Source organism: Sus scrofa, chromosome 2 (assembly GCF_000003025.6).
Source record: "Sus scrofa isolate TJ Tabasco breed Duroc chromosome 2, Sscrofa11.1, whole genome shotgun sequence".
NCBI lineage: Eukaryota > Metazoa > Chordata > Mammalia > Artiodactyla > Suidae > Sus > Sus scrofa.
Window position 1 is genome coordinate 77,194,774 of NC_010444.4, and position 230,572 is coordinate 77,425,345.

At 58.1% G+C, this 230,572-nt stretch overlaps 14 protein-coding genes across 51 annotated transcripts; 5 read left to right on the forward strand and 9 right to left on the reverse strand.

Annotated features, from left to right (window-relative positions):
* On the reverse strand, positions 8,898–18,432 carry MIDN (midnolin). Of its 3 annotated transcripts, none has more exons than XM_021084261.1 (9): positions 18,295–18,432; positions 16,467–17,091; positions 15,364–15,451; positions 15,112–15,174; positions 12,945–13,073; positions 12,550–12,861; positions 12,208–12,352; positions 11,716–11,976; positions 8,898–10,979 (listed from the first exon to the last, which is right to left on the reverse strand). In XM_021084261.1, the coding sequence occupies exons 2-9, from the start codon at positions 16,697–16,699 to the stop codon at positions 10,702–10,704; spliced, it is 1,509 nt and encodes a 502-aa protein (XP_020939920.1). In that variant the 5' UTR covers positions 16,700–17,091; positions 18,295–18,432; the 3' UTR covers positions 8,898–10,701. The 3 variants fall into 3 exon arrangements, with proteins under 3 accessions (XP_020939920.1, XP_020939919.1, XP_020939921.1); XM_021084260.1 differs by having other exon boundaries at positions 12,208–12,355; positions 18,295–18,431; XM_021084262.1 differs by lacking the exon at positions 12,945–13,073 and having other exon boundaries at positions 12,208–12,355; positions 18,295–18,431.
* ATP5D (ATP synthase, H+ transporting, mitochondrial F1 complex, delta subunit) lies at positions 21,657–24,528 on the reverse strand. Its single transcript, XM_003122991.5, has 5 exons — positions 23,732–24,528; positions 23,019–23,172; positions 22,429–22,517; positions 22,172–22,297; positions 21,657–21,789 (listed from the first exon to the last, which is right to left on the reverse strand). The coding sequence occupies exons 1-4, from the start codon at positions 23,870–23,872 to the stop codon at positions 22,175–22,177; spliced, it is 507 nt and encodes a 168-aa protein (XP_003123039.1). The 5' UTR covers positions 23,873–24,528; the 3' UTR covers positions 21,657–21,789; positions 22,172–22,174.
* On the forward strand, positions 26,017–35,645 carry CBARP (CACN beta subunit associated regulatory protein). Of its 6 annotated transcripts, none has more exons than XM_021084258.1 (11): positions 26,017–26,885; positions 28,645–28,747; positions 28,832–28,977; positions 29,225–29,289; positions 29,617–29,761; positions 29,889–30,060; positions 30,254–30,391; positions 30,713–30,905; positions 32,157–32,340; positions 32,446–32,545; positions 33,277–33,374. In XM_021084258.1, the coding sequence occupies exons 1-10, from the start codon at positions 26,398–26,400 to the stop codon at positions 32,495–32,497; spliced, it is 1,686 nt and encodes a 561-aa protein (XP_020939917.1). In that variant the 5' UTR covers positions 26,017–26,397; the 3' UTR covers positions 32,498–32,545; positions 33,277–33,374. The 6 variants fall into 6 exon arrangements, 4 of the variants coding, with proteins under 4 accessions (XP_020939917.1, XP_020939914.1, XP_020939916.1 ...); XM_021084259.1 differs by having other exon boundaries at positions 26,018–26,885; positions 28,835–28,977; XM_021084255.1 differs by having other exon boundaries at positions 32,157–32,545.
* LOC110259376 (voltage-dependent calcium channel beta subunit-associated regulatory protein-like) lies at positions 33,321–35,638 on the forward strand. The gene has a single exon (XM_021084267.1). The coding sequence runs from the start codon at positions 33,353–33,355 to the stop codon at positions 34,328–34,330; it is 978 nt and encodes a 325-aa protein (XP_020939926.1). The 5' UTR covers positions 33,321–33,352; the 3' UTR covers positions 34,331–35,638.
* Positions 35,115–54,549, reverse strand: STK11 (serine/threonine kinase 11). 7 transcript variants are annotated; one of them, XR_002341711.1, is made up of 11 exons: positions 53,173–53,714; positions 44,145–44,228; positions 43,104–43,193; positions 42,279–42,411; positions 42,068–42,204; positions 40,983–41,110; positions 39,630–39,687; positions 39,290–39,483; positions 37,007–37,225; positions 36,352–36,566; positions 35,119–36,157 (listed from the first exon to the last, which is right to left on the reverse strand). XR_002341711.1 is itself a non-coding variant. In XM_021084263.1 (10 exons), the coding sequence occupies exons 1-9, from the start codon at positions 53,460–53,462 to the stop codon at positions 37,023–37,025; spliced, it is 1,317 nt and encodes a 438-aa protein (XP_020939922.1). In that variant the 5' UTR covers positions 53,463–54,549; the 3' UTR covers positions 35,115–36,157; positions 37,007–37,022. The 7 variants fall into 7 exon arrangements, 3 of the variants coding, with proteins under 3 accessions (XP_020939922.1, XP_020939925.1, XP_020939924.1); XR_002341712.1 differs by having other exon boundaries at positions 35,119–36,239; XM_021084263.1 differs by lacking the exon at positions 36,352–36,566 and having other exon boundaries at positions 35,115–36,157; positions 53,173–54,549.
* On the forward strand, positions 83,286–125,598 carry SBNO2 (strawberry notch homolog 2). The gene is given in 33 exon segments (XM_021084268.1): positions 83,286–84,753; positions 91,654–91,845; positions 96,274–96,347; positions 96,944–97,055; positions 109,824–109,985; positions 112,695–112,778; positions 113,046–113,142; positions 113,521–113,675; positions 113,786–113,919; positions 113,999–114,089; positions 114,185–114,328; positions 115,661–115,778; positions 115,977–116,082; positions 116,548–116,701; positions 117,524–117,700; positions 118,144–118,241; positions 118,879–118,961; positions 120,391–120,582; positions 120,868–121,037; positions 121,485–121,616; positions 121,994–122,129; positions 122,212–122,324; positions 122,416–122,487; positions 122,567–122,675; positions 122,846–122,920; positions 123,008–123,151; positions 123,232–123,326; positions 123,397–123,489; positions 123,654–123,785; positions 124,013–124,089; positions 124,182–124,372; positions 124,452–124,801; positions 124,804–125,598. Coding segments are annotated over 32 exon segments (4,137 nt in total). The 5' UTR covers positions 83,286–84,753; positions 91,654–91,692; the 3' UTR covers positions 124,918–125,598.
* Positions 126,795–129,158, reverse strand: GPX4 (glutathione peroxidase 4). The gene is given in 7 exon segments (NM_214407.1): positions 126,795–127,077; positions 127,148–127,207; positions 127,368–127,392; positions 127,479–127,630; positions 127,755–127,899; positions 127,977–128,071; positions 129,029–129,158. Coding segments are annotated over 7 exon segments (594 nt in total). The 5' UTR covers positions 129,113–129,158; the 3' UTR covers positions 126,795–127,044.
* POLR2E (RNA polymerase II subunit E) lies at positions 135,982–147,137 on the forward strand. Its single transcript, XM_003353962.4, has 7 exons — positions 135,982–136,169; positions 137,507–137,681; positions 145,234–145,349; positions 145,889–145,969; positions 146,345–146,403; positions 146,515–146,593; positions 146,711–147,137. Exons 1-7 carry the CDS (start codon positions 136,113–136,115, stop codon positions 146,774–146,776), a joined length of 633 nt encoding a protein of 210 aa, XP_003354010.1. The 5' UTR covers positions 135,982–136,112; the 3' UTR covers positions 146,777–147,137.
* Positions 147,380–161,121, reverse strand: ARHGAP45 (Rho GTPase activating protein 45). Of its 5 annotated transcripts, none has more exons than XM_003353961.4 (23): positions 160,740–161,121; positions 159,521–159,851; positions 156,188–156,331; positions 155,924–156,008; positions 155,770–155,842; positions 155,552–155,618; positions 155,296–155,433; positions 155,142–155,206; positions 154,823–154,933; positions 154,658–154,738; positions 152,699–152,887; positions 152,355–152,492; positions 152,065–152,255; positions 151,826–151,950; positions 151,666–151,749; positions 151,412–151,516; positions 151,129–151,301; positions 150,543–150,731; positions 150,309–150,446; positions 149,878–150,104; positions 149,587–149,797; positions 148,592–148,700; positions 147,380–148,235 (listed from the first exon to the last, which is right to left on the reverse strand). In XM_003353961.4, exons 1-23 carry the CDS (start codon positions 160,827–160,829, stop codon positions 147,877–147,879), a joined length of 3,423 nt encoding a protein of 1,140 aa, XP_003354009.1. In that variant the 5' UTR covers positions 160,830–161,121; the 3' UTR covers positions 147,380–147,876. The 5 variants fall into 5 exon arrangements, with proteins under 5 accessions (XP_003354009.1, XP_020939942.1, XP_020939940.1 ...); XM_021084283.1 differs by lacking the exon at positions 160,740–161,121 and adding an exon at positions 160,513–160,629; XM_021084281.1 differs by having other exon boundaries at positions 152,065–152,492; positions 160,740–161,071.
* On the reverse strand, positions 162,388–180,576 carry ABCA7 (ATP binding cassette subfamily A member 7). 13 transcript variants are annotated; one of them, XM_013994807.2, is made up of 47 exons: positions 180,432–180,576; positions 179,033–179,397; positions 178,850–178,943; positions 178,526–178,667; positions 178,326–178,444; positions 178,128–178,204; positions 177,711–177,791; positions 177,275–177,485; positions 177,053–177,192; positions 176,765–176,881; positions 176,384–176,551; positions 176,033–176,232; positions 175,564–175,740; positions 174,996–175,218; positions 174,632–174,853; positions 174,329–174,530; positions 173,927–174,037; positions 173,563–173,734; positions 173,155–173,286; positions 172,925–173,064; positions 172,547–172,684; positions 172,173–172,357; positions 172,020–172,083; positions 171,536–171,768; positions 171,233–171,293; positions 170,941–171,045; positions 170,702–170,856; positions 170,356–170,480; positions 170,176–170,274; positions 169,722–170,006; positions 169,496–169,528; positions 169,201–169,378; positions 168,943–169,112; positions 168,391–168,568; positions 168,044–168,159; positions 167,616–167,760; positions 167,405–167,528; positions 166,749–166,878; positions 166,557–166,677; positions 166,420–166,482; positions 165,119–165,225; positions 164,758–164,899; positions 164,109–164,243; positions 163,926–164,029; positions 163,510–163,602; positions 162,794–163,034; positions 162,388–162,692 (listed from the first exon to the last, which is right to left on the reverse strand). In XM_013994807.2, the coding sequence occupies exons 2-47, from the start codon at positions 179,096–179,098 to the stop codon at positions 162,549–162,551; spliced, it is 6,468 nt and encodes a 2,155-aa protein (XP_013850261.1). In that variant the 5' UTR covers positions 179,099–179,397; positions 180,432–180,576; the 3' UTR covers positions 162,388–162,548. The 13 variants fall into 13 exon arrangements, with proteins under 13 accessions (XP_013850261.1, XP_020939935.1, XP_020939933.1 ...); XM_021084276.1 differs by lacking the exon at positions 180,432–180,576 and adding an exon at positions 180,328–180,407 and having other exon boundaries at positions 167,616–167,652; positions 171,536–171,738; XM_021084274.1 differs by lacking the exon at positions 180,432–180,576 and adding an exon at positions 180,328–180,407 and having other exon boundaries at positions 167,616–167,652.
* On the reverse strand, positions 181,247–190,821 carry CNN2 (calponin 2). The gene is given in 8 exon segments (XM_003353959.3): positions 181,247–181,979; positions 181,982–182,219; positions 183,053–183,199; positions 183,304–183,420; positions 184,844–184,981; positions 185,079–185,145; positions 186,033–186,154; positions 190,666–190,821. Coding segments are annotated over 8 exon segments (927 nt in total). The 5' UTR covers positions 190,729–190,821; the 3' UTR covers positions 181,247–181,944.
* On the forward strand, positions 198,804–207,493 carry TMEM259 (transmembrane protein 259). 8 transcript variants are annotated; one of them, XM_003353958.4, is made up of 11 exons: positions 198,804–199,250; positions 203,834–204,112; positions 204,655–204,754; positions 204,869–204,979; positions 205,198–205,320; positions 205,407–205,507; positions 205,588–205,645; positions 205,733–205,816; positions 205,901–206,033; positions 206,108–206,207; positions 206,288–207,485. In XM_003353958.4, exons 1-11 carry the CDS (start codon positions 199,029–199,031, stop codon positions 206,831–206,833), a joined length of 1,857 nt encoding a protein of 618 aa, XP_003354006.1. In that variant the 5' UTR covers positions 198,804–199,028; the 3' UTR covers positions 206,834–207,485. The 8 variants fall into 8 exon arrangements, with proteins under 8 accessions (XP_003354006.1, XP_005661425.1, XP_020939944.1 ...); XM_005661368.3 differs by having other exon boundaries at positions 198,838–199,250; positions 204,866–204,979; positions 206,288–207,489; XM_005661369.3 differs by having other exon boundaries at positions 198,874–199,250; positions 204,866–204,979; positions 205,736–205,816; positions 206,288–207,491.
* GRIN3B (glutamate ionotropic receptor NMDA type subunit 3B) lies at positions 207,418–217,105 on the reverse strand. Its single transcript, XM_003353966.4, has 9 exons — positions 216,680–217,105; positions 214,508–215,097; positions 213,064–214,099; positions 209,252–209,397; positions 209,053–209,168; positions 208,779–208,930; positions 208,315–208,479; positions 208,167–208,231; positions 207,418–207,995 (listed from the first exon to the last, which is right to left on the reverse strand). The coding sequence occupies exons 1-9, from the start codon at positions 217,103–217,105 to the stop codon at positions 207,596–207,598; spliced, it is 3,096 nt and encodes a 1,031-aa protein (XP_003354014.1). The 3' UTR covers positions 207,418–207,595.
* On the reverse strand, positions 222,763–229,039 carry WDR18 (WD repeat domain 18). Of its 2 annotated transcripts, none has more exons than XM_013994806.2 (10): positions 228,386–229,039; positions 227,306–227,416; positions 225,930–226,063; positions 225,518–225,659; positions 224,865–225,008; positions 224,720–224,784; positions 224,458–224,582; positions 224,071–224,237; positions 223,244–223,328; positions 222,763–223,101 (listed from the first exon to the last, which is right to left on the reverse strand). In XM_013994806.2, exons 1-10 carry the CDS (start codon positions 228,593–228,595, stop codon positions 223,046–223,048), a joined length of 1,239 nt encoding a protein of 412 aa, XP_013850260.1. In that variant the 5' UTR covers positions 228,596–229,039; the 3' UTR covers positions 222,763–223,045. The 2 variants fall into 2 exon arrangements, with proteins under 2 accessions (XP_013850260.1, XP_005661424.2); XM_005661367.3 differs by having other exon boundaries at positions 223,244–223,312; positions 228,386–229,036.

Genomic DNA, 230,572 nt, shown 5'->3' on the forward strand with positions numbered 1-230,572 from the left:
ACCCCAACTGATGAATCCTGACATCAGTTCTTATATATTTGCCAACGTGTAACCGACACCCCAGAGTGCCCAGAACCCAATGCTCCTGAATGTCCCGCTTAACGTGACTGGCCCCAAAGCCCTCCCAAAAATATTCGTCATGATCCCATTCTTCCTACTTTACAACTTTGGGGTACCCCAATTTCACCCAACCCAGTTTGCCTACAAATCCCAACTTGCATCCTGACTTCACTCCGTCTAGTGCAACGCCCACACCCCCAGTCAGCTGGCCAGACCCTTTTGTGCATCCCAGCACTAGATGGCTGGCTGACCTTGTCCTGGCCTCTCAAACCCACAATTGGGCGCAGCCCTGAGTCCCACTGGACCTCAACATTCAGCTCAGCCCCCGCCTCCCCTTAATCACGTGCTCCAGCACCCCCCCCAACACTATTCTGCACTCCCTTGGCTCCTCCCCCTGAATCTTTTTCCTGTATGAAAGTCCGAATCCGGAGGCCTCTGCAACAGGAGAACCAGGTTTGCAGGGATCTTTACCCCCAGGGCTGCTCCTCTGGATCCCCATGCCCTCTTTATGGGAGCCCCTCTCACGGCCACCACTTTCACCCTGCCCAGGCCTTGGTTACACTACCTTCTGTGTCGCAGAACCCTCCATGGGGTGGAAAAAGCTTGCACAGCTGCTTAAGGGTAGCGAGTTGCCTGCTGAGGCGAGGGTTTCATCTCCTGCCTGGTGCAGTGGGTTAAGGATCTGGCACTGTTGCAGCTGTGGCAGGTATTCAATCCCTGGCTGAGGAAATTCCATCTGCTGCTGGTGCAGGCATAAAATTAACAACAACAAAATGCTAGTGTAGACCCCTGCCTGCCCAGACCAGAGGCCCAAGCTATATCCCTAGAAAGTCTTAAAAGGGCAGACCCTCTGCATAAAAACAGGGGGATTTTAGAGCAGAGACCCATGCTTTGCTTTGCTGCCTGCCCCAGAAAAGTTCCAGTCCCACTCCAGGAGCCAGACTCTGTCACACCATAGTGACAGAGTCTGGCTCTGGATCTAGCTGATGCAGTAGGGACCTGAGCATGGACGCTGACTCCTGTAACAGGATCGTTGGGACACCTCCTTGGCTCAGGATCCCCTTCCCCAGGCAGCAGCTCATGACTCATGGCAGCCTTGTCTCTGCACCTCCTCCCCCATGCCACAGCTCCCCCCATACAACTCTCCGTCAGCAGCAGCCTGCTGCTGCGTCAGCCACACACGCAGGATGGTTATTAAAGGGAGCAGAATCAACAGTTAGCTCCCCCTCCTGCTGCCGGCAGCCATGGGAGGGCCTGGGGCCGGGTATGCCCAGCCCAGGAGTAACTTCCCCTCCATTTCTGATCTACTCCTCCAGCAAAGTCAGGTTGGCAGCTCCTGACCCCAGCCCAGGGGGGTCCCTGCAGTCATGGGAGCCCCCATTACTCCACCACTCACTGCCCTCCCCGCGCTCTTGCCCACAAGTCAGCATTCTCCTGGTTTTGTAAGGTGCTTGGTTCATTCATTCATTCATTCATTTCACCACACAACGTTTACTTACTACGAGTCTGTTACTGGGTACCGGGCTCCATGTGTATCCATGATTATCCTGAGTTCCCATCATGATGTGGACCTACACCTGTGGATACCTGTCCCCAGGTGCACCTATCCCCAGATGCGCCTACTCTGGGCATTATGTGGTAACTGTGTGCTTGTGTCTCAGGTGTGTTACTGTATCTGTGTTTTCTGTGGTTACCGGCGTCTGCGTGTCCCTATGACTCGATGTGTAACCGAGACCGTGTTTGTGGGGGTGTGAGGGGCCATAAGTTTACTTTCAGGAGGGTGAGACAACCTTCTCCGCCTTGGCCGCCGCTCCACGCTCTCCCCGCGGACACAAGGGGGCGCTGAGGCCTCGCTGTCACCCTGGGTGGAGGCTCCCGGTTCCGCCTCCCTCCCTCCCGCCCCTGTTCCCCCCGACCCTGCCCGGCTCCAGCCAGAGGCCGCAGGCACCGGCAAGGGAGAAGATTCCCGTCACGCCCCCAAGCCCGCCCCCGCGCCGCCGGAGCGCTGGGGGCAGCCGGGAAGGAGGGGGCTCAAAATAGCTGCAGGCGGGGGCGAGGCTGCTTTTTACCGCCGGGTGGCGCGGTGCTCGCCGCCTGCCCGGCGGGACCGAGATTAGGCTGGAGGTCGGGGTCTGCAAACCCACAAGCCCCTCCCCAGGCGTCCGCAGAAGACCTGGACTAGGTACCCCGCCCTCCCGCGCCGGCGTTGCCATGGAGACGGGGGGCGGGGGCAGCCCTGCTCCTGCAACGCCTTCTCTGTCCTCCCCGTCGGGTCCGGCCCGCGGGACGCCGGGTCCTCCCCCGACCCCGGCTAATGACCGGGCGGGAGACGGTAATGAGCGTCTGGGCCCAGGTCGGGCGTGGCCGGGATGAAAGGCGCTTGCGGGGGGGAACCCGGGGCCGCGTAATTACCGCCCCCTCCCCGCCTCCCGGACGGTGCACCTGGCGGCCGCCCGCGGGGGCGCGGAAGTGGGGCTGTCCTGGCAGAGACTCCAGCCCTCCCGCCTGGCCCAGATCCCCGGGGGCCCAGAGCCAGGGAAGAGGAAGCCGGGACTGGATGTGTGTGCACATTGCCAGGTGTGGTGCACATGTAGGCCCGTGGGCAGGGGACTCGTGGGTACAGAGAAACAAGGACTCTGGGGACCGTGCTTGTGTGGACATGAAAGTGGGGCATAGAGCATGTGCACCCGGGTGTGAAAGTGTGTGCATGGCACTCACACGTGTCTATGTGCAAAGCGGTGTGGAGGTGTGTGCCTGCGCAGACCTGGAAACATGTTTGCATGCTCATGCTTAATGTGCAGGAACACAGGGGGTTGTTCGAGGTCCCCCAAAGCTTGTGCATAACTGGGATGTGGGATCAGCTGGGGACAGGGCTGGGTGTGCATGACTTGGGGGACCTGGACTCACAATCATATGTACCCGTGGCTGGTGGCATGACTCATGCCCCTGGGGTGGGCACATGCTATGTCAGCAGTAGCCAGGGCCTCCTAGGGAGGAGGAGAGCTACAGAAGGCCAGAAGCCAGGAGGAAGTTTAATGGCCCCACCATACCATTTCCCACCTGCGCCAGTAGGCGGGAACATCTGAGATCCCCAGGAGGCCCCAGGTGGCTGCCGCTGTGAATACAGGAGATTCAGCTGCCTGCACCCTGGCCTCAGTTTCCCTCCTGCTCCTAGGTGGAGGGGGATGTGGGTGGGGGCTAGGCAGAGCTCCCTGTGACTCATGGCCCAGGAATGTGGAAGCTGCCATTCTTCTGCTCTTGCCCAGACCCCCGTCCCAGGGGTGCAAAGGCCAGGCAGCACATGGGCCATCCTGGTGACCCCCCCACAAACCGCAGGCATGCAGGCTGTGGAACAGACCCAGGGAACACCTGGAGGAACCACCAAGAATTTGTATTCATGCTCAGGACAGACATCAGGTGTCTGTGAAACGCCAGATCTTGCGCACGCTGAGACCCCTGCATGCTCATGGAAACCCCAAGGCTTGCCTCAGTGGGGGCTGGGGATACACCCTGCTGGGTTTCTGAGACAGGGAAAGGGCTGATATCCACAGCCCCCACCCCTAGGGCCAGAAGGAGCTGACCCCCACTTATGCCCTGTCCTCTCACTTGACCTTGCCCCCCCCAAGGTACAGGGAGGGGCAGCAGGACCCATTATTGGGGCTGTGTCATCTCCACGGCAACACTGGAGTGGCAGCAATGGAGCACACTCCTTCCTGGGGCAGCTGCCAGGGGCTCAGGGGGTTCAGGTGGCCTCACCCAGCAGCCCCCATACCCAAGCAGGCAGACACAGGTGCCTACAGAACTCCTCCAGCGCTCAATTACCATCCCTCCCTTGGAGAGTCAACGATGGCCCACGTGTCCAGCGAACAGAGAGGTGATATTCAGGCTCTGCTCTGGGCCTCAAGTGTGTCATCTGAGAAATGGGTATGGCAGCAGCACTGCCCTGGGTCAGCAAGGGTGAGGGAGGGCAGCCAGGAATAAGACCACACCTCTTTTTGGGTGCCTCATGACACGTGGGGAACTGTTGGTTATGCATGAAGAACCCCATTTCTGAGGGCGCACACAGGCCCCGGCGCCTGTCCCGCCCTGTCCCTGCGGCTCTGCTCCGCTGGCCCTGCGGGCGTGGGCCGTGTCTGTGGCTGGGGCGCCTGCGCATTGGGGGAGTTCACTGCCTTGCCTGAGCTGTGTCTCTGAGGGTCCGAGTTGGGGCTGCCTGGCGTGACCTTAAATTTTGTGGCTTTTGTCAGGCCTGTCTTGGCCCAGGGTGAGAGTGGGTTTTGAGGGTCACACAGTTGATTGAGGTTGTGGTGCCAAAGTGTAGGCTGGGGTGGGTTTGAGGGTGTGGGGTGTTGCATATTGGGGTCTCTGTGTTGCATTGCCTACCCCTTGACTGCAGAGGGTGTGCTGTGCGTGAGTGCCGGACAGAGAAGCGGGTTGGTCTGGGTCTGGTGGCTGCAAGGGGCCCTGTGTGGGCGTCTGGGGTTGTGTTGATTTTCTGCGAGGCCTGTGGGTAGCGTCTGGAGTGTGGGGTGTATGCGGTGAATTGAGGCCCGCCGGCTCAGGCTCCCCCACCCGCGACGTGGTGGGGCAGGCCCCGCCCACATTCCAGAGGAGTTGGGGGGGTGCCCGCCCAAGTCCCCGCCCACTCCCCACCTCTGACCCCCGGCTCAAGCCCACTCCCTGCAGCTCAGGCACCGCAGGCAGCAGCAGCTGGCTCCAGGGAGGGGCGGCCAGGCGGGGGTGGAGGCTGGAATGTGTGCTGGGGGTGAGGGAGGGGGCCCCAGAGAGGGGGCGGAAGTGGGGGAAGGGCCAGGAGGAGGAGCTGGTGGGACAGACCAGACGAAAATAGAGGGAGGCCGCCAGGAAGAGACAGAGACCCAGACAGAAATGCAGACAAGCCCAGAGACGGAGGAAGGCGAAAAGAAGAAGCAGAAAGACACAGGAAAAGAGAACTCGGAGGGGCTGACACGGATTGGGGAACAGAGGCAGCTAACCAAGGACAGAAGTCCATCCAAAGGGCAGTCTGCAGTCAGAGGAAGGGCCCCAGGTGACAGCAGCCCCGCCCCCACCTGCTGGGCTGCTCGCTGTCCCAAGCCACACCAGAGGCTGCCTGTCCTCTGCCCTCTCCGGTCTGCGCAGCCATGGGTGAGGCTGGTGGGGAGACTCCCAGGTTGGGCCCCAGCACCCTTGGCTGAAGCTTGGTAACTCCCATTCCCAAGGTGCCTGGTGGAGGGCGTTCCTGCCAGGCCTGGTGGGGGTGGCTGCGCTGGGGCACCGCCCGTGCTGGGGGTGCAGGAGTCACTCCCATCTCCCCAGATGGCTCCCTGCCTTCTTCCCAAGCCACCCCTCTCCGTATCCTTTGGCGATTCAATACTGTGCAGATAGGCCCAACTGCCCATTTGGATGCCCCCAAGGGACTGTGGGCTCCAGAAGAGAGATGTGACCTCTCGCCCGCCCACAGCTGCCTCATCACTCCAGGAGCAAGGCTCACCTATGAGCCAGCATCTGGATCCTCCCGTCCCCCGACTCAATACCTTGGCAGCCGCACGTGTCCACACCACCAGCCCCAACCTCTGTCTCACTTTGGCGGCTCTCAGCCTGCCCAGGCTACCCTCAGGGCCTAACCTTGGACCAAAGGTTTTGGCTCACCTCCTCCCCACCTGGCAAAGGCCATCCTGTTAAAGCCTGCTGCCTTCTCTTAGTAGACTTCTGGCCACAGCGAAACTGAGCCACAGCCAGGCAGCTACAGGGACTTCCTACAGCCGTAACCCCTCCTGGTTACCCATCTCTCCCTGTTTCTGGACCATAGGCTTCCAGGAGCCAAGTGCTCATGAGGACATCGCCAACTTCCCAATCCCTTCCCCCAAGCTCCCCACAGCGCCCTTTGCCAATCACCTCACTGAGAACCCGAGGACACCTCCAAACAATGCCCCATCTGTCCCTCCCCAAGCAGAGCGTCCAGACACTTCTGGGGGGAACCATTCCATATCCCCACCAGCCCCTGCCACCAGCCAGATTTGAGGAATCACCCCTTTCAAGCCCTTGCCTTCGCCTTTTGTTTTAGGTCCCCCCAAACTAACTTTTCAAATGCCTCCCAAATGCACCCGCTTTCACGTCTTCAGGTATTTGCACACGCCATGCCCCCACCTGGGGCACCATTTCCCTCTTCCTATTCTTGGCAAACTTCTATTCCTTTGGCAAAGTTTCAACTCAAGTGCCGCCTCCCGTTCCTCTCCCTGCACTCTCTCATCCCCAGGGTAGCGCACACCGAGTCGTGGGGAGCGTGCAGCAGGCAATGGGCAGGCATAAAAAGGTGGTGCATGAGACTGCGCCCCTGCGAGGGTCCACGTGCAGTGCCCCCGGGTACGCCCCCTCTTCCGTCCGGGAGACGCCGAGTCCATCAGACCCCTTGACGCGCCTTCCGCCCCCAAGTTGCGGACTTGCGGCCGGGGTGGGGGGGGGTTTGCACGCCTCCGCGCCGCGCCTGCGCACACAGCGGGGCCATGCCGGAGTCCCGCCTCCGGGTGGCAACCTCGCGCGGCCATTGGTGCGTACAGAGCCTACAGAGGAGCGAACGACGTGGCCACCAATGAGGCGTCCCTCAGTGGGAGGGGCCTGGACAGAAGGACGGGGGCGATCAGGGGGCCCTCCCCAAGTGACGTCAGTCTAGCTTCGCGGCGCGTCGCCATGGAAACCGCGTTTCCATCCCTGCGGGCTTCCGGGGGCCGCCCCCTCCCATTCAACTTTTTCCTCAATGGGGGGAGGGGGCAGTGTAAAGACTGTCTCCGCCCAGTCTGATTCCGCAAGTCCTGGCCCTCTCTCGGCCTCAGTTTACCTTTGCGAGCCACCCACGCCCACGTGTCCTGGCTGGCCGGCTCTCTGGCAGCTGCACTCCCCTAGCTGGGCACCTCTCTCAACTTCCCCTCCCCGCCCCCACCTCCCCACCTTCTCCTGGCAAATGCGTGCCTTGCAGACCTGCGCGGGGATAAGGGGCCAGTGGCCGCAGGGCTCCTTGGCAGGGTTATGACCCTCAGACCCCCGGTCTAGGCGCCAGGTAGCGCCCTGAGTAGTAAGTTCCCCATCAGTACGACAAACGCCCCCCGCCCTGCAACATGCCCATACAGCCCCTGTAATTCAGCGGTGTCTTGGTGTACACCCTCCTTCCGCATCCCCCACCCAGCCCTGCGGCCGGCCACCTGGGCCACAGCACTGAGCTCCTGGGGCCCGGTTGCGTGGGCAGAGGGTTCGACCCGAGCTGTGCCACCCACATATCCACCCTGTGGCCCTCCGACTCGCAGGGATGTTTGCGCCTTTGACCTTAAGTTTTTTCTTTTTTCTTTTTTGTCTTTTTTAGGGCTGCACCCGCAGCATATGGAAGTTCCCAGGCTAGGGGTCGAATCAGCTGCAGCTGCCCGCCTACATCACAGCCGCAGCAACGCCAGATCCAAGCCACAGCTGCGACGTACACTGCAGCTCGTGGCAATACCGGATCCTTAACCCACTGAACAAGGGCAGGGATCGAACCCGTGTTCTCATGGATACTAGTCAGGGTCATTACTGCTGAGCTGCAACAGGAACTCTTTTTTTTTTTTTTTTTTTTTTTAGGAACTCTTGACCTTAAGTTCTGAAGGGATGAGCCTGACCTGGGCATCCTACCTTCCTGGCGTGGGTGTACGATGACTTGGGGGTGACTAGGTGATGGGAGGGGCAGAAGGGCCTTAGCAAGCTTCTCCCAGGACATTGCTGGGACTGCATGGCACTGAACTGAGGCAGGGTCTTGGGCCATCAGAAATCAGCCTGGGGATGGTGGTCAGTAATTTAACAAACACCCCCAATGCCCAGGGGCAAGTGCTATTTCTCTTCGGGCCTCAGTTTTTGTCACTTACCAAATGGGAGGATAATTGGTTCTCTTAGCTGGCTGTGTTGAGGATATACAGGTAAAATGAGCTTATCATATGACTGTGTCTCTGCCCAGCTCCAAAATGGTCGAAGGTGGGAGTCTGGAGTACTTGCCACCTGGCCCCACCCTCAGGGAGCCCCAGGTGGGCAGGGGTGGGAGGCAGAGTCTGAGAAAGTTCCCAGGCAGAGCCTACGCACTGGCTAGGGCTGTTCTGGGTGAGGCACAGCCTGGGCAAAGGCCTGGAGGCTTAAACGTGATGGTCAGGGCTGGGGAGCACTGCACTGCAATGCCAGCCAGGCTGCTGAGAGTCCGCCAGGGCCAGGGCGGAGCCAACCAGGAGTCCCTGAGCACCAGCCCAGGCCCTGGCCTGATTCTGGGCAGGAGGCGGGGGGCTCTGGAGGCCTGCCGGCACCTTCTGGGGTGGAGCTCTGGTCAGGGGTCCCCAGGCAGGCCCTGTGTGTTGGCCGCCCCAGTTGCTTCCCCCTTTCTGTGGCTTGGGGAACAGTGGCCCAGAGCCTGTGGCTAAGTCTCCCTGGAGACTGAGTCCCTGGGCTTGCCTGCAGCCCACTTTCAAGCCTAGAATCAAAAGGCCCCACCCAGGGCACACAGCAGGCGGGCAGTCCTGTGCCCACACCCTGCAGGACTTCCGGCCTTGGGTACCGGGAAGTGGCCAGCCCCTCCCTCCCCCCTCCCCCGCTGGGTGGCTTCCTGCCCACCCTCACCCCAGGGCGAGGAGGGGGCGTGGGAACTGTTCCGCGCAGCCCGCACCCCTCCCCCCTCTCGGCCCGCTGAGGGGCCTGGGACCACTTCCCACCTCCTACTCCCAGAGGAGGTGGGGACCCCAGCATACCAGCCAATCCTCTGTGGAAAGACCTCCGCTAACAGACTCCCCTCTGTGACCAAGACCACCTCACTCCCCAGGAGAGCAGGCTGGACATTCACTGTTTCATTTTCTGTTTATTCCTTGAAATCACTGTGTTTGTGTAGGTTTTCTTTTCCAATTTTGTTTTCATACAGGAAATTCCCGCAAGGTGCTGAGAACCCCACAGCCCGACCCCCCCCCCCAAGGGCGGGTAATGCTTTCTGGGGGGGGACGACCCTGGTGAGGGCAGAGGGGGGGTAGGCGGTTCCTGCCTGGGGCCTCCACCCTCAGACCAGCGGAGGCACAGACGTTATTTAAAAATTGTTTAAAAAAACCCCATCAGAACACACATTAAATAGATATCCAAGACAGAGCTTCAAAAACAAATCCGCCCCTTTTTTCTTTTTTCTTTTTTTTTTTGCAAAAATGAAAACAAAAACAAAAATCCTTGACCCCTACTTTCTGACCCCTCCCTGCCCACCCCCCCCACAAAAAATTTACAGAGCTACAGTTAACACAAGATGTTCACATCTGAAACCATTAACTTTAAACACATAACCGGGGGCAGGATAAGGACCTGGGGTTCACCTAGGAGGGAGGGGCAGGCAGAGTATGAGGGGACGCGCAGCACAGAGGGGCGGGGCCAGGACGAGACTGACAGGTGGGGGGGCAGGGCCCAAACATCTCCATTATCAGTAAAAAATAAAAAGTGAATGAAAAAACTCCACCCCCAATGAAATGGTCCCCCCTGGGGGGGGGGTCTGTCTCTCTGACCTGGGGGGGCCCCCTCAGGCAGGGGCATGAGTGGGGAGGGTCCAATTTAGACCAGCAGCGAACCCCCCCCAAGGGGGTTAATGCTACACAGCGTTGCCCCTACTGGGGGTTTCACAGCTCAGCAACCGCCTCCCCCCACCCCACCCCGCCCGCCCCCGGCTGCTGGAGGGCCCCCCAGATGCAGTCCACAGGCCCAGATCCCTCAGGTTGAGTGAGGAAGGAGGGCTGGGGGTGTCAACTTGCCCCCCACAGCCATTGCTCTCCCTATTTTTCAAGAGATCCCCAACCACTATTGGCTCAGTCAGAAAATTAATAGTCTATAAATACCCCAAGCTCAGAAAAACGGGGTGGGAGGGTGGCGTTGGAGGAAATGGCACAGTGCGTGGACGCTGAAGGCTGGTGGCGGGATGTTCCCCTCCCTCCCTTTCCTTTCCTGGCAGGAAAGGGTCCCACACCCCAGCCCGCACCCCAAGGCAGGCTCTGGCCAGCCTCTGCCCTGAAACAGCTTTTCTTTTCCAGGAAAAAGGAAAAGGAGAAGAGGAAGAGAAACAAGTACGGGATGTGGGATGTGGAAGAGAAGCAGTCACCATGGGTCGCAGTGCACCTGCCCGCAGCTCCTTGCCATGTGGTTTTAGAGCCAGAGTTGGTGGGTGGGGGGGCTCTCCTCTCCTAGGCCCCCTCCCCTGTCTGTAAAGTGCATAATGAGGCATCTACATTTTCGACTTAAACCTGAAAAGGGTGGGGAGGGCGGCAGAACGGAAGGGGGGGCGGCTTCCTCGTCTCCGCTCTCAACCATCTGGAAAGACTGCTACATATTTGGAGCTTGGGAAGGTGGGCGGGAGGGACCCAGCGCAGGTCGCCCATGGGGATGGGAGATGGAGGAAGGGGCGGGAGTGTGAGCCGAGCCAAGGAGGCAGGAACCCAAGTCCATGGAGAGTTCGGAAAACCATGGTGGGAATTGGAAAAAAAACAAAACAAAACAAAAAAACCACCAGAAGGATGCTGAACCAGGAATGGGGAGCCTCCCACTGCACCGACTGACCACCGGCCCTCCTGTGCGGGCCAAGCTCACGGCCACCCTGGGCTGGGGCAAGGGACAGGGTTCCTAGGCCACCACGAACTCTGACTTGATGTCGGGGTTCACTTCTGGCTTCCAGACGGAGTCCTCAAAGTCGAGGCCCAAGCCAGAGGCCTCACTGGGGCTGCCGCCTCCCCCGCTGCTGCTGCTATCGCTGCGGCCAGCCTTGCGGCTGGGTGGCCAGTGGTAGGGGCCCCGGGCATCGCGCCGTGCCTTTCTGCGGAGCCGTTTCTGCTGAAGCAGCAGCTGCAAGCGCTCCACCTTACAGCGGGTTGCACGGTTTTCCGTCTGCCGCAGCCGGTCCCCTGCAGAAAAGGCAGTGACCGTGACCCTGAGGGCCTCCTTGGAAGCCAGGCCCCCATAAAGGTGAGGAACCCCTGACAAGTGCCCCTTGGACATGAACGCTGGCCCAAGCCTCATGGACACTCCCTCCAGCGAGGAGCTAGTCAAGAGTGTCTTACTGAAGCTTCAGTGGAATTCCAAGAAGGAATTCCATGTCCACTGCCTGGCGAGCTGAGCTACCTGACAGGGATAGCCTAAGACAGGCACTTGCAACGTGGTTGTCATAGCCCTTTAGGCTGCTTCCATGACCCAGGAGAGGACTCAGGCTAGTGTCTTGGTTTCCCCTTAGTGACCAGAGCCAGGGGACCCACTCTCATAGTTCTGAAGGACTCTGGATGTGTGGATGTGTCTGGAATAACCAGGTCACGGGAGGTGGGGGGGGAGGTGGCACAGGCTGCCCTTGAGCGGGAGGGGAAGTGAACCCTCCTCGGCCTGACTGGGCCATTCACAGAGCCTCCGCACACCATCTGGAAAAGGCCCCCGAGGGGGGCGAGGAGGAAGTGAGGACGGACACCCCCCCCAACCAGGGCACAAAGACACTGTGTACCCCCGACACACACACCCCCTTCTCCAGGCTCCAGCAGAGCAGAGTGAGCGGCAGCTGGTACCCACCCCCCAGCCCCGGGGTTCAGCTGCTCTGAGAGGCGCACAGAGGGGCCTTGAGAGACCCAAAGATGGGGGGGTGAGGTGGACACTCACCGGGGGGCTTGCACAAGCGGGCCTGGCTCAGTGAGGCTGGGGCTGCGGCCGCTAGCTTCTCGCAGGAGGTAGTTTTAGGGGCAAGGTCCGGGGCGGGCGAGGCGGGGGTGCACTGGGCATGGCAGCGCAGCTGGGTCAGCGATGGGGGCATGCCCTGGTAGTGCCGAGTGGCACTCAGGAGGTCGTTGAGGATCTGCAGGATGGTGCCGATGTCTCGCCTCGGCCGCCCGCTGCTGTCCTGACAGTTGGGGTGCAGCGTGCCTGCAGGGGGTGTGGATGAGCACCAAGTGGATGCGTGGCCTTGGAAGTGCCTGGGTCCCACATGTGCAAGCGGAACCCCTGGCTGGTGAGGGCACTCATGCTTGCACATGTGGATAGGTGGCCTACCATATGGCCATGAGTGTGCATAGAGAGGCTGGGGAGAACCCATCATGTCCTATTCCTGGCGTGTGTGCACGTTGACTGCTCGTGGGGACACACCGGGACACCTACCAGAGAAGGTCCCTGAGAAGACCCCCGGGGCATGGTTCACGAAGCTCTCGATGACTGCTCCAGGTTTGCGGGAGCGAGAAGTGGGGCTACCCCCGGCGGGGGACGTGGGGCTGGCACCAGCGCTGGCAGGGGGGGAACAGTCCATCTGCTGATGGGGGAGGGGGCACATGAGCTCAGGGTGCAAGGGTAGCCTTTGGGGTTCAGGGTCAAGGGATCACCCACCATACCAGCACCAGCCCAGGGTGTGGGGAGGGCGCTGGATACAAAAGACGTGTCTGAGGCTCTGACATTCCCCCAGCGTCCCCCTACCCAGAGTCCTCCCAAGACCTTCCCCAGACTTACCTCAGGGCAGGTGGTAGAGGCTGAGTGGGAGCGGAAGGAACCAGCTGTGACAGATGAGGATGCAGGGGTAGGACTACTGGGCACTGGGGGCACACGGGCGGCGCTGGAGACTGGCCGGCAGGGAGAGGATACAGGGGTGGTGGTCATGCTGGGGTCCCCACGGGCGGCAGCAGCGGCAGCAGCGGCGGCCAGCACATGGCGGTGCTGCAGTGGGGCGTGCTGGGCTGCGAGCTGCAGCTGGACGAACATCATGTGGTCACCCACACGCAGTGCCAGGGTCAGTGGCGAGCGGCCCGACAAGAAGTCACTGACCTGCAGAGAGCGGCCTGTCAACCCAGAGCCCCAGCCTGCAGTGCCCCCAGCCCGACCCGGCCCAGCCCCCCGAGCTGCGTGACCTGGGGCCTCTCGCCGCCCCTCTCTGGGCTCTGGGGTCCCTGTCGGTGCCACGGATGCTTAAATAAAATGAATCGGTATTTCCGGAAGCTGCCTCCGCCAGCCCTGCCCCGGCTGGGCGCTGCTGGGGGCTGTGGGGGGACAGAGGCGGATGAGACAGGGGCCTGGCCCTCCCTGGCCAGCTTGGTACTTTCAAGGGGAAACTGAGGCCAGAGGGGGCGGGGCCCAGCCAGCGGTCACTGCTCTCAAGTAACCTTCAGATCACACCTCTTCCCCACCCTCAGGCCCCCAAATTCTCTCCATCTGTGAACACTGGAGGGGCCTATCCCAGGCCCCCTCTCAACCAAGCCACTTGGGCAGCGAGTGGGCGGAATTCCTGGACAAATTCTTGTCCTAACCTTTGCTTTCTCAAGATAAATATTTATCTATGCTGGGCGGGGCAGAGGCCAAGGGGGAGGTGTTGCCTCTGCCAGCCACAGCAGGGGGGGTTGTGGGGGGCCCAAGCCCCCTCAGGGCCTCAACACAGCTCGGGCAAGCATGAACCTCAAATCTAGCACCCCCTTTTCAGAGTGGGCGAGCAGCGCATCTGCCCCCCCCATCTGCACTGGACCCTTCTTTGGGGCCTGGCCAGCGCTCTGCTCTCCCCAGGGGCCGGGATGGGGCAGGGGGTGGAGGTTTCTGAGAAGTGACACAGGCCGGGATGACTCAGAACCACCTCCTCCCTGCTCTCTGCTGGCAGCGGCTGGCGTAACCTTCTCTGCTTGGGGGCCGTGGGGAGGAGGCGAAGGAGGCGGACAGTATGCAGCCCCCACCCCACAGCCCCTCTCTGCACACACCCTCCCCCAGTGCCAGAGCCACCCTTTGCAGGAAGGGACTGGGGTGGCTTCCGAAGAGCAGCTGGGGTGTCCCCCCTCCACTCCACCCTGCAACTTCCTCCCTGGGGAGGGTGAACAGGCAGGCATGACTCGGTGCCAGGCGGGGAAGTAGTTCTGGGAGCCCAGTCACTCCGCCCAGCGCCTCCCCATCTCCCTCCTGACGCAGGCACCCTGGGGCGGATGTGAACCAAACACGCCCCTGGGGCCCCCTGCCAACCACAGCCCCCCCCCCCCCCAGTAACAGGGAGCTCAGTTCACATCTGCCCCAGGAGATCATAGACAATCCTCAGCAGGCTTCTGGGACCCCAGCTCTCCCCCCACCGCACTGCCCCTCCTGATGGTGGACCACCCAGCTCCTGGCCCCCTCCTCCTCCAGGCTAGCTAGCTGCAGAGGGCAGGATGCTACATGTCGGGGAGGGGGCGAGGGCCTCAGGGCAGGAGGAAGGGAAGCGGCTGAGCAGGTTCCTGAGGCCGGGGGCCGGCCCAGCCCAGCCCAGCTGGGGAGGCTGGGGACCTGCCACCCCCACCCTGGCAGCAGGCGGATAGCTGAGACCTGTGTCACCCTCCTGGGAGGAGGGCCCCTGCTGCCAGAAAAATGAGGAAAGAAGGGGGGAAAAAAAAAAGCTGCAACCCAACCGGGAACCCAGTGTGGGCCAGCCCCCAGCCTTCCTCTTCATGGCCCTCCCGGATGCTTACTAAATATTTTCCTAACATCCTGTCTGGGCTGTGCTGGCCCCTGGGCTGGACGCCCCCTCCCCCTTCCCCATTTGGGGCAGAGAACAAAAGCTGGAGGGAGGAGGGAGGGGGTGACTCCCCACCCCTCACAAGGGGGTCATGGAAGGAGTCTCAAGACTGGTCTTCCCCCCCCCACCCGCCATCAGAAATGTTAAAAAGGCTGCTCTGGGGAAACCACATTGGCTGGGGTGGGTGGGGTGGGGGGAGTTCCTCCGCAAAGCAGGTGGGGCTGAGGATGCAGGCCCCAGTGGTGTGGGAGTGGTGTGGGAGTGCTGGCCAAGGTCACCCTGCAGGCAGGCTTGTGAAAGCTCGCCCCCCTCCCCCATGGTGGCCACTGTGGGAGAGAAGGCTCTCAAGGTCAGGTGGTGAGTGCTGGGGTTGGGGGGGGGGAGGAAGAGGAAGCTGGGTGACCAGGCCAAGCTGGCACGAAGATGGGGCGGCAGGTCCTCTCCCCTCCCCACGGGCCTCCTGAGAGCACAAACAACCCCTGGGCTCTCCCGAGTGGCCAGGCACTTGGGCCTGCAGTCCCCAAGGGCTAGAAGGGGCCATAGGGTCTTACCTGCGTCTCCGTCAAGCTCTCGAGGGCCTGCATCACAGACTGTTCTGGCCTGGAGGCCTGGGACTACAGAGAGGAAGGAGAGGAGACCCTGAGGGTGGGCTGGAGCACAGGGCTGTGGGCGGCCCTGATTGCTGGGTGGGGTAGGCAGCCCTGCGGGGGAAGGGGTCCAGTGTGCAATGGGGACTGTGCCCGTAGGAGAGGGGGGTGCCTGCCGGTGTGGGGCCTTGGGGGCACACTGCCCTAGCCATTTACCATGAGGCCCGCCTCCACGGTGGGCACGAGCGTCAGCTTGCTGCCATCCCCCACGCCGAACTCCTGCAGCTTCCCCGAACTGAGCCGGCTGAGGGGGGAGGAAGGAAGAGGGTGAGGCTACTCGGAGACAAGGCAGGGACTCGGAAGTGGAGGCCGCGGGGGAGGGCTGTGCTCACGGGGTAGAGACTGGAGCCCTGGCACCCCCACCCCTTCCTGGCCTCCAGATCGAGAGGCCTGAATTTAGAGGTTGAGGTCAGACCCTTTCTCCCAAGGAACCTCCGTTCTGAACTGGAGCATTCGCGCTGCATCTCAGAGGAAAGCACTTTTTCACCAGACAGGCCCAGCGCACCCCTTGGCACCCTCCCCGCACCGTGGCACCACCCCCCCTGTAATTCAACCACCCAGGTTTGGGCTGTCCCTGTAGGCCAAGCGTTTAGCCTTTCGGGGCTTTGCGGGGTGGGCTCCCCTCCTCCTTCCTCCCTCCCTGGCGGCGCAGGCCGCCGTCGCCGCCGCCGCTCAGACAAAGGAGACCCTCCCCCTCCCGCCCCTCCCCCACCGGGGCCCCTCCGCTGGGAATGGACACTACGTGTCCCCGGAGGCCCGCGGAGGGAGGGCTCCCCGGCCTGAAGGCGATTTAAATGGCAGGGGGGAGGGGGAGACTGCGAGGAGCGCTCGGTGGCGAGAACAAAGGGGGGCAGAGAGACGCAAGTCGCGGGAGAGGCAGCCAGACGCAGAGGGGGCAGCCAAGCAGATGCGGAAGCCGGCGGGGACGCAGGCAAAGGAGGCGGCCGCCGCGCCCCCCACCCCCGCAGCTGGGACCTCCACGCCTCCCGGGACTCCAGTCTTCCCGTGGGGGACGCCGCCTAAGCCCGACCCGAGGCGCCCTCGCAGCCGCCTTTGTGCAGCGACCCCGGGCGGGGGAGGGGGCCGAGACAGGCAAGGCCGAGCAGAGGGCGCCCGAGAGCGCGCGGCGCGCCCCCAGCCCCCGTCTGGCCGCCCCCTTCCTTCCCCGAGCGGCGCGCTCTTTGTTCCCGCCCCGGGGCCGGGGCCCGAGGGGTTGGTGGGCCCAGGGGGCGCGGGGGCTGGGGACGCGCGGTACCTACGTGTCTTTGTGGAGCAGCGCCAGGCGCTCCTTGGGCACTTTGAGGCGTTGGGACAGCCGCTTACGCAGCCCCTCCACCGTCTCGTCTGGGGGCACCGACAGCTCGTAGCGGGTGCCCGTCGTGCTGTGGATGGCTAGGCTCATGGACGACGTCTCGGCCGCTGGGCCCAGCTCGCAGGCACCTCCGGGGGCCCCGCGCCGGCAGCTCCGGGCGCCGCCGGGCTGCGGCTCCATCCCCGGCCCGCGCTGGGGGTCTGGAGTCCGCGGGGCGCCAATTCTCGCTGCGCCTCCGGGCAGGGCGGGGGGGGGGGCTCCCCTAACCCGGTCCTCCGGGTCCCTGGGGGCAGGGGACTGCGCGTGTCCCGTTCAATAAGGTCCCAGGAGCGGAAGGTGAATCAGGAATCAAATATCCGAGTGGCGCTCCGGGGTCGCGTCGGCTCTTCGCGGCGCCTTCCTGGGTGGGGACTGCACTCGCGGCTCCTTTCAAGGGCGGTGGGTACAGGGAAGGGTCCTGGAGGAGAGGACGCCGCTCCGCGGACCGCACTCAGGTCCGTCTGCCGCTCGGGCCGCGCTTCCCCGCGCGTCCCCTCCCTTAGCAACAGCCGCCGCCGCCGCCGCTGGAGGATCTGGGGGTGAAAGTAACAAGAAAAAAAAGTTATAATGTATCAACGTTCCGAGGGGCGGGGCTGCCGCCCCCTCCCATTCACTACTTACTCCGACGGCCCGAGCCGACCTATCAGCGCGCGCCGAACGCCCAGTCAGCCACGCGAGCCGACCAATGGGAGCCGCCGCAGAGCCGCCCCACGTGGCCGCGCGGACCGCCCCTCGCCCCGCCTCCGGCCCGGCGACCAAACGGAACGCGGCGGGGGCGGGGCTGGCTCCGCTCCGGCCCGCCCCCGCGCCCCCCGCCCCGCCGCGGCCATTCATAAGGCCTGGGCCCGCAACAAAGGGCTGGCGGCCCGACTTGGGGGTGGGGGCTGGGGGCGCCGGACCCTAGTGAGAAGTGGCGTGCCTTGTGGGAGGGCAGCGGCCTCGCGCCTTACGACCAGTGAGCCGGGGCCTCCCCCTTAGCTCGACCGGGTAGCCGCTGTGAGCGGAAGCGGGAGGCAATCCCCGTGCCTCGTGGCCGTGTCCCAGCCGGGAGGCTCGCGAGGGGGTCGGCCCGGGGTGCCCCCAACCTGAGAGGCTTAATGCTCGGGCGAGGGGTGGGGCTGCGGGCGGGGCGTTCACTCCGGTGACGTGGCCGGTGCCGGAGGGCCCCTCCCGCGCCAGTGCCACCTCGCGTCCCACCCCCGTCCCGCGGGCCGGGCCCGCTTCCCGAGTCGCGCCCGCCGGAGCCGTGACGTGACGCGGCGTCCCCGGCTGCGCCCGCGCGCGCCGCTCCGGGCTGCGGTGAGTCAGCAGCGCCGGCGCGCCCTCTGCCGGCCCCGCCCGGGAGCTCTGCCCAGAGACCCAAGAAGGGGGTGCCGAGGCCGCCCCGGGCATGGGGCAGGCCGACCGGACTCCAGGCTTTGGGGAAGCTTCGCTAGGACTGTGAAGCTTCCGAGTTAGAAGACTTGGGGCCGCACAGCCAGGGAAACTGAGGCGGAACAAAAACTAGCTCAAGGTCACTCGCGGGGAGGGGGAGTGCCCGGTGGGCGGGGCGGGGGCAGAGGTCCAGCCTGCATAGTGCTGGCTGGGCCGTCTCTCCCATTCCACGTCCAGGGGGGCTCCCCAGACCTGGAGACCCCCTCAACCCTGCCTGCTCGAAGAACAAAGAAAAGTGGGACACTCTTAACTGCCTAGAGTGTAAATCCCCCTCTCGGCCGCAAGGTCCGGCCCTTACTCACCGGGAGCAGCCAGTCCTGAGATCCCAACTGTCCTGAGTGTACCCACGTCCAGGCCGAGTGCGTGGTGGCGGAGCCGGTCTGGGGCCGAGCAGGCGGCCCCCGAGCCTTTATCCGCGCCGCCTTCCCTCGGGGTGGAGTTTGGGCGGCCAGGGGGCGGGGGGGGGTGCGGGCTGGCAGTGACGCAGGCCGGCCCCCGCCCCTGCCTGCCGGCCTGGGCCCTGGGGCGCCGTCAGGCCAGGGCCACCCGCCTCCTAAGCCCAGCCCAGTAAACGAGCGAGGAAAGTGGGGGGACTTCTTGAATGCTACAAACTCGGGCACACCCGCACTCCGGCCCCGCAGGACAGGGTCTTGGGTAGCACAGCTGGATTCCCCTGCCCTGCCCCCTTTTCTGCCGCCCCAGGCCCGGTGCTTCCACCTGGGGGCGCCCGCATGGGGGAGCCTGAGTCAGCGGCTGCGGTCCAGGAAAACAGGCCAGTCACCTGCCTGCTGTGGGGGTGCCACAGCCAGCTGCCAGGGCCGCCCAGCCTTCTGCATCCCTTAACGGTGACCTCAGAGAGCATTTATGGAGCGATTCACCAGCGCCGGGCCTTGCACATCCAGTCACCACCCAATGTGCTTTGTGACCCCGGAGGGCAATGACCTTTGGGAGCTTCAGTTTCTCAAGGGTGCCGGTGGAATGAAGTGAGAGACTACAGCAGATCTCACTCTGGAGCTGGGGAGTGTGGGGCCCTCACCTAGGTCCAGCGCTATTGTCATCACATCACTAAGCATGCTCACCAGCTGGTGTTCAAACTCGGGGGTGAGCAAAATTACCCTACCAATTTCTTAGGTGAGGAAACTGAGGCCACACAGCCAGTAACAGACAGAAACCTGGCACATCTTTAGGTTTCTCCCAGCAGATCGCCTGTGTAGGGGGACTTCCCAAGAGTGACCCTGGCTGAGAATGGGCCCTTTCTGTCCTCCTTCCCTTCTGTCCAGAGGAGGGGGAACCCCAGACTACCCCCATTCACTTATCTGGTGTCTCCTTTATCTGACCTGACCACCTCCACCCCACCCCTGCCCTGGGTGCCCTTCCCAGGGCTGTGCTCCTTTCCAGGTCTCCAGGCCCCCCCACCCCGTCACAGGCACACCCAGACACTCCCAGCCCACAGGGTCAGGGCCAGGCCCAAGGGAGGGACCAGTGGAGCCCTTGGGAGCAGGTCCTGGAGTTAAGATGGATAGGACTTTGCCAGAGGAAGAGAAAAATGCTTCCAGGAGCAGTGGTCAGTGCAGAGCAGAGGCAGAGGCTGGAGTGAGTGCCCAAGATCTGGTGGTAGGTCCTGGCCGGCTCTGCCTCCAGATATAGGGGAGGTAGCACAGAGAGCTATATGGGCTCTGAGGCTGAAGTAATCAATGCTGGAGGGCTCCAGGAGGGGGGACCAAGAAGCCCCAAGGTGGGCAGGTGGCTGTGTATGTATGGGGGTGGGGGGAGGGGTGCTGCGAAATCCCAGGCAGGTCTGTGATCTCACTGGTCCCCTTGCTGGGCCCAGCTCTTCTAGCTGCAGCTGTCCTCCTGGAACGAGCTGAGGGTCAAACACTGGGGGAGGGGGCTGGTGGCCCCTGCCTGGCTCTGCAAGTCCAAGATGATAAACATTCCAGGTGATAAACGTCCAGAGTCAGCCTGCTTCCGGTTCTTTCCCACTAAGAGCATGCCTGTGGAGTTCCTGTTGTGGCTCAGTGATAACGAACCTGACTAGTATCCATGGGGACAAGGGTTTGATCCCTGGCCTTGTTCAGCGGGTTAAGGATCCAGCGTTGACATGAGGTGTGGTGTAGGCCACAGATGTAGCTTGGATGCCACATTGCCGTGGCTCCGATTTGACCCCTAGCCGCCTGGCAACTTGTGTGTGCTTTGGGTGCGGCCCCAAAAAGACAAAAAAAGGGGGTTCATGACCCCTGGTTTCCAGCCCTGTGTACCCCTCACTCCAGGACACAGCCCAGAGAGCACAGGCTATTCCTGCGGCCCCAGAGGTGTCCCCAGGCAAGGTTCCAAGGCTTTCACATCCCCCAGGGATCTGCACTGTGCTGGGGGGCTCTGGATGCATCCCATAGCCAGGGCTGAGGCCATAGGGTATGGGGATACAGGCAGAATTCCCTGATGTATGGACTCTTGGTTCAGCAGTGTGATCAAGGTCTTCTCCTCCAGCCCCCCACCAACCCCTTGCAGTGCCCTTGCTCTTATTTATAGACCAGTAAAGGAGCTCGGCCAGAACTTGAGGACACGTGCTCTAAGCCGGGAGACGGTATAGGTGCAGTGGGGCTGCACCTGTGACCCCACACCCATCAGTCTTATTGGAGCTGGGGGTTCCTGGGGAAGTGGCAGCCAGCTGCTGAGGCCTCACCAGCCCAGAAAACAGAAGACCAGGATGGACATCTCCCACAAAGACACAGGCCTGCTTTGAGTCACATCTATGTTTGTGTGTGTCCCCCCACCCCAAACCTGGCAGGCAGGCCATGGGACAGTCATTTGCACAGGACCATGACACAAGATCGCACAATTAGTGACAACTCTAGAATGGCCTGTCACCTCTGGCTGCCAGTGACACACAGGGGACCAAAACTTTCCTGCATGTTCACCTCCCTATAATCCCCTGTCACCTCTGCTTAGGCCCAGGGCTGGGGGGAGGGCAAGGAGACCCCTATCTACAAGCTGGAGCCAATACCTGGACCACCACCACGATTGCAAAAGGGAGTTACTGGCTGAAAAAGATGGCACAGCACTGAAGCTTCAAGGTTCCAGGACTGCCCCTGCCTGGCCACTCCACCCATATAGGGCTGGTCCAGGGGCCTGGGTGCCACGGAGGTGCCAACAGCAGGGATCAGGCACCTGGCCAGCTGGGGCCACCCACAGGCCAGGCAAGCAGAGGGCATGGCCTCCATGGGAGTAGGCAGGACCCACCTCTTCCCAGTGTGACTGGGGCGGGGCGCAGGAGCCCACGGAGCAGACGTCACAGCCTAGAACCTGGCAGAGCCCCAGTGTATTTCTGGAAGCCCAAAGCCAGCCCAGAAGTCACAACCACACTGCTCCCTCCTGTCCCCAGCCCTGGCTAGTGACCTTTGCCTGCCCCCACCCTCTCAGGGTGAAAACCAGCACTCTGCCCACAATCCAGCCTGGCTTTACTAACCGTGCCCTCTGCAACCCCAGCACCCAGCCTACTACTGACACCCAAGCTGTCTCAAGCCATAGCCTGCTAACCGGGGAAGGATAAAGCTAGCATCTGCTACCCAACCTCACCGGGTAAGCACAGAAAACTAAGAGTTGGGAGAGAGAGGAGGCTGGGTCCCAAACCCGCCAGTCTCAGCATGATAAAAACAGCGTACACTTGTCGGGTCCCAGGTCTTTAATAGGGGGCTCGGGAAGGGGGCAAACTGTCCATTGGAAGTGGCCAGGAGCAGATTTCTGCAGCAGGCTATGCAGGGACAGAGGAGTAGTGGGCACATCAGCCCGTGGAAATCCTGGGAGATGGGAGGAGAGCCCCTCAGGATGACAGTACCCCCACATGGGCAAGGCAAGCACCCAAGCTTGCCCCCAGCCACCAGGCCTGCCAGCAAGGGCAAGGGACTTAATCCCATGGGTTTATTTGGCTCCAAAGGGGCAGGGCCCCAAAGGGTGCTCTGGGCAGAAGCCGTCACCATGCTGCCCCCTAGTGGTTTCCTAGTAAGGTCAGCTCCCCCCAAAAAAGTGCTGCTCCAAGGGTGGCTGGCCAGCTTGCTCACTCCCCCCACCCCCTAGTCAGCCTGACCACAAGAGCTGGTTCAATCTGGCCAGGACACCCCTCCAGCTCCAGGCCTCATTTTCCCTGGCTTTCCCTGCCATAGCCACCATGGAGGCACACACCGCCTACTCCAGGGCCTTCACCAGGGCCTCATTGGCCTCAATACGGATTTGGATCTCAGCCCTTGATGCCTCATCTGCAGCCCCCAACAGCTCCGACTGCGCCTTCTCCAGGTTCGCCTTGGCCACCTGCAGAGAGTGGGTGGCAGGTGAGGGCTATGCAGGGACCCCAGCCCAGCACCCGCCCCACCTGGGCATTCCACCCCAGTAGCTACAGAGTTCTTAGACAGCTCCAAGCCGATTTTCCCTGAGACACTCACCCCAGGGTCCAGCATGTCCAGTGTCACAGCTTCTTCAGCCAGTAACTGCACAGAAGAGTCAGCGTTAACCGTGACAGAGCCGCTGCTCACTGTGGGAGGAAAGGGAGTGAGAACTCCACATCCAAGTGTGGGGGACATGATCAGCCCCAGAGTCCTTGCTGGGCCAGGAGGGTGACCCCACAGCGTGGCTCCAGAGTCCAAAGGTCCAAGCACAAGTGGATGGAGGCCACCAAGTACATCCACCAGGGGCTGGACATGGGGACAGAACTCCATTCTTTTGCCCAGTGGCCCAGGGGCTAAGCCAGGGTTGTGTGTGAGCTAGAGTTGGATTCAAATCCGGGTTGTGGTATTCAAGAAGACCCACACTGGTGGAAAACCTTAGAATTCAAGATCTTTCCTCCTCCAAAAGGCCCCCACCACGCTGCCATCTTATTTCTCTTCCGGGCCCCTGTCAGCTCCTCCTGCTGATCAGTTACATTCCTAACCACAGCTGGGGTTCCACCACTGGGGAGCTCTACCATCAACAGTATCTTTTCCTGCTCTGTCAATTTAAATGAAAACCGTTCCCTCTGCCCTCCTACTCCACTCACCAAAGTATTTGGAGGTGGTGCCATCCTCAGCGTGAACCACAACCAACCCTGGCCGCAGGACCTGCAGAGTGGGCACGTGGGATGCTAAGATGCCAAAGGCTCCTGTCTGCGTGGGAACGTCCACCTGCCTGACGTTGGCTCCGTTGAAGAACACCTACAGACACACGAAACAAGGGTCGCTTCCGGCCAACCCTGGAGGAATAGCGGTCAGTCACTCCCTAAATTCAAACAACTGGGGCAGGGCTGAGGGATGATGGAGATACAGAGGCAGCTGTGCTGCGGCCTATGCTCGAAACATAGCGGGTTCTCGAGCAAGACTGCAGTATCTTTACCTATTAGGGAAGAAAATCCAGCCACCTTAACCTCCGTTCAAAGAAATGATGTTAAGGCAGAAACCGAGGGCCACCCCAGGAGAATACAGAAGCGGTGAATTTGAACAAAGTGCCCAGGGGCTCAGATTCTGAACAGCGTGGGAAAGGTACACGCTAGGCACACATGGAAAAGGGAGGCTGAGGAGCGGATCCCGAACCACACGGAAAAGGAGCATCTGGGGAACAGGGACCGCTGAAGTTTGGAGACTATGATACCGGACCACACAGGGTTGAAGTGCGGGTCCGGAACGGGGGTCGCTGACCTGAGGGTTGGGGCCAAACGGGGTAGGAGTGCGGGTGCGGGGTCCGGAAAGGTGTCTGGAGCCCGGGGGACGTTCGAACCTGAGTGGGTGAGGCGAAGGTGAAGGACATCTGCCCTGGGCCTGCTGCAGAGGCCGGGGCGGCGGCGGCCTCGGCGTAGGCGCGAGCCTGGCGCACGACTCGGCCAAGACCCGAGCGGCGGAGCAGAGTAGCGGGCAACATGGCTGAGGGTGGAGGGCGGATAGCAGAGCTGCGGCGGGGAGATTCCCGGCTGGAAGCAAGCGGCCTGGAGGGCGAGGAGGACGACGCGCGTAGACTTATGGGACAGGAATCCGCCGAGGGCGCACGCGCAAACTACGACTCCCGGAGCGCAGCCCGCCACGTTATTGGCCACGCCCCGCCTGGGCACGCGGCAAGCTGGGGGTTGTAGTTTCCTTCCGGCCAGCGCCCCCAGTCCGGTGGTCCGGTGGAAGAGGGAGGCTCAATTACATGGTTCTGCATGAGGAAGCGCAGAAGCCTACGTGGAGGAAACACTTGAGTCGAAGTTAAGATTCTGCGGGCGCTTACTTGATGTTAGGCGCAGCGGAGAGAGAGACACGGAACTATCAAGATTCTTGCACTAGTTTGGGGTGGTGAGGGCGCTTTACTGACACACCACATTACATAACCTCTACGTGGGAGTGCCCGTCCGGGTGCAGCAGAAAGGAATCTGTTGAGAACGCGAGTTCGATCCCTGGGTTTGATCAGTGGATCAGAGAGCAGGCACTGCTGTGAGCTGTGGTGTTGATCGCAGATGCGCTCGGTTCTGGCGTTGGCTGTGGCGCAGGCTGGCAGCTGTAGCTGGGATTCGACCCCTAGCCTATGGAACTTCCATATGCCCCGGGTGCAGCCTTAAAAAGCAAAAAATGAAAATAAAAATAGCCTCTACATTAAGAGGTGAAAATACTTAAAAAAAAAAAAAAAAGCAGAGTAGGGGGACTGGCCAGATTTGACTGTAGAAGGTGCAGGCGTCCCGGAGCGGCATCCCAAGCGAAGAGTCTAGCCCCGGCAAGCCAGCGGCGTGGGAACGAACATCTTGGCTGTAACCCCCAAGGGTGCCGGCAGAGGGCGCACGGTGCCCAGAGATGAGCTCCCTGCGGCCCCGCCCGCTTGACCACCGCCCCCACACGTTGCTGACGTTAGGGCGCGTGCGCGGGCGGCCCTGGGCTCCGCTGACGTCACCGCGGCCCGCGCAGTCTCGCTCACAGCGCTGACGTCACTGCCCCGCCCCCGCGCTCAAGCAGGTCTGCGTCCCGGGTTGGGCCCCAGCCCCCCACCTTGGGCTCTAGGAAAATGCGGAGTCCGGAGAGCTCCCCGGCTGAGGCCCACGTTGGGACGGGATGTGACTGAGGAGCGGACGGGTGCAAGGCGCTGGGGAAGTGTCACACCTGGGCCCATGGCTGGGCAGGTGCTGAGGCTGAAAGAGGTCCCCCCCCATGAGGGAGGGAGGCCCTGGGCACTCAGGGAGTTAGTCCCAGTCACCTCTCCTGGCCCTAGGCGTGTTTGCGCAGGGGAGAGAGTCCTGTGCCCTGCGAGACCTCCCTCAGTGCCCCAGACCCTATTGCAATGGAGGCCTCCTCCAGTCGGCTCCTCACACCCATCCATTGGACTTGCCTCTGATCCCCACTCCAGGATAGCCAAGGGGTGGGAGCACCCCCTGTTACTCAGGTCCCAAACTCTAAGTTATCTTGGAATTCTCCATTGGATCCATCGACAAGGCTCCTCCACCCAGTTCGGCCACTGTGGCTAAGTTTACTGGCCTGGAGGGCCTCAAGCTTCTCTCCTGGCCTCACATGGTGTCTTTTCTACACACAGCCAGAGGAACCATATCATACCTTATGGGAACCACGAGTGGCTTCCACTGCCCCTTCAATATGTCGATCTTCAGCCCACACCTTCTCAGACCTCAGAGATTTTGCACAAGCAGTTCCCACACACCTGGAGCCAACCTTCTCAGATATTTGTCCACTTGACTGCTCCTTGCCCTCCCTGGCAGTGTCACTCTTTCATCCACTGGACACACTCGGTCCTTCTAGGGTGCCTGCCCTTTGCTCTGCCTGGGGACTCAGCTATAAATGAACTCCTGCACTTAGAGGTCACTGCATAGTAGGAGCAGGGGTGAGTAGGGACAGAACACACTGGAGCAGATAACAGGCAGCGTTCAGGCAAGAAGCAAAGTGAAGCAGGGGTCAGGAGTGTGGGTTGGAGCTGCTTTTTTAGAAAAGGGAGCCAAGAAGACACAGGTGGAAACCTTGCCAGTGGGAAAGAGCTGAGGAAGTGCGGGAGAGAGAGTCTTGCCATTGAACCTGGAAAAATTTGTCCAGACCCTGCCCCTGTACCTGCAAAGGCCCTGACGTTGGACTGGGCCTTGGGCTTTCACTGGATAAAGGGGTGCCATGGTGTTGTGTCCAACACAGGGCCAGGCTTGCTGGGCTGGACTCCTTATGACCAGGCTGGTGGCCTTAGCATCTAGGACGAGAAGCACGATTGTCTGAAAAGGAGCAGTTGACCAGGCATGGAGTTTCTGCAGTCCTGTTGTTACCTGGCACTGGGCAGGCCTTGGTGGCACTCAGCAGGGGTTGTGGTCTGTAAACCTTTGGCAAGCAAGGTGCATGGTGATCCCCGACGCTGCCACCAGCATGTAAGGGAGCCTCTAGGATGGGCACACGGAGACTTCCGAATTGGGGCAGGCGAGGGACGGAGAGTCTATGCACCCCAGGACTTTGAGCTGTGGGGAGTTGTGCGCCTTAGGGCCAAAACCCTATTGGTCTCCGCCCCGGGCTCTAAGGATGGGTCGGGGAGTCTTGTGGCAGGGGCCGGGGGCGGAGATTCGGCTGCCTGGGGAGAGGGCGGCTCCGCGTGGGGTGGGGGCGCCCGGGAGCGCAGGCTCCGCCCCCCCCGCCCCCGCCGGAAGGGAAGGGGAGGCTGTGGCCAGCTCTGAGCAAGACAGACTCCTCGGCCAGCGCGGTGGGGGGGTGGCCGGCCGGGGACTCGGCGACACCGAGCGGGTCAGAGCGGGCTCGTCGCCAACGCAGTCACGTGTGCGGCCCCACCTCTCGCGTCTGCCTCCCCCGCGCGCCGCGCTTTCCATTCATAAATTCTCCGCTTGCTCCGCGGCTACCGAGCGTCGGAGCCAGCCGGGAGCGCCGCGCAGCCGCCTGCCTGCCGCCCATGGGCCGCGCGCCCCGGCGCTGAGGTAGGCGCGCGGGCCTGGGGCTGCACCGGGGTGGGCGGGGGGCAGGCCGAAGCCGCGCGGCCCGCCCTGGCTAGAGACCACTGGTCCTTTCCCGCGAGGCAGCGAGGCGGGAGGCAGGGAGCTGAGGAGCCGGGGCCGGCGTGAGGGTCAACGGGGAGGGTTCTGCACCCTCCCTTCGGCGGCCTGGAGAAGGACCCGTGCTCACGCCCTCCCTCAGCCTCAGTTTCCCTGAGTGGGATTCGGCCAGGGCCATGGCGTTTCCTCCTCCTGGCTTAGCCCGAGGTTGAGATGTGCTTGGAGTCGGCTCTGCATCTTTCCGCAATCCACCCCCTTCCCCGGGGCTGGTCGGGGGCGCAATAACGAGTCCGATCGGGAGCCGAGGCTCGGCGGAACTTTAGGGACTGGCCCGTGGGCAACCTCCACCCTAGGCTTCTGCTCCCTCCTACCCACTAGGAGTCCACCTCCCTTCCCCCGCGGCCTCGTGCCATTTTTCCTGGTCTACTGTCATCGTTCGTGTGCATCTGCCCCCTCCCCCTCCATCCTGAACTCATTTCCCGACCTACATTTAGACGCCCCCTCCCCTGAGGACGCAGGGGATCCGCGGCCACTCTAACCCGAAGTGCCGAGGACACCTGGCTTTCACCCGGACTCTCCCCTTCTCTGGGCCTCAGTTTTACCCGCTGTCGACTGGCGTTAAAACCCGGGGGTGGGGGGTGGGGGTTGCTGGAACCTGTGCACAGGCGTTCCCTTTCTTGTGGGTAAGGGCCACGCACCGTGCCCACTCGGGGCTGCTGGTCTTCCAGGCCCCAGACTCGGTTCTCTGAGATTCCAGAGCACGGCCACCAGTCCTTCCCGCCGGGAGGAGCCGTGCGTTGGGGAGGGCAGTCAGGTGCAATTTCCAGGCAGTCCCTTTCCCGAGTGCTGAGACCCTCCTGGCCCCGGTGCCCTCAGCACCAGGCAGAGATGGAGACCGACGGGCTCGGGCGGGGAGAGGTGCGGCGGGGGCGCGCGGCCGGGCCGGGCACTGAAGGCAGCAGCCATCTTGCCGCCCGGGGCTGGCTCCAGCCGCCCCTGCAGGAGGCCTCCCTCCCCCGCGCCCCCTCCCCTCCCCAGTGCTCCCTGGCAACCCGCCCCCCCACCCCACCCCCCGGCTCGGCCTGCTCTCAGTCGCCATAGGAACCAGATTCTTGAGAGTTGGGAACAGATGCGCCTTCTTTGGCCTTTTCACGCCCACTGGCAGTCGGCGGAGGGGGACCTTTACCTCCAAGAGCCGTGACCCGAGAGTCCCTGTGCTCAGTCCCTCTGCACCCTCCCCGAGGCGGGACAGCTCCAGGAAGGACCCAAGTCCCTGCCGTTCTAGGACGGTCTCCGGAGATCTAGACAGTCCCTCCCGCTTCCCTGGTGGGGCAGGCAGGGCCCCTGGGGTTTGGCGGGAGTGAGCTGACCGCCTCAGTTTCCCCATTCCTAGCAGGGGTGCCTTCCTTTTTCTGGGCAGGGTTCCCGCCAGATGCCACCTTGCCTGGCCAGTCCCACCGGCTGGGGAAGCTGTTGATATGCACCCACCTCCCCCTTTTCAAAGATGGGGACATGGAGGTCTGATTCCAGCCGGGTGGGGGCTGCCTAGGGACTCCCCTCCACCTCTCAGTGAGTCACCGCCCTAGGTGGGTCCTTGCTCCCACTTCTAGGTAGGCAGGAGAGGGAACCTAGGAGCTCCAGCTGAGAAAGCCCCGCCCCCACCCCACCCCGCCCCTCCTCCTAGCCTCAAAATGCAGCCCACAGCCACCATGGCCACGGCAGCCACCACCACCACTGCCACTGTCGCCCTGACCACGACGTGGGATAACGCTACGGGTCAACCCACTGTGAGTGAGGGGGTTGGAATGGGGAGGATGGGTGGGGTGGAGCCATCAGAGTCCACGGCCACCAGCCCTGTCCCATTGCCTCAGCAGGCAGAGCCTGAAGACCCAGTCCTGGACAACTACGTGCTACTGGTGGTGGTGACGGCGCTCTTTGTCGGGGGCACACTTGTGGTGCTGTCCGGCGCGCTACTGCTCTGCAAGCGCTGCTGGGAGGTCCACCGGCGCCTCCACAGGTGCGCAAGGCGCCTGCCCGCCGTGGGGGGGGACCCCGCAGGGCTGGAACAGGTCAGCATGAGAGCCTGCCCTGGGTGTACATAAGCTGGTGTCACTTCTGAGTGACAGTGCCCGGTGCGTCTGCACAGGGGCCTTAGAAGAATGGGGTTGGTCCAAGGGAGCAGGATGCTGTGAGCTCAGGACACTGCCTGTGGGCAGGCTATTTGGGTTCTCTGGCTCACTGTGCTATTCTGCTGTCCCTCCCAGAGCCACAGAGGAAGCAGAGAAGACCACCACCACTTATCTGGACAACGGCACCCACCCTACCCAAGGTGAGGCGTCCTACCAGGCCCCATCCCTGCCTGTCCCTGCTCCTTGGGCCACCTGACTGTCTGTGTCTGTCTGTCTCCCCCACCAGACTGGGCATGGCTCGATTCCGATTCATCTCTGTTTCCTTAAGTCCTCGCATAGGTGCTCACAGGCATGTGCTTAGTGAGTGAGTGTGTGAGCAGATGAGCAAGTGCCCGGCCACTCTCCCACCACGTCCCATCCCGACGGATAGTCTGCCCTCCACACTTCTATCCCACTGGCCCCCCCGCAGCCCACCCGGCACCAGGCCAGGCCCACTGGGGCCCACCCTCTCTTGGCTCTCCTCACAGACCCTGACTTCAGGGGCGAGGATCCTCAGGGCCAGGATGCTGAGACTGAGCGCTTCCTGTCCACCAGCTCCACGGGCCGCCGGGTGTCCTTCAACGAGGCCGCCCTGTTTGAGCAGAGCCGGAAGGCACAGGACAAGGGCCGCCGGTACGGAGTAGGGAGCAGTGTGGGGGATCCCGCTGGGTGCCCCACTCTCCCCCACACCTGAAAGGGTGGTGGAGGGGCTGTGCCTGGGGGGTGGCCAGCAGGTGACGGGCAGGCATGCTGGGCACAGGTACACCCTGACGGAGGGGGACTTCCACCACCTGAAGAATGCCCGCCTCACGCACCTGCACCTGCCACCCCTCAAGATCGTCACCATCCACGAGTGTGACTCGGGGGAGGCCAGTGCAACCGCCACACCCCACCCCACAGCTGCCCCCAAGGCCAGCCTCGCCATTTTCCAAGTGAGTCGGGGGTGGGAATCCACCCTCACCCAACAGGTACTAGCTTTCCCGCCCTCTGGCTGGGCCCCTCACATCAGCATGGGGAGTGGGGCCTGGCTGGGTACAATGGGTGGTGGGTCCAGCACACCCCCTCACCCACCCGTGCTCTTTGACCTGTCACTGCTTCCTCCCCCACCCCGGCTCTGTCCCACAGCCCCCGGGGAAGGCCCTCACCGGCCGCTCTGTGGGCCCCAGCTCCGCCCTGCCAGGTGACCCCTACAACTCGGCCGTGGGGCCTGCTGACTTCGAGATCAGCCCCTCAGCATCCAGTGACTCCGGGGAAGGCACTTCGGTGAGACCCTCATGCGTGCAGCCCCTGTCCCACCTCAGGACAGGTCAGCCCGTGGCCCCTGCCTCATCCCCTATTTGGGAGGAGGAGGGTCTGGCGTGCACATGCACGGGGCAGCCCAGAGGCTGGATGGGGTGCAGTCAGGACCCACCCCAGGCCGTGGGATGGGACTCAGCACCTGGCTAAGCCCCTGGGCTTGGCATGCTTGAGCTTTGCACTCCCGTGAAGGGTGACAGGAGTGCAGGGCTGTGGCCTGGGCTGGACTGGCACTTGGGGCAGCAGGGAGGGGCCTATGTGTCTGAGAGTGTCCCTTTTCCCTCCCAGTTGGAGGCGGGTGCCAGGAGCGCCAAGCCTGGTGGGCCAGGGGCTGCGGCAGGGCCCGGGGAGGCGGGCCCCGTGCTACAGTTCTTCACCCGACTGAGGCGCCATGCCAGCCTGGATGGGGCTAGTCCCTACTTCAAGGTCAAAAAGTGGAAGCTGGAGCCCAGCCAGCGGGCATCCAGCCTGGACACGAGAGGTGAGCCGTGGCCCTAGGTAGGGAGCCAGGCCCAAGGGCGTGGGGCCAGTAGCAGGTGCTGCCCAGGAGGATGTGGAGCAGGAGGCTCTGCACCCTGGGAGGGGCACTGGGCGCCCAACCTGTGTGGGCCAGCATTACCTCCTGCCAGCCCGCATCTTGCCTCAGGTCTTAGGCTGGTCAGGAGGAAAACCCCGAGCTGTGTACTATGCCCCCGCAAAGCGAGGGGCTGTCAGGCTAGAGTGGGGATTGGGGAGCTTTTGCTATGAGAAATCACCACCGGGTGTGATTATGGCTTTGCGGTAAGTCTGCGTGCTGCCCCAGTGTGAAAGCAGCCCTAGATGGCGTATAAGAGTATGGCTGTGTGCCGGTTAAACTTTATTTACAACTACACGTGGTATGCCTTCAATCCTGCAGCCCTCTGGCCATGTGGGGTCCTGGATATATGGCTTCCAAACCCCCACGCCAAGGACTGGGAGTGGTGCCTCCTGGCCCAGTGGGCACCAACAGCTGAAATGAGCCTGGCTCAAGGGAGCTCAGCAGAGACAGGACTCTGGGTTGCCAGCTGTCCTATGGAGGAGGTGGCGGTACCTGGAGAGGCAGGGATGGGGGACAAGCAGTGTTGGAGATGAGAGAAGCCGTGTGGTCAGTGGCAGAGGAAGCCCCTTTGTTGGGGCCTGGCTCCGGCTGGTGCAGGGCTGGGCAGGGTGAATTCTGGCTGAGGTGCGCCTGGCCAGGGAGGGGAGGGCTTAGCCCCTTGTCCCACCAGGAGCCCAGAAGGAGCCTGTGATTCTTGGAGTGATTACAGTGAAACGGAGGCAAGGAAGCGCCCAGAACCTGTTTGCTGGGTGACTCTCATCCCCACCCGAGGCTTTCCCACTGAGGCCTCTTATCATGGGAGGGTCTTGGTCCCTGGCAGGGCTGGAGCTGGCAGGACAGGGCTTCACCTCTCTGCTCTCACACCTGGCCCTCACTCTCTCACGCCTTCCTTTGGCCGGCTACACATTAGCCAGGCCATGTCTGTCACCGGGTAGCCAGTCCAGGTCCTTGCTCCGGCCACACCTGTCTGCCAGGGCTGCTCAGGAGGCCCTTTGGCTCACCCCTTCCCTGGGCTTTCTGCTCTCTATGCCTTGGTTTCCTCATCTGCACAGCAGGGTACACACTCACGTGGCCCAGGGTGGTGGTGGGGGGGGAAGGGGATGGGCCCAGGGCTAGGAGGGGCCCCGGCAGGCTGCCGTGCCTTCTTCTACACAGGCTCCCCCAAGCGGCACCACTTCCAGCGGCAGCGGGCCGCCAGCGAGAGCATGGAGCAGGAGGAGGGGGGCGCCCCCCAGGCCGACTTCATTCAGTACATCGCCAGTGCAGGAGATGCAGTGGCCTTCCCAAGCCCCCACCCCTTTCTGACCAGCCCTGCCAGCTCGCCCCCCGCTCTCGGCAGGTATTTTTCAGTAGATAGAGGTGCTAGGGGTGGACCTGTGGGCCCCCTGCCCCACCCCGTCCCCCATAGGTGGCCCAGGGAGCGCTCTCCCCACCCTTCGGACAGGCGGTTCGTGTCCCTCTGGCTCCACCATCCCTCGCGGAGGCTGCCTCGCTGAGGCCACCTCTCCAGCATGGACTGCAGGAGGGAAGCAGGGGGAGACTGGGTAAGGGCAGAGGGGCGGGTGGGGCCCCAGGGTCCCCAAGACAGGATGCCTGCTCAAGCCAGGCCTCAGTGGGTGTGTGTCTGTGTGGGTATCAATACTTCCTGGTGGAGCCCATGGCCCTTCCTACCTGCCCTGCTTCTGAGGGCTGGATGTCCCTACTTGGAAACAGTGTAACCACTTCTACCAGCAGTACCCCTCCCCCAGCCCAAAGGCAACTGTCCTGAAGCTCTGGACCCTCCTCAGTGATAAGGGAGGCTAGCTACTCCTGGGCACTTCCAGGTCTAGGTAGTTAACAGTTCTGTGTATCCTCTTCCAGGCTCCTATCAGCTCATGGTGGGGGTGAGGCAACACAGCCAGAGTCACCTGGTGTAGGGGCTGAGCGGGACCCTGCTTGGTCCAGGCAGTGCTTTGCTATACTAAACTCTTAGGAAGCTCATCTTCTAAGGTCTTAGCTCTTTCTGGGCAAGGGGCCAAATCCCAGCAAATGCTCAGGTCACATATTCTGAAAGAGGCCCTGGTTAAACAGCAGGTGCCAAGAGGGCTCTGGGTCTACCCCCACACATCCACTCCTAAGTAGACAGGCAGCATTCAAAACACCCATCTTATAGCGAGTCTGACAAAACCTGAAGGGTTCCCACCGGTGCCCACCCTCCCGGACCCAGAGGCAGGGTGGCCGGGGAGGGGGCGCGGGGGCTTGTGCAGCCTTCTGACGGCTGCAGCCTGTTTTGTAGGCTAGAGGCAGCCGAGGAGGTGGGCGCCGCGGGAGGATCCAGCCCCGAGTCCCCCCCGGAGCGCAGCAGCAGCAGCATGGGGCCTGAGCAGCAGCAAGACTCAGATGGTGAGCGAGATGCAGGGCCGGAGCAGGCCCAGACCATCTACCGCGACATCTGGAGCCTGCGCGCTTCGCTCGAGCTGCATGCAGCCACCGCCTCAGACCACAGCAGCAGCGGCAACGACCGCGACTCCGTGCGTAGCGGCGACAGCTCGGGCTCGGGCTCCGGGGGCACCGTACCCGCCTTCCCTCCACCTTCACCGCCACCCACACCGCGCCCAGCGGAGAGCGAGGCAAGTGGGCCCCGCAAGCTGCTGCAGATGGACAGCGGCTACGCCAGCATCGAGGGCCGCGGTGCGGGTGATGAGGGGCCTCCCAGCGCGCCAGAGAAACGCTCCTCCTTCACGAGCGCGGGCCACGAGGCCACCGTAGGCGGCAGCTTCGAGGGGCCCATGCCAGAGGTGCCCTCCCGACCCCGCAGCCCGCGTGCCTGGCCCCGCCGCGCCCCACGCCGGGACTACAGTATTGACGAGAAGACGGATGCACTGTTCCATGAGTTCCTCCGCCATGACCCGCACTTCGATGATGCTCCGTCTGCAGCAGCACGCCACCGCGCGCGTGTGCATCCCCACACGCGCAAGCAGTGGCAGCAGCGGGGTAGGCAACACAGCGACCCTGGTGCGCGAGCTGCGGCCCCAGCCCCCTCTGGGGCACCAACCGGCGCCCCCCGCCCTGCGCGCGCACCCCTGCGCCGCGGGGACAGCGTCGACTGCCCACCAGAAGGCCGCGCAGGAGAGGACCCAGCTGCCCTCGCCATCCCCGTCATCGAGGAGGAGCCCGGCGGCGGCTGCCCAGGCTCTGGCCTGTGCACCGGGCCTCAGGGCGCTCTCCTGGACAAGCTGGCAGTCAGCCTCGACGACAGACTCTTCCCGCCGCGCCTGGCCCAGCCTGTCGCTGTGGCCCCTGCGCTGGCCGCAGCCGCGCCCACATCCCCCGACCACAGCCCCGTCTAAGTCTGTGTCCTGCGCCCACCTCGTCAGCTTATACAGCACGGGCGGGGCCTTGGCACCGGACACACCTGGGGCGCGACGCCCTGGTGCGCATGCGCTGGGACTGGGGGGCCTCGCGCACAAAGCAGTGCCCCAGGCGCCCCGCGCCGCCCCAGGATGCGCACGCACACAGTTCATACCGGGCATTTAGCTGGGTCGACTAGAGGGAGTGTGGCGGATTCTCATCTTCAGACTCCTGAAGACCACGTTCCGCTTCCCTTGGTCCTGGACAGCGACCTCGAGCTGGTGACTGAGCGTAGCACACACCACTGCCGCGTCTCGGGCCCATGGCGATGGGTAGCGCATGCGCAGCGCCTGCATCCTAGAGGGGCGATGCACAGCAACTGCGCTAGACGCATGCGCAGAGAGACCCCTCCCAGGACCAATTGGGCCTCGAGGCGCGCCAGAGTCCGCGCCAGGGCACAAGCACAGTGACTGCGGGGTGCCGAGGACCCTTGAAGAATGCATCCGCCCTGGGCTAGGAGGTTGGCCCAAGACCGCGGCCGCCAACCCCTTGAAGCCGTTTACCTCACCGCGGCGAGTGCTCGCAGCAGTCCGCGCCCCCTCCAAGCAATAACCGCATCTGCTGCTGCCATCCCCAGCCCTAGATACACCCTCCAGCCCTCCTCCCAGTGTCTGCATCCCGACGCCCGCCCTCTGCATGTTGGGTGGGCCGCACGCCCCTACTGCATCAATCCAAAGAGCCGCTAGGACTCACCACTGTTTCAGACACAAAATCCAAACGATCAAGGTTTCAAGTTTCCCAAGCTTTATTTATTGCCAAAAGATGGGGCAGCCCTCGCCAGCGGCCGAGTCGCCCTGCCCCGTCCCTTCCTTCGAAGCTTCGCACTGTCAGTGTGCCATCCAGTGATGGAGTTTGTGTTTTGTTTTCTGGTTGATTATATTTACTGCATACTCTTGCTGGCTCTGAGTTTTCTCATGGGATCCAAGAGCACAGAGGCCTTGGGGGGAAAGGGATCAGGATCTCCAGGCCACTGAACTGTGCAGCCATGGGCTCTGGAGCTTTCTGGAGGCTGGGTCACCAAGACAGCACAGAGATCCAACATGGCCAAAGGCCATGTCCCTACCAGGCACTACCAGCAAGACCTGCAGACCCCGGCCAGCCCCTCCACCACAGGATCTACAAAGGGCCCCAGGCTCAGACTCTGATCACCCACTTGATAATACATCCTGCCACCCACAATTCCCAAACATCCCTCATGACCACAACTCAAATCCACCTGTTTTATTTTTTCTTAAAAAAAAAAAAAAGAAAAAAGAAAAAAAGAAACAGGAACCAACCAAAACAACAAAACAAGGCAGCCGCCTGGCTCCCTTGGGCACTAGGCATGCATCTCAGTGGACAGGCCTGGTCGTCACGCCCATCCTGCTGCCGCTGTGGTTGGCTTGAACACATCACCAGGTGTGGGAGGCGCTAACGAGTGGCAGAGTAAAAAGAGGAGTCAGGGTGGGCGAGAACCAGTAGTCTCAACGTAAAGTGCATGGCAAAGGCTGGCTCGGGGCCACACCGGGCCCTCTCCCTCCTCCCCTGGCTGGGGGAGGGGGCTCAGCATAGGATTGCAGTCAGCAGGAGATCGTGTCCACCGGCCATCAGGGGAGGGACGGGCTCCAGTCTCTGCTGCCCCTAGCCACAGCCCTCTAGGACCCCCTGGCTTCTGAAGGGGCGGTCAGCACGAAGGGTGCAGCGTCGGCCTTCCTGGGGCGGTGGGCAGCAGACCAGCAGTAGGCAGGAAGACTGAGCAGGACCTGGCTGGGGCTCCTGGAGATAGGCTGAGACCAGGACAGAAAGTGGGTCACTTCTGGGTCAACACATAGGCTCTGCATCCCAAAAAACAGGCCCAACGTGGGCTCCCTGTAGGTTGGGGAAACCAAGGCCTGGTCACACAGTGCTGGGAGGTCACACAGTGCTGGGAGTGCCTGGGAGGGCTGCGCTGCCTCAAGGGACCACCCTCTGAATTACTTACTGCCTGGAGAGATTAAGCACTGCCCTTTCTCCACAGAACCAGGTTTCCCTCCAAAGCAGTTTCTACCGTGTCTGGCTGTTCTGAAGCTGGCAGAGAAGTACTTCCAGGGCAGCTCCGTGGGAGAGGGGATGTGGCTGGACAGAGGCTACAGCCTCAGACCCCCACCCTGCTGTTCACATCCTAAGCAGGCCATGGGGCCTGTAGTCCTTTAGGGCCTTTCAGGATGGGGGCAGGGCAAACAAAGGTGGGAGAAGGAAGCAGAGCAGGCAGCAACAACCAAGATGACAGCCACGGCCCCTCCCAGCCCCCAACCTCCCACCCACCCTACACAGCCCCTCCAAAGCCAGCAGCCCCCTGTCCTGGGAGCAGCCCACACTGGGGAAGGGCGAGCCACTCAGTTTTGCAGGACAGACTGTCATCTTAAGGGGCCCTTCTTCTGCACATGGGCTCCCCAACCCCACTGAGGGCCTGTAGCCCGCTAAAAGTGACCTTCCCCCACCTCCAACCCAGACCCCGTGGTGATAAGCAGACTGATGACTGTGAAGGGCAGAGCTGGCCATAGTCGGCAGTGGCCATGACAGTGACATAAGCCAAGTACTGGCAGTACCCACAGTGTGCCCCCAACTCAGTCCTGCTGGTCCCCATCATGTCCCACCTGGAGGCAGCCACCCTCACTGCTGCTTGCAGGCTGACAGCCGGCGGATCTTGCTGCTGGCCGAACAGGCCTTGCGGGTGGGGTTGGAGGTGGCGCTGGCCCGGCGCTCCGCTCTCGACTTGGCACTCAGCTGGACTGACTCGGTGCCGTTCACGCATACAGCCTTAGGCAGGCCCCGACTCTGTACGCTCCGACCTGCCTCCTCCTCCAGGACCTGTCCTAGGAGGGAGAGGGCGAGTGTGTGCTGACTGGGGGGCCCAGACCAACACACCCCCAGTGTCTCCACCTGCCCAGGCCCAGGTCACCTCCAGCCAGTGGGGCCCAGGCTCCTCCTCCACCTGACCTGTCCAGGGCCTGCCATCACGGTCCTAATGCAGGCAGAGGGAGAGCTGGTCTTAGAGCCAATTGGCCAGGGCCAGGCCCAGGCCCAGCCCACGCTCACCTGCCTGTTCAGGTATGGGCTGCACTTGGGCAGGCTCCAGGCTGTCCTGCTCACCCTTCACTGCGGGAACATGGTGAAGGACAGGGTCCTGCGCCCCAGCCTCTGTTCTCTCACCTGTGCAAAGGCCAAACCTTGCTGGACCCTGTGGGACTCAAAGGGGGTACATTTGGGCTGGGGTGCCGACCTCTCTCCCACAACAGCCCACCCTGGCTCTCCACACCAGGCACAAAGGGAGAGACAACACCTGCTGAGTCCCACCCCTACTGTGCAGGCAGACAGCCCTCAATTGCATCTGAGGGCCAATGGCCTGGGGCTGCCCACCCAGATATGTGCTCCTGGCAAGGCATGGGGCAGAGGGAGGGGTGCAGGGAGCCCATGTGCCTGCGCTGCCCAGCCTTCTCATGTGGACATCGGCAGGGACTGCCCTTAACCGCTTTGAGCCCTTCTCTTCTCCACACAGAGCCCTACCTCCGCCACTGGCATCCAGAGCCTGACTTGGTGGCCTCTGGAACTTGCTGGGAGCCTACTGGCATCACATAAAAAGCATTTCAGGTCAGAACTCAGAGTTCAGGATGGGAGAGGGTGAGTGGGAGAAGCCTCCTCTCAGCATATAGGAGGCTGCAGGAGCAGCAGGCACTGAATGTGACCACATGACTGGAACCGGAGTGGGAAGAGCCTTAGCCCTGGCACAGCTTGGCTGACCTACAAGCAGGTCAAAGAGAAGTGGCCGCCTAACCTCAGTGCGGGGCTCTCCCCTTTCTGGTGGGGAGTACTCCTGGGCCAGGCATCTGGCTCAGGCTCTGAGAGTCACTCCTGGACAAGCCCTCCCCGACCCAGGAAAGGCAGCCCCAAGCCTCTGGCACAGACCTGAAGCAAGTGGTCAGTGTGGGGACTGGTGGGGTCCTTACACGGTGTCACTTGGCCTTAGAGCCTCAGACAGTCTCCTCCATCCTATTCTCTTGAGGGAACAGAGGCTCCAGGAGTCCGCAGACTCATAAGTGGCCTGGCCAGGACCAGGGTTCCAAGGCTGGGCACAACACATACATGCCACCTCCCAGACGTCCAGTTCCCAGGACCCCACAGGGAAAGAGCTGAGACAAGGCATAGGGGGCACGAGTTCTGAGCATGTCCTGGGGGGAATGGGACCCACGGAACACCCCCGGAGCCGCTCGCTGGAGGGCCACCACCCAACAGGCCACCCTGAACACGAACTCTTCCTACAGTAAAAACCTAAGCCCTGCCAGTGAGCCGGGAGGAGGCAAGCATGAGTCGCACACACTCAGCAGGGCAGACCTTTATGCTGGGAACCAGTCTGGGGACAGCACAGAAGTGTGGATGCCTTGGGGTGAGGCAGTGGCCCAGCCTCCCTCAGACCTCAGGAAGGTCCAAGGGCCCGTGGGGGTGCAGCGGCCTGGACACTACGATGGTGGCTGTGCAGGGTGGGGGCACTGCTATACTAAGGCCCAGGCTCCACGTGGAGCTCCTCGGTGGCCCTAGCCTCAGCTTCCTCTCCAGAAAGGTCTGAGCACTGGCTTTCCTGCAGGCCTCTCTCTCTAAGCCCTGCCTCAGATGCTTCCTCGCCACCTGGGGAAGAAGGCCACGTATCAGGAGTGTGTCAGCACCAGGAGGGCCACCGGACCCTCAGGCCCGTGTGGGGGGTCCTCCCCCAAGTGCACCACCACCCACCAAGGGGCACGTGCCTGGGATGCAGGAGGAAGCCTGTGGCCTCCACCTACTCCTGTAGGGAGGAGGAGGCACCCTGGGAGGCCCCTCCTAGGTCAGCCCAGGGGTGCCAGGTAGACATGAGGACCAGCTGCGAAGCCGAAGCCTGTGGGACTCACCAGGCACCGTGAAGTCCTGAGTGTAGATAATGTCGTCCTCGATGTCGAAGAGCTCGTCGTCCACGTCATCTGCACAGCCGTGCAAATCTTCCAAGTACGGCACCACCGTCATGCCGCGCCACCGGTCCTTGCAGTCCGTGCTTGGTGGGATGGGCACTGGCTCCTCAGCTGGTGGGTGCTTCTTCCGGAACCAGCTGTAGAAGTTGCAGGTCAGGGTGGCCAGGAGCCACCCCAAAGCCCGGTGTAGAAAAGCACACAGGAAGGGAAGGGGAGGGTGGGCCAGAGTCTGAGCAGCGCAACCCCACATCCCAGGCCTCTTGACGAGTCTGCCGGGACCTACCTGTGCTGCCGGATCTGCTGTATGGAAAACCTCTTGGCCGGCTCGTATTCCAGCATTCCTGCCAGGGAGACCGGTGGTGGGTGCAGGGGTCAGCATGGGCAGAGGCCCCTCCCCTGCTTGGGAGAGGTGGGGACGCCCATGGGTGCCCGTACAGGGTTGGGGGTGGCCTGGGTGAGTGGAACCCCCTCCCCCCAGCAGGCCAGGGCTCCACGGCTGGGCGGCCCAACTCGGCTTGAAGAAGCTGGGACTGAGAATGAATAGGGGCAGACGCTGCTGCCCGGGCGCCCGTCGTGTGTGTGTGTGTGTGTGTGCGTGTGCCCGTCGTGTGTGCGTGTGCCCGTGTGTGTGTGTGTGTACACAGCCCTGGCAGAGGGGAGGGGCCTCCAGGCAGAGGGCCCAGTACTGCAGGCCCCAGCAGGAGTGACAACCGGACACTGCCTGGATGTGGAGACAGAGACATGGATGCCCCCACCATCTCACTGGCACAACTGGGAACCGCTTCAAGCATGTATGAGATCAAGGGCAGCCACAGACCACCGTTCATGTCACTACAGCAGAGAGAGCTCTGAACAGAGAAAACACTGACTAGCAGTGCCTGGCAGAGGGAGAAGAGCCCAGAACACCCTCGCTGTCTGCAGTGCCCTTGGTGGAGCTGGGGCAGGCTGATGATGGTAGCCCAAGAGCCTTCAGAGAGCTCAGGCATGGAGAGGGCTGGGTCCAAGGAGGGGCCTGGAGTGGCTGCCAATGCAAGCCAAGGGAGCGAGGGTTGGGGCTGCAGGGGATACAGCACTGGAAATGTGGTGGCCCAGCTTCATTTCACCTTATACAACAAACCTAAGAACCAGCAAGACTCAGTTATCAGAAAGCTCAGCAGCAATTCAGGACCGTGAATCTACTTTCCCAGCTGTTAAGTCAATGACAGCTAGGTGCCGGCCAAGTGTCCAGTGTGAGCTGAGTGAGGTCAGTTACACAGAACGCAATGACTATGGACAGAAGAGTCTAGGATGATGTGCTGTTGATAACTCTCAACACCAGTCACCAAGGGTGACACTGTGGATGTGCTCTGCCATCAAAACTGACCAGCCAAACCTCAGCACGCCCACACCTGGACAGGGCCCCTGCTGTGCATGCACAGTGCCACCTGCTGCGCAGCCCGGGGAAGTGCAACAGAAAAGGCTGGGCAGGAGACCCCGGGGGGCAGGCAGGTGGCTATTTCCCTGCAGGGAACAGGGTGGACCCAAGGGAGCCAGTGATCCCTCCCAGGCTCAGCCCCCCGCCACCTACAGCCCCATGCACAGTGTGGGGAAGACCCCACCCCAGCCGAGCCCACCCTCCCACACCTCTGGGCCTCACCTCTCAGCAGGTCTGAGAGGGGGGGTCCGCAGTCCCCAGGGATGCTGTAGTCCCCCTTCCCGATGTTCTCAAACAGCTTGTAGATGTTGTCCCCCTCGAACGGGTACAGTCCTGTTGTGATGTTGTAGCTGCGGCCCCCGGAAGGACAGAGCCAGTCAGGAGGGCTGGTTTTGCAGCCCCAGTCTGCAGCTAGCCTGGTCCAGAAGCCCTAACCACCATCACCTACAGGGACTCAAGACTTGGTGACAGGAATGTTCTCAACTAGATGGTGGTGGCTAAAAACATAGAAAGCCATTGGACTGCACACTTTAACACCCAGGTCAGTGGCTGCCCTGCATGAGGGCTACAGCATGCACTCCAGCTCAAGCAGAGGTTTCCAGGGAACACGTCCACTTAGTGCAGCCTGCGCTCCCCCAACAGGCTTGGGGACATAACCCATGAAGGGCCAGAAGGACCACGAGGCAGAGTCTGGGTGGGAGGTAGGCAGCAGTGGGCCATAATGTTTCAGAACTTTCAGGAGTTCCCATTGTGGCTCAGAAGAAACAAATCTGACTAGCATCCATGAGGACGCAGGTTCGATCCCTGGCCTCACGTAGTGGGTTAAGGATCCGGTATTGTTGTGAGCTATGGTGTAGGTCACAGACGCCACTCAGATCTGGCGTTGCTGTGGCTGGGGCACAAGCCAGCAAGTGCAGCTCCGATTGCACCCCTAGCCTGGGAACCTCTATATGCTGCAAATGTGGCCCTAAAAAAAAAAAAAACAAAAAACAGACCTCTCAGCACAAGGGATTAGGATGTTCCCCCAGCAGTGAAGGCAGCTGGTGTATGAGCCAGCCCATGCTGGGTGGGGGCCAGGAGGATGGCCTGTCCCGGAGCATGTCCCCGACTAGGCCTCTGACCCACAGGGGCTCCTGACTCCAGCTCTGTGCCCCACCCCCAGAGTTGGAGGGCATCAGCTGCTGGGGAATGACTCACTGGGAAGGGCAGGTTATGGAAGCCTGGAGCCCAGACAGGGTGCCTGGGCCAGGTTGCGTAAAGGAGGACCCCCTGGGGCAGGGTGAGGGTCCAAGGCCCACCACACTTACAGCGTGACCCCAGCCGACCAGATGTCCACCTTGAAGCCAGAGAAGGTGTCCAGGCCATTGGCAATCTCAGGCGGCTGGAACGCAGGGGAGCCCTGGCTCGTTCGGCAGGTGTCATCCTCAGCAAAGGGGTGCAGGGCCTGCAGCGAAGAGGAAGCCCTCAGGGAGCGGCCTTCTGGAGCAGGACCCCACCTGGGCCTGGGGCAGCACCTACCTCAGCCACACCCAGGTCAGAGATCTTGAGTGTGCCACCTGTGGTGAGCAGCAGGTTGCCAGGCTTAATGTCCTTGTGCACGATGCCCTGGCTGTGCAGGTACTCCAGCCCATCCACCAGCTGGCAGAAGTACCTGTGGGACACGGCCTCTGTGACCCACTCCACCAAGGGGCTCAGCCCTCCTACAGGACCCTCAGCTTGACAGCCGCCTGGAGTAATCCAGTGGGACCAAAGACAGAGGGCCATGGCGTGGGAGCCATCAGGGCACCAGAGGGCCCTGGCCAGGCTGACACACTCCTAGACCCTGGGCTGCAGTCACGCCACCAGGGGCCACCTGCCCCCAGGTGCCTCCCCAGCCCAGGCAGCCTGGGGACTGCGCTATTACCCCAATCACTCTGGCCTGGACCAGACCTGTTACCGCCCATAGTCCTCCCTGGGGCCAGGGACCCAGGTCAGCCCACCAACCCCTGTCCCCTCACACCACATGCCAGCTGGTCCTGCAGCACCTGAGAGCTGGGGCTTGACTCCCCAGGAGGGCCGGCCAGGGCAGTGCAAGTCAGGAGCTTCCAAAAGACCAGGAGGCCCCAGAGCCTCCGGCAGCAGGCCAGAAGGGGTGGGGAAAGGAGCTATGGGGCTGCAGGTCAGGGAGTCCAAAGTGGTTCGGCTATAGGAACACAAACTGGGCCCCCAAAGCCCTGAGTTTTAAAACACACTTGGACTTTCATTTCACCAACAGTTAGAATACGCTGTCTCAACAAAGGACTGAATCTTTAATGCCCCTGGGGCCATGAGTGGCAGGGGCAGGATGGAACTGGGTGTGCTTACCCGTGGGCCTGACACACGGGGAAGCGCTTCTCTGGCACACTATCCAGCATCTCCTGCATGCCACACACGCAGTACTCCATCACCATATACGTGCAGTGCTAAGGAAAGCACACGCAGCCAATGCTCAGCCAGACGGGCCTCTCTCCAGGGCACAGGCTGCATCAGGAAGGTGAGCTGGGACAGCCTTGAGGGATCACGGGGCTGCGTGCGGGGACCCTGCCCCTCCAGGGCTGACCTGTGGGTTCTGTGGTTGCTTCCTCTGGGCTCAGCCTCAACAGCCCTGCAGGAAGCACCCTCTGGCCAATTTCACACAATAAGCAGGAGCTGAGGCCCCACCCCCAGCTCCGAAGGGCCCTGCAGGAAGAAGGCCCAAGAAGATGGGGGGCTCAGGGCAGGGGAGGCCAGGGGCAGCCAGGCCAGGCCAGACAGGGAGTGGCTGGGTGTCTCAGGCCAGTGGGAAAGAAAGGCAGGGATGGGGAGCCCAAGGCCAGGCCGAAGACCCCCAGCAGTATCTCCACCATCAAGGGGCAAACTGAGACTTGGATGGAGAGGAGCCACTTGCTGGGACTCCATCACTCTGTACCCGGGGAGTTGTGACAGTCACTGCTGTAGAAGGACATCAGCCCCTCGGCAGGACCTGCAGCCCAAGAGTAAAGGATGAAGGCTGAGGCCATTCCTGGCACCACTCCTGGCAGTGACACATTTTCCACCCCATGCACTCTGCCACAAGCCATAGAGGGGGCAACTACCAGGCTGTGGCACCCAAATGCTAGAGGTAGGGAGAGTGCCCACCATAAGGTCCCCTAGACATGGGGTCACCCAGATGGAAGCTGGGGAAGTGTCCTCTCTGGACCCTGGACACCGGCTCTAGAGACTGGGGCCACAGGAGGGCCCGAGGGCTGCGGCCTCATAGCCACTTCCAGGAGGAGGCGCAGAGCCAGGATGACAGTTGGACTTTCATTTCACCATTTCCCGGCCCCAAGGATGGGGCTGCTCACAGAAGGGCCCACTCCCACAGCCACACCTGCCCTGAAAGGATATATCTTCTGCTTCTCCTCATTGTACAGCACATCCACCAGCTGGATGACATTTTTGTGCCGCAACCTCCTCAGTAGTTGGATTTCCCTGAGGAGGAGATGGAGGCATCAGCCAGATCCTCCCTCCACCCCCCCCTCCTCAAAGCACCAGTATCTGAGGCCCCTGCTGTGGCCTCTCTTGAGTGAAGCCACACTGAGACTCTGGCCTGTCTCCTGGAGTCTGGAGAGGCTTCGACAGGGCCAGGCCTTCAAGGTGCTTTTTTAGCACTTCACTAAAGGTCCTGTTTTAAGAGACCACAGCGATGGCAGCACAGGACAGCAGGGAGAACACGTGGGAGCAGGCATTACAGCAAGGTCCCACAGCAAACCCAGGTCGAGCCTGCCCCCCAGCACCCAGGCACTGTTGGGGCATCTCCAGGAGGACTCCCTTTCAAGAGCCCAGAGACCTCCGCTGCTTCAGAAAGAGGCCTGGGGAGAGCAGCCCCAAAGAATGGATTCTGTGGCATCCGACCAAGTCAGCCACCTGTGACCATGACCATGACCACATTCCCAGCCCTGTGCGGTCCCCTCTGCAGATGGCCTCCTGACACTTCATCTCTTCCAACAGAGTCTGGGCAAGCTCCTCAGAAAGCAGGGGGGAGTCACCGTCCAACCCAGCAATTCAGCTCAAGGTATATGCCCAGAACCAAGAACATGAAACTGCTCATGCACTCTCACAGCAGCATCACCCACAGAAGCCCCAGAGTCGAAATAACCCAAGTATTCTCCACACACGGAGCATCACTCAGCCTGAAAAGGAGAGAAGCACCAATACTCGCTACCACGTGGAAGGACCTTGAGACCACGATGCTCAGTGAGAGAAGCAGACACAGAAGGACACACAGTGTGGGATTCCACGGATGGGAAACGTCCAGAACAGGTACATCCACAGACACCAAGGGTGAATTCCTGGTTGTTGCGGGGAGGGGGATGTGACAAAATGGGGTGACTGCTCAGAGGAATGTGTTTTCTTTGGGGATATGGAGCTAGATGATGGTAGCACAGCTCCATGAAGATACCAAAGGCCATCAACTGCACGATACATGAAGAATATCTCAATAAAGGTTTCTAAGTCCTCACCAGATGCCCAAGCATGAAATATACCAAGAGCTGGGGAGGTGAGGGGCCCCCCCATCCTCCTAAAGACTCAAGTCCCAACCCTCCCACTGTGCAGCTTCCATGAAAAGGCCAACTATTCCAGAAAGCCTTTCCTGACCACATCCAACCCTCACACCCAGTGCCTGAATCCTGTGCCCTCAACACCACTTCCCCTCCTAAGAATAGGCCCTCCTAGAGGCCTTGATACCTGGACACTGCACCCCCAACCCCGAGTGCTCCATGCAGATTCCCCAGCCTGGGACCCAAATAGCCTCTGAGAGAAATTGCACTGGTATGTGGCTACTACTACCAGACCCAGAACACAGGAGGCCATCAACCTGCAAAACAAAATACAGCTCTATAGCCGCTTCCCCACAAGCTCATGGACTGCCCACCCCACCACTGCCAAAAGGCCCCCGGGTACAGCAGGAGCCTTGTCCTTGCTCTGACCCTCCGCAGTCATCCCTGACCATCTGATCTGAGGTCTTAGGACACTGCACAAACTGAGGAGGAGGGAAAGGAGGTGGCTCACAGACCCAGGGCCACCCTGATTCCTGCTGCCTGACTCAGGATTTATGCTGGTGTTCAGTGTGAGTGTGGCCCATACTCCATCCTTGCCCATGGCATCTCGCCTAAACACTGGGACACTAGGGCCCACCTGGGTGCTGTGAAGGTGGAGCAGCATCCCTGACCCCACCCCATCGTGATGACCACAGCCGTCCTCATGTGTCATCCCTAGATGTTGCCAGGTGTCCCTGGAAGAGAGATCACCCAGAGAAGAGTTCTGCCTTAAAGGATAAGAAGCGTGGAGTTCCTGTCGTGGCGCAGTGGTTAACGAATCCGACTAGGAACCATGAGGTTGCGGGTTCGATCCCTGCCCTTGCTCAGTGGGTTAACGATCCGGCGTTGCCGTGAGCTGTGGAGTAGGTCGCAGACACGGCTCAGATCCTGCATTGCTGTGGCTCTGGTGTAGGCCGGTGGCTACAGCTCTGATTAGACCCCTAGCCTGGGAAGCTCCATATGCTGCGGGAGCGGCCCAAGAAATGGCAAAAAGACAAAAAAAAAAAAAAAAAAAAAAAGGATAAGAAACGTGCTGATGGATGAGGAGCAGGACCTCCACATCCCACCTTGCCTGTGAGCCCCTCCTGACCCCACTCTACTCACTCAGTCCTGTGACGGACCTTGTAGGCCCCTATAGGCCAGGCCCTGGGCATGCGGGTGGCCTGGCCAAGGGGGATCAAGCACCCTTCAGATGTCCTCCTCCCTGCTTCCACACCCAGCCCCGACCAAGCCTGGATCACCCAATACTGACTCCCGGCCCTGCGCCCCAGGGCCAGAGCTCAGCTGTGACTCAGGGACCTTCCCACACTGGCAAGCCCCACTCCATTTCCATCTGACAGTGGAGTGACATCACTCAACAGGGTGTAACCCGTTATTGGTCCCTAAGAAGTACCAGATGGTATGAGTATAGAGCTGGCTCCTCGGAGGTGTCCTAGGGGCATGTGGGGAGGGAGCAGGTGTTCTGAGGGGCAGGTATGGGGGGAGGGCAGGGGCAGAGACCACGGCTCAGCACCTGCTATACACCCAGCCAGTCAAGTACCTGCTGAGCTACCTGCCCAGCGAGGGCCCACCTGGGGGGGGTCTGTAGCCCCAGAAGGGAGGGAGCCCATGGGATGTGAGCTCAGCTGTGAGCCCAGCAGGCACAGGGGATCACTCAGCAGCAGACCCCCAACTCCTCCCAGCTCTGGCTTCTGAACCCACAAGCGGGACTGGGAACAGTGGAACAGACATGATGTCAGGACAGCTCAGGCATGCCATCCATGCCTGCTTCCCTCCCTGTAAAGTTTCTTAGGGTGTATCCTCTTGGTCCAAAGAGACCGCTATAGGGGTTTCCAAAACAAGGAAGACACAGGTGTTAGGAAAAGTCCAAACCCCCAGTCCTTCCCAGTATGAGGACGAGCCCCGCCTTCATGGCCAAGCCCCCCAACCCCGCCTCTGAGACAAAACCACCCCTGAATCTTCATTCTCTGTGGGAGATGTCAATCTGGGGAAGCCCAGCCCCAGGCAGATGACAGCACCCTTTCCTTCACAATTACAGAGCACCGGAAAGCAGCTACTGTGTCAAACTACAAGATGAGGGAATCACACACATCCATGAGCCAGAGTGTGCCTGCAGAGCTGGACCCATGTACTCTGGGGACAGAGAAGGGGGGCATGAGGTGGAACTTGAAACATTCACTGCAGCCACAGGGGGGTGTGTGTGCAAAGACTTCTATCACCTTCTCTGTGTTTTCTGTTTCCTACAAGCCACACCACTGGCCAGGAAAAGAAAAGAAAAGAAAAGAGAAGAGAAGAGAAAAGGAAAGGAAAGGAAAGAAAAGAAAAATAGTATTTAAAGCATAAGGAAAAGCCAGGCACTGAGCCAGGATGCAGGAAGTGAAGTGAGAGGAAACGGAGCCTTCCGGTTCCACTGCCCATGGCTCCCAGGGACCTGCCCGAGGAGTGAGGAGCAGCCTGCTGAGCAGACTTGCCCCATTACCCAGAAGAGAAGTGCAAACATGAGGGTTATTAAGCCTCTGGAGCTCGTGGGGGTGTGGGGGGGGAGTGCAGGGAGGAGATGCACAAGAGCTGCCTCCCAGTCAGAGTCTGAGCCACTGGGACCCACCTCCTCACACCCTCCAAATGGCCTGTCTGCAGAGTGTGGGAGGTGACCTCAACAAGACCCCCCACACACCCCTGAGCCTCCTACTGATGCCCCCAATCAGGTCAAGGAGCCCTTGAGGTTCTGGGAAAAACTAAAACAATGAGAAATTCACTAACAGTGCCAACACTTGTTCATGCAGGTTCCCAGCAGCAGTTCCTAACAGGAAGCAAGTGAGGACGACCCAGATGTCCGTGGATGAATGCACACAAAGACACCCGGAGCATCACTCAGCCATGAAAAGGAGAGAAGCACTGACACTTGCTACCATGTGGACGGACCTGGAGACAATGCTCAGTGAGAGAAGCAGACACACAACACAGGGTGTGGGATTCCACGGACAGGAAACGTCCAGAACCGGCACATGCAGAAAGGTAGAGAGTGGGTTCCTGGTTGTCAAGAGGTTGGGGAGGGGGTGACAGTAATGGAGATGGAGCTCCTTTCTAGCGTGATGGAATTTTCTGGAATTGGACAAAGGTGATGGTAGCACAACTCTATCAAAGTACTAAATGACACTAAGGTTCCCTGGTGTCTCAGTGGGTTAAGGACTTGGTGTTCTCATTGCTGTGATGAGGGTTCCATCCCAAGCCTGGGAACGTCCACGTGCCCTGGGCTCAGCCAAAGGGAAAAAAAAAAGTACTGAATGACACCAAATTACCCATCGGTAGTACAAATTTTATGTCACGTGTTGTGTAAATCTTATCTAGATAAAGCAGCTATCGAGTCACATGGTGGACAGGGGTAAAGGGCAGCTAGTTCTTGATTCCCAACACTCCTGAGAAGCCAGCACTCCCCAGCCCGCCCTGGCCTGGCATATGTGCTGATGCCCTGAGCCCAGTGTGGCCCCAGAGTTCCCAGTGCATCTCAGGAGCACCTGCTCTGCCAGGGAAGGTCCAGAAGGGGAGGCCCCGGATGCTCAATGCAGGGAGCCCTGGTGGACCATCGTGCCCTCTCACCACCACTCCTGGCAGGCAGCCCAGCCTGGACTCATAGCTGACACAGAGGAGGGCAGGTGCCTGGCAGATGCCAGCACCTGGCAGTGGCTACCTGGGATGAGAACAGGGTCCAGGAAAGCCCAGGCCGCATTGCTCAATGGGGTAAAATCCCCACCACTCACCACCCAGGTCCAAGTGCCTGCCAGTCACCACAGGGCGGTGCCATCTCACCACAGGAGGCCCAGCCTAGAAACTGGCACCAGTCTGCCAAGGACCCAGCCACTGGGACACCAGGCAAAGAAGCCAGCCCAGGCAGACAAGCTTGTCACACTGTGTTACCTCCAAGACATAGGCAAGGGCACCAGGAACGCTGACAAGGAAGCCCTGAGCTGCTCACCAACCGCAGCCATGCCTGGTGACACGCTCAACACACAACAGGCACAGCTCACTCAAGGGGTCATTGCTGAGAGTCTGACCAGCCTGTAGACAGAAAGTCAGCTGGGCCCAGGCTGTGGGGTGGGGGTTTGAGAACCACAGCCATAGGCACAAATGGCCCTGGCCGTTGCTACCTTCCTTAACAGCTGATGAAAAAAACCCACCAAGAACAGTCCCTGGCGACAGGTGAGACTCCTGTGAGCTCCTCCTGCACGGCATGCAGAGCTGGGCCCAGCTGCCACCTGCCCTCCTGCGTGGTCATGTCACAAGGGGCGTGTGCAAGTGGTCTATGCTGACAAGAAACACCATGGCTGCCCCCTAGGCCAGGAAGGCAGCATCTGTGGCTTCTGCTGCCTATTGGTAAAACTGGAGAACACAACCACTGTTTACAATGATCCTCAGGTGGAGTTCCCTCGTGGCGCAGTGGCTTAAAAATCTGGCCTTGTCCGGAGTTCCCATAGTGGCACAGCAGAACAAATCCGACTAGGAACCATGAGGTTGTGGGTTCGATCCCTGGCCTCCCTCAGTGGGCTAAGGATCCAGCATTGACGTGAGCTGTGGTGTAGGTCGCAGATGAGGCTCGGATCTGGCGTTGCTGTGGCTGTGGTGTAGGCCAGCATCTGCAGCTCCTATTCGACCCCTAGCCTCGAAACCTCCACATGCCACAGGTGCGGCCCTAAAACTACAAAAGACAAAAAAAAAGAAACTCTGGCCTTGTCTCTGTAGTAGTTCAGGTTGCTCCAAGAATTTTCACATGCCACATGAGTGGGTCTCAGCACTCCACTCCCCAATTTCATTATCCCCAGGCATCCCAGAGTAGACAGGGCTCTGCACTGCACTGTAGCCAGGCCAGGGATTGAACCTGCGTCCCGGCACTGCAGAGACAGCACTGATCCCAATGGAACACAGTGAAAACTTCAAAAAAAAAAAAAAAAAGGTATTTGTTTGTTTGTTTCTTTTTAGGGCCTCATCCTCAGCATATGGAAGTTCCCAGGCTAGGGGTTGAAATGGAGCTGCAGCCGCTGGCCTACACCACACCAAAGCAATGCAGGATCTGAGCCATGTCTTCAACCTACACCACAGCTCATGGCAACACCAGACCCTTAATCCGCTCAGCGAGGCCAGGGATGGAACCTGCGTCCTCATGGATACTAGCCAGATTTGCTTCCACTGCACCACGAGGGGAACTCCCCACCCCAAAAAAGAGAACGGCTTAAAAGGAATGCAGCAGGTGTGTCAGTATTAAAATGAGGTTTCTTTTTTACTTCTGAGGCTTTCGGAAACTTTCCCTGCTCTACAATCAGAACAGATTAGTTTTTGCGAGCAAGAGAGGGACATGCACAGACCCAGGACAGCCTTCCTTCAGGGAACCACAGGAAGGGAGGACCTCCTTTTCCCAACTTCCTTTTTTAAGGAAAAACTTCCCATTCTAATTGTAGTTTGAGGACTTCGGAGGCTTATTTGGAAAGTTCAGGACACTTCACTCCAAGAGGCAAGTCTGGAGTTGAGTTTATTACATCTCTCCTAGACAATGGGGCCTTTGTTCCCTGCAGCTGCTGGGCAGCAAGGCTGACCCAGAAGCCTGGATCTCTGGACCCAGGAGTGGATACCCTGGCCCTCGTACAAGAGCCCAGCCCTCTGCCCTGCATCTGGAGCACTGTCGGGACTCAGGGTGCCTCAGAGGATGGTACACCCCCTTGCAACACCCAAGGAAGTATACACGGGGTGGGGGGGCTCCGCCGGAGGCTACAGACAGGCGAACAGCCCGGCATGGGGCCAGCCCTGCCTTCCAAAGGGAGCCTCAGAGAGGTGAAGGCTTGCACATTCAGAGCTAAGGTGGGGAACTAGCCCTGGCCCTGAAGCTGTGACGCCTTATGTCTAGTGCCAGGCTGGCTGTGGACTGCTCACCACTCTGCCTCCCTGGCCTCAGTTTCCCCTCTGGATCTTCCAATGGACACCGTCTCCACAGCTCCTGGGACCATGGCTGACCTCTCCAAAAACGAACTGACAGCAAGCCCTCTGCAAACTCCCAGTTGTACTGCAAAGCATGAGGGAACTCTTTGGGTGGTAACATCCTCTAACTTGACCTTGGGCATGTGAACTTGCCTGGGGGGTGCTTTATCACATGTACATTATGCTTTGGCCAAAGTGGGCACTTGCCCACCTGACAGCCCTCTACCACAGGCAGGGCATCTGCAGAGGTTCTGGGGCCCACTCAACCTGCTGCCCGTGTCCATACCCAGGGATGTGTTTACTCCCTGAAGCCCCTGGGCTGGCCGGCTCTAGCCAGACAGATCAACTGGTGCCAGAGCCCAGCCTGGTCCTCTGGATGGACCCCAGCAATCCTTTCTACTCAGGGAGCCAGAGCAATATGTTATAAAACACCGGCACCAAAGCACTTAACAGACTTGTGTCAACTCCACCCAGGAGGGCTCATCCAGATGGAAGAGACAAGCACCCCACTTCTGGGACAGATCTGAAGGTGAGGCCTAAGAGGAGCCAGGAGAACAAGGATTGGCCCCAGAGAGCAGGAAGGGGGTCCCTTTCCAGGGGCAGCAGCCAGGATACAGGCACACAATCCCACGTGCTTCTGGCGAGATGAGAAGCCATCACTTAGAAGCAAGGGTGGGGATCTGACTCAGAGATGTGGCCCTGCTTGGCTCCCAGGAGGGCGTCTGCTGTCCCACCAGCCTGTTTCCCTCAGGACGCCAGAGGCCCCTACCCTAACCCTACCTTATAGGTACCAAGTGGGCACAGGGAACTGGCACTCTGTGCCCCACTGGCCCCGCACTCTGCCCACTTTTGCCGGGTGTTCACGGACTGGTGCGCTGACCAGAGCCAGTCAGGTCTCAGCACTCCGCTCCCCAATTTCACCACCCCAGGTATCCAAGAGTAAGCAGACAGGGCTCGGCAGCACACTGTTAAACTGTCCAAGGGGAGGGGGGCTGGGAGGAGGGGGTGAAAGTGGATCCGAGAGCAGCACTCAGAGGACTGGCCAAGGTCACCAGCCAGTCCTGCCTGGCCCGTTAGATAACCCTTCTTGGACACTGGAGGCTGGGAGGAGTGTGGGCAGAGCAGGGCGGGGTCTCCAGGGCAGCAGTGATAAGGAGTGGGGGTGCCCCCTACTGAAACCAGCAAGAGGCAGGGCTCCCACCGACCTTGGGGATGCTCCTGCATGCAGACCCCCCACACCTCTGGGACACCTAGAGGCAGACAGGCACCAGAAGAAATCTGTGTAAAAAGTTTGCGGACACACAAGCCGATCCTCCTCAGCAGTCACCAGGCCTGTGAGTCCCATACATGTCCTATGTCACATCCTAGGCGAGAGAGAAAGAGCCAAGTTCCTCCCTGCTGACTGATAAGCCGGTGCAAACAATTATTTTTGGCAACCGCAGGGTTCCCCTCCAACAGGACAAACAAATCGCACTTCTCCCGCCCCAGTAACAGCCGCGGGTTGTGGCTGTGCTGAAACCTGCTGGCGGCAGGCAGGACCGCAAGGCTCAAGGCCAAATCAACACCAGCGGGTCTGCCAGGCACACCGGCCCTCTGGACAGCTGGGAGAGCAGGGGGGGGAGAGGGGCGCCCCCTTCCGAGGAGGGCTCAGCATCGGCGGCGTCAGGAAGCCCGGGACACCCAACCGCAACAAGCTAGGCTGACTTCGCCCAATTATCCAAGCCAGTCACCCACAACCTTCCCGGCGGTTCAGCTCAGGTTCTTAAGGAAAGGGAGTATGGAAGGTAGAAACGGAGAAAAGAAGGGAGGGAGGAAGGAAGGATTGAAAGAAGGAAGGAGACCTCACCCCAACCCAGGAAGTCGGCACTTACTTCTTCACATTGGCCTCCCCGTTGGGGATCCTTCGCAACTTCTTCTTCTTGAGGATTTTGACAGCTCTCCTGCACAGCGTTTCTGAGTCCAGCACCTCCTTCACTTTGCCATACGACCCCTCCCCCAGCAGGTCCCCCATCAGGTACTTGCCGATGAGCTTGGCCCGCTTGCGGCGGGGCTGGTAGATGACCTCAGTAGAGTCGATGCGATGGATGAACGTGTCCATCCCCACCGACATCAGCTCGCCCTCTGTAAACATGCCCAGCTGCTGCGGGTCCGCCACATCCATCCTGGACCCTAGGGCTCCGACTCCCGCAGGCGATCTCTAATCCCCTTTGTGTACTTCCTGGTGAGCGGTTCTTCCTTTTGTCCCCCCTCCCCAAGATTCCCTTCTCCAAAAATAAAAGTCACAAAATCGCAAAAAGAAAAAAAAGAAAGAAAGAAAGAAAGAAAAAGAAAACCCTTCTTGGAAAAGAAACGATTGTACTGAACGTGAGTTCAAAAGGCGCGCCTGGTCCAAAGCCCGGACACCCGGGTGTGTGCAGCGTCCCAAGTTTTGCGGCCGCCCGGCCTCACAGTTTTGAGGCGGGCCGGCGCGTCCACGGGGGCCCTCGGGAGGCCGGTGGGGCCGGGAAGTGCTAGGTCATCCTCCAGGGACTTTAGACCCTCGAACGAACACGGACGCGGCCGGGTCGAGTCTTCTCCGCGCCGTCCATTACTAGCGAGCCATGGCGCGCGCCCGGGGCCCCGCGCAGGCCGGCCCCGGGGCCCCCAGAGCCGGGCAGGCGAGCTTCGCTGGGGATCCGGCGCGCTGCTCGGGGGCGGCTCCCGCCGGCCCCGCCGGCCGGGGCGCCCGAGACGCCGGCAGGTGCGTGTCCGGAGCGCACGGGGAACCTCTGTTTGGCCCCGCTGGCTCCCTCCAGCGCCGGGACTGCCCGGGGCCCGCCGGCCGCAGGGAGCGACCCCCGTCGGAGTCGGCCGCCGCCCGGGCGTCCGCACACCGGCCTGGGACCCCGAGCGGCCGCGCGGGCCCGGAGGGCGCCGCGCCCCAAACGGCAGCCCGCGCTCGGTCTGCGCCGGAACTCCGTCGGCCGCGGAACGCGGGGCGCGTGGAGCTCCGGGCGGCTGAGGCGGCGCAGGCCGCAGGCGCCGGGCCGGGGTTCCTGAGGCCGCCGGGGTCCGGGTGGCCCGTCCCCCGCCGCGGCCGCCGCGCGCGTGGAGCAGGCGGGGCGGCGCGGGGGCCCAGCCCATGCAAGGCGGCCGCGCTGCCGGCTGGCGCCCGCCGCCGCTGCCGCCGCGCCCCGCCTCACTCGAGGGCGCCCCGGGCCGCCTCCCCCTTCCGCGCCCTACACGCCGCCGCCATCTTGTTTATCTCCTCCCCCTCCCTGCGCCGCCGTGCCGCCGCACGCCCGTCGCGGACCCGCCCCTCGCGGCGCCGACGTGCACGTCCGTTGGCCGAGCCGCCTGGCCTCGACCCCCGAGGCGCGCCCCGCCGCCGCTCCTATTGGGCCGTTTGGATCCGGGCGGGCGCCCGAGCGGGGATTGGTTCCCGCTGGGCCCCGCCCCAGGGGTGGATACCGTTTGTTCATTGGCCTGAGGAAACGCCCGTCACGGCGAGGGGGCGGAAAGCAGGAGCCGGGAAGCGAAACCCGGGCGTTGACCTGGGAGGGGTTGGGAGCCGAGGTCGGAGGTCTGGAGTTCTAAAGTCTTCCATGGGACCGGGCGAGTGCAGTGCTCCTGGGCGGGGGCCGGGCTCGGGGACTCTGGTGCCCCTGCCTGGGCTCCTCAACCGAAACCCCGTTTGAGGCGAGGTCAAGGGTCAAAAAGTAGCCAAAGTGTACAATTCGAGGCAAAAAGCCTTTATTAAGTATCTCAGGCCAGATGGGTTGAGAAGGGCTCTGGATGATTTCTGCCCCAAAGGAATTCATGGGCTAAAACTCAGAACCCAGCTGGGATGGTGCCAGCAAAGTGCTTTGGGTGAAAAACAGAGTTGGCAAAATATGGCTTGATGAGGTGGAAAATACTTCCAGGCCTGTGTTTTTTAACCTGTTTTGCTTTTTGTTTGTTTGTATCACTACGTTCTTATTTTGCTGGGGCAAACTGCTTGTGAAACCTTGGGACTTGACACCATCAGATTTGGGTTCCAGGCTGGGAGTTCTTGACCCAACACCTGTGCACTCCCTAAGACTATGTGTGAAATGGAGCTCACCAGTATACACGTTCTTGGGGACATCCATGTGTCTCATCGGATTCTCAAATACCCAGAGAAGGGGGATTGCTATGGCTTTGAGGGATAGGAGTCCCAGGTCACACCAGTGTACCAGCCAGCCCTAATCAGAACATGGGAGTTAGCCCCAAATTCCTAAATCATAAACCAGAAACCAATGAAATACAACGGAAAAAGGGTAATGAAAACCAGGAGTTCCCCAGTGGCTAAGCGGGTTAAGGATCCCGTGTTGTCTTTGCTGTGGCCAGGGTTCAGTCCCTGGCCTGGGAACTTTCACGTGCCGCAGATTTGGGGTGGGAGTGGGAAGACTAAGGAAAGTCAGTGAAGCCAAAAGACTGTCTTTGAAAAGATCCAGAAACTTAATTAAACTGTAGCCAAATTGGTCAATAAAAAAAGATGGCCAATATTGAAGTAAGAACTAGAGAAACAACCTCCCCCCCCCCCCGCCCCCGCCGCCCCTGGCTGAAAAGGCAGCTACGTGCCTGTCAGCAGCTTTGCTTGCCACATACCACCTTTCTTGTAATCATGTAGCAACTACTTGCCTTATGTCCTTGCTAGCAGCCCTGCTAATCATGTTCCAAGCATTGCTTGTCAGCTTCTTAGGCAAGAACTCTGTCTGCTCCAGGAAGGTGGAGGGCCGGAGCTGCTTGCATGGGAAAACATTAAGATCTGGAAGTCTGTATTGCATAAAAGTTACTCAGGGAGTTCCCGTCCTGGCACAGGGGAAACGAATCCGACTAGGAACCATGAGGTTTCGGGTTCAATCCCTTGTCTCGCTCAGTGGGTTAAGGATCCGGTGTTGCCATGAGCCATGGTGTAGGTCGCAGACATGGCTCGGATCTGTTGTTGCTGTGGCTCTGGCGTGGGCCAGCGGCTACAGCTCCGATTTGACCCCTAGCCTGGGAACCTCCATATGCCGCGGGTGTGGCCCTAAAAAGACAAAAAAAATGTTACTCAGAACAAAGACCTGGTGCTCAGACTTTGGAGGTGACTCCTCTGAGCCCGCACTGGTGCTGAACAAACCTAGCTATTCCGCATCTCTGAGTGCTGCTTGTCTTTGACTCTTTCTGCTGTCACAGTGGAGGGAATAAGGAAAGTCAGTGAAGCCAAGAGACTGTTGTTTGGAAAGATCCAGAAATGATAAAACTGTAGCAAGATTGATCAAGAAAGGTAGCCAATATCAGGAATGAAAGAACGGATATCACTACAGACCTTACAGATATTGAAAGGTTTAGATATAGGAACAAATCTCACCCATACATTCAGCATGAGATGCACCAAAGTCTGAAAGCTCATTCAAGAAGAAATAGACATTGGGGGGTGGGGGATGTGCCTGGGTTATGGGATGGAAATCCTGTGAAATTGGATTGTTATGATCATTATGTAACTACAGATGTGATAAATTCATTTGAGTAATAAAAAAAATTTAAAAAAAGAAGAAATAGACAATCTGCATTGTCTTATATCTATTAAAGAAATTAAATCTGTAGGGAAAACCTTTCAAAAAAGACAAGGCCCAGATGGTTTCATTCATAAATTTCCACCAACCATTTCAGGAAGAAATAATGTCAGTCTGAAACAATTTTTTCTAGAATGTAGAAAAGGAGGGAACACTGCCCAACTCAAATTCTTTTTGGTATTTCCTATGGATTTTTTTTTTTTTCCACCACTCTCAGGGCATTCAGAAGTTCCCTCGCCAGGGATTGAACCCTGCCACGGCAGTGACAGCTGGATCCTCAGCCTACTGAGCCACGTGGAAACTCCAGTATTTCCTACATTTTTCACTGCTGGCTTATGTCCAAACATCTTGGAATCTAGGAATACTTGTTAATCACAGCATCTGAAGGCTCCATTCTCCTTTACAAAGCCTCCACTCCTATGCCAATGTGTGGGACACATGGGAAGGACAGGGGAAATGTTTGGTGAACACTGCAGAAAGAGTCCTTCAAGGTAAAATCTCAGCTCTGATACCACCTTCCCTGGGACGCCCTCCTGGTCATTCTCTTGAATGTAGCCCCTTACCAGTTTGATTTTCTTCTAAAAACTTATCATCAGAAATTGTCTGATTTAGGGAGTTCCCATTGTGGCTCAACAGTAACAAACCTGATTAATATCCATGAGGATGCGGGATCATTCCCTGGCCTCGCTCGTTCAGTGAGTTGAGGATCTGGCTTTGCCATGAGCTGTGGTGTAGGTCGCAGACCTGGCTCGGATCCCATGTTGCCTTGGCTGTGGCATAGTCTGGCAACTGCAGCTCCAATCTGATCCCTAGCCTGGGAACTTATATATGCCACAGGTTCAGCCCTAAAAAGACCAAAAAAAAAAAAAAAAAAAAAAAAGAATTGTCTCATTTATATATACATACATACATATATATATACACATACATACATGTATATATATATATATTCTTTTTTTTAGGGCCGCGCCCATGGCATATGGAGGTTCCTGGGCTAGGGGTCGAATCAGAGCTATAGCTGCTGGCCTACGTCACAGCCACAGCAAAGCCAGATCAGAGCCACGTCTGCAACATACACCACAGCTCGCAGCAACGCCGGATCCTTAACCCACTGAGCGAGGCCAGGGATGGAACCCAAAACCTCATGGTTCCTAGTTGGATTCATTTACACTGCACCACAATGGGAACTCCGGAAACTCCTCATTTCTTTTTCTTTTTTTTTTTTTTTTTTTTTTTGTCTCTTTGCCTTTTCTAGGGCCGTTCCCTCAGCATATGGAGGTTCCCAGGCTAGGGGTCCAATCAGAGCTGTAGCCACTGGCCTACACCACAGCCACAGCAACTCAGGATCCGAGCCACATCTGCGACTCACACCACAGCTCATGGTAACACCGGATCCTTAACCCACTGAGCAAGGACCGGATTGAACCCACAACCTCATGGTTCCTAGTTGGATTCGTCAACCACTGAGCCGCAACAGAAATGCCAAAATCAATTACATTCTTTTTTTTTTTTTTTCTTTTTTGGCCACACTCACAGATGTGGTGGTTCTCAGGCTAGGGATCAAACCTGCACCACAGTAGCAACTCGAGCCACTGCAGTGGCAACACCAGACCCTTAAACCACTGAGCCACAAGAGAACTTCTTCATTTCTATTTTTCTTTACCCATTTTCCTTTGGTCTCTTGAACTAGACTGGGAACTCTCTGGGGCTGAGGCTGGATCTGTCTTGGCCTCTGCTGCATCTTTGGCAGTTTGAGCTGTGCTATCCAATACAGCAGCTACTGGTCACATGTGTCTGGTAAACTCCCATAATGTGACTGCTTGAATTCAGATGTGCTGTAAGCATAACTACACATTGGATTTTGTCTTTTTTTTTTTTTTTTTTTTTGCCTTTTCTAGGGCCGTTCCCTCAGCATATGGAGGTTTCCAGGCTAGGGGTCCAATCAGAGCTGTAGCCACCAGCCCACACCAGAGCCATAGCCACAACAACGTGGGATCCGAGCTACGTCTGTAACCCACACCACAGCTCATGGCAACGCCAGCCTCTCAACCCACTGAACAAGGCCAGGGATGGAACCCACAACCTCGTGGTTCCTAGTTGGATTCCGTTAACCACTGCACCACCTTGGGAAGTCCTACACATTGGATTTTGAAGACTTACCATGAAAAATAAAAGTATACATGTATGTGTATATGTGTGTGTATATATATGCCTTTATTGTACATGTAACATTGTACCATACATAATATATATATTATAAATAGCTGTAATGTGAAAACACTCAATAACTCACTTTACATGTTGAAATTGTATCATTTTGAATATGTTAGGTTAAAAGAAATATGTGGAGTTCCCACCATGGTGAAATGGGTTAGGAATCCAACTGCAGTGGCTCTGGTTGCTACAGAGTTGCGGGTTCCATCCCTAGCTCAGCACAGTGGGTTAAAAGGATCCAGTGGCTCAGATTCAGTCCCTAGCCTGGAAACTTTCATATCCTATGGGTGTGGCCAGCCACACAATTTAAAATAAATAAATAAGTAAATTAAAGAAATGTATCACTAGGAGTTCCCGCCGTGGTGCAGTTGCTAACGAATCTGACGAGGAACCATGAGGTTGCGTGTTCGATCCGTGGCCTTGCTCAGTGGGCTAAAGATCCAGTGTTGCCGTGAGCTGTATGTAGGTCGAAGATGCAGCTCGGATCTGGCGTTGCTGTGGCTGTGGTGTAGGCCGGTGGCTACAGCTCCGATTAGACCCCTAGCCTGGGAACCTCCATATGCCGAGGGAGCAGACCCAGAAAAGGCAAAGAGACAAAAAAAAAAAAAAAGAAAAGAAAGAAAAAAGAAATATATCACTAAAATTAACCATTTCATGGCGTTCCCTCATGATACAGTGGGCTAAGGGTCCAGTGTTACTGCAGCAGCTTAGGTCGATGCTGTGGCTCAGGTTCGATCCCTGGCCCAGAACTTCCACATGCCGCAGGTGTGGACCAAGAAAAAGGTAAAAGGGGGAGTTCCCGTCGTGGAGCAGTGGTTAACGAATCCGACTAGGAACCATGAGGTTGCGGGTTCGATCTCTGCCCTTGCTCAGTGGGTTAACGATCCGGCGTTGCCGTGAGCTGTGGTGTAGGTTGCAGACGCGGCTCGGATCCCGCGTTGCTGTGGCTCTGGTGTAGGCCGGTGGCTACAGCTCCGATTCAGCCCCTAGCCTGGGAACCTCCATATGCTGCAGGTGCAGCCCTGGACAAAAAAGACCAAAAAATAAATAAATAAAATTTTAAAAAAGGTAAAAGTTTAACCTTGAGTTTCCACATGGCCCAGTAATTCTGCTCCTAGGTTTGTGTTGGAGAGAAAGGGAAGCGTACCTCCCCAAAAAAACACACTCACGGCAGCCTGATTCACAGTAGATAGAAAAATGGAAGTAATCCAAGGGTCCATCAACAGATGAGCAGATAAACAGAATACAACATACCCATACACTGGACTATATTCAGCTCTGAAAAGGACAGAAGCCCTGACACTTGCTACCACATGGATGGATCCTGAGACCATGATGCTCAGTGGGAGAAGCAGACACAGGACGCACAGTGTGGGATTCCACGGATGGGAAATGTCCGGAACAGGCACATCCACAGACAGCGAGTGGGTTAGTGTTGTCAGGGGCTGGGGTAGGGATGCAGGTGACTGCCACTGGGGAGAGCATTTCTTTTTCAGGTGATGAAGTGTTCTAAAATCCTCCCTCTGAGGCTTGTCCACGGGCAGTCCCCTGCCCAGGTACCTGGTGAGTGGACATTTACACCTCAGTACCCAGCCTGGGAGCCCCCAGGAGCCCAGGAAGAATTCTAGGGTCACGCAGGCCACGGGGCTCTCCAGCTGTCCTGCTTATGTAAGATTCATAGCAAGAACCAAACCCAAGCCGGGCCAGCACATGAGGATCCTCCCAGCATGAGACCCCTGTGAGGGCTGCTCTGACCTCTCCAGGGACCATTTTATAGGCCCCAGCCCTTTGTCCAGCAGGGATCCTCAGCTGGGGGTTCTAGGCCTCTCACACCCCATGTCTCTAAGTGTGGGAGTAACAATATCATATGTCGTCAAATATAAGAGGCCATCGGAAGTGAGCTGTATGTTTACTTTATGAATCACCACAGATAGAAAAGACTGAGCAGCGAGGGATGCCACCTGGGACTGAGAGAGGCAGCCTGACCTCTGGGATGGTAAACTGTGACAAACGGACTGATTATAGGCATGGGAGATAGTTGTGAATATTTATGGTAGCCCTGGGAAAAATGATTTTCTAGCCTGTTCTCACCCTCACCACCCTGCAGGTTCTAAGGACCCTGGGTTACAGGTGGGATCCCCAGATTATTGGGGATTTAGGATGGGGTCTGAGGAGACCATTGAGGTGCCCCAGTTTATAGGTAGGGACCCCAGGTTATATGTGGATGCATTAGGTTATAGGTGGGGGCCCAAGTTATAGTGGGAGACTCAAGATTATAGGTTGGGGGACTCATGTTACAACTGAGAGGCCCCAGCTTACAGGTGGGGGACCCCTGGTTATAGGTTAGAGCTCCAGGTAAGAGGAGGGGGCCCCAGGTTAGAGGTGGGGGCCCAGGTTATAGTGGGAGACCCAAGATTATAGGTGGGGGGGTCATGTTACAAGTGAAGGGCCCAGGTTACAGATGGGGGAGCCCAGTTTACAGATGGGTGGCCTCAGATTATAAACGGAGGCCTTGGAGTTCCTGTCGTGGCTCAGCAAAAACAAATCTGACAAGTATCCCTGAGGACACAGGTTGGATCCCTGGCCTCGCTCAGTGGGTTAAGGATCCAGTGTTCTCATGAGCTGTGGTGTAGGTTGTAGACATGACTAGGATCTGGCATTTCTGTGGCTGTGGTGTAGGCCAGTGGCTACGGCTCCGATTCAACCCCTAGCCTAGGAACTATGTTGCAGGTGCAGCCCTAAAAAGACATTTTAAATAAATAAATGGAGGCCTATAGGTTACAGGAGGGCACCCCAGGTTACAGGTGGGGGCCCCAGGTTACAGATAAGGCTCCAGGTTAAACATGGAGCCCTCCAGAGCTTAGGTCTCTCTGTGTGCCATCTCTTCCTCTGTACCGTATCACTTACCTAGATCATTTCTCCTGCCCACCCACAGCTCTCACACTAACACTTATGCCCAGCCAGCCCCTGGGCTCAATTGCTCCTTTTCAGCCTCCTCACTGACCCCCCTGCTTCCCTCAGCTCTGATGCCAAGACCCCCTTCACCCCCTCCCCAAGGACTGAGGAGGCCAGATATCCTCCCAACCATTCTCCTGGCTGCCTGCCCTGCCCTGGATCTCCCTCCATTTGGCGGGTCTCTTAAATGTCAGGCTCTTGGGCTCAGGGGCTTTCCAGAGGGTCAGCCCAGCCCCCCACCTGCAAAATGGGGCCCCCAGGGGCCAGAGAGTTGCATCCAAAAAAACCAGGTCAGGAGTTCCCGTCGTGGCGCAGTGGTTAACGAATCCGACTAGGAACCATGAGGTTGTGGGTTCGGTCCCTGCCCTTGCTCAGTGGGTTAACGATCCGGCGTTGCCGTGAGCTGTGGTGTACGTTGCAGACACGACTCGGATCCCTCGTTGCTGTGGCTCTGGCGTAGGCCGGTGGCTACAGCTCCGATTCAACCCCTAGCCTGGGAACCTCCATATGCCGCGGGAGCGGCCCAAGAAATAGCAACAATAACAACAACAACAACAACAAAAGACAAAAGACAAAAAAAAATAAAAAAATAAAAAAATAAAAAAAAATAAAAAAAATAAAAAATAAAAAAAAACAAAAAAACCAGGTCAGCCCGCGCCATGGAATCCAGCCATAGTTAGGTTAGAGGCTGGGTCTGTGTGGACCCGTGTGGCCGCCAGGGGGCGGGTAGAGATCATGGCCCAGGCTCCCCAAGTGCATGTGTGAGTGCGTGTGAGCGCATGTGCGTGTGTGTGTGTGTGTGTGTGTGTGTGTGCACCAACATCCACTGCATACCAGGAGCAGCCCCAGTGAAGACAATCACAGATGTCCCCAGAGGTGTCTGAGTGTCCCCTGGAGTGGGGGGCAGGACCACCCTCAGCTAGTAACCACTGCCTTAGAGATGTGCAACCTATAAACCAAAGGATATGACATCCAGGATTTTTCTCAAAACATTCCTGGACATAATGTGCAGGCCGAAGTATTTGGGAGAAAGTGTTCCCATAGAGCCACTACTGTTTTTATTTTATTTTATTTTATTTTTTTATTTTTTTGCTATTTCTTGGTCTTGGGCCGCTCCCGCGGCATATGGAGATTCCCAGGCTAGGGGTCCAATCGGAGCTGTAGCCACCGGCCTACACCAGAGCCACAGCAACGCGGGATCCGAGCCGCGTCTGCAACCTACACCACAGCTCACGGCAACGCCGGATCGTTAACCCACTGAGCAAGGGCAGGGATCGAACCTGCAACCTCATGGTTCCTAGTCGGATTCGTTAACCACTGCGCCACGACGGGAACTCCTGTTTTTATTTTTAAGTAAGGTGTCACACGTTGAATGGTGCCCTCCTCCCAAGAGATGTTCACGTCCAAATCCCCAGAACTTATGAATGTGACCTCACCTGGAAACAGAGTATTTGCCATTGTAATCAAGGTGACCATCCTGAGTTGAGAACTTCCCAGGTAACTTAAGTGGCATCTAAAACCAATGACAGATGTCTTCATAAAAACATGCAGGAATGGCATGCAGGGGTGACAACCAGCAAGAAGCCACCTTAAGATGGGGTGGAAAAAAGGGTAGTGATGTGGCCACAGGCCCAAGGCCACCCGGAGCCCCCAGAAGCTGGAAGAGGCAGGAGAGACCTTCCCTGGGAGCCCCCAGCCCTGTTGATACCTTAATCTCAGATGTCTGGCCTCCAGAATGTGAGAGTACATTTCTGTTGTTTCATGTTTTTTGGTTTTTTCTTTTTTTGGCAGCCCCGAGTCATATGAAGTTCCCAGGCCGGGGATCAGATCCGAGCTGCAGCTGTGGCAATGCAGGATCCTTGAATCCCCTGTGCTGGGTGGGGGATTGAACCTGCATCCCAGCACTGCAGAGATGTTGCTGATCCCATTGCACCACAGCAGGAACTCCAAAATTTCTGCTGTTTTAACCCACTCAGTTTGGGGCCACCGGTTACAGCAGCCCAGGAAACTCATCCATAAGGTTCTTAGAGTGATTTATTACAGAAAAACTCACCCCTTTAAGTGCACAGTTCTATGAATTTCGGCGAAAGGATACGGCCCTATAATCAGGGCCATATTCAGGAAATAAAATACTTCCATCACTGGAGTTCCTACAGTGGCTCAGGGGATTAAGATCCGGACTAGTATCCATGAGGATGTGGGTTTGACCCCTGGCCTTACTCAGCGGGTTAAGATTCCGGGGTTGCAGTGAACTGTGGTGTGGGTCGCAGACGCAGCTCGGCTCTGATGTTGCTCTAACTGTGGCGTAGGTCGGCAGCTGCAACTCCGATTAGACCCCTAGCCTGGGAATTTCCATGTGGTGTGGGTGCAGCCCTGAAAAAGCATAAATAAATAAATAAAACCTTTTCCTCACCCCTGGTGTCCCTGTCCTCCCTGCCCTTCACCCCCAGCCCTCCCCAAGCGCCAATCAAGTTTTGGCCCCAGGAGTTCCCATAGTGGCTCATCGGAAACGAATCTGACCAGTATACATGAGGATGCTGGTTTGATTCCTGGCCTCACTCAGCGGCATGAGGATCCAGTGTTGCCGTGGGCTATGATATATATAGGTTGCAGATGCCGCTTGGATCTGGCGTTGCTATGGTTGTGGCGTAGGCCAGTGGCTACAGCTCCAATTCCAATTTGACCCCTAGCCTGGGAAACTCCATATGCTGCAGGTGCGGCCCTAAAAAGATTTTAAAAAAGTTTTGGCAGCATAGCATAGCTCAATTTTCTCCAGGAGGTCACCCAATGGCACCACATGGTAGGAGCCTGGTTTCTTTCACCCCAATAATTGGGGCGAGCACTGGATCCTTGTCAGATCCAGACACTGCACCTTCACAAAGATGTTCCATAGCTTGTTCATCCATTCACCAGCTGAGGAATATGTCGGCTGTCTTCAGTTTGGGGTGATTTCCCAATCCTGTTGCCAAGAACACGTGTGGCAGGTTTTTGTGTGGCTAGAAGTTTGCATTTCTCTCCAGTTAATACCCAGGGGTGGAACAGCTGGATCATCTGACAAGGCTAGGTTTCACATTTTGAGGAAGGTCCTAGCTGTCTTCCAAAGCAGCGGCAGCCCCTCTGGCAACATCTGTGCGTTCCAGTTGTTCTGCCTTCTCATTAGCACTTAGTTTCGTCCTTTTCTTTTGTTTTTGTTTTGATTTGGCCATTTGTTGTTGTTGTTCTTGGCCACCCTCCATGACATGCAGAATCTCCCGGGTCAGGGATCAAACTCATGCCCCAGCAGTGACCATACTGGATCCTTAGTCAGCTGAGACACCAGCTGAACTCCTGGTTTTGTCACTTAACTTTTTTTTTTTTTAATCTTTTTAGGGCTGCACCTGCAGCCTATTGAGGTTCCCAGGCTAGGGGTCAAATCGGAGCTGTAGCTGCTGGCCTACAACACAGCCACAGCAACACCAGATCTGAGCTGCATCTGCGACCTACACCACAGCTCATGGCAACGCCAGATCCTTAACCCACTGAGCAAGGCCAGAGGTCGAACCTGCATCCTCATGGATACTAGTCAGATTTGTTTCCACTGAACCAAGATGGGAACTCCCGGTACCGAATTTTTAAATACAAAATCCTCTTAACTCTTCTCTGCATTTGAAAATATTCATGATTGGAGTTCCCCTTGTTGCTCAGTGGGTTAGGAACCTGACTAGTGTCCATGAGGATGCGAGTTTGATCCTCAGTCTCACTTAGTGAGTTAAGTATCTGGTGTTGCCATGAGCTGTGGTGTAGGCCAGCAGCTGCAGCTCCAATTCGACCTCTAGTCTGGAACTTCCATATGTTGCTGGTGTGCCTCTAAAAAGAAAAAAAAAATAAAGTTAAATTTTAAATTAAAAGAAAAGAAATAGCAGGTGTAGGCAAGGATGTGGAGAGTGTTTGGGAACCCTTGGGCACAGCCGTCAGGAAAGTAAAAGGGTACAGCCACCACGGAAAACAGTCTGGAGGTTCCTCAAAAAGTTAAACAGAACTACTATATGTGACCCAGCAATCCCACCCCTGGGTGCATCCCCAAAAGAACTGAAAGCAGGGAAGTAAGAAGAGATGCTTGTTTACCCGTGTTCACAGCACCATACGTCACAACAGCCAAAAAATGGAAACAACTTGAGTGTCCATCGATGGATGGGTGATAAATAAATAAATGTGGTCCTTCCACACACGGAGCATCACTCATCCTGAAAAGGAGAGAAGCACTGACGCTCGCTACCATGGGGATGGACCTTGAGCCATGATGCTCAGTGAGAGAAGCAGACACAGAAGGACACACAGTGTAGGACTGCATGGGCTGGATCGCTGACAGGGGTCACTTCCCAGTTCACTTGCCCACATGGGGTTGCCTGGACCACGTGGCTGCCCCTGGCACAGGAAGCCATGCCTGGAAACACCCTAGAAATCCCCTGGGGAAGGGAGTAAACCAGTGGTAGCACATCCCAAGCAGGGAATACTGTGCAGCCCCCAAAAGAACTGGCGCCCAATGAACTTGGCAGATGCTAGGTGGGAAAAAAAGTGCACATGTGGCAGACTGTGGCAGACGGGGCAGGGAGCTGGGGACTAGGCCAGGCTATTATTGTTTTGGGAGGGATTCCTCTGGAAGGACACCCAGGGCACCTTGGGAGGGGGATGGTAATATGGGCACACCCTTTTGTGATAAAATACACATAACAGAAACTTTACCATCTTCACCATTTTTGTTTTTTCTGTCTTTTTAGGGCTGCACCTGAGGCATGTGGAAGTTTCCAGGCTAGGGTTCAAATCGGAGCTGCAGGTGCCAGCCTACACCACAGCCACAGAAATGCCAGATCTGAACCGCGTCTGCGACCTACACCATAGCTCACGGCAATGCCGGATCCTGAACCCACTGAGCCAGGCCAGGGATTGAACCCGCGTCCTCATGGATGTTAGGTGTATTTGTTACTGCTGAGCCCCAATGGGAACTCTCCAACGTCACCATTTTTAAGTGCACATCTCAGTGGCATGAAGCACATTGACATTGTTGTGTGATGATCCCCACAATTCTCTCCAGGACCTTCCCATCTTCCCAAACTGAAACTGTGTCCCCATGAAACACTAACTCCCCCTCCCCTCCCCCAGCCCCTGACCCCACCATCTCCTTCCTGTCTCTGTGGATCTGACTCCTCTAGGGACCTCCTGGGAGTGGCATCAGACAGTCTTTGTCCTTCTGTGTCTGGCTTCTCTCACTGAGCATCACGTCCTCAAGGTTCACCTATGTTGGAACAGGTGTGAGAATCTCCTGCCTTTTTAAGGCTGAACAATATTCCAGTGTGCGCATGGACCACATCGTGTTTACCCATCACCTGTCCATGGTCAACTGGGCTGCTTCCACCTTTGGTTGTTGTGACCCCACTGCTATGAATGTTCATGCTCAGGTAGGTACCTGTTTGGGTCTCTGCCTCCAGGGCTTGGAGTTCACATCTGGGAGCAGAGCTGCTGGATCAGGCGGCAATTCTGTTTAGCTTGTTGACGAGCTGCCAGACACTCCCACAGTGGCTGCCCTCTGGGTGTACTTTTGACTCTGAAGTTTTGAAACAAGAGAACGAGCTACCTATTCGAAAAAACTGTAACCATCACAGGGAAACACATCAGCAAGTTCTAGACTGTGGGAAACTTAACAGGAAAAACAACTGGGTTTCATGCAAAAAAAATAAAAAAAAATAAAACAAAGAACAAAAAACCCCACCAAACCACAGGGGGAAAAAAATGAGAGAGAGAGAGAGAAACAGAAAGTGATGCTACTAAGACATGAGCAGCAACCAACTATACTTCAGTAAAACTATACTCCAATAAAACAACAACAACAAAAGACGTGAGCAGGGTCAGCCACATCTTGTTTATCCATTCATCCATCGGCACACACATGGGTCAATAGCTTGAACTGGGTTGCCAGGGCCAGGTCTGCCAGAACACGGTGGGCACCAGAACCTATTGAGTGAATAAATGAGGGAGAGAATGGACGCGTGGGTGAGTGGGGGTGATGCAAGGGGAGAAAGCCTACCCAGTGGCATCCACGTCCACTCCGGCTCTCTCAGGACCCTGGATCCCAGCCCCAGCTCTGGGGTCCGAGACCTACCTTTGGCCTCAGCGGGCCCACCTGTGACAAGGGCCACTGGCTCCAACTCAGAGACCCTAGTGGCCAGGAAAGCACTCGGGGAGGGGCAGGACAGCAGGTCAGCCCAGGGGCAGCAGGCATCCTGGCAGGAAGGGGGGGCGCTGGGGAGCTGGCCCATCTGCAGGCCCTCCTTTCCCTGACACTCTCAGCCTGGAGCCAGTCTCCCTTGGTCTGAATGGGTGTGGGGCTCGGGGCAGCACTTACCAGAATGGGACACATGGGAGGGGGAAGATGGGGCTGCAGCCCCCCCAAGGACCATAAGCCCATTGCGTAGCTGGACCTTGGGAGCCCAAGAGCTGTGGTGGCCAGGCTGACACAGCCAGGCCCGCACAGACCTGAAATTCTGGGACATCATGGGGCAGAACCCCCACTCTATCACTGGAGAAACTGAGGCTGGGGGAAGGCCAGATTGGGGGTGCGTGGGGGATGCCCACCAGTGTGCCAGGATGCAGTGACCTAATTGTCTATGGGGGTCTGGAGCATGTGGACTTGGCCAGTGGTCATTTTGCTCTGGCCCATCGTCCTTTCACCTTGTGTCACCAGAGCAGCTTCTGTCTCCCCCAGGGTCTGCCTCCCAGTGTCCAGCTGAGTCCCTCCTCACCCATTCAGGTGTCAGCTTCAGGTCACCTCCTCAGAAGCACTCTCCTAAGCCTCCTGGCTAAGCCGTGCCTGCCTGGGGATGCCCCCAGCCCCAGGCTACCTGAAGGGTGACAGTGACCCTCAGAGCTGGCACATGGTGGTCTGAAGTTCCCTTGCTGGCCTGGAGGCTGAGGTTCCTCCTCTCTCTCACCAGCTCCCACAAGACAGAGGAGACTCCTGGGTGGAGGGGTCCCTGCCTCCTTGCCCACCGTGGGGTGAAGGAAAGCAGGGCTCAGTCAATCAGCCTCTCCTGCCAAAGGCCATAGAAGAAACCTTTTCAGCTCTGTGGCTGGATGGACACTTGCACCTGCTCAGCTCTGGCTGTGGTGTCACAAAAGCAGCCATGCCAGCAAAATTTTACTCGTGGACATGAATATGCAAATTTCACAAAATAAGTCTTCTTCTAGAGTTGCTGCTTTGGCACAATGGGATTGGCGGCGTCTCTGCAGCCCCAGGATGCAGGTTTGGTCCCCAGCCCAGCACAGTGGGTTCAAGGATCCGGCGTTGCTGCAGCTGCATCTGGAATCTGATCCCTGGCCCAGGAACTCCATATGCCACAGCAGAGCAGCCAAAAAAGGAAAAACAAGTCTTCCTCTGTAAACATCACTGTTGGCTTGATGCAGATCCTACACAGCTGGGCAGGGTCCATGGGCTAGTGTTTCCAGAATTGGATGCAGCCATACTCTATTGCACTCAAGCGCTGAGGTGCAAAACAGCGGTGCTTCCTCTCTGGAGGCTGCAGGCTGTGTGAAGGACAGACCCCAAGGCCTGTGATCCCACCTCCTGCTGGTCACACCTGGGTGTCATCCACTCCTCTTGAGAGGGGAGGGACTAACAGACAGCTGCCCAGGTGATGGGATGTCCCTCTGTGATCAGGTGACATCATTTACAATAAGACCTACTTCCCCCTGTGGGTTTGAAGGAAGCAGCTGAGTTGGAGAAGCCCATGTGTGGCCCAGGGCAGCCTCCAGCTAGCAGCCAGCAAGAACTATGACCCTTGGTCTTTTTTTTTTTTTTTTTTGGCTGTACCAGGGCATATGGAGCCCCCAGGGGCCAGGGATCAGATCCGAGCTGTGGCCGCAAGGTAAGCCCTGTGAATACGGCAGCAATGGATCCTTAACCCACTGCACAGGGCCAGGGATCAAACCCGTGTCCCAGCACTCCCAAGATGCTGTAGATTCCGTTGTGCCACAGAGGGAGCTCCAGGACTCTCGGTCTTATAACAGCAAGGAAATAAATCCTGCAACAAGGTGAGGGGGTTGGAAAGTAGTCCTCTCCCTGGAGAGCCCCCAGCCCTGGCCAACACCTTGATGCATCCTGAGCACAGGACTCAGTTCTGCCGGCCCTGGGAAATTTGTTATGCAGCAGTAGCTAACTAATACAGACCATATATGGGGACCACCCCAGGCTTACCATTCATTCCACCATTCATCATTTTACATCCAGCATGTATCTACTGAGAAATCGCTACAGCACACATTCATTTATTGATGCTGTCCTTCTAGATAGCCTCACCCAAATGGGGGCTCTACTGCTTCCAATCCAGTTCAGAGAGTCACCCTATTGGCTGACTCCATTCACCCCACTGGCTGACATTATGGTATTCTCACCCCACTGGCTGACTCCATACAATGGTGTGATCCCAGGTTGGGCAATCAGGGCTTTCCATTACCTGACCACAGAGATTGGTTCAACAAGGACATGTGACTGAAGTTGAGCCAATTGGAAGCTCCACTGGGACTTTTGCTATGTCTCTTGGGGAAGAGGTACTGATGTTCTGCTGGGGCTGTTAAGCTGATAAGGGGATCTGATTTGGTCTGGGGCTGCAAGCACCATCTTCGTGCCCATAAAAGGGAAAACTCTTCAAGAAAAAGCCAAAAAAGGAGTTCCCATCGTGGCACAATGATTAACGAATCTGACGAGGAACCATGAGGTTGCGGGTTTGATCCCTGGCCTTGCTCAGTAGGTTGAGGATCTGGCGTTGCCGTGAGCTGTGGTGTAGGTTGCAGATGCGGCTCGGATCCCTCGTGCGTTGCTGTGGCTCTGGCGTAGGCTGGTGGCTACAGCTCTGATTCAACCCCTAGCCTGGAAACCTCCATATGCTGCAGGAGCAGCCCAAGAAATGGCAAAAAGCCAAAAAAAGAAAAAAAAGAAAGAAAGAAAAGAAAAAGCCAAGAAAGAGGATAGCTGAGTTGAGAGATGGAGAGGTGGACAATTTTTGTGACACTGTTGGAAGGTCCTGGATCCAGGTGAGCCTGAAACTAGCTGGATCTGGGCAGTCTTGCCCCCGGAGGACACTGCGCAACATCTGGGGATATCTTCAGTTGTCAGGACCTGGGGAGGGGGCTCCTGGCATCGAGTGGGTGGAAGGTAGGGATGCTGCTCAACACCTCACAGTGCCCAGGATAGCTGGTTAACACATAGAACCATCTGGTCCCAAATGTCAACCATGCTGAGGGGGAGACCTCTGAGTTAAATCTATCCCTGGACCTTTCACTTCCATGAACAAAAATTTCCCATTTAAAAGAAAAAAAAAAAAAAAAACACCAGTTTCAGTTGCAGTTTCTGTCACTTGCAACCAAAAGATTCTAACCAATCTGGGAGGCAAGATTCATGCAGGGGATTTTGGAGCTGAAGGTGGTCCGCCTGGGTGGGCTTCTTCCCATGGATCAGAGTGGGAAAGTACAGTTAAGCCTTACCCTTTGTTTACTTTTCACTAGGCTTAGTTTTATTTTCCTATTATTAATTTTTTAAAATTTGGCATTTTATTATTACATTTTACTTACTTTTGGCTCCCCCCTCCCCCCCGACCACCATGGCGTGCAGAAGTTCCCTGGCCAGAGTTCAAACCAGAGCCACCACACTAACAACACCGAATCCTTAACTGCTAGGCCACTAGGAAACTCCAGCTTAACTTTAGATTTACAGAAAAGTTGCAAAGGTGATGCACAGAGTTCTTGCGTCCTGGGACCCCCTTTGTCTTGCTGATAACATCTGACATTAGTGTGGTGTCATTGATATATTACTACCAACCAAAAGCCTCATTTTTTCCCCCCAAATTTCTTTCATTTTTCCCTAATGTCCCTTTTCTGCCCCAAGACTCCATCAGGATCGCACATGACATGTCTTTGTCACATCTCCTTGGGCCCCTCTGAGCCATGACAGTTTCTCAGACTTTCTTTATTTTCGATGACTGGATGGCTTTGAGGGGGCTAGGGTAGGTATTTCATAGACTGTCCCTTGATTGGGTTTGTCAGGCGTTTTTCTCAGGTTTAGACCAAGGTGATGGGCTTGGGGAGGAAGACCACAGGGATAAAAAGACTTCTTTTTTTTTTCATGGCCACACACACACACACACACACACACACACACACACACACACGACATGTGGCAGTGCCTGGGTCAAGGATGGAACCTGCACCACAGCAGTGACAGCATCATATTCTCAATCCACTGAGCCACCAGAGAACTCCCAGTGAGCAGCCTTCTTATCCAGTCACATCAAGTGTCCCTGCTGTCCAAAGCAATGATCATCAGCAGTGGCCATGGAACTTCTCAAACATGTTTGCAACTTTAGTTCAGAATTTGATGATGGCCTGGCAGTGACATCTATCACCCCTTTGACTGCCAGGGATGATGGCTGTTTTCTTCTGTTTTATTTTGGTGAAATTCATACACGATAGAATGAACCATTCTAAAGTATACAGTCCTTGGAGTTTCCGTCGTGGCTCAGTGGTTAATGAATCTGACTAGCATCCATGAGGACACAGATTCGATCCCTCACATGGCTCAATGGGTTAAGGATCTGGTGTTGCCATGAGCTGTGGTATAGGTTGCAGACGAGGCTTGGATCCTGTGTTGTTGTGGCTGTGGTGTAGGCCAGCAGCTGCGGCTCCAATTCAACCCCTAGCCTGCGAATCTCCACATGCCGCGGATGTGGCCCTAAAAAGCAAAATAAATAAATAAATAAATAAATAAATAATAGAGTGTATAGTCCAATGGCAGTTGGCACACTCACCTTGCGCTACAATTGCCCCCACTTCTAGTTTCAAAACACTGTCATCACCCCATAAAACATCTTGTCCCCAACAGCTGTCACCTCTACCCTCCCCCCAGCCCCTGACAACCAGGACCCATCCTCTGTCTCTGAGGATGTGACTCTTCTGGACGTTTCCCACCCATGGAATCCCACACTGTGTGTCCTTCTGTGTCTGCTTCTCTCACCGAGCATCGTGGTCTCCAGGTCCATCCACGTGGTAGCGAGTGTCGCTGCTTTTCTCCTTTTCAGGCTGAGTGCTGCTTCTCTGTGTGGAGGACATAGTGTGTGTATCCATTCATCAGCTAAACTATAGTGTGATTGTTTCCACTTCTTGGCTATTATGAATCCTGCTATAATGATTTTTTTTTGGGGTCTTTTTAGGGCCACATCTGCAGCATACGGAGGTTCCCAGGCTAGGGGTCGAATCGGAGCTGTAGCCACCGATCTACACCACAGCATCAGCAACACCAGACCTGAGCCTCGGCTGCAACCTACACCTCAGGTCCTTGCAATGTCAGATCCTTAACCCACTGAGTGAGGCCAGGGATTGAAATTCTATCCTCATGGATACCAGTCAGATTTGTTACTGCTGAGCCATGACAGGAACTCCTGATTTTGGCTTTTGTAAACATTGTTACTATAAAATCTCTAAGCTTATACTGGCTTTTGCCAAATTCTCGGAAAAATTCATCAAGGGAGGTACTCTGATTCCCTCCCCCACTTTGTTTTCTTTTTATAGCCCACCTGTGGCATGTGGAAGCTCTCAGGCTAGGGGTCAAATTGCAGCTGCAGCTACAAGGCTAAGCCACAGCTACAGCAACACCAGATCCGAGCACATCTACAACCCATGCCACAGCTCACAGCAATGCTGCATCCTTAACCCACTTAGCAAGGCCAAGGATTGAACCTGCATCCTCGTGGTTATAAGTCACGTTATTAATCCCCTGAGGCACAACAGGAACTCAGATTTCTCCCATTTTACTTTATTTTTTTTATTATTTATTTATTTATCTTTTTAGGGCTGCACCTGCAGCATATGGAGGTTCCCAGGCTACAGGTCTAATCGGAGCTGTAGCCTCTGGCCTACGCCACAGCCACAGCAACATGGGATCTGAGCCTACATCACAGTTCATGGAAATGCCAGATCCTTAACCCACTAAGCAAGGCCAGGGATCAAAACTGCAACCTCTTGGTTCCTGGTCGGATTTGTTAACCACTGAGCCATGAAGGGAACTCCTCCCCCATTTTATAGATGGGGAAATAGAGGCACATAAAGGTTAAGTAACTTGCCTGTGATCACAAAGCCACAGGCCAAGCTGAGATTTGAACCCGGGAAATATTAACCTCATGCCCTGCTGCTGGAGCTCCATTCTACTCTTCTGGCCATTCTTTTGTTTTTGGCCGTACCCACGGCATACAGAAATTCCCAGAGCAGGGATTGAACTTTTGCCATTTTGAGCCACAGCAGTGACAATGCTGGATCCTTAACTGCTAGGCCACAAGGAAACTCCTCTGCTGGTCATTCTTGCATCCCTGGGACATGAGATGACCGGCAGGAGAGGAAAAACATCCAGACCAGCCCTTATCCCTGACCCTAATTCTCATCAGTTAGAGCCCGAATTCCTGCCCTTGCCCTGCAGATTCTGATGGGCACTCAGGACCCAAGGCTGGGGAGTCTGGCTTATTCCTAAGCCTGGAGGATGGAGGGTGGTGAGTTCCAGCCAAGTTCTCCAAATGCCCCCCATGACCCTCAGGACCACCAGGGCCTGGCCTGGCCATGAGTCAGCTCAGCTCCATTTGGCTTGGAAATTCCCCTTGGGTCTGGGCAGATCCAAGGTGAAGGTTCAGGAAGTCCTAGCACAGGTGACATCAGTGCTCAGGGCTGGCCAGGTCTATAGACCTCCCAGGTCTATAACTGGAAGGAAAGGCAGGAGAAGGCAAGGCTTTGTCAACTGCTGGCACTTGTGTGGCAGCGATGTGGGAAGGAAGCACAGCAGTCTGGCACTGCAGGGGTGTCCTGGTTCCTTGTGGCCCAGGAGCATAACGGCGTGGCTCTGATCTCTGCTGTGTCCCTGGGGCCTGGCCCAGGGATGACAGATATTTAGTGGATGGATGTGTGGCCCCAAACCTTCAGTCAGTCTCCTCTCCCTCTCCAGTTTACCTGGACCCCTCCCTGTGCCCTCTCCCCCTTCGATGCTCACCCTTGCCCTAGCTGCGTCTCCGCTGGTGCTCTAAATCCTCCCTAGCTCCCCATTGCCTTGGGGACAAAGCCAGTTTGAGTCCCCTCCAAGGTGGGGTCAGGGGCTGCGGAGGGGGACATCCTGATGGTCCTTACCCCTCCCACACCTCTTCTCTCCAGTTCAAACCACCTGTCTCCCTATTGGCCTTCGATGGAAAGAAATTTTTTTTTTTTTTTTTTTTTTTTTTTTGCTTTTTAGCACTGTACCCATGGCATATGGAGGTTCCCAGGCTAGGGGTCGAATTGAAGCTGTAGCCACCGGCCTATACCACAGCCACAGCAACACGGGACCTGAGCCAAATCTGTGACCTACACCACAGCTCACGGCAACGCCGGATCTTTAACCCACCGAGCGAGGCCAGGGATTGAACCCGTAACCTCATGAATCCTAGTCAGGTTCTTCGTTAACCACTGAAGCATGAAGGGAACTCCGGAAAGAAATTCTAAGTTTGGCTCCTTTAGCTTTGGGCCAGCAGCTCAGCCTCCTCCAGGCTATCTTGCTACCAAATGAGTTTCGGAGATGTGGTCTCTTGGCCTCACTCTGTCTAGTGGCAGATTGAGTGACCTCCAGCTGCACCCTGACTAGCACTCCATTGCTCCATAACCTTCAACAGCTCCCTAGTGCCCCCCAGATAAAGGCCTCGCCCTAGTTTTGTGGGCCCCCCATCCCACCCTCCCCATCCCAGCTTCATTGTGCTTGCAGCCTCTACCTCCCCTCCCCACCTCATCCCCAGGGCTCTTCTGGGCCTTTGCATGTGCTGGACCCTCTCCCTGACAGTTCTTCTCCTCTGGGCTTGATGGGTGGATTGCTGATGTTTCTTCCCCTCCCACATGTTCCCCAATGTTAGGACCCAGCCTCAAACCAGCCTGGGCTGGGGGGGTGCTTAGTTAGGGTGTGACATTTAACCCCTCCAGCTCTGGTGTCCTAGCTTCAGTGCAGAGGCGGGAAGCCTGTCTGGGGCGGATCTCAAACCCGTTGGACAAGTTTGCTGCTCCCTGAAGTCACCCTGGCTCAGAGGCAGCCCTGGCAGGGCCTGGCACCATCCTGCTCTGGGCTCAGGCCGGGCAGGAGGGAGCCGTAGGGCCCTGGAACCAGCCAGCCAGCGCCGCCTGAGGACATCTCGGCGCAAGCGGCAGGTGGGCCAGGGCACAGGTGGGTGTAGAGGCTGGACTGGGTGGCGTTGCCACTGGTGGGAACAGGGACTAGAGGATGGGACAGAGCAAGGGACCTGGGGACAGCGACAGAAAGAAGGAGCAGGAAAGATGGACGATGAAGAGAGAAGCGCGGGGTGGGGGGGTGGGGGCACAGACATGGCATGTGGGACCTGGGCTGCTTCTGCCTCAGTTTCCTCTACCGCGCCTCGGCGAAGGCCTGACTGAGGCTTGGGAAGGAGAGAAAAGCGGGGGGCCGGAGCAAGGATGGGAAAAGAAGGGGGGAGGGGGACGGGGGGAGGAGGCGGGAACTGAGCCGGCGCGGGAGGGGGGCAGGGGGGAAGTGGGTGTGGAAAGGAGAAGTGGTGAGGGACCCCGGCCCAGTGGCGCCCGCCCGCTCGGGAGGGAGGAGGCGCTCCTCAACTGGGAACGCCGGGGCTTTCCAGAATGTGGAGAAACAGGAAGTGGCTAGTCCCTGCCCCCAGCCAACTGGGCCAGGCTGGGCCCACCTGCCCCGCCCCACCTGTTCGGTCACCACGAGCTCCTCCTCCCTGGGCGGGCCTAGCCCGACTCCCTCCCAGGAGGGAAACTGAGGCTGGGCGTGGGGGCGGGGAGGGGGGGCTCCCCACTGAGGGTTAGCCCAAGAATCTCATCATCTCCCAGGGAGGGCCCCAGGGACCTGACCTTCGTCCATCTCAAGTTTTCCGCTGTTGCAAATAATGACCCGCACCGTGGGCTCGCCTGTGTGTTAGGTCCCAGCATCACTCCGGTTTAGCGGGCAGGAACACTGAGGCTCGGAGCGAGTGGGCCCCTCGCCCAGCCTTCTCCTGGCTCAGCTCTGGGGCCCTATTTCTATCTGGGGTCGCCCAACGTCGGGTTGCTTCATTTCACCAAGAAAACCACAGGACTCCCATCCCAGTTAGATGTGAATTTCAGATATCAGGAGGCTGCTTCTTTGGTATATCTCAAACATTGTACGGGTTATGCTTGCACTAAACAGTTATTCTTCGTGTATTTGAAATTCAAATGTAACTGAATTTTGTCTGTGACCCTACTTCCTCCAGCCTGGTAACAGTGCCTGGGGGACACTTGGGGGGTGTCCTTGTATGGGATGAGGGCAGAGGGAGGGCGTGAAGAGGAGGCTCCAAACAGCTTCTTCTGATAGGGCCCTGGACTTCTGTGAGCCCTGTCTTCACCAGACCAGGAGGAGCCTTAGGCACTTCTGACCACTGAATGTTCACTTAGGTAACCCCATGTTTCAGATGTTCACCTGGAAATATTCACAATGGCTAAATACTAGGCACTGTTTACAGAACTACCTAGTAGGTGGCTACTATTATTAACGTGGGTGGGGAGGCTGAAGCACAGACAGGCTAAGTCACTTTCCAGGAGTCACACAGCACCCAAGGCCAGGCCTTGAGCTCCAGAGCTACATCCCTTCTGCTCTCTCAGGCTATCTCTTGCAATTCCCTGGAAATCCCCACATCTGACTAATTCCCTAGACATCCCCAGCCTTGGCAATTCTTCCATGCTGAGATGGCTGGACCCACCCTGGCCTGGGCAAACTGCCGCCATTTCAAGCAGAGTTACCCGTAGAGATCTCGTGGTTTCCTGAGGTGGACGTGGTGGAGGTCGAATCCACGCCTCCCCGCTGTTTGCTCTCTGACCTGGGCCGGCTGAGGAACAGTTCTGTGCCTCGGTTTCTCCACCAGCAAAATGCAGGTAACATGAGTCCCATCCTCACAGGACCACGGTGGGAGCAGGGTCATCTTCCTGGGCATGTGACTTGGGGATCTCGCCCAGGCCTGGCGTTCGGGGGGGCTGTGCTCATCTTAATCCCCTGCGGTTCCTGCCTTGGAGTTCTTAATACTTTTTGAACAAGGGCCCTACAATTTCATTTTTCACTGGCCCTGCGAATTGTGTGGCTGGTCCTGTGTGAGACGAAATGGGAAAATGCCACCGGACTCTATTTCCCCAAGTCAGCTTATTCACCCTTTCGAATCTGAAGTGTCTATTGCTCAAATTAATGTTTCTCATTAGCTATAAAAAATAGTTCCAGGAGTTCCCATCGTGGCTCAGCGGTAAACGAACCCGACCAGTATCCATGAGGACCCGAGCTCGATCCGTGGCCTCACTCAGTGAGTTAAGGATCTGGTGTTGCCGTGAGCTGTGATGTAGGTCACAGCTGTGGCTCAGATCCTGGAATGCTGTGGCTGCAGCTTCGATTCAACCCCTAGCCTGGAAACCTCCATATGCCGCGGGTACAGCCCTAAAAAGATTAAAAAAAACAAAAACAAAAAATTTCAAAGTCAAAGCTACAACCTGATTGCTGAAAACTATGCATGCCAAAGTGAAGCTCACTCTGGATAAATTACTTCTCTCTGGGTCTCGGTTTCCCCATCAGCTTCCTTGTGCTTATGGGTTTGGATGTGGGGGGCCCTTGGCCTGAATTTTTAGGGCAAACAGGTTTAAACATACTCATCTCCTTTACCAGACCACGCTTTTTTTTTTTTTTTCTTTTTAGGGCCACACCTACAGCATATGGAGGTTCCCAGGCTAGGGATTGAACCAGAGCTGTAGCTGCCAGCCTACACCACAGCCACAGCATCGTAGGATCTGAGCTGCCTCTGTGACCTACACCACAGCTCATGGCAACACCAGATCCTTAACCCACTGAGTGAGGCCAGGGGTCGAACCTGCATCCTCACAGATACTAGTCAGATTCATTTCCACTGTGTCACAACAGGAACTCCCTGAACAGCTTTTAATTTGCCCTTCCTAAGGTGTTCCCCCTGCCCCGGTCTGGCAAACTCATACTTGAACTTCAAAGCCCCAGCTTCAATACCCCCCTACCCTTACTCTCCATGATGCCCTAGGAAGAGATTTTATCCCTCCCTGGGCCCTAGGCCTGATCTTGGAGATGGGAGTGTCTGGTCCTGCCTGTTTCCCCTAGCTGGGGGTTTCCTGAAGGCAAGGATGAGAACCAAGTTCTTTCTGGAGCCCCAGATATGTTCAGCTCAAGGCTATGGACATAGCAGCATCCGTAAAAGTTCACTGATAGACAAGGAAGTGGAGAGGTGATCTCTATAGCCAAGGGGTTGGACTGGGTATAGGAGGCCTTTGGCTGGTGGTGAGGTGGGTCCAGGGACATGATGGCAGTTACTTCATTGCTGAACACTCTGCTGGGGAGGGGGTAGTGTCTCCTGCACTAGCTCTGCTTGAACAGCCAGACCTATCCCTTGATGGGTCCAGTGGGCTCAAGTCACAGGAACACAGCTTGTCTGTGCCAGGGCTAAGTCCCACCCTCTTCCTGGCAGTGAGGCAAATCCCGGCATCATTTGCATCAGGCCCCTGGAAACCCTAATGGGGAGAGAGCCAGCAGGGGAGCCACCCATATCCCCATGGCCCTACCTGGAAGGACCCTGTGTTTTCTCTGGGTGGCCCCTGGGGCTTACCAGATTCCAGGTACCAGGCTCTGTGTTGGGGGCTGGGCGTCCCAGAACTCCTATTCCAGGGTGGAAACAGATTAATGAACAAATAACTATTGGTGGGAAGTCAGTAAAGGGAGGGAGCATCTAGGGGACCCTGACTCTTTCACATGGTTGCCAGCATGTCCCTGACGAGGAGCTTCACAGCCAAGATCTTCGGGATACAAGAACCCCAGTGGCTGAAAGGTCTGGGTCAAAGTGCACCAGGGGAGGGCACAGTCGGGCAAAGAAAGGCTTGCAGGTGGGAATGGTTCCATCCTACCCTCATGCTGCAGAGGAGAGAACTGAGGCTCATAAGGGTAAACCACAATCCAGGGTAGCAACAGGAGTTGGTTTGTACAGGACCCAGCGTTCGCGGAGTCTGAGCCGCGGCAGAAGGGTCGGCCTCAAGGGGGCTCAGTGGCCACGGTTGGAGGGACAGCCCCGCCAGACCCCGCCCACAACCCGCCTACCAGAGACCCCGCCCCGCGGCATGACCGGAAGTGCGCGGGGCCCCCAAGATGGCGCTCGAAACCCGGAAGTGAGCGCGGTCGCGGCGAAGCTCAGAGAAACGGAGGCGCCGCGGGCTCCGCGCCCTGCCGGACCCGAGTCCGAGGTGAGGCGCGCCCGGTCCCACCCCCAGCCCGCCCGCGCCGCCCCCGCCCTGCCGAGCCACGCTCCCCGACCCGCGTGGGCCCTGGCTCCTGGCGGCCGCCCGCGTCCGGGGCCGGGGGTTCCGGGGTTCCGGCGCTCCGGGGCCGCGGGCAGGGGGAGGCGGCGGCGGGTCTCTGCCCTCCTCCGCCACCCCCTGACCCCGCCCTCCGCGAAGACCTCCGACCCCACCCTTAGCCGTGACCCTGGGTCCGGGTCCTTCGCCTCTGAACTCTAACCCCGCCCTCCTCGGCGACCCCCGACCCTGCGCTGCTGTAGCTCCTGCCCGATACGCTTTCGCGTGAACCCTGACCTACGGCGGCACCCCAACCTTTTCTCCTCGCCCTCCTCGGTGATTCCCTGACCCTTCCCTTCTTGGCGACCCCCTATCCCACGCTTCTTGGTGATCCCCGGACTTTACTTCTTTGGTGACCCTTGACCCCGCACTTCCTTGTGACTCTCCAGCATTTCGTGACCCCCTCCTGACTGCTCCTCCGTCATTCACTGACCCCTCTCTTGTGACTCTCAACCTCCACTGACCTTAGCTCCTCTCTTTCTGGGTGATCTCTGACCTGCTGCTGCTGGATTTCTGCCCTTCCTTCTCAGTGTCCCCTCTCCCAGGACCCCTCCTGACCTGGCTTCTCTGCCCTCCGGCTCCTGTTCCTGGTGTTTCCACAGGAGGGATCCTGTGGCTTTGGGATTGGGGGCCTTTTAGGTATTAGCTGACCTGACTGAGCATGTTGGGGTGGGAGGGTCTCCTGGAACTGGCACTGGAAATGCCCAGAGGACAGGCTGGGGGAGGTGGTGGGCAGAGGTTGCCCCCACCTTAGATAGGCAGAGAGCTGTAGTGGGTGGAGGAGCAGCCTGTGTGGGTGGACTGCGAAGGTGAGGCCAGGTAGCCAGGTGCACCCTGAGCCCTGGCAGGGACTGACCCAGTCTGGGGAGCAGAGGTGTGGACAGCCAGGCAGCAGTGTATCCTAGTACCACTCAGTGTACTAATGTTCTGAAAAGGGAAAAAGAACTGAGTGTGTGAAGTGTGTCTGCCTCCCACTTCTGCTTCCCAGAATGTGCCTTGGTCCTGCCTGCCCTTAAAGTCCTTTCTGCCCATCCACTGCCTGGCCTGGCCAGCTTTGGTGCTGTTTGCACCCAGTACAGGCCTGGAAGCAGCCTGGGATGAAGCTTGATGGCATTGGGGGGGGGGTGAGCATTCCACGTTGCAGTGAGGGGGCTGGTATTGGAGTTTGCACATAGAACAGGCCTGGAAGTGGCCTGGGATAAAGCTTGCTGGCATTTTGGGTGGTGGTGGTGAGTGTTCCACGTTGTGGCTGGGGGCTGGTGTTGGCCTGGCTTTAGTGGAGAACCTTCTTACCTACTGCCAGACCTGGTAATCCAACCTGGAGCCCAACATAGTAGGTCTGTTCCTGTAGGAAAGGTTCAAGGAAAATGGGGCTGGGCCTTGGGGGCTGCAGGCCTGGGAGCGAAGAAAAGCCATCTGTCAGATGTGAGACTCCAGAGAAGTCCAAGGTTGGCCTCAGTCAGTAGATGTGAGGCCCTGCCCTTGCTCTGGGCTGGACCTGACCCTGCATTTCATGTTCCCTGCCCTGGGGCCTGCTTGTCCCACTGGAGGGGGCAGCTATGCTGTCAGTGAGACTTGTGAGGAGAGAAATAGCCAAGCACCCATTTCCTTGAGGCCGAGACCTGAGGTCCTTGGGCAGCCTGGAGAAGCTCCTGCAAGCTCAGCCATACCTTTTCTTCCAAGCACCCTGGATTTTCCCAGGGGAGGCCCCATAGCTGGGCGATGGCTGCCCAGAGCTGGCTGCTTGGGCCCCTTGGTGAGTGGGCCAGGGAAGGGCAGGACGGGCGGCAGTCCCAGGTTACCCCATGGCAGGGGAGACACAGCACAGACCCTGCCAGGTACAACGTGCTGTCCCCAGGGACAGCCAGTATGGGGACCTGGGGACAGCATTCTGGAATTCTGGAGGGCGTGGGCTCTTTGTTTGACTCTGAGCTTCTGAGCAGATGTCTGCTCACACCTGCCTGGAGCTGGACCCGCCGTGTGTGTGTGTGTGTGTGTGTGTGTGTGTGTAAGTGTGTTGGGGGAGATGTTTCTTCTTTGGAGGGGGGCTGGCGGAGGCCTAGGGCCCAGATGTGGAGCCTGATTTGTAGGGGAGTCTGCAGGGTGGAGCGTAGAAGAGGCAGTTGGCTTTGAAGTTGGGGCGGGATGAGGCCACAGGTATGCAGCCAAGGCCAGCGCTCTCTAGCTCGGGGGTTACTGAGGCTGGACCCCCATGGCTTGCAGGCCTGGCCCCCACTGGGGACAGGACCAGCCTGGGCTGACCCAGCTCGGTTCTAGCAAAGTCTCAGATACCCCTCCAGCAGGGGCCAGGCCGGAAACGCTGACCCAGCACAGGGCTCTGGCTGCGTGAGTGAGCTGGGCCGGGAATAAAGAGGCAACTGTGTCCAGTCCCCAGAGGCTGCCTCCCTCCCAGGACGGCCTCCGCCTGTTGAAGCTTTTACGGCCACTGACGGGGGCGGGGATCTGCTTGTTCCCTATGTGGGGGTCATGTCATTGAGAGCAGAGTGGGGAGACAGCCCCCCATGATGCTAGCGCAGTTCCAGGGTGCATGTGTGTCTGTGTGGACACATGGCGGTGTGTGTGTGTGTGTGTGTGCGCGTGCACACGCGCACGCGCACGCACACATGTTTCACGGATACACATGTACAGCAGTGCACGTCCATGTGAGGGCGTGCATGACAGTGTGTGCATATGTCATGTGTGAGTGTTGCATGCATGTGTGTGCAAGTGTCTTGTGTGTGCATGCAGGTGAGTGTGTGTATCTGTGCGTGCGTGCACGTGTGTGTGTGTCTTATGCAGGCTTGGAGCATTTCCAGCCCCTTTTTCTGCAGCCAAGGGCTGTGTGGTTGGATGCTGGTGTAACCAGGAGCGAGGTCACTCAGACCCGGTCCAGGCCTGGCCTGCCCTTGCTTGCCCACTGTCTCCCTGTGTGTGCAGCCTGAGTACTTCTGTGGGCTCCTCTCCCCTGAGTGAAACCCCTGTTCCTGTCCCTCAGAGCTACCCTCTTCCCTGCTGCTGGGTCAATCCCACATGGGCAGCCTCCATGGGGCTGGATAGGAAGCAAACTTCCTTTATCATCCTGCCTAGTGACAGCCACCAGCTTCTCTCACTGGGGCATGTAGCTGCCCTGCCCTCAGGTGGGAGCCCGCCCGAGAAGTTTTTGATGCTCTGGGCTTGCCTGGCCCCCTGTGGAGGCAGCGCTAAGACCTGCTAAGACCTGGACAGCCCTTGAGAACGTGAAGCTCAGTGAGAGAAGTAGACACAGAAGGATACACAGTGTGAGATTCCATTTATGTGAAACGTCCAGAACAGGCACATCTACAGACAGAGATGGATTAGAGGCTGTCAGGGGCTGGGGAGGAGGTGGAGGCAAGTGCTGATGGGAGTGAGGTTTCTTTTGGGGGTGATGGAATGTTCTGAAATTAGAGGTGATGGTTGTACAATTCTGGGAATGTACTAAAGACCGCTAAATTGTACACTTTAAATGAGTGAAGTGTGTGGCCTGTGAATCACTTCTCCATAGAACAAAGAAGTATTTAAGAAAAAGAGAAAGCAGGACTTGGCCTCTGCTCACAGGTACCCATGTGCTGCGGCCTGGGGGGGGCTATCTTTCTCCTCTCAGTCCCATGAGGGGGGACAAGGTGCCGTCTCCCCACTTTATGCAGGGTCAAAGAGTCTCCCTTGGCAGCCCCCAGGCCCTGGCTCTGCCCTGACTGCAGGAAGTGGGGCTGAGGGGAGTCACCCAGTAAGTCAGCTCTGCGCTCCCCCTGTGCTGCCTGGGAGCCTCCAGGGCACAGCTAGCAGAGACACTACCCAGGGGAAGGCTTTGAATTTGGCCCCTATTATGTCCCCCAGTGCCCCCCTGGGTTCTCACAGCTGGGCATCTGCCCCACCCTCCTGGGTTCCCAGGGCAACTGCGCTAACTGCACTGTCCAGTCCGGGGCAGGTGCCTCCATCCAATTGGTCTCCATCCCCATTGGAGCACATCCCCAAGTGAAACCGAAAGAGGCCTCTCTGGCAGTCCTTCCAGGCTCGCAGCTGGTGCAGAGAGTGGTGCCACATTCCGGAAGACAGGCGTCTGGCATTTCCCGGGAGTCAGTTTCAGAGTCGCAGCACTGGGGTCAAAGGCTGACACAGGAAGCAGCAGTGGGATGGAGGAGGGAGGGAGCGGTCTGACTGTGGACCCGCAGTAAGCATTTATGCCCTGACTCACTGCTGGGATGGGGCAAAAGTTCCCCTCAGAGATGGCCCAGAGGTGCCAGGCGTGGGTGTCCCACAGCACGTGAGGTAAGTTGAGGAAAGGCTGGTCCAGGAGCTGGGACAGGGTGTGTACATATGAGGGGCAGGGGTGTTCTGCCCTGGAAGCTGCAGAGTGGGGATATGGGCGCCCCCCTCTGGCTGGGGTGGTGCAGGGTGTGGGAGCCTCTCCTGGTGTCCATGTGAGCCAGCCAGGGCATTAAGGGAGTTTGCATCAGATTCCGGCCCTCCAGGAGCTCAGCCCACTGTTTTGGGGGTAGGACTCGGGGTAAGTGGGCCCCCAGCTAGGTTTCGGGGGCTGTCGGGATGGCCCTGGTTGGGGGGTTTGGGGTGTAACCCTCAGCAGTGAAAGTGCCCCAGGCTGGGACAGAGTTGGGGTGCAGCTCTGGGAGGGCAGAGGCTGCCACCCCCCAACTTCAGACCTGCCACTCCTCTTGCAAAACCAGCCTGTCTGGAAGCCCTACTGCATTCCAGGAATCCAGCAGCCTCCTCCCAAGAGGGGGCCACCAGGGGCTTCACCACCTCCAGGCACCTCCAAGGGGCAGGGTCGGTGTTTCCAGTACCTGTTACTGTGCACAGGGCGAGACTAGCCCTGCTACCCTCCTGTCCCCTCATGGGCTGCATCCTAGTTGGCTTCTGGGGTCAGCTCAGTAACTGCCCCAGGGACACCCCCGTCCTGGTCCTGAGCCCTGTAGATAGGTCACTTCACACACAAAGGGACTTGGCAGTTGGGGTTAAATTAGGGACCCTGAAATGGTGATTGCCCTGGATTCCACCAAGGACCCAGTGTCCTCCAGAGGTCCTTATAAGCAGGGGACTTTTCTTCATGGGAGGCTGAAGGGAACTGAGTTAGAGCTCCGGGGGCCTCCAGGTATTACCTCTGAAGATGGGGGCACCCCCCCGCCCCGGCTCTGCCAACAAGATCAGCACCACACCAAGCCTTGGGAGACCCAGAGCCAAGGCCCGTGTGCTCACCTGGACTTCTGATCTATGGGCTTAGGACAGGGTCCGAGTCTGTGGTTATTCCTCTAGACGGAAGGAGAAGCAGATCCAGGCCCCATTGTGGGTCTTAGGGCCCCTGTTTCTGGGATTTGGGAGTATCCTCCCTCTTCCCAGTTTGTCACCTTCCTCCCTTAGCATCAGGGTGCCCTTTGGCACGGGCAAAGGTCTCTTATGATGTTCTTGGCACCAGACTGGACCAAAGGAGCCAAATGGTGTTGCTTGCTGGTCGGACCACCTCCCTGGGACTAGTGCAACCCAGCTGCGGGCAGCACCAGCTGCTGTCTCACTCAGAGCTCGCCAGGGAGCTGGGAAGAGATGCCTGGGTGCCAAGGGGCCTGAGGCATGCCTGTCACCAAGCGGCAAGAGCCAGGAGGGTCAGACTCTTCTCCCTACAGACTCTGGACAGACTAGGGCACATCAGTGTCAAAGGACTGGAAAGTTGGGCTTGCTGGGATTTGGCTTAACATCTTTTCAGGGGAAGAAGATCTGGGGGTCAGAGGAGACCGCATGCTCAGTGTATCTAAAGCCTTTTAAAGACTGAATAAGCACAAGCCCTGAGGAGGCTCTTCCTGGAGGAGGATGCTCTTGTGAAGATGCCTGCCACTGTGGGCAGCTGCTCCACACCTGTCCATGAGGACACATTTAAAGGTTCACCAGCTGCACGGGTGGGCCGAGAGGCATAGCAGCCAGAACGCCATCCCTGCCAGTGGGCTCTCCCTTGGTAAGATTGGACTGCACCTGGGAGTGGGGACCAGGGGTTGGGGGTCACCGAGCCCCAGACTCCTGGTCCCCATTCCCTGCTGGGCCCTGGGGTAGGTAGTAAAGGCTGTGTGTGCCAAGCTGTGCCCTCGGGGTTGGCGGGGGCGCTCACCGGCCTCCCAAGGCTGTGGGAGGGTGGTGTGGTTATAGATTCAGCTCTGCCTTGGGTGTGTGAGCTGCGTAAAGTGCCACCTCGTCATCAATTTGAGCATCTGGAACCAGCTGTCCTGGCCCACAGGCCAAATCGAATCGGTGCCTCCAGGACTCAGCCTGAGAGTTTCCTTTTCTGCATAAACATTCATTTCAGCAAACATCACTCTGTCGCCTGGGCCAGGGTCAGTTCTGCTTGCCCAGGCGCAGTTTCTCCTGATGGCTAGTGTCTGTCCTCAGGAATGGCGCCTGCACCATCCAACCTCCTGGAGTAGCAGCACCTTCCCGGGGCTGGCATCCAGGGTCACTGTGTGTGTGCCCTGTGGCAGGCCCTCCATGTGGGCTGGCTCGGCTGCTCTTGCTCCTGGGGTCAGGTTGGGGTGACGTGCTATGCGGTTGCCCTCCCTCCAGGGCCTCCCCCGTTCAACCTCAGGTTGACTGTGATGGCCTGGCTCTGATGTTGTGGCCCCACCACAGGGAGGGAGGGGGCTTCGTGTCCCAGCAGGCCGGGAGGTCTTGCAAGAGACACCCTCTCCCTGTCCCAGACAGAGAGGCTCCGTGTCCTGCTTGCCTGGCATGTCACTGGGGCCAGGCCCTCCCTGTCTTTGGCATCCCAGAGTGGCTGTGTTCCACATGCCCCTGGGAACCCTGTGCAGGTCCTAGGTCACATCCTTGGTGCCGGCCCCACTGGTCAGCAGTGCTCCTGGCTCCAGGGGTCACAGGGATTCGAGCCGAGTGTCAGGGTGGCTCCAACTGGGGCTTACCACCCCCTTCCATCTAGTGTCCCTGGGCTGCCATCAGGGCTGACCACACACTCGGCTTAAACCACAGAGCTTCATTCTCTCATGGTTATGGAGGCAGATGACTGAGATCCAGGTGTTCCAGGGCCATGCTCCTTCCAGAGGCTCCAGGGGAGGGTGCCTCCTGCCTATTCAAGCTTCTGAGGCCCAGGTGACCCTCAGCCTCTGTCTCAGTCTTCACATGGCCTCTCCTCCTTGTGTCTGTGTGTGTTTCCCCAAAGACACCAATCTTTGGGAGTTCCCATCATGGCTCAGTGGTTAATGAAACTGACTAGCATCCATGAGGACGCGGGTTCAATCCCTGGCTTTGCTCAGTGGTTAAGGATCCAGTGTTGCCAAGAGCTGTGGTGTAGGTCGCAGAAGCGGCTCTGATCCCTCGTTGCTGTGGCTGTGGCTGTGGCTTAGGCCAGTGGCTACAGCTCCGATTAGACACCTACCCTAGGATTCTCCATATGCTGCGGGTATGGCCCTAAAAAGACAAAAAAAAAAAGACACCAGTCTTTGCCTTAGGGCCACCTTGCTGCAGTCCAACCCCATCTTAACTAGTTTCACCCCTCTGAAGACCCTGTTTCTGAGGGAAGACCCCTGCCCAGGCTCCTGGTGGGCATGAGCTTGGGGGACACCAGCCTCTCAAGTCTCCCTCCTCTGTCTCACCACTTTCCCCTTGCACTGGGCCCTCTCTCCAAATTCCCAGCCCCCCTCAGCTGGCTCTGTGTCCCTGTGTGTCCCACTGAGCACTTGGCCTCAGTGGACTGTTGGGGAGGAAGGGCTCCTGAGGCTTTCTTTGGGGCCCCCCCTTTTCAGCCCACCTACCACTCATGGAGGTGACTGTCCAGGGACACATGGCCCCCAGGGTTCCTGACCAAGCTGAACTATGCCAGCAAGCCCAGACAGTGTGTTCTGAGGGGCTTAGGGGACTGAGCCAGCAGAGCTCACTGTCATCCTAGGGTAAGACCCGGCAGCCTGCTCTGGGGTCACTGGCCAGGGCGACAGGGCAAAGTGGTCTCAGCCAAGAGGTGGGGGTTAGCCTCTCCTAGATCTGGCCTTTTCCCACGCCCTGCCCCCCCATGTCCCCATCGTCCTATCTGAGCCACCGATTCCTTGATCTTTCTCTTTTACAATGACTCATTCACAACTTGATCTCAAGAGGAAATCCTGCAACACAAAGCAAGGCCCCTCCCCTGAGAGCACCTTGTGGGCACCACGCCGCATGCGACTAACATCTGAAAATACATGGAGCTCTAGCCCTGAGACCCCACCTGGTGGGGCTGATCCTGGGCGGCTAGAAGCCCTAGGACATGGCATGTTCACCCTCTGGAGCTCTGGGACTGGCAACAGGGTACTGAGTCTAGGGCTGTGGGGCAGGGCTGGGGGGGGCTGCTCCGCAGAGATTGGAAGGATTCAAGGGCTATGTTTGGGGGCTGCACCAGTGTGGTGTTGGGGGGCTGTGGGGGAACAGGGGGCTGGAGGCTGTGGAGGTGGGGGCAGGGAGATGCTGTTGGGCCCTATGGGGGTGGGGGTGGGGGTGGGGGTGGGCCCAGTGTGCCCACCTCAGCCCCTGACAGCTGCTCTCTGGATGTGCCTGTTCTGAATGTTTCCCATCCATGGAATCCCACACTGTGCGTCCTTCTGCATCTGCTTCTCTCACTGAGCATCGTTGTCTCAAGGTCTGTCCACGTGGTAGAAGTGTTGGTGCTTCTCTCCTCTTCATGGCTGAGTGATGCTCCCGCGTGTGGGAGACATGTGTGTTTCCATGGGGATTGTTCCCACCTTTTGCTGTGGATGTGTGTGTGCAGGTTTTTGTGGGAATGTGTATCTGTTTCTCCTGGGTAGATGGCTGGGAGCGGAGTTGCTGGATCTGTGGTGACCGCTTCACCTTCAGACTGCCAACCTTGGGGCTGTACCACTTTGCACTCCCACCTGCACAACCCTGCCCTGGTCCAGATTCCTGGTGCCCAGGGGCCACCTTGACTCGAGGCCACATCGCTCCCCTCCCCACACTCCTGATCCAGGGCCAGGTGTCAACACCCTGCTCAGTCAGACCCTGGGGCCCCTGAGGCAGATTCTCCGCCTCTTTGAACAGATAGGGACCCCCCCCCCAAGTCACACATACCTTACCCCCGTCAAGTCTGCGGCTTCCCCTTCAGAGGCAAACCTTTCTCTGGAGGCACGTGATGCCCTGGATGGCAGGTGACAGTGTGGTGCCCAAGCCTTCTGGGGCTGCCAGTCAGAACAGGTTCTATGGGGCCATGCAGGCCTGGCCTGATGCAGGTGGGGGAGTCCCTGGGGAGCTGACCATGGTGTCCCATCCCAGGCCATTTGGCGTGAGCTTGGATGGTGCTTCCTAAGTGAGCAACCTCTGAGGCCTTGAAGCTGAGAGGTGCCCAGGAGTGGGAAGAGGTTGGCTTCGCTGGGTTTCTGGCTGCTAATAGAGGGACACCAGGAGTTCCCTGGTGGCGTAGCGGTTGAGGACCTGGCATTGTCACTGCCATCACTCAGGTCACTGCTGTGGTGTGGGTTCACTCCTTGGCTCAGGAACTTCCACTATGCTGCAGTAGGGTCAAGAAAAAGAGAGAAGGATGCTGTGGCAGCAGGGGTGCCGACGGGGTTTAGTGGGGCTCTTGGCTGGGGGACACGTCCCTTGCACTTGGTACAGACAAGGGGCGGTGGTCAACCCCAGGACAGAGTGAGCTGAGCTGTCAGCCCTCTGAGCCTTCTCTCTCAAATAAAGGTGGTTCCCACCTGCCTGCTCTCCCTGATGTGGGGGCTGACCCCTCGTGGGGGTTCCCCTGAATAGAAGAGCCTCCTGGGGTCTCCACAAAGGCAGCAGTCACTTAGTGGCTCTGATTGCAGAGGCTCTGGGCTCTGCTGAGTGCCTGATGAGCCTTGTGCACGTACCTGAACAACCTATCCTCCAGGTGAGCAGACTGAGGTGCAGAGGAGCTCAGGCCCTGGGTTGTTGGAGGTTATCCGACCCTTGGACAGAGCTGGGGTTGGACCGTCTGCCTGACCAAGACTTTGGGTCAGAGGAGAGCCGTGTCTCTGTGTCTTGGGTCCTGCCCGGTGTGGCTGTGGCGGGGGGGTGGGCTGGGGGCAGTGGCGTCCTGCTGGTAGCTTGGCAGCCCGAGCTCAGAGGCATGAGCAGAGCAGGGCACCCGCAGCTGTGGCTCCAGCTCCTGCAGCCGCCCCGAAGGGCTGGGCACACCGTGGCCCAAGCCCTGGTCTTGCCCCTCTGGGCCGCGTGGTGAGGCATGGAGGCGGCCAGGGCCCGCACAGGCAGCCCTCCCCGCCCCCTCGGGATTGCACAAGCTGCCCGCATGCGGCCGTGATTACTGGAAGTCCTGAGGATTTCTTCACTCAGGGCTTGGCTGGGAGTGGCAGCCGCCTCCCCTTCCTGCCTCCCTGGGTGATTAATGTCCTGGGGCCGCAGCCTGAGGGGCGCTCAGCCAGTCTGGGGTCCCTGCTGTGGTGGCAGGCTAGAGGGTCTGGGGGACCTCATTCCCAGGCTCCAGGCCTGTGGGAGTGGGGGGATCGTGGGGGCCAGGGCTGGTCCCTGCAGCTTTTCTTGGCTGGGTGTCTGCCCTCATTCTCAGCTGGGGCCCTGTGCGATCTTAGCCCCAACCCAGTGTGGGGGGACTTGATAGACCCTCAGCTTGAGCAGGCTTGATGCGGCTGCAGAGGGATGGGGAGGGCTCTGCCCCCTGTGGGCACCCCCAGTTCAGATATCCCTCCCAGCCAGACTAGTTGGAGCACAGGTTGGATGGGCGGCACTCACACTGGGCTCCCAGGCTCTAGGCCCTCTTTGTGGGTAGGGAGGGCAGCTCCAGGGCCTGAGAACAAGGGGAGGGGTTGGAGGGGTGCTGGGCAGGGTTGGCCCTGGCCACATGTAAGGGGCTGCCCTCATCCTGGAGGTCCTGGCCCCAGTGTTCCCAGGAAGGGCAGTCAGCAGGGCTTCCTGTGACTTGGGATGTCATCGCCGGGGGGGTGGGGCACCCTGGCAGCTGAAGGATAACCCCCTCCCCGGTTGTAGAGGTGCTGGAAACCAGGAGGGCACCCTGGCAGCACTGTGGAGTTGGGGAGCCTCAACTTGCACCCCCTGCATAGGTCAGGGGACATCCCCTAGTGTCCCACAACCCCCACTGCTCTCCCTCTGCGTGAGCCTGGCCAAGCTACCATCAGGGTCCAAGGGCAACCTCAGGATGTGCATGTCTTTTTCCAGGTCATGATGCCGCCGCCTCGGAGCAAGAAGCCCAGATAGATGCCCCTGCGGCCCGGGTTGTGGAGCCCCCCAATGCTGGTAGTGGGGCCCACCATGGATGGGGAGTTCCCTCCACACGAGCCCCCGCCAGCTGGCAGTGTCCTGTACAGCCCGCCGCCCCTGCAGACCCCGCTGTGCGGGTCCGGCGTCCAGGTGAGTATCCAGGTGAGCCTGGCCCTCAGGGTCGGCCTCCTGGCCCCTTGGCTCCCCTCCTGATGCTTCTTGTGGAAATGGAGGCCCTTGGCTTTGCCAGGAGGACCCTCTGCAAAGTTTCTCTGTAAAGTTCCAAAGTTTCTTCTGCAGAGGCCTTGACTACCCTTGGGGACACACTGCTTTGGTAGCTGCCCTCACCTATGGGGCGTCAAGGGCTGGGACCGCCCAGGCAGGTCACACTCCATGCTTGTCCTTCTGCTTCAGCACCCATTCTTCTTAATTCATAAGACTTTATTTCTTAGGCAGTTTTAGGTTGATAGGAAAATTGCACAGAAAGTTCCCACATACCTCTCCCTTCCCTGGTCTCCCTGTTGGTGAGGGTGTTCCATCACAGCTGTGATCCAGTGTCACTAAGGGCCACAGTGACAGTCAGTTCAGTCTTTTTTTCTTCTTTTTTTGTGACTTAGATTGCAGCTACGGTAACACCAGATCCTTTTTTTTTTTTTTTTAGGGCCGCACCTGCAGCGTATGGAAGTTCCCAGGCTAGGGGTGGGGTCAGAGCTGCAGCTGCCTGCCTACACCACAGCCACAGCCACGCCAGATCTGAGCCAAGTCTGCGACCTACCACAGCTCACAGCAACATTGGATCCTTAACCCCCTGAGCAAGGGATTGAACCCACATCCTCAAGGATTCTAGTCAGATTCTTAACCTGCTTAGCCACAATGGGAACTCCATGCCAGACCCTTTAATCCGCTGTGCTGGGCCAGGGGATTGAACCTGCGTCCCAGTGCTGCAGAGATGCAGCTGATCCCTTCGCGCCAGAGCAGGAACTCCTTGGTTCACTCTTGGGTGTTGTCTGGGTTTTGACACATGTCAGAGGACACATCCCCACTTTTAGAGCTTCATACAGCGTCATGTCAAAGCCCTAAACCCCTTGCCCTCTGCCTCTTCATCCCCTCCCCCCACCCCCGCACCACCCATCGGCCATCTCCAGAGCGCTGCCTCTTCCAGAATGTCCTGCAACTGGGTCACAGCATGTGACCATTTCAGACCGGCTTTTTTTCTCAGTCATGTGCATCTGAGGCTCCTCCGTGACTTTTCCAGGCTTCATAGCTCATTTCTCTTTAGCACCAAATAACATTTCATCTTCTGCACGTCCCAGTTTGTTCATGCACCCTCCTACTGAGGGGCAGCTTGTTGCTTTCGAGTTTTGACGACTGTGATGAAGGGCCATAAGTGATAAAGTGACCGCAAGGGCTGGGTGTCCTCACATCACAGATGGTAGCATAGGCCTCCCAAAGAGACAGGTTTGGAGTCCTCCATCAAGTCAGGCCAGGAGTGAAGTGGGGGGATCCTTGCAGAAAAGACAAAAGCTGAGTTTCTCTGTTGGGGATGAGTTTCTCGGTTGGGGAGACTGGAGCTGCCAGTCAGCCCGGAGAGCAGGTGGGGTGCGGGCGCCAGAGGGCAGTGTGCGGTGCAGCAGTAAAGCACCTGCTGGAATTGGGCCAAGGGAAGGCAGGTGGAAAAAGAGCGAGAGTCCAGTTTGGGTTTCAGAGAAGCTGGGTGGATCTCAGGGCCAAGCGATGCTCCAGACTGAAGGTCCAGAACTGGCAGAAAGTGCCCCAGACCCCAAATTGTAGCATCAAGAAAGGGGCAAGGAGGTGTGCACCCACCCAGATCTCACCCACTGCCTAGCTGTGCCCACATGGTACCCAAACGCAATGGGCCTGGCACCTCCACTGGCAAGGAAGCAAAAAGGGGTTAGAGCTGCAGACCTGCGCACCACCATGTGCCAGTCCAGCCGTCTCCTCTGCTCCCCTTCTTGCCGAAGCTGTTCCCACGTCCCTCCAAGCCTCCGCTGCCTAGCTGAGGCCTCCCTGAGCCATCCCACACGTGGCAGGAAGTGCACGCCTTCCCTGGGTGCTGTTTCGCCCCATTTCCTAGGCTTCAAGCACACGCTTGTCATTCTTAACAACGCCACAGGATCCCTTCTTCTCAGCATCCATAATTTGCTTAATTATTTCCCTATTGTTGGGCCTTGGGGCGCATCCAGTTTTCCGCTGCTATAAATAGCGCTGCTGTTTTCCTCCCCCTCCTGGATGAGTCCCCGGGGCTGTTTCTGGAATAGAATCCTGGGTCAGAGCAGCAGGCTCGGGCGGGTTTGCAGAGGATGGGCTACTTCTACAACATCCAGCTACAGTGACCCAGGAAGCTGGCCGAGGGCCAGAACAGTCTTCAGGGACCAGAGGGGCTCAGACACTGGCATCACGGGAGGGACATTTGGGCTGAGATAGGGACCCTGGTACAAGGGAGCTGCCATGTGGGGCTCTGAGCCCACTCAGGCAGTCAGAACAGAGCAGGCTTCCTGTGCTCTCCAAGGCCCAGCTCTGCACACAGCCTTTTCCTCTCTGGCCACCAGTGGTGGACTTGCTCCTCAGGCCACACTGGGTCTGGCCCAAGAGTGGCCAGCAGACTTTATAGGACCTGTAGGCCACGGAGGTCAGTGTGGATGCCATGCTCCTCTCCATGTCCTGGCTGAGGTGACCCAAGCTGGGGAGGAGGACCCCAGGGTGGAGCTGGCGCTGGGGCTGCCTGGCAGGGACATGCCCCTAGGGCTATCATTGTTGCCAAGCTGGCCAGATAGAGCAAATTAAAATACAGTCCAGGGAAACTTAAATCTTATATAAACGCAAATTTTTAGTAGGTATGTTCCACACAGTATTTACACTGAAATTTATTTTTTGCTTATCAGAAATTCCAACTTCACTGGGTGTCCTGTGTTTTATCTGGCACTCTCATTTTATCTGCCACCCTAGCGGGAGTGTCATCTTCCTTCATCAGTTTACACTGGCCTGGGAAGCTTTTGGCTAATCTCCCAGGGCCTGCTCCTCCCCTGGGGAGGGCCAGCCTCTCTGTCTCCAGGTGGGAAATCCCCAGGCAGACTCTGATTGGCTTGCTGGGGTAGAGGCTCATCTCTGGACCAATCAAGTCCCACAGGCCTGCCCTCTGAAGGCGGAGCCACTCCCTCTGGCTGCAAGTGTAAAATCCCAAGGAAGGCTCTGCTTGGCTGGCTCTGATGTACCAGCTCTGTGGGTTGGGGCTGGATGCATTGGCAGCCTTACCAGAGACTCACGCTGAGGGAGGAGGTTGGGGTGCTGTGTAGACAAAGCCACACGGGACCCCACCTCCCCACCTCCTCAGCATGAGGCCTTGAGCTCCTCAAGGGCCTGGGAGTCCCCTGGCCTGGGAGCTCCACCAGGGCACCCCAGGCCCAGTCTGGGCACAGGCAGAGAAGGTTGGTGAGCAAGTGGCTCCTTGGGCCTCCCCTCCCCAGCTGCCCACTTCTGGGCCCATAGCCCAAGCCCACTCCCTGGACCAGCCTGGGCAGGAGCCACCGCACCCTGAGCTGGTCTCCTCTGGTTCACCTTGAGCCTTAGGGCCTGCGCCAGTTGTAAGGTCTCACCACATCTCCTTCGCTCTGGTTCTCTGAGCTGGACTTGGGAATGGGGGCAGTGATGGGAGATGGGACTAGCTCCTCCCCTTTGCACAGTGGGGAGGGGCCCTAGGTGGGTTCTGGACCAGTACCAGGTCAGTGAGTCTTGGAGAGGAAGGGAGTGGCCTTCCCGAGGAGCAGGCCTTGTTTGGGCAGGGGCTAGAACAAGAGGGCATGGTGACTGAAGCCAGCAGGCCTTTCTCCAGTGACAGCTGCTGGCCTCCCTGATGGAGTCTCATGTGGCCCATTCAGAGGGGTGTGCATGTCCCCACCCCCACGCCGGTCCTGCCAAATGTTGCTCCTGCTGACTTCAGGCTTATCCTTCTGGCCACCCCCTGGCGCTTCCTAAGACAGGTCCCCCAGAACCCCTGCCTGTACCTCACTCTTGGACCAACCAGGCTTGGCCCCTGGGAGCTCTGAGAAGGCCAGACCCCACATCCTCCTGGGAGGGGTTGGGCTGCGAGGCTCTGGCTAGGCTAGGGGCCTGTCCATGGTGCTGGTGGGAGCCGCCTGCTCTTCTGAGAAGTCACCTGTCCCAGCAGGCTGCACATCTCCCTTGTGGGGGCCCAGCCCAGGAGGGACTCACACCATCTTGTTTTATATGGGGCCCCATCCTCCACTTTCCAGAATGGGCTTCCTGAGTCCTGCAGGGATTCTGGGGGCAGGGCCAGTCCAGAGTCACAGCCATGTTCACTGTCCCCTTCCCGCCCTATCTCCAGCGCTGCTGAAAGTGTCTTCACCACAGCCCCCCAGTGGGTTCTCCTGAGATGGGGAAACTGAGGCACGGGTGACCCAACTGGAAAGCCCCCGGGCAGGCTCTGGTCTCTGGTCCCCGCCCTAGTGCAGTGGGTGGTGGTGGTGGTGGGGAGAGCGGGGACTGGGATTGGGATGCCTGCCTCCTGCCCTCTCCGTGACACCTGCTACTTTGTTTCAGAACGCCATGCTGCACTACTCCTGGTGGAACACCTTCTCGCCCTCACCATACCCAGCCTTCTCCAGTGAAAGCCAGTAAGTGACTGCTCCCACGCCCCCGGTCCAAACCAGCCCTACTGCATCCTGCTGGGGAGCCACCCAACCCTTATGGGTTTCGCTCTGCCTTTCCATCCACAGTCATGGGTTAAACAAAACCAGAGGCTTGGTCAAGGAGCTTGAGCATCCCGCCAAGGGGGCATGGGCCAGGCCCTGGCCACACAGGGGCAGCTGAGACTGACCTGCTGTCTTCTCCCTTAGCAAGAACCCCCAGGGAAAAGGTCAGATTAGATGAGGGAGCCAGGGAGGGCTCCACTTCAAGGGTAAAAGGAGCCAGGATGGCAGCTTCCCTGTGGAGGGCATCAGTGCACTGGGTTTTGAAGGATAAGTAGGAGTTTGCCAGAGGGAGCAGGTCTGGAAGCAAGGCAAGGAATGGCCTGTGCAAAGGGCTTGGAAGCATGTGTGGCTGGAGCCTCAGAGTTTTCCAGGGGCACCATGTCCTGGGATGTGGGCACATGGGCCCCTCCTGTGCTGAGTTTCTGAGAGTCATTCCTGTGGGCGGGTGACCCCCACACCCATCCTGCATGGGCTGCACTGGCCATGCCTGATGGCTCGCCTTCCTTCTCTGCCTCCAGCCAGTTCATGAACTCGTCCTCCTTCATTGCGGACCAGCCCTGTGCAGACACCAGCTATGGCCCCTCAGCCACCACCCCCAGCTTCCCACCAAAGAGCAATGATTTTCCTCAGGTAGGAAACCTCTGATCCGATGGGACCCTTGCCGCATCCCCGGGTAGTGCTCATGGCTGGGCCATGCGTCATATGGGTGTGTCATGACGTGGGGACTGGGCTTGTTTGGGAAATAGCTTTTCTGGACCTGTTGGGTTGGGGAGCACTTTCTATCAGGGAAGCACTCAGTTGGTGGTCATGTAACTGAGGCTGGAAGCCCAGCTGTGTCACACTGTTGCTCAGGCCTGGATGTGGGTTATGGGCTGTATCTCTAGTGCGTTCGCTTTCCCTGGACCCGCGCTTGCTCCATCAGTGTGTGCTAGCCCCTCGGCTGGGGCCACATTCCCCATTTCCCTAGGCTGGAGCCAGCCCCCTAGGAGCCCAGGAGCCAAGGGACCCTGCCTTGTGGCCTTGTCCATGGGTGTTGAACCTGAGAGCCACAGAGGTGTTGAGTGGGAAGGAAGGAGCCCAGCAAGGCTGTGGTGGGGCCTCAACTCCAACATGACCCCAATCTGGGTGGCAGGAGCTGAATGGCGCTGGGTTTCCTTCCAAAATTTAAAATCCTTGGTGACCAAGTGGGCTTTCCATGGCTGGGCAGCCTCAATGCACAGTTTGGGAACTGGAGGGTGAAGGGCTGTCAGGTGCTTGGTTTCCTCTTATAGAGTAGGGGCTCACTGGCTCTGCCAGGGGACAGGCTGACGGAGGACTCACCAGCCTGCATGGGCCAGTGCAAACCTGCTGTTCCCACTTGGACCAAAACCAGGGCCGTCAGACTGGCCCACATCCATTGGAGCCTGGCTGTTCTCCACACCCCGGGTCATGGCAGGACTGGGCAGAGAACTGGACTGAGCACTGCACTCTGCGGTGAGAGTGTCCCCCCCAAATCCAGGTCCACTCAGAGAGAGACCTCACTTGGAAATGGGGTCTATGGAGTTTCTGTCGTGGCTCAGTGGTTAACGAATCCGACTAGGAACCATGAGGTTGCGGGTTCAATCCCTGGCCTTGCTTAGTGGGTTAAGGATCCAGCATTGCCTTGAGCTGCGGTGTAGGTTGCAAACGCAACTTGGATCCCGCGTTGCTGTGTCTCTGGCGTAGGCTGGTGGCTACAGCTCCGATTAGACCCCTAGCCTGGGAACTTCCATATGCCACAGGAGCGCCCGTAGAAAAGGTAAAAAGACAACAACAACAAAAAAGAAATGGGGTCTTGTCAGGTGTGGTTAGTTAAAGGTGGAGCTGAGGAGTTCCCACTGTGGTGCAACTGGATTGGCTGTGTCTTGGGAGCGCTGGGACACAGGTTCGAGGGCCAGCCCAGCACAGTGGGTTAAGAATCTGGGGTTGACATGGCTGCGGCTCGGATCTGATCCCTGGTCTGGAAATGACATATGCTGCGTGGTGGCCAAAAAAAAAAAAAAAAAAAAAAAAAGATGGAGCTGAGATCTCCCAGGTTAGGGCGGCGCTCAGGCCACTGAGAGTCCCTGCAGGGATGGAAAAGTGGAGACACAGATGTGGGTGCAGGGAGGCGGGGGGCTGCGGGAGGCAGGGAGGACCCTTGGAGCCCAGGGGAAGCATAGCCCCACCAAGCCTAGAGTCTGTCCTGAGGGCCAGATGTGTCTATTGTCAGAGAGACCCGTCTGTGACTGTGACCTTTTGACCGCCCAGGAGGAGTCTCGGCCATGCCTTGGGGCCATGGGAGCAGAACAGTCTGCCCCTCGGAAGCCCTGAGTCCCCTGAGTGAGGGCCATGGTGTGGGGACAAGAGGCCAGTGGACACAGACTTTATGGAAGCATTCGTGCTTTCCTCTGCCTGCTGCTGCCAGTGTGAGGATACCCTTGACCAGGAGAGGAAGGCCATGGGGTGGGCAGTTCAGCCTCCCAGGGCACCCAGCTGATGGCCTCTCACCTGGGCGTGGGCTCTTCTCGGGGGCTGGCAGCTGACTGGCTCCTGTCCACCGTGTCCTAGGCATGAGTCTGCATCCAGACTTACTCCCCTGCTTGGGGTGACCCCTGCTGGACAGGTAAGGCCTGGAACGTGTCAAGTCCAGGGTCAGCGGAAGCCTTTGGGGGCTGTCCCAGCCCTGTGGCTTCCCACCTGACCTTGCAACCCCCCATTCATCTGCTCCCACCACCTCCTGTCTCTGCCAGTAATCCACTTGGTTTTCAAGCCGAGAATCCCTTGGGGAGCCATGCCAGCTTCTCAGCCTGCCCAGGGCTCCCCTCCCTGGAGATCACCATGCCTGCCCCACGGGTGGTCCACTGAGCACCTGCTGAGTGCAGCCACAGCCTAGCCCACCCTCCATCTGGCCTTGCGGGGGACCACCTGGATCCAGATCCCCGTTAAGCAGCAAAATGTCTTCAAATGAAATCTTACTCCAGTGCCAACTGTGGGATCAGACAGATGTGAGAACACAGCTCAGCCAGGATGAAGGGTTCCGAGGCCTTGTAGGCAGCCTCCCCACCTCCCCCCGGACCCCTGGGCCTCAACGCCAAGAAAAAGCCCAGTCCACAGCGAGTCTGGCATTCGAGGCTCCTCACAGCTCAGCCCTACCCACTGGGTCCTCCACAGATGCCCTTTGCTCCTGGCTCAGATTAAGTGACATCACACAGTGGCCGGCACAGGGACAGCCCTGAAGATGTCCTCCTCCTGGTCCTGGGACTTGGGATGTGTCACCTCCTATGTCAAAGGGACTTTGCAGGTGGGGTTAAGTGAAGGCCCCTGGGATGGGGATGGTTCTGGATTCCCCAGGGGCCCAGTGTCATCACCAGGTCCTCATAAGAGGGAGGCGGGAGGGTCAGAGGCAGAGAGACGGGAGATGCCGCCGCTGCTGGCTGTGAGGATGGAGGAAGGGGCTGCAGGCCAGGGATGTGGTGCCTCCAGAAGCTGGAAAAGGAGGAAACGACTCTCCCCTGGAGCCTCCAGAAGGAACCGGCTCTGTCAGCCCATTTAAGACTTATGTTCTCCAGCACCATGAAGTAATAAATGTGTGTTGTTTTAAGCTGAGAAGTTTGAGATAGTTCATTACAACAGCGAGAGGAAATACTCCGGGTGAAGCCCTTGTGTGACCCATGGCACACTCTTCACTCCTGTTCATGCATCAGAAGGAATTGGAATGGAGAATGCAGGGCTGGGGGCAGGAAGTGAATATAACCCCCCAGGCCTTAACATACCTCCTGGTAACGAGCCCCAAGTTTCCTAGCAGCCAAAGCAAAGAGGAAAGTGATGACTTGTGCGACTCTTGCTGCCTCTGAGGAAAAAGCTCCCCCACTTGACTTTGGGGTGTGGAGCAGTTCTCTGGGGGCCGCACACAAGCCAGAAGTCAGACTGGGCCCCCATGGAGCCCACCCAGAGCCTGGGGGCCCGGGTTCCAGGGTGGGAGACTAAATGTACCCGGAAGTTATCTGGAAATTTTACCTCTGACGCTCCCTTCTGTATGTTTGAAGGTTTTTGTGACCAAACAAACTTCAGAATATTTTAGGTTTACAGAAAAGCTGGATAAATGCTACCAAGAATTCCTGAGCACCCTCACTCATCCAGTTCCCTGCACGATATATATATATAACACCTTACGTAACTGACTGAGGCCAGCGTCACGAGGCAGAAACTAGCCCTGGAGCAGCATGGCTGACCACACTTGTGCTCCCAGAGGTGCACTGAGGCTCTGAGAAGAACCATCCAGTTCTGTGCAGGCTGCCTTGCCGGAGCCCACGCTGAGGGGTCTGCATCTTCTGCAGGAGACCCACATTCATGGCGCACCTCCTCCCAGGCCCTGAGTCCATGCATCTTGCTGATGGGTTGACCTTGACCCATGACAGGGCAGCGTCCACCGGGTCCCTCTACTGCCCACTGTCCTCTCCTTTCTGCCTTCAAGTTAGCACAGAGCCACTGAAGCTCCTACACCCCTTGCTGAGGGGCCCACGTGTGATCTCCTACCCCAGGATGCGCTGGAGGTGGGGAGGGCATGTGGCTGGTCTTTCATCCTTTAACTTTCAATTGAAATATGATTTGCATTTCATATGAGTTAGCAGTTTTAGTTCATTCGCAGTTGTGCAGCCATCGCCTCTAATTCCAGAACATTCCATCTCCCCAAAAAGAAGTCCATCCCCTTGAGCCGTCAGTCCTATCCCCTCCCCACCCCAGCCCCAACAACCAGGAACACATTCTCTTGTGTCTGGATGCATCTGTTCTGGACGTTTCCCAGCCATGGAATCACACACTGTATGTCCTTCTGTGTTTGCTTCTCTCACTGAGCTTCATGGTCCCAAGGTCAGTGTGGTAGCGAGTATCAGTGCTTCTCTCCTTTTCATGGCCGAGTGATGCTCCCATGTGTGGAGGGCATGTAAGTTTATGTGTCTGTCCATCAGTGGACATTTGGGTCATTTCCACCTTATGGCTGCTGTGAATCATTCCAGTGTGAACATGTATGTGTAGATTTTAGCACTGACCTGTGTTCCACTGTAGCTCAATCTTATTCAGGGAATTTTTTTTTTTTTTTTGGCTGCACCCAAGGCATATGGACGTTTCCAGGCCAAGGATCAAACCCGTACTGCTGCAGAGACAGCTCCAGATCCTTAACCTACTGGGGCCTTGTTGGGGTGAGGAATGGGGGTGAGGTGTGCCTCCAGCCCTCTCTGCCCCTGCCCTTCTAGGGCCTCCTGTCAATGCTCTCTACCCTGGTCTCTCTGGGGTGCTGGATTCAGGGCTGGCTTTCCCACCCTTCTTTGCTAACTCTCCAATGCCTAGCTCCCCCAACCCCCAGTCCTTCCCAGGATCAGGTGCTGCCCTCACCCCTCTTCCCAAGACTGCCTGGACCCCAGCATCTCAGCTGGGCCCTGGGAGGGCTCTTTCCCGTGCAGTGAGCCCCCCACCACACAGTCTGTAGGGCAGACATCCGCCCTGAGGGTCCCTGCAGGTGTCTCAGGTGGGCCCTACGTCCTGAGGACACTTTCCATCTGCCAGCCCAGGCTTCTGGGAAGCAGGATGAGGTCACAGCTCAGAGAAGTGCTTTGCAAACTCTCAGCAGCTCCCCACGCGGAGGGGGCTGGCGGGCAGCATCGACTGCTCTGCAAATGGATCTCTCCAGGATCAGAGGTCTTGGCCCACCCTGCCAGCCGGCGCCCAGCAGTTCCTGGCATTGGCAGAGAGCGAACTCAAGGCTGCTTGTCTCAGGAGGCCTAGTGGTTCCCATGGGCCATGGCCAAGGACCCCCACTCCGTGGTCTCTGCCGAGGTCAGGGCGCAGCAGGACCACACTCCCCTGGGAACTCCGGGGAGGGTCCGTCCTGCCTCTCCTAACTCCATACCCCCAGTGTCCTGGGCTGGCAGCCTCCTCACCCCATCTCTGCCTCTGTCTTCATCCTCTGCGTCCTTGTCCAGATCCCCTCTTTTTTGTAAGGGAACCAGCTGTGGCATTGGGTCCTCTGCTCCAGTGTGACCCTCCCTCAGTTAATTGCACCTGCAGGGACCCCACTTCCAGAGGCACTCCCCTCACAGGTACAGGGTCAGGACTTGAGCCTATCCTTTGGGGCCACAGTTGAGTCCTCAACACGAGCATTCTGGTAACGAGGTGTTCTGAGGGGCAGCTTCAGTGCCCTCCCAGCCTTTTCCCCTTCCACTGGCCACCCTGGCCCCTTTCCTTTGCGGCTGCCCGTGCACCAGCTCTCTGCGATCTGTGGCAGTGGGCATCTAATCCCTTGTGCGTGCGGGGAAGGCGGGTCACCAGATGCAGGAGGAACAGGCGGCGGTTGGATGGGGGAACTGCCCCGCCCCTTGCTGCCCAGCCCAGGGCAGCCTGGGGGCCCCACAACTGGGACATGCTGGCCAGAGAGGGATGACTGGCCATGTGGGGACAATGCATGGACAGAGAATCTGAGGTTAGAAACAGCTGTTGCCTGACAATTCATGCCAGTTAGATCTAGTGATAGAAAGCTTGTGCATGCACTTCGTGTCCTCTTTTCACTTGTTTCCCAGTAATTCTTTTTAAAATTGAGACAAAATTCACAAATCTTAAAATTCATCCTTCTCATGGAGTTCCCGTCGTGGCATAGTGGTTAATGAATCCGACTAGGAACCATGAGGTTGCGGGTTTGATCCCTGGCCTTGCTCAGTGGGTTAAGTATCCGGCGTTGCCATGAGCTGTGGTGTAGGTTGCAGACACGGCTCAGATCCCGAGTTGCTGTGGCTCTGGTGTAGGCCGGCAGCTACAGCTCCAATTGGACCCCTAGCCTGGGAACCTCCATATGCTGCGGAAAGCGGCTCTAGAAGAGGCGAAAAAAAAAGACAAAAAAAAAAAAAAATTTCATCCTTCTCAAAAAAAAAAAAAAAAATTCATCCTTCTGGAGTTCCTGTGGTGGCTCAGCCTCACTTATGTTGTCTCTCTGAGGATGTGGGTTTAATCCCTGGCCTCAAATAGTGGGTTAAGGATCCAGCATTGCTGCAAGCTGTGGTGTTAAGTCGTGGATATGGTTTGGATTCTGCATTGCTGTGGCTGTGCTGTAGGCAGCAGCTGTAGTTCCAATTTGACCCCTAGCCTGGGAACCTCCATATGCTGTGGGTGCGGCCTTAAAAAGCAGGAAAAAAAATTCATCCTTCTAAGGAGTGCCCTCATGGTACACAGGGTTAAGGATCTGGTGCTGTCACTGCAGCAGCTTGAGTAGCTGCTGTGGCATGGGTTCAATTCCTAGCCCGGAACTTTGATATGCCACAGATGCTACCAAAAAAAAGTATATTCTAAAGTATATTCACAGAGTTGTGCAACTACCACCTTTATGTAATTCCAGAACATTCCATCACCCCAAAGTGCAGCCCTGTCCCGATCAGCAATTACCCCAGCCCCTGACAACCACTCTCTGTCTCTAACAACCATCCTCTGTGTCTGTGGATGTGCCTGTTCTGGACGTTTCCCATCCATGGAATCCCACACTCTGTGTCCTTCTGTGTCTGCTTCTCTCACTGAGCGTCATGGTCTCCAGGTCTGTCCACGAGGTAGGAGTGTCGGTGCTTCTCTCCCTTTCATGGCCGAGCAGTGCTCCTGTGTGTAGAGGGGCCACACTGTTTATCCATCATCCATTGTTGGACAGTGGGGTTGTGTCCACCTTTTGGCTGCTGTGGATGTGCATGTGCAGGTTTCCATGAGGAATCTGGTGGTGGAATCGCAGGGTTGTGGTAGTGACGTTTTCCAAGGACGCTGCCCCGTTTCATTGCCTCATCTGCCGGGTTGGGCTCCAGTCGTTCCGCCTTCTCCCCACACTGCTCACTGTAAGCTTCGTGTGTCCAGTTTTCTGGGCGGCTGTGAAGTATGTCCTGCTGGTTTCAGTTTGCATTTTGCAGTTGTGTGTCCTTTCTCTGCTTGCTGCCATTGGTACATGTTTTCCCCCTTAGTGGTAGCCTCAGGGCCCTGTGCCCCCCTAGCCCCACCCCAGCTATGGGCCGGAGACCGGGCCAGGTGCTGCTGCGTGGGCTGAGGTCTCCCTGCCCCTGGCAGGGAGACCCAAGGCACCAAGCAGAGCAGGTATTCCCTCCTCTTGGCCACCAGTGTCATAGAACCATCCCATGAGGTGGGTGGTCTAAAGAAACAGCCTTGGGAGTTCCCTGGTGGCTCAGTGGGTTAAGGATCCAGTGTTGTCACCACAGTGGCTCGGGTTGCTGCCATGGCACAGGTTTAATCTTTGGCTCTGGAACTTTTACATGTCAAGGGTGCAGCCAAAAAAAGAAGCAATCCAGGACAGGGCACCTGGCCTTAAGGGATTTGTGCCCCCTACTATCCCGCCCTCTGTGGTAGGCTGCGGGAGGAGGATGGGCGGGGGAGGAACAGGCTTTTGGGGCAGCCAAACCCTTTCCAGGACTGGAGGAGGGGAGGGTCCCAGGGGCCCCCAGCATGGGCAGAGGCCCTTGGCTGACCCCGGTGAGGTGCTGGAGGCAGGTTCCAGGGCCTCTGGAACTGTAGCGACGGCCCCAGGTATAGGCTAAGGGGCTGACAGACCTGGGAGGGCATGGGGGGCCTGGAGGGGCTGGCCCGGCCTCTGTTTCCTTCTGTGAAGTGTAGGCCTGTACCCCCGCTGAGTCACTGCTTGCTGTAGGCATCCCAGGGGCAGCTACAGTCCCTGTCAGGCCAGCTCAGCAAAGGGTTTGGTTGGAACAGTATCCAGCGCTCATGGTCTGGGGAAACTGAGGCCAGGGCCAGGAGGGGTCTGTCTGGGCATCCCAGCTGTCCTCCCCCACCCCCACATTCTGTCTGGACCCACAGAGGGGCCTGGCCTCAGCCGAGGGCCCCCTGGGGCGGGCAGGGTGCGACCTGGCGGGCAGCGGGCGGGCCTTGTTGACAGCCGTCTGTGGCTAGATTCCGCCCCGTTCAGTAATTCTCAGCGCTCTGCCAGGAAGCGTCCTGACTTACCAGGCAGGCATCATTTCCTGAAAGTCAGCGGCCTTAGGGGAAGTAGGCGCCGGCAGTGACTAAACCAACATGCAAATGCAGCCGGGCTGAGCACCGCGGTCATGCGGGAGCTGCTCCCGCCGCCTTCCAGGGACCTGGCGTTGGCCACCATGTCCCAGCTGCGATTCTGGCTGCAGTTTGCAGCTCTCAGCAAGGTAACCCTGGGCTCCTGCTCCGAGGGAGGACGGGCTGGGAGGGCGGGATCCTGGTCGTGGGAACTGCCGGGAACACCGGGCTCCCGGAGGCCCCCTCCCCCAGCCTGCTACTCCTGCTTTTTTGGCAGCAAGAGCCAGTCCGCTGGAGTTTTCCAAGCAGAGCCATGTGGGATGAGCGGACTGGGGGCTTGCGGGACAGCCAGGGAGGGCAGGCAGGAGGGGCTGTTGGAGGCTGGGAGCCGTCCCACCTGGGGTCTCCAGGGCTCCAAGTGTCCTGGGAGTATGAGCAGTAGCTCTGTGGGGCATGGTTCGAGATGGGCTCTGATTGGACAGGTAGAAACAGTCCCCTTCCCTCCGTCTCTCGTCCCCTCCTTGGGGCCCCTGCCATGGGCCAGTGAAAGGACCAGTCTCTGAAGGGTGTGTGGGTCCTTCTCTGGCTGGCGGGGTGCTGAGCAGACTCCAGGGGGCGGGCCCAGAGCCAGGTCGTGCTTGGGGGCTGGCCTGTCCCATCCCACTGGACTGTGGGGCAGGGGGCAGTGGGGGTGTCACTGTGTGGGTCCTGTGGGCTCCTCACTGGTCCAGGTCCCTGAAATGCTGGGGAGACAGTAACCACAGCAGGTGACCCTGTTTACTCCCCAACTGTCATGGCAACCAGCCAGCTCCCCACCTGGGGGCTGCAGTGGATAGACAGATGGGCCTAGGGTCCAGGAAGGGCTCCAGGTGGGGACGTAGGGTGGGAGGTGAGGCTGAGAATGGAGTGGACACAGGCTGGAGGGTAGCAGGCTGGTGGGGCCCCAGGAGCTGTGGCACTGACCTGACCAGGCCCTGGGAGGGAGAATCTGGGTTCGGGTCATCTGGGAGGTCTGCTGGTGGCTGCTGGGCGTCTGCTTCCAGTGTGTGTGGAGACCACCAGGGAGGAGTCCACTCTGACTACTGTCTAGCTACCCACCTGGCACAGGGATGGAGGGGGAGGGACCCCTCGGAACTGCACCTTCACCCCTGGCGACCCAAGTGGGGCCCCGCCTCCTTTTGTGCCCCAGGATCCAGGGTCCCCAGATGATGTCGTTGCTCTCTGGGCCCCTGGTGGAGGCAGCCTCCACAGAGTAGGGGGAGAGCGCCCACTTTCTTAATTAATAACTATTTTTTAGGACAGTTTCAGATTTACAGATTGGCTGGGAAACAGTTGCTGTGGGTCCCACAACCAGTCCCTGTCATTCACACCCACCTTAGCACCACATGTGTCCCAGCTGACTCGCCCGCCAGTGTTGAAATGTCATCCTTAATCAGAGTCCTCTTTGCCCCAGGACCTCTGTGACACCCAGTGTCCACCCCCCCACCCCGCCCCCAGGGTGTGACAGTCTCACCATCTCCCCTTGAGAGGCACCTGGGCTGGGGGTCCTGCTGGGCGTTGTCAGGCTGGGTGTGTCAGGGTTTTCTCAGATTGCACTGGGGTGATGGGTTGAGGGGGGGTGGGAGGACCTTGGGGCGGCGCCCTTGTCACCTGTCATCACACCAGAGGTCCCTGCTTCTGTCTTTGGTCTGGTTCCTCACTGGCTCCTTCCTTGCTGTCCTGGGCAGGAGTCTCTGTGCACAGCCCTAGCAGCGGGGTGGGGTCCCCTGAGCACCCCCGAGGTCCTCCCTGCCCACTGCTCCGTGATTGTTTTGCCTCCGGGAAGCAGGGCCATCTCAGAGCGCCAGGGTGGGTGGTTGATGGCCCTGGACCATCATTACCCTGACCAGGGGCCAGGCTGGGTGGCACCAGCTGGAAGGGCCATAACTCAGATGTGGTCCCAGCGGGGTTATAGCTGAGACAGCCAGTTCTGCAGGTGTCCAGATCCCACCCCAGGCAACCCGTGGAGTCTCTGGGGACCTCTGAGCCCTGCTGCTTCACGGGGACTAGATGTCCAGCTTCTGCAGCCCAGCCTTCCCTGGCACTGCCCACCAGACTCAGGAAGGGCCACCTGTGACCCCAGCTGACCGAGATGGGGCAGGAGCTGGCTTCAGGGTCCATAGGGCCAGGCCTGCTGCTACCGCCTCTATTTCCCCCAAGATGTGTGCTCTAGTCTGTGGGGTCACCAGTCTCTTGTGTGAGTTGCCAGGTGCTCCAGGGGGTGTCACAAGGGCCTGTTTGCGCTCCTGAGATTGGCCTCCCCAGCTTCTGTCCTGCAGCTCAGGGCTTTCATTAACCTTCCCAGGTTGCTGCCCGTGCCTGCACTAGTCCTAGTGGACGCTATGTGCCTCCTAGCCGGGGAGACAGTAAGAGGAAGCTGGAGTCTGCATCCTTCCACGGTCCAGGCTGGGCATGGCAGGTGGCTGGGGCCAGAAGAGGCCTGGTGGGCAAAGTGTTGTCCTTGGGCACTGCCAGAGCCAGGGCACCCTGGGTAGTGAGAGGCGTTCACACAGGGTCTCCAACCTCATAGCAGCTGACATCACCAAGTACCCTGACCCCAGGCAGTAAGGACCAACCCCATCCAGTAGATGGACAGACTGAGATCAGCATCCAGCCACCTATAAGGAGGCCTCTGGGTGGATCTTGCCACCCCTGCCCCACCCCTTCCTGCCAGGCTGCTGTCCCCTAGCAGTGTAGCCACCAGCCTGCCTATTTGGGACTGTACTTGTGCCAGCGCCTGAGCTCAGAGTCCTCAGGAAGCTGGACAGTGCCACCTGGAGGTCCCCCCACCCCAAGGAGTGCAGGCTGATTCCCATGCAGATCACTGCGGGAGGGAGCCCCAGAAACACGGCCCCTGCAGGGGCGTGGGGCAGGGCCGAGCACTGGCTGAACACTAGGTCTCAGTGACCAAGGCCCCGGGAATGCTGCCCTCCACCCCCAGAAGCCAGCTTGGCCATGGCCTCCAGACCCAGGTGTCCCTCCGCAGAGTCCCCCAGGGTTAGTGGAACAGATGCACCCTCCACCTAGTCTTCCTGACGAAGTACCCAACAGCCCTGGTGAGCCAAGCTGTGTGAGCAGGGCGGGGCTCCTAGGGGGCAGCCCTCCCTCCTCCATGGCCCCTGCCCTACTCAGGAAATGGTCCCACTGACAGGCCTGAAATGCCTTGGGGCCAAATGTCAGCATAATGGGCCCTCTGCAGCTGCTGCTGGACTGGCTCCACCCATGGCAGGCAGGCTCAGGGGGCTCCCTCCCTGGGGGCTGGTCAGCCAAGAGCTACCCCCCATCTAGGACTCAAGGGGCTAAGGGAGGTGGACGGGGCCTGCACCTTCCCCAGCTACGGGTTGTTGCAGGGCCTCTGGTCTAGGAGGCCCAAGGAGCTGGTTCCACTGGTCCCCATGCCCAGCAGAAGCCAGGCACACCCAGGTGCCCCCCGCCCCGGCCGGTGCTGCACCTAATTTCCTTTAAATTTAGGTTTCTAAAGTGTATAACCTCCACAGCTGGCTTCCAAAGTGTGGGGGTCCCTGAATCCTGACATCCATACAGTGGTGTCACCTCCTCCATGGGGATGGGCCAGGGAAGGCATGGGATGCCTCTCCCCTTACCCCAGTGTCACCAAGATAGAGTCTAGTACATAGCCTGTGGGGTCTGGCTTCTCTCACCTCTGCTTTTTTTTTTTTTTCTTCCTTTTTTGGCCACCCCTTAACACATGGCATTCTCAGCCAGGGATTAGGTCACAGTGGTAGTTGTGACCTATGCTGCAGCTTCAGCTATGTCAGATCCTTTACCCTGCTGCGCTGGGCCAGGAATTGAACCTACATCCAGGCACTGCAGAGACATTGCAGATCCCATTGTGCCACAGTGGAACTCTTTTTTAAAAAAAAACAGCTTTATTGATATAATTTATATATTGTACAATCGACCTGTTTGAAATGGGTAATTCAGTGTTTTCAGTACATTCACAGATTCATGCAACTTCTATCCCCCATATCTAGTTTCAGAACATTCCCATCACCCCCAAAAGAAGCCCCATTCCCATGAGCATCAACAGCGCCCCCCCCAGCCCCTGACAACCAGGAGCCCGCTCTCTCTCTGTGTCTGTGGATGTGTCTGTTCCGGACATTTCCCATCCATGGAATCCCACACTGTGTGTCCTTCTATGTCTGCTTCTCTCACTGAGCATCGTGGTCACAAGGTCCATTCACGTGGTAGCGAGTGTTGGGGCTTCTCTTCTCATCACGGCTGAGCAGTGTCACTGTGTGGCTGGCCCCGTAGCTCCGCCCATGGATGTCCCCACTGCCCCTTACCCAGCCTGTCTTCTAGGACCCTTCGTACCTCGACGACCTCTCCAATGCCTCCATCTTCTCCTCGTCTGTGGACTCCCTCTCGGACATCGCAGACACGCCCGACTTCCTGCCTGCTGACAGCCTCAGCCAGGTGCCCACCATCTGGGATGTGAGCACCGGCCCCTCCGCCCACGACAAGGTCAGTGTGCCCCTAGCCTGCCCTCGGTTGTTCAGATGCAGAGGAGGCCATTGCATGAGAGAGCACATGTTTCCCGTGGGGTCAGATGATGCAGGCTCTGCGGGGGGGCGGGGGAACTCCAGCACCAGGTGTCCCATCAATGCTACCCCCCAACTTCCTCCATGGCTCATTCTCCACACCCTGCTCTGTGCTGGACCCCAGGGCCCCTGCCTTCTGGGGAGATGGGTTTACCAGGAGGTAAGAGGAAAGCAAGTTCCCAGACTGGTTCTCACTCTAGTGATTCTGCCCCACGCTCCCTGCCCAGGCAAGGGCCCCCTGAGTGTAGGGCGCCCCCCCTACCCCGAATGTCCTCAGTGCTGAGTGAACACCCTCAAGGAATGTAGTCACATGATGGAATAGAGCCGGGTGGGCAGGGCTGAGACTTGGAGGAGGAGGCATTGGCCAGGCCAAGTGGAGGGAACAGCACATGTGCAAAGATCCTGTGGTAGGAACAAGCCCCTTGGAGTGAATCTCAAGGCCTGGTGGGGATAGTGATGGCATGGACCTCCTTCCCAGTGTGGCGAGCAACCCCTGGCCAGCTTTTTGCCAGGGCTGCAGCACTGGGGGAGGAGCAGCATCTGTGCAGTATCTCATGAAGGACACAGATGGGGGAGGTGCGGGGTCAGGATGTAGGAGGTGGCTGGAACACAGGAGGTGGCTAGGCCCGGGACAAGGAGAGGCCAGCCTGGAGAGGTCACAGGTGACCAGGGACTCTGGGTATGCCAGGCCAGACTCTAGCACCTTCCCTGAACTGGGCAGCAGGGGCATCCTGCGAGGACTGGGGAGCCCATGCCTCTATCCAGGGTCCTCTGCCAGGAGAGCAGCTCCTAGCCTTTGGGAGCCTGAACCTGCTTCACAGCTTCAAGAGGCAAGCTTGGGCAGTGTGGCTGGGGCACCCGTGCCTTTGGGGGCAGCTGGGCTGGGACACCCCCAGGCCTGCGGCCACTCATGGGAACAGAGGGGCCAGGGAGGGCCAGGATGAGGCTGGTGGGAGGATGGGAAGTGCCAGAGCAGGCACAGTGGGCCTGTCCCTGCCTACCTGCAGGGCAGCATGAGGTAAGGTAAGGCAGCAATAGGAGGGCAGCTGAAATCCCACGTCCTGCCTGGCTGCTGTGCTGTGGCCAGCCTGACAGCCCGCCCTCGGGAACCTGACTCAGCCTTCCAGGAACCTGGGCCCATGGCTGTTTGTTTGTTTTTGTTAATTAAAAAAAAAGGAAATTAAGAATAGGTTTCTGACCTCCCTGTAATTTTATTTTTCATTTTTAAAAAACCTTGGCCATGTTTTTTTCCTTCTAGTTTTACTGAGATATAACCGATGTGAAACACTGTAAGTTTAAGGTGTGCAGCATGACAATGTGATATACGCACGTCATGAAAGGATGCCCACACTAAGTCAGTGAGCATACATCATCTCATACAAGATGCAAAATTAATGGAGTTCCCTGGAGCGTGTCAAGGAACTGGCATTGTCACTGCTGTGGACCAGGTTCAGTCCCTGGCCCAGGAACTTCGATTGCCACGGACCTAGCCAAAAAAAAAAAAAAAAAAAAAAAAAAAAAGATACAAAATTAGAGGAATAGAAAGGACTTCCTGTTGTGGCACAGTGGTAACAAACCAGACATGAGGACGCAGGTTCAATCCCTGGCCTCGCTCAGTGGATTAAGGATCTGGCGTTGCCATGAACTGTGGTTTAGGTCACAGACACGGCTCAGATCCCTGCATTGCTGTGGCTGTGGCATAGGCCAGCAGCTGTAGCTCCAATTCCACCCGTAGGCTAGGAACCCCCACGTGCCGCATGTACAGCCCTAAAAACCAAAAAAAAAAAAAAAAAAGAAGAAGAAGAAGAAGAAAAAGAAATAGAAAAACAGGAGTCTCCACTGTAGTGCAATGGGTTAAGGATCCAACTGCAGCAGCTCGGATTGCTGTAAAGGCCTGTTTGATCCCTGGCCCATTGCAGTGGGTTAAAGGATCCAGTGTTGCTGCAGTTGTGGTGTAGGTTGTAGCTCAGATTCATTCACTGGCTCAGATTCATTCACTGGCCTGGGAACTTCCATTTGTCACATCGTGGCCATTAAAAGAGAGAAAACAAATAGAAAAATATTTTTTAGGAGTTCCCGTTGTGGTGCAGTGGTTAACGAATCTGACTAGGAACCATGAGGTTGCGGGTTCGATCCCTGGCCTCGCTCAGTGGGTTAAAGGATCCAGTGTTGCTGTGAACTGTGGTGCAGGTTGCAGATGCGGCTCGGATCTGGCGTTGCTGTGGCTCTGGTGTAGGCCGGCGGCTACAGCTCCGATTAGACCCTTAGCCTGGGAACCTCCATATGCCGCGAGAGTGGCCCTAGAAAAGGCAAAAAGACAAAAAAAAAAATTTTTTTTTTTACTTATGACATGAACTTCTAGGATTTACTCTCTTAACTACTTTCACATATAATGTTCAGCAGTGTTAGTTATACTTACCAAGTTGTACGTTGCATTCCTAGTACTTATTTATCTAATACTTCATGCATCCCTTATTTATCTACCAAATCCAAGTAGGCAGGCAGCAGGGGAGGCCAGTGGCCAGCTGAAGGGCTTAAGGACAGCGAGGCGAGCCCCCACTGGGGGCTGGGGCCCCTCCAGGCACTTCTGCCCCACATCTGGCCTGAGGCTCATGTCCACTCTTCCCTCCAGCTGTTCCTGCCCAGTGGGCCATTTACAGGCCTTGAGGACCCCGTATCCTCCCTACCCAGCACCCCGCTTCTCGTCAGCTACCAGGTGAGCCAGGCCTCTTCCCTATAGCCACCCTCCCATCCTGGGAACTAGGGAGGGCCCCTCACACTCAGGCATCTGCTGTGTGCCAAGCCCTGTGCTAGGTTAGAAGCATAGTCTGCCCACTGGGGACCATGGGCAGGGAAGCTGAGGTGCCAGGAAGGGACCATGCTGTGTGGGGCGGTCCAGGCCCCTGCCTTGGTGGGGACGCTGGTGTGCTGAGGGGATGCAGGGGACAGGATCAGCTCCAGCATGACAACACCTGGCCATCAGTCTCAGAGTCAGCCCGAGGAGGAGGAAGAGGCTGAGGAGGATGAGGCAGAGGAACTGGGCCACGCGGAGACCTATGCAGACTACGTGCCTTCCAAGTGTGAGTATCCTGGCGACGCCCAGCAGGCGACCTCTGGGCTGCACAGCCCCAGGGGCACTGGGTTCCTGAAGGTCCCAGGTCCCTTAAACCACCAAGGCAGGTGTGGGAGCTGTAGGCGGTCTGTAGAGGGGCAGTTCTGTAATCAGGTTGTAATCTTCATTTGGTGCAAAATCAAGAGATGAGCACAAAACCGGAGATGGAGGTTGCCGTGGAGGGGCAGGCTGCCTTCTTCCACACCCGTGGGGGCGGGGGTTAGGGATCTTAGTGCATGATGGGGCCCTCCTCTTCTGGGAGAGTGCCCCGCCCATCCTGGCCTCAGGCAGACCTCCCTTAGGCCCTGGCCACGCCCCTGACCTGCCCCTCGCCACGCCCCTCCAGCCAAGATTGGGAAGCAGCACCCGGACCGTGTAGTGGAGACCAGCACGCTGTCCAGTGTCCCGCCGCCAGATATCACTTACACCCTAGCTCTGCCCACCTCGGACAGCGGGGCTCTTTCTGCCCTGCAGCTGGAGGCCATCACCTACGCCTGCCAGGTGATCCCGGGGGCTCCCATCGGGTTCGCGTCGGGTGTGGGAGGGAGTCTCAGTTCCCACCCTGACTCTGCAGCCTGCTGACTTCCCTGTCTTCTCCCCGACCCCCACAGCAACACGAGGTCCTTCTCCCAGGCGGGCAGCGCGCGGGGTTCCTAATCGGGGATGGCGCGGGCGTGGGCAAGGGCCGCACTGTGGCTGGCATCATCCTGGAGAACTACCTTCGGGGCAGGAAGAAGGCCTTGTGGTGAGTGTCCCCCCTTTGAGTGCGGGCGCACTGGAAGGTGAGGAGGGGGTTCCTGACGCCTACTGGCCCACATCCCCAGGTTCAGCGTCTCTAATGATCTCAAGTATGACGCGGAGCGAGACCTAAGGGACATCGCTGCCTCTGGCATCGCGGTGCATGCGCTGAGCAAGGTAGGTGGACCACAGCCCACCCAGCCCTGGTGGGGGTCCCAGAGGCCCGGCATGGCCAAGACACCACTCGCACCAATGCCTGCTCCTTTCCCCAGATCAAGTATGGCGACAACACTACCTCAGAGGGCGTCCTCTTCGCCACCTACTCCGCCCTGATCGGGGAGAGCCAAGCTGGCGGGCAGCACCGTACGCGCATCCGGCAGATACTGGAGTGGTGCGGGGAGGCCTTCGATGGCGTGGTATCCTGACCTGGGGCGAGGCGTGGGCGGGGGCGGGGCGGGGGAAGGGTTGTGGAGGGACAGGGCGGGGTTTGAGGAGGGCGGGGCCCAGGCTGCTAGCCGGGAGTCTGGTCTTGGCTGGCTGGCCAGCAGGCCGGGCGGGGGAGGGGGCGGAAGTGCGGGAGAAATTCCCGGCAGGCAGGGCAGGCAGGGCCCGGTGGCTCTGGCTCAGCCTCAGAGACCGCTGTTAATACGCCCCTGCCTCGGCCTCCTGGCTCCAGCAGGCTGGACCCTTGACCACAGGGGCGGGGGCGGGGGCTGTTTTCTGTGACACTGTGGGGTGACAGGGCGGGAGGTCTAGGGGCACAGAGCACTTCCTACCCCTTCCTTGTCCATCCAGCCCCGTAGTTGTCCTGGGCTCCATGGGGCGGGCCAGCAAGGCCAGGAGGCCTCACTGCTCTGGGCCCTTCCCAACTGCAGCAGGAAGCCCTCGGTCTCCCCCTGCGCTTCAGCCTGAGAACACTCTTTTTGCTCCCATCAAATCTTAGGATACCAAGGATAGGAAAGTATAAGCAAGAGTCTGATGGTTGTCTTGTATTAATTCCTTATTTCACACACTCCTCTTGCTAGTAACAACCTATAGACAAACCCTCCTTGGTCTTCCCCAGCCTCTCCCCTCTATCCCCGTCAGCCAGGCACCCGATGAGGGGCCCCAGTGTTTCCTGGGGATTGCTGCGGTGCTCGTGGAGGAGCCTCTGGCCTTACCCTCTGGGAATCCACCCTTGTTGCCAGAAGTGGGCTGACTGCACCCTCCTAAAGCCCTCCTCACTCCCCCCAGATGCATCCTCTGTTCCCAAGGGCTTAGTCTTTGCAGAGCCCCCAGGGCTAGGAGCAGCAGCAGAGTTTCTGGCAGGTCCAGGCACCTGGTGACATCTCCGCTCAGCAGCAGCACAAAAACAAGGTTAACTTCACACCCAGGGGCTACCTGCCAGCACCAGGCTCACCTCCTCACCTGTGTTGTCACAAATCCTCTGTCGACCCTCTGTGCACATGTACATACACGTGGACCTCTGTGTGCGCATGTGTGGCACTCACACCTTCGTAATGGACATGCTTATCTGCAACTTACTCTTTCTCCCCTTGAAACATTAAGAACTTTCTTTGTCTTCCAATTTCTGTCAGCATTGTGTGGGGCCTAGAGGCTCACACACTGCAAGCACCCCACCCATGGCCAGGTACCCCCCAGGCACCTTCCAGAGTCCCTCAACCAGGAAGGGACCCCATGGGGCAATCATGGTGGGTCTGTGGGGCAGCCTGCCTTTCAGAACAGTCCTTAACCCACGCCTGTCCCAGATCGTGTTTGACGAGTGCCACAAAGCCAAGAATGCCAGCTCAACCAAGATGGGCAAGGCCGTGCTGGACCTGCAGAACAAGCTGCCCCTGGCCAGGGTTGTCTACGCCAGCGCCACAGGTGAGGACACACAGGGCAGGGAGCTGCCAGGGCCCAGTCCTCCATTAGCGATGCCAGGTCTGCAGCCTGGCTCCTGCCAGGCCCTAGGAGGCACCTCACAGCCTGTCCTCAAACACCAACCCCCATCAGAGGGTCTTTCCTCTGCCCACTGGCTGTGGGCACTTTCCCAAGACCCTCAGCAGCTCCTCCCTCCCCCAGGTGCCTCTGAGCCCCGGAACATGATCTACATGAGCCGCCTGGGCATCTGGGGCGAGGGCACGCCCTTCAGGACTTTCGAGGAGTTTTTGCATGCCATCGAGAAGAGGTACGCTCTTCACCCAGCTCCACCCCACCCATGGTGGGAGCGGGGGCCACAGAGGGCCCTGTTGGTCACACTGGGAGGCCTGGTGACTGGTGCGACCACCTTATACCCCTGCCCACACTCTTCTGGCAACCAGAGGGATCTTTAAAAGCAAATCCCATCCTTTCTTTGCCTGGTACTTCCCACTGGTCTCAGGGGAAAGCCCCCCCCCACCTTCCTGATCCCACAGATCCCTCCTTGGCCCAGGCAGACCACCTTTTGTCCGTTTCCAAGGGCTACTCGGCCCTTGGTGGCCACTGGGCCTTTACAAGTGCTCTCTGCTCCCGCTGTGCACTTGGCTCTTCCTCATTCACTCTCCAGGGCTCCGAGTGGCAGCCCCTCCCCGGGTTGATCCATCTCTGGGTGGGACCCAGCATGTGGCTGGGCAGGTCCCCTGCCAGTGCCCAGGCAGCCTGTGCTCATCCACAGGGGCGTGGGTGCCATGGAGATCGTGGCCATGGACATGAAGGTCAGCGGCATGTACATTGCACGCCAGCTCAGCTTCTCCGGTGTCACGTTCCGCATTGAGGAGATCCCACTGGCCCCGGCCTTTGAGCGCATCTATAATCGGGCAGCCCTGCTGGTGAGCCTTGGGCCACATGGATAGCCTGCGTCTCCCCCAGGAATCATGCCTTGTCTCCTTCCTCGTCTGCTCTGAAAGACACCCAGGGATTAGTCAGACTGTGAGAAGGAGGAGGCAGCCGGCCTATCTGCCTTGGTCCCTGGCAGGAGCTGAGCAACTTGATTCTGTCCAAGTTGTAGATTCTGTGCAGACCATACGACTGCGCCCTCTCGCCCTCTCCCCACGATTTCATGAGCACATTGCTGGACGTGACCCAGCTGGTAGCTATTTTCAGTGTCCACATCCTTGTGCACCTGTAGCCTGGCCCCATCCTCACCATCAGATCACACCCACCCAGGATGAGTCCTGAGCTTCAGCCCTGCCATGTCATGCTTGGCCCCTGAGCTCCCACCAGAACTGGATCTCCCCTCAGCCTTGCCGACACCAGGGCAGGCCTCTTTCTGGGGGACCACCCTGGGCACTGAGAGGTGTAGAGCAGCCTCCTTGGCCCCCACTCAGCTGATGCCAGGCCTCCTCAGTGTGACAACCACAGATGTCCTTAGATATGATCCGGTGTACTCTGGGGGCAGGACCACCCTGGTGAGACCTCCCTGGTCTAGAGTGTGGAAAGTCAAGTGCCTGCCTGCAGAAGGCTGTCCCCCGCCCCTGGACACCTCAACTCTTCACAACCGCCACAGCCTTGCCAGCATCACCCTGCCTCCCTGTTGCACTATTTTGATCCCCCACCTCTGGCCTCGTGTTTCAGCCGGGTGGGAGTGGGCAGGTGGGCACCTGGGTCCTGGGGGCCGGCAGGGGTGAGCTGAGGTGACTGTGTCGTTGCAGTGGGCCGAGGCCCTGGGCGTGTTCCAGCAGGCAGCCGACTGGATTGGCCTGGAGTCCCGCAAGTCCCTGTGGGGTCAGTTCTGGTCGGCCCACCAGCGCTTCTTCAAGTACCTTTGTGTGGCCGCCAAGGTGCACCGGCTGGTGGAGCTGGCCCGGGAGGAGCTAGCCCGGGACAAGGTGAGTAAGGACTGTGTCAAGACCCCGCACCCCTGTGCAGGGGGCAGGTGGCAGAGCCTGGCACCCCATGTCAGGATATCAGTCTCAGGGTCGAAGAGGAGCCTGTGCGTGTCTGGGAGGCCCCCACCCATGGGTGAGAGTGGTGATGCTGGACCCAGTCCTGCCCACTCCCAGCTCCCTGTGGCAGGTGGCAAGCAGGGCCTGGCTCCAGGCTCCCCATGTCCAGGCCGGGCTGGTGAGTCCCCAGACAGTATGGGGCAGGGCCAGGCAGAGAAAAGCAGGGGGTCCAGGAGCTGAGGCTGCTGTTGGCTGCCAGGTGGAGTTCCCAGGTAGCTCTGGGCTTACTGGGGGGCTGGGTGTAGGGATCGGGGGCTTCCCTGGGGCCACGCTCCAAGGCTGGTGGTTGAGGGTCCCAGACTCACTCACCACCCCAACTCCCACAGTGCGTGGTCATTGGGCTGCAGTCCACGGGTGAGGCGCGAACCCGGGAGGTCCTTGGCGAGAAGGAGGGACACCTCGATGGCTTCGTGTCTGCTGCTGAGTGAGTGATGCTTGTGGCCCATGAGGGTGGGTGGGGGCTACCCTGGAGCCCCCTCCCTGTGTGACCAAGCAAGTGCCCCCACCCTGGTCTAGCCTGTGGCCTGGTCTTCCGTGTGACTCCAGCTGAAGGAGCCAGCCCGAGACCCTCAGAGACCTTAGTAAAGCCATCAAGGAGACCTATGGGGACCCCAGGACTGGGAGGGTGCTGGCCAAGGGCTGAGGCTTTAGAATGAGGCTTACAGATGCCCATCCCCCACATGGGTGTGGTGCCCTTTCAAGGACTGCACTTTAATTTTAGATACTGGCCTTGGTGTTCCCCGAAGCCCCTGGTCTCTCTCCCCACCCTGAGCAAGGGTCCTAGAAGGAGGCTCTTCGCCTGGCTCCACCCAGCCCCCACCCACACTCAGTGCTCCCTGCAGCCACAGGCCCAAGTGCAAGGCAGGGGGGCCCTGTCCCACTGTGCTTATAGCTCCTTTCGCCCACCTTCCTGGACTCCCTGTACCCAGACACATTGCAGGGTTCTTTGGCGCTGGGCATCCTCCCCCACACCCCCCCTTCCCCTGGGCAGCAAATCCACACAGGGGACCCAACTCCTCTGAGTCTCCTGGTGAAAATAAACCCCTGCTTCTCACTTTCAGAGGCGTCTTTCTGTCACTAATTCTGAAGCACTTTCCTTCAACCAAGAGAAAGCGAGAGAGAGGAGCAGGCAGTAAGAGAAAACGTAAGCCTCCCACCTCTGACCTCAAACCTCCCTTCTGGCTGTGGCCTCCTTGCCCTGGCCTGGGGCTTCCCTCCCTTCTGAGGGACCTGTCACCCCCCCCCACTGTCCCCCCTACTGCTGGTTGCACAGCCATGTGGCCTGACCCCTGATCCACACCCCAACCTTCCAGGGCAGCTGCTGAGTCAGCAAAAGACCCCAGTGCAGCAAGATAGGGGTGCAGCTAGCTTGGCCCACGTGGCCGCATGCCCAGAACGAGGGGGCCTTGCTCTCCCCAGGTGAAAGTGAGCCTGAGGCTGAAACCATACTGGTCATGTGGACCAGGATGGAACCTTTCAAAAGCATCCTGGGGGAGTTCCCGTTGTGGCTCAAAGAAATGAACCTGACTGGTATCCATGAGGACGCAGCTTCAATCCCTGGCCTCGCTCAGTGGGTTAAGGATCCAGCATTGCTGTGAGCTGCTCTGTAGGTTGCAGACAGGCTTGGATCTAGCATTGCTGTAGCTGTGGTGTAGGCCGGCAGCTGAAGCTCCAATTCAACTCCTAGCCTGGGAGCTGCTACAGGTGCATCCCTAAAAATGGGGGAGAAAAAAAGGCATCCTGGGGAGTTCTCTTCTGATCCAGTGGGTTAAGGATCTGGTGTTGTCACTGCAGCAAAAAAAAAAAAAAAAAGTATCTCAGGATAGGGGAATGACGTTTTAGTACCTGCTGGTATACACTGCCTGCTCTTCCTCCAGGCAAAGGCTGAGCCCCCACTTATGGGGAGAAGTGAGGCTCAGAGAGGCCAAGCAACTCACCTGTTGCCCAGTCCTGCTCCTTCCATCTCCTGGGACCGGCTGTCAGGGTGTCTGGACAGCAGATGAGTTCCCTCAGCCCCTGGATGGCCATCTTGTCCAAGCCTGGGCACATCCTTTGGCTGACCCATCCATGGCCACCTCATGAGGCTGCGCGCATAGCCTTGCTGGGCGCCATCCTAAGACACACCGCTGTCAGGAAGTCTGATGGCTGTTAGAACTGCCCCTTGGAGTTCCCATTGTGGCTCAGTGGGTTAAGAATCCAACTAGTATCCATGAAGATATGGGTTTGATCCCTGGCCTCGCTCAGCAGATTAAGGTTCTGGTGTTGCTATGAGCTGTGATGTAGGTCACACATGCAGCTCAGATCTGGTGTCACTGTGGCATAAGCTGGCAGCTGCAGCTCTGATTCGACCCCCAGCTTGGGAACCTCCATATGCTGCAGTTGCGGCCCTAAAAAAGGGAAAAAAAAAAAAAGAACTGCCGCTTTACACTGTGCTGCAAAGCTGAACAGAGCAAGGGGCCCAGCCCTGAATCCTGACTGTCCCAGCAGACAGACCTGTCCCTGGACCGCTGGGAGGCCCCCCAGGCCAGAGTTGCAGGACTGGGCCCTTGTGACCCCTGTCTGCACCCCCGCAGGGCGGCCACGAGGTCGTGGAGCCAAGGCACCCAGGCTGGCATGCGAGGTGGCAGGTGTGATCCGTATCAGTGATGACAGCAGCACGGAGTCTGACGGTGGCCTGGATAGTGACTTCCACTCCTCCCCCGAGTCCCTGTTGGATGATGACGTGGTCATCGTGGATGCCATCGGGCTCCCAGCTGATGACCGCGGTGAGGCATGGTGCTGCCCTGCCCCCGCCCTGCCCCACATCTTCTCTTCTTAGGCTCAAAGAGGGGAGGTCAGGGCTTGCAGCTGGGCAGGGGCAGAGCCAGGTTCATGCTGGAAGTTGGGGGTGGGGAGGATGGTAGGAGAAGGTTCTGGACCTCCATACCTCCTGTGCTTACCCCCATTCCCCAGGGACCCTTTGGCCTCGAGGGCCCAGGATTTATTCTCACTGCGAGCGGGGTGGTGGGCAGGCAGCCTGGCTGGTCCCACCTGACCCTCCGGCCCCACAGGCCCCCTGTGCCCCCCACAGCGGGACCTGCACGGCCCTGGCATCCTGGAGCGGGTCGAGCGGCTGAAGCAGGACCTGCTGGCCAAGGTGAGGGCGTTGGGCCGGGAGCTGCCGGTCAATACCCTGGATGAGCTTATCGACCAGCTGGGAGGCCCAGAGCAGGTGGCCGAGGTGAGCTCTGGTGCCCCCTGGTGCCTGCCCCCAGTATCTCGGTTGGGTTACCTCCCTCAGCCACTGACACACACACATACACCCTGCCCCTGGCTAGTGCTCCCAGCCCGGGCCTTCGGGTCCCAGGTGCTCTCTCCAGTCCCTGCCTGGCCCCCAGCCCCTGCTCCCTCCCATCCCCCCTTTCCACTTGCATTCTTTCCCAGGATGTTCCTGTGCTGCCACCTCAGGTATGTCTAGGTCCCAGGTGGCTGGGCTGCAGTAAAATGCTTAGGAGCATGTAGTGAAAATTCCTGCTGACTCCCCGAGGCCACCTGAGCCTGGGAGAGACAGTCCTGGCAGCCCCCACTGCACACACCCAGGAGCCCCAGGGTCACAGGCAGGGGGCGGGCAAACAGGCACAGGCACACGGGCTGACGACCTATGCCCTCGCCCCCACCATGGCCACAGATGACCGGCAGGAAGGGCCGCGTGGTGTCCAGGCCTGATGGGACTGTGGCTTTTGAGTCCCGGGCAGAGCAGGGCCTCTCCATCGACCACGTGAACCTCAGAGAGAAGGAGCGCTTCATGAATGGCGAGAAGGTAGGGACCTTGTCTGCAGGGCACCCACTCTACCGTAAGCCAGGAGAAGGGGCCCTCAGGGCCCTGTGGGTGGGGAAAGCGCAGAGGTCAGAGGGCTGGAGGACCACCGGCTGTGTGCAGGTGGGTGCTAGCTGCCGCCTGTTGGTCCAAATCACATATGCACTACTTCAGTGCCTGGCCACTGCTTCTCCAAGCCACCCCGTGGGGGAACCAGGATGGTTCAGACTCTATGCTAAGCCCTTGTGGGCCCCTCTATGGACACACGTACCTGAGCTTCCTGCCTGGGTCCCACTAAATGCATCCAGCTGACCCAGGGCACATGGGGTGCTCACCCTGCCACCCCACTGACCAGGCCGTGTCTGTGCCGTGCCCCCCAGCTCGTGGCCATCATCTCAGAGGCCTCCAGCTCCGGTGTTTCCCTCCAAGCCGACCGCCGGGTCCAGAACCAGCGGCGCCGAGTCCACATGACACTGGAGCTTCCCTGGAGTGCTGACCGGGCCATCCAGCAGTTTGGTGAGCCACGCCCCAAGCTACCCTGCCCCAAGCCATGCCTCCCTTTGGACCACCTGGTCCTTAGAAGCCCCTCTGCCTCCAGGCCGGACCCACCGGTCCAACCAGGTCTCCGCACCGGAGTACATCTTCCTCATCTCGGAGCTTGCTGGGGAGCGAAGGTTTGCCTCCATTGTGGCCAAGCGGCTGGAGAGCCTGGTGAGCGAGCAAGCAGGCCGGGGCCTGGGCCAGGGAGGGCGGGTCCAGGAGGAGAGGAGCAGTGTGTGACAGCTTCCCACATCCTGGGCAGGGGGCTCTCACCCACGGAGACCGCCGTGCCACCGAGTCCCGTGACCTGAGCAAGTACAACTTTGAGAACAAGGTACCCAGGGGGGTGGAGCCCAGGAGAGGTGAGTCCTGAGATGCCCCAGCCTCTGATGCAGTCCCACCCCTCCACACAGTATGGTGCCCGGGCCCTCAGCTGCGTCCTCACCACCATCCTAAGCCAGACGGAGAGCAAAGTGCCGCTGCCCCAGGGCTACCCTGGAGGGGACGCTGCCTTCTTCTGTGGTGAGCTGGGGTGCCTCTGCTCTCAGGGGTACAGTCTGGGGTGCGGAATTGGTAGATGGATTTGTATCGGAAGACCCTCTGTCCCCGCCAATACCTCAAGGGGACACTCCTGGTGAGGGGGAGCCCCCCTGGCGGGGAAGGAAGATGAGCGAGACTCTCCCTTCTTGCAGACATGAAGCAAGGGCTGCTGTCGGTTGGGATCGGCGGGCGCGAGTCCAGGTCTGGCTGCCTGGATGTGGAGAAGGGTGAGTTCCCACACAGCCCCACACCTCCAGATGGGGGGACAGGGAGGGGCCAGGTTGACCCAGCCTGAGGCGCCCTCTCGCCAGCAGACTGCTCCATCAGCAAGTTCCTGAACCGCATCCTGGGGCTGGAGGTGCACAAGCAGAACGCCCTTTTCCAATACTTTTCTGACACCTTTGACCACCTCATCGCTGCTGACAAGAAGGAGGGCAAATATGACATGGGTATCCTGGGTGAGTGCAGCTGGGGACACCCTCCCCCAGCCCCGAGCCAGAGTCCTGGACCACCGACTCACCCCACTCCTCCTCCCCAGACCTGGCCCCTGGCATTGATGAGATCTACGAGGAGAGCCAGCAGGTGTTCCTGGCCCCAGGGCACCCGCAGGACGGGCAGGTGGTCTTCTACAAGGTGAGATGCTGCTGCCTGCCCCCCTTCCCACCACTGCACCACCCCCACCCCTAACGCCCACACCCCACAGATCAGCGTGGACCGCGGCCTGAAGTGGGAGGAGGCCTACGCCAAGTCACTGGAGCTGACAGGTCCCCATGATGGCTTCTACCTCTCCTACAAGGTAGGCGCCCAGGGAGCCTGCAAGGCCTCCCAGAGGCAGGACCCCAGCTGATGGGCTGAGAGGGGTGCGCGGCCAGCTTCCAGCCCTCTGGGGCATACATGCTTTGGGGGCAGCCACCCAGGTTGTGTGGTGGCGCCCCCGCCCTCACACACACACCTGCCCAGGTCCGAGGCAACAAGCCCAGCTGCCTGCTGGCCCAGCAGAACCGAGGCAAGCTCTTCACTGTGTACAAACCCAACATCGGGCGGCAGAGCCAGCTGGAGACCTTCGACAGCCTGTGCCGGAAGTTCCACCGGGTAGGGCCCTGACTGTGCCTCCACCGTGCTCCAGTCTCTGCCACTCAGCTCTCCCTATCCTGGCTCCTCCGCCCCCAGGCCAGCCCTCGGACTCCATGCTCGCTTTCCTCGCCACCGGGGGCAGAATGAGCAGGCCTGGGGCCCTCGGGCGGGCATCAGTTCCTGCTTAAGCACAGGGGAGGGCAGACAGGGCACCTGTCCAGGGGCTTGACTGCCCGTGTCTGCAGGTGACGTCAGAGGAGGCCAGGGAGCCCTGGGAGAGCAGCTATAGCTTCTCGCTGACTCACTGCAGCCACACCACGTGGTGAGGACCTGGGTCGGGTCTGACTGGAAAATGGGAGATGGGGTGGCCCCAGGGGCAAGTGCACATCTGAGCCGCCCGTCCTCCCTGGGCAGGAACCGGCACTGCCGGCTGGTGCAGGAAGGCAAGGACTGCACGCAGGGCCTGCGGCTGCGGCACCACTACATGCTATGCGGTGCGCTGCTGCGTGTGTGGGGCCGCATCGCAGCTGTCATGGCTGACGTCACCAGCAGCAGCTACCTGCAGATCGTGCGCCTCAAGACCAAGGACAAGAAGAAGCAAGTTGGTGAGCGGCGGGTGCAGCGGGGTGGGGGATGTGCGCACCCCTGCAGGCCCTGACCACTCAGCCCTGCCCCAACCCACAGGCATCAAGATCCCCGAGGGCTGCGTGCGCCGCGTGCTGCAGGAGCTGCAGCTCATGGACACCGACGTGAAGCGCAAACATGCACGTGGCCGGGCTCTCCCTGCACTGCCGCCCACCCCACGCCCGCTCGAGGTCCTGGACCTCACGTACAGCCCGCCTGCCCAGGCCTTCCCTCCACCCTCCCCCTTTGCCTTCCCGCCCCCCGCCCCTGGCCCCTGCGGCCTGCTGCTGGGCGCCCCAGACGCCCCCGATGCCCCGGCTGACCCCGCGGCCCTCCTGCACCAGGGCTGCGACATCAACTTCAAGGAGGTGCTGGAGGATATGCTGCGCTCCCTCAATACCGTGCCACCCCCCAGGCCCCCGGCCCACTGGGTGCAGGTGGGGGGGCGGCAGGGGCCCCAGGGGGTGGTGGGGGCCCTGAGAGGCAGAGTGTGATCCAGTTCAGCCCCCCCTTCCCTAATTCCTAGGCCTGGGTATTCTTCTCAGACAAAACTTATTTATCTGTAATGTGCGCCATGTCTCCACCAGGGAAGCAGGTGGTGGGCGGGGTCAGGCCCCCCTGACTACTGAGGAAGGAGGGGCCAGGGGCCCTGGGCCAGCCTCCGGAGGTCTCCACTGTAGTGCCTTCCCGCTGGTGCCTGCAGACCCCCAAGATGCTGCCTGCCCAATGGGGTCTCGGAGGCCCTGCCTGGTGGGCAGTGGCTGATTGCAGGCCCCACTCAGGAGACTAGGGGGGAGGGGGCAGGCAGGGCCTGGGAGTGGGGCCCTCCTTCTCTGTGCCTCTGTCCTCTACTGCCCGCTCCAGGCCTGGGTCGGGGCTCCCACCCCACCCACCTTACAAGGCCTAGTCAGGCCAGAACCCCTGAAATCTACAATACTGGGTGGCCCCAAGAGCTGGAAACTCAGGAATCCCCAGGTGCTCAGGGCCCCGCCATCTCTGGGGGGGGGTCCATGGGGCAGATCTCCCCATTAATATATGCAATTCCCCCTTCTTGCTGTTCCCTAAATTATTGCCCAGCCACCTCTCCCAGGTCCTAGAATCTCCTGTGGAGCTGGTGGGTGGTCCCTTGGTTTCTATGTGTATTTATAATGAACTCAAGTGTACATATGTAAAGAGATCTTTTTTAAATATATGTGCCTTTTCACTACTTCCCAGGCTACCTGCTCTTCTGGCCTGCGGGGACAGTGGGGGGCGGGGGAGGGGCACCATCACATGTTCCTTCTAGGCAGGCTATTTATTTTATCTCATTTTATTTTTTATTTATTTATTTTTTTTTTTAAATTTTTGGCCACCCCATGGCACATGGAGTTCATGGACCAGGGATCAGATCCAAGCTGTAGTCATGAACTAAGCTGCAGCTGCGGCAACACTGGATCCTTAACCCGCTATCCCATGGTGCCTGGCCTGTGGATGACTGGGGCCAGGGTAGGAGAGACACCCCACCCCTGGAGGCTGTTTGTCCATTGTGGTCCTGGCACTGGAACTGCAGGCCAGCTGCCTCTGCACTGGCTGTCTCCAGCCCATTAGACACACGGCCTTGCCTGGGACCCCTGTGGTGGTGCCGCGTCCCTTTCATCAGACTCTGCCTTGGCTTCTCCCCCTTTCTTCCTCAGGTGGTGGTGGCTGTGGCATGCGGGGCAGCCTGGTCTGGTAGGCAGAAGTGGATGCCAAGCCCTTCCTAGAAGCTGTGGGGAGCACACCTGGCTTCCAGCCCAAAAGTTGGGGGGGGCCACCCCCAGCCAAAGGCAGACTAGTGCCCAGGAGGCAGAAGATTCTATGAAAGTGGTCCAGGGTGACCCTCAGCCCCATCTGACCCTGCCATCCCCTCTCTAGGTCCTCACTCCCAGCTGCTGGCCTTTCCTGGGGATACTGGGAGTCCTGGAGGCAGCTGGCTCAGCCATGCCACAGTTGTGCCACCCTCCACACAGGCAAGCTGTGTCCACAGTCCCTTCTGGGGGCACTGCTTCTGCCAGATGAGGCTGGTGGGCAGGACCCGGACAGCATGGTGGCCTCGGTGCCCAGCCCACGCTGGCCCAACACCCAGCCAGGGTGCTGAGGGCCGCCAGCAAGCGGGAGGCACGCTGGACAAGACCAAGGTCCCGGTGGCCACCTGGGCCTGGAGCTGCGCCCTTCAGGAAGCATTATCTTCCCTGTCAAGATTAGCTCTGTAGCACCCAGGGCTGAGTAGATTACCGGCCCAGGGCAGCAGGGTAGGTGGGGCCCTCTGAGCCCTGAAGAAACTCTACCCCCCACATCCCCTCCCCCACTTCAGCACCTGCTCCTGAGCCAGGAGGGGCCTGGGACAGATACCCTCCCACCCCCGGGCAAGCAGGAACACTGAACTAGCCAATTTGTATGGTTTATTCCCATAAGCAGGAACACTGAACTAGCCAATTTGTATGGTTTATTCCCACAAGGCAGCCTGGGGTGGGGTGCGAGCTGCAAGCTGGGCCAAGGGACCTTCCTCTGGCGGGGTTGCACGCCAGGTTCTCGAGTCTGCCCCACCAGGGGCTGGTTTTTAGGCAGACTGTCATGGGTGCCAGGTGGAAGGCTCTGAGGGCACAGGCAGCAGGCTCAGCACACACTTGTTGAGCTAGAGGTAGCACGGCAGGTCCTTCTCTATGACCTGTAGGTGAGACAGGGTCAGTGGTGCCTCTCCCATACCCCCCCAGGGGGCTCCCTGCACAGGCTCCTACCTGGGGCTCTTCCATGGGACCGTACCGCTTCACCACACAGCCGTTCTTATCAATGAGGAACTGCAGGACAGGTGGTGTCAGGGACAGAAGGCCACCGTGGTGGGACTGGGGCAAGCAAGCAAGCGGCCCCCACCCATCACTCCATTTAGGTCAGGTGGAGACCCTAGAAGTGGCACCAGGGTGACTGAGGGCACCCCCCAGGCCCTCAGCACCCCCTTACCTTGGTAAAGTTCCATTTGATAGCACTGCAAAAAGAAATGTGTTATCAGTAATCCCGTGGCAGCTGCAGATCCCCACTGCCCTCCACTCTCACCCCAGCCCCCCAACTCACTTTCCCAGCATGCCCCTCCCCTTGGGCTGGACTTTCATCCACTTCCACAGAGGGTGGGCATCGTCCCCATTCACACAGATCTTGCTGAACATATCAAATTTGACGTTGTAGCCAGCAGCAAATTCTTTGATCTCAGCATCACTCCCTGGCTCCTGGGCAGAAAGGGGTGCTGGAGGTGAGGGGGGAGGGCCCTGTACCCTCTTTGGACCCAGATTCCTCAGACAGGCCCTCTCCCCACGCCCACACACAAGGACATCCAGGGCAACCAAGACGTACCTGCCTCCCAAACTGGTTGCAAGGGAAGGCCAGAATCCGTAAACCACACTCAGCATATCGGGCGTGCAGGTCGACCAGCTGAGTGTAGTTTACCTCCGTCTTGCCTCATTGAGAGGCCACATTGGTGACGATGCACACGTAGCCCCTGGAGGCGGTTGAGACGGTTAGGACAGGGCTTCGACCTTACCCCTGCCTCCCCAGACCAAGCGGGCAGGTACCCACCGGTACTTGTCCAGGTTCACCATGTGCCCGTCGATGTCCTTGGCTGAGAATTCGTGCATGGAGCGAGCACATCGCCAGTCGTCGCGGGACGCGCACTGCAAGGCAAGGGCACACTGAGCAGCCTGCAGATCTCGGGGCTAAGGCCGCCCGCAACTCTCTCAACCCAGGGTGCCAAAGGGATGAAAACCGGGGCTCTGGGGCAAGGAAAGGGTGAGGCTCCTCCTCCGCAGAGGCGCAGGGCCCCCCGCACAGCAGGTCGCATTTGACCTGAAAGACTGAGACCTAGGCTACCCCGCCGGCGGGTGTGGGGGCCCCGCGCGCACCGGGTCCTGGGACTCGGCGCTGCAGCCGCTCTCCCCGGCCGCGGGCCCCCCCTGCCCAGGGCTCTCGGAAGCCGGCTGCCTTCTCCGGGGGCGCGCCCTTCTGCGGCACAAACGAGCCCTCCGCCTCCGAGGGGCCCTGCGTCGCCGCCCGGCCGGCAACCGGCGCCGCTGGCCACGACGACCCGGGGAACCGGCGGCTGCGCGGCCCATGCCCACCCGTCTTCGGCTGCGCCTGTGCCCACCGAGCGCCACACCCGGGGGACAAAGGGCCGGTAGCCAAGGGCGCGGGGCCGCTCGTCTGTGACGCCACTGCGCGGAGCCCCCGGGCACACAGGGCCGGGGAGGGGCAGTGACGCCCCGTGGCGCGTGATCCCGGATTTCCACCCCGTAGGGCGCCCCCCGCTCTCCGGGCCAGGCGTAGTACCAGTAGCCGACGGCGCCACCCCGTTGCCCCGAGGCAGCAACTCTGTGCGTCAGGGGCGCCCACCCGGGGGTCCTCACCGCCCAGCCTTGCCCCCAGCCCCACCGAACGCCGCCCCCCGTCCCCGACCCAGCCTGGGATCGTGATCGCGGCCCGGGCGCTGGCCACAGCCCCGACGGCCGCGGAGGCGGCGGCCGATTGTCCGCGCGCCCCCTGCCTAATGTTGCCACTGCCCCGCGCGCCGAGAGGCAGGCCGCGCGCCCGCCCCAACGGCCCTCCGGCCCGCCGGTCGGCAGCGCCTAGCTCACCATGGTGCCGGCCAGGCCGGGCACCGCCAGGGTCCCGCAGAGAAGCGTTGGCTTCAGCAGGCGGAACAGGCGGCTAAAGCTCATCGCGGCGGCGGGGGCTCCGGGGAGGCAGCGCTCCTCCCCTCGCCGAGCGGACCAATGGACGCGCGCCAGCGCCCCTCCCCTCCCCGCCCTCGGCCACGCCCTCCATCCCTCTCATTGGTCTTCTGTCACGGGACTGTAGACGCGTGCCTGCTCCAGCCAATGGGAGGTCGGGGTGAGGGGCCGACGGGGGCGGGGCCGGGGCCAGGCTGTGGTTGTGTTGCTGTAGGTGACTGCGCATGCTCTCAGGTAGCTGCGTCCACGCACTCGGTGCGGCCTCTGGTTAAAATCAGTTATCTGGGTGGTTGACTGCTGCGCAGCGCGGTGCCCGACAGATTTAGATACTACAGGAAACCTGTGAGGGGAGGCGGCGGCTGGAACTCTCAAAAAAGTCGCTCCAGCTCCTTGAAAACGGGATTTTCGGAGTCGGTTGTGGCGCAGCGGAAGCGAATCCAACTAGTATCCATGAGGATGCGGGTTTGATCCCTGGCCTCGTTCAGTGGGTTGGAGATCTGACGTTGCCCGTGAGCTGTGGTGTAGGTCGCAGACACGGCTCGGATCCCTTATTGCTGTGGCGTAGGCCGGCAGCTACGGCTTTGATTCGACCCCTAGTCTGGCAACTTCCATATGCCCTTTAGTGCGGCCCTAAAGAGCAAACAAAACAAAACAAAACAAAAACAAACAACTGGAGGTTTTCTTCTTAATGTAAATACAACCACGCCGGATGTTGGAATCCCCCCTACTCAGGCTGCGAGGTCTCTACAGGGCGTGAGGGACACCTGCGGCTGTTGCATCCCTGCTGCAGGGTACCCTTGGATACCCTTGGACACGGCCTTAGCTGCTTATATAAGCGACACGTGAGCCCTGGGCGGAAGCGAGGGCCCGTTAGCAGTTACCCTGCTGTCCCGCCCCCCTCCCGAGACGACTTGCGCGTGAGAACTCGCAGGTGTGTGTTTAGAAAGGAAAACGCCTGCCCAGAGGAATCTTTTGTCACTTCCAACGTGACACAGCATGTGTGCACGCGGATAGCGATGGAGCTCCCGCTGGCTTGGCTCCAAACACAGTTCCACTCAAGGCGCAGGAGTTTGGCCACAGCCTGGAGGGAGAGAAGACCCACCCCATTCTTGGGAACTGAGACATGAATTCCACAGCCGGCCTGGTCGCCCCCCACCTCAAGCCATGGCTGAACATTGACCTGCAGACAGGAGGGTGGTTTCAGGTTTTTGTGCTGCACAGTCCTTGGGGGCAAGACTTTCTGGTCTGGGCTCATTGGGGGGGGGGGGCATGAGCTCCCTCCCTCTGCCCCAGGGAGCTGAGAGGACTTTTCTGGCAAATGGGACAGGACACCCCCCCCCCACCCTCGCCTCTGCCCAAGCAGTAGCCAGATTGCTGCACTCCTGCTTTGCACAATAGCCTTCACCAGCTTGCTGCCCACAGCCTGGTCAGGAGAGGCCAGCAAGAGCTCTGAAGTCCCCACTTGGCAGGGAGCCCACACTGTCTCGGCTGGGTCACCTCACTTCCCAGGAACCTCTCCCCCATTTCCCATCCCGCTGCCTGCCATGGCAGTACTGGCTGTACATGCCACGGTGGCAAGTCTGAGTGGCCCTTGTACAGACTCAACTATTCCCTGTTCCCTTCCCTTGGAAGCTCTAACTTTGTCATAAAGATGGCCACCAGCTGGTTATCTGCTTCAGGGTTTCCAGAAAAACAGCTCAGGGTAACACCCCCAAGGAGCACTTGCAGGAGGAGAGATGGAGCAAGGTTTTAACCTGTTCCCGACTTCATGCCAGTTATAATAAGAGCAGAGATGGGCAGGACCAGCCCCATTATGGGCCCACTGGCACAGGTGGGATTTGTGCCCAGGATTTCACAGCTTTTCCCAAACTTCACCCACTTTACTGAGGAGGCAGCGGAGTCTCAGTCTCCCCTGTGGTGACCAAAGTGTCTGCGTCCCCCAGTAGGGAGGCTGAGTTGCCCACCAGCCAGAGGCCTTGTTGGAGCACCCACCAGCTCCAAGAAGGACCGGACAGCACCTATTCTATGGCCTGGCTTCTTGAAAAAAAAAAAAAAAATCACCATTCTAACCGAAGTGTACAAGTAAGCGATTTTTAGTATATTCACAATGTTGTGGGACCATCACCACTTCTAAATCCAGAACGTTCTTATCACCCCCAAAAGAAACCCTCTGGGAGTTCCTGTTGTAGCTCAGCAGGTTAAGAACAGAACCAGAGTAGTATCCATGAGGTTGCAGGTTCCATTCCTGGCCTCGCTCATTGGGTTAAGGTCATAGATGCGGCTCGGATCTGCTGTTGCTGTGGCTGTGGCATAGACCGGCAGCTGCAGCTCCAGTTTTACCCCCAGCCTGGGAACTTCCATATGCTACCGGTGCGACCTTAAAACAAACCCTCTGTCCCCACTATGCCCATTACCAGTCCTTATCTCCCCATCTCCCAACCCCTGACAACCACAAATCCATTTTCTGTCTCTGGATTTGCCTGTTATGGATGTTTCACATAAACCAAATCATAATTCTCCATGGCCTTTAGGGGCTGGCTTCTCTCCATGACCACACTGTGTTTTCAGGATTCACCCATCTTGTAGTACCAGTGCTTCACTCCTTTGCATGGCTGAGTGATCCCCCATTATGTGAATGGGCCACATTGTGTTTGTCCATTTATCCATTGATGGGTATTTGGGTTGTTTCCATCTTTTGGCTTTTTTTTTTTTTTTTTTTTTTTTCAGGATCGCACCTATGGGAGTTCCCTTCATGGCGCAGTGGAAAGGAATCTGACTAGGAAACATGAGGTTTGATCCCTGGCCTCGCTTAGCAGATTAAGGTTGCCACAAGCTGTGGTGTAGGTCACAGACGCGGCTCAGATCTGGCATTGCTGTGGCTGTGGTGTAGGCCAGCATCTGTAGCTCCAATTAGCCCCCTAGCCTGGGAACTTACATATGCCACCTGGGTGCAGCCCTACAAAGCCAAAAAAAAAAAAAAAAAAAAAAAAAAAAGGAAAGGAAAAAAGAAAAGAAAAAAAAAGGATCACACCTGTGGCACGTGGAAGTTCCCGGGCTGCATCAAATTGCAGTTGCAGCTGCTGGCCTACACCACAGCGACAGCAACACTGGATCTTTGATGCACTGAGCAAGGCCAGGACCCACATCCTCATGAAAACTATGTCAGTTCTTAACGTGCTGAACCACAACAGGAACTCCCACCTTTTGGCTTTGTAATGCTGTATGAGTTTTATCGTCAGCCTGTTTTTTTCATTTCTCCTGGGTATGTGCCTAGGAGTGGAGTTGCTGGGTCACAGGGTAACTGTTTAACTGTTTGAAGAGCTGCTACCAGCTGCTGCCCCATTTCACACCCCCATCCAGGACTGTGATTTCTGAACCTTGGGCTCTGCTGGTTGGCACTGCCTGGTGGCAGCTTCCATGGAGACGGTTGCCATTCCATGCCCTATTGCTGAGGTCACAGAGTCACAGGTGGGACCTGAGTCATGGACTTTGTGGTTAGGCCCTGCAAGCCCACCTGCTCCTCCTGACCTTTCACCCCCTCTCTCCTGCCCCAAGGAACAGCAAGACTACCTAACATCCCCTTGCCTGCCAGCCACTCCTGGGCCCTCCCCTGCCTAGATTTATCCTTCACTCCAGCAACTGAGTCAGATGCCTCTTTTCCCACCTTAAAACACACTCCTGGAGTTCCTGTCGTGGCTCAGTGGTTAACGAACTCAACTAGTATCCATGAGGAAGTGGGTTTGATCCCTGGCCTCGCTCAGTGGTTAAGGATCTGGCGTTGCCATGAGCTGTGGTGTAGGTCGCAGAAACAGCTCGGATCTGGCATTGCTGTGGCTGTGGCGTAGGCCAGTAGCTAGAACTCTGATATGACCCCTAGCCTGGGAACCTCTATATGCCATGGGAGCAGCCATAAACAAAGACACCCACACACAAAATCCAAAAATAAATCAATAAAACCCACTCCTGAATCTCCTCTCCACCTTCAGCCTGCCCCCCCATCCCCACCTCCACTTCCTTTCCTCCTCTAAACACCCCCAGCCAGGCCTCCTCCTTGGATCTGTCCTCCTCATGGTCATAAACAATGTCCCTTTGGCCCAACCCTTGCCCAGTGCTCAGGCCTGCTTTGATGGCGGTTCCCTGCTTCCTCCTCCAGGCAGCTGCTTCACCTGGCTCCCAGGCACCTGGCTCCCTCTCACCTCTATTCTATTTTCGGAGCATTTATGGAGTGTCACCGCTGCAGTCATCAGCCAGGTACCCTAAACTGTGGGTGCTGTTCTTGCCTCTGTTCTGCAAGGGGGGGCATCAAGGCACAGAGAAGTTAAGTAATGCACCTAAGTCCCAGAGCGAGGACTGGAGCCCAGGTTGCTGCACCTCTCTTCCTTCTATGTTTCCTCCCCTCCTCCCAGAAGGCAAAGCTCAGGCCCGGCCTCAGACCTGCTAAGTGACGTCATCCAGCTGCCAGCTCCAGTATCCACCATGTGCCCACAACCCCCACATTTGTCTCCACTCCAAGCTCACACTGAATTCCAGGCTCATGTCCCACTGAACTACCCGTTTCTCTCCTTAGGGCCCATGGGAGCCCCAAGCTTACACCTACGCCTCCCCACCGCAGTCCCTTTTTCCCTCCTCTGTTCCCCTCTGTGTCTCTCATCTCCACATCCCATCCATCTGCAGATCTGTGAGTGCTGCCTGGACCTGCCCTCCCCTGCCCCTCCCTGGTCTCCTTGTATCTGCTCTGCTGAGATGCTGAAAATGGCTGCAAACCCAAACTTTTCAACCCAACAAACACGGCCTCCCAGGATCTGCCCCATGTCACCCTCTGACTTCCTCTTCTCCCTGTCCCCCGGCATAGGCATCCTTGCTGCCAACACACCAGCCAAAGTCCAGCCTCAGGGCCCTTGCACACACTGTACCCTCTGCTTGACACACCTTCCTCCAGACATGCCCACAGCTCCCTCCCTCTCCTGCTTTGGGCTTTTACATGAAACTTCCTTGACCACATTTGAGACTTCAAACCTACCTTCTCCTTCAGCCCACTCTCTTGTCCCCTTTTTTCATTTACTTGTGTTCACTTTTTTTTTTTTTTTTTTTTTTTTTTTTTTTTTTTTTTTTTTTGGCCCGCCCATGGCACATGGAAGTTCCTGGGCTAGGGATCAAATCCATGCCAAAGCAATAACCCAAGCTACTTCAGTGACAACACCAGGTCATTAACCTACTGGGCCACACGAGAACTCCTATGTTCACTTTATGTCCTGTGTCTCCCTGGTATGTAAAGATGCTTGCCTGTTTTGTTCCACATCCCTGTGGGTGCTCATAAAATATTGAATCATTAGGAGTTCCCATTGTGGTGCAGCAGAAACAAATCCGACTAGGAACCATGAGGTTGAGGGTTTGATCCTTGGCCTTGTTCAGTGGGTTGAGGATCCAGCATTGCCGGGAGTTGTGGTGGGGGTCGCAGACACGGCTCAGATTCTGGTGTTGCTGTAGCTCTGGCGTAGGCAGTGGCTACAGCTCTGATTAGACCCCTAGCCTGGGAATCTCCATATGCTGCAGGTGCAGCCCTAAAAAAAAGACAAAAGACAAATAAATAAATAAATATTGAATCATTGAATAAATGTATTACCGAGTGAGAAGTTACTGATGGCCTCCACTGACACAGGGGCACTGGGCTGGGCAAACCTCCTGTATGAACCGGGGTGGTGTATGTGTGTGTGTGGGCAGATGTGGAGGTTGTAAAAACATGCACAATCTTGGGGGCTGTGGGGTATCCAGGGGCTGGGGTGGGCCTCAGGGGACTAGGAAAACAGAGATGAGTGCATTTCATAAGCAGTGGGAGCTATGCCAAGCTCCTCCCAAGCTAACAATCCCTTTAGGTCCTCAGCTAATCCTCTAAGACGGGGACACTTTATTATTTCCACTGTACAAAGTGGATAACTGAGGATCTAGGGCATTAAGTTGGACATGGCCCTGAGTCAACTGAGAAAACTCCCTGCAGTTGATCACACAAACACCTACGAACCATCTCTTAGTAAGTACGAACATCCTGGGAACCGAGCGTACCCAAGACCCTGTCAAGGCCTCAGTCTCCCCTTGCTTCTGCCTACCTGAATTTTTTTTTTTTTTTTTGCTGCACCCCCTCAGCATATGAAAGTTCCCAGGCCAGGGACTGAATCCAAGCCGCAAGAGTGATCTGTGCTACAGCTGTGGCAACGCTGGATCCTTAACCCACTGGGCCTGGGATCGAACCCGCGCCTCCGCAGCGAGCGACCCCAGTCACTGCAGGGACAACGACGGATCCTTAGTTCGCTGCCCCACAGCTGGAACTCCTGCCTCGCTGGATTTTTTTTTTCCCCTTAATTTTTTTTTATTACTCAAATGAATTTATCACATCTGTAGTTGTATAATGATCATAACAATCTGATTTCACAGGATTTCCATCCCACAGCCCAATTACATCCCCCCACCCCCTAAACTGTCTCCTCTGGAGACCATAAGTTTTTCAATGTCTGTGAGTCAGCATCTGTTCTGCAAAGAAGTTCAGTCTGTCCTTTTTTCAGATTCCACATGTCAGTGAAAGCATTTGATGTTGGTGTCTCATTGTATGGCTGACTTCACTTAGCATGATAGTTTCTACGTCCATCCATGTTGCTAAGAATCTGCCTCGCTGGATTCTAAACGTCCTCCCTAGGCGGGCGTTGAGCAGAAACTACGCCTCCAGAGAGGCCTTGCATTCAAAACCACGCGAGATCTACCGAGGAGCGGGTGAGTGGTGTTTGCCCTCTTTTCGCGCAGCCAACCGCCGCTTTAGTAAGGCTCGGGCTGCCCTTGGCTCTGCCCCTCCCAAAGGTCGCTGCATTCAGGCTTTAGCTGACTACAGCCCTGTAAGGGTTGGGCGAGGTGGAGGGGGCCTGACAGCGGCGCGGCGCAGGCGCAGTGGGCACGGGTCTTGCCGAGCGCAGGCGCTGTAAGTTCGAGGGGGGCGGCAGCCATGGACGACGAGGAGGAGACATACCGGCTCTGGAAGATCCGTAAGACCATCATGCAGGTGAGACGCGCGGGGGCTGCCCTTAGTACTAAGCGAACGCTGTCCGGCGCGCGGACGGCCAGCGCGAGGCCCGAAGATGGGAACGAGCTTTTCTATGTCTGGCCGCGCGGCTCAGGGGAAGGTTCTGGCCCAGGTGGGGCCCGTATTGGGCCGGGGACAGAGGGGCCCCGCCGACCACTGCTGAGTGGCGAGTCCGAGAGACGCCGGGGAGAGGGTCAGGGTTTCGCTGGAGCTGGAGGGAGGGAATTGGCCTCGCGTGTTCCTCTTTCCGGAAAGTTATGGCACTGTTTTGAGGGCCTGATACAGTATTCCAGGATTGTGGATATGGAAGGATCCCTGGTTAGCTGGTCTCAATGCTGTCTGGTTGCCCTGACAGCGCGCCCTGGCCACCAACTTTGAGCTACTCGGGCTGATAGGCTCCAAGTCATGCCAGCTCCCTAGCTAAGCGTTCTCTGTGTGCCACGTGCTTTAGGCTACTCCACGGGAGGGGGCGATTGTGATCCCACGGAGGCTTCGGGCCTTGACTAAGACCACCCACCCTCGCCACGGCGGGGATCCTGCCTGGACTAAGCTGGGGCAGTGGCACCCATATTCTCCACCTCCTTGCAGTGCTACCCAAAGACAGGGTAGGAACAGCGTTGCTTCAGGCTGACCGTGTCGCGGGCCCTGGGTGAGAAGAGTGAGCGCTCAAGAGGGAGAGTCCGGGAGTTCCTGTTGTGGCTCAGTGGTTAACAAATCCAACTAGGAACCATGAGGTTGCGGGTTCGATCCCTGGCCTTGCTCAGTGGGTTAAGGATCCGGCGTTGCAGTGAGCTGTGGTGTAGGTCACAGACTTGGCTGGAATCCTGCGTTGCTGTGGCTCTGGTGTAGGCTGGTGGCTACAGCTCGGTTTAGACTCCTAGCCTGGGAACCTCCATATGCCGTGGGAGCGGCCCAAGAAATGGCAAAAAGGGAGGAAAAAAAAAAAAAGAGGGAGAGTCCAGCTGTGGGGTACTTGGCTGAAGAAAGGGGATTCCGGCAGAGTGGGTGGCTTTCTCTTTGTCTGGGTGGTCATCCGGTCTGTCCACTCAAAGAATCCCAGTTTCTGAGTCAGGACCTAGATCTGCTGGCCCCCAGGCCTTGGCCTGGTTTTCCAATAGCCTTCTGCCCCAGGCAGCCCAGCAGCACCTCTCCCAGACAGCTGTCCTTTTCTGCCCCAGACCCAAGGGCCTGGCCTTGGAATCAACAGCCCTCCTCACATCCCAGCCCTGCTCCCATCTTCCCTGCAGTGGCCTTGAGCACCCTGAGCCTTTGCTGTTCTCTCTGCACCTTGGTCACCTGATTCTTTTTCTCTGCAGCTTTGCCACGACCGTGGCTACCTGGTGACCCAGGACGAGCTGGACCAGACGCTGGAGGAGTTCAAGGCCCAGTTTGGGGACAAGCCCAGTGAAGGGCGGCCGCGTCGCACAGACCTCACGGTGCTGGTGGCCCATAATGACGACCCCACCGACCAGATGTTCGTCTTCTTCCCAGGTGAGGGCCTGCTCAGGGCAGCAGCAGCCACCTGCCCTGACACGCAGTCTGTACCCCTCATCCTTCTGCCTCTCTGCTGTATGTAGTGCCTCCACTGAGGCAGCCTGGCTCTCAACCCCAAAGGTAGGGGACCATGCTGGGTCACAAGCACCTTGGGGGCCCACCCTGGTGTGCCTCCAGGCAAGGGAGAGTGCAGAAAATGCCTGCTGAGCAGACCCAGAGGGCACTTTTAAGATTTACTTTATTGAATTATGTTTTACAATGTTATGTTCTTTTCTGGTGTATCGTAAAGCGATTCAGTTACATGCACATAATTATTCTTTTTCAAATTCTTTTCCGTTATGGTTTATTATAGGATATTGAATATAGTTTTCTGTGCTGTACAGTAGGACCTTGTTGTATATCCACCGTATGCATATAAGAGTTTGCATCTGAGAGTTCTCTTTGTGGCTCAGTGGTTAATGAACCCGACTAGGATCCATGAAAGAAAAAAAAAGAGTTTGTGCTTGCTAATCCCAAAATCCCTCAGTCCCCTCCCCGTTGGCAACCACAAATCTGTTTTCTATGTGTCTTTCTGTTTCACAGCTCATTTGTGTTATGTCTTATCTTCCACATATAAGTGATACCATGTAGTATTTGTGTTACTTCATTTAGGTTACTTAATATGATAATCTCTGGGTCCATCCATGTTACTGCAAATGACATTATTTCTTTTTGCTTTTTTAGGGCCCCGCCCGCGGTTTATGGAGAGTCCCAGGCTAGGGGTTGAGTGAGAGCTATGCCACAGCCACAGCAGTGCAGGGTCTGAGCTGAATCTTGTGATCTACACCACAGCTCACGGCAATGCCAGATCCTTAACCTACTGAACAAGGCTAGGGATCAAACCTGTGTCCTCAAGGATACTAGTCAGGTTCGTTAACCTCTGAGCCTCGACGGGAACTCCGATATATGTGTTCTTATTGCCATTTTATTAACTGTTTTGGGCTTGGGTTTTTTGTCTTTTTTCTTACCTTCTCTTGTGGCTTGATAACTCTTTTTTTTTTTTTTTTTTTTTTGTCTTTTTGCCATTTTTTTGGGCTGTTCCCACGGCATATGGAGGTTCCCAGGCTAGGGGTCTAATAAGAGCTATAGCCACCTTCTCCACCAGAGCCACAGCAACGGGGGATCCGAGCCGCGTCTGCAACCTACACCACAGCTCACAGCAATGCCGGATCCTTAACCCACTAAGCAAGGCCAGGGATCGAACCCGTAACCTCATGGTTCCTTGTCATATTCGTTAACCACTGAGCCACGACAGGAGCTCTGATGACTATCTTTAGTGTTGTGTTTGGACTCCTTTTTCTTATAAGTATCTATTGTAGAATTTTGGTTTGCAGTTACCATGAAATTTTGATATAAGAGTCTATGTATAAAAGATTGTTTTAAGTTGTTGGACCCATAATTGCAAGTGCATCTCCAATATCTTGCATTTGTACCCTCCTCTTCCCACAGTTTCTGATTTTGGAAGCATATTTGTGTGTGGATAATTTCCTACCCTTACTGTATGTATGCCATTACCGGTGAGCCTTGTCATTTGTGATATTTTTGTTTCTGGTTGCGGCCTTTTCTTTTCCACCTAGAGAAGTTTCTTTTTTTTTTTCCCCCTTTCCTAGGGCTGCTTCTCATGGCATATGGAGGTTCCCAGGCTAAGGGTCTAATAGGAGCTGTAGCCGCCGGCCTACACCAGAACCACAGCAAGGTGGGATCCGAGCCTCGTCTGCGACCTACACCACAGCTCACGGCAATGCCGGATCCTTAACCCACTGAGCAAGGCCAGGGATCGAACTCACAAGCTGCAACCTCATGGTTCCTAGTCGGATTCATTAACCACTGTGCCACGACGGGAACTCTAAGAAGTTTCTTTAGTATTTTTTGTAAAACTGGTTTAGTGGTGCTGAATTCTTTTAGGTTTTGCTTGTCTATAAAGCTTCTTCAAATCTGAATGAGAGCCTTGCTGGGTAGAGTTATCTTGGTTGGAGATTTTTTCCTTTCATTGCTTTAAGTATATTGTGCCATTCCCTTGGGGCCTATAGAGTTTCTGCTGAAAAATCTGCCCATAACCTTATCAGGGTTCCCTCGTGTGTTGTTTGTATCTTTGCCCTAGCTGCTATCAGTATTTTCTCTTTGTCTTTAATTTTGGTCAGTTTGATAAATATGTGTCTTAGTGTGTTCCTCCTTGGGTTTGTTTATGCTATTTATTTATTTGCTTTTTTAGAGCCACACCTGCAGTGTGGAAGTTCCCAGGCTAGGGGTCAAATCAGAGCTGCAGCTGCCTGCCTACGCCACAACCACAGCAACATGGGATCCAAGCTACATCTGCAGCCTGCACCACAGCTCACAGCAACACCAGATTCTTTTTTTTTTTTTTTTTTTGTCTTTTTGCCTTTTCTAGGGCCGCTCCCGCAGCATATGGAGGTTCCCAGGCTAGCTACACCACAGCTCACAGCAATGCTGGATCCTTAACCCACTGAGCAAGGCCAGGGATCGAACCTGCAACCTCATGGTTCCTAGTCGGATTTGTTATCCACTGTGCCACGACGGGAACTCCCAGCAACACCAGATTCTTAGCCCACTGAGTGAGGCCAGGGATCGAACCCGCATCCTCATGGATACTAGTCAGGTTCATTTCTGCTGAGCCACAATGGGAACTCTGGGTTTATTTTATATGATACTTACTGTGCTTTCTGGATTTGAGTGATTCCTTTCCCATGTTTGGGATGTTTTTGGCTGTTACCTTACTACATATTTTCTTTTTCTTCTTCTTTTTTTTTGCTTTTCTGGCCTGCACCTGCAGCATATGGAAGTTCCCAGGTTGGGGGTGAGTCAGAGCTGCAGCTGCTGGCCTACGCCACAGCAACATGGGATTCAAGCCACATTTGCAACCTACACCACAGCTAATGGCAAGCTGTCTCCTTAACCTGCTGAGCGAGGCCAGGGATCAAACCTGCATCCTCCTGGGTGCTAGTCGGGTTCATTAACCACTGAGCCACAAAGGGAACTCCCTAGCCTCTCTTGCTTCTGATGTCTGCCCCCCTTGTGGCTGAAGTTGGTTCTGGGAGCTTGCTGCAGGCTTTCTGATGGGAGGGACTGGTGTTTGCTCACTGGTAGGTGGGTCTTTGTCTCTGGGTGTGATTAGAGGCAGCTGTGGGGGGGGTCTTTAGTCCATCTATTTGTTGATGGGTCAGGCTGTGTTCCTACTTGGTTTGTTGTTTGGCCTGGGGCTTCTCAGCCCTGATGGGTGGGCCCAGATTTTTCCAAAATGGCCATCTCTAGAGGAGTTCATGCTGAAAATTACTCCCGAAATCTTTGCCTCCTGTGTTCTTCCCCCACAATGAGCCACATCACCCCGTTTTCCCAGGAGATCCTCCAGGAACTGCAGGCAGGTCTGACCCAGATTCCTGTGGAGTCTCTGCTTTGCTCTGGGACTCAGTGAACATCAAAGTCTGTGTGTGACTTTCAAGAGTGGAGTCTCAGAGTTCCCGTTGTGGCGCAATGGAAACAAATCCAACTAGGAACCATGAGGTTTCGGGTTCCATCCCTGGCCTCGCTCTGTGGGTTAAGGATCTGGTGTTGCCGTGAGCTGTGGTGTAAGTCACAGATGTGGTTCGGATCTGGTGTTGCTGTGGCTCTGGCATAGGCCAGCGGCTACAGCTCTGATTAGACCCCTAGCCTGGGAGTCTCCATATGCGGTGAGTGCGGCCCTAAAAAGGACAAAAAAAAGAAAAAAGAGTGGAGTCTCTGTTTGCCCCAGTCCCATGGAGCTCCTGCTCACAAACCCTGCCTGCCCTCAATGTGAAATGCTCCAGGGGCTCCTCCTCCCGAATCCAGATCCCCAGGTGTGGGGACCTGACATGGGGCTCAGGAATCTCACTCTCGGGAGTTCACGTTGTGGCTCAGTAGTTAACGAATCTGACTAGGAACCATGAGGTTGCGGGTTCGATCCCTGGCCTTGCTCAGTGGATTGGGGATCCGGTGTTGCCGTGAGCTGTGGTGTAGCTAGCCTGGGAACCTCCATATGCTGCAGGAGCAGCCCTAGAAAAGGCAAAAGGACAAACAAGAGTGAGCCTCTACGATAGTTATTTTCCAGTCTGTTGGCTATTCTGTGAGTATGGGGTTGCTTATACTGCATAATTGCTTCTCCTTTCATCTTTATGTGGTCTTCTCTTTGTCTTGTGGAGTAGGATATCTTTTTTGATATTTTGCAGTCTGTTTTGTTGAAGGTTTTTCAGCAGTTAGTTGTAACTTTGCTGCTTTTATTAGAGAGGGTGAGCTCCAGTCCTCTGTCATCTTAATCTCAACTCCTTATTTTATTCCTTTTGGCCAAGCCCACAGTGGACGTTCCCAGGCCAGGGATTGAACCCGTGCCACAACAGTGGCCTAAGCCACAGCAGTGACAAAGCTGGATCTCTAACCTGCTGAGCTGCAAGGGAACGCCAGGGTTTTTTTATTTGTGTGTGTGTGTGAGATATACATATTTTTTCCTTTTCTTTTGTGGCCTCCCTGTGGTATATGGAATTCCCAGGCCAGGGATCAGATCTGAGCCCACAGTCTCGACCTAAGCCTCAGCTGCAGAAATACCATATCCTTAATTTACTGTGCTGGGCTGGGGATTGAACCTGTGTCCCAGCTCTTCCAAGACGTTGCTTTGTTTTTTTTTTTTTTTTTTTTTTTTTTAAACTCATCAGTTTATTTTTTATTTATTTATTTTTTTTGTCTTTTTGCTATTTCTTGGGCCGCTCCCACAGCATATGGAGGTTCCCAGGCTAGGGGTCCAATCGGAGCTGTAGCCACTGGCCTACGCCAGAGCCACAGCAACGCGGAATCCGAGCCACGTCTGCAATCTACACCACAGCTCACGGCAACGCCGGATCGTTAACCCACTGAGCAAGGGCAGGGACCGAACCCGCAACCTCATGGTTCCTAGTCGGATTCGTTAACCACTGCGCCACGACGGGAACTCCCGTTGCTTTGTTTTTGTTTTTATTTTTTTACCTTTTCAGGGCTGCACCCGCCACTTATGGAGGTTCCCAGGGGTCTAATCAGAGCTACAGCTGCTGGCCTACGCCACAGCCACAGCAACACCAGATCCGAGCCGCATCTGTGACCTACACCATAGCTCACAGCAACCCTGGATCCTTAACCCACTGAGCGAGGCCAGGGATCAAACCCTCATCCTTATGGATGGGAACTCCCCTAACCATAAACTTCTTTGTTCCAGATTTTAGTTGGAATGCTTTCAGCTTTTCACTGTTGAGTATTATATTGGCTGTAGGCTTGTAATTAATAGCTGTGTTTGAGGTAGTGTTCCCTCTATATCTACTTTCACAAGAGTTCTTATCATTAATGGGATGTTGGATTTTATCAAATACTTTTTCTGCATCTATTGCAGTGATCACGTGGTTTTGTCCTTGTGTTGATGTGATGATTTGCATATGTTGAAACATCCTTGAGATCCTGGGATGAATCTAGGTGGCATTTTTAAGAAAAAAAGTCCCCATGTGTGAAAAGCATTTATTGGAGCCTTTGGTGCCTGATCATACACTGTTCCCCCCGCCCTCCCTGGCACCCATGGAGCCGTCCAGGCCTTGCCAGAACTGCCTAGGGGTTGGGTCCTCTGTAGAGGTCTTGCTTTCTTCACTTCCTGGTCTTTAGGGACTGTGGGGCATCTCGGCTCTCAGGCGGGCCATGGTGAGGGGTTGAGGTTCCTGCCTGTGTTAGTTGGCACAGACTGCTGAACCAGAACCCCACAGACAGGTTAGACAGATATTAGTGCTCTCCTCGCTGTGTGGACACCCATCCCTCCCCAGGTCCTTTTTTTTTTTTTTTTTTTTTTTTTTTTTTTTTGGTTTTTTTGTTCGTTTATTGGTTTTTGTCTTTTTAGGGCTGCAGCCACAGCACATGGAAGCCCCCAGATCAGGGGTCAAATTGGAGCAGAGTCTGGGACCTACACCACAGCTCACTGCAACACCGGATCCTTAACCCACTGAACAAAGCCAGGGCTCAAACCCACATCCTCATAGATGCTAGTTGGGTTCGTTACCATCGAGCCACGTCAGGAACTCCCGCTCCTCCCCATGTCCTTACGTGCTCGTCCCTCTCAGTGCGCATTATAATCTCTTTTCACAAGGACCCCAGCTTTGTTGGATGGGGGCCCACCCTCTTGACCTTGTGTTACCTTAATTACTTAAAAAAATTTTTTTTTTCCTTTAGCCACACTGGAGGCATGTGGAAGTTCCTGGGTCAGGGATCTAACCCAAGCCGCAGTTGCAACCTGCACCATAGCCAGTCTGCCACAAGGGAAAGTTCTTTTTCTTTCCTTTCCTTTTTTTTTTTTTTTTTTTTTTTTTGCTATTTCTTGGGCCGCTCCCGCGGCATATGGAGTTTCCCAGGCTAGGGGTCTAATCGGAGCTGTAGCTGCCAGCCTATGCCAGAGCCACAGCAACTCGGGATCCGAGCCGCGTCTGCAACCTACACCACAGCTCAGGGCAACGCCGGATCATTAACCCACTGAGCAAGGGCAGGGATCGAACCCTCAACCTCATGGTTCCTAGTCGGATTCGCTAACCACTGCGCCACGACGGGAACTCCGGAAAGTTCTTAATTACTTTTTTTTAAAAAAGACTCCATCTGTGAAAACAGTCCTTTTTTTGTCTTTTTGTCTTTTCTAGGGCCACTCCTGTGGCATATGGAGGTTCCCAGGCTAGGGGTCTAATCGGAGCTGTAGCCGCTGGCCTACGCCAGAGACACAGTGACAAGGGATCCGAGCTGCGTCTGTGACCTACACCACAGCTCATGGCAACGCCAGAGCCAGATTCTTAACCCACTGAGCAAGGCCAGGGATCGAACCCGCAACCTTATGGTTCCTAGTTGGATTCGTTAACCACTGAGCCACAACCGGAACTCCTGAACCCAGTCTTATCCTGAGGTTCTGGGGCCGGCGGTCACCACCAGAGGGATTTGGGGGACAGGCATTGCCTGGGGGGTGGGCAAGGAGAACACTTCGAGGCTGTGGATATATAGGATGCCCGGCCCAGAGGCCTGCCCTAGCCACTGACCTGCTGGCTCCCAGGGTCTAACAGTTCTCAAGTGCCAGGCCCTGTGTGCTATCAAGACTGTGAGGACCCCGAGGCTGGCAGCACAGAGTTGGGTGGTCTGTCTCCATGTTGGGACCCTGTTCTGTGGGTCATCTTACCTCTACTCACTTCCAAACACCCAGCCCCGTCTCCTGGGCCCTCTGGACTAAATGGAGCACTTAACTTGGGGCCTCCCAAACCTCAGATGTGCTGAGACACTGGACTGAACCCAGACTCCCAGACCCTGCTCCCAGAAAGGTCCCCTGGGTCCAGGCCTCCAGGGCACCTTTATGCTCCCACATTCCTGTTCTGGGAACTGGCGACCCAGCGCTTGTAAATCGGCTCCAGAGAGAAGGGTCAGGCACTCAGCGCCTTGGCAGTGCCTGGGCAGGAGGGTGGCGCAGGGCCCTTTCAGTGAGATTCCCGTGCTTTGTCCACAGAGGAGCCCAAGGTGGGTATCAAGACCATCAAGGTGTACTGCCAGCGCATGCAGGAGGAGAACATCACCAGGGCGCTGATCGTGGTGCAGCAGGGCATGACGCCCTCTGCTAAGCAGGTGAGTACCACCCGGCCTGTGGGGGAGGGGGCTGCACCCTCATGTCTCCTTCCTGCTGTGCTTTCCACCAGGCCCCATGCGCCGAGACCCTCCACTGCAGGCTGTCTCCTGGGGCTGAGGATCTGACAAGGAGTGGGTACATGGGGTGTCCCCACGGCAGCCTGCATTCCCTGTGGCTTGTGTTCACGGGGCCAGAAGCTGGGCATGGGGACAGCCTGTCTGGGTGCCCATGGCCCCAGCTGTGGGTTGCACTGGCCTGAGCAGAGGCTGGTGGTTGGGATAGGGGACCAGGGTACACCTTTGCCCTGTGCCCGTGGAGGATGTGCGGTCTGGGGAGGGGCTGTGACTCCAGCTCCTTGCAACCCTGGGAGCATTTTGACCTGAGACTGAGGCCTTGTTAACATGCTAAGGGTCTGGGTGGGGCGGGGTGGGTCTTCTCGATTTAGGACATGGAGGAGATGGGGCAGGGTTGTCCCGGGCGCCCATGCAGGGTGGGAGGGTAGCTACTTCAGCTGTGCCTGAGGGTTGGTGTCTTACAGTCCCTTGTCGACATGGCCCCCAAGTATATCCTGGAACAGTTTCTGCAGCAGGAGCTACTCATCAACATCACAGAGCACGAGGTAGCAGGGGGCACCCTTCCAGGCCGGGGAGGGTCGGGGGTGAGGGTGGGGGTGAGACTGAAGACCTGCTTCCTGAACCCTAAGCCCCTCACCTGTTGGGGGCTTGTGGACACTGGGACATGGGGGATAATCCAGGGCCTCCACTGTTTACAGACGTAGGGGTCTCGATATGGCCCCCTGGGTGAGGAGTGGCTACAGCACCTTGGAACTGACTAAGCATGCAGATTGACAGGTCTACCCAGTCTGCAGAGGAACCTGTATTTTCAGGAACCCTGGGGGTGATGGGAGTGGGGAGTGCAATTTTAGGGCCCACGCCGCACCCCTTCTCTGTGAGGGCCTCTCTCGGCCCCATGAGACTATTTTCCTTCTCGGCAGCTGGTCCCAGAGCACGTTGTCATGACCAAGGAGGAGGTGACGGAGCTTCTGGCCCGGTAGTATCCTTTCTGGCCTGAAACTGGGCCTGGCTCCTCCCTTCTCCCCTATCGCCCACCCCAACTCTCCCCTCAATCAGTCCAGCCTGGCTTTTTCCCTGACCTGCTTCCCAGTAAACTACGAGAAAACCAGCTGCCCAGGATCCAGGCAGGAGACCCTGTGGCACGTTACTTTGGCATAAAGCGAGGGCAGGTAAGCAGCCCCTCCCACGACAGAGCGCCCTGGGTGCTACTCCTCCAGCCCCCTTAACAGCCAGGGCTTCTGGGCCAGGGAGGTCCCACCCCAGCACCTGCTCTCCTGCTTCTGCAGGTGGTGAAGATCATCCGGCCCAGCGAGACAGCAGGCAGGTACATCACCTATCGGCTGGTGCAGTAGCCTCCTGACAACAGATGGACAGACGGGTGCTGGGGGTGGGGACAGGGGAGGAGTGCAGCCCCACAGCATGTGACAGATATATCCCAGGGGGTCACAGGATGGGCTGTGAGTACCCACTTTGGCCTTGAGGCTGCGCTGGGGCACCCGCTCCTCCCAGGACCTTCCCTCTGCTCCCCTGGGCCTGCTCTGGCTCGTGTTTGCCTATCCTGGGCTGAGGGGCCTCATGGCCTCTCCTGGACACTGAGCCCCACCCCGGATCCCACCTTTAGGCAGCAGGGAGTGCGACTGAAATTGATCTGGACTGTGGTTGCTGTTGGATGCTGGAAATTTTTTTAAAATTAAAGATATTTTGAATAAATGAGTTCACTCATCTGAATCGAGGCAGAACCCCCCCCACCATGGTGTGTGGTACACAGCCTTCTCTGCGGGGTCTCCACCTGTCAGCGCCTCCTCCCCACCTCGGAGTCTCCACCAGGTCCCCAGAGCTGTGGGGCTTTACTCCACACTCCTTTCAGCTTTGGCTTGATGCTTTTCTTGCATAGAAGTTGGAGGTCAAACTACCCACTTCCCCCTTCATTCATTTCAGAGAACTTGCTGCCCAGGTAAGCACAGATACCTACATTTTTATTCGATAGCTCCCCTGAAACAGAATTCACGTGCCTGTGAGTCATCATTGACAGTTCCACACTTCTAGTACATGCACATGTGTACCCACCACCACAGTTTGGAACATCTACACCACCTTAGAAAAGAAGCCCCCCCACCCCACCCCATCAGCACTCATCCCTCAAAGAAGTGCATTGTGGTACCTCACTGTGTGCCCACACGCCAGGGGGCCAAACCCCAGGTGGGCAGGGTGTGCAGGGCATCCCCAGACCGCCGGCCCGCCACCCACAAAAGCCTACAGCCCTCCACCCAGCATCAGCAGGGTCCTTCCATCACAGCCCCCACCCCAGCTCCATGGAGCTGGGCCTGGTAGGTGTGCAGAGCAGCATGGGCAGAAGCTTCTGGAAAAGTTGGCCAGCAGTGCTCTCACCGCTGTGGGCCATGGGAGCAACCTCTCAGTGACTGGACATCCGCAGGGCCAGGAGCCGGCCTAGCTAGACAAACTCTGGCTGCCTCTCCCAGCCGCTGCCTGTGGGGAGCCGCCCGGCGCGGAGCCTCATGGCCGGCAGCCGTACCGGGGCCACGTTGTTGCACTGGTTGGTATTGTACTCGGAGAGCCGCTGTGCTGGGTCCTCCCCAAGGCTCTCCCAGAGCCCGTCGCCATCCTCCCCAGTCACAGCGCCCAGCTGCTCCTCACTGCCACTTCGGCTGTCCCGGCTGCTCTCAGCGCTGGCCTCACTGCCCTGCTTCTCCAGGAAGCTGAGGCGGTGCAGGGCACCCCCGCCTGCCGGGGAGGGCAGCTCCGGGGCCTCCTCCAGCTCTGAGTCAGAGTCATTGGAGGCGATGTGCGGTTCTGGCAAGTCCAAGGGAGACAGGGACAAGGAGGCAGGGAGAGACAGGAGGAAGATGTGAGATGGGGAAGGAGGAAGGGACAGATGTGCCATGGGTCTCTGCCTCCCAAACGCTGAGCGACATCCCCACACAGAACCCCTGCCCGGTCAGGCGGAGGCACGGAGTCTCAAAACACTTGGGGTCTTTTCCACTTTCAGGTGCCCACTTGTAGGCACCTAGAAATGCTGTCTCTTAGGGAGAGTTGGTAACAGATTAAAGACGATTGAACAAACAAGCAACATATGCTCTTTGAGCGAGACAAATCAGAACACAGCTTCCGGACCCCTGACCTGAACCCACACATCATCCAGCACTCACCGAGGGGCCCGTCCTCAGCCTCCTCTTGCAGGGGGAAGGCCGCACCCCCGCTCGCCTCCAGGTACGGCACCTGGACCACCACCTCAGCTTGCTGGCTGGACGTCCCCTCCTGCAGGGTGAGGTGGAGGTCAGAGGGGCGCCCCAGCTCCAGCCATCCCCAGTTCCATTTTCTGTCTTGTGAGTTAAAACCCTGAAAACTTAACACCCACTGAGCATTTGAGGACCCTGCTGCTGTGAGTGAGAAGGCCAGTCAGTCCCGGCTTGGACACCAGGGCAGGGGCTGCTGTCCTGAGGCTGCACCAAGGCCTCACACCTCTGCCACCTCAGGTGCATGGGGAGGACTGAGCACAGGAACGAGGAGCTACTCTTAGATGAACAGACTTATGGACGTGAGAGCCATTGGGCAAAGGGAAACCCATAGCTTGGATCCAGCCACGCTTCATGGGCCAGAGCACAAGAACTTGCTGCAGGCCCACAAGTGGCAGGTCAAGTGCAGGCCTGCTCTGAGCTCCAAGGAGGGACACAGGGCAGGCTGCAGGGCCTTTGCACTGCCTGGGGCTCTGCCCTTAGCATTGAACCCAAACTTTTTTTTGTCTTTTAGGGCTGCACCCACGAATATGGAGGTTCTTAGGCTAGGGGTCCATTTGGAGCTACAGCTGTTGGCCTAGGCGAGAGCCACAGCAACGCCAGATCTGAGCCACGTCTGTGACCTACACCACTGCTCATGGCAATGCCAGATCCTTAACTCACTGAGCAGGGTCAGGGATCGAACCCCTGTCCTCATGGATGCTAGCTGGGTTTGTTAACTCCTGAACCCACACTTAATCCAGTTCTTGGCCTAAAAGATGCCTTGGAGCCCACCCCCACGCCCCACCCGGGCCCAGTCACACATCTCCCAGTCATTTCCATCTATGTCCCACAAAGAGTGTGCAGGACACCCCCCTCCCCAGTCCCAGTGATGCCCAGCACCCCTCACCCAGCATGACAGCCCTCACCTGGCCACCAGGCACTTCCTCGGGCTCCTCCTCAAAGACCAGGCTGTAGTGGGTGATGAGGGTCTCCACGATGCAGGCCTGGTGGGGGTAGTCCACCAGGGAGGAGAGAGACACTGTGGCCTCAGTGGGCCGGGGCCGCAGCAGCGTGGGCCCAAACACGATGCCCAGGTTCCCTGGTGTCATCTTGTTGTCCTGCTCCACCTCCACAATCCTGGGGGTTGGGGGTGCAGGAGCAGGTGTGAGCGGCTCCCGGGACCCTGCCACCCTTGGCCCTGCCTGGCCGGTCCTCACCTGCGCAGGTGCCGCACCAAGTACTGCAGTGTGGCCCGGTTCTCCAGCGGCAGGTCCTGTAGGAGCTCCCGCAGCCGGCCTGCCATGGCCACTGCTGAAGCCTCTCTCTCAGTGACGTCCACTCGGCCCCGGGATGCTGCCTTGGCCTCAGCCTCTGCCTTGAGACTGTCCTTGGCCAGCCCCACAAGCTCATGGTAGAGGCGGAAGGAGATGAGTGGCTCGGGCAGCTGCAGGGTGAGCGGTCAGGTGTGGGGGTCAGGAGGCCTGTGCAGATCCTGCCTGTCCTGCTCTGGCCCCGCCCCTACCAGGCACCAGTCCCTCCCACCTTGTACTGACCGTGCCCCTGCTCAGCACTGGTCACACCCATCTGGCATTTGCCCTGTGCCGCTAAGGTCCAGCTTAGCATGGGCTCTGCCCCGTTCTGGTCTCACCTGGCGCAGGTAGAGTTTGAGGACATTGCTGATGTCGTGGGGTGAGGCCTGCGACAGCTCCACCAGCTCCTTTCCATTCTCAAAGGCCTGGCACAGCTTCTCCACACGTGTCTTCACCCCATTGACCCGGTAGATACCCTGCAAAAGCTGGCAAATCAGCCTCAACCCACGCCCCTTCCCCTTCCTGCACTTCCCCTTGGCCAGAACCCCCGCTGCTGTGTCCACGGTGGTCACCTTGGTGCGCAGTGCCCGCTGCTCAATCTCAAAGATGCACTTCTTAACAATGAAGGGCACGCCGTCGGGGGTGCTTCGAGCGGCCTGGCTGAAGTCCTGGCCAAAGAGCTGCAGGCGCCCCTGCAGCTTCTTGTGGCCACACTGGATGGCCAGGGTCTCCAGGCACTTCTTGTGGCAGGCCAGGCAGCACTGGGAGTGGGTGCAGAGTGAGCAGCCCTTCCCAGCCTCCCAGCCCAGCGCAGACACCCCTGGCTCCACCTCCTGCCTCCTCCCTGCTGCTCTCACAATGCCCCCTGGGGGGCAGTTTCTGAAAGCACAATCCAGATCTTTGCCCTGGCTTCCTTTCACCCCTCCTAGCTGGGAGACACGCCCCTGCTGCCATGGCAGCCTTGGCACTCATCCATCCACCTTGGCTTTCTGCCCTCTGATCCTGCCTCCAGGCCATTGCACTGGCTGTGCCCTCTTCCTGGGACGCTCTCCCCCTAGGGGAGATGCTCCTACGTAACTTCCCTCAGGTGTGCCCTGCATGGGACAGTCCTGAGCACGTATAGGAGGGTGCCTGGCTTCCCCTGGGACCACCTCTCACCTCCTCACACTCAGCACCCTGGAAGTAGACATAGCTGTTGCACTCCCGGCACTTGGCGGGCGTGCGGAGCTTCCGGAGCCGGTGGGTACGAGCTGCCTTGGACAGCCCCACGTGGCGGAAGGGCCCACTGGGCACCGCCACAGGCAGCTCTGGGGCCATGCCATTGAGGTCAGCTGGTGAGGGAGAGGGGGGTGGTCAGTGTCACAGAGGCAGGTCAAGGCCAGGCCCACAAAAGGAGTCCAAACCCCATCACTCCCCACCGCCAGGCTCAGTGGCCTCTCACTCTGGTCAAAGGCTGATGCCCCTGCACTGCCCTCCTGGTCGGCCAGCTCCTCGCTGGATGACATGGTGCCACTGGAAGACATCCGTTCAAACTTCTTAAAGTCGCCTGAGCAGGAAACAGGGGCATCAGACACCCGGAGTGGGGAGGGTCCAGCCAGATGCTCCCCAGCTCCATGACCCCAACTGCACCATAAGCCCACTGAAGCCTGGGAGGGGCGGCAGCTCTCCACCCCTGGGCCAGGCAGGCTCCTTCACCTGAGCCAGGGCTGGGGTCCAGACTGGCCTCGGAGTCCGAGATGGAGATCGGCCACGACTTGTGCACCTGGTGTCCTCGCCCACCTGCGAAAGAGGTGTCCCCAGTGAAGGGCTGAGGGGGGCTGCAGGGAGGTGGTGCCCGCCCCGGCTGGACACTCACCCCTGCGGTCCTTGGCAAGAGCCCCATCACTGGGCCCACCTTCCTCCGGGGGGGTGCCTGCAGCCTCCGCCCCTGCATTGTCGCCAACGTTGAAGCTACCCTTCCGAGCACGCATGACCGGGGACCTAGTAGGACCAACAGCCAAAAAGAGGGGCCATGACGGGAATCACAGGCTCCCTGCACTTGCTGGCGTCTCAGGCAGGAAGGCCCACCCCAGCGGGCATGTGCAGATAGCATACCAGGCATTGGTGGAGACGTGGGGCTCGAAGTCATAGTGCACATCGGGCTCCTCACCACGCTGCAGCTGGCGCACGTGGGAGGCGTACTGCTGTCCTGGGTCATACAGCTTGCTGCTCTCACACAGCATCTGGAAGTGCACGGGCAGCGGGGCCGTCTGCATGTGCATCATCTGGTAGTAGGAGATGGTGGCCTGCGGGTGGGTGGGCACATGAGTACTGAGCGGTCTGAGGCTGGAAGGCAGCTTCCCCACCCATCCTGCCATGGGAGTGCGTGGGGCCCAAGCGCGCACCGACTTGATGGTCTGATCGCTCTGCCGGATGACCTCCTGGATCTGCCGGAGTGCCGTCACCTTGGTGTCCTCCAGCTCCTGCTTCTGTGTCTTAGCATCCGCCACACACGTGCGGTACGTGGCCATGGCTTCCTCTGCCTGGGTTGAGGGCAAGGGGGGGAGGGTAACCAGAGGGGCCTCAGCCTGTGGATCAGCCCTCAGGGCATCGTGGGGCCCTGCACAGAAACCAGCCAGGCAGAAAAGGATGGGAAGGCATTCCTGGCAGGAGGCACAGCTTGGACAAAAGTCCCACTCAGGACTTCAGGAACTACCGCCACCAGTTTTGCCCTCCACTGCCCCCTCACCTTGTTCTTGGCCTCCTCCTCCAGGCGCCGCCGCTTGTCCAGGGTCTTGGAGGCTGCACCCCCCGCCCCGGGTCCAGTGCCAGCCTGCTCTTCCTCCGCCTTGGCCACCAGGAAACGGGCTTTGTCGTGGTCCTCGCAGCGCTGAACATAGCCCTGCTTGGCCTTACGCAGATTTGACTCGGCCTCTTGCTATGGGTGTGGGAGTGAGCAGACCAGCCCCATCAGCCATGTACTGCATTAGGGACTGCCATCTTTCTGCCAAGACACCTTGGTCAGTCAAGCAGAGCCCCCCCAACCCAAGACCCAATGGTGGAAGAATAGGTAACATCTACATTGGGATCCTGGGGAGAAGTCAGCATCTCATGCGCATTTTACAGCTGGGGAAGCCGAGCCACAGCTAAGGTCTGAAGGAGTTACAAACTGTATCATCCGGAGTTCCCGTCATGGCGCAGTGGTTAACGAACCCGACTAGGAACCATGAGGTTTCGGGTTCGGTCCCTGCCTTTGCTCAGTGGGTTAACGATCCGGCGTTGCCGTGAGCTGTGGTGTAGGTTGCAGACGCGGCTCGGATCCCGCGTTGCTGTGGCTCTGGCGTAGGCCGGTGGCTACAGCTCCGATTCAACCCCTAGCCTGGGAACCTCCATATGCCACTCACGGCCCAAGAAATAGCAACAACAACAACAACAACAACAACCAAAGACAAAAAGACAAAAAAAAAAAAAAAAAACTGTATCATCCTCTGACACCTACACCCACCCCCACCAAAGCAACTTGTGCGTCTGTCTCTTTCACTTCCCGTGTTATAGATGACAACAGTGAGGCCGCCCAGACAGGAAGTCAGGCACCCTCAAGGTTGGCAGGAAAAGCACTTAGTCAAAACCCAGTGGGCCTTCTGGGGGCCACACCTCACAGCCTACACCATCAGAGGATTAGACATAAAGAAAATAACTCATCCAAGTACTAGGGGAGACCATGGGAGGATTTTTAAAAATAAACATAGGGGAAGACCTTTCCGTGCGTGACACAGAACCCAAAAACTATAAAAGAAAAGACTGCCACTAATAATCATGGGTTTCAACCGGCAAAAACAGGCAACAGGTTAAATCAAAAGTCAAAGCAATAAACTGGAGGTGGGGGAGTCTATAACACATATATATCATCAAGGGTTGGATTCTCTAATACGTAAAGACCACTGGCAAATCAACACATTCACCCTATGACCCATCATCAAATTTTGGACACTGATCTGAGAGAAATGATAGGTCACAAGTCTGAGGGACAGGGGCAAAGCTTGTCAACAGCAGTGGTGGTTGAAATAGCAACAGCCAACCAACATCTAAAATGTCCATTAATGGGGATTTAGTGAAATACACCACATGGTGTGAAAAAGGGATGAGGAGCTTCACATGGACTGAAATGGGATGAGTCCTCCGATGTGGAGGTGAGTGTAAAAGGCCAGAAGTGAAACAGGGTATTCGGCAAGCTGTCATCAGGTGTACAAAAGCAGGGAGAGGTGCACTTGGCAGCTATTCCAGAGGGAGCCACAGGCCACCACTAGCTGTAGCTGTAGCTGTACCTGAGGCTGTGGGGGCACTTCTCACTGCAGACCCTATTAACAGATCAAAAAAGCAACGCAAAAGATACCAGTGCCTTTGGAACAGCCCCAAAGAGAGAACTTCCGTTTCCCTCCAACCCTGGCAGCTCATGGAAGCCGCGGGAGACACTGTTCCTCCAGATGACTGAACTGTGACAGTGATGGAGCTGGGGCAGGTCAGAGGCAGGACCCGCTCCAACCTATGATACCACAGCCAGCCCCCACGGGGGCACAGGAGGGGCCACTGTGCCAGGTGTTCGCAAAACTCAAGAAAGGACCGCCCAAGACTGGGTCTGAAGGCTGCGCATGCGCAAACCTGCCCGCTCTGCCCCCTCCCAACCTCGCGCCCCCCGCCCCCACGGTACCAGCTTCCTCTGGGCACGGTGCCAGGACTCCTTGATCTCCTTTCTGCGCTTCTCATGCTCAAGCCTCCGCAGGTTCAGGGGCTGGGGGGAGGGGGTAGAACGGGGGTGAGCGAGGACCCTGGCTCGGCCCCCTCCCTCTCCCCCTCCCTCCGCGGCACAGCCCACCTGCATGAAGGTCTGGGTCTGCAGTGTGCCCACTGCCTGCACCATGCCATGACCAAACTCCAGGTCCTGCTCCAGGGCCAGCAAGTAGATGGACAGGAGCGGCATGTGGGGCTGTGGGGGTGGGGCCGGCTGTCATGGGGTGGATCAGGAGGGGCGCCCCAGCTCCCCAAGCCCTCGTGGAAGCCCAGCCGCCTCCCCCGGGCCCTTAGCTGAAGTTGTGCAGATGAGGAACCCTCTCCTTTGACCTTTCTCGACGGGGCTGCGACATACCCGGCCTGAGCGCCCCCCGTGCTGCATCGCTTCCCCCCAGGGCCCCCACCTCCTGGGTGACGCTCTGTCTGCTGTTGTGGACAATCTTCTGCAGGCCTTTGGCGAAGTCCATCTCTGCAGGCGGGGAGGGGCGGGAGTGCAGGGGTGAGTACAGGGGCCAGGGCCCTCCCACCAGCCCCCACCTGGCAGGACCCAGCTCGCACCCAGGGCTGTCCGCTTCTCCAGGTAGCCAATGAGGTCCTTCATGTACTTGGCCATGTTCTTGGCGTACTGTAGGGCTGCGTCCACGCCACCCTCGCAGCGCTGCAGCAGCATGTCCACCTCCTCCGGGGGCAGGCAGCCTGCAGGGTGTCCACTCAGCTGGGTCTCCACCCTAGTCACCCTCTAGCCCCCAGCCCCAGTCCTCTGCCGCTCAGCCCACCACTCAAGCGCCTACCCATCAGGGGCTCAGAGACTCACCCACATCACAGTCCTCAGTGCTGGTGGGAGCACCCTCACTCCCCTGTCCGTACAGGTTCTCCATGGACTGTACGGGAGGGACACAGGTGAGGCCAGCCTGTGCTGGGCCCTGGTGGATGCCCACCCTGCCTGGGACAGTCACCGCCCCCCTGGACAGAGCAGGAGACCACGGGCCCCACCAGCCTGAGCCCGCAAAGCATCCAGGCCACCCTGCTCACCTGGCCCGGGTCCCCGGGGGGCACTGACAGGAGAATGCTGCTGTCCACTTCACCCATGAGGAATTCGGACACTCTGCAGGGGCAGAGGGGAGAGTGTTAAGAGGCACGTGGGTCCCCACACCCTCTACCTCCCTCCGCAGGGCCCCACGCTCACGTGCTACTGAAGGAGACGGCAATGGTCTCCAAAGCCTTCTCAAACTCCTGCTTGTCAGACTCATTGTTGGACTCGTAATGGAAGGCTGGGGGCAGAGACAGGACAAGAGGGGTTGGCCCACTCTGGGAGGTGACCACTCGTGCAACTAACTGAAGGAGGAGCATTGGAGCTGTTGTGCCCATTGAACTCCTATGCATCCTTCAAGACCCACTTCACACATCCCCTCCTTTAGGAAGCCGTCACTGCCCTGTCCTGGCCAGCTACCTTTGATCTTGGCAATGAGAGTGCCAGCAGCCGTGAGCGTCTCCAGAGTGTTCAGCAGTGGGTACTTAGAGATGACCTGGCGCATCACACGGAGGGCCTCACCCAGGCGCTCATGGGCCAGTGGCCGGCGGGCCTCAAGGAGGTCTGCTGGACAGAGTGGGTATGAGCAGGGAGGGAAGGAAAGCCTGCCCACCTCCTCCTCAGAGCTCCTATCCCCAGGTAGGAAAACTGAGGCCAAGGTGGGAGAATGTAACTGCCTGAAGTTCAGTGTGTGACCTCAGGGGGGACACTGTCCCTCTCTGGACTGCTGGCCAGGTCAATAGGCCAGCCAAGGCACTTCTGCTCAAAACCCTCTTTCCCACCAGAAAGCAAACTCCCATTGCCCTTCAAGTTGAAGTCCTGGTGCCTCTTCCTCCAGGCAGCCCACCTGGCCTCTGCCCCAAACACTCAAGGCTCCATCCAGCTCTTCCCCAGCCCTGACTGCCTGGGCACTGTGGCTTAAATACCCCATTATCTCCCTCTCTCCCACCAGCCTCTCCATGAGGCAGGCAGTCATCGCCCCTGTTTTGCAGATGAGGAAACAGAGGCACACAGAAATGATTTTCCAAGGATCACACAGCTTTTTATCTACACGAGGCATGAGCATGGGACTCTGCCTGGCTTTATCTTGAGGGCAATGGGGAGCCATAGAAGGAGTTTGGGCAAAGGAGGGTCAGGGTCAGATCTGCATCTTGGAAGGTGGCTTTAAATGTTCTTAAACGTTCTTTCTCAAATGTTCTTGATTGGAAAAAAGCCATGTGTGCAGGCAGAACAGTGTGCACAAAATACACACCGTCTAGTGGAGACAAAACCAGAAGCGACATGTGGGTGAGGAAGAAATGACCAGACGCTGGCATCCAGGAGGTGTTTGGCTGCTAGCTGGGAGCACAGCTTCCACACCTGTGTGCCTTCTGCCTGGTGGGTGATGCTCAACAACAGTAATAAGTGGCACCTGAAAATAGGCGTCTGATCCCTTTTCTTTCCTTTTTTTTTTTTTTTTTCTGTCTTTTTGCTATTTCTTGGGCCGCTCCTGCAGCATATGGAGGTTCCCAGGCTAGGGGTCCAATTGGAGCTGTAGCCACTGGCCTATGCCAGAGCCACAGCAACACGGGATCCGAGCCGCGTCTGCAACCTACACCACAGCTCACGGCAACGCTGGATCATCAACCCACTGAGCAAGGGCAGGGACTGAACCCGCAACCTCATGGTTCCTAGTCGGATTCGCTAACCACTGCGCCACGACGGGAACTCCTGATCCCTTTTCTGCACTAAGGACCCAGATAGATGCCACCAGCAGGGAGACAACCCCCTCCCCCGCCATGGAGGCCCTGGCCCCAAATTCCTGTACAGCCCATTCCTCAGACGAGGGCACAATCTGCTGCTTGAAATCCGAAGCCAACTCAAGGGGGCAGGAAGGAGCTTCAGGAATCCCGGGAGGCCACCAAGGAAAGGTTGGGCCACGCCCCTTCCCAGGACATTCCTTCCACCACCCCGCCGCCCCTCGGGTTCCTTTGGCCGCAGCCACCTGGGTCCCCCTGGCACCCCCGCCTGGGAAGCTGATGGCAGGTGGGACTCTGGTGAAGCCCGGAGGAGCCCAGCTCCGCAAGGCAAGCACCTAGAAGCCCTGCACCCCCAGGGGCCTGCCACGAATGCCCCAAGCGCCACGTGCTCCCCACCAGACCCCTCACCCCGCACGGTTCCCTCACCTAGGGGCCTGGCCTGGCAGCGCACAGGGCCCTGATCCAGCCCGGGGTGCACTGTCCCACAGATACACATGGCGCGGCCGTCAGGGGGTGGGTACCGAGAACACACAGGACAGAGGCTGGTCTGGGGTCCTTGGTGCCGGGTCCTCCGCAGCCAAACTGGCTCTGGCCGGTCTGAAGACCCTGCCCCCACTGAGGGAAGCTCCGCCCCAGCGGCATCCCACTAGCCCAGGCCGAGGTTCTCAGCTCCTGGGATTTGGGATGGGGCCAAGCCAGCAGGAGGCAAGGAAACAAGCCCAGGCAAGGGGATGAGGAGAGGCCAAGAGACCCTGCCCCGCCCACGTGGATCCCTCCTGGGCGGACTGCACAGGGGTTCGCAAGCTGCTGTGCGGGTCTGTGTCCCCACAACAATCCTGATATTCAGAGGACATCTGGTCCTAGTCAGCAACCCTGCGGGGCGCATTGTTGCCCCATTTCACAGATGAAGCTGAGAGAAGGGACAGCTGGCAGGAGGTTCACAGCAACAAAAGCAGCACCGAGCTGGAAGCCCATCCGTTCTGCTCCCTGGGCCTCTTCCCTGCCCAGGGCAACACCAAAGTACAAAGAAGGGTGCCCCAGCTCTGGCTGACCTTCTGCAGGACTCCTGCTGGCTTGGCCCCGCCCAGGCCTGGCCTCCAAGGAAGCGCCAGGATCGGAAAGGAACCGAGATTAGAGTTTCCCCAGGAAACAACTCGCGCCCCACCCGGGACTAGATAACCTGGGGCTGACATACCAGTCCCAGCCGAGGCCTGGCCAGAGCCCCCCATTAGCCCTACGAAGCTGAAGTCTCTCTCTAGGCTGAGGTGACATTGGGACTCTGCTCCCAACTTGGTGGGGTGAGTCAGGGCCCCACAGTGGGCCTCAGTTGCCTCATCTGTAAAATGGGCACCTGGAGGGAGCTGGCCGGAGTGTTTAGCACAGCCCTGGCACTGCGGTTTCCGGGAGGAGGGATCGAGGTGCCCTCCTTGGCTGCCAGGGACAAACAGGAAGCAGATGAAAATAACTCAGCAGGAAGCTGGGCTGTCAGCGGACGCGCGGAGAAAACGGAACTGCCATCCCACAGGCCAATCACTCCTGCAGCTTACGTGCCAGTCCTGCCCCTTGTCCCTCTTGAATCTCTGTCCAGAGATTCAGACCTCAGCCTGCCTCCAGTGCATTTCAGTCCAACATGCAGATCCATCCCTTCTCTATCACCTTCTATGGCTCCCCACCACTGTCAGGACAACATCCAGGGACACTCTGCTTGCCATTCTCAATGCCTTCAGCCTCATAGGCTTCATACACCAGAACTTTGTTCTTCCAAATGCATCTCCATTTGATGTTTCTGAGGACATTCCCTCTGCCTCAATGCCTTTCCTCCCTAATTGCTACCAAACTCCTATACATCCCTTGGAACCCTAGCTGCAGTGGCTTTTTCCATGAAGCCCTCCCTATAACCCCCTTCGGAGCCTCCCCCAGTCCCTCCCTCCACCTGCCTGACCCCACCCGGCTTGGGACATCTGTGTCTGACTTTGCCTTCTACCCAGGCCTCAGTGTGCCTGCAGCTTCTCACCGTCATGCAGAACACACTCCTTCAGCTTCTCAAGGCCCTCGGCAAAGCGGGCCACGTCAGCCAGCAGATGGGAGATGTCCTCCACGGTGTCGGGGCAGGGTCCCTGGTTGGGTACCTCGGCTGGACTGGCCGTGGTCAGTGGGCTGCGGTGGCCACGGCCAAGCGTCCAGGTGCTGGCTCCGGACAATGGGAAGCCAGCCGCACTGGCGTGGCGGCTCAGGCTGGTGGGCCTCTTGAGTGTGCCTGTGGCCTTGGCATTTGAGGCCACACTTGGTGGTTCCAAGCTGGGTCCCAGGGACACTGTATCAGCCCCATCTCTCCTGGTTAGCTCCTGGGAGGGGAAGGGGAGCTGGTACAGCAGGTGTTCCCCCGACCCCAGGCCCTGCCTCAGTTTCCCCAGAGGTGAAGTGGGGCTCTGGAGGGTCTTCAGCCTGACTCCACAGGGGCAAAGGCCACAGGTCAGAGGGCTGAGATTTGGTGTCATGCCCCTCCCACACCTGTTACCCAACATCCTCTTCCCCAGAGCTTTCACAAACAACCGTCTCTGCCCCAAACCACAGCCAGGGGCGGTGCCTGCAGGGGTGCGGGGGAGGGGCACCCCACTTCCTGAGAGGGTAGGGAGGGCTAGGGTCTCCTTAGCTGCCCTCAGGCCAGGTCACTGCAGGCACACAGACTCATTGGTAATGATACCTTGAAGCCTGAACTCTAAAGGTTCAGCAGGCCCCCGAGTCTCACGGACGCCCCCAAAATTTACACCCAGGCCCTGTGCCCATGGGTCTCATCCCACACTCTGCTCCCTATAAACCTTCTGCCCATGGCAGTGCCATGGCTCTCAAATCTAATGGTGCCTGGAGGCCCCCAGTTCTGAGCCCCTACCCTAGAGTCCCAGACCCAATGTGCTCACACCCCTACACCCGCCCGGCACACTCCCGGGACCCCACAACCAGCCCTGGATAGGATGGTGGTGTGGTGGCCTCCCACAGGGCTCCTACCGTGAGCTGAACACTGGGGTCCCGGCCCATCCTGCGTGGCCCCTGCTGTCCAGCCCGATGGGGGCTGTAGCTGGCTCGAGCCCTCTGCTGCTGGCCCAGCATGGCACTGCCTGGCCCTGCCCGGCGGCCTGAGCACAGGGTGACCCCCCCCACCCTGTCCCCCTGCTGTCCAGGGGGCGCTCCAAGGTTCCCTGCCTGCTCCGCGCTCCCAGTGGAGGTTCACTCACCCCCGAGGGCTGTGGGCAGGGGCTTCCCGCCCGGTTCTTTTTTGAGATGGATGGGGTTTTCATGAGCTCTCGCTTCTTCCTGGAGAACATGGTGGGGCCGTGCCCAGCAGCCCCGAAGGGCCCGAGGGCGGCGGGCCGGGGGTCTCAGCGCTGCAGCTCCTGATGTTGGTGGCCTCAGGACCACATTGTCACCGGCCACCCCCTCCCCAGCTGTCAGGCCCACGTGACAGGCCCAGCCCTCATTGGCAGCGCTTCCCCCCACAGGAAAAGGCCTCCGGAGGCGGTGACGCAGACCCGCCCCTAATCCTCTCAGGCCTGGGCCTCAGCCTGCCCCTCCGCACAGTGGGCTTGAAGGTGGGGTCCTGGGCCCCGCCCCTAGCTTCCGCTTTCAGTAGCCCTGCGCGCGCATGTGAGATGAGGTTCCCCTGCCTGGTGCTGGCCCCAGACGAGCCCCAGGCAGGCACACGGCGGCCACTAGAGACGCTGACCTTCACTCGGAAGACCTAAATCACCCAGCAGAGCAGACACGCGTGCACAGTGACACACAGCGACACGGACTTGGTCCTAACACGTGCTCAGAAACCACCAAGCTCCCCAGATGAAACGGATACAGACACACCCGCCCTCCAGTTGCTGTTCCCTCATGGGTGTGCCCACCCTGCGTCCTCTGGAGAGCCCCTGTTGGGCCCAGGGCTGGGCCAGAGTAGGGCAGAGCGGTCACCCCCCTGTGCCCCACCTGCATTGGCCTCAGCCCAGCTCCCCCCAGCCGCATTCTACATCCTGGGCACACGCACTGACCCCTGGCCACCGGACCACTGGCCAGCAGCAGGGCTGATAAAATGCCTCAGGCCACCTCACCGTCTCCTCCCATCCCAGCCATGGCCACTCTCAGAACTGGGGCCAGAGCGGTGGGTACAGTTCCCCACCTCATTCTCCCCTCCCGGCACCCCCCTCCCCTGTGACCATCTCTTCTCTTGAGCCCCCAACTCTGAGCCTTCTCCCCTCTCCTTCCAGAGTCTCATCCACAAATCCCCAAACCCCAGTCCCTCCACCCTTCCCAACACTGGCCCCCACTGACCTCCAGTGGGAGGGGACGATCTCCAGGGCAAAGGGCATGCAGGCCACAGCCCCTCATGCCAAACCTGGCTCTCCAGGCCCAGGTCCATCCACAGACCCAGCCCAGAAGTCCCTTAAGGATCCTCTGACCACCACTCATGGCTCTGAAGGCCAGGATTGGGGGCAACGGCTGGCTGGTGGATGGGCTTCTGGCCTGGCTAGGAGGCCTGAGGTCCAGGCCACCCCTGCCGGGCTCCTCCAGCTGCCCCAGACATTCCTGAGCCCTGACCTCATGCCCACTTCATAACCAGCCACTCACAGGTACCGCCCTCAGGCGCCAGAACCATGTGGCCACTTAGGGGCTTGGGGTCCAGGGTCCAGGCTCTTAAGGGCACACCTGCACTGCACGTGTGACATCCCCAGGCCACCGCAGAGCCCTTCACAGCTAGGAGTTCAGTTGGCTAGGAGCCCCAGGCAGGCACACAGCAGCCACTGCAGAGACACTGACCCTCGCGCATACTTCATACTGCATCTGTGTCCCCACGCCCATGCCTCCACACACTCGGGTGGCAGAAACGTATACAGAGAACCATTTGTGGACAGGCATGCAGCCTGGAGCATGGGCACACGTGCACACTGCTTCACATCAGCTTTTCTTTATTTCCTCCAGGGAGTCTGGGTCCGGTGTCCCACCCCTCTGTCCTGCCTTCTTCACTCCCAGGGCCTCCCACCAGCTCCACAGAGGAGGGAGGCTCAGAGCACGGTCTCAGCCATACTGTGGTTGTCGAAGAACTGGGTGATGAGTTTGGGGCTCTGCGGGCCCGGCACAGGCTCAGTCCCCACTTCTGCCTCCTCCAGGTCCTCCTTCCCTTGATCCTCGGACAAGTACAGGAATACCTAGAGGTAGGTGGCCCAAGGAAGCAGGAGGGGAGGTCAGCAGGAGAGCCTAGCTCCTAGCCCCACCTTTAACCCCAGCCCCGGCCTGGCGCTGCGGTCACCTCCTCCAGCGTGGTCTGGTTCACAGAGAAGTCCTCCACGCCTTGCTTGGCGCTGTGCGCAGCCAGCTCTCCAAAGACGTGCGCCAGGGAGCAGCGCCCTCCCGGCGGTAGCTGGAATCGCAGGTGGCCGCCGTGCGCCTCCCTCAGCTCGGCCCCTGGGAATGCCTCCTCCACGAAGGCCGCCGCCGACTTGGATCTTGACAAGGGCACCCGCAGGGTCAGCGTGTGACCAGTCCCAAATCTGCGGTGGGGTGGGGTGGGGTGGGGTGGGGTGTGACCAGAGCTACTGTCCCAAGGCCCACCCTTCCTTACCACCCACCCACACCACCCTCCAGCTTGCTTCTGGACCCCTATACCTGGCTCCTCTTGAGCAACACCTCTGACCCAAACCCATGATGGTCCTCACCCTGCCTACATGCTCACCCCTACTCTAACCTGGCCTCTCTCAGGCCCCGCCCACTCAAAGCCTGCCCCTGTCCAGCTGTTAGGTCACGCCCACCTGCTCGACCCTCAGGCTTCCTCACAGAGACCCACTTTCATTCAATGGCCTTCACTTCCTCTTTCTTGGTCCAGCCTCAACCCTCTGGGCAGTCCACAATCCTTCTCTCTTCCCCGGGTACAGCCAGGTTGGCCCCGCTTGAATCCTCCTCTGGCCCTACCTACACTCCCACCCTCATCTGCCAGCACCCAGGCCCTTGAGCCCTCCCCCTGCTCACCTGCTTTTAAGGCGCTGTGCGCTGCCCAGACAGCGGAACCGCCCATTCACCATGATGGCCAGGCGCGTGCAGAGCGCCTCACACTCCTCCATGCTGTGGGAGCCCAGCGTCGTGAGCTCTAGCCGGGCCAGGACCAGCGGTGCCTGGCGCTGTGTTGCCCCTGCCAGGGACCCTCACCCTCCAGCTCTGGACCACCCTGTGCTCTGAACATGTCCTGGCCCAGACTGCTGTTCCCGGGGCAGGGTACCACCTCCCTGTGTCGTCCCACTCAGCCCTGGCACCCGCCCCCAAGGCCAGAACCACCCCACCCTGTGCGACCCTGTGCTCTGACAGCCTCTCCCTCGGGCCTGGTCCATCTATCTCCCCAGGTTGTAGCACCTGGACCTGCAGGCCTGGGCATCTGGTTTTTGGCCCACCTGTGCGAGGTGAGCACCACGGAGCGACCCTGCCGAACCACGGCCAGGAGACTATTCCAGAGGAAGCGCCTTGCGCTGGGGTCCATGCCCGTGGTTGGCTCATCCTGGGAGGGGGAGAAGCTTAAGTGCTTAAGCTTAAGCGAGCCCCTCCCCCACCCCCACCCAGGCCCTGTCCCCACGCACCAGAAAGACCACAGCCGGGTCCCCCACCAGAGCCAAGGCTGTCGCCAGCTTCCGCTTGTTGCCACCGCTGTAGGTGCCCGCGGGCTGGTCTGCATACTGAGGGAGGCCCAGGCGGCACAGGCCCAACCTTGCTGTCTATGGCGGGCCAGAGTACAAGGAGCAGAGTGAGCATGGGGGGCCCAAGTGAGAATGAGAAGGAAGCCCAGAGAGAGTGAGGGGAGAGAGTGTGAGCAGGAGTGGGGGGAGTGAGTGGGAGGAGCTAGGGCCTCAGGCCGGAGGGGGCCAAGGGCGACGAAAGGGCGGGGCCAGGGCAAATACTGGGCGGGGCTGCTCCCAGAGTAAGGGAGAGGCGGGACCTGGAAGGCTTTGAACCACCTGGAAGCCCTAAGCAGGACTTGGAGTCCTGGGCGGAATGGACAAGGCCACAGACAGGAGGCTCCAGGGAGGTCCAGGAGGGAAGATGCAGACTCCTACGCAGAAAGGGGGCAGGTGCAGCCAGGATGACAGTGGGAAAGGGAGGTAGATCCAAGTGAGTGTGACGAAGCTGGGGGAGGGCAGGGGCACAGGACCCTGTGGGGGTGGAGCTGGACTGGGGAGGCAGCAGAGCCAGGGGCAGGGACTGGAGAGGTCGGGGGGGGGGGGGGGTTACCTCGGCAACCTGGGCCTCAGGAACCCCACGCAGGCGTGCAAACAGCTCTAGGTGCTCACGGCCGGTCAGCAGCTCGAAGATAGCATCTGACTGAGGGCAGTAGCCCATGCAGCGGTGAGCTGCAGCTGGATCCCGGGTCACACTGGGGATGGGGGACAGGGAACTCAGGGAATTGGCTGGGCCCTGGCCATGCTGGGGACGAACAGGGATCTCAGGGTCCACCCGCCCTGGTAAAGGACAGGAGGTGTCTCAGGGCCAGATGCACCTACAGGGGTGGGGGTCGGGGACTCAGGGCCAGCCTGACTTGGTCCATGCAAGGGAGTGTGGGGTGGGGAGGAACAAGGGCACTGGGGCCCCTCACCTGTGGCCCGCCAGCATGGCCTCACCCCCACTGGGCAGCTTATCTCCAGTCACCATGCGGAATGTGGACGTTTTCCCCGCTCCGTTCACACCCAGGAGCCCGAAACACTGTGGGTACACCCAGATGGTACTCACAGAGGCTCTGGCCCCTTGTCCCTGCAAGTCTGATTTCTGGGGTGGGTCTGTCAGATTCTACCTGGAGGGGACCCTAGGGGCAGATACTGGAGTGTGTGGGGCATAAAGCTGTCACTTAGCAGGGATGGTGGTTGGCACACAGCATGTGTTTAAGCAATCTTGGCACACAGTAGGTATCCTATAAAGGTCACACATAGCCGCTGAGCCATACCTATCAGCCAGGAGACTTCTGAAAGTTTCCTGCTATGCAGTGGGTACCTGATGACAGTGGCACCCAGTAAGAATTCGGGCTGGGTGCACAGTCAGCCCAGTAAATTTTGGGTGCACACAGTGGGCACTTGATAAAGAGTGATGGCAGTTTACACTAACACATCACACTTGTCCACAGGTGTGTGCTGGCCCCTAGTAGGTGGGCAGTAAATGGCCCACAGAAGAGAAGTTTGCATGAAGTAATTGAATGTGAATTAGTACAAAGCAGGTGCCTAATAAATACTGCTGTTAGCAAGTTCTTGATATGTACACAGAGGGAGCTCAATAAATGCTGTTAGTGCTTGATAAAAGTTGATCATCACAAAGGTGACATTCAGGGAGTTCCCGTTGTGGCGCAGTGGTTAATGAATCCGACTAGGAACCATGAGGTTGCGGGTTCGATGCCTGCCCTTGCTCAGTGGGTTAAGGATCTGGCATTGACGTGAGCTGTGGTGCAGGTTTCAGATGCGGCTCAGATCTCGTGTTGCTGTGGCTCTGGCGTAGGCCGGTGGCCACAGCTCCGATTCAACCCCTAGCCTGGGAAGCTCCATATGCCGCTAGAGTGGCCCAAGAAATGCCAAAAAAAAGACAAAAAAAAAACAAAGGTGACATTCAGTACAATTTTGGTTCGCAAAAGGGGGCTCAAGGATGCTTTAGTGTATACAATTGGTACTCAATAAATGTTGGCACATGATAGGTGCTTAAGATAACTGGCACATGTGTGGGAGCCCAATAGGTGCTTAGTCATAAATTTGTCCTCAGTAGGATCTTACTAAAACTTTACCACACAGAGTAGGGATCAATAAATGTAACCATGCAGTAGATCCTGAATGAGAGTTTGGGGAGCTCAAATGTTGGCAGCCAGTAGGTGCTCAATAAAAGTTAGCAGATGCACCAGGACCTCCACCCTGGACTTACCTCACCTGGGGGGATCCCCAGGCACAAGCGGTCAACAGCCGGTGTCCTCTGCCCAGGGTATACCTGAGAAGAGTGTAGGTCCATGAAAAAGGTCACTGGCCCAGGGGGAGCCCCCCAACCCAGCACTCTTCACTCACCTTGGTCAGGTCCCTCAGGACCAACACATCCCCCTGGGTGGGGCCTTGCATGACCCGTTCCCGTTCACGGGCCACATCCTCATCCTCCTCTCCCAGGGGGGGCAGCGGCCTCAGCTTGGGTCTGAGGACAGAAACGTCAGTGGGCCCAAAGCCAGACCCCAGTCCCTGCCACCCACCCCGGTCCCCACTGACTCTGGCAGGAGGCGGTTGCGGTGCTGCAGCAGGAGCGTAAAGAGGAGGAAGATGGGCCCCTGTATTGCCATGGCCAAGAGGTTCTTGCCGACCACCTCCCAGCGCAGGGGTGACTGGAAATGCCCATCTCCTGGGGGGACATGAAGGAGGGATCAAGTCATTTTGGAGGCTTGGTTTCTCTGCACCTCCTCATTTAAGTCACCTTGGGTTTGTTTTGTTTGTTTGTTTGTTTTGCCACGCCCATGGCATATGGAAGTTCCCAGGCCAGGGATCGAAGCCACACCACAGCAAAGACCTGAGTCACTGCAGTGATGATGCTCGATCCTTAACCCACTGTGCCACAAGGTAAATCTATCATATTGGGTTCTTAAGGGAAAGGATCAAGAACTGACGTGGCCACTTAGCTGGGGTCTAACTGGCACAGAAAACAGTATTATCACTACCTCCCTCATTTGGGGGCCTCAGACCTCTAGTGATATGACCAAGATGGAATTAGCTTTTATGGCTGCTTTGCTGCACCTCTAACTTGGCCACCATGTACCAGCCCCTTTGGGCCACCTAAGACTTCCCGTTCTCTTCCTGGGGGCTGCTATTTGTCCCACCCCTGTAGGACTGACTCTCATCTGGCACTTCCCCACCTAGAGGGAAGTTCTCACCCAAGCGCTCAAAGGCATCAGCCATGGCCTGGTTCCGCACCATGTCGATAAGCCCCCGGCCCAGGCAGAAGTGGGGAAAGATAAGGAAGACCCGTTTCAGGATCCGGCTCACCTCCTGCAACTTCTGCTCAGGGGCAGGAAGAAGGAAGTGGGTAAGGGGCTGAGGCGGATGCCCAATCCAACCCTAGATCCAACTGTTGTGGGGCCCTACCTGATCAGAGAAGAGCTCAAGCACGAAGGTGGCCATGCTGCCATTGATGCCAATAAAGAGGTTGATGCAGGTGAGTACAACATATGCCGTGCTGGGCACGGAGAAGAAGAAGGAGGCTGGGTACATGAGTGGTGTGATCGCCCAGCTGAGGGGTAACAGAAGCCCCCGTCACTGCCAGACAGGGGCTGAGCAGCCTTGAAAGGAAACAGATCTCTCCTCCCAAATTCTGTGTTGTAGGCCTCTAGAATGTGGGCCAGGACAAGATGAGCTTTTAAGGTCACCTCGCCATAGCACTGAATTGGATCACTCTTGGGGCCCCCAGACTGCCACATCCTCTTCCTTAGGAACTGCTACAGAGTCCCACCTGCCTCAGGAGTATTGGGGGGGGGGGTCAGTAAGAACAAGCCCTACAGGACTAGAGGCCTCACCCATACAGGAGTAGCAACAGCAGGAGGGCCGGCAGGTTGGCAGGGGCCACATACGCCTTCTGCTGGAAGGCCAGAAAGATGAGCACCACGATGCACACTGGCACCAAGTAGTTACACTGCATTGGAGAGAGCAGTTACCTCCCACAGGGTACAGGGGAAAGGAACGGGCACCCTCAGCACTGCGCCCTACCCCAGCCTCCCTGGACTTTCTGTCGCAGTATAGGAGGTCTCTGACAATTCCCAAGTCTTCACTCAGGCCACCCTAGACAAGCCCTTGCCCAGAAAGGGCCAGAAGGGGCAGTGGCAAGTGGTGGTGGGGCCCCCACCCCTCTAGGCCGTCCCCGTACCATGTCCCAGAGGAAGTTGCCAAGCCAGTAGAGAGTGGGGGGCAGCCCCCCAACATACTGCAGGTGTTTGGCTCGGGTGACACGCTCATCAATGAGGACCAGGGTGAAGCTGGCCGGGACGAAGGACATGGCAAAAACCACACAGATGGAGACAAGTACGTCCACCGAGGAAGCCATCCTAGGGGTGAGGGTTCATGGGCTGCTCAGAGCAGAGCTGGGCAGGCCCCTGAGGGGACAAAGGTCCCCAGGGCTGACATGGCTGGGGAATATGGCCGGAGCCACTTTGGGTTGTTTGGCAGAGAGAGACTGTCCAGTCTCTAGTTGGGTGAAGATTGACGTGATGAGGAGGTGTGGGCAACTGTAGGATGTAGGATATGGGAGTCCAGCCTTGGGGGCCTGACAATGTCCCATTACTTTGGCCAAGGGAGCAGAGAGGGCAGTTCCCGTTCCCCATGTACCCAGCAAGCATGTGGAAGAGGGTAATTCCAACTCCCATCACCCAAAACAACAGAGGAACTGAGGCGGGGGGACATACAGGGCGGGGGGACTCACAACGTGACCTCAGACAGCTGCTCCTTGGTGAGGTTCAGGGGGTGGTTGAGCATGGTGATGCTATGGTTGTGGCGGGCGTGGCCTGGTGGCAGGCGGGCATGTAGGAGAGCATTGTTGGCTCGGTTGACAAAGGCCACCATGGCGTGCCAGCCCTTGTTGTTGAACCAGATCTGAGGTGGGGTCAGGGCCGAAGGGGTCAGGGTGCTGGGGACAAGCCTGTCCCTGCCTGCTCCAGCCTGCTACCTCTCCACTTCCCACCTTGAGGCTGTCCTGAGTGTCCTGACCAAGAGCCCACTCAGTGAGGCTGTTCAGGATTCGATCAAAGGCCCCGCCGGGCTGGGGGCTCAGCAGTGCCCGCAACTCCTCCACCGAACGGCTCACCTCAAGCTCCGAGGGCAGGCCAGGGTCTCGGCCCCCCAAGGAGAAGCCCCCATACCTGTGGGACGGTGAAGGCAGGAGGGACAGTCGAAGGTTGGGGAGGGTGGGGTGGCAGTGTCCCCAGTGGGCGGGCAGAGGGCACAGGAATGGAGCCCAGGCAGGGGACCCTCCTCACCTGACTTCGTTCACCCATTTCTTGGTCTTCAGGCTGAGGGAGAGACAGACAGACAGAAAGGCGAGTGAGAGAGAGAGACAGAAAAGCTGGGGAGTCGGGTGAGATAAATAAAGAGGGGGATGCACGGACGGCCCTCGGGCCGGAGCTGCAGGCTGGGCACAACCTCCCCGGACCAGCCCACCTCTGCCCAGAGGAGCCACGCAGCTGAGTCCAGGGAGGCGCTCACCCCTGGCGCACCAGGCGTGGGTAGGTCTTGACCAAGAAGTCGGACAGGTTCCGGCCTGTTAGGTTCTGGATTACTTCGCCTGAACTGGTGGATGCCTGGGGCGGCGGGGGGCCACCAGCCGCAGTGGGACAGTCAGGCAGCAGGCGCCGGGCACCTGGCCGGCTGCACTGACAGGTGGGGGATGGAGATTCCGGGGTCCAGTTGCCTCTGGCCAAGACCTTGGCCACGTCTGCAGGAATCTCGGGCACTGAGAACTGGCAGCTGGGCTGTGCGCACTCTTGAGCCCTGCAGGGGCGGGGCAGGGCAGGGCGGGGCTGGGACACAGGGCTTCCAGGGCTGCTGGAATGTGGAGGTGCCCAGCTCCCAAGCAGGCATGGGGGGGGTGCTCTGGCACCCCGGGGCCCACTGGAGCTGAGGCTAGAGAGGAACAAGGTCCAGGCTGGCGAGCCCTCACCTGGTGGAGTTATTTTTCAGGTAAGGCTGCTCCAATCCCGCCTCCTCCAGAAGTGCCTCGAGCAGGCGGGCACGTGCAGGGTCCCTCGGGGCATCCTCGCTGTGCGGTCAGGGAGGCAGGGTCAGGGCTAAGCACAGGCCCTGGCTCTCCCACCACCAGGCCCCTCTTTTCTGCACCCACCTGAAGAAGGATACCTGGGTGCCATACATGCTGGCACTGAGCTGCAGAGCTGGGTAGAATCCGAAGGGGGGCACGATGAGGCTGAACACCAGCGCCAGGCCCACAAAGAGGGCAGGCAGCACAATCTGAAGGACCAACAATCAGCTGCCCCCTGGGTCCACCCTCCAGGCTTGGCCACAACCCTACCCAGTCTTGCTCTAACACTGTCCATGGCTCCCCAGTGCTCTCAACAGAAGTGTTCAATGTGCAGGATGCACCTGAGTTAAGCAGACGAATTAGGTCACCAAATAGAGAACAGACACCCAGGGTTCCCCGTGTGCCCTCCCTGCTACCTGGTCCCCCTCACCTGGGCGAATAGGCCACGGCGGCTGCGGGAGGCAAGCAGAAAGCGCTTGAGAAGCAGGGCCCAGAGCTGCTGGCGGGTCAGTGCCCAGCCCTGCAAGCGGCCTGCGGCATCTGGCCCAGAGCCCTGCAGAGCCTGTGTCTCGGGGGCAGACCCAGCTGTGGGGAATGGGAGGGTCAGTGCTCATGCCCTGGGGGCCAGGAGGGACCACAGAGCCACAGAGTCAGGTGGGGACAACTCACCCAGTGCCCCATCCTCAAGGGCTGCCTCCTCTGGCAGAACCTGGAACCGCGTGGTCATGTCCCGATGAGCGATGCCTGAGCATGGGTGCTGCCTCCGTCTACTGTCTGTGAAGCCGCAAGGGTCAGGGTCAGGGTCAGGGTCAGTGTTCAGTCTGGGGTCTGGGTTAAGGTCAAAGTAAGGAATCAGGGCTGGAGGTCAGGGCTGTGGCTTGGGCCATGTCAGCCAGGGATCAGGACTTAGTCTAAAGTCAGCTCCAACTCTGGACCAGGGTGAAGGGTCAAGGACAGGGACCTGGGGCTGCATCCTCTGGGCCTGTGGCCACAGCACAATCTTCCACCACCTTCAGGAATATCTGGGGAAACAAAGCAGGGAGCTCAGAGTCTGGGGACACACAGGAGGGAGAGGGAGGGACTCCAGAGCCTCCTATCCCTCATCACTTTGGGTCCCCAGGCCTCCCCAAGGCCGCTGCCTGTACCCAGCCTCCTCCCCAGGAACCCCAGCTGACAACAGGCAGACTCCTCTTCATCCTTCCAAGCACCACCTCCTCCAGGCAGCCCTCCTCCAGGCCCCACCAACCTCCTCCAGCAGCCGTACCTCCTCGAGGCTGGTGTCAGAGATCCCATAGCCAGCCAGCCCCAGCTCCTCCAGCCGCTGATCCAGCTCTTGGAAGAGCCCAGCAAAGCTGCCATCCAGGGCACCCTTGTAGGGCAGCGTCAGCACCAGCTCATGGGGCAGCTCCTCCACCAGCCGTGCCCCAGGCACCTGGCGCTGCACCAGGGCCAGCAGCTGGACTGCACCTGCACAGGCGGCAGGAGACATCAGGGGCCCTATGGGAGGTTACTCCCTGGATCCTGCCCCCTCCCTCCCATCCCAGCCCCCCAGGGAAGGGGCCTGTCCTTGAAGGCAGAGGTCAGGATAAAAAGCCTGAGGACAGGACTTGACTGGGTTTAGGGCCAGAATCCACCTAGGGTCAGAGGTCAAGGGTAGGTTTGTGGGTGAGCTTAGTCCAGGTCAGGGGTCCAGCATGGGGTCGTGAATCCATTGCTTCTCACTCTGGCTCTCCCACCCCAGCACTCACCGGCAGTGCTGCTCTGTTCTCTCTCCTGCTGGGCATCCATGCTGTCCTTCAAGGCAGTGTCACCCTGCAGGCAGAAGGCCATCAACTGCCATAGTCATCAGAGCTAGACAGAGCCTTGATGGCCAGGGGTCGGAGGTCAGCTCCAGCCCTCACCTTTCTGCTGGCAGCCAGGGCTAGGGGACCTTTTGCCAGTGTCAGGTAGTATCCAGAGCCCAAGTGATGCCGCAGGAAGAGTGGGGAGCCACAGCAACACAAGCGGCCGCCTGCCACCACTGCTACTCGGTCTCCCAATAGCTCTGCCTCATCCAGGTGGTGGGTGGAGAGAATCAGTGTGCGACCTGGGCATGGGACCCAACCCACAATGTACCATCAGGCTGCAATGTCTCTGCCCAGGCTCTGGTCTCTGTCTTACACAGTAAACTCCTACTCACCCCTCAAAACCCCATCCCCAGTACCTCTTTGTCAGAAACATCTTCTGGCCTCTTAAGCAGAATCCAGGGGAACCTCAAGCTAACCCCAATTCTTACCTTTGCGGTATTTGAGCAGCAGCTCCCAAATGCCTCGGCGGGAAGCAGGGTCCACACCAGCCGTGGGCTCATCCAGGATAACAACTCGGGAGCCCCCCACAAAGGCAATGGCCACTGAAAGCTTCCGCTGCATCCCACCTGGGTTGGGACAGAGTAGGGTTCTCAGCACAACCCCACTCCCAGTCTTGGGTAGGGCTCCCTCCCTTCTCCCTGTGCCTTTCCCGACCTGCCGGGACCTCAGAGCCTGGTTCCTCCTAGGTATCCCAGATCTGCCATCTTTTCTGGCTTCCCACCATCCTCGGGATAAAATCCCAGCCCCCTCCTTAGGGTTAGGGTTAGGGTTAGGGTTAGGGTTATGCCTCCCCAGGCTGGACTTACCTGAGAGGTGGCATGTCTGTGTGTGCCGCTTGGGGACGAGGCCCACGTCCTGCAGCAGACGGTCCTGCTCTGGGCCCACAGCAGCTGCGCTCAGACCCTTCAACCGCCCATAGAACCAGACATGTTCGTCCACGGTCAGCCTGCGGCCACGGGTGAAAGACAGGGTGGCCACTGCAGTGGGCAGGAACCCCGAGAACACCCAGCCCTGCCCCAGACCCACCGAGACGCACATGTCAAACAGCACGTTGTACTGGGGGCAGACGCCCAGGTGGGGTCGGATGGCTGCCATGCTGGACCGGACATCGTGGCCCAGGACACGGGCGGAGCCACCCGTGGGTGGAAAGAGGCCGCTCAGGATGGACCTGGGGGTGCAGGGGTCTCAGTGGTGGCTGCATTAGAGGCGGAACCAAGGCCCCCAGAGAAGAGCATCAGCACTTACAGGGCAGCTACTCTAAGCCCAGACTAAAGGGGAAAGAAAATGAGGCTCAGGAAAACGTCCCTCCCCCTGTACAGACAGAAACTTCTGACCCAGCTGCCTCCCCCTTGAACAGCTGTGCAAGCTGAGGCCTGAGGAGGAGAGGGGAGGGGAGGGGAGGGGAAAGAGGGAGGGGGAGGGGGGCGGGGAGCAGACTGCTCACAGTGTGGTGGTCTTGCCCGCTCCATTGTGGCCCAGGAAGGCGGTGATGTGGCCCTGGTAGAAGTCCAGGCTGAGCCCTCGCAGGGCTGGCTGCAGGTTGCCAGGAAAGTGCTTTTCTAGGCCCCGAATGGAGACCCCGGGAATCAGGCCAGGTGGGGCCTCTTCCACCAGCACTGTTGGAGGAGGGCAAGACTCAGCTGTGGAATCGGGGACTTAGCAGGCCAGGGTCTGTAGGAGTTAGGGTGGCCTCAGGGCGCCTGGGGAACTAGGGGTGTCCAGAGAATTGGGAGCTGCAGGAACCTGGGTTTAAGGGGACCTGGGGGACTGAGGCAGGAAAGTGGCTGCTAAGCTTTGCTGGGTCTCACCTTCAGGGTCCTGCGGGGCAGCGGGTGGGGCAGAACCATTGGGGGACCGAGGCCCAAACCAATAGCTCCTCCGAAAGGGAAAGTTCCACGGTTCGGGGATCCCATACTGGCCTGTGGGAATTAGTATTCAGTTACCCCTTGAGCCCATCCCCCTGGAGGGTGTTTCTGGCCACACAGCAGGGGTGAGAGCACCCAAGTAAGAGGTAGCCAAGAAGCCCCACCCACCTGCTTCAGGCTGTCCCACAAATGCCAACACCCGTTAGCTTGAGCGCACCTGCCAGGAAGCCCCACCCTCTCACGTCAGACCAGCCTCCAGGTACCCTGGTCCCTCAGTCCCATCCCAGCCCTGGTCCTGTCCCTCAGCCCAGCCTCCCTTTTGCTGGTATGCCTCCCCCAGCTCACCTGGGCACACGGCCTCCAGGTACCAAGTGGCGAGGCCGTAGAGTACAGCATCAAACAGCAAAAGGCCCGAGACTTGGGCCAAGCTGAAGACATCGGCGGCAGGCCCGGTGCCCATGTTGTGCCACTGCGCACCTTCTCCCTGCTCCTCCAGCAGGGCCAGGCTCTCGCAGCCAAAGCCAAAAGCCACCGGGGACAGAAGGCTCTGCAGGTTCAGGCAGGTGGGTAGGTGGGGCAGTGAGCAAGTGCGACTGAAGTTGCTCCCCTCCCCCCAACCTCCACCAACCCCACTAGCTGGGCTCTCACAGCGGCCACGCGGCCTCCCATGGGTAGCTGGTCCCGCCAGGCCACGCACAGCACATAGGGCAGATAGAGCACAAAGTAGGTGAGACCTCCGCAGGCTGCTGCCAGGTTGGCATGGGAGAAGAAGGCGCTCAGCAAGAAGCTCTGGACCACCGTGGCCACAGCAAAAGACGCCAAGAACAGGAAGAGTACAACCGGATGGCTGTAGGGGAGGATGTCCCCGAGCTGCGGGAGGCAAAGGGAGCTGGAGGGCTTACTCCACGTTGGTCAGTGACATGCAACTGCACCCACGAGGTGCCCCCTTCCTCTTACCCTCCCGCGTACACATGCACCCATCTGGGAGCCTAGAAGGCTGCAGTGCACCCACCTTGAGCACCAGCACGAGCAATGCGGTGCTGAGAAGGAAGGGCCCAAGGGAGCTGAGGAACCAGCCGAGCCACAGAACGGCACCGCTAAGTCCCATGGCCCGCATTGTGTAGCGCAGCCGCGTCTCCTTCTCACGCACCACAGCCTTCACCGTCAGCGCCACCGAGTAGATCCAGGCCAGTGTCAGGAACAGCGGCAGTGACCGGCTCAGCACGCGCAGGAACCTGGGGCAGTGGGGCAGTGTGGGTGGAGGCCAAGGAGCCCCCGCTGCTGGCATCCAGCACTACGGTTCCCACCCTGGCATCCCAAGGTGCCAAGGACTTCGCCTTCCCTTATCCCCAGACCCCTGATGGCACCTCAGAGTCCCAGGTGTCAGGCCATGTTCCCCCTGTGTCCAGAGAACCCAACACTCAGAGATCCCTGTTCCTCCTGCTACAGGTCACAGGGAGTGGTCCCTCTAAAGAGCAGTTCTCAGCCTTAACTGCATGACTGTTCCACACAGAACCCAGTCTCCACCCTGAGACTGGGGATCTGGCATCTAGGTGAACAAGTGAGAAGGGGGAGCTCACGCGTCGTCCACATAGCACGGGTAGGGCATCTGCTGCAGGTAGAGGCCGGCACGGGGCGAGGCGCCCGTGAGCACATGCACAGCTGCACGTTCCAGCAGGTCCTGCAGGTAGACGAAGCCGCCCCACACATAGCGCAGGTCTCTCAGGGGGTTAGCAGCCGGACCGGGGTCCCAAAACCTGAGGGGAGTATAGGAGTGGCTGGGACCTGCCCATCACAACTTTAGCTCCACCTTCACCTGCTAGCTCAATTCTGGAACTAACCCCTACCTGCCAAGTGCTCCCACCTCCCAGAAGCCATGTTGACCCCGCCTACCAAGCCCTTGGACACGCCCCTTATACACCATAGGCCCTTCCTACGAAGAACCCAAATTGTTCTAAAGAGTCCTGGGCTCCACCCAGCAAGGTCTCTGGTAGGTGGGATGCTCCCTGGCACCACCATTCCCTTGGCCCTGCCCCACAAGGCCCCCACCTGTCCCTGATGTTATTGGTTCTTGTGACGTCATCGATGTCCATGCGGATCTTGATGCGCACATGGCCAGGGCCTGAGAAGTCCTCAGGTCCCAGGAAGACAATGCCAGCCCAGAAACGGTGCTCGGAGATTAGCTCCAGGGCCCGCTCCACCAGGGCAGCCTCCGAGGGCACAGCCTCCAGCTTGTCCAGGGTCACGCACTACAGAGGGATCTAGGCATGGGTCCGATGTCCCAGGGTCCTCCCTGGACCTCAGAGCAGAGCCGTGGAGCTGTGCTTCCTCTGAGAAGTGCCCCCCGCCAGCAGGGCTGCCTCTGCCTGCAGAGATTCCCTCAACTGGACGGCCTCTCACCTCCATCACACGGCCCAAGGTGCCCACCAGGTGTCCCACATCAGCAAGGGCCTCCTGCCAGCTGTAGCTGCCACTGCGGGGATTCAGAAAGGCACGAAGGGCCTCCACCTGGTCCCGGCCTCTGGGTCCTGGCTGCCTGCTTCCTTTGTCCTGGATTTGCAGGAGCCTCTGGGGGGTGTGGGGGAAAGTGGGGGTCTGTATCAGGCACTTAGGAGCTGTTGCCCCCTCCTCCCATCCCTGCATCCTGAGCTCACCATGGACACCATGTCCCACCTCCACCCCCTTGCCCAGAAGGCCCTGCCCTTGGCCCAGATCCTCAGGAGAGGGTGACGTGCTCGGAGAGGCTGTGGGTGAATTTGCTGCCCTCCATCCTGTCCCCACCTGCAGCATGGCAACATTTGCACTGTCGTTCATGAAGGCAAAGAGCTGGGATCCCAGCAGCCCCCACACCTCCTGGATGTCCTTCAAGAGAGCCAGCTCCTGGAAGGTTCGGTTCACCTGCAGGAGGTGGGTGCTGAGGTCACGCCAGCCTGGCCTCTTCTGGGGATGCCTGGGCCCCCCTCCTGCTTCCTCCCCTCTGCTCCACCCTGTGTCTCTGAGCTGGCACATGCCCACATCCCTGCAAACTCCTACTTCTTCCAGATCCTGCTTCCCTGCCTGCTCCCTCACCTGGGTCATGAGCTGCCGGGTGAAGGGTGTGTCAGGTGCAAACAGTACTTTCCCCAGGACCAGAGGCTTGAGGCGCCTCCAGAGCAGGCGGGACACAGGGTGGGTGTCCAGGGACCCCATCAGCTCACTGCAGGCGGGGCCTAGGGTGGGACACCACATGAGGCCCTGCACTCACGTCCCTGCCCCCCTTCCCAGGCTGGGAAAGCTCAGTGGGTCACTCACTCAGGCTGCGGTCGGGTAGGGCCTGCACAGGCTCCTGCCCCACCAATTCCTTCAGGTCACTGGCCTCGTACCAGTTGAGGGAGGGCCCCTCTGGTTTGCTGGGCCCCTTGGCACTGCAGAGAGCTTCCACCACTACCTCCAGGGGGCCACCTGTCCCTTGGGGTCTCCGCAGCAGTGCCAACAGCTCTACCAGGCTAGGAAGTGCCAGGAGCTGGAGAGGGGTCCAGAGAACCATGGTAAGTCTTACTTTCCATGTAATCCAACCGCCAAACCTTCACCAATTCAGAGGACTCCTCCAGGAGCACCCTCTCCTCCTTCGGCACAAGTGCCCTCACCTAATCCACCGAGGGAGGGTGCCTGAGGTTGTCACCTCCCCATCCAGGCAGCCCACCCTTCTAGTTTCCTGGCTGGGGTCAAGGCTGCATGGGCTTCTTACCTCCTGGGCCAGGTCCTCTGCTGCCTCCACAAAGCTGCCAACGGACTCCTGGGCTTGGCCCAGTGTAAATCCCAGGGATTCCTGGGGGGAAGATGACTATGTGACCGTGACATTCACTGATGGCTCACTGATGCCAAGTTCTCAGGGGTTCCATACTATCATAGACCCCATTTCACAAACAGGGAAATTGAGGCTGCAAGAGGTGCATGGACTTGTTCAAGGTCTCAGGGCTGGAGTCTTTACTACCGTGCCAGATGTGGCCTGGCTGGACACTGACCAGACAAGAGGCATCACTCTGGGGACAGCCCAGGCAAAGGCCTGGAGGCTGGTCTGGGAAAGGCAGTGCTAGCTGCTGGGACTACGAGAGAGCAGTGAGCAGCATGCGGGAGCCTAACTGGCCTTGCCCTGCCCACTCACCCCTCGCAGCAGTGTCTCTAGCAGCTCAGTGGCCGAGGATGGTCCTTCCTTGGGCTGGTCACTCGGCAGAGACCAGGCTGCGGGAGTAAGAAGGCGCAGAAGCACAGGGTTGGGCAAAGCTTAACCTGAGACATGCCCCACCAGGTGCAGGTGGAGGCATAGAGCTCAGCTGGGGCCATGGGGCCCTTGCCTTCTCACCTGCCCTGGCTCCCTGGGCAGCCTTCAGTGTAGGCATCAGCTTCCTCAGACTGGCCAGCATTCTGCGGGCACTGGGGCTCCCCAGGACAGTGCGCACATCGGCCAGGAACCGGGAAACCCTGGGGACATAGAGAGGGCGGGAGGCACCGCTGACTGGGTGGGCACTTCCACACCCAGACTTTCCGCTGCAGCTGACTTACAGGGAGTCCTTGAAGTTGCTGAGGACGCCAGGCTCCTCGCCGGGCGTGGGCTGCGGGAAGCAGGTGTTGTTCACATTGCAGATGAGGCCCTGGAGCCAAGGGATGGTACCGGCTGAAGGAAGCGGCTTGTTGGAGAAGTGGCCTGTGGGGAAGCAGGCGTTGGGGCTCTGGCCTGCGTCCCCACCACCATTACAAAACAGAGTGCTCACTCTCAGCCATTACTCGAGTGCCCGGCGGGTGCTCCTGACTCTCACTAGAGCCCATGTGGACAGGGTGAACGTTGCCCCCTGTGCCTACCCAAAGTGCAGAACTCAGGAGGCTTACATTCATGCTGCTCGAGTGGGGGGTGGGAATGGCGGACCGCCACCAGAATGAAGAAGAGAAAGAGAGGCCACATCAACTCCACCAAGAGCTGGATCTGCGGTGGGGTAGAACAGGCGAGGGGAGTGGCGCACAGGTGGGAGGCGCCCGGGCCACCCCGCCCTGGCCCACCCAGCTGAGCATTACCGGCTGTCTCCTGCGATACAGGAAATTCTTCCAAAGCAGCAGCATTAGCTGTGTCCAGAAGGCCATGGTGGGAATGGACAGGAAACAGGACTAAGGGGTCAGTCTGAGGACGAGCTGTGTGGCTGCGGGCAACTCCCTGTCCCTCTCTGAATCTCATCATCTATTCCACCGCGCTAGGTTCCTGGAAGCTCCGTTTAGAGCCCAGCAGAGCGTAGGCGCTTATTAAAGGAGCTCTCCTTTCTCCGGAGGGAATAGGGGTAAGCCAATAGGAGTCTTGCCCGAAGCCGTCCTCTTATCTGATTGGTTGCCGGGACTCACTCTCCCGCCCGGGCTGCGGCTGGCTTCGCTGCGGCGATCTATTAATCCTGCAGGGGGCGGAGCCTAGACTTAACTCTTTCCTCACCAGCCCCCACCCTGAGCCCCACTGAAGGGCTTCCAGCCGGGTCCTGTCCTCCAGCCTCATCTCTAAGCGAGGGAAGAGTTCCCTCCCACCCCCGGTCCCCGGTCCCCGGTCTTCCCCGATGATAATAGCAACGGGTATGTACTGTGCTGAGCATTTTACATGACAGGCTGGAAGAGGGGCCACCCTAGGCCCCCCCAGAGAGAGGTGACTCATCCAGCAGGAGGCACGGCCCCAGCTCCGCCCTCCCCTCCCTTATTCCTCGCTCAGAAGAAACACAAGATTCAGACTATGAATAAGGAGACGGGGCGGCGATGGAGGCTCCTGGAACCAGCGATTCCTGGTCCTGCCTGTCCCTTGCTTGGAACTGTCCAGCCTGGCCTTCTGCATCATTGTACAATGGGGAAACTGAGGCCGCCAGAGGTAGCAGGGAGTGGGCCCGAGGCCTCTGACCACCGCTCCAAGACTCTCCTTTCCGAGTGGCATCGGAGGGAGCGGCCTCAGTTTTTCTATTGATAAAATGGGGTAGAGAGCAGAGGGGCGTAGGAACCGAGAGAAGGGCTGCAGGTGTATGCTAGCAAAGCCCCTCTCAGGTGAGTCTAATGCTCCACCTTCCCTGTGAGAATTAGGGATTAGTTCTGCCGCCCCCAACACACTCCCCGGCAGGAAGTGAAGGCGAATGAGTCTGGATTAGGCTTGCACCTCTTAACTCCCACGGAATCTGCCTCTTCCCACCCATCTGCACCCTCGCATCTTTGCGTCTCAGGGCCTTTCCTGTCTCTCTCCGGTACCCTCGCACCGTTCCAGCCCCCAACACTTGCGGCTTCCCTCCGCCCGATAGAGGCTGAGGAGCGCGGTTCCTTTAAGAGGAAGTTCCCCCCTCCCCCCAACCTACCAGGGGCGCGGCTCCCCTGCAGCCTGCAGCCTCCTGCGCGAGATGCCGCGCCCGGACCCAGCCCGGCCCCGCCCCGCCCCGTCCTCTCCCATTGGCTTGTATACCCGCCATTCAGAGGCCGGATCAACAGGAGCCGCGCGCGCAGAGGGGGAAGACGAGGGTCAGAGCAGGGACGCGCTGAATCGGGTTTCTTAAAGGGATCGCTGGCTTCTTGCTGCATCACTGCGGGGAGGTGGGGCGCCTGGCTCACCCTAAGTGGGCTGGCCTGCGGACGCACCAGTTGGGCTGTCTTCTCTCGTTGCATAGCCGCCCGCAATACCGCAGCTCCTGTCTCCTGTCGCAGGAGGTTCCTTTCTCCCCACTCTACCCTGGAGGGCCCCAGCCCTAGCCAAACTTGCTCTAATGCCCTGAGACTCCACTTGGCCATCCCGAAAAAATGGGGGTTCAACTAAAGTCATCATTCGCTAATTCATTCATTCATTCCACAAACATTCCTTGGTCCCTACAGCGGGCCAGGTGACGGCAGAAGGTGGAGGGGCCCCCAACATTCTAAGATTAGACTCTTTGGTCATAATGGTCCCCCTGATTTTGAAGAAAACCTCCGGATGGTTCCCTCTCCAGGAAATTGGGTATGTTTCACAAGATCATGATGAAGATGAAACAAGTGTGAAGAGCTCTGAGCTCCGTGAAAGGAGGTGGTTTCTTGTTGGGACTTTGAGGATGAATAGGAGTATGCTAAAGAGGGAACTCCAGGCAGTGATTGCACAAGCAAAAAGCCTAGAGGCTGGATGAAGCCACATCTCCCCAGGCTGGTCCTGAGGATTTACTCAGAGGTTTGCCCTTTGCCCCCCTAGGGCCCCAGAAGGGATCCAAGCCACGTACCTCCCCCCAGGCTGTCTTGGACACCAACTCCTGCACCTTCATTTCCTAAAAAGAGGTTTTATTTCCTTTGGTCCACAGTCGGTATTTCACATTATTTCTTGATCCCAGAGCTCTGGGGCAGGGGCTGGTCCCAGGGAGGGCCTCCAGGAGGGGGTCCCTGTGCAGTACTTGGTGGGGGGGTGGAATCAGGTATTGGGAGGGGTCTGGCTTTGCCTCAGTTACTCAGAACTCCACTGTCCTCTCTGGGCCTCAGTGTCCCCACTGGGCACCTGGGAGGGCTAGAGTTGGTGGTCTAAGGATCCTAGGGAAATCTAGTACATCATAAGGCCTAAAATATTTGGGGACTATGGCCTGGCCTTCTCCCAGAGGACCTACTTCCTTCCTAACACCTCCCCCACCCCCCTGAAAAAAAAGTATTTTCATTTCACTAAAACTACCTGAAACTTGTATGGGTATAGAAACCACAAACTGATCAGCAGAGAAAAGAGAAGAGGGGAAGAAGCAACCGGAAACCACTGGGGGCCAGACCCCTCCCTACCTGGGTTTCTTCTCCCTGCCCCACAGTTTGGCCCAAAGCCTGACCCCCAGCCCATATGCAACTGGACAAGGCCTTCCCCTCTTCCCCCAAGACCCTCAGCTGGTAGCATTCAGCTATGTAGAAAAACAAGACAAAAACATGGAAAAACCCCAAAACCCACATGGGGCAATGGGGGGGGAAGAGCTTGCAGAAGCACTTCAGTAGCCCGCCTCCTCCTGGTAGTAGGGGGGTACTCTGGAGACTCTCCAGGGCCTGGGCAGTCACCAGCAGCTGCTGGAGCCCCATCGGCTGCCGGGCCTTGAGGGCAGTACTTGGGGTCATATATCTGCCGGCCCAGGCCAAAAACCTGGCCACTCTGGTTGGCGCCCTGTGTGTAGCCCATCTGCAGAGACATGGAGGAATTGTCACATTTGTCTGTCCCCAGCTTGGTGTCGTAGATGTGCCGCCGGGTCCCTGGAGCAGTCATGCCCACCTGGAGACAGGGAGAGGTGTCAGAGAGGGAAGAAGTAGGAAACAGAGGCCCTAGAAACTGCTCTCAGATTCCCAACCTTTGCCCAGCTCCCTGTCTTTGTGCTCACAGTGCAACCTCCTACAGATCTGTCCAAGCCCTGCTCAGAACTCTCTTTTTTTTTGGAGGGGGGAGTCCACACCTGCAGCATATGGAGGTTCCCAGGCCAGGGGTCAAATCAGAGCTGCAGCTGTTGGCCACAGCCACAGCCATGGGGGTTCAGAGCCGTGTTTTTGGCCTATACCACAAATCACGGCAATGCCAGTTCCATAACCTACTGCATGAGGCCAGGAAACAAACCTACGTCCTCATGGATACTAGTCGGGTTCATTACTGCTGAGCCACAACAGGAACTCCAGAACCTTCTCTTTTCTGACTCTGTGTTGAGCTGATCTCCATTACCAGTGACTCTCCCTTAGAGCTGGGGTATTTGGGGCCAGCTCTCCCTGCTGGCCGGGAAGCTCCCCAGGCTGGGGCTCAGGCCCGCCAAGGGACCCGAATGCTCCCAAACCATCACACTGATGCATCAATCCAGCAAGACTTAAAATATCAGAGATGGAAAGCCTTTGGGCAAACCTTTGAGGGAAACTGAGGCACAGAGCTGGATAGTAACTTCCCCGGGAACACACAGTAAGCTGCAGCAGAGACAGAGCAGGCAGGGCCAGAGGGGTAGGAGGGAAACCCAGAGTGGTGTTTTCAGTGGGAGATGAGCGACAGGGACGAGCCCCGAGGGATGAGCCCTTAGCCCTTGGGGGTGACATGGCAGGGAAGCGGGTAGAGGTCTGGGGGGGGCCCACCTGGCTGGCACACTTGTTTGTGCCCATCTGGAGGCTGATGGTCGAGTGGTCCATGGGGGGCAGGATATGGTTCTTGGGGTCGTACAGATGCCTTCTGGTGCCATAAGCCGTCATGCCCGACTGGCTGGCACATTTGTTGGTGCCCATCTGCAGGGAGGCAGGCGGGAGAGGTCAGCCTGTCCCCAACATGAGGGGCCACGGGGCAGGACAGAGTCTGGGTTGCACCCGAAGCTCACACCCATGGCCCCCACCTGCAGCCCGATGACGCACTGGCCCGCCTTCATGGTGGCATCGTCAAAGTTCCGCTGCTGCTTCTCCGAGTACTTGACGCCGATGTCCACGTCACTCTGCAGCCCCTTTGTCTTGGCCTGGGTGGTGGGGGTGGGATATTAGGGAGGGACAGCCCGGACCCTTGAGCCAGGGAGTGTGCAAGTCCAAGGAGGCCTCGGGGTCAGGTTGCAAGCTGCCCTTGCACCTGACATGGGACACCTCAAGCCTTGGGGTCAGCAGGTCCTGTGGCTCCAGCCTTCCCTCCCAAGGCAATAGCAGCCCCAGGCTTCCAGCTGCTCAGGCTAAGAATTTGGAGGGCATCCTCACTGCCAGTCTCTCACCTTCCATCACCTCCCTCTACCCAATCCAGGCTACGGCCACTGTCTCTCCCCTGGACACCTGCCCCCTGCTCCTCCGTGGTCTCCCTGCCCCCACTGCCCACATGGCGGCCAGAGGCGGGGGGTGTCCTGAAAATGCCATTCAGAACACAACTCTCTGACATGAATACCTCCTCCTCCTGTCCCCATGGCAGGGCCTTGCTGTTCCCTCCTCTTGAAACACTGTTCCAGCCTATGCTAGTCTTGGTTTAAAGGTCACTAGACCCTAGAGTCAGCCTAGAGCTTTCTTCTCTTTCAAGGTGCTCCTCACAATTTATAAACTGCAAAAAATGATTTGAGGAGCAAACTCTAGTGTGACTCTGGGTGATAACGAGGTATCCACGGAGCTTTACTGATTGTTAACAAAAGTGGGGGAAGCTATGCATGATTGGTGGGCAGGGGTCGACTGGAGGGCTCTGTACCTTCCACTCCGTTTTGTTATGAGTCTAAACATGCTGATAGATCAAGTTCTCTTGTTTTATTTTGTTTTGTTTTCAGCTATGGCATACAGCGGCTTGATGTGGGGTCTCAGTTTCAAGACCAGGGATTAAACACAAGCCACAGCCAAGCACCAAATCCTAACCACTGGACCACCAGGGAACTCCCTTAATTAAAAAAACAAACAAAAACAAAAAACTCTTGGAGTCTCTGCTGTGGCCCAACGGGATCAACAGCATCTTGGGAGAGCTGGATCGAGGGTTCAATCCCTGGCCTGGCACAGTGGGTTAAGGATCTGGCATTGCCGCAGCTGTGGCTTGGGTCGTGACTGCAGCTCGGATCTGATCCCTGGCCCGGGAACTCCATAGGCCTTGGGGTGGCCAAAAAAGAGAAAACAAGCAAACAAAACTCTTAGCAGGTTGAGGATCCAGCATTGTCACTACTGTGGCTCAGTTCGCCGCTGTGAACAGGCTTGATCCCTGGCCCTGGAACTTCTGCATACCATGGGCACAGCCAAAAAGATTTGTTCATTGTCTGCCCATAAAGAGGTGGACTGTGTCTACCTTGTCACCCTTGAATTCAAATTGCCCAGCACCTAGTGGGTGCTCAAAAATCTTTGCAAAGGAATGAATGAAGAGCATCTGCAAACCTTCCCCTGGTTCACTGTGTGACTTTGGGCAGGTTTCTGCCCCTCTTTGGGCCTCACCTTCCCAGCCAGGGCGAGAAGAGACACTTGCACCTGTGTCATGTTCCCACTCTCAAACAGGTCGTTGGCTTCGAACAGGTCCACGGGGTTCATGCCATAGCTGACCATGGCCTTGATGAAGTTGGAGAGGTTTTCTAGCTGGGGGGGGAGGCAGGAGAAGGACAGTGAGGGACCTTGGTCTGCTCCCCTATAAGATGGGGCCTGCCCTGTGCTGTTCCACCCACCAGTCCCTCACCTGGTGCCAGTTCTGCATGGAGCGGTTGATCTTGGGGACTGAGCCCGGCTGCAGCTTATTCATGAGTCTGGGGGGTGACACATGGGGTGAGGGGAAACAGGAACCTCTATTAGTGTAGGGGAACCTCAGAGACCCAGGAGACTAAGCCTAACCTTGGGAACACTTGTGCCTTCCCCAAGCTCATTGTTCTGTCCGGGCCTCCATTTCCCCTGTTGCAATTTTGACGTCACCCACCAAAGATTCCAACGAGTGACAAAAGAGCACTGGGAGTATAATCCAGAAGTATCGAGTCTGGGGAGTGAAGCTGGGCATTTCCACGAATGTTCGTAAGGTGCAAACCATGGAATGTTTGAACCACAGTTGAATAGGATGCAGTAAAGAAAGGTCTCCAGGGAGTTCCCTGGTGGCCTAGTGGTTTAAGTATCCAGCACCGTCACTGCTGTGGCTCAGGGTTTTTTGGTTTATTTTTGTTTTTGTCTTTGTATTTTTAGGGCTGCACCTGAGGCACATGGAAGTTCCCAGGTTAGGGGTCGAATCGGAGCTACAGCCACTGACCTACACCACAGCCACAGCAACGCTGGATCCTTAACCCACTGAACCCGCATCCCCATGGATAATTGGTTCATTACCACTGAGCCACAACAGAACTCCCTGTGGCTCAGATTTTCTCTCTGGCCTGGGAACTTCCTCAGGCTGCAGGTGAGGCCGTCCCCCACCCCCTGAAAGAAAGAAATGCCAAACTCATTTGGAAACATCATAGGCTCTTCCGAGAAAAGAAGGGTGTAAGATAAGGATGCTCCCCATCAGAGCTCCCGACAAAGACAAAGCACTAACAAGGAAAAGCAGAGCGAGAAAGACAGAGGCTCATGGAGGGAAAGCAAGCAGGTGTCACACGGAATGTGGAGCGTGACTTCATGGTACAGGTCAGGGTGATGAGCATAGGCGGCCACTCACGTGCACAAGATGATCCCATCCTTCAGACCCTTCTGGAAGTCGGGGCCAATGGACAGGCCAGTAAGTCCCTCAATCCAGCTGCGGAGCTCTGCCTCCTTCTGAGGGTCGTATTTGGACAGGAGCTGGAGGGGCAGAAGGCACAGAGTTGGGGTGAGCACACCCCCAGCAGCAGCCCCAGGGGAAGAAGAGCCAGAAGGACCTGGAGGTCCCCAAGCAACCTGAGCCGACTCTCCCCCCTTCCCATCAGCACATATAAACCACCCGTATCTCTCACTGATAAACACTGGGGCCAATCTACTTTCATTTTTTTTAATAGCCACTCCCGCAGCATATGCAAATTCGGGGGCCAGGGATTGCATCTGAGCTGCAAGACCCCAGCACAGGATCCTTATCCCACTGCAAAGGGCTGGGGATCAAACCCGCCCTGTCCCAGAGACAAGGCCAGATTCTTCGCCTGCTGTGCCACAGCAGGAATTCCAGAGGCCAATCTACTTTCCATGATGCCAAACACCACAGGGCAGCCCAAAGCCCCCAAAAGATCTGGCCCTGTGCCCCCCACCTCCCACATCTCTAGCACTAGACAGAACCTTTTGTGTTTTTATTTTTATTTTTTTGTGCTTCTTTTAGGGCCACCCCCATGGCATATGGAGGTTCCCAGGTTGGGGGTCAGATTGGAGCTACAGCTGCCAGCCTACACCACAGCCACAGCAATGCCGGATCCTGAACCCACTAGCGAGGCCAGGAATCAAACCTTCATCCTCATGGATCCTAGTCAGAATCGTTAACCACTGAGCCACTAAGGGAACTCCCTGTTTTTATTTTTTTATTTTGGCTGCACCCAAGGCCTACAGAAGTTCCTGGACAAAGGATCGAACCCATACCACAGCAGCAACCCAAGCCACCACAGTGACAACTGTATGGCTAATTCCGTTAATTTGCTGCGCCATGAGAGAACTTCTCTGTTGTTTTTAAACTGTGGCAAGATACAACATGGACCATTTTAAAGCTCATAATTCAATGGCATTTAGTACATTCATAGTGTTGTGCAACCATCGCCTCTGTCCATTTCCAGAGCATTCTATCACCCCAAAAGGAAACCCATCCCCATTAGCTGTGACCTCCAACTCCTCCCTGCCCTCAGCTACTGACAATTAGGAACCCATTCTCTGTCTCTGAACATTTCACATAAATGGAATCCCACACTATATGTCCTTCTGTGTCTGCTGCTCTCACTGAGCATCCTGGTCTTAAGGTCCCCCACGTGGCACTGAGTGTCAGGGCTTCTCTCTTTTTCACAGCTGAGTAGTGCACCCGGGTGTGGAGGACACGTGTGTATATCCATTTCACCCACTGATTGGTATTTGGGTTGCTGCCACCTTTTGGCTGTTGTGAATCAAGTTGCTATGAACATCCATTTACAAGTTTTATCTCAATAGTTTTCAACTCTTTTGGGTCTATACCTGAGAGGAGAACTGCTGGGTCATGTGCTAAGTCTACCTTTAACTTACTGAGGAACCTCCAAACCTTTCTCTGCTCCTTGAACTGTGCACACTAGTTATGCCTTGGGGCCTATGCACATGCTGTAACTTTATTTTTTTATTTGTTTTTTTAGGGCCGCAGCTGCGGCATATGGAGGCTCCCAGGCTAGGGGGTCACATTGGAGCTGTAGCTGCCAGCCTAAGCCACAGCCACAGCAACACCAGATCCGAGCTGCATCTGGGACCTACACAGCAGCTCATGGCAACGGTGGATCCTTAACCCACTAAGCAAGGCTAGGGAATCTAGGGATCGAACCTGCATCCTTACGATATTAGTTGGGTTCGTTAACTGCTGCGTCATGACGGAAGCTCCATGTGCTGTTACTTTAGACTCATGATATTTGCACAGCCAGCGCCTCCTTTTGATCCAATAGCCTGAAGCTTAGAGAGCACTTCCCTGACCGTCTGGATATGACAGCCCTCCTCATGGCACCCTCACCCCAACCCACCCCCGCATTATCTTCTAGCTTTTCTCTACCTCCTGTGATATGATCTACCTCCTGGCTTGTGCCCCATCCTCACTCCAAGCTGTGCCATCCTGCTTGAGCTGGTTCTGGACAAGGATGCTCATGGTCTCCCATCAGTGCTCACCGCTGCCCACAGACACAACACTCCCTGTTCCCCATGGCAGCGTCTCACAACACCCAAGGACACCCAGGGCGGTGGGAGTGTGGGCAGCTCAGGGCAGCTCCCTGGAGGGATGCTAAGAAGCTGAGGACCTGGTTGCCCAGCTAGTTGAGCTTCTGCCCCAGACCCCTTCCCACTTTGACTCAGGCCATCCCCACCCCTCTCTCTCCCTCTCCTTCATATTCCCCAGGGCCCAGGGGACAGGGACCCAGAGCTGCCCTTGCAGACCCAAGTCCTCCTCCCAGGTCTGTCTCCCTGATGACCACGGAATTTTCACCCTGCGCCTCAGTTTCCCATCTGTGTTTGAATTCTTTTCCTAAGACTTTACAGACCTGGGCCCCTGCTTCCTGCTTCCTGCATACAACCCCCCAGACACAGGATCAGGGCTGAGCTACCCAAGGCACAGTGGAGACAAAGGCGGAAGCCTGGCCTGCTAACCCGATCCGCCTGGCCCACCCCTGGGCCTTGGTCTCTGGTTCCCACGGCTCAGGGAGCAGCCCCGCCCAGCTTGGGGGTGGTCATTCGCATAGCCGAGCTTGAAACAGTCAGGCTGGTCTGGACGCCTGGCCCACCTGCCCAGCTGGGCCCTGTCCCTGACGGCTCTCAGGGGCCAGGGTCCCAGGCAGAAGCGCCTGGCCCACCCCGCCCACTGCACTGCTTTCCTCCCCCGCTGCCCTGCCGGCCTTCAGCACATTCCTCCCCACCGCAAACTGCCAGGAATGCAGCCGCTGCCTCCCTGCCTCACTGCTAAATCGGGACCAGCTGTTCCCAGCGGGCCAGACCCCCCAGCCGGCCTGAGATCTCAAATGGAGATGCTTGGACATCAGCCTGCGTCCGTGCCATCCAGTGAGGGAGCTGAGGCCCAAAGGCTGGGCATTGGGGCCTCAGGTCTCCCTGCTCTTAAGCAGCTGGTAAAGTGGTCCGGGCATGCGCCCAAGCCACAGGAACCCAGTGTCCAATTCCGGTGTGGCTCCCGAGTGACCCTGGCAAGCCAGTGGGTGCCCCGCCCATTCCCCAGACCTGCAAACTGAGGGCTGGTCAAAGGGAGCCTTCTGACCTCATCCTGACAGAGCAGGTATCAACCTGCCCCCATCCCACTCCATCTCAGGAAGCTGCCACCCCCCACCCCCACCCCTCTACCAGGTACTACGTCTTCACCCACTTTCTGCTGCCTCAGGGGCAATGCCAGGCTTGCCCAGGAGGATCAGTGTCCATCGGGCTAGGTTCCAGTCCTCACTCGGCCACTGGCCAGCTGTGTGGCTCTAGGCAGTTTGATAGATTTCTCTGAACCCCATCTGTAAACCAAGGGTCTTAAAGCAGCTTGGTGCTGGGTGGGGCACATACAGGTCCCCCAGCCCCTGGCATTATTGCCAGAGTGGAGACTGGTGTGTTTAAGGGGGAATCAGGAGCTTGCTGAGTGACCACACCTGGTACCTTGGCTTCCTGCATGGACCGGAGGGAAGCTCCAGGAACTCAGAGAGGTGATGTGAACTTCCCCCTGCCCACGGGCGCTCCCGAGCCCTGCAGTGCTGACCGGGCAGGGCCTGGGGCTGGCAGGGCTGTCCTCTGCATGCCCAGGCAGGCTCCCAGTGGCCCAGCTGTGTGGCCACATTCCCAGGTGGGAATGTGGGGGATGGACAAGAATGACACACTTCCCTCCAGCTGGGTAGCTCTTGCAGGTCAGGACTAGGACCATCCCCTGGGTCTGGGGTCACCCTCTGCTCCTCTTTCCCTGGACGGGCTGACCCTGCTGTGTAGCCTTTCAAAAGTGCCTGCCCCTCTCTGAGCTGGAACACAAGTGCTTTCTTAAAAAGTGTCTCCCCTGGCCCCAGCTCTCCTTTCCAAGTTACAAAACCCACATCTAAAGGTCACATTCAGGGGACCCACATGGGTCCTGAGGACCCCTATGCTATCCCCTTAAGCCTGTCAGATGGGGACAAAGAGACTGGTCCAGGAGGCCCCCTCAACTCCAACTTCCCCTTAGTGCCCCACCTCCCAGGTGTAAGAAGTCGGGAAATTCCTGCGGGGGCCACACCCTTCTCAAAAAACACAGGCCCGCCCCCTTCCCCTCCCCGAGGTGAAGTGGCCCCAAAAGCAGAAGTGCGGGAGGGGGGTAAGAAGGGGTTCCTGGGGTCTCCTCAGACCTTCAGGGCACTCGCAGGCCTTGAAGCGCTGGAGGGGCCCAAGGCTGGGGGTTGAGAGGGGTGGATGGGGGGCTTCCGACGGAGGAGGGCTAGGGGAGCAGGGCTGGAGCAGGGCTTCGACCCAACCACTCCTAGAAGTTGCGGGGTGCCAGAGCACAGAGTTCACTGCTCTCCCAGAGTTGAGGGAGCCTCGGGGGCACCTCCAGATGTTAAGGAGGAGGAGAGCCACCCCAAATGCTGGGGAGTCCGGCAGAGTGCCTGCCCTGCAGCCGTGGAAGGGGCGACGGCCTGGGCTGGCGGGGCGGGGGGGCTCCCCTCACTCACCCGGTTCTTGACCTCGGCCGAGAGCCCGTACGAGGGCCCCTTGTTGAACTGCGTGGAGCTCATTGCTGGCGGGTACGGCGGCCGCGGGACGGGACGGACGGACCGACGGGCAGGCGGGCGCGCCGGCGGGGTACGCGGGCCGCGCGCCCCGCCCCCGCCGCTGATTGGCGCGGGCGCACATGTCCTTATAAGGCCGCGCGGCTTAGGATTCCAGCGGCCGCCTGCTTCCTGAGCCCCTCGAGCGCCGACCCCCCGCCCCGCAGCTAGACCCCATCACGAGCGGCCTCGCTCCTCCTCTGAATCCCAGGGAAACTGAGGCAGGAAGGGACAGGGGCCCCGCAATGCCGAGGCCTGGCACTCCTGCCCTCCCCCTGCGGGGAGCCACTAGACGGCTCTCACCCTTTACCCTTTCGCATGATGATGGGAGGAGATGGGAAGTGGTTGGGGGGGACCCTAATTCCCTTGGAACACCAGTGAAGACCGCCTCTCTGCCATTTAGAGGCGCCTCCCAGGCTAGGTCCCCTTCTGGGAACTGTTGTGGCTGGAAGGTAAGCAAGGGAACTACCACAGGCTCTTCAGAGGAGGCTCTTCACCAGCCATTGGTGCTGGGGCTTTGGTGGATGAGTAGGAGTCTGCCAGTCCCAAAGGGATTAGTGTTCCTCCTGGCAGAACAAAAAGTGCAAAGACCTAAAGGGGACGTCAGTGGTTGAAAGAATGTAGAGACCAATCAGATAGGTTGAGGAAGGAGGCGGTGAGAAGGAGCTTTCAATTGTGAGCTGAGGGAAGATGAGGAATGGGGATGGGGTGGAAGAGCAGAGAGTGGCAGTCAGGAGATGTCTTGAGGGTAGGGCTGAGGCTGCCAAGGGAACCAGGCCAGGCATATACCTGGCACTCCATAGTTGCTGCCTGCTTGTACAGATCAGTCAATACATTGATAATGGAATAAACGAATTAACTTCTTCAGTAACCCACTCATTTGCACACCTATTCATTCATTCATTTATTTATTCATCCAATCATTCATCAAAAGCTCCCTGACAGGGCCTCTGGGGCAGTCCCTTGCTAGGTGATAGTGGCTTCCAGGAGACCTTGGCTCAGCCCCTGTCCCTCCCTGGGAAGACAGACCCAGGCATAGACATAACTGCATGTGACTTGGGGTGGAGGAACCTGTGGAGGAAGTGGGTGCCCTCTGGTGGGGTGAAGGAAAGAGGCATGTAAGAGAGGACGTGGGAGGTGGGGTTTTAAAGCATGAGCAGGAGTCTGACACATTTGACAAATGGCTGGTTGGGCTCTGTGAAGGCCTAGAGATGATTCACCCTGCCCTTCCCTGGAAGCACTGCTCCCAGGCGCCCCACTCCCTGGATGTCTATTTGCTCTTTGCCTGTCAGTCTCCCATTCCATCTATGTGATGACTCCTTTCTTTAGGGTTCAAGTCCTAGCCAGGTGGACTTGGGAGAGTCCTTTCCCTTCTGGGTCTGTTTCATGTGTGGAATGGGGACCAGTGGACAAGTGGGGCATCAATAATAAGACAGTGAGACTGAATGTGGGAATGGTGGACCCCCTGCAGGTCCTGCTGGGGCACAGGGTGGGGGAGTAAGGAGGCTGGAGCCAGTCGCCAGTGTGCCTGCTCCAGGAGTGCAGTGGTCGGTGGTTGCTGGCATCATGTCCATGGCCCTCCTGGTCATGCCCCGACCCCTTGTGCCTGTCCAGGGGGGCCACCAGTGACTGTCTAGGGACAACAACCTGAGCTGGGGCTCTCTGGGACACAGAAGTTGCATGTGATGCTTGTAGGTGGCTGGACCACATGTGGGGCCCTGGGAGGACCAGATTCTGGGAGGACTGGACAGGAGCTAAAGTTCAGAAGACTGAGCTCAGATGGTTCCAAACTTGAGAACCACCTGCTTGCCTTTCTGCTGGTGAACCAGACAAGTCCCCCAACACTGCCAAATCTCAGTCTCCCACCTGTGAAATGTGCTTACCTCCAGGCCTTGATTCTTACCAGGCACCCAGAAATATGCCTGGGATGTTGTATAAACACCACAAAAGTGCTGAGAGACCCGAATTGTGGCGTTTTGACCAGTGTTGAAGGATGGGACCTATATGGCGGAAATGTCCTCCTGGAAACCATCCCACCGGCATTGGGGCTCCTGCATCCTCCTGGAAGTGTGGCTGGCTAGGGAAGGGAAGCAAAGGATTACTTGATTTCAATTAATTCTATTTTTTTTTTTTTTTTGTCTTTTGTCTTTTTAGGGCCACACCTGAAGCATATGGAAATTCCCAGGCTAGGGGTCGAATTGGAGCTACAGCTGCCAGTCTACAGCACAGTCACAGCAACTCCAGATCCAAGCCACATCTGTGACATATGCCACAGCTCAAGGCAACGCCAGATCCTTAATCCACTGATCTAGGCCAGGGATTGAACCTATATCCTCTCATGGATACTTGTTGGCTTAACAGAGCCAAAACAGGAAGTCCTAATTAATCCCAATTTAAGATTTCAAACCCAGAGTTCCTGCTATGGCACAATGGGATTGGTGTGGTCTTGGGGGCACTGGGACACAGGTTTGATTCCCAGCCTAGCACAGTGTGTTACGGATCCAGCATTGCTGCAGCTGCAGCGTAGGTGGCAATTGCAGCTCGGATCTGGTCTGATTCCTGGCCCTGGAACTCCATATGCCGTGGGGCAGCCAAAAAATAAAAATAAAACAAATAAAAATACAATTACAAACCCATACTGGATTTAGTTTTTGGAAAATGTCTGAGTATATTTGAAACAACTTGTGTGTGTGGGTGGATGTGTTTTCCTCTTCAGTGTCAATTTTACGCCATCTAGGAGTTCCTGTTATGGCACAGAGGACATGAATTGGACTAGTAACCATAAGGTTGCAGGTTCAATCCCTGGCCTTGCTCAGCGGGTTAAGGATCCGGCATTGCCGTGAGCTGTGGTGTAGGCCAGCAGCTGTAGCTCCGATTCGACCCCTAGCCTGTAAACCTCCATGTGCCGCGGGTGAGGCCCTAAAAAGCAAAAAAAAAAAAAAAAAAAAAATTATGCTGTCTAGCTACAGATGAGTGGTGTCTCTGAGGAAGCATCAGCACTGGGCTGAGAGGTGCTGTGAATGGGAAACAGGCCAGATTTCAAAGACATGGGAAAGAAACGGGTGTGAAACACCTCTTTCATCATTTTTCATATGAATTACATATTGCAACGACTGTATTTCTGAGGCAGTTAAGTGAAATATATTTCCAAAACTATTCTCTTTTAGTTCTTTAACTATGAAAATTACGTGTGTGGTTTGTCTTATTTTTCTATTAGCCAGCCCTGTTCTGGACTGTGGGTCAAATTCAGATGCAATTTTTTTTTCCTGGTACAGCCTCTGAGCTAAGAATGGTTTTTATATTTTCAAGTGGTTTTAAAAGATCAAAAGAAGACTATTTCATGACACATGGAAGTCATACAATATTCCGATTTCCATGTTTGGACAGAGTTACATTGGCATACCGCCATTCATGTACAAACCACTTGTGGCTGGGCAGTCTCTGGGCTGCAAAGCAGAAAATATTAGCTTTTGGGCTTTTTACAGAAAATAGTTTATTGACCCATGGTCTAGACTTTCAGCCTCCTGGAACTCAAGAAATGCAGACTCTGGAGTTCCCTGGTGACTCAGTGGGTTAAGGATCTGGCAGTTGTCACTGCTGTGGCTTGGGTCACTGCTGTGGCTCAGGTTTCATCTCTGGCCCAGGAACTTCTGCATGCTGCAGCCAAAAAATAAAAATAAAAAAAGAAGAAAGAAAAAGGAGTTCCTCCTGTGGTGCAACCAGATCAGCGGCGTCTCTGGGGCACAGTGGGTTAAGAATCAGATCTGATCCCTGGCATGGGATATGCCAGCCAGGGCAGCCAAAAAATAAAAGAAAAAAAAAATGCAGATGCAGATCAGACATTCCAGAATTGGAAATCCTGGGTTCCAAGAGCTTAGAGTATTACAATTTGAGAAATCCCCCCAGGACCTGAGACTTATTTTCTTTCTTTCTTCCATTCTTTTGTTGTTGTTGTTTTTTAGTGCTGCACCTGTGGCATATGGAAGTTCCCAGGCTACAGGCTGAATGGGAACTACAGCTCCTGGCCTATGCCACAGCCATGTAGTATCAGAGCCACATCTGTGACCTACCTCACAGCTCGCGGCAATGCCGGTTCCTTAACCCACTGAGCAAGGCCAGGGATCGAATCTGTGACCTCATGGATACTAGTCAGGTTCAATATCGATGAGCCACAATGGGAACTCCCAAGACTTAGAGAATTATGTGATTCAATATAATCCTACCACCTCAGCGCCTGCTGCCTCAACCTGGGTTCAAATCCCCTCTCAGCTGAGGTAAGGGCACAACACTGAGTCAATACACATTAAAAATCTTTGGAATTTTGGCATAGCTGCAGGAATTTCACAGGGAGCTCTGGTGCCTCTGCAGCTGTCCACTGCCCTTGACCCCTAGCACTCACCTCTTTGTCCAGGTAACCCCTGGGGAAACTGCCTGCAGGGGCTGTGGAATGATGCAGGCTCACTGGCGGTGGGGGGAAGAATCTAGATACCCTGGGGCATAATCTCCATGATGCCGGAGGGGGGCCTGTGGTTGCAGGAAAGCCAGGAGCCTCAACCTTGAGAGCTGGGCTATGGGGGCAGGGCACCAGGGGCCATAGGTACAGTGAGGGCTCCTTCCTGGCAGCCACCTTCTTGGCAATTTCGGCTGTCCCTACCATTTCAGGGCTCTGAGTGGGACCCCAAAGGTATCCTGCAGGCTGAATCTTGCAATGAAAACAAACCAATAATAGGGAGTTCCCATCATGGTTCAGTGGTTAACGAATCTGACTAGGAACCATGAGGTTGCAGGTTCAATACCTGGCCTCGCTCAGTGAGTTGGGGATCTGGTGTTGCTGTGAGCTGTGGTGTAAGTCACAGGCTCGGCTTGGATCCTGAGTTGCTGTGGCTGTGGCATAAGCCCAGAGCTGTAGCTCCAATTGGACCCCAGCTTGCGAACCTCCATATGCTGCAGGTACAGCCCTAAAAAGTAAAAAAAAACAAAAAACAAAAAACAATAATAGTAACAGTAACAATGATGTGAGAGTTCTCTTATGGCTCAGATGTTTTCTCTTGTTTTGTTTTTTTGCTTTTCAGGGCTGCACCCTCAGCATATGGAGGTTCCCAGGCTAGGGGGTCGAATCGAAGCTACAGCTGCTGGCGTATGCCACAGGCATAGCCACGCCAGATCTGAGCTGGGTCTTCAACCTGTACACACAGGTCATGGCAATGCTGGATCCTTAACCTGCTGAGCGGGGCGCTCACAAAACAGGAACAGACTCACAGAAAACAAATTTATGAAACAAACAAATTTATGGTTACCGAAAGGGGAAAGATAGCAGGGGAGGGATAAATTAGGAGTTTGGGGTTAACATATACACACTCCTATATATAAGATAGATAACCGGAGTTCCCATTGTCGCTCAGTGGGTTAAGAAACTGACTGGTATCCATGAGGTTGTGTGTTCAATCCCTGGCCTGACTTAGTGAGTTAAGATTCTGGCATTGCCGCAAGCTGTGGTATGGGTCAAAGATGTAACTCAGATCTGGCGTGGCTGTGGCGTAGGCCAGCAGCTGCACCTCCGATTCAACCCCTAGCCCGGGAACCTCCATATGCCGTGGGTGCAGCCCTAAAAAAATAAAGTAAATAAAATAAGGTAACGTAAAATAGATAACCAACAAGGACCTACTGTATAGCACAGGGAACACTAGCCAATATTCTGTAATCATCTATATAGAAGAAGAATCTGAAAAAAGAATGGACATGTGCATGTGTATAACCGAACTGCCTTGCTATACACTGGAAATTAACGTAAAAATCAACTCTATGCCGATATAAAATAAAAAGTAAAATAAAATAAGATTCTTATAAAATGAAATTGGCTTTAGTTTATGTATATATGTAGCAACAATGAAACCTCAAGCCTGTTAACTCAGGCCAGGTATCAATCCCCTTATTCACAATTCGACATTCTTGCCGCCCCATTGCCCTTCCACAAAGGTGTCCTCCAGGCTCCACCTCCCCTTTACTGACTCTGCTCCCAAAGCCTGGTGCTTCTCCTGGTTCTGCCTCCAATGATCAGCCCTAGTCCTGCCTTGGGCCCTTTCCCTAGCGGTCGGTACCCACTGCCTGAAACTCTTCCCACCTGGCTTGTTCACTGTTCACCTTCCAGCACCTTCGCAGTGAGCCCCAGCCCAGGGTCCCCACCTCAAGCCGCCCACACACCTCAGACAGGTAACAGTGACACCCACGGCATCCTCTGCAATCTAGCTCGTCTAAATTCCCCAGCTATCCCCAGAAGGGGCTGTCCCCAGAAGGGTGGGCCTGGGGTCTGGTCCTTCTCTGTGTCTTTGGTGTAGATTTAGATCTGTCCCCTGCAGTGTTCCTTTTTTTGTAAGAATAACCTTCACTTACTCTCCTGGGCCGTGTGTTGCCAGATTGTGGGAGTGAGCTTTAGGCCTTGCTGCTTGCCACAAAAACCTATTTCAATATAAATTACATCAATGAAAATAAAGTTGAAAGTTCTAGGAGTTCAGGGAGTTCCGGTGCTGCTCAGCATGGGTTGGGGAATCCCTCATTGCTGTGGCTGTGGCGTATGCCGGCACCTGCAGCTCAGATTTGATCCCTAGCCAAAGGCCCTGAAAAAAAAAAAAAAAAAAAAAAAAAAAAGGATATCGACCGGTCCCTCTACTGGGAAGAACGAGTTTTAGCTCTCCTTTTGCAATTAACAAGTGATCTGGGGGTGATCCATAAGAGTATCAAGCATGTGCACTGATTGAGTGCCTACTGATATGCCAGGGCGCACTATGAAACTGAAAGTCTTCACTCCAGGGAGTGGGATTAAACTGGCAGGTAGGTTTGGAAGGTTCCCTCAGGTAGGTTCCAAGACACAGCTGAAAAGTCTCCCCCTCCCCCGCCCCCACCCCCAGTGCAATTCAGAAGAGACCCCCTCCCAGGGCCTGGTTTTTCTCAGAAGCCCTGTCTGTGCCTTTCACGGTGGGGTGCTCACCATTGGGAACCAGACCAGACATCCACCTCAAGAGGTCCGCCTGTCTCCTGCTGGTCCCTGGGCCCTGTGAGGGCAGAATCCAGCCTGCACTGGCCACCGCTGTGTCCCCAGCACCAGCGCAGGCCCTGGGGTACTGTAAGCCACTTCCCTGAAACGTCTGAGCAGGCTTTGGGAGTCCTTCCCCAGGGCCGACACTCAGGATGCCTGAGCCCCTGGTCTCCAGCTCCATCTGCCCTTCCGTGCTTCCTGAGAAAGCCCACCCATACCTTGCTTTGGAACCTGGCATACAGTAGGTGCTCAACGAATGTTGGGACTGATTACTTCCTTGGTTACCAGGAGGAGCCAAGGCGTTTCAAAGATGAATGAAGGAGCGAGAATTTGGTCCAGACGTGTCCACCCAGGCTTGGCACCAGGCGGCAGCCAGGAGGAGGGGATGGTTGAGGCTCTAAGAATGCTTACCTCGGTTTCAGAGTCTTTTTCAGGGACCAGGTACACATCACTTGGGCCAGGGAGCAGAGAGGGACCCACTGAGCAGCCCGGGTCACAGAACAAAAAGCCAAAGCCAAGAGCGCTAGTGGGCAAGATCTGGATTGTGAAAAAGAAAAAAGCCTTTGCTTCAGCCTCTAGAATGAAAACAGCGCTCAGTAAACGACACAACCTGGGCCACCACTACGAAATGCTGGAAGGTGAGAGCCGGGTAAAGCCCGGAAACACCACACACGCTAATAACGTTACGAAGCACCCTTTCGGAACCACCGAAAGCGAAGAAAACAAAAGCCATACTTCCCGGGACATTATTTAAAGATCCCAATGCGATCACTTTACAGTTAGGGCAACCTAACGTAAGCGCAGCTACAGCATAATTTTCTAGAGCGCCACAAAGAAAACATCTTCACCGGTCACATTTACCTTACGTTTATTTTACCACCTCCAAAATCCTTATATGTTGACTAATTTTATCGCTCGCCTTCCAGCTGCATGGGCAATATGCAAAAGACCTGGGGACTAACGCAGCCCCGCCCCTAGGCGTTCCGAGCCAGGCGTCAGGACGGTGGGCGGGGCCGCCACGGGCCGACCGCCGGTATCCCGGCGTTCCGCGCGAGCGCAAGGAGGCCGCTCTTGCCCGCGCCGCGACTCGCTGGCGTCAGCTGGGGCACGGAGGCGGAAGATGGCGGCTGTAGCCCTACGGCCGTGAGGAGCGCGGCGGCGGCGAGGACTGCCGATGGCAGTCGGGAGGCGTCCTCGGGGACCCGCGGGCCGTTAGGGCGCGACGCTGGGCGGCATGTCGGAGCACGCGGCGCCCGGGGCACAGGGGCCCGGGCCCAACGGTGGCGGCGGCCCGGCCCCCGCGCGCGGGCCTCGCACCCCCAACCTCAATCCCAACCCTCTCATCAACGTGCGCGACCGGCTCTTCCACGCGCTCTTCTTCAAGATGGCTGTCACCTACTCGCGCCTTTTCCCTCCCGCCTTCCGTCGTCTCTTCGAGTTCTTCGTGTTACTCAAGGTGACCGCAGCCCCAACCCTTGACACCGGTAGCCGGACCCTTCCCTCAGATCTGCGACTTTTGATCCCGCCGGGGGGAGCGCGCCCCTCCCACCCGGAGGCATAGACCCGGCCCTACCCGTTGGGACCCTTCCCTTTAAGCCTGCCATTCCCGACCCCCTGCCTAGAAACTTCCAACCGCGAAGGCCCGAGGCTCATCCGGTTAGTGGCTCCTGATCCCGACTCCAGGAACTCACTCCCAGCCTTTTCCAGCCGCACCCCACCCCTGGCCTCGCCCTTCCCCGCGTCCCCCACCTCCGGAGGCTGGAGCCCGGCAGTCCAGCTCCAGGACCTCCTGGCCCTGCCGCCTGGGATTCTCAGCCCCGGATGATCCTTTCCCAATCCTCCGAGTCTGGCCTGGCCCAGCCCAGAACTCCAATCCTGGAGGATTCCAGGTTCCACCGCCAATGCCCCCTTCCCAGGACACACCCCCCTGGCCTCCCACTGCACCGAAAGCTCCTCCCTCTTTTTCTTAGGGCTCTGCTTTGGTCCTTCAGCTTGTTCCCACCCCCATTCTCCCTGCTCTGAACCTCCCGGGGGAATGTGACCTAGCTGAGGTCACATCGCCAGGGCTAGTGACAAAGTCCCAGCCGGTGGCGCTGCTTGTGGCACAGTGAGGGACCTCCTGGGAACCTACTGCCTGTCCTGCCTCTGGTGGCAGAGCTTTCAGCTGGGAGGATAGTTCTGGGAGGACGGGTGTCTGCATGGGTCCTCCAGGAAGGGGTCTCACTCAGAAGGAGCTCACTGGGTGCCAGGGTCCTGGTTGCCATTTCGTTTGGTGTCCTGTAGTTACTGCCAGGCTGGGGTGGGAGTGCTGACATTGGAGTAAGTTTTGGATCCTTCATCTGCAGAAAAGAGGCTGGTGCTGACGGTCAAGGTACATGGAGTGCCAGCCAGGTCAACTTGGTTGGTGTGGTGCAAAGCGAGCTAGTGTGGCTGTCCCACAGACCTGGGTGTGGGTTCCAGCCCCGCCACAGCCTCCAGGGAGACCCTGAAAGCCCCAGGCCTAAAGTGAGACTGACACATGCTCTTTGCCTCACAAGGCTGTGCGGAGCCTGCCTGCCTGCCACCCACCCCCCAGAATGGCAGTCATCCCCTTTCAGAGGCATGGAGTGAGCCTCTGAGGATCCTGAGTTAGGATGTCTCTATCTGGCTCCTGGGACCCAAGAATGGCTTGAATGGAGGGAAACCCATGCATGGAGTGATTTCCTTAGGAAAGGGAGGATGGTTCTCCCCAGAGGAGCCCCTGCCAGGTGTGCCCTGTGTGAGGTGGGCCCCCTCTCCAGAAGTTCAGCCTCCTCTGAGAGCAGGTCCTGTACCGCTTCCTGATTGAGGAGCCAGGCAGGGCAGGGCTTGGGGCAGGTGGGGTGTGTATCCATTCTACGTCCCTGGTCCCCTGCATCTCCTCTCTGGACAGAGTGCAGCCAGAGGGGTTCCTTGCTCCCTGTGAACCTGCCTGGCCCCTGGTGGCTTTGGTGTCCTCCAGTGGAGTCGGGGCAACTGATCTCTGAAGCAGTCTCAAGTACCAGAAAGCTCTGCCTCGTAGCTTCCTGCCTTGTAGCTTCCGGGCTCTTGCTGCAGAGATGAGTTGCAGAGATGAGTTCCCCTGTCGGACTTCCTCACGCTGGCCTCTTCCTGGGGCACCTGTTCTGCTGAGCTCACTGTCGGCAGAGTCAGCCCAGCTCCCTGCTGTACCTCGGGTGCTTCTGGGGACTGGAGTCCAGGGCCTTTGGGGAGCAAGAGGTAGGGTCCAGGCCTGTGTTTGAGGCAGACCCCTGCTGGCCTTGGCTCCCACCTCTGCTGGATCACCCAGTACCAGGCCAGGGGCAGCAGGCCTGAGGTGCCTGAGCCTGTACAGTTGGACTCTGGGCCCTGGGGAGTCTGATCCTGCTGCCACTGAGCGGACACCCACAGGGTCATGGGGCTCTGACCAGGGCACCTTTGCCATTCACTCCCTCTATGCCACCTCTCACCAGTCTCTGGGACCCAGTGATGAGTGGGCTGACCAGGAGGAGAGGGTGACAGAGCAGCAGGGCAGGAGCTGTTAGGGCAGGCATCCTGAGGCTGTGAGGAGGTGGGCGGCAGGAATGGTGTCTGTGAAGGCCTTGGAGCTGGCATGGCGGTGTGGCTAGAGAGGTGGGGCACAGGGTCATGGAGTGCCAGGGGCTGGGGGCTGGCGCACCCAGGGCCAGTGAGGTGGCCAGGAGAGGCCCTGGACAAGACTCCTGAGACCCTAGAATGGAGAAGTGGGCAGGGCTGCTGGGTCCCTGAGTGGGCCCCAGACCCCACCTTGCCTGGGTGGATGGGACTTCCCTGTGGCAGACGATGACTGAAGTTTTGTCTGCTAGCTTGTTCCATAATAGGGAAACTGGCCCAGAGCTGGGGCAGGCCTTGACAAGTGGGGCTGAGACTCCTGGCCCATCTCCAAGGACCTATCTACTCAGTCAAGGGTGATAGGATAGGTGACAGTGACGGGGCAGACCCCTGATTGGCACTAGAGAGGGCACAGGGGTGACAGTGAGGGGCTTGGGGGCCTACTCAGCAAGGTCATGGGCAGTGATGTCACCAGCACCCCCATCTGCCTAGTATCCCTCTTCTCAGGACCCAGTTACCCCTGCCTGGTATAACTTCTGGGTTTAACCTCCTGCTCCACCTTTCCTGGCTATGTGGCCTCTGTACCTCAGTTTCCTCATCTGCAAACAGGGCGGAGTTTTCTTACTGCTCAGCAGGTTAACGGATCCAGTGTTGTCACTGGAGCAGCTTGGGTCACTGTTGTGGTGCAGATTCAATCCATGGCCTGGGACTTCAAGGTGCTGCAGGCAAGGCCAAAAAAAGACCCAAAAAACTGAGGGTAATGGCAGGCATATGTGTCCCGAGGAAGTGCTTGGGCAGCCCCTGGCACCAGGCCATACTGCATGTCAGCACTTTTTGTGACATCTCCACACATTGTACAGTGCTGTCCTTTCGGCCCAGAGTGGACGGTGTTCTAGACAGAGCTCCTGCTGGGCTTCTGGGCCTGGGGCGCACGGCCAGGGGCTATGAATCAGCTCTAACCACCGCTCTTGAGTCCTGTGCTATTCAGCTGCCTATCACCAGCTCCGGGGTACCCAGACAAAACGTGGGGAGGGGTGCTGGGGGTCCTGAGGGAGTTAGGGCCTGGGCTCAAGGCCCTGGTACAAGCTGGTCTGTGGAAGCCTCTGCAGACATGCAGGGCCTCAGCTGGCCTTCCCCACGCCTACCTGCGCACAAGTCAGGGTCCCAGCTTAAATCTCAACGGTGCTCTTAATTTCCATACCCTTGCAACACCTTGGGCTGCAAGCAGTTCACATTGGCCCAAGAGGAGGAGGTTTTGTTGTGGACTGCACGCAAGGCATATGGAAGTTCCTAGGCAAGGGGTCAAATTGGAGCTGCCAGCCTACACCACAGCCACAGCAATGTGGGATCTGACCCACATCTGCAACTTATGCTACAGCTCATGGCAACTCCTGATCCTTAACCCACTGAGCAAGACCAGGGATCAAACCCATGTCCTCCTGGATGCTAGTCAGATTCGTTACCGCTGAGCCACAACAGGAACTCCAAGGAGATTTTGGAACCAGCGCAACTGAAGAGTCTGGGGTGGGCTCCTTCCAGTTTCAGGAATGGTTGGGTCCAGATATGCCCTGCATCCCCCTCAGGTCACAGCCACTATGATGGAGCCAGGACGGGCATGGGTGCTATGCTCCCACGGGGAGCTGGGCAGTCCACAGCTGGCATTGGCACCACCCTATGGGGCTTATGGCAGGGTGTGGAAAGGACAAGTTGCTGGCGGCCCTGCTGGTGGCTGTATTGCCATGGGTAGTTCACCACACACCTGGGTGTCAGAATGAGAAGAGGCTTTGTGCTCTGGTGTCTCCACCATCTGGATTTTCTTGGCTGTGGTTTCGTACCATACAGTGAACTCATCCCAGATTGGGAATTTGATGTGGGGGATGGATTGAAGGCAGTGCCGGCCCAGCAGTGGGGTCGCCAGCTCCCTGACTCCTGCCTTTCCCCAAGAGGTGGGTTAGTGGGTGGGGTGCATAGGAGTGATGCCCTAAAGGCGGCCTCCAGGCTGGAGGGGGACACAGGTCAACTGGGGCAAACACAGTGGTTAGACAGGGGTGTTCCTCGGCCCCGTGGACCCTGAAGTGGAGTCATTTTCTGGGGTGTGGGGTAATGCCAGGAGTGCCCCATTTTACAGCAGGGACACTGTACCTCAGGGAAACCGCACTCTGCCCTGGGAGGGCACAGAGCGGGCCTGGCCGACCAGGGAGGCTGTTTTTAGTCGGTGAGATCAGGAGCTGTCTAAGGACTAGGCAGTGTAGCTGTCGATGGCACCAGGTGTTCTCCTGTGTCCCATCAGGTGGGCCCAAGCCCAGCCTGGTCTCTCCCAGGGTGGTGGTCCTGCAGGTGTTGAAGAGGGGCTCATCCTGGCCACCTGGGCATCCTGTGCCCAGTGGGGTCCTCAGGGTTGGGTAGTGGGGCCGCAAGCAGCTTCCCCCACTGACCGCCCCCTGCCTACAGGCCCTGTTCGTGCTCTTCGTCCTCGCCTACATCCACATCGTCTTCTCCCGCTCGCCCATCAACTGCCTGGAGCATGTGCGGGACAAGTGGCCGAGAGAGGGCATCCTGCGTGTGGAGGTGCAGCACAACTCGAGCCGCGCACCCGTCTTCCTGCAGTTCTGTGACAGTGGCCGCAGCAGCTTCCCTGGCCTGGCTGTGGAGCCGGGTGGCCTGGAGCTGGAAGAGGAGGAGGAAGAAGAAGAGCTGACCATGGAGATGTTCGGGAACAGCTCCATCAAGGTGAGCCCGCTGGGAGTGTTGTATACAGGAGGTGCTTGATCAGTGCACACGTAAACTAGTGATGTTCAGGGGCTCCCTGCCTGCTTCTTCTGGTGTGGCCCCAGGGCAGGGCAGAGGGCTGTGCTGGGCTGACTCAGGGCCCCAGGACACAGCTGACTCCTGAAAAGGATTGTCCAGGAAGGAGGCCCCCGGAGGCTCTGGGCTAGAGCTCTAAGCTGGCTACTCTAGGTGGCGAGGCTGCCAGCACGAATGGTGAGGGCCGGTCCCTGGAAGCAGGCCAGTGGATGTGTGCAGCACCCAGCCTGGGGGGAGGGACATGCTTGGGCCGCCAGAGGTGGGGCTGCCCCGGGCCAGGGATTGGTGTGGGTGGGTATTGGTGCAGACCTCACTGGACTCCTGTCCCTTCCAGACCCTCACCTGGAGACAGCCTCTTGGGGAGCTTGGCGGTGGGGTGGGTCGGATCTCCCTCCAATCAATAGGGGAGAGGCCTCTGGGCCTGACCCCTGGTACCATAGATCTTCTGACCCCTTCCTACTCTGCAGTTTGAGCTGGACATCGAGCCCAAGGTGTTCAAACCTCCAGGTGGCCCTGAGGCCCTAAACGACAGCCAGGAGTTCCCCTTCCCTGAGACACCCACCAAAGGTATGGGCTGCTTGCTGGGGGTGCAAGTCCAGGACCACGAGTGGGCCTGTGGTCACCCCTCCCCTCCCAGGGGAGAGGGGCTCTGCAGGCTGACCGGGCCTGTACCCCCAGCAGTGTGGCCGCAGGACGAGTACATCGTGGAGTATTCGCTGGAGTACGGTTTCCTGCGGCTGTCTCAGGCCACACGGCAGCGGTTGAGCATCCCTGTCATGGTGGTCACCCTGGGTGAGTGCCACCTGCAGAGCAAACCTTCGGGAGGGTTGGGGGCCATCCTCGCTCTGCAGCTGCAGGAAGCTTCATCCCGGCACAGTTCCCAGGCCAGCAGGTCACAGCACTGCTTGGTCGGCTGCTGGGCAGGGCTGCCCCACTTCTGGGAATGAAGCTCTGGGGGCCTGGGGTGGGCATGCTAGCTGGGCGCACATCTGTCACGATCCGGCCCACAGACCCCACGCGGGACCAGTGCTTCGGGGACCGCTTCAGTCGCCTGCTGCTGGCCGAGTTCCTGGGCTACGATGACATCCTCATGTCCAGTGTGAAGGGCCTGGCGGAGAACGAGGAGAACAAGGGTGCGGCCGCAGTGCCAGGGGCGGGTGGGAGCGGGGCGGGGCCTGGGGTGCCCGCACACCACCTCACTGCCCCACCGCCCGCTCAGGCTTCCTGCGGAACGTGGTGTCCGGGGAGCACTACCGCTTCGTGAGCATGTGGATGGCACGCACGTCCTACCTGGCCGCCTTTGTCATCATGGTCATTTTCGTGAGTGCCGTGGGGACAGGGTGGGGCTGGAGGATGGGGGCAGGCCAGCTGCCCAAGACCTCATGGTGTCCCACTTGCAGACCCTGAGTGTGTCCATGCTGCTGCGCTACTCCCACCATCAGATCTTTGTCTTCATTGGTGAGTATCCCAGCTGGCCACCCTCCCCTCTGCCCCCCCTGCCGGGCGCCTCACCCGGTCTGCCCGCCCGCTGCCCTCTGCCCGCAGTGGACCTGCTGCAGATGCTGGAGATGAACATGGCCATCGCCTTCCCCGCAGCACCCCTGCTGACCGTCATCCTGGCCCTCGTGGGTGAGGACCCTGCCCTGATGCCCTGTCCCCTACCCCAGCCAAGGCCTGCCCGCCCCAACCCGCTGGCTCGCCATCTCCCTGCAGGGATGGAGGCCATCATGTCCGAGTTCTTCAACGACACCACCACAGCCTTCTACATCATCCTCATCGTGTGGCTGGCCGACCAGTATGACGCCATCTGCTGTCACACCAACACCAGCAAGCGGCACTGGCTTCGGTGGGCACCAGGGGTCCCTGCGGTCACGGGAGGGGGCAGCCAGGTGGGCAGCGTCTCATTGTCCCCCCTCGCAGGTTCTTCTACCTGTACCACTTCGCCTTCTATGCTTACCACTACCGCTTCAACGGGCAGTATAGCAGCCTGGCCCTGGTCACCTCCTGGCTCTTCATCCAGGTGAGGGGGCTGCCCTGGGGGACTTCACAGGCCAGGGTTCTGGCTCTGGACTCTGGCCTGACCCATCGCCTGCCCCCCAGCACTCCATGATCTACTTCTTCCACCATTATGAGCTGCCCGCCATCCTGCAGCAGATCCGCATCCAGGAGATGCTGCTGCAGACCCCACCGCTGGGGCCTGGCACCCCCATGGCACTGCCAGATGACCTCAACAACAACGGAGGTGCCCCAGCTGCCACTCCTGACTCTACCGGCCAGCCACCTGCCCTGGGCCCTGGCTTGCAAGGTGCTGGTGGTGGCCCTGGGCCTGTGGCTGAGGCACCCAGCTCCCTGGTGGCCGCAGCGGCCTCAGTAGCTGCAGCAGCCAGTGGTGACCTGGGCTGGATGGCAGAGACAGCCGCCATTATCACAGATGCCTCCTTCCTATCTGGCCTGAGCGCCTCCCTCCTGGACCGGAGGCCAGCCAGTTCCCTGAGCCCCACTGGGGGGCTCACCCAGGCCCCCCAGGACAGTGCCCCTCCCAGCGACTCCCCAGGGCCTGACACAGCCCCTCAGACCGCCGGGTTGAGTCGGCCCAGCCTTGTGTCTATGGCTCCGGTGGACACACCCTCGGAGGTTGGTTCCTGAGCCCTGGGCAAATTGACCGCCTCTGTCCCTGGCCATCCAGGCCAGCTGGGTATGGCCTGGCTAGAGCCCTCGGGGGTCAGGGAGGCTGTTCCCAGTGGCTCGGACTGCCCACCCCGCCTTGAGTGGAATCGGGGTCCATCAGGTTTGCTTGGAGGCAGGCTTCTCTTCCCCAGGACGCGGGGCCTGCCTGAAGCTTGTCCCTGTTTGTGGTGGGCCTCCTCAGCTGGTGAATCAAGACAAGCCAATGAGCCGGGGTGGGAGAGGGGGCGGGGGCTCCCTGGAAAGTTCTGGAAGGGGTTTGTGAAAGGTCTGGAGCGAGCTGTCCCCAGGCAGAGCAGGCAGGTCTCTGAGCAAGGTGAACATGGGTGGGGCCAGCTCCGCTGGTGCTCCGTCGTGCGCAGTGCCTTTCCACGGCCACCCTGCGTTCCCCGGGCTGGGGTCCCGAGGAGGCAGTACCTGCGCCTCAGGTCTAGCGCACAGCCACCAACATTGAAGGCAGCCACTGGGCACCAGGGGCCTGCCCTGCTCAGGGTGGGGAACGGCCTGCGGCCCAACCCAATCACTTGGTGAGGAACGCAGAAGAGTGCTCATTCCACTCTATTTAATTGCAGTGTACAAAATGGTGTTTGTATATAGAATAAACTGTCTGTTGACAGCGTCCAGCCGGCATTTCTGTGCAGGGCCAGGGTGTGGGCTGGGGAGTGTAGGGTCCACTCTTGGGCAGGGCGGGGTGGTGATGGGGCCCAGTTCCTGGTCCCAGAGTCACTGGGCAGCCCCAGGTGCTTCCTCAAAGGCCTGGAGCAGTGGGCATGGCTGGTCATGGGCGCTGTCCCCAAGCTGGGCCAGAAGCTCTCCACGCCGCACCAGTGCCTGGCGGAGCCGCTCATGTGTGTCTGCGATGTGCTGCTCCAGTTCCTCCAGCTCCCCAGGGCGAGGGGCTCTGGAGGGCAGCTCAGTGGCCAGGCGACCGTTGGAGCAGAGCCAGACTGGGCAGCTGGGCAGCACAGCCTCATCCACCTCCGCATCTGGTGTGGCGGTGGCCATGGCTGGCTCCAGCAGGAAGCGCACCCGCCTTTCCCTCACCACGGCCCGGCGCACCCGTGTCCAGCTCCGTGGACCCATGGTGGGGGCCACTGTGTCCTGTTGAGGCTCTTCAGGACATCTGGGGAAAGATGGGGCTGGATAGCTACATCCTACCCACACAACCCCTCTCTGCCCTTTAGGGTCAGGGTCCCTGAGGAGGCTGCTGGTGACAGGAGGTGTGGACCCAGTGGTGGGCTTGAGGGCGGGGATGGGAGTTCCAGGGGTGGTGAGCAGCCCCAGGGCCCTTTACCTTGGCTCCGGCTCTGCCTCCTCCTGTCCATCAGGCGGCTCTGTGTTGAGGGCACGATGGATTCTCTAGGAGCCAAGGTAGAGGCCAGGTTGAGTTTGGAACTACAGGAGACAGTGGCACTCACCCAACCACATGGCAGGCTCCTCACCTGGCTCGTGTGCAGCCAGTACTGCAGCTTGTTGCCCCTTCGGATGCGCGGCAGTGCCAGGTGGTAGAAGACATGCTCACCCAGTGAGCTAAGGAGGGCGCTGCCCAGGCCCAGGCACAACAGCACAAAGAGCCCCGAGAAGTGATAGATACCCATCTGGAGGGTCTGTAGGCAGGACACAGGCACACCATCCCTCATGGCCGTGGTGACCCTTAGGGGTCTCTGGCCTTGGAGACAGGACAGAGGTTGGGCCAGAAAGAAGGGCCTGGGGCCGAGGAGTTGGAATGGAAGGGTAGGGCTCCATGTTCAGAAGAGAGGGCACTAGGGCAGGGGTTTTGTGGGGTAAGATGCACAAAAGCAGGCAAGTTGGGAATAAGCAGGCATCAGCCACCTCAGTGAAGGACCAGGCAGGTTCAGGGCCCCCACACACACACCTACCCCCCACCCTGTGTCCCAAGCCCCACCTCTGTAACGGCAAAGACCCGCTTCCCACAAGGCACCATCTTGTACCACTTGTCGTGCAACAAGTCGATGAAGCCAGAGGACTTGTAGCGGCTGATGAACTCCGACAGGTTGGAGGTGAGCGGCGAGTTCTGGGGGAGTCCGATGCCATAACCTGGGGGAGGCCGGGCTTTGGCTTGGGACCAGGCTGGAAGCAGCCCCAGAGGAACTCTACCTGCCTGGAGCCTGCAGTGGCTCCCTGCTGCCCCAGGATCACGTGTGCCCGGGGTCCCTCACCCTCGATGGCGAAAGGCTTGCCCACAGTCAGCAGTCTGCAGTCAGCGTCGATAGACACTTCGTAGTCCAAAAGAGACTTGTCCATGATGAAGGCATTGAGCTTGGGGGGGTCGCTCCTGGGGGGGCGGGGACGGGGTGAGCAGCTCTGCCCTCGAGGCCCCGCCCCGTGCTCTCCCCCCGCCCCCAGCGCCCGCCTCACGTGAGCATGGAGACGCCGTGGGGCGTGGTGGGTGCGCTGTGGCGCCGCATGTGTGCGTACATCTCGGGGAAGCTCTTCTTGATGTAGGCCTCGGCGCTGCTTTCCCACACGGTGCCGAAGCGGAATCCCTGGGATGGATGGTGCAGCTGTGGGCCGGCACCCGGTCAGCGCTAGGCCTGTCATGTCCCCCAGCCCGGACTGCCCAGGCTTCAAACCCGCATCTCCCCTCGCCAGTCCGCCTTGGGGCCACATCGTCTCTGGGGGTCCGCCCTGGGCACCCCCTTGCTGCCAGGAGACACCACCCCCTAACCGTCTGACACCACAGAAATCCTCAGACATGGCTCAGTACCCTCTGGGGTCAGGACCACTCAGTTGAAAACCTGTGTTGTAAAACCCTATGTCTGTCTCCAGGCAGACCTGGCCCTGAACTCCAAAAGTCCTCCTCCTCCCGCATCCTTCACATCTACCCTTGGGGGTCCCACAGGAGCACCAAGCTCACACCATCCAAGACCCCTTCCCACTGCAGTCCCTTCTCCCTCCTTTGTTCCTCTATGTGCCTCTCACCTCCACATCCTGTCCATCCACAAAACCTGGGAATCACCTTCAGAACACCCTAGACCTGCCCACTGCTCGCCCTTCCGCAGCCCCCACCCAGGGCCCTCATCCCCCCAGTGCTGCAGCAGTGCCACCCATAGTCTGTGTAAGCTCCTAAAGAATGAGTAGCTGCTGAGGCCACACTGACCAGGGCCTCCTGACAGAGCTATGACACCTCTAAAAAGCCAACCTGAGTTGATGGAGACCTTGGGGCAGGGCCATCTAAAGCTTCTGGGGAAGGGAACGGCTCTCACCTCTGCTGTTTTCAATTATCTGTTAAGTGCTCTCAATTAAATCAATTTAAAAAAGAGCACATGGAGATTCCTCAAAAAACTAAAAATAGAATTTACCATTCAATCCAGCAATCCCACTCCTGGGGAATTTCTCATGCATCCAGAGGAAACCATGATGTGAAAAGGTAACGTGTACCCCAGTGTTCATTGCAGCACCATATACAATAGCCACGACATGGAAGCAACCTAAATGTCCACCACAGAGGAGTGGCTAAAGAAGATGTGGTTGTGGTACATATACGCAATGGAATATTACTTGGCCATAAAAAGGAATGAAATAATAGCATTTGCAGCAACATGGATGGATCTAGAAATTGTCATGCTAAGTGAAGTTAGTCAGTGAGACCCCAATGTCAGATGCTATCACTTATATGTGGAATCTAAAAAAAAGATACAATGAAGTTCTTTGCAGAACAGAAACTGACTCACAGACTTTGAGAAACATGGTTATCAAAGGAGACAGGTTGGGAGGGGGAGGATGGGCTGGAGGTTTCAGATGGAAATGTAAAATTGGGTTGTGATGATGATTGTACAACAATAAATATAATTCATTGAGTTAAAAAAAAGTAGCACATGGGAGTTCCCTGGTGGCCTATTGGTTAAGGATTGGGAGTTGTCACTGCTGTGGCTCAATCCCCGGCCCAGGAATTTCCGCATGCAGTGAGTGCAGCCAAAAAAAAAAAAAAAAGTTGCACATGTGTCAAGTAGCTAGATCATGGGATGCTAAGCATCTATGTTTTATTACTGGTTTACCAAGAACACTGGGGTGGGGGACAGCATAAAAGGCTAAACACGACTTAGGGGCATGCAACCAGCTAGATCCAAATGCTGGGAGATGCTATGGGGGGAAAAAAGCAAACTATTTCTCCAACAAAAAAAAAATGATGGTGAAAAAAGATGGAGAAGACATCTGGACTTGAGTGTCAAGATGTACCCTAGCAGGACCCTGTAGTGCCATCCCCAGACAGACCTCCTGTCCTCCTCCTGCCTCTTGTTTGTAGAAAAGCTTTAGCCTCCTAAGCCTTCCCTGAATTCCAAAGAATGCATTTAATCAGAGAAGTGAGAAAATTCAGAAACAAAGGAAAAGAGGCAAGCAAGACAAAATAATAATTTAGCCATTAAACAAAGTCTAGGACCTTTAGTTCCTCTTCAAGGGCGGTAGATAATATCCTGAGGCATGTCCTTGAGCTGCTTTGCAGAGACAGAAACCCTCACCAGGTGGAAGATGTTAACTACATGCTGGCCACCCCCATATAGACCCCAGACCAGGAATCCAAAAGTTGATATATATATATATTGACCCCCGATTACCTCATCACCAACCAATCAGAAGAATGTCCACCAACTGATCATAACAGCCCACACCCCACTTCCTCATGCTGTACTGAAAAATCTTTCCCTGAAAGCCATCAGGACATTCGGGTCTTTTATTTATTTTCTCTTTGGCCGAAACTGCGGCATGTGGAAGTTCCTGGGCCAGGGGTCAAACCTTCACCACAGCAGCAACCCAGCCACTGCAGTGACAATGCCAGATCCTTAGCCCACTGAGCCACAGGAGAACTCCAATTTGTGTCTTAGCCGCCTGGCCTCTTTGCTCGGTGCCTGCAATAAACGCTGCCCTTTCCTACCCCACAACCTGGGGTCAGGCCATTGGCTTTACGACTTGCAGATGTGCGGACCCCATGTTTGCTTCAGTAACAAAAAGGCTTCTACCACCTGTAATGTCTGTGCATTTAGAATCCAGATTCAAACAAACTGAGAGGACGGGGGTAATACAACTGAGAAAATGGGCCCTTGATGTTTAAGTTCCCAGAATATTCATGATGAAATGATAGGCCTGGGATGTGCCTCATGAAAATCCAGTGTCTCGGACTGGTGCATGGATGAAACTGGCCAAGAGTTGATTTTCAAACTGGGTTATGGGTTCATTCATGGTAGTCATTGTGCCCTACTCAAAAATATGAGATTGGCACACTGCCTACTGCACTAAGGAAAAAGATCTTACTCAAAAATATCAATTTTTTTTCATTAAGAGAAAACATGGGGGGAGTTTCCATCATGGCTCAGCAGAAACAAATCTGACTAGTATCTATGACACAAATCTGAAACAGGTTCAATTCCTGGCCTCGCTCAATGGGTTAAAGATCTGGCATTGCTGTAAGCTGTGGTGTAGTTCGCAGGTGCGGCTCAGATGTGACGTTGCTGTGGCTGAGGCGTAGGCCAGCAGCTGCAGCTCTGATTTGACCCCTAGCCTGGAAACTTCCATATGCTGCAGGTGAAATAAAAGAAAGAAAATATGGGAGTTTCCTGGTGGCTCAGTCAGTTAAGGATCTGGCATTGTCACTGCTATGGCTCTGGTTACATTGTAGTGCAGATTCCACCCTGGCCTGGGAACTTCCACAAGCCATGAGTGTGGCAAAAAAAAAAAAAAAAAAAGACAGAGAGGGAGGGGGAGAGAAAGAGAGAGAAGGAAAATATGTAGGCTGGGGCATGCCCTGCTCTGCCCACAGCTTTCCAGAGCTCCATCTGTCCCCGCCCTGCCCTCACCCCTCCCTCTCTCCCCTAGCCGCAAGGCCTCCTCCTCATTCCTCCACCACACTAAGCACCGTCCTCCCCCAGGGCCTTTGCACAGGCTGCATCATCTGCTTAGCCCATTCCTCCCTGATAGCTACATAAAAGTTCCTCACACATCACCCCTCTAGAGGACCTCCTGACCCCCATTTGAGAATGGGGTCTCTCTCTGGCACTCCCTGTGTCCCCACCCTGCCTTATTTTTTTCCTTGGAACTTTATCACCATCTCACACACCATCTAGTTTGCAACACCTGCCTGTTTTGCTGGGTCGGGGTGGGGTGGGGGATGGGACTGGCATGGGTGGGTGAACTCCCAGCTTTATCTGCGAGCCCCCCACCCCGCAGCTACCCACCTTGGGGTCGTGGATCCCCGACAGCTCCTCGAAAGTCTTGTCCCCGACCATGACGGCGGCCAGGTTGGCCGTGTAGCTGGAGAGCACGAGCAGGCAGAAGATGGCCCACAGATTCATGAGGAGGCGCCCCGTGGGACACTTGGGCGTCTTGCTGGACACCGTGCGGCCGAAGAGGATGGCGTAGCAGAGGTTGAGGGCAGAGGAGTAGGAGAACACGGTGGCCCGGTTGCGGCCGCGGGGTGTGAGGCCATAGGGGCTACGCCATTCATAGAGCGTGAGGAAGAGCGCAGTGAGGTGCAGCGCGGCGAAGACACCCAGCCACATGGACCAGTGCAGCGGCCACATGAAAGCGCCAATGGGCGACGCCGTGTCCCGTGAGCGCACCATGATGCCAAGGCTCGTAGAGAAGAAGGGGCTGCTGAAGTCCACCACCTGTGAGCGGGCCGAGTTGATGCTGAAGCTGGTGACCGCCATGTGCGCCCGGCCAGCCAGCAGGTCGCCCACCAGGCCGGTCCAGCGGCCGTCTCGGAGCGCGCCGTACTTGCCATCACCCACAATGTACAGCTCGAAGTCGAAGGGCGTGTCCTCTGCCAGGCGCTCCAGCAGGTCGATGCAGTAGCCGTAGCAGCATCGGCGCAGCGCGCGGGGCACCGAGCCATTGGCCAGCCCAGCGAAGAGCGCATCCAAGGTGGCCGAGTCATTGGTGCCGGGGGCCAGGCACAGCTGCCCCGCAGGGCACTGCCCATCCTCGTCCGGCTCGCGGGCGAACACAAACGGGTGCTCCACCAGCGTCACCACGCGCAGCTTAGGCCGAGCCCCCGGGGCGCCGGGCTGGGGAGGGGGCCTCGCCGCCACGCCCCCCGTCTCGGACTCCAGCCGCCCGTCCCTCCAGGTGCCCACCGTGGCCCAGGCCGGGGCGCCCAGCGGATCGTGGCGAAGGCTCCACACCCGGAAGCGGCGGGAGATGTGCACCTGCGAGGAGCCGGTCACCCACACTGGCCCGGTGTGACCCTGGAACGACGTGTTGGCCAGGAACCTGGTGGGGGTGGGGTGGAGTCAGGATGGCGGAGGGATCCCAGACACCTCTCTAAGCACTGAGAAGCCATGGTAGGCGCTGGAGGGCCCTTTCCCAGCCGGGGCACCGGCGCCCTGGAGACTGTGAAGATGGCCCACCCCAAAGCAACAGCAGCTGCCCTGTTCTGACACCCAGGTGGGGCCTCGGGGCTCCCTCAGGTCAGGCGGAGACTCACCCATTCCCTCCCCTGCCCCTCCCGCCTCTCCCACAGCACATCCCCTCCAGCAGAATCCCCTTCTTCTGCTGTTTCCACCCAGGATGGACAAACCGCCTCTCCTGTGGGGACACAGCACCCAGCAAGTGCCTGATAATGTTGCCTCTCGTGACCCACAGGCAGAGGTGGCTTCCTGCAGCAGGGTCCCTGCTCACCGTGCCAGGAAGAGGCCAGAGGACTCGGACCCAGGCTGCAGGTCATTGCAGTTGACCATGGTGGGGAGGAGGGCACGCTCTGGTTGCACACGGGCCGCGCTGCCCAGCGCGCGGGCCACTAGTTCCACTGCGTCATGGATGGCGGCCTCCAGTGGGGGCCGAGCAACCTCCCCCATCGCCAGCAGCCCAGGAGGCAGGCCCTCGGTAGGCAGGGCCTCAGCGGGCAGCGGGGTGCCCAGCAGCCAGCGGGGCCCAGGGGGTGCAGCCTGCAGCACCTGCTGAGCACGCACTGCATCGCAGCCCAGGAGGACCGCTATGGGTACTGGGGCAGTGCCCCCCTCTGGCGCTCCCAGTGGGGCCAGGCGTGCCTGCAGGCCTGCATTGCCAGGGTCCTGCCGGCTCAGGTCCAGCACGAGCTTCGGGGCCCAGCCAGCCCGGCTTGTCCAGAGGGCCACCAGGCCACTGGGGTCCCTCACGCGGCAGAGCACCAGGCCGACATCCTCCCAGGTGTGCACCTGAAGCACAGACACCAGCACATCCAACAGCGTCTCCAGGGGGCTGGCCCAGTCCAGCTGCAGGTGGAATGGGTTCTGGCAAAGGAGTGGTCACGGTTAGGGCTGGTGACCTCAATGTCCCACCACACTTTTCCCACCCCCATCAGTAGATGTTCAGTAAAAACACGTCACCTCTATAACTGGACCTCTTGTGCCAGCTTCTTCTGAGCCCCACCCTGCTCTAAACCCTCTTGTGTCTCCCCATCACCATTAGCACAAAGCCCTGCTCTGGCCTCACATTTAGGGTCTGCTCTCTTGGCTCTAGTCACCCTGAGACCTTTTGCATTCGCCCGCTGGAATACCCTTTTCCCATCTCTATCAGCCAACTTCTACACATCCTTCAAAACCCAGCTCCACTATCCCTCCTCTATTCAGATGCCCCAAGCAAGCCAGGGACTTATGGGCTCCCTTTGCGCCCAGGGGCACTCAGAAAGCTCCTCTGAATTTGCTTTGAGTGTGGGAAGGATGAGAGAGCTTTGCCAGACATCTCAGGAACCTAGGGTGTTGTCTGGATGGGACAGGATGCTGAGTGCCTGGGAACAGACTAGGGGGCTGCTGCTCAGACCAGTGGCAGCAGAGTCAATTCGGTATCCTGACGGTTCCTACTTCAGGGGTGCAGTTCCCGGATCCGGCTGCAGAGGGCGCTACAGGCCTGGATTTGGGTCCTGCGTCTCTCCCGTGGGATGGGGGCAGGGATAGTGGAGGTTAAGGAGAGCCAGGGCTTCCTCTAGGATCAGGGTCTCCCTGGTCTCGAGAAGGAAGGCCTGGAGGGGCTTCAAGCTCGGTGTGGAGGCAGTGAGACACCCCCCACACACACTAGCCCTCATGTCCTGGTGGCAGGCCTTTCCCTGCTGGCCCTGAGAATAGGGGTGGTCTTTCCCTGAGACACAACAGGGTCTCCCCAGAGCTCTGCCACTCTTCTCTCCTCGAGTTATTCGGACCTAAATCCGAGCCTGAGGGGATGGGGGTGAAATTAAGAAGAGAGAATAAACTCCAAGAACTAGAAGTGGGTGGAGGAGGGAGGGGTTTGGAGTATCAGGGTGTCCCCTGGGGACCTGAGAAAGCCATTAGGGAGGCTGCGGGTTGGGGGTGGCCTTGGCCTTGAGGGCCTCTGTGAGGATTCTGGAAGGAGAAAGGTGTGAAGCCACAGCCCCTAGAGAGCAAGCAGGTAGACCTGCTTCCTCATCCTGGCCCCACGGCCCTACACGGTAGGAATCTGGGAATTGGGAGGCGTCCTCGGAGCCAGGAAGGGGGCCGCGCTTCGAGGGGGAGTCCGCTGCCAAGGCCAGGGAAGCGTCCTGTGGGATCTGCCATCTGGGGTATAGAGGCGGCTCGCGGGGTTCCCGAACCGCAGGCCCATGGCTCTAGGTCTCTGGGCCCCTGGGCTCCCGCCTCTCTTTCCGCGTCCCTGAGCTCCGGGGACATCCGAGATGAAGCGGTTCTTCCCACGAGCCCGAGGGCCATCCCGGGGCTCCTGTCACCCGGACTCCTAGGTGTCCCTGGGGGCTCCCGCATCTACGGTCCAGAAGGTCCAAAAGTCTGAGTCTCGTGCATCCCAAGGACTCTGCTATCCGGACCCCGGGTCCACGCGCATCCTAACCGCGGCGTCCGCGCGTACCGGGGCGCCGAGGGGCGCGCGTGCCTCCCGCCGTAGCACGCTGAGCACGGGGGTCTCGGTGGCGGCCGCCAGGAAGTGCAGCTGCAGCAGCTCGGGCCGCGCCTCGGGGAAGGCGAGCACGGCCGCCACTCCCGGTGCCGCCAGCGCCTGGCACAGACCGCGGGCCAGCGAGGCGGGGTCGCGGGCGAGGGGCGCGGCAGCCACCAGCTCCAGGCTCAGGTTGTGCGGCAGCCCCGGCTCCAGGGCGGCCCGGGCTAGGGCGGCGCGGACGCGGGCCCGGGCGGCGGGCGCGCGGGGCAGAAGGGCGCCCAGGCGCATCGAGCCCCCCAGGCGCGTCAGGACGCCGCACGGCTGCGGGTGGCCCGCAGCGGGCCCCGGCCCCAGCGCCAGCGCCAGGCCGAGCCACAGCGCCCGCACAAACTCCATCCCGAAGTTGCCGGCGGGCGCCGCGGGGCGGAGCCGCGGGTGGTACCGCGGGAGGCGGGGTCCTGGCCAGCCCCAGCCGCGCCACCCCCGCATGCAGGCGCCTCCCTCGCTGCCTGAGTCCGCCCACCTGCGCCCGCCCTCGGCCCTCCCGGTCCCCCACCGCTAAGCAACCGGCGAGGGAGGAGTGGGAACCACTAGCCAGGGCGGGAAACTGAGGCTCAGATAGCCACTCAAGGCGGGCGGGGTGGAGGTGCACATCAGTGGGGTTGGGTGAGATCTAACCACCGCTCTTCCTGGCTCTGTGGAGGGGTTATTCTCATTCTACAGATGGTGAAACCGAGGTTTGCTTCAAAATAGGTTCCCCATACTCACCCCTGTCCCACTCCCAGATTCTTCATTCCCCCTTCCAGCCTGGGAACATTTCCCATTGTTCAATGAGAGAAACTAAGGGCCAGAAGAGGTCAATTTGTCTCCATAATCACACAGTAGGTCCTCCTACTCCTAATTCCAAGAACCAGTCCACCCAGACCCACACACCTGAGTGTGTTCTAACATCCTGGGCACCCTGGCGAAACTGACTTGTCTGATGGGGACCAATAGGGCAGCTCTCCCACCTTCCAGCTGTGGGCAGCAACTTGAACCAGAGAACTCCCCTTTACCCTTCAAGACTCAGTGCCCAAATGGCCTTGCTTGAAAAACATCCCCAGTTTGTCACCCAGAAGGATGCAGAACATCCCTCTGCCTACATTAACTCGAAAGCACACTCTCACCTTTTTTTGTTCCTTTATTTACATTATTTAGTGGCTAACCCTGGGAGACGGGGGCAGGCGCGGGGGTCCGGCTTGGCAACTGCTCTGAGTGCTTGCACACCGTAGGTGCTCTATAATTGCTTATTGCTTGAGCAACTGTTCAGACAAGGACATTCGGTTATATCACCCTCCACTGCTCCAGAACCTTCTGTAGCTCCATGACATCTGCCAGTTCCCCAGCTGTCTCCTCTGTTCTCTGCTCCTCCCCACCTACCCCCAGAAATAACCTTTCCTGTGGCCCTGGCATGCTGCAGGTGCTCAATAAACACTGGCCAAGTAAGGACCCAGCAGCAGCTCCCTGCATGGAATTCTCTCATCCCAGTTCAGGGAGCAGAGAAAGCCAGGCTTCTCCCAGGATGCCTCAGGGCGCAGGGCAGCAGCTCTGCTCAGAACATTCCAGCTCTAACTAGTGAGTCTACACTCAAGGTTGGCTTTTTTTCACACACAACCAAGCATCTCCTTTGGACCCAGTATCAGAGAGGAAGGAAAAACACTCCATTAGTCGAATAAAAATGCCAAGTGCCAGCCAGCAGCATAGATTGAATTTTGGGATGACTAATGCAGGCTGGGTGGCTGGCTTCCAGCTGACAAGGCCACCTCGTCCAGCCACCTGACCAGCAACCCCAGGACAGGGAGGGGCCTGGGTTCCAGCTCCCTCCCTGCCTGAAGCCACTGTCACACAAGGGAACTGCTCCCCTTTGTTCCTCCCCACTGTTCTGGATGAGGCACCAGGATAAAATGTGTCTTCAGGGATCGCCTGGGCCCTGTCCCACCTTGGGGTAAGGTCCCTCTGCCAACATGAGTCCTCAGTAATAGGAACTCATCCCAAGGGGGGCACTTCTGCACCCTAACATGGCCGTCACCAGATGCTCGGCCAGTCAGTCAACAAACTGCTGTGTGCTGGTTCTGGAAGGCAGCTGAGCACCATATGGCGCCTTTGGGCCCCCCAGGACTCACACAGGGGCACTCCCTGAAGCTGTCATGTCTCTGGTTCTGCTGTCACCCCTCGCCTTCCCCAGAGTGCCACCTGGCCGTTATCTCCCCATTATCAGGCTGGAATCTAACTGCCTCTGTCCACGTGCAACCTGGCTGGGCTCCCTAGATACTGTGCCTCCATTCTCCATCTTTACGAGGGCCAGAGCAGTAGTTCTGACTTCCCAGGTACCATGCGTGCACATTAAACAATTTTTTTTTTGTTTTGTTTAATCTTTTTTTTTGGCTGCCCCCACTGCATGGGGAAGTTCCCAGGCCAGGGATTGAATCTGTGCCACAACCGTGACAATGCCAGATCCTTAGCCACCGAGCCACTAGGGAACCCTTGGGAGGTTTTATTTTCGTTTTCTTTTTTCTTTTTTATAGTCTTTTTGTGGTTTTAGGGCCACACCCGCGGCATATGGAGGTTCCCAGGCTAGGGGTCTAATCAGAGCTGTAGCTGCTTGGCCTAATCCACAGCCACAGCAACACAGGATCCGAGCCGCGTCCATGACCTACACCACAGCTCATGGCAACGCGGGATCTTTAACCTGCTGAGCGAGGCCAGGGATTGAACCCATGTCCTCATGGATGCTAGTTGGGTTTGCTAATCCCTGAGCCACGACTGGAACTCCTTTATTTTATTTTATTTTTTTATTTTTGTCTTTTTAGGCCCGCACCCACGGCACATGCAAGTTCCCAGGCTAAGGATTTTAATAGCAAAATATATATACCGCAGAGTTCACCATTTTAACCATTTTTCAAGTGCAAAGCTCTGTGAAATCAAGTGCATTCACACTGTCACACGGTCATCCTGTCAACTCCAGAATTTTCTCATCCTCCCAAACTGAAACTCTGTCTCCATGAAACACTGACTCCCCTTCCCCTCCGGCAGCCCCTGCCCCACCATCTCCTTCCTGTCTCTGTGGCTCTGACTCCTCTAGGGACCTCCTGAGAGTGGGATCAGGCAGTGTTTGTCCTTCTGTATCTGCTTCTCTCCTCATGTCCTCGATGTCCTCAAGATCCATCCACGTTGGAGCAGGTATCAGAATCCCCTTCCTTTTTAAGGCTCAGTCATATCCCACTGCTATGGAGGAACCACATCTGTTCATCCATCATCACCTGTCCTTGGACACCTAGCATGCTTCCACCTTTGGCTGTTATGAATTGTGCTCCTGTGAACACAGCTGTACAAACATCTGAAGTCTGTTGCTTTGGGGATGCTCCCTGGAGTGGGCTTGCTGGAGTGTGTGTGATTCCATGTTTAATTTTTTGAGGACTCTCCAGATTTGTTTTTTGGGCTGCACCCACAGCATATGGAAGTTCTCAGGCTAGGAGTGCAATTGAAGCTGCAGCTGCCACTCTATACCACAGCCAAAACAACACGGGATCTGAGCCGTGTCTGCAACTTACCCCCGAGTTCATAGCAACACCTGATCCTTAACCCACTAAGCGAGGCCAGGGATCGACCCCATGTCTTTGTGGACTCTAGTCGGATTAATTTCCACTGTGCCACACTGGGAACTCCGAGGACTCTCCAGATTATTTGCCACAGCATGTGTACCATTTCACACTCGCATCAGGCAGTGTCACAAGGGCTTGAAAATTCTCTCCTCTGCCTCCTGACACTCACTTTGTTTTTCTAAACAGCTGTCCCTCTGGGTATGAGGCAAGTCACTGTGATTACAAACTCTCAGAAAGTGCACAGCAATCAGTGATGGCCTGGGAGTCAGGGTCAAATTGTGCTTATCTGGATTCTTAGAGGCAGGACAAGGATGAGTTCATCACTTGCCACCCACCTGTCCACCACACACCAGCTCCTGAGGCTCCTTGCAAGCACAGGAGGTAGACCCCCCTTTACATCTAAGGGTGCTGGGTCTTTTTTTTTTTTTTTTTTTTTTGTCTTTTGTCTTTTTGTTGTTGTTGTTGTTGCTATTTCTTGGTTCTTGGGCCGCTCCTGCGGCATATGGAGGTTCCCAGGCTAGGGGTTGAATCGGAGCTGTAGCCACCGGCCTACGCCAGAGCCACAGCAACGCGGGATCCGAGCCGCATCTGCAACCTACACCACAGCTCACGGCAACACCGGATCGTTAACCCACTGAGCAAGGGCAGGGACCGAACCCACAACCTCATGGTTCCTAGTCGGATTCCTTAACCACTGCGCCACGACGGGAACTCCAGGATGCTGGGTCTTAATGTATGGCTTGTCTGAGGCCATGTAGGGATGTCAGGTCCAATGGGAGGAGCCACCAAGTTCTACCCCTCACTGCCACCAACATGGGCTGGCTGGCTGACCCACCTCCTCTGAGCCCTCTTGGCGTGGCTGGCAAAGGGGGATGGGAGACCTTGCAGGCCTGCATGGGACGGTGTGGGCAGGGATGGTTACACCTCAACTGGAGGCTCTCCCCAAGCCAGGCCCACTGTCCTGTAGGCCTGAGTCATCGCAGTGCTAGGTCCAGGGGCTGGGGATCCCACCTGCCCTGCCCAGGAGTGACCACTCTCACCCCCAGCCCTGCAGGAGCCACGAGTGACTAAGGTGCCCTTGGCCCTGATCACAGGGAGGAATGGGTGTGCCAGGAGGACACCCCCCCAGCACCTACTCTGCAGCTGAAGGTCCAGAGCAGTGCTGCGGGGGTTCTCTGGCCCTAGGACTCCTTGGAAGGGGGTTGGTCAGAAGAGTGGGAACAGCAGCCCCTCGCCCAGGGAAGGTGGCTGCCAGACGGAGGCTGAGATCTCCAGGCCATCTGCCAGCTCCTGTCTGGGACGCAATGAGCAGGATCTGGGCCTTAGGAACTGGCATCTTCTCTCAAGCAATTTCATCACGGAGTGCAGACAACTGAAGGCACAGGGCTGCGTGGCCAGGCAGAGGGCAGCAGGCCCTGGGCACAGCACTAGGGGCTACATGGGACCCTCAGCAGGATCAGGGTCTGGGGTGATTAGGTGGCCCCTGGGGACCCTCAGCCAGTTCTGAGGCTCTCCCCCATCTTCCAGACTCTCTGGAGACCAAGGGGTGAGGATGGACTGGGCCCAGGCTGCAGATGGGAAACCTGAGCCCTGGCTGCTGCGCCAAGCCCCAAGCTCTGTGCTGTGGCTGCCGTGGGCCCCTCCTCCCCACTGCTAGGACGCCCTAGGGCCCCATGCATGCTGTAACCTCACCGTGTAGGGGGGAAGACCTACAATGCAGACCCCACCAGACAGCAGACGCCTCAGCTAGCAGCCCCAGGTAACTGCCCCCATGAGTGGGCAACGAGGGTGGGCCCAGGCGCTGCCTGTCATCCTGCTGCAAAACGACTAGGCTGCTGGTGAAAGGCAGAGCCCAGGGAAAGGATGCCCTAAAAGCACAAGCTCAGCAAGGCCTTCAGGTACAGTGATTATGGCATCCGCTAAGTCACATGGATTTTTTGGACCATTAGGCAAGCTGTCATTTGGGGGCAACTTTCTGGAAAGCTCCACAGGTCACCTCGGAGCCCACATGTCTGGGCTCCAGGTGCTGGCTGGCACCTGGTGGTATGGCTGTCTCCCCTGGGCAGTGGGGTGCCTGTCCTGCCTTGGATCCTGGCCCAGAACTGTCTGCCCTGACCCCAGCTGGGTGCACGCTGGGTGGCCATCAGAAGAGCAGAACTGGTGTCTACACTGCTCCCCCCACATCACTCCTGCCCCTGGTGGCCTCAGCCTGCAGCTCCGAGGCTGCCCAGCTGCGGTCCACAGGTGGCCCAGGCCCCTTGGTCTCGCCAAGACAGAAGGTATGTGAAAACATGAGAACCCAGGCATCCCGGCAGCAGATTTTAAACACGGGCCCTGTGATGGCTCTGAATTCAGCTGAGGCAGGTCCTGCCAGGAGGATCTTGAGCCCAGTGCGGCACAAGGAGACTGAGATGCGAGGATTTCAGGTCTTTTGTTAGAAAAAGAACAGCACCAACATGACAAGGCAGGTCAGGACAGGACAGTGGGTCAACAAGGGACGGAGACTTCTGGTCAGAGTGAACGTCCAAGGTAAGACACTGGTAGAAGACGGGCTCTGGCCCTGGGATCTGCTGGCCTGGTTGCAACCCCGCGGGCGCCGTCCTAGGCCAGCGGCTGGGCTCACTTGGCTGGCCGTGTGATGATGTGCGTGGAGAAGTCAAACAGATCTCGGTTGATCTTGCGCAGATTCCGCACCTCATCCTCCAGCTCCGTCACGCGGATCCGCAGCTGGTCCTGGCCGCCCAGGACATTCTACGGGAGGGGCTGGTGCTCAGGGCAGGAGGGGGCCCTAGACACTGCAGGCAGCCCTGCCCCCACCCTCTTGGGGCCCCTTCTCCCACCTCCTCTCCCTTGGGCCCTTCCCAACCCCCCCATCTGGGGGCCCTGTCCCCACCTTCTCCATTGTGCTGCACATCACGGAGTGCAGCTGCTCTGCCCGCTCCAGATAGCTGGGCTCTGACCCCTGAAACAGAAGGAGCCTGATCAGTGGTCAGCGGGCTGCTCTGGTCTTCCCTAGCAGTGCTGGCAGCAGCCTGATGGGTGGTGAGACAGGTTCAGAGAAGGGTGGCCTGGCTGGGGGCTGTCAAGAATGAAGCATCAACCCCATGCCCTGCCCAGAGCCTCATGCTTGTTTCCTCTAATCTTCCTGCTGCAGGACACCGCCCCCCAAGGCCCAGGGGATGGGAGCTTATGCCCCATGGCAGGCATGTGCCTGGGGAGAAGCCTCAAGGGATGTGCAGAAATGTCCTAGAACAGACGACCAGGCAGTCAGCTAGTGCCTCCAGGCTGTGGAGAAGGCCTGGCCACCCAGCGTGATGGAAGGACCCTGCTGCCATGGAGAGGCTGTCCGTCTCCGGCTGGACACCATCAGGGTATAGCGTGCTCGGCCAGCAAATCCTGAGGAGGGCTAAGGACACCCCCACAGGCCTGTGTGATTCCGCGGCACACGCGGACAGAGCACAGCCCTGGTGGGCAAGGCCAGGGCGGCTGAGGACAGGCAGGTCATCATGGGGGCCAGGCCAGTTGAAGAGAGTAACTCCACACATGTATCTGGGGCATCTTGTCAGAGGAGGCTCCACCACTTTGTGGAGGGTCCTAGCCAGGACCCCAACCCCCAGGGAACACAGAGCCACACTGTGGAGTCTGAGCCAGGCCAGGTCCCCCCAGGGGGCACAAGGGTGGGAGTACCTGTGGGGGCGGGGTGGAGGGGAAGAGACGTACCTGCTGGTGGAGGCCCAGGCGCAGCGTGAGGCCCCCGTGGTGCAGCTCATCCCCATGCTCGGCACCCAGCAGGTGCTTGTTGAAGTGGGGGAGGGGCAGGCTGGGCCTGAAGTCGGAGCTCAGCATGCTGACGGGCGCCAGCATGATGGTGGCATTGGTCACCGGGCCTGAGGTGGGCAGGCGGCAATCGGGACCCACCCACCTCAACCCAGCCTGGACCCAGGCCTCCAGCCCCTGGCGCCTCAACACCACCTCCCTGGGGCCCTGGTGTTCCCCTTGACACCCCTACCCCAGCTGTGGTGGGTCCTCCCTCCCAGCCCCAGCTATGGTGCAGACCATCAGGTAGGGCCACATGGACTCAGGACCCCTCGGGGGCTGCCCGCCCACCTTTGAGGGTCACGGTCCTGAGGCACTGCTGGCTCTGCACGTCCCAGAGTCGCACGGTCTCATCGTGGGAGCCCGAGAGCAGCACACTGCCGTCCGTGGACACCGACAAGCAGGTCACCTGGTTCCTATTGACAGATGGAGGATGCCAACAGGCAGGTCACCTGGGTCCTGGGAATGCACAGGCCTGCGGGAGGTCAGCACAATGACCCCAGGCCACGGGACACCCCCCTCCACCCCGGTCCCATCAACCCCATCCCCGCACCTGTGCCCTCTGAACACCTTCCCGCTGTCCTGCTCCGGCTGGAAGCTCTTCTCTCGCTGCCCAGGCTGCGGAGGCCAGGAGGGCCGGTGAGCAGAGGCCATGGCACTGCCTCAGCCCGAGCCCCCCACCGCCCACGGCCACTCACCCAGGTACAGAGGTCGACCTGAAAGATGGAGCCGTCGCTGCCACCGCAGAACATGTGATGCTCAGCCAGGTCCATGGTCACAGCCATGATGCCCACGTCGAAGAGCACAGACAGGAGCAGCTCGCCCGAGGAGACCTCCCACAGCTGGGGGCGGGCAGGCACCCGTCTGAGGGCTGGTGGCCCAGGAGGAGACCACAGGCCCCACAGGAAACCTTAGACAGGAGCTGGGGCCATGAGAGTTTCGGGACCCGGTTCTCATCCTGGGACCCCTCGCCAATGCCTGCTTCAGCCACAGTCAGCACCTTACCCCCACCCCCATCACCGCCTACTCAGCCCTGGACCCCTCCACCCAGGGACAAAGACCTGAGGGCCAGGATGCCCTCGACTCCCCTAAAACTTGGCCAGGAGCCGCCATGTGTGGCAGCCAAGTGGGAATTTCCACGCCAACTTAGGCCTGGACTGTCCACCCTCTGGACGTCCTTGAGAATGGAAGCATCAGGGGGATTAAGAGCTGTCTGGAGCCGCAAGCCTCAGGGAGGAGGCGGTGTTCTGGCTCACGCGGGCCAGCAACCCGCCAGCCACTGGGCTGGGCTCACACTGGGGCAGGCCTGTGTGTGTGTGTTTGTGTGTGCACGCGCACACAGATGTCCTACCTTCACTGTCTGGTCCAGTGAGGCAGTGGCCACCCGGGCAAGGGGCCCCCCAAAGCCGCAGTGCAGGTCTGTGATGGGGAGGGTGTGGCGAGACCAGACGTGCCGGGGGGCGGGGGTCCTGGAGGGGTCTGCCTGCAGCACGCTTGGGGTCGGGGTGGGGGAGCCAGACCTCAGTGGAGAAGGAGGCCTCCACCCCCATGCTCCTACCCTGCCTGTGGGCAGCAGCCAGGCCCCTCCTCATGGGAGGCTGCCCACGGCCCCAGTCCTCCTCACACCAGCCACCTGACCCCCATCCCACCACAGGGCCTTGGCATGGCCTTTCTATGGAGCAGGCGCCCTGCTCTTCTGGTTAAGGCCTTGCCCAGCCAGATGTTATTGTGGGATGAGGTGCCCGCCAGGGCCGAGACTCTACCTGCAGAGGCTCCAGGCCAGCACCAGGCAGTCCTTGCCCCCTGAGAGGAAGTGGCTGCTATCCCCTGTGAACTGAAGGCATGACACATCCTGGTAGTGGCGGCTCAGGATGACCAGGAGATTCCCTGTGGAGACCTGGGATGGGAGGGGCACCTGGGTCAGGGGAGCCCATGGGGAGGGCCCGGCCCACACTGGCAGCACCAGGGTTTAGGCTGGTGGCTTGAGGCCTGCAGTGTCTGAAGTGAACGGAGAGGCAGGCTGGGCTGTGCCCCCTCCAGTCCTGCCCATACCTGTCCCCTATTCAGATGATGCTAGGGGTGGTGTGACACAGGCCCCTGGAAGGTATGGGTGGGAGTGACAAGGCTGAGGGGGAGGCTGCTGAGGGAGTGGGTCCCTCCAGGATGGGCTACACCCAGGACATGCAGGCAGCTCCCTACAACGACAAATTGGTCACAGTGGCAAGTCACCATCTTTCAAGCTGGCAGGAGGGATGAGGGTGTCTTGTGCTGTGAACCCTGGGGGAGGGGAAGCTCAGTGTCCAGGGGAGGAGGCACCTGGTGGCAGAGACACTGGGGAAGGGCCATGGTGGTGCTGGGGGGAAGATGTCCCAGACACATGTGTTGACATCCCAGCCTCGCTTGAATATTGTCTTGGGGGATGTAAGCAACTCAGGTGAGGTCATGCTGGGGTGAGGTGAACTCTGTCTTTATAAGAAGAAAACCTGGACACAGACACATACCTGCTCACCCTGAAGAGATAAGGGGAAAAGGACCTCTGGTTGGCTATGGGGCGCCCCCTTGTGGTCACCACTCATGCTGCCCAGGAATTCTCTAAGAGAGCGACCCCAACCAAGGATGCAGACCACAGACTGTCCCCCATCAAGGATAGCCAAACCACCGATGACAGTTACTGACAGTAGATGGGCTGCTGGTTTCTGCCCACACGCCGGCACCAGTCGGACAGCAGGCAGGGGAGGCTTTCTACCTGTGAAGAGTGCCCCCTTGCCTCTGTTTCTCTCCCTATGCCTGAAGAACCGCTTCCTAGTTTCAGAGTCACTCCCTAAGGTATAAGAGCTCTGGGGTTAAATAACAAAGCTTCGTATCCTCTTGCAGTCCACAGAGCCTCAGTTCTCTTTGCCTACTTCTGTGGAGCGGGGGTGGGGGGGCAGCAAGAAGGATGTTCTGCAGCTGTGGCTGAAGGTGGGAAAGGCAGATGTGGCTGCAGGCTGTGTCCTGTGGTTTCAGATCCTTCAGGAAGTGAGGTGAGTTTTCCCCCAAACATAACAGACTGTTGGTGACAACCGGTCAGTGGTCTGACCCCATGGTCCACCTGCAGGCTGACCTTCCCCCTACCCTAGTTCTGTACTCTTCTGCTTACCTCCCACAGGTATATGCTCTCTGCGATCCCTGCCAGCACGTACAGGCCATTGGGCGATGTGGTGAGACAGGTCACAGGCCCAGGGCACATGATCTTCTGCTGAAGCTGGTCCTAGAGGCAGAAGAGGCCTCTGAGTGCCATATGGAATGAGGTAGCCAGGGGTGAGGCAAGTGGGGCAGGTGCCCAGGGCAGCTGCTAAGTCCAGGAGGACTAGAAGGAGGAGCAGGGAAAGAGGTAGCTTGAGCTAGTTCACAGTTCAGCAAGGGGGAATCTGCTCCAGGTGAGGCTTTGCAGGGCAGAGGTAGAGGCCTGTGGTTCACTCAGAAGCAGGACAGTGCCTGTGTGGGCTTGGGGCAGGAGGGCCCTGTGAGTGTGGGGATAGGCAAAGCACAGAGGGTCCAGGAGGGCTTTTGCCCCAATCCCGCCTTGAGCCTCAGTTTCCAAATCTCTAAAACAGAACTTCTGTTTGTGCATGGACCACACCAAGCAGAGTCAGAACATAGAGCTTGCCCCTAAGGGATGTCGGCTGGCAAAAAGAGGTGGCAAGCAGCTTCAGGGGCTGCATATGGTTGTTTTTGTGAGAAACCATGGGCCCTGGTGGCAAAAGGTAGCGTCTTTTATGGTGTTGGGGGGTAAATAAACACATGAATCTCCCGGGCTATCTTTCAGCTGGCTTCCCCAGGCCTCGGACCTTCACCTTGAAAGCCCAAGATACCCACGGGACCCCCTGCAAACTCCCTTCAATTAAAATTCCCGCCCAACGCGCCAGCTCCGGCATAGGGCACCTAAGGGACCCACCCCCAGCCCTCTTTGCCCGCCTGCGCGAAGCTGGTGGTCCAGAGGCCCGCCCCCCCAAGCCCGGGAGACACAGACCTCAGCTCCGCGCGTGCGCAGCGCGCTAACCGCGCCAACCCACCCTGGGCGCGCACCTCCCACATCCAAAAAGAGCCCCCACACCTGCGCGTGCGCAGAGCTCCCTAACTGAGACTCCCTACCCCCAACCCGGCTCGTGGTCCGAGCGGACCCCACCGCTCCTTCCCTCGACCCCAGGCTCCTGCGCCGGAGCGCCCGCAACCGCACCTTTCTCTGCAGCTCCCAGGCGCTGATGTAGTTCTTGCCCAGCTGCGCCGCCAGCAGATACTCGCCATTGAGCAGAGCCAGTCCGCGAGGCCCGGCCTGGCCGCCGCGGTACGTGAGCAGGTTGGCGCCCGAGTGCAGCTCCCACACGACGCAGCTCCACAGCTGGGCCGCTGAGTCCGTACACACGGCCACCTCCATGGGCGCCGCCATCTTCCCTCTTCACCGCCCCGGACGGGCGTCATCACTAGCGAGATGCTGGCGACCACGCCGTGCGGGCTAGAGCGGTGCCCACGTTGCCCGGCTCCGGCTGGCCGCCCCGCGCCTGCGCACATGCGTCAGGGAGGGGGCTACCTTGTGAACTAGCCTGTGAACTTGTGAACTCCGCTCCGCGGAGAATTAAGAGGTGCACCGCCTGGTTAGAGATTTTGGAAGATTTCTTAAGAGCAGTTAGGAGCTGCAGAGCCTAGAGGTCTGGCTTGGCCATTTCTGGGTTGGTCAAGTACTCAACTTCTCGAATTTTTTTACGATTATTATGTAAGTACTGAGTACACACAGCCTCAAATGAGACGTTGCACATAAAACACACGACGCACCTTACATAACCCAGAGAGTTAGTCCTCGATGCATGCTAATTAGATGCATATTCATCAATCCACCTTCCGCCTACCCCTGGACCCACCCTTCTTTTTCGTGGGCCACAAAATCTGCATTTTTTTTTTTTTTTTTTTTTTGGCTTTTGGCTGTTGAGGGCCGCACCTCCGGCATATGGAGGGTCCCAGGCTAGGGTTCTAATCGGAGCTGTAGCCGCCGGCTACACCACAGCCACAGCAACGCCAGATCCGAGCCGTGTCTGCGATCTACACCACAGCTCATGGCAAGGCCGGATCATGGCAACGCCGGATCCTTAACCCACAGAGCGAGGCCAGGGATGGAACCCGCAACCTCATGGTTCCCAGTCGAATTCGTTTCCGCATGGGAACTCCTGCATTTTTATTTAAGCAATTTGGTGCAGGTCGAGCAAATTGGGAGCTCTGTCTGAGGAGCACTTACCTCGTGTTATAGCTGCCAGCCGCCGGCCACGTCTAAAACCAGTGCATTTTAAAAGGTGGAATTATTGTTCCCTTGGAATTTCCTGAGATGCTTGCTGTCATATTTTTCCTGAATTCCATTCCACAACGCAAGTTGCAGGTTTTTTATTTATTTTTTGCTTTCTCTGGCTATTATAGGAAAATTAGAAGCGCAACTTATAAGGTTGAGGAAAAATGTTTTTAATTGGAATATATCAGAAATCAATAAAACAGGCGTAATAATATTTGATAAGTTGAGAAAACTGATTGCAGCAGCAATAGCTGATTTAAACTAATGCCTGATTGCGTCATTACTCAGACGCTGGAGCTACCTCAGTTTTAATTTCTGTTTTGTTTTAAAATGAGTAAGTTTCTTTGTAGCAAATGACTGTTGATCTATATCTTAACATTTAAAAAAGGGAGGAGTTCCTGTCGTGGTGCAGCCCCAAACGAATCCGCGGAAAGGAAACCGACTAGGAAGCATGAGTTTGCAGGTTCGATCCCTGGCCTCGCTCAGTGGGTTAAGGATCCGGCATTGCGGTGGTCGCAGACGCGGCTCGGATCTGATGTGGCTGTGGCTGTGGCTGTGGCTGTGGCATAGGCCGGCGGCTACAGCTCCGATTTGTCCCCTAGCCTGGGAACTTCCATATGCGGGTGCGGCCCTGAAAAGACAAAAGACGAAAAATAAAGTCAAGGCTGTCCTGGGCGGCGAACCCACAACATTGGGGAGACTGGGTGTGGGGTGCGTTCAACAGCGTCCAGAGGGGACAGGGGTCCTCGCCCCCCAACCCCGCCGCCCTAACAGGGAGAGGATGGTGGAGAGAGGGAAGAGCTTCCTGGAGGAGAAACGGCGCCCAGAGCCTGGGGGCCCGCAACTCCAGTTCCGGCCGCCAGATGGCAGGCTCCAGCCGCCATTCCGAACCCAGGGGGCACAGCAAGAAGGGAGGGACATCACGGGGGACTTACCTGGTCTGGAGGTCTGGAGGAGGGGCTTCCCAGAGCAGGTGTCCTTCAAGCAGGAAGTAATAACCTGAAGAGAAAGAGGGTCAGAGGTGTATGCAAAGGCCCTGAGGCACACCATGGAGCAGGGAACTGGACAGGGGCATCAGGATTTTGTTTT

Excerpts from the sequence above, each read along its gene's own strand:
- LOC110259376 (XM_021084267.1), top strand. The coding sequence starts at position 33,353 with ATGGGGCCTGAGCAGCAGCAAGACTCAGATGGTGAGCGAGATGCAGGG.
- STK11 (XM_021084263.1), bottom strand. The coding sequence starts at position 53,462 with ATGGATGTGGCGGACCCGCAGCAGCTGGGCATGTTTACAGAGGGCGAG. Across the intron at positions 42,412-43,103 it reads CCCGTGTGTCAGGCCCACGG|GTACTTCTGCCAGCTGGTGG; the intron begins GTAAGCACACCC and ends CGTGTCCCACAG. Across the intron at positions 37,226-39,289 it reads TCAGGACTTCACGGTGCCTG|GACAGGTCCTGGAGGAGGAG; the intron begins GTGAGTCCCACA and ends TCTCCCTCCTAG.
- POLR2E (XM_003353962.4), top strand. The coding sequence starts at position 136,113 with ATGGACGACGAGGAGGAGACATACCGGCTCTGGAAGATCCGTAAGACC. Across the intron at positions 136,170-137,506 it reads TCCGTAAGACCATCATGCAG|CTTTGCCACGACCGTGGCTA; the intron begins GTGAGACGCGCG and ends TTTTCTCTGCAG. Across the intron at positions 146,404-146,514 it reads ACGGAGCTTCTGGCCCGGTA|TAAACTACGAGAAAACCAGC; the intron begins GTATCCTTTCTG and ends CCTGCTTCCCAG.
- ARHGAP45 (XM_021084281.1), bottom strand. The coding sequence starts at position 160,829 with ATGTTCTCCAGGAAGAAGCGAGAGCTCATGAAAACCCCATCCATCTCA. Across the intron at positions 155,843-155,923 it reads GCCGTCTCCTTCAGTAGCAC|AGTGTCCGAATTCCTCATGG; the intron begins GTGAGCGTGGGG and ends CTGCCCCTGCAG. Across the intron at positions 152,888-154,657 it reads ACCGTGCCCAGAGGAAGCTG|CAAGAGGCCGAGTCAAATCT; the intron begins GTACCGTGGGGG and ends CCACACCCATAG.
- CBARP (XM_021084255.1), top strand. The coding sequence starts at position 26,398 with ATGCACCCCAGGACTTTGAGCTGTGGGGAGTTGTGCGCCTTAGGGCCA. Across the intron at positions 29,290-29,616 it reads CGGCACCCACCCTACCCAAG|ACCCTGACTTCAGGGGCGAG; the intron begins GTGAGGCGTCCT and ends CTCTCCTCACAG. Across the intron at positions 30,061-30,253 it reads CCAGCCTCGCCATTTTCCAA|CCCCCGGGGAAGGCCCTCAC; the intron begins GTGAGTCGGGGG and ends TCTGTCCCACAG.
- WDR18 (XM_005661367.3), bottom strand. The coding sequence starts at position 228,595 with ATGGCGGCGCCCATGGAGGTGGCCGTGTGTACGGACTCAGCGGCCCAG. Across the intron at positions 227,417-228,385 it reads CCTGGGAGCTGCAGAGAAAG|GACCAGCTTCAGCAGAAGAT; the intron begins GTGCGGTTGCGG and ends TTCTGCCTCTAG. Across the intron at positions 224,583-224,719 it reads AAGGTGTTCAGAGGGCACAG|GAACCAGGTGACCTGCTTGT; the intron begins GTGCGGGGATGG and ends ATCTGTCAATAG.
- TMEM259 (XM_021084285.1), top strand. The coding sequence starts at position 199,029 with ATGTCGGAGCACGCGGCGCCCGGGGCACAGGGGCCCGGGCCCAACGGT. Across the intron at positions 204,980-205,197 it reads TGTCATGGTGGTCACCCTGG|ACCCCACGCGGGACCAGTGC; the intron begins GTGAGTGCCACC and ends TCCGGCCCACAG. Across the intron at positions 206,034-206,107 it reads AGCAAGCGGCACTGGCTTCG|GTTCTTCTACCTGTACCACT; the intron begins GTGGGCACCAGG and ends CCCCCCTCGCAG.
- ATP5D (XM_003122991.5), bottom strand. The coding sequence starts at position 23,872 with ATGTTGCCCGCTACTCTGCTCCGCCGCTCGGGTCTTGGCCGAGTCGTG. Across the intron at positions 23,173-23,731 it reads CCTTCGCCTCACCCACTCAG|GTGTTCTTCAACGGAGCCAA; the intron begins GTTCGAACGTCC and ends GTGTGTCTGTAG. Across the intron at positions 22,298-22,428 it reads TGGACATGCTGGACCCTGGG|GTGGCCAAGGCGAACCTGGA; the intron begins GTGAGTGTCTCA and ends CACTCTCTGCAG.
- GRIN3B (XM_003353966.4), bottom strand. The coding sequence starts at position 217,105 with ATGGAGTTTGTGCGGGCGCTGTGGCTCGGCCTGGCGCTGGCGCTGGGG. Across the intron at positions 214,100-214,507 it reads TCTGGCCTCTTCCTGGCACG|GTTCCTGGCCAACACGTCGT; the intron begins GTGAGCAGGGAC and ends CACCCCCACCAG. Across the intron at positions 208,232-208,314 it reads ACTGGCTGCACACGAGCCAG|AGAATCCATCGTGCCCTCAA; the intron begins GTGAGGAGCCTG and ends CTTGGCTCCTAG.
- MIDN (XM_021084260.1), bottom strand. The coding sequence starts at position 16,699 with ATGGAGCCGCAGCCCGGCGGCGCCCGGAGCTGCCGGCGCGGGGCCCCC. Across the intron at positions 15,175-15,363 it reads CCGTGGAGGCGGGCCTCATG|TCCCAGGCCTCCAGGCCAGA; the intron begins GTAAATGGCTAG and ends TCCTCTCTGTAG. Across the intron at positions 12,356-12,549 it reads CCTCTACCACCTGCCCTGAG|CAGATGGACTGTTCCCCCCC; the intron begins GTAAGTCTGGGG and ends CTCCCCCATCAG.
- ABCA7 (XM_013994807.2), bottom strand. The coding sequence starts at position 179,098 with ATGGCCTTCTGGACACAGCTAATGCTGCTGCTTTGGAAGAATTTCCTG. Across the intron at positions 178,944-179,032 it reads TGTATCGCAGGAGACAGCCG|ATCCAGCTCTTGGTGGAGTT; the intron begins GTAATGCTCAGC and ends ACCCCACCGCAG. Across the intron at positions 164,030-164,108 it reads ACCCGGCTGTGGTCTTTCTG|GATGAGCCAACCACGGGCAT; the intron begins GTGCGTGGGGAC and ends TCCCCCTCCCAG.